The following is a 288358-nucleotide window of genomic DNA, read 5'->3' on the forward strand; positions in this document are numbered from 1 at the left end:
GTCAATCAAAGCAGGAACAAAGCTGCACCCTTTCATAGGGCCCTATTTTGCCCTGAAGTAACAGTAAATCTTTCTTGTAAAAACAGAAAACAAAAAAACAAACATGGTATACTAACCTGCTCAGTGCAATGGTTTTGCATAGAACAGCCCTGATCGTTCTCTCTTAGGGTCCACAGCCAGTGCTCCTGGCTCCTTCTCTGCAGTGAGTGCCCCATAATAATCTGCTTCCGGGGGCACTTGTGCAGGCTTGCTCCTGAACCATCTTGTCTGTCTCCATTGACACAGACAATGAGGCTTGTCCGCCCCCTGTTCCCTCATGACATAATTTGATTGACAGTAGTGGGAGCCATTTTCAGTCTGTTTCTGAGTGATAGTATGGGTGTGAAAAATGTTGTTTTAGACATAAACAGGGAGGAGTTTTACTCTATTTCTGACCAAAAGATGAAGAAATTTACCTCAGTTCATTCCACACTATACTATATTGTTTTCTCATTTGGCTCTTTTTGTATCAAGCGTGCCTTGCATTATTACACTAATATAGAGAAGTGTGCAGTAAGAAATAGTTGCTGTTGTGCTCATAAGTTTACATACCCTGGCAGAATTTATAATTTCCTGGCCATAATTCAGAGACGATCAATGATAACACAAAAACTTTTCTTTCACTCATGGTTAGTGTTTGGCTGAAGCCATTTATTATGAATCAAGTTTACATACCCCAGTTCTTAATATTGTGTATTGCCCCCTTTAACATCAATGGATGAGGCTCTTTATCTTCTCAGATGGTAAAGCTGCCCATTCCTCTTGGTACAAAGCCTCCAGTTCCTGTAAATTCTTGGGCTGTCTTGCATGAATTGCACATTTCAGATCTCCCCAGAGTGGCTCAATGATACTGAGGTCAGGAGACTGAGATGGCCACTCCAGAACCTTCACTTTATTGTGCTGTAGCCAATGACAGGTTGACTTAGCCTTGTGTTTTGGATCATTGTCATGTTGGAATGTCCAAGTGCATCCCATTCGCAGCTTCCTGGCTGATGAATGCAAATGTTCCTCCAATATTTTTTGATAACATACTGCATTCATCTTGCCATAAATTTTGACCAAATTTCCTGTGCCTTTTTAGCTCACACATGCCCAAAACATCAGTGATCCACCTCCATGTTTCACAGTAGGAATGGTGTTCCTTTCATCATAGGCCTTGCTGACTCCTCTCCAAATGTAGTGTTTATGGTTGTGGCCAAGAAGCTAAATTTTGGTCTCATCACTTCAAATGACTTTGTGCCAGAAGGTTTGAGGCTCGTCTCTGTGCTGTTTGGCGTATTGTAAGTGGGATACTTTGTGGCATTTGCGTAGTAATGGCTTTCTTCTGGCGACCATGCAGCACATCTTTTTTCTATTGCCTCCTTATTGTGCATCTTGAAACAGACACACCAGGGGGGGTATTTACTAAAGAAAACTCCACTTTGCACTGAACGTACACTTGGAAGTAAAGTTGCTGTAGATCCGAAGGGGACATGCAAGGAAAATAAAAACAGCATTTTAGCTTGCACATGATTGGATGATAAAATCAGCAGAGCTTCCACTCATTTCAGATCTACCCCTTAGATTTAGAATGTCTGCACTTTCAAGTGCACTTGCAATGCAAAGTGGATCAGCCTTTCGTAAATAATCCCCCACATGTTTTCAGAGAGTCCTGTATTTCACCTGAAGTTATTTGTGGGTTTTTCTTTGCATCCTGAACAATTTTCCTGGCAGTTGTGGCTGAAATATAGGTTGGTCTACCCGACCGTGGTTTGGTTTCAACAGAAACCCTAATTTTCCACTTCTTGACTAGAGTTTGAACACTGCTGATTGGCATTCTCAATTCCTTGGATATCTTTTTATATCCCTTTCCGGTTTTCTACAGTTCAACTACCTTTTCAACTACCTTTTCCCACAGATCCTTTGACAATTCTTTTGCTTTCCCCATGACTCAGAATCCAGAAACTTCAGTGCAGCACTGGATGAAAGATGCAAGGGTCTGTCAAGAGTCCAGAAACTCATTGACCTTTACCTTACAAGCAAACATATCACAGGTGAGGATGGCTACCTTTAATAGCCAAAATCACCAGGGTATGTACACTTTTGGTCAGGGTCATTTGGGTAGTTTCTGACGCCATTATGATTTAAAAAGAGTAAACACAGTTGATTGATAGTAAATGGCTTCAGCCAAACACTAACCACGTGTGAAAGAAATGTTTTTGTGTTATCATTCATATTCTCTGAAAAATGGCCAAGAAATCATAAATTCTGCCAGGGTATGTAAACTTATGAGTACAACTATATATGAATGAATTTTCCATCACTTTAGCAGACAGAAGATTGTTCTCTTTTGGAAAACAAAAAATAGAACAAACCTATATTGATCTGATTATCTCATATACCCTATAACAAACCAGTAAGATAATTGTGATGGGTCTGGGTAGATACAATCCCTTTAAAGGAGAAACCTCCTTTATTCTCAAGGTGAATCAGGGTGTCTGATTATGACCAAACATGCATTCTTTTGGTACAGCATTTAGCTATTGACAAATATATTATTCATACTGTACAATCTGATATATGTGCCGTGAATACCTACATTTAGAAAAAATATAGTATACCTGTGCATGTCTTGGATAAGAAAAAGTAAAAAAAAAAACAGGAGTTGGCTCAAACTGCAGAGTTAATCTTTCTTTCTTGGAAACTGGACAGGTTTAGGAATGGCAGATTAAAACATGCAATTGTTAGAGTAAATGAAGTTGCCTGAAACCTTTCCATCACGACCTAATTGGATCTATTTACCTGAAATCTTCCATCTCCTTCAAGGTCAGTTTCAGGGGATGATAAAAGCGATGACGCTGACATCTAGTGGTAATCCGGCTCATATACGGTGAGGTAGTGGTTTATAGTAAACACGATTGAAGAACACAAAATGCATCAGACACATACACATAGAAGAGGGCATAGGAAATACAGGAAATAGAAAAAAGCAACTTGAAACCACTGAATCAAACGTTTTCTGTCTGTAGCTCAGGTTACTGATATTGCTATTTTAACTATAGTAGGAATTTCCCATAATATTCAACATTTATGTTACCATTCAATTCCATTTATAAAATTAGTTTTGCTTGGAAAACATTGCTTCATTCAACTCATTCAAGTCTGTAAAATATAAATAAACATTTTTTGTATTATATTGTACGGTAAAGAGCAACATCCATTTCATACTGCATTACAGAACTGATAAGACAACCCAGTACTACAAAACTTCCTGGTATGGTAGTCATGTGATATGTGCTGTACCGTACGGCATGCCACCTCCTGCTGTCCACAAGTCTGGTGTTTGAGGTTTCACCAGTTTTCAGACGTTATGAAGGTAACATTTATTTATTATAGGCATTTACTTACAGTAAATAGGGCCAACAATTTACGTAGTGATTTACAACATGAAATTAGGAAGTAAGCTGTCTATGTTCAAATTGAGCATAAGCAAATGCGTCAATTCCTGAGCAGGAATGGGGCTCCACAGTTTCAAAGTGAATTCTGCGAGTTTGAGATTCACAGTCCTGGCATATGTGCAGATGTGCAGATTTGCCCATGAGATTTTAATTTATTTAATTTATTTATTTATTTTAAATAATAAATCAAGAACAGAAATAGATTTAATGGGACTTTTTAGGTGCAGCATATTCAATAGACAAAAATTTCCTTAAAAAATGCAACTATTATTTCACAATAAATTAAAAGAATATATGTATGTAAAAACATATACAAATATGACCCAATTCTTATGGTCCTTATATTACAGCGATGTGATATTAGTAGATCCTGACATGTTTTGCCCTTGCGGGCGTCTTCAGGGGATAAGTTATGGTAAAAGATTTATATTGCATAAAGACACAGTACCAGTATTACATAAACAAGAAATATACAACAATTTCAAAAATACGCTTGTATGTTCGATAGTGCTGATCCACCAAGCTTGCCCTGTGGTTACCCAAATGTCGCCTGGCTCTATGGCAAAGTTATTCAAAGATATTCAAAAGATGCCAAACCACATGTAGGGCTCTAGGTGGCCACAGGAGGCACGCAAGGACAAAACTAAAAAAAAATAAACAAACATATGAAGAAATAATGTGTATATCTCCTGATGATTGCACAGCAATACACCGTGTATAATGATGTGTAAAACTTACTGGGTCTAGTTTTCAAAACATAACCACATGAGGGGGGCAAAATATCCACATCAATGAATGCTGGAGGGGGGGCATGGCCCAACATGGAATGACCAAAGCCCAGAAAAAGGGCAGCGAACCTCGGTGCAAACAAAACCAAAGGAGAGGAAAAGGAGAAAAACTTCCACCCCACCCATAGTGCCCGAGTCCGATCGCAATCCAGTGATTTGTTCAAGAGCAGATGCTCTCTCTGGTCTGTGCCTCCTCATTGGCTGGGAGGCTGCTGTCAATTAAAGCCAGAGAGAAGGGAGGGGGTGGGGTCGAGCCCCGTTCTGTATGTCCTATGGGCACATAGATTGGGGCTTGAAAGCAAGCATGCATGAGTGCTCCCATAGAAAGCGTCTTGCCGTGGGGGCACACTGAGAAGAAGAGGAGCCAGGAGCACTGGCTGGTACCCAGAGAAGAGGAGGATCGTGGTTGCTTTGTTGAAAACAATTATACAGAGCAGGAAAGTATGACATACTCGTTATTGGTTTTTTTTATTCAATTTTTTTTATTAGATTTTTATTGAAGAGTTTTTCAAAAATACAGTCCACAGTGGTACAAAACACATAGCATAAGATATTCAATGAGTATGTCAAAAAGACATGTAGTACACATATTACAGACAGAAAATAACTATTTATCACGTGTTCACATTAATTTGTGCCATTGGAGTTCAGTGGATATTAAGGCACTTAGTGCCCCGTGGTTTTAACCTTGTTCGAGGACTTAGAGATATGCATTCAGCTTGTTATTTTTTTAAACAAAAAATGTACCTTTAATAGCACTTTAACTTCTTCCCTGTCCCTTAACATTTGTAACCCCTCCAATTATAATGTCACATACTAAAATACATTTTCTTACATGAAAGCTCACTTAAAACCCCCCAAATATTATATTTTCTGAAAGCAGAGATCCTGTAGAATAAAATTGTGTTAGACTGGCCATACACGTTTCTTGTAAAATTTTCCTTTAGATTTACCAAAACCTTATACTATAAGGTCAAACTTAAACACTTTTCAATTTGTATGCAGTCACGTAGGCCCTTGCACTACATAGTTTAAGGTAAATCTAAAGAAAATTGAATAAGAAAATTGTATAATGTATGGCCAGCTTTAGTTACATTTTTTGTATGCCATACAACATTTGTGTTGCTGTTTATCAAATATATATTTTCGCTAAAAATGAAACTAACGTTTTTAGTAAGTCTTAAGTTTATTTAACTATTTAAATTTAGCACACATAATCACAATGTGATCCCTATGTTTTCAGTTAAATATGAATGTGAGGTTTTGTTAAGTAAAGAAATGCCAAGTACTATATGTCAAACCTCACATATATGTAAGCACTAAGCTTGTGAAATGGCAAAAAACGAAGTTACCCAAAATTGTCCATACATGATGCTTTAAAAGCCTTTACAGGTCACCTGTTTAGAGTCAGCCATTAACGATGGCCTCAAAAATAGTGTGGTGGTACATAATTTGCATTGTGCAATAGTCATTTTTGTACTTATACTCCTCTGATGTACGTTTATGGTGGGGCTTTTAAAAATATTTGTGTGTGTTATTGGACTTTTTATAATTTTTTAAAACTAGTTTTATAGCTGTAATTTTGTAAGCTTTTCTTAACTTAAAGAGGCGCTACAGGCTCCTTCAGAAAAAATCAAAAGTCAGCAGCTACGAATACTGTAGCTGCTGACTTTTAATATAAAGACACTTACTTGTCCAGGGAACCCACTATGTCCTCGACCGAGCAGATTCTACAATCGGATTTGGGTGCAGGCGCCAGCATCTGTAGTAAGGGAAACAGGAAGTGAAGCTCTTGTAAATGGTCTCATAGTCTTTTGGAACCTGTGACATGTCCCAGAAAACTGTGGGGGAAGGAGGGGGAGGCCGAACTTCCGACTCAGTTTGCTGCAATGATTTGAGCTGGAAGTGGCAGCGGGTACCTGTCAAAACCTGGTACTTGCTTCACCCTTCCCCCAAAAGTGCCAAATGTGGCATTGAAGGGGGGGAGGGTGCAAACAAGTGCAGCTTCCCCTTTTGGGTGGAGAGGGGGAGCCTTGACAAGAGGTGTCTCAAAACTAGAGACTTACTGAATTTATGAGCTCCAATCTCACTCCCCGTTCGGCATGAACGTGGAGTGGGATGTTAATGTTTTTATTGACGATTCTTGAAATATATTTTTGTGAGTAATGGGTAATTTGTTGTAGGTTATTATGTGTTGTTTTTTTTTTTTTTCTTCCTTATTGTAAGTGGGATTTATCCTTCTGTGTCACTCCAGTGTGTCACTTGTGCGGATAACTCATTGGTCCAAAAAAAAGGAGGCTCGTCATGATTCAGCCTTTTTTTTTCCCTATTTTTACCTTTTTTATTTTTTTTCATATGCATCTTTTTATTTATATGTATTTTTGTGGCCATTAATTCTCACAGAGACTTTGGTTCTCTGTAGAATCATCCCGAGGATATTTGACCTATTATGATAAATTGGTTATGTTTTGTCATTCTTCACATCCATTCCCGTACTGATTAACCATTTTATTGCTATATATATCGGGAATTATTTCATTCATTTTTTTCTTTTAGCATTTTTATTGTCATTAACCCTTTTGGTCCGCCTAAATTTACTGGTGGCACATCAAGGGATAAATTAGCAATTATTATTTACTTTCCTTTTCACAGTCCAGTAAATAGTGGGAAGTTATTGCTTTGGAGATGGTACATTCAGGTCCGTATCACCGGAAGTGACGCTTGCTCACTTCCGTATATATAAATTCTCTCCATGTCTATGTTGAGGCTTGAAACACAGATGTGACATTCAAGCCTCGTTTTCGTTGTAGTCTAAGTGATGTTTGACATTCAAGCCTCGTTTTCGCCGTACCGGAAGTGACGTTTGTTTACTTCCGGTTTTCGCCGTACCGGACATGACGTCTGTTTACTTCCGGTCATGCCATTGTAACCCGTGTCCACTTTGAGGCTTGGACTGCAAGCTTGGTTTGCATCCCCATCGCTCAGCGTGTTCCGGAGGTGAAGCCGTTTGGCTGCATTTTAAGTCCCTGCACTGGCCTGAGGCTCATTATTTATTCATTTTTCAGTTCAGACCCATAGTTATGTATTTGTGAAACATATAGTCGGTTTATAGATGTGAATCGGGTGGAACGCATTATCACGAAACGGAAGTGAACACCTATGACACAGATGGGTCGATTCCAATTGATTATGACTGAATTATGGTATGTGATCTATATAAGGCAGTACAGCAGTGGTAGCAGTACACCCCAGATGATGTCCTAGCGGATGAAACGCATCAGGAAGACTCTACCACTGCCTATTTTATTCGATATATTTTCTATTTACTACCAAAATGTGAGTTTACCATTTTATTTTTATAAATTTTTTTTAAAAACGTTATTACGCTATCCTGGCTTTATCCTTCCATTACATCTTTGGGTTGATGTTGGAGCTGTCTCTTCAAATGCTGTTACTATATATGTTCTAATATTGGAGAAAGAGCCATTTTCACAGTTGGGATCCATTGAACCGGAGAACGCCGAACCAGTACCCCGGAATTTGGAACATTAAGCGATTTTTGACCCCTTAGATATACGTCTAACTGTGTCATTTACATATGGTAAGCCTGCGCTTCTTATGGTGGCGGGATTCACACAGCGGTGAATTTTGTGGATACATCCTATTTGGATTTTTTTCACTACATCCACTTTGGGACTCCAATTTATGCACCATTGTTTTAAGATATGGACTATATCCAATTATTATTTATTTTGTATATTCTGTAAATTATTTATGGGTACACACAATACTGTATAGGGTTTTTCATACACCCTCCAGCACTTATACATGTACACCTCTCTTTTTATTCATTTTTCTTTTTGTATTATTTCGGATTTAATTATTTTGTTATAATACATTTAGCGCCTACACTTTATATTTTACACATAAAACAGGCCAGGGTCACGTGCAAGCAGTCTAAGCGGTAGGCAGAAGTGTAGTTGATAAAACAGGCCAGGGTCAGTACACATGGAAGCAGTCCAAGCCACAGGCAGAAGCGTAGTTGATAAAACAGGCCAGGATCAGTTCAGGTGGAAGCAGTCCAAACGGTAGGCAGAGACATAGTCAAAAAACAGGCCAGGGTCAGTTTACGTGGAAGGCAGTGGCATGGTTATTTGAGGAAGCATGGGAAATGGTCAGTACAGATGATGAAAATTCGGAAATGGTTAAGAATGTAGGCTAAAATTTTAGGGACGTATGATATAGTTGGAAGTATTCACCAATGCAAAGGCCGGGTTCGGAGGGACACTGGGGACAATGGTAGCTGGTATCTCTTCAAAATCCTCTTTTGCTGCATACTCAACATCCTTTTTGATGTCTGAGGCCTGCTTCAGGTGGTGGAATGTTGTACGGGAAATGGAATTCATGAAGTCGGCTAACAGCTTCAGAGTAAAGGTTTTCTGGGGGGGGTCTTTGTTGGTAAATGAGGGACGTGACAACTTCTTCGATGAATTTTATGAAGTTTGCAGGGCTTTCTATGGATTTGGTGTGAATTATGTAGACATTATAAACGGCCAAATGAATTAAATAGATTGCTACTTTCTTGTACCAGAAACGGGACCTCCTTATTGACAAATATGGCTGAAGCATTTGGTCGTTGAAATCCACCCCCCCCCCCCCACTCGCCTTCGCAGTTTTTTTATTCACTATGGCTTGTGGGAAGCCCTTCCTTTTCTTTCTGGAGGTTCAGGCCAGGATTTCTGCAAGGTATAGGTGTTTGAAAAGGGTCAGGCTGGTGCAGAAGTTATCCAGGTATATGTGGTAACCTTTCTTCAGCAGTGGGTATGCCAGGTCCCATACAATTTTACCAGTTGTGCCCATGTAGGCCGGGCACTCAGGGGGCTGGAGCTGGAAATCTCTTCCTTCATATATATGCGGAATGCATACAGATATCCCGTGACTCTCTCACAAAGCTTATAAAATTTCACTCCTTATTTGCCCTTTTTGCTAGGAATGTATTGTTTTATTCCTAGCCGACCTGAAAAGGATACCAGGGACACATCTACACATATATGCTGATCAGGGACATAGAGTTCTGCAATTCATTGGGAAAATCAATTTATGAGTGGGCGAATTGTATATGACTTATTGGAATGATTGCGGGGAGGGCACTGGGCTTTGGCGCTGAAATGAAGGAAGCGCATAATCATCTAGTTTCGGGACCTGGACATTATAGAAGAATAAATGGGCATGTGGTGGATGGGTTTGGTGGCCCAACAGGCATGTCTTTCATTTTTCTTGTAAGACCCATGTTTATGGTGAGGCCCATAAACACTTTGAACTCCTCCAGAGTCAAATCTCTCCACTCAAATGGACAGACGTATAATGATTGGGGGTTGTTGGCAATGTGTGCTGGGCATATAAATTGGTCTGGTCCACGATGAATTGCAGCAAAGTGCCGGACAAAAATAAATACAATCAATCAGTTTCTGTAAAATTTAGGGTATTGGCCTGCACACTGGGCTGTGCGGTGAAAGGGGGAATTCTTTCTGATCCTGAGTCAGAACATGTAGGGTTGGCAAGACAAGCTAGAAGATATGTAGAGGCCCTGGCTCTTGGGGGACGTGGCACTCCAGTGCTGGTAGTTGGGGGATTTGAAGCTCCTGTGCTGGCATTTGGGCGTGATGCTGCAGCAGTGCTGGTACTGGGATAGGGCATTTCTTGTGGTCTTTCACTGGTGACAGCGCTGGTAGTGGGCCTTTGGTTTTGGGTCCTATCGCTGGCGGCATTTCTGGTACTGGGCATTTGTTCTTAGGGTCTGTTGCTTGAGGCAGCGCTGGTACTGGGCCTGGGAATTTTATCCTGGGGTATATTGCTGGTGGCTGCCTGGTTTCTAGAGCCCTGTACCCTTTTAGGGGGGATCCATTCTTCCACTGATTCATTTGCCAATCCACTACTATCGATTGGTTCAAATGCTGAATTTGATTCAGAATCGTAATTGGGATTTGAATCTGATGAGAACTCCCCGCTGCTCTCATCAGTCATGGAGAGGATATGGAATGCCTCCACACTGGTAAAAACGCTTTTGGACATTTTTCTGATGGCTGTGCGAAGGGTGGCAGGTGACGGTCCATGATGGGCTTTGTGATAGGTGGCAGGTGACATTCACTGATAGTTGACAGGTCACTGATGGGTGTCAGGTGACGGTCACTGATGGGTGACAGGTGATGGGTGACGGTCACTGATGGGTGACAGGTGATGGTCATTGATGGGTGACAGGTGATGGATGACGGTCACTGATGGCAGTCTCTGATGGTGACCAGTGCACTTTATGGGAGTGATAGGTTATATATGAGATCACTGATGGGACACTGATGATGGTCACTGATGGGTGACTGATGAGTGAGAGGTGATGGTCACTGATGGGTGACAGGTTGCCCATCCACTACTATCGATTGGTTCAAATGCTGAATTTGATTCAGAATTGTAATTGGGATTTGAATCTGATGAGAACTCCTTCTGCTCTCATCAGTCATAGAGAGGATCTGGAATGCCTCCTCACTGGTAAAAACTCTTTCGAACATTGATGGGCTGTGTGACGGGTGGCAGGTGATGTTCACTGATAGTTGACAGGTGACAGGTGATGGTCACTGATGGGCGACAGGTGACAGGTTATGGGTGACGGTCACTGATGTGTGGCAGATGACAGGTGACGTTTACTTATGGGTGACAGGTGACGGTCACTGATGGGTGACAGGTGATGGTCACTGATGGATGACAGGGGATTGGTGATGGTCATTGATGGCAGTCTCTAATGGTGACCGGTTTACTTTATGGGACTGACAGGTGACATATGAGGTCGCTGATGGGTCACTGATGACGGTCACTAATGACAGTCACTGATGGGTCACTGATGAGTGAGAGGTGACGGTCACTGATCGGTGACAGGTGCACTGTTGATGGCAGTCTCTGACGATGACAGGTGCACTTTATGGGCACTGATGGGTGACAGGTGCACTTTTATAAGCACTGATGGGCACTTATTTTGTGACTGTTGGGTGACAACTACAATGGGGGGGCGATGAGACAGGTTCTCATTTTTGTGTGGTGTTGGTGCAGACACTGACACTACACAGATCAGTAACTCTCTGCTCCTGGCTCTTTTCTCCTCACACTAGAAACGATGTGTGTGGAGAGAAGAGCTGGTAACAGGTGGTAACCGCTCTGTGGTTACATTTAGTGATCGGCCGTGAATGGATCACAGCCGATCCCATGGTAAACAGCCACCAGCCATTGGCTGTTTACCATTGTCGATGACGAGCAGTGTTCCTGGGAACATGCCACCACCGACATGACCACGTTGCGTGCTCCTGATTGCACGCTCACGCGGGTCTAGGAAGGGAGTATCATTTGTGATCATATTACCATATGTGGTAAACAGCCATGACCAATGGCTGTTCACCCTTGTCGATGATGCGCTGTGTCTCAGGGACACGCCACCACCAACAGTGCAGGACTGCGTTCCCACGATTGTGTGCATTTCCTGTTTTAATGGACCGCCATCATATGGCAGTGGCCCCGCCATCATATGACGGTGGGTGAGAGGCAACTGGTTAATTGAGTGCCTGTGTGTGTGTGTGTGTGTGGGGGGGGTGATATTGTATGTCAGGTTCTTATTTATTTGTCTGTGTTCCCATTGTGGAGATTTTGTTTTCCTTATTTCCTATCCAAAAAATTTAAGCAAGTTTAATCCTCCCCAAGGCAGTTGTCACTATCACAGGAACCCAATCAGAATATTCACTCTTGCCACCTGTTCTGTTAGCTACCGGTGGTCAACAGGATAACAACTGTTGGTGAATCTTTTTAAAGGGGATATAGGCAGCACAGGAACCCCAAAAGTGGATCTAACCCTTCCCCAATTCATCCAAAACAAGAAAAAAGCATGTTGCCTGAAATACCAATTTATTAGCTAAAGAATAGATGAAACTGTGGCAAGCTCATGATGAATAATGCCACTGTAGGGGGAACTTGAATCTCTTTTGAAGCATTCTTTTCAAAATCATAGAATCTCTGGATAGTTATTCTAAGTAAAGCCTACAAAAAAGGTTAAAAAAAAATACCTTTATGACAGCCATAGGGTGAGACCTTTATAAAAAACAATCCTCTCAAAGAACAATGAAGAAATAGAAGGTTGGTTGGTCTTTTAGAAATAGCTTAGTATATAGTTCATGGAAGAATGGAAATGTCAACAGCTGACTCAAAACAAGCTGAAGTTAAAAAAATATAGACTGTAGTGGTCTGTACCTGTGCTGCAGTGCCAGTCCACCTTTGTTGCTTTTCTGGTGCCCTCCTTCTTTCCCCACCACCACCAACATGCTTGAGATAATAACGCTGGAAGCAAGATTGGCAGTCTTTCGCATCCATGCTGGGTGTTTCACATCCATGTATGCATAGACTAACATTGCTCTGGAACATGTTGTAAAGCTTGCTGAGAATTTTTTTTTTTCATTGGCATGCCATGATAAAGAAAAGCCAAAAGTAGTGTAGGAAATTACTCATCTCTTCGTAAAAGGAAACATTTCAGTTTATAATGTAGATAGGACTCAGTTTCATCCCATCTATCATCTAATGTTTTGATAAATGGTAATACGGGGACAGTGACCACATGTACAATTCTAACACTATTTTATCTTCAAATTCCACAGCAATGCTTATAGTCTTGATAACTTACACTGAACTTATTTGGCTTTCCTGTGTACCATTTTTCCAGACTTCTGTACACCACATGCTCCTCCATAATATAAGATAAGATACTCAGTCTCTCTCATAAGTGCACTCATCTAATGCTTCTTTGATTGCTTTAGCCTTCTGCTGCATTGCTTCACTGCTTGACATATTTCCCTTGCAATCTATATATAATAATGCAACAGTGACAATCATCTCTTGGCATCACCTTCTCTGAGTCTCTCTACCTGCAGTATGTCAAATCTTATTTATTTTTTATGGTTCTCTTTTCCTCTGTTAGGACGGTGGCATTCAATCTTAAATGTATTTCCTCACTCTATAGAATCGGAGATTATTTATTTCACAGGGGATGTGTAAACTTCAAGTACACCCTTCTGGAACTGCAAGATGTATAATCCAGTGTATTCAATACATGGGGATGCTACCACTAAATGCATATTCTGTAATCCATATAGAATGCAAATAGATTAGGAAAGGAATTTGTAAGTTATCTTTCAAGTAGAGGTGATCAGAAAAGGTCCCCATACCAGAGGTAAATGAAAAAGATCATCCAGTGTTGCTGGGGTAGTACTCTATCCACAGTCCAAACTATTTCTTGGCAACAGCAATATAATCAATAGATAGCAGGGAATGTGGCATATAGGGGTTGAATTACCAAAGGCAAATAGACTGTACTTTGCTAAATAGATTTGCTCCATAGCTTAGTAAACAAGCAGAAGCTTTGCTGACTTCTATCATCCAACTATGTGCAAGCAAAAAAAAAAAAAAAAAAGGATGGGCTGCAAAGTTTTGCCCAATCAGGGCATAGTGAATAGTTGGTTGTTAAGGAGTGGGCCAGGAAGCTGGCCACTGCATCCTTAACAACTGTTGAGTCATCAGCCATAAATGGGCTTCCCCGCTGACAACTGAATGGAAAAAAAAAAACATTGCTGGCAATAGAAAAATGTAAAAAAAAAAAAAATGTGTGGGTTCCCCAACCAGTCCATACCAGGCCCTTATTCAAGCATGCAGCCCAGCAGTCAATTACAGGCCACATACCCTCAACATTGCCCTCAACATGAGGGGGGTGCTTTGAAGCAGGGGGGACTCCTTGTTAAAGGGACCTACCAGATTCCAATAAGCCCCCTGCCCGCAGACCCCCACAACCACTGCCCAAGGTTGTGGGGAAGAGTCCTTGTCAGAGCCCCCCTGCCCCAAAGCACCCCCCCTTGTTGAGGGCAGGTGGCCTGGTATGGTTCAGGAGAGGGGGCACTCGCTTGCCCCCCCCCTTCCTGACCTGCCAGGCTGCATGCTCAGATAAGGGTCTGCTTGGGATTTTAGGGGGACCCACACTATTTTTTATTTTGGCATGGGGTTCCCTTTAAAATTCATACCAGACCCAAAGGACCTGGTATGGATTGGGGGGGACCCCACACCATTTTTTTAAAAGATTTTTCTATTGCCAGCAATGGCCTTGTATTTCTGGAAATTTACATGTCATTTTGTTTTCTTTATAAATATCAGTTTTGCTGCAGCAGATTCTATACAAGATACAGATACAGTCTTCTTTAAATGTTTTTTGCATTGGTACATGTCCCGCAGGGCAGTAGCCAGGCCCCCATACCCTTTTTATGGCCAACAACTTGCATAAAATCTGTCAAAATTGGGATTTAATGAATCATGTGTCTTTATACCTTTCTTCTAATTGTATGGATATCTCCTTGTAGGAACTATAAATAAAGACTTTATAGAAGTGTGGCCAGGGTATGGACGATCAATTCCTTACATACTGTACAGAACAAGCAGTAAAAATTCTTAAAAACAAGCCCTCGCTGACCTTTGTCTCTGCAAGCACCATGCAGTAGTCATCCTCAAATATCAGAGAGAATATATTTCAACTTTTTATGTCTTTGTGTAAATATTTAGTTTCCCCTGACAGCAGTAAATTGTCTGCCTACAAACTTTCTAATATGTAATGTAGACACAGAGTAGGTGCACAGGAAGAAGGGAGAACAAAATGCTGAGAACCGACTTGAACAACTTTACTGAACTTGGAAATGAATTGCTCTTAAACTAGGTTAGTGAGAGCAAGTTTTAGAACGTATTTGCTACATGTTAAGTATATGTCATTTTCTGAATGTATGTAGACCGGTCATGGTCGTACTTGAAGCAGCTCAGTGTGAATCACAACTACATATACCCACCAAACTTCTTGAATTCTACAGGACTGACTCAGGGAGACCATGGCTTGTTTCTGCCATCAGCTCTAGATCTCTATGACATCAATATAGTTGAAGTGACCACAGAAGCAGAAGTTTGAGACAAGGGTCTTTGGCACAGGTATGTACTGTAAGCAATGGCTCATAGGGAGAATCCACTGATCCACTGTTGTTTACTAATGGCTTTGGGGGAGGGGGAGAACCTCAAATCCTGCCCTCATCCCATACTTTCACAGATACTTGTCAATGACCTACCTTGTGATACAGCATGTCAAATGCCAAAAAAATTCAAATGTAAAAAAAAAGAAGATCCAGACAGCCACACATCCTGAGAATCATCTTTATTCTCAAATATGATGAAACGGCAACACAGGCATCAAGCAGAGGTAGCTGGGCAAGGGGCTAACATGTGCAGCAGTTCCCCCGTAGGGGCTGCTGAGAATTGTCTGTCACCCTGCCCATCCCTGCATTCTCTCTCAGACACTCTGAGACATAAAGCAGTCAGTGAACTTTGTTTTATTTTATTTAGGGTATAACTTGGAAGGGGATGGAAGCTATGGGATTTGGGACACTCCCTGTACATACTCCTTCAGTTTCCTCCTGCACAAACTTACTTGAAGCTCATTGCTCCTCACTCCACCAGCATATCACCAGCACACTGTCACTTCTAGTGACGCACATCACTTAGTTCCCCAGGAACAGCTAGCACTATTTGTTGATTAGGCCTGACTTTGACTCAGCCAGGCCTCAGCAAATGCCCTTTGCAGGCTGGGACCACGGGCCCCAATGGTGTAGCAGGAAAGTCCTTATGCCAGCTGCCCTAACTATGGATTCTAATTCCTGTTAGCTCTCTTTGGGCCCTGCCAGACCTCCTGGCTGTAGCTACCTCTTTCCACTGCCCCTTCTACCACAGTCCACACTTCTGGTTCTGCACCCATCTCAGACTGCAAGCTCCCAGTCCTCTCAGGCATGCCTCCCCAGTCCTCCTGACTGTGTCTCACTCAACAGCCCTCCTGGCTGCTACCAGTTGTCCTCCCTTGAGCCTCTTAGCAGTCCTTTCTTCCACTCTCCTCTCCTTGCTCTCTCTTGCGCCTCTGGTCCAGGACCTCTTCATGTGCTCCTGAAAGTGGTCCCAACTGCACCCGAGCCCATGCCCAAGGTCACCCCCCAGACTAGGGAGCTCCCTCAAAGGCCCTGACAGCCTCCGCACCCTCTCACTCCAGCTCTTCCACCCGGCAACTCCTCTCCAGCTGGGCTGACCCTGGGTACTTGAGGAGGCCTGCCCCCTTCCAATCCAGATTGGGGATTGGCCAGGGCTCCTTAAACACCCCTGGTGGCTCCACCTCCTCTTCCACCTCTCTTCACAGAAAGCACTATCTGTTTCTCGATTGAACTGGGAGGTTATGATGACACCACGTGTGAGTCACCCAGCCCTACCCAGAGCCATGCTAAGCCAAGAATGAAAACAAACAGGCCTAGCAACCAGCCAGTCCTGCTTAAATGCACCTATCTTCTCTAGCACACTAGTAGAGGGTGCTACACATGCTGCATGTTTTACTAGTTCTTAGTCATGGTCTACCAAATGTCAGCTTCCAAAATGTTTGAATATCAGGCAGTTATCAGGCTAGCACTTGCAGGGTTTGATCACCTAAAATGGCCACACACTCCTTTAGTCTTCCCCAGGACATCCTAAAAAAACAGAGTAGCTAACCAGAAACTGTTGCATCATCAAACAAGATGTGCGCCAGGCAAGGTACGTGGGTGAGCGTTTTCTGCTAAAGGATAGCCAGCAGGATAATTCCATCAGCATAGCACACAATGGCATGAAGCCAGCCACCTACTGGTCAACCTATGAATCACAGGTAAAATCTCTGACCTACTGTGGCTTCTGTGCCCAAGACATGCCAGCTGCAACACAACAAATCTGGATTTCTTTGGGAGAACTGATGGTTCACAAGGGGTTTATTTGCCTCTCCCTCACTTTCCTTCTCCCCAATCTCTGGCATCCATGTAGTCTGCAAACTTGTCATTCTCACCTTACCTATCTCTGGAGCTCACTTGGCAGTAAGCTACAGGAACATCACAGCCTCTTGCTGCTTCCTGCCTGGTATCGGCTCCTTCTAGGTTCTTGGTGCACCCTTCCTTGTCCTCATGCTCAACATCTGATGTGAGGAATTATTGCCTATTCTCTTACAGCATTCAGTTGATACCTTCATGCCAGTTTAAAGGGCTACAGTGGGAGTAGCAGAAGAGGAGGAAGTGCATTTGCAGCATTAGCAGACAACTAGTTGTTCTGTGCCTAGAAAGAAAAAAGATGAAGTATTTTTCAGCCACTCAGTTACATCCTCCATGCAGCCTGGATGTAGTGAACAACCACTCACAGATAGTAAGGCAGAAATGCCCTGCCTCATGATGGTGCAGCCTGGCCACTTTTTTTGTCCCACAAGAACAGCTTGTTGCCTACTACTTCCATGTGCAGAACCCCTGTCTCTTCTTTTAGGCCTGCTGGACATTTTTAATACAGGATATTGTCTTATTTTAATGTAAGCTACAGCAGAAACCATTTCTACCAGAAAACACACTGTCAACTCTAACTATCTAACCAACAAACTAACAAAATGCTTCTGGGAACCCTGCCTTTTACTGTGAGCGGGCTGGCACATAACAAAAAAGCCCCATTATCGGCCATTTTAAGCCACCTAACTTAAGTTCAAAGGCCAGGAAGTGAATTATTGGTAGCTGATTGCTATTGCAGTGAATGGGTTGGGTTCACCATGAACCCATGTTTGACCTGAATCCCAAGTGCATCCCTATTTGGGAGGCATGCAGCTAACGGTTCTTTTTTTAATACAAATGCGCATTTATCAATTAAAAATACAATTCAGCCCCAGTGTATAACAGATACAATGGGTTGACTCGCTAAAAGCAAAAAAGCTGTTGTTAGCTTTGCAAGTGAAGTTTCACTTTGCAAGTAAAGTTTGTACAGAGCTTAGTGAATGATGTGAAGCTTTGCTGACCTTTATCATCCATGTTTACTAAGCTCTAGGGAAAATAGTGCAAAGTCCACCTTAGCCCTGTAAAGTGAACAGCCTATCTTCCTTTAGTAAATCAACCCCGATGTGAACAAAGAACTATGTGTTACTGTTGTTCATACTCTGGAGACAGCCTGTGTTAGTTATCTGAGGTCATGCACTTGGTACTCCAGCAGCTGTCAGAATTTAAGTGATCTTGCACCTCTATTTTTCAGAGCGTAGAGTCATAGAGGGCTAAGTAATGGGTTAGGTATATATATATATATATATATATATATATATATATATATATATATATATATAAAACCCATTACTTAGCCCCCCTCTATGACTCTACGCTCTGAATTTATATATATATATATATATATATATATATATATATATATATATATACACCTCCAAATGTATAATAATTTAAAACAAAATATTTCAAGTATTTAATAAACTTAGTCATGACTGGTTCTCTTTAAAAGGTGAAAGAGGATAGAGAAGAGAGAAGGATAGAGAGGAATGAAAACTATGAAAACGTTTATATTGGAGTAGAGATATCTATACACTGTTTATATTATTATTATTATTATATAGGATTTATATAGCGCCAACAGTTTGCGCATCGCTTTACAACATGAGGGCAGACAGTACACTTACAATACAAATCAGTACAAGAGGGAACAGAGTGCCCTGCTCATTAGAGCTTAAAATCCAGAAGGGAGGGTCAAGTGGAAACAAAAGGTAATAATTGTGGGGGATGAGCTGATGGAGAAAATTAAAATACAGTTGTTAGGTGTGTGTGTAGGGTAGGCTTCTCTGAAGAGAAGAGTTTTCAGGGATTGTCTAAAAGCTAATAAAGTAGGAGATAAGCAGACAGATTCGGGTAGAGCATTTCATAGGATTGGAGAGGCACTTATACTTTATACTTTATATATCAGTAAAAGCTTATTTGAAGTTTAAATTAAGCTTTAATTAAACAAGGTATTCTATGTACATTCTTAGCTTTGTTTTAGTACTATGTCAAGGGGATATTAGTGTATATGTGTCTCTGTGGTTGTTACAAGGTGCCTTTTCATACTGGATCAGTTCGTATTTGAGCTTCACTGACCCTTTATTAAGGTGACAAAAAAGTCCCTACGGCTCAACCACTGCTTATCTCAGATTCCTGTCCTCAGGACTATTTATTTCTGTTAAGCTAGAGCAATGAAACTGAATCATTTCATCTAATTCAACTGGTGCCCAATTCTGCTTCAAACAATACCGGATCTTGGCTTGTTCAGTGGCCTATTATATGCTATTTATTATTATCCATTATTATCCTTCAGGGCTTTGTCCAAGATTCATACTAATGCAGAAGGCTCTGACCAGCTATGTGGACATGTACCAAAATACTAATGAGGATCTATGAATTTTGAATACAAACAAAAGGAGCAGTTGGCAAACTATCATCCAGTGCCAGCAAGCAAAATGTTATAATGACATCTGACATTCAGGTATATACGAGAGAGATGGAGTGTTTTTATGATCTTACGTTTTACATATTGTGAGCACTACAAAAGAGCACAATATTATTGTTCATGTATTTATCCCATGATGTGCATGTGCTGAAGAATACGATGATCATTTGGGATTTTATATCTGCAAGTGAGTAAACAAATGTGTACCCAGTGCTTCCTCTGTGTATCTCTGCTGCTTAGCAACCGGGATAAGTCAAACACACATTGTTCCCTTTCAAAGGAAACCATATAACACTCCACTGTCTGCCATCTATTCAAGTTACAAATTTGTTAATTTGGGTTTATTATCTCCAAAGGCTGCTTATTAAAACACCCGTCAAATTGACTTTTAAGGCACTGAGAAACCTTGTCATACAAAAGCATGAATAATTGAATTAATGCAAGGTTCGGATCAATGCAGTTGTCGTGTGTACAGCATGAAACGAAATATTACAAAATTATTTCTGCGTTGACAGTTCAAGAAAAGTTCAATAAGCAGTTGCTAAATATTTAAGGACATGGAGAGCGCAGACTGTTTGATTTTTCCCCGGTGGTTGGTTAATTAAACACTACTACTGTTTCTGTGACTACATGGTTTACTTAAGTTCACTGACTAATTCAAATACTTCGTACTATTGGTCATACACTGGGGGATTTTCAGCTGGTGTACCAAAGATTCAGGCAATTTTGATAATAGCCCATGAGCAAAGTATTAATGAGAAATATAATTTGTATATAAAGGTTTATACCAGGGGTGCTCATCCTTTTGAAGAGCAAGGGTCACCTAAGAGATTTGGTAACCAGTCACGGGCCACATTGAAATGAAATGGTTCAGAATTTAGAATTTTTTATTTTGAATAGCATAATGAACATTTTCCTCCTGCAGCCATTGAATGCTGGCAGGAGGAAGAGGAGGAGAAGCCGTCTTTCAGCAGCTGCAGGAGGAAAACGGAGAGGATCAATTCCTGTATATGCTGCCCCTCCTGTCCAAGTGTAAAACCGAATGTGATAGGAAGGCCGCATTGGGGTGGGATCGCCATTGCAACCACTGACGCTACATCAGTGGCTGGGGGGGGTGGTGGTGAAAACATGTCTCAACTATCTATGAGGTTTTACACCCCCCCCCAAACTACAAATGTAAACAAGTCCTTACTCTCCTGCGCCCTCTATAAGGCTGTTTTCATACTGATGTGCTGTTGTTTACCCGTTCTGTGTGTGCTCAGTGCGCCTGCAGCTTTCCTGCTGGTTAACTGCTCTTTGCCGTAGACTTCTATTATAACTTGCAGGTGTGGTGCACCAAAACGCTTGCATTCAGTATGAGGGCCATATTCAAGGGCTCAGTGGGCAACAGTTTGAGGGCCCCTTGTTTATATCTATGGCATATAGTGACCTTTCTAACTGTTATTACCACCCATCCTGATGATTTCTTTTTGTAATATGGAAATTTCTACTTTTGCAGCCAAATATAGTATAATATATATTTGTTAGATGTTCCCTTTCACATCATAATCATTTCAAAATATATTTAAAATTGCTTCTTTTAGATACTCTTTTCAGCACGTAAACATCCTACTTAATCTTCTTTGTTTTCAAGAAAACTGGGGAGCTGTGTTTGCCATAAATAACACTCTGTTTTCTGCTAGAAGATCACATTTTTAGCTGTAAACTAGATTTGAACACTCTGTTCTAACAAAGATTAAAATATTTGGAAGCTGGCCTCCTGCATTGTATGCAATATATGAACAGTATGTGATGGCAGAAAAAGTGGACTTTAACACCCAGCCACTGCACATATGTTTCTGAGGTTGTGTACAGAGAACCTGATCATTGTACATTACCAACATGCTGACCCAGCTGTCTAGGACATCTCTTGGCCACAGCTTCTGATTGGGAGCCAGCGCGATGATCTCCTGATCATGTGACCGTGGTGAGAGCCATTCACATCAGTCACATGATCAGGAAGCCACTCCACCTTCTGGCAGTAAGGCCCACATATACGGCCTTTGCTTAAAGAAAATATATGATGTTCTGGGGTTTTTAAGTAATTCTATTGCTGAAATTAAGATTTTTAGATGTGTGCAAAAATTTAAAAAATGGTGTAATTTTGTATTTTCAATGATGCCCTTTAAGGCCAGGTTCGCACTAGCTGTGGCCACGGCTCGCAGCAGAGGGTCCAGTGCGTCCCTGTTCTCCATTTCATCGGGCGAATCAGGTCTGAATTTTTGCCTGAATTCGGACCTGAAACAGAGCCAAAAATGCACAGGATCCTTTTCCAGTGTGGACCACGGCCACCCTAGAGGTGTGTGAACCGGCTCCACTGAGAGCCAGTCACAGTCTCCTGTCATGCGAATTGGATCCTGTGAAATCTGCTTTTAAATTTGTGTAAGTGTAAACCCAGCCTGAAGTTGAACTCCAGGAATCCAACCACTTTCTAAAATGTACAGGATTAAGTACAATGAAGCGCATGCCACTTTGTGCAAATGTAGGTGCAATTTTATTTATTTATTTATTTGCACAACTGTTTATCAAATGCATAGTTTCAGGAAAAAAAAATAATATAATCAATTTGCAGTTTTTTCCTATAAAAGGTTATTACAATCTTTCTTTCTTTCTTTCTTTCTTTCTTTCTTTCTTTCTTTCTTTCTTTCTTTCTTTCTTTCTTTCTTTCTTTCTTTCTTTTCCCAATATCTCCTCTGCCCTCTAAAGCAGCTAACCAAACACAGATCAGCTTGGTTAGCTATTTCCCTGTATCATTCAGGTTATGACAGCTCTTAGGCCCCTTTCACACTGACGTCCCGTTCAGGCCCGCCTGTCAGTTTTTCAGGCGGACCTGAACGGGTGCTCCATAGAGCTCTATGGAGCGTCGGATGTCAGCGGTGACATGTCCGCTGACATCCGACCCGCTCCGATCCGAAAAAGTGTAACGGAGGAAAAAGCTATTTTTCCATCCGTCTGCGGATCGGATCGGGTGACGACGGGCACTGCGGTCCGTCGTCATCCGATCTCCCATAGGGGAGAGCGGCGCTGTGACAGGTCCGTCCCTGCGCAGTATGCAGAGACGGACCTGTCATCTCCCTGCTCAGCGGGGATCGGCGGAGTGATCCCCGCTGAGCAAACGGATATCCACGGGGCGGATCAGAACTGATCCGCCCCGTGTGAAAGGACCCTAAAACTGAAAGTGACTAAATCAATGTTGCTTCTGACTTCATTTGCTGCAGTAGAGTATAGTACTCCCTATCCTGAAGCCATCGAATGGTACTGGGCTCCCAGGAAGCATAAGCTTATGGCTACTGCAATCATTACCCTGTGCTTTACCATTTACTCTCTGGGCGTACTGCATATGTCCAAAGAGCTGAAGTATTTAAAAAATGTGCTTGGGGATGTCCTTAAACTGCATACTTAAAGTGATTTTAAAATCTTTTTTTTTTCTATAAAAATAACAAACATGTTATACTTACCTGCTCTGTTGTAGTGGATTTGCACAGAGCATCACAGATCTTCCTCCTCTCAAGTCCCTCTTCTGGGATCCTGGTACCTCCCTTCTGTTGAGTGCCCCCACAGCAAGCAGCTTGTTATGGGGGCACCCAAGCCAAATCACAGCTCCCTGTGTCCATTTAGACATGGAGCCACGGCCCGGCCCTGCCCCCTCTTTCTCCTGATTGGTTGACTGCCTTTGATTGACAGCCACTGGCGCCACTGCTATGTCTCAGTCAATCAGGAGGGAGAGTCTCGGAAGGCCAAGATACTTGTGGACATCGCTGGACAGGGATGAGGCTCCGGTAAGTATTAGGGGGACAGAGGGGGGTTGCTGCACACAGAAGGCTTTTTATCTTAATGCATAGAATGCATTAAGATAAATAACCTTCTGACTTTACAGCCCCTTTAAACTGCTGTTTTTGGCTTAACGGTCATCATCAGTTCAGTGCATGGAAATGATGGCTTCTATGGAGTAGGCTATGATTTTTATTGATGGTCAAAAAGCTTGAAACAGCTTTATGCAATTTGGAATAAATGGTTCTATCATATTAGGCTATGTTTGCATCTTAACCCCTTACAACCATCTCCCCATGGCTCTTCAAGTGATCTCAACAAATGGAGGTTGAGTTCCTGATCATGCGATCACTGAGATTGGCTGTCACAGGGGTCATATGATCGAAAGTTCCTCCCAAGGGCTCCCAATTTTAAATGGGGAAAGGGTTAAAGTGAACCTGTGTTTGGCCCGTGTAGAGAAAAACAAAGTGTTCATTTTAAAGTGCCTGTAACCTCTAGCAAGAAATTCTTATTTGCTCACTTTTGGTCGAATAAGAACACAATCATATATGAGCAACTGCAATCAGATTCTAGAAGCCTCATCTCTGGCAGAGAGTGGCTATCAGCAACAAAGAGCAACAGCAGCAACTAGAGTGGTTAGCATGTCTGCCTGTCAGCACTAGGGTCAATGGTTTCAGTCCCAACCATGCCACTATTTGCCTGAAATTTTCATATTCACTCTGTGCTTGCATGGGGTTTCCTCTGGGTACTCCATTCCAAAAACATGCTGGTGGGTTAGTTTGCTCCTGTTTAAATTGGTCCTAGTATGTATATGTATGAATGTGAGTTAGAGACCTTAGATTATAAGCTCCTTGTGTGCAGGGACTGAAATAATAATATATATGTAAAGCACTGCATAAAATTGACGGTGCTATATAAGCATCTGTAAAATATATCACTATCCACTCTTCCTTATACCTCTTTCAACTATGCACACAGTGACCTGCTCATTCATAGAAAGAGAAGTTCTTTCTGCTCAGTGGACCAAAGAGAGATTTGTGATTCAAGGGGAGAATGTCATTTGAAGAACTTTAGTTTGCATTATCTCCTATATCAGAGCAAAAATGGCAAGTTAGCATCAAACGGCAAGAACCCCATGGAGCCTAAACTGTCTCTTGTTTGAGCACTGGACTGATACCAGACTGCTGTAGGAGTGTAAAACTTTAGCTTTATATCATATTATCCCAGCAGGACTTATGTGAATATTTTGTTTTCAGCACTTTACTCAAGCAAGAGACAGGACAGCCTGAAGCTGACCATACACTGATTACATTTCAGGTGGTTTCAGAAGAACACGCTGAAATTTGCTTCATGGGTTGCCCTGTTGGCACTCTCCCACTTGACATCCTTCAACTGAAAAATCAAAGAAGCAAGGGAAAAAAAACTTCCAAATCATATGCAGGTGCTGTTCTGGAATTCTGGAAGTATAATAGCTACAGCTGGAGATTTGTCCATCTGCACTGTGCATTGTGGATGGAGGAATTTATTTGATTTTTTTCGTTTAATCTATAAGTTGAAACAAAAAATGTGTATGGCCAGCCTTACAGAATACCACTCAATACTTCTACTCTGACATGTGAAGATTAAAAAAAAAAAAAAAAAGTTTTTTCGTTTGCTTTGCATAACTGTATTATATATATATCTTTTATATCAGGAACTTGAATATCCTCTAAACATATCAGCTATGTGTCATTGCTATATAAATTACTATTTATATGTCAGGTATCCTTAGATTTTTTTGTGTGTAAGTGATTAAAACTGATCGATTACTAAATAAATGATCAAGATCTAATGATATATTATAACACATACAAAACATTTATTGCAAGTTAGTAGAGAATCTATGATGAACTTTATTCAGCTTTTATACTGAGACAGCTGATGATTACACAGTTGACATGAACACGAAATAATCAATAGTTTTGCAGACATACATGTCTGTGCAGAGAAGACTAAAGGAAAAGTCACGCTGAGCAAAACCAAGCAGGAACACTCTATCGTTATTTGTTATTTGGCAGTTAATCAAGCACATTTGAAGGTATATCACAAATGTCAGCGTGTTTTCCCTAAAGCCTAGTCTGTTTATATAGTTTTTATACATTATGGAATGTGTAAGCATGGATTTGTAAAACCAGCAATACTTTTTCCCACACTTTCAACTGTATTCTCAAATAAACTATACTCAGGTCTAATACAAGCAAGCCTTTGCCACAATACAGCGATAATGTACCACGCTGGACCTGAAACACAAGTGTTAGCACACTGTTCATTTGTTTTACATGCTACCTCCACACGCATTCAGAACACAGATGCCATACATCCAGGGGTGGACTGACAGCTCATGGGGTCCCCGGGCAATAGGAGATTATGGGGCACCCGGGCAATAGGAGATTATGGGCCCCCCAGGCAATAAGAGATTATGGGGCCGCACAGTATACACACACAGTATACAATCACACACTATACACATACATGTACACACAGTATACACAGACATGTTTCTATTGGCTAAGAAGGTACTGGAGAGTTGGGGCAGCTATAATCTCAATTTTTAGACCAAAAGGATGTCGGTAAGGGACATTTCAGAGACAGATGTAAACACAGATTTTTACATACTGTCCCTGGTTTTACTGAGGCTGGCAACCCTGATGGGGCCCCCTAGTGGCCCGGGGCCCTCGGGCAGTGCCCGAGTAGCCAAATGGTCAGTCCGCCCTTACATACATCTCAAAACAACACAATGGGGGTTATTTATGAAAGGCAAATCCACTTTGCACTACAAGTGCACTTGGAAGTGCAGTCGCTGTAATCTGAGGGGAAGATCTGAAATGAGTGGAAGCTTTGCTGATTTTATCATCCAATCATGTGCAAGCTAAAATGCTGTTTTTTATTTTTCTTGCATGTCCCCCTCAGATCTACAGAGACTTTACTTCCAAGTGCACTTACAGTGCAAAGTGGATTTTCCTTTAGTAAATAACCCCCAATGCATGCTCAATTCACAAAGCTTTAACACAAGGATAAGACACTCTACTTTAGCAAGGTGACTGTCATTTTAGCATCTCACTAGGCTCGGCTGAAACAATGCTCGGGTTTTTAAAAATAAGTACACTTATCATGGTATGTTAGCTTTGTGAATTGACTCCAGTGCTCTTAAAAAATGCAGCAGGAATGCAGTTGCAAGGTACCACAAGGACAGCAAGTGTTTCATTGTAAAAGAGCCCTCAATAAACCGAACTGAAAAAAATCAGGTTCTACTATTGCTGATGTTCTGAAATCTTTTTTCTCTGGCCATTGTGTTGACCGCCTGGCTGTATTTTTATCTGGATACTTGTTCCAGGTCAGTGACTCATAGGGTGCATAGGGTGTGCACAAACAGTAATTCAATTACTACATTATAGTGTAAATAGACCTTTAGGCCCCTTTCATACTGAAGCGGTTTTCAGGTGATACAGCGCTAAAAATAGCGCCTGAAAAAAATGGCTCCTTTCACTCCAGAGGGCAGAGGTAAAAACCGCAGAGGTGATCAAATACCACCAAAAGAAAGCTCTATTTGTGGGAAAAAAAGGACGCCAATTTTGTTTGGGAGCCACGTCGCACGACTGCGCAGTCCCGAATCGCAAAAAGGGGCCTGGTCCTTTAGCTGCAAAATAGTCCAGAGCTTAAGTGGTTAAGGAGACAGCAATAGCTGCTACAGGCCTGGATGTTATAGATAAGTCTCTTTTTTTTTTCAATTTAGGCAAGGCATTCATAAAAAAGTGTTTAATTGTTTCTTGGCTGAATGAATAAAATAGCTTAATGATATCAAGACCGAGATGAAACACTAAATTCATGACTGCAACAATATGCATATGCATTTGGTCAGATGTAAAAAAAAAAAAAAAACTCCACATCTAATCAATACTCAATGAAATTAACAGAAAATGTGTTGGATGTTCTGAAAAACATAGTCTGAAAATATCTTCTGATATCAGGCACTTGTCTAGTACTTCAAAAATACATGTCATGGTAAATGATAGCTGATGCTGAAGTAATTGAAACATACCAGCTGAAGCTACAAAATGACTGACTGTTTCATAGCTAGGTTTATGTAATAAAGTAAAGCAAAAAAGATAATAATTTACAAACTGTATTAACCCGAAGTAACCAATCAGAATTCAATTTGCAGTAGTCAGATGTATGAAAGATTACTTCTACTTCCTACGGGTTCATGCGTATTGCATATTGCTATTATAAAAAAAAAAAAAAAAAAAAGGAGAGGTGACTGTTGCCAAGGTACAATCACTGTCACCGTAAAGGATTATTTATTTGCTATAACAGTTTATTTTTCAGGAAAAGCTTTAGAAAGATGAACTCTCTTCAGTGAGTTCTACTATAACCTGATGTAAAGAGTATATCTCCTAAAAGCTTGTCTTAAAAATAATCTGTCAGTGAAAAAAGTTTTAAATATGGGTCCCCCTTTTTTCTTTTTTTTTGCATTATTCAGTAAATCACAGATTATGTCAGCACATTTACTTTGTTGTGTTTAGTTAAATATTGAAAAAATATTAGAATAAAGCAATGAACATTTGATACACTGTCCATTGTTATTATTATTATACAGGATTTATTATTATACGGGATTTATATAGCGTCAACAGTTTGCGCAGCGCTTTACAACATCAGGGAAGACATTACAATTACAATACAATTCAATACAGGAGGGATCAGAGGGCCCTGCTCGTTAGAGCTTACAATCTATCCCAAATACTAACCAGAGATACCATTGATCATAATATTGTTGTCACAGATTTTTTCTTTTCTTTTTTTTTTGCTGTGATTGACACGTTGTCAGTTGATAAAATACCATTAGAAATATTAATAAGCCATCATGCAGGCTGACTTAAAGGTTGCATGTATATATAATTCATATGTGTATTTTATAGACAGCTTCCAATTTCCCTTGTAGTAGTAATAAAATCTCATTTATTTTCATAGGAGATGCAAAGGCCAAATGACAGCTCTGTAACTGCATAAAATGTACTTCCCATAGAAACAGTGTTTCTATCACAGAATTGTCTTCGATACAAGCTGATTTGGTGTTCTACTTAATTTTTTTCAAACAGCACTTTAAATAGCTTGCATGTAATTCAGGGAGTACACATAAATATAGCTCAGTTTCCTAACAACATAATCTAGAATCTTGAGTTTCAATAAGATCATACTGAAAATCCCCTTTCAGGCACTGCTCATATTTACCAAAGTGTACTGTGACCAGCATGTGACTGCATGTGCTAAGGCAAAGTACTTGCCATTTTGATTTTGGCAGTGTAGATTTATAACACATAAAGAAGATATCTAGAATTCTGAAATTGTAGATGGTCCATATAATCCCAATGTTAAACTACTAAAGTATTAGGCCTCATGCACACGAGGTGTTTTTACAGCTGCTGTTTTGGGCGTTATCCTATGTGTTCATGCACACGTAGGCTTTTAGCTGCGTTTGTTTTTTGGCAAGAGAGTTTAGTGGCAGAAAAGAAAAAATGTCTGCCAGAACGTTCTGGAGTAGCAGCGTTTTGGCAGAAGAAAATGCTCACAGCTCCTAAACCCTTTGGGTTTGGTATTGATTTCAAGGGGAACCCGTGGCAAAATGTAAAAAAGACAGCACGAGGCCCCCCTAAAAACTATATCATCCCCTTATACAAGCATGCAGCCTGGCAGTCCAGGAAAGGGGGGGTGGAAAGCAAGTGCCCCCCTCTTCTGAACCATACAAGGCCACATGCCCTCAACATAGAGGGGTGCTTTGGAGCAAGAGGACTCTGCCCCCCTAAAGCACCTTGTCCCCATACTTATAGGAAAAAGGGCCTCTTCCCCACAACCTTGGCCAGTGAATGTGGGGGTCTGCATGCAGAGGTCTTATTGGAATCTGGAAGCTCCCTTTAACAAGGGGGCCCCTGGATCCTCCCCATGTGAACAGTGTTTTTATTTACTTTTTTTACCACTTTTTCGGTAAACGGGTAGGGGTACAATGTACCCCATGTTCATTCACATGGGGACCAGGATCTGGGAGCTAAAGGGGGCTCCCAAATTTGGATAAGTCACCCCCCATATCCCCACAACCATGGGCCAGGGTTATGGGGAAGATACCTTTGTCCTTAGCAACATGGGGACAAGGTGCTTTGAGGGGGCAGATTCCACCCTGCCTCTAAGCACCCCCCATGTTTAGTGAATGGGGCCTGCTAAGGTTCAGGAGGGGGGGCGCTCGCTCCTCCCCCTCTTTCCTGAATTGCCAGGCTGTATGTTTGGATAAGGGTCTGGCATGGATTTTGGGGGGACCTACGCCATTTAAAAAAAAATTGTGGCGTGGGGGTTCCCCTTGAAATTTATACCAGAACCGAGGGGCCTGGTCCATTGGGGGGTCCTCCACACTTTTTTCATTTTTTTTGCACAATTTTTTATTGCCAGCAATTGCTTTTTTACATTCAGCTCTCAGCTGGGAACCCTGACAATTGATGACTCATCTGTCATCATAGCACTAATGCTAACACTACTAAATGTAGCTTACACACTGTGCTAAACAAAACACTGCCAAATGCATTTTTCCCCCCCAGCGTTTTTAAAGCAGTTTTTAGCTTTCTAGTGTGCACAATGCCTTAAAATGGCATAAAATGCAGCTACAAACACGTAACTACATTATAATAGATAACAGCATTATGGCTTCAAGCTTGATTTATCACCATGGCTGTAGGTACAATTTTTAAATGTGGCTTTATTCTCAATCCACTGCATAAAATGAGCAAAACACCACCCACGTAAATCAGCTTAAAATTCCAATTATTTACAAGTAAGGATGAGCTCCGGCGTGTTCGCACAGCCCACGTGCAGGGCCCGCCAGGAAGTCAGCGCAGTGCTGTGCATCATGGGCAGTGAGACATTTCCCGATCTCTGCAGCCGTGCATCGGGACAATGTCTCACTGCCTTTGATTAGTGCAGCGCAGTGCCGACTTCCTGGCGGGCCCTCCGCGTGGGCACGCCTGAGCTCATCCTTATTTACAAGGATGGTCCATAGTAAGCCTTACCTGAGATCCTTTTTCTTGCTAACATACAGTGTCTCACAAAAGTGAATACACCTCTCACATTTTTGTAAATATTTTATTCTATCTTTTCATGTGAAACTTTGCTAAAATATAAAGTAGTAAGTGTACAGCTTGTATAACAGTGTAAATTTGCTGTCCTCTCAAAATAACTCAACACACATCCATTAACGTCTAAACCGCTGGCAACAAAAGTGAGTACACCCTTAAGTGAAAATGTCAGAATTATACCCAAAGTGTCAATATTTTGTGCGGCCACCATTATTTTCCAGCACTGCCTTAACCCTCTTGGGCATGGATTTCTGCAGAGCTTCACAGGTTGCCACTGAAGTCCTCTTCCACTCCTCCGTGACAACATCAAGAAGCTGGTGAATGTTAGAGACCTTGCACTCCTCCATCTTACGTTTGAGGATGCCCCACAGATGCTCAATAGGGTTTAGGTCTGGAGAGATGCTTGGCCAGTCCATCATCTTTACCCTCAGCTTCTTTAGCAAGGCAGTTGTCATCTTGGAGGTGGGTTTGGGGTTGTTATCATGTTGGAATACTGCCCTGCGGCCCAGTATCTGAAGGGAGGGGATCATGCTCTGTTTCAGTATATCACAGTACATGTTGGTATTCATGGTTCCGCTCAATGAACTGTAGCTCACCAGTGCCGGCAGCACTCATGCAGCCCCAGACCATGACACTCCCACCACCATGCTTGACTGTAGGAAAGACACACTTGTCTTTGTACTCCTCACCTGGTTGCCGCCACATACAAGTGGTGGGACTTTATGTTTATAAAAATGTATCAATTGTCTGTTCTATAACTGTTTCAGTGATTGCAGACTACTATGTAACTTATGTTGTAAATGATCAAATGCTTTTGGTGGTTATATGCACATTCAGTTGTATGTTAGATTATACAACATGAATAAACAGTATTTCCCAGTCACTTGACTTCATTTTGTGCTGCTGTGTGCTTCATATAATGTCCCACCACTTGCTCTCAATTTTAATCAATGATAGGGATGGAGGCATTTACCCCTACCTCATTTAAAGTCCCAAAATTCCTTTTCTTCTAATTATATATTTTTGACACCATCTGAACCAAATAAGTTTATCTTGGTCTCATCAGACCACAGGACATGGTTCCCGTAATCCATGTCCTTAGTCTACTTGTGTTCAGCAAACAGTTTGTGGGTTTTCTTGTACATCATCTTTAGAAAAGGCTTCCTTCTGGGATGATAGCCATACAGACCAATTTGATGCAGTGTGCGGCATATGCTCTGAGCACTGATGGGGCTGACCCCCACCCCTTCAACCTTTGCAGCAATGCTGGCAGCACTCATATGTCTATTTTCCAAAGACAACCTCTTGATATGATGCTGAACACACTCACTTAACTTCTTTGGTCAGCTATGGCGAGGCCTGTTCTGAGTGGAACCTGTCCTGTTAAACCTGTATGGCCAGTCACCTGTATGGAATTTGGTCACCATGCTGCAGCTCAGTTTCAGGATCTTGGCAATCTTCTTATAGCCTAGGTCATCTTTATATAGAGCAACAATTCTGTTTTTCAGATCCCCAGAGAGTTCCTTGCCATGAGGTGTTGAACTTCCAGTGACCAGTATGAGGGAGTGAGAGCGATAACACCAAATTTAACACACCTGCTCCCCATTCATACCTGAGACCTTGTAACACTAATGAGTCACATGACATCGGGGAGGAAAATGGCTAATTGGTCCCAATTGGGACATTTTCACTTAGGGGTGTACTCACGTTTGTTGCCAACGATTTGGACATTAATGGCTGTGTGTTGAGTTATTTTGAAGGGACAGCAAATTTACACTGTTATATACTAGCTGTACACTCACTACTTTACATTGTAGCAAAGTTTAATTTCTTCAGTGTTGTCACATGAAAAGATAGAATAAACATTTTACAAAAATGTGAGGGTGTACTCACTTTTGTGAGATAATGTATTTCACCCAATAAGGGCTAAATCAAGATACGGATCTGATCCCAGGACCTCTGTTGTGTCTAGCAGTAGCTCATACTATTGTGCCAACTGAGATGATGGACAGCTCCCTGCCTGATCCCTTGCACACCCTTACTTTCCATCTTGTTTCTGCTGAACTCTGAACTCCTTCCCATTTAAACCATGTCTTTGCACTTCCTGTTTACCAGATTATTGTGCATTTCTACAGCCAATATCTTGCTCCTTATGCCCCTACTGCCATCTGTATTTTCACTGCCACTTGTTACACACCTTTGGTTTCTTCCTCAACTACACTTCCACTTGATCCCAATCTGCAACACCTTATTACCAACCTTTGACTAGTTTACCATATATGCATCTCTTGATCCCTACCTGCTACATCTGCTACTGAACCCTGGCTTGCACACCTCCATGTGGAGTGATCATGAGGATCACAATCTGGAACTAGCATGCATCCACTACTAGGAGGTCTTGTGGAGACCTTTTAGTGTTTAGACTCAGCACCCCGGGTGACCTGCTTGTGCATTTATCCAGCTGGATTCTGCCTGAACCTCTCCACTGCTATAGCAACTGGCCTCTGACCTGGACCACTGATTGTGACAAGGTGATACTAAAATCTCAAATTTTTTAAATAAAAAAGAGGTAATACCTGGTATTGATAATGGACATTTGAAGAGGATATGTTAAAATGGCCGTTGCACTACCCGGACCCTGTGTCATCATGCCCATTTTACTATATCCTCTTTAGATGTCCATGCTTAAGGGGAAATGTTTTTATTGTGAATTTCTGCTTGCTACCTTGTGCACAGGATTTAAGCACTGTTTGTGAGTATCTTTTCAACTTTTCATTTAATAAATAGTTTTATTGAACATATTACACTATGGAAAGTCCCTTATTTTTATACTGCTGAATGATGCACACCTAGAAACATTGCTTGGAGACTTGTTCCCAACTGCTCCTTGGAAAATGACTGCAATTTTATACAGATGTCTGGGACAGCTTTGGTTGACCTTACCACTGTGTAGGTCGACCGTGAAGGTAAGCGGCAGATGAGACTGGTGGTGGATACACAGAGGTGAAGGACTTAAGCGTGTCATTTTATTGGACACAAGAGATCTGGAATTTGAGCATGTTGAATATTATATGATTTCATGCATTATTAATGCAGGATGTTGGTTTACTAAAATTGACTTTTTTTTTATTCGTTTTTTTTGGTTAGCACATTGATATTCTCATATATTTATGGTTTTAGCATTTTCGGTATGCATTTGTAAGGAGACTGTGAAAGGGGTATTTGGAGGCACCTTTAGGACATTTTTTCTTTATTTTTACAAATTTTGATTATGCTGATACTGATGGATCACCAGGAAAAAGGGGTTACAATGGTAACACATGGATCATACTAGAGTGCATCTAAAAAGTATATAGTTATTAATGAGGCAAGATATGGCAAATGTAATATAGTAGGCCAAAATAGTGACACAGCTACACATAAAGTTGAAACATGAAACAAAACTCAGACATGAAACATGACATATAACATAAAAGAAAAAGAAACGTCTGGATGCCGTGTAACAACACGCGGATGGGATGTCTGGCGAAAAAATGCCTAATCCATGACAGTTAAAATGAGGAGTCCTCAGTGAAAACCGGCATCCCATCTGAGGGAGGCCCCAGGGAAGGGAATGGGAAAGGAAAACAGGGAAGGGGGATGCGGAATGGGACAAGGGGGAGGGAGCCAGCTGGTAGTACAAGAGAGTGTGGAGCACCAATAGAAGATGATGGAGGAGAGGGAGATTCAAGCTGGAATTTTGAGCCGAGGAACCAGAAATACTACTGTACTGGGGACATTGGTGCATTGCATGAAACAGCCCAAGGTTGCGCAACTCTGGTAATAGTTAGTCCAAGTCCAAGTACTCAAATGTGGTGTGTTATTGGGTGTGCTTAACAGCTAAGGATATTGTTCCTCTGGAGAGAAATGCACTTGAGGCAAATGCTGGAGTGTTTAGCCACGATGTGCTGTGACACCATTAAGGTAATGATGACAGTTGACAACATCTGCGGCTTCGAGGATGGAGGTACTTCATGCTATGGATAAGCAAATCGAGGCAGAGAGAATCCAGTTGTAGGCATGTATTATGGTGCATATGAGAGGTACATTACCATTCCCATGCTGTAAGTAACCATTGACAGAAGTCTCTCTGTTACCCGATCCAAAGAGAACCCATGACGGTGTCACCAAATGTTTGCCGATTGGGGGGCAGGCTGGAACGCCACCTCCGATATGCTGTGCAGCGGCTCCCGTCTTCTCTCTCAGCGGGCTAGCCCAGGGCAGCGGGGCTTGCATAGAAGGCGTCACGTGGTGCTTGTGACGTCAACGTGTTTTGCTAGGGAAAGTGGCATAGCTTCATCTGGAAAACATCAATGCCCATCAGTGCAGCCTCATCAGTGCCCATCAGTGCAGCCTATTAATGCCCATCAGTGCAGCATATCAGTACCCATCAGTGCAGCATATCAGTGCTGCCACATCAGTACAGTCCCATCAGTGCAGCTTTTCAGTGCTATCTCATCAGTGGCCATATGTGTCGCCTCATCAGTGGCAATTAGGGATGAGCTTCGAGTTTGAGTCGAACTTAAGTTCGACTCGAATATCAGGTGTTCGCACATTCACGGACAATGAATTTTAAAGTATATATATATATAAGTCAGACCCCCACGCTATTTAAAATAAAATTAGGTGTGGAGTTCACCTTAATATCCATACCAGACCCGAAGGGCCTGGTATGGACTGGGGAGGGGCACGCTGTTTTTTAAAAAGATTTTTTATGTATATTTCTAGGATCTGGCAATACAGTACAGCTGTGAGCAATTTTAAAAGACATTTTTTCCTTTACAAATTAAATTTTGCTTCGGTACTTTTCTAAACATGGGGAAAATGCGTTACTTTACAGGCAGACTAAGGGGCATGATATTTAAAGGAATATTTCATTTTTATTGTTTCACTTTAAGCATTCTTAAAATCACTGCTCCTCTTTTTTTTTTTTTTTGCATTGATACATGTCCCGTGGGGCAGTACCCGGGTCCCCAAACACTTTTTATGGCAATAACTTTCACATAAGCCTTTAAATGAGCACTGTTCATTTTTCACGTTTGTGTCCCATAGACTTTAACGGTGTTCGCATGTTCGCACAATTTCTTTGCCAGTTCGCAAGTTCTGGTGCGTACCGAACTGGGGGGTGTTCGGCTCATCCCCAGTGGCAATCAGTGCAGCCTCATCAGTGCCCATCAGTGCAGCTTTATCAGTGCCAATCAATGCAACCTATCAGTGTCCATCAGTGCAGCCTTATCAGTGCCCATCAATGCAGCATATCAGTGCCCATCAGTGCTTCCTCACCAGTGCCCACCAGTGGCATATTATCAGTGCCCATCAGTGCAGCCTTATCAATGCCCATCAGTGCAGCCTGATCAGTGCCCATCAACGCAGTCTATCAGTGTCCATCAGTGCCGCCTATCAGTGACCATAAGTGCAGCCTCATCAGTGCCCATCAATGCAGCATCATTAGTGCCCAATCAGTGCAGACTCATCAGTGCTTATCAGTGCCCATCAATGCAGCCTTATCAGTGCCCATCAGTGCAGTTTCATCAGTGCAGCCTATCAGTGGCATTAAGTGCACCCTCATCAGTTCCCATCAATGAAGCAGGGGTTACAGGGAGAAATTGGGAGGATTGCCGACTGGATCACACAAAGCAGGGATCTCCCACTGTAACACAGCTTAGAGATTAACCAGTTAAAAACCGAGCCTCTTTTTGAGATTTGTTGTTTACAAGTTAAAAACAGTTTTTGTTGCTAGAAAATTACTTAGAACCAACAAACATTATACATTTTTTTCTAACACCCTAGAGAATAAAATGGCGGCTGTTGCAATACCTTCTGTCACACTGCATTTGCGCAGTGGTCTTACAAATGCACTTTTTTCGGAAAAAATACAGTTTTTTTCATTAAAAAATAAGACAACAGTAAAGTTAGCCCAATTTTTTTATATTGTGAAAGATAATGACCACATCAATGCTCATCCATTCCACATCAGTACTTAACCGTGCCACATCAGTGCTCATCTGTGCCACATCCATGCCACGTCAGTATTCACCCATGCTACATCAGTGCTCATCTGTGCCACATCAGTGATCATCCATGCCACATCAGTACTCATCTGTGTCACATCCATGCCACATCAGTACTCATCCGTGTCACATCCATGCCACATCAGTGCTCATCCGTGCTATATCCATGCCACATCAGTGCTCATCAATGCCACATCAGTACTCGTGTGTGCCACATCCATGCCACATCAGTGCTCATCCATGCACATCCATGACACATCAGTGCTCATCTGTGCCACATCCATGCCACATCAGTACTCATCAATGCCACATCAGCTCTCATCTGTGCCATATCCATGCCACATAAGTACTCATCCGTGCCACATCCATGCAACATAAGTGCCCATCGGTGCCTCACAAAAGTGTAATAGGTAGCTAAATTAGATTTGAACTGTATGTCCCTAGAACACCTGATGGTGCTCCCTGCATGTTGGGCCTCTGTATGTGGCCAGGCTGTGTAAAATTCTGGCTACAATAGTGTAATATCATTTTTGTTATGTACATGTTTTGTGTTAGAAATATCTTATAAATTGACAACGCTGTGTAAAAAAAATGTGTTTTAATTTTCTTTCCACATTTTACAAAAAAAAAGATATGTTCAAAAGACTCATTATGCCTCACAGATTGTACGTTGAGGTGTTTACTGGTGTTTACAAAATGGGGTCATTGGTGTTCCGGGGCCTTCAAAAGTGTAAGAGGTAGTCAATAAATTATATGTGTAATTTATGCTTCTAGAATGACTGATGGTGCTCCCTGCATGTTTGGCCTTTGTATGTGGCCAGGCTGTGTAAAAGTCTCACACATGTGGTATTGCCATATTAGAAGGAGTTGCAGAATGTATTTTGGCATGTAATTGGAAGTATGCATATGCTGTGTGTGAGAAATAACTTGTTGTTATGACAATTTTGTGAAAAAAAAGAATTGTGGGAAAAAATTACAACTTCAAAAAACTCACCATCTATTGCTAAATACCTTGGAATGTCTACTTTCCAAAAAGGGGTCATTTGGGGGGTATTTGTACTTTCCTGACATTTCAGGGCCTCAAGAAATTAGGCCCTCAGTATATTAGGTGTGATCAAATTTCACAGATTGGCACCATAGTTTGTAGACTCTCTCTAACATTCACAAAGACCAAATAATATACACTGATTTGGGTTATTTTTACCAAAGATTTGTAGCAGTATAAATTTGGGCCAAAATGTATGTGAGAAAAATTACTAATTTACAAACTTTTATAACAGAAAGGAAGGATGGAGGATACTTTTGAGATGTATATCCTTAAGCAACATCGGCCAATGTTTTTAAGAATTGTTTCCATTTTCTTTTTATCAGAATGGAATCGAGTGATAAAACAAACAGATTGGTCAAATGTACCTTTATTTATTTTGGTGGGAATGTCTTGTGAATACTGAATGTAAGCTTGTTTACTCAATGATTCAGGATAGCCCTTATCATTGAGTTTGTTAGTTAATAAGTTGCTTTGTTCTGTATAGTCTGTCATATTGGTACAATTATGCCTCAGATGGCAGAATTGTCCTTTTGGTATATTATTTTTCCACTTGTGGTAGTGGCAGATTTTGTAGTGTAGTAGTGAGTTGCCATCTGTCGGTTTACAATCGTTTTTAGTGTGTATTTCGTCATTGACATGATAAGGTTCAAGATCATAATAAATGAGATGTTTAGAGGATTGTTTTGCCAAATATATTGATAGAAACTGTACACACTGTATTAGATACTGTGTACACTGTCTGAAGTGTATTAGAAACTGTACACCATGGAATGCACTGTAGATATAGGCTACACTGAATGCAGAGTATATATATTAATGCTCTCTCAGAAGAGCGCGCTGTGCTTGGCCAAAGCATGCAGGTAAGGTGCATGCTTTGGCCAATCATCATACAGCAATGTACTGCGATCTCGCAGAGCATTATGGAGCTTTCTGTGGCACTCTAATTTTCCACGATCGCCCCATATGTTCGGTTTGTTTTAGAACAAACAAACACCCGATGTTCGAGTTGAACTTACGTTCGACTTGAACCGCAGGCTCATCCCTATTCCCAATCCTAATAAGACTACAGGACATGTAAGTGTGAAGAAAATTGCTTTGTGCTGGCATTTTTACATAGGAAAACATTGTAAGCATTATGCAGTCTTTTCTCATACTACCCTTAATTTAATGCTAAGAAATGAAATAACAAGTTCACCCCTGAACTAGATAGCAGCATGCAGCTTTTCAATTTTTGATAATTTCACTCTAACCGCAGTATTTAAATTAACAACTAATTGCAAATAATTGTATATCATTTTGTCAAACATATCATAGATCCTGATCTGTGATTTTTAGAATTTATGATAAAACATATATTCTGTACAAGCAGAAAAAAAAATTGATATAAATCTTGGGAAAATTATGACACATTTATAGTTTGTGGTGGCCAAGTATATTTACGACCTGTTCTAATATTCACTGTTGGTTTAATATAGCGGCTTATTTTCAGGTTCTCTCTAATCTCAAAGTCCTAATATATCACATTGACATTTAGGGCTTGTCCATATGAGAGTTTTCTCCTCTTGCAAGCCAGAGAGAGAATACAGCAAGATTGGCCAAAGAAACAGGGAAGTATACACATCATCTGATTCTTTTAACTTTCTTCATTCGTACTGTTATAGCTAATCAGAAGTACTGTATGACTACATGTACACCTTGCCTGATACAAGAACACTGTTGAAAAGATGTTGTTTCTATACATATAGAATTGGATAGTGAGAGAACCACAGGCACCAAATGTAAGATAACCTATAAATATAGTAAAGTGTGACTTTTCCCATGCCTTACCCATTTAACAACACATTTATATATACAATTTCATAGGTTTTTATTTAACAAAAATCCATTAAAATCATTAAATTAAAAAGACAAAAATGTTAATCTACTTCCAGCATATGTTTGGTAAGGTAAAAAAAAACTCTATGCAGATATCTTAATTTTCAGGTAGATGGGACTTTGGGTAGTTGCTTCAACATGTTTCGCCATATTGACTTTATCAGGAAGAACATTAGTACACAAAGTACACTATATCAATTAAAAGATATACAGTCAGACATACAAGTACATAACTCGAGAGTTACAATAAATCTTTTATTTCAGGATGCATTCTCACCACAAGTAAACCACCACGCTGGTTCCATATCACAGTCACATGCCAGTCACACTCCCAGAAAGGCAGGGGGGAAAATCAAACGAGAAAAAGAGGGAGAACAACCCCTGCATGTATTACTCCTCACCCATGTCCAGATTGTAAATAGTAAACTGCAGTAGAATTATAAAGAGGGAACAAAAGAGTTGGCAATTTCTGGGGGTGTGACATGCATATGACTGCGATCTGGGCCTGGCATGGTGGTTTACTTGTGGTGACATTGGTTGGTGACATGTCACATGAGACAATGGTTTGTGAAAAATGTCTTCAGGATTAAAAATCCATTGTTTCAATTTTGAATTAAATCTAAACATAGCTATAGAGGGAGATATATATTTTTTTCAACCAGTGGGCTGAATTAAAAAAACAAATAGATTTCTCCATCCACACAATCAAGGTGAATAGAGGAATCCTCCCAACTGAGACATTGTATTCTGACAGCGGGGACTCTCTACTGTCAGAATACACTGATCAGCAGCTGCAGCCCATTCAGCTGCTGATCAAGAAAAATTTTCCAACAAGCCCATTTGACAGAAGTTAACTGTCAGCTTTTGTTGAGTGGAAGTTGCCACCCAGCTGATCCAGTTGAATTTCAATCCATATATGGGCAGCTTTATACAGTGGTATGCTCTTTGGAAATTACTCATAAAATAGCTGCAAATGATAAATAAACAATGCTACTGAGTATTATGCATATGCAGTATGCAAACATATTCCCAAAAATCATTTAAGAAATACTCACTGGCAATAAAAAGGCTGTTATTGCTGACTTCATTCTAAAAAAAGATCCAAAGACTTGCAAAGAAGTGGAGAGCTTTTTCAATATCCCCACGAACCCCTCTGGAGTCCTGGTTCTGAAAAACTACACATTTATTGTAGTAAAAACTACCTTTATTGAAAACACATGTTAAAATTATCGGTGAATCCAGACTATTGAATTCTATGGGTATTTCTACCTTTCCTATTATTTTTTTACAACTTACCCCACCCCTGCTATCTCCTGAACCTAGCTTTTGTTTCTTTAACCACTTTCAGACCGGACCATTTTGCTGGTCAAAGACCAGACCACTTTTTGCAATTCGGCACTGCGTCGCTTTAACTGACAATTGCACGGTCGTGCGACGTGGCTCCCAAACAAAATTGACGTCCTTTTTTTCCCACAAATAGAGCTTTCTTTTGGTGGTATTTGATCACCCCTGCGGTTTTTATTTTTTGCGCTATAAACAAAAATAGAGCGACCATTTTGAAAAAAACGCATTATTTTTTACTTTTTGTTATAATAAATATTCCCCAAAAATATATAAAAAAAAAATGTTTTCCCTCAGTTTAGACCGATACGTATTCTTCTACATATTTTTGGTAAAAAAAATCACAATAAGCGATTATTGATTGGTTTGCGCAAAAGTTATAGCGTTTACAAAATAGGGATATTTTTATAGCATTTTTATTAATCATTTTTTATTATTTTTTTTTTACTAGTAATGGCGGCGATCAGCGATTTTTATTGTGACTGCGACATTGTGGGGGACCCATCGGACATTTTTGACACATTTGTGGGACCATTGTCATTTATACAGTAATCACTGCTATATAAATGCAGTGATTCCTGTGTAAATGACACTGGCAGTGAAAGGGTTAACCAGTGGGTGGCAGTGTAGGGGTTAAGTGTTCCTAGGGGTGTGTTACTAACTGTGGGGGGGTTGGGCTTTCATTTAGTGAACACTGATCTCTGCTCCAATCACATGGAGCAGAGATCAGCGTCACTAGTTGCTAGGCAGAATGGAGAAATGCTGTTTACACGGCATTACCTCCATTCAACCGTCCCGTGAGACGGTCGTGGGTATGCCCGCAGTGATCGAGTCCGTGGGTCCCGCGACCGGACTCACGGGGGTCCCGACCAGCACAGGAGCGCGCCGCCGGTGGCGCGCTCCCGATGGTAGGGCGGCATTGAAGATTGGATGTACATGTACGCCAATATGCCTGCCCGTGCCATTCTGTCGACGTACATCGTCGTGCGCTGGTCGGGAAGTGGTTAATAGGCTGGGTGGGTCTGATCAATAGGGATGCTATGATGCAAGGGGTCATTGCCAAGCTTAAAGTGTATGTATAGGCAAATCTAAATGTTTTGGATAGAGTAGGGAATGTTTGAAAGCCCTAACAGTTTATTTTTTTATGTCTATCTACCATTTGGGGAAATTAACCTTTGCAAAATTGTTAGAGATAGCTGAAAACTCCAACAACCTTTAGAAGACTTTATTTATGGCATTCTCCAATCCATCCTATAATTGGACCTGTCGTGGGTTCACCACCTGGCGCAGTGGTAACCTAAGGGTTAACAAGAGTACAGAGTAATTGCAGAGACTGGCACCAAGACTTTCCTATTTAAACCCCCCAGCTGCACAGAGACTTTGCTGTCTGATCTGCAGCTTGTAGCTGTGAAACCAGTTCCTGAGATCCTATTTTCTGTGTTGACCTGGCTCACTTTGACTACATTTGCTCTCTGTTACCCTGACCTTGACTTGCCTTCTTGACTACGATTACCTCTCTACTGCTTAATATCCTGTTGCCGAACTCTACTTGTATTCTGACCATTCTCTACCTGTTGTCTGTATCTGCATCTGATGGTCTATTACAAAACCTGACTTGTCTGACTACGCATTCAGTGTCTCCTCAGCTCTGCACCTACCAGCCTGCTTGCTTCCTGTTCCTGTTTGCTGCTGCATCAGCTGAACTGACAACACCTGACATTCAACCTGCCGGTCTCTCCTGGTGACACATCTCCTAGACCAAAGACGACCTAGTCACCCATACACCGCCAGGCTCTTGCGGCCACTGTTGCAACACTGGTGGCCCTTGAGCCAGGGTTGTATGTGAAGCCTTCCCACTGCACGTAAAGCTCAGCCTGCAGGTATATGACAGGGTCCAACTGCAGTTCTTTATACTTTTGTTTCGTTTTGTCTCCTACCCTTTCTCTTATCTTTATTTATGTATTTATTTTACCAGCTTTGCAGATTAGTTTTCATCGATCCTAACTCCATATAATCATTTGTGCTTGATAGTAGAATAATGTTGTGGATTTTTTTCCTATCCAAACTTTGCCATATCTATCTACCAATTGCTATAGACCTAAGTGTATCACTACTTATCTGCTTGTCACATCTGATTTTAATTGTGTAATTGGATTTTGTACTACCATTATATTTCAACCTCCCCTTTTGAGTGGGGATAAATTGTATACTTGTATATATGTTCTGCTCTTTTCATTTAGCAACATGCTGTAAAGTCTTCTAAAGGATTTTAGAGTTTCCATCTCTCTCTACCATATTTGTACTGTATCCGGGGGATGGAGGACACTTTGGAGCCAGAACACCCATGTAAGGATTCCACCAATTTATCCAGGGTATGTTCCTTTGTCAGAGCACTTCTTGTGTCTGTGGAAATTTCTCATTACATTCTGTGCCAGAGATGCAACAAAAACATTTAACCCGATTGTTAGATTTCGCCTTACCTCTAAGCCCGTGTACACACGGTCGAACATTCCCGACAACAAAACTATCGGATTTTGTCAGACGGATTTTGTTTGAAACTGGTGTTGCATACACATGGTCGGACAAAGTTGTCGGAAAATCCGATCGTTCGTAACGTGATAATGTTATTTCGTTACGACGGGACTATGTTCAGGCTAGCAGCCAATAGTTTTGGTCTAGGAATTTGATCTGAGCATGCGTGGCACTTTGTCCGATCGGAATTCTCTACAAACGATCGGACAAAGTCCGATTGGATCATGTTGTCTGACAATTTTATAGCCCTGCTCTAAAACTTTGTCAGTCGGATATTCCGACGGAAACAGTCCGATGGGGCCCACACACCTTTCCTCACTCTATCCAGATTTAGAAAAGGCTTTTGCCTAGAGATACACTTTAATGTAGAACTGCAAGTTCACAAAAATAGGACTTTATTCGTCATACTTACTACTAATACTACTTAATAACTGGCTCTGTGTCCTGTGATGTACGAGAGAGAAAATAGTATTTTTTAATCATACTTACCTGTAAAATCCTTTTATTTGAGTACATCACAGGACAGAGAGTTGGTTATTAGAATAATAACTTCTTGGGTTATATGCCACCTATAGGTGAATGGACACTGCTAGATCAGTCAGAACATTCAAACAGGAAGTCCTCCTCTATATAACCCCTCCTACACAGGAAGCACTTCAGTTTTGTAGCAAGCAATAAATTCACAAAAGAGGGAAGGGACCTCTGTGTCCTGTGATGTACTCAAAGAAAAAGATTTTACACAGGTAAGTATGATAAAAAAAATCCTATTTTATCTATCGTACATCACAGGACACAGAGCCAGTTATTAAATAATAACGACTTGTCCCAAAGCAATTTCCTTGAGGGGAGGGAGACACCATCACAGAAACTGCCACCAGAGACTGACTTACTCTACTATTGGTAATACGCTGAGGCCAAAGACAGGATCCTCCACGTTATTGACATCCACATCTACATTCTGTAGATGAAAACACCAAAGACCAAATAGTGGTCTTGAATACCTGGGCCACTGTCACCCGATGTCGGATGGCCCAAGATACTCTCACACACCTAGTAGAGAATCTCTCCCCGAAAAAAAAAATTGCATTTTGCCCTTTAAACTTTAGGCATCAATGATAAACTGGCAGAACCACTGCTAAATATTCAACCTGGATGCCATCTGTCCTTCCTGGGCTCTTCTGGCAGCATAAACCAGGATTTCTGACCTGCGTCGACAACTCAAGTAGATCCTGAGCGCCTGAACTACCCCTAGAGTTATACAACTTGGAATCTAGTAGATTCACCTGCACAGTTCCCCTGCCACTATTCTATAACTGGAATACGTATTGGCAATAGAGACAGCACTTGTACTGTCCCAGACAGAATCTGGTTCACCTCCCTGAGTCCCATGATATCTGGTGCCACCCTGGTGGTTGATATGTATGCCTGCAGAGGTATTTCCGGATAGAACCTACAACTGGTTTGTACCATAATCCACAACAAGGCATAGTGGCCAAAAGCTCCAAGATATTTATGGGCAGTATACTCTCTTGTGGAGACCAATTCCACTGAACTGTAGCCACCCTCAAATCAACTGGAGAGACTGGCATTAGTGGTTATTATCTTCCAAATTCCTGAAAAGGAAGAATATCAACCACAAATTTTTGCACTGCAACACCCCGAGAACAGAGTCCTCCTGCAATTCAATGCCTAGATCTTCAAGTTCCAGCCAGAGAGAATGATCCTCTACCAAGACCTGGAGCAGGACTGTATGTAGGGAACGTGCTTCGACCTAAACACAGCTTCCTGCTGCATAAATATATCGAAGGAACCCCTGAAATTGACTGCTTCCTGAGCAAAGATTATTGAGATAATGAGTATTGAGGTGTCTCCAGCAAGCCCAGCACTGGGGCTAGAAGCTTTGTGAACCCTCTGGAGCCATGGCCAATTCAAAGGAAGATTTAAAAAAAAACGACTTTCCACTGCAATTATAGAAATCTTTGATAAGCCTGCACAAACCATCACATGAAGACGTGCGTTTACTGATGATTATGGACCCCGAAATCTACCTCTTGCAGAGAGGTCATCACTGAACAGACCTAACTTATCTGAAACAGAACGATGCTCAGCGGCTTGAGATCATAAGCTAGACCTCATGTCTCTATTCAGTTTTGAAACTGCTACCATTTAATTGTCTCACAATAATGGGCCCATAACATCTGCTCCAAGAGCCAATACAAAGCAAAAGACTCACGACTCTGTGGCAGAACCGGACAGTCCCAAGAGGTGCACTTATCCTACCAGGTTTCTGCTGCCTAAAGAAGGAGCAAACCACCTCAGAGACTGCCTAAGAACCTATGGTTTGAGATACTCTCAAAACACTGCAGCTTCAGATGCCTCTTTCACTTAGGAGGGAAAAAACTTGCAGCCCCTGGTATTTCTGGGCAGTTGGCCATCCAAGTATTAACCAGGCTTGATCCAAGATTAGGCGCCACAGTGGCTCAGATACCCCTGATGCCATTGGTCCAACAGGAAATGTAAATACCGCCAGATCTGGACCCAAGGGGGGTGTATCTGCTTCCCCAGCCACCTCTCCCTTCTGGAGTCATTTAGCTAGTCTAGCAGGTACATAATAAAGTTGCTATATTAGACAAAAAAGAAATACGTAATTCCACAAGAATGCAGGCCTAGACAACGTTGGTCTACCACTATACAACACCGTAGGTATGTAAGTATGTAGGTACTCAGGAATGCAAACTTGCACGCATATAAGTATTCTTGCTGTTTATGCATTTGCGTAAGCAATAAAATGCAAAAAATATATATATAAAGTTTAATGTAAACGAGCACATGTTTATACATGTATTTATACAATATTCACTCATGCACACATGTGCTCATGCAAAGGTGTTTATGCTAGTAAGCAAGCATGTGTTTGTTCAACATTTATGCAAACGTACTTATGCAAGCAAGCATGTGTTTATGCAAAACATGCATTTATGGGCAATCATGTGTCTATGCATAATGTGTCCATGTATATATATGCAAAATGTGTCTAGTGTAGACATGTGTCAATGCACCTTACACAAACACGAGTCTATGTGCCTTGCAGACATGAATCTATGTGACATGTGTTATGTGTCATATGCATACACGAGTCTATGCGACATGTGTCATGTGCCTTAAGCAGACATGAGTTGAGTCTATGCGACACGAGAGTCTATGCATCTTACGCAGATATGACTTGAGTCTATGCGACACGAGAGTCTATGCACCTTATGCAGACATGTGTTGAGTCTTTGCTACATGAGTCTATGTGGCTTATGCAGACATGAGTTGAGTCTATGTGACACGAGTCTATGCCCCTTATATAGACATATTTTTAGCAACCATGTGTTTTTAGCAAACCTTGTGCTTTTAGCAGATATAAGTCTTCAACAAACATAAGCTTTAGCAACGTAAGCTTTTAGCAAACATAAACTTTTAGCAACATAAGCATTTAGCAACAAAAGCTTTTTATTTCAGCAAGCATCTGGCAAGCATAAACTTTTAACAAACATAAGCATTTAGCCCAGTTTGCAAGTGTTCACCTGTTCAACTGCACCATACTAGTTTTGTGTCAAATGCACATTATTCTGGAGACATATCACTTTAAAGTGTACTGCTAGAGGTGTATCGACTTACAGTTGTACAGGCCCCCAGGATTAAGCAGTAAGTATGCAGTATATAATCATGACTTTGCCTGGCCACACAGTTATCCAATAATAAGTACTCACACTTCACTAGTATCCATGGGCTGCTGTTATGCCTCAAGAGGCCCAGCTGAATCTTCCAAGCACATGGCCAACATGACCACCCCTCCACTTCCTGCCTGTATAGAAATAGGCCCCTGCGCCCTCTAGTGGCTGGAGGAGAAATGGCAGTCCATACTCCTAAGAAGTACACAGAGCATGTTTCAAACAGCACACTGCCCCTAGGGGCTACTGAGAGATCACCAGACAGATCGTTTTATAAAGAGAAACTGAAAACAAATGCAGACTTACCATTCCTGCTGCAGGACTCTGAACATAACAGGAGTCCAATCTTCACCCATCATGGTGAGCTTTGTCATAAAAGACCTTGAGAGACTGGGTCCCCCTTAATGCAGGGTTCACTCCTCTGCACCTGTATATCACCCTGCAGGAAAGTACCTTGTTCAGAAAAAACACGGCACAGGGCACCAATTACGCAGGTTCCAGCACCATAAGGCTGCGTACACACGGGCGGACTGTTCGCCCAACTTTGTCAGTGTTTTGAACAGTGTTTCAGCAGACAGTCCGCTCGTGTGTGGGCTTCAGCGGACAGTTTCAGCGGACAGTCTGACGAACAAAGTTTTTCGGAATTTCCGTAAGACTGTCCGCTGAAACTTGGTTTGAGCGGACAGTCCGCTCGTGTGTAGGCTTGTTCGTCAAACTAAGTTCCGTGCATGCTCAGAAAGGATTTACACGCCGAAGGTTGCATTGCAGTGTATAGGACGTCGTTTCTCGAGTCCCGTCGTACGTGCCGTTCACGTCATCGCGCACGCTTTCAGCGGACTGTTCGTTCATCGTGTGTGGTCAAGTCCGCTCATGCAAATTTTGAGCGGACTGTTTGTCGGATTGTTTGACAAACTAAGTTGGGCGAACAGTCCGCCCGTGTGTACGCAGCCTCAGGCTGCATTACAGGCAAAACATTGAGGAATCTTCTCTTCTGTCTATTGAGGCTCGGGTACCATCCATTTTGGCTGACAGCTCTTTCGAATGGATCCAAATGAAGTCCATGATTCTAAACAGAACCGTCCAGACCTCCAAGTATGCTCCCAGAGCACCTGTATCATATAAGTGACCACAACCATACAGACACTGGCAAAAAACTGAAGTGCTTCCTGTGTAGGAGGGGTTATATAAGGGAAGACTTTCTGTTTGATTGTTCTGATTGATCTACCAGTGTCTATTCAACTATAGGTGGCATATAACCCAAGTAGTTATTATTATAATAACTAGTTCTGTGTCCTGTGATGTACAATAAAGATTGTTTGATTTTGTAGAGCACAGTAAGTAAAATAGGATTGTAACTTTTGTTTTGTTAAAAATACAATTTTCCTCTAACTGAGGTTATGTTTCTTTCCCCTTACTGTGGCCTCCTTGTACATTATTTGTATGAAGTTCTTGCTAAGGTCCCACATCAGCTAAACATCAAAGTTTTACTGTGGTAACTGATGTGCCAGAGCACTGTGCACTGTGTTTGTAGTCCAACTAAGGAAAGGGTGACAACGCTGGACAGGTGTTGTCACCCTAGGAAGTGCCTGTGGATACACTTTGCCAAAGTTCCATCTACCTTTAGAGCTTTGGTGCCTCTGTACCTCTTGCCTGTTACAGTCCCTCTGGCTATTCTCTTGCTTATATTTAAACCTGTGATAACAAGACAACTGGCCACTACTCATGCAAAATGTTTTGAGAACAACCCTTATCCACTAGTTAATGCTAGATATCACCTTTGCAAGGTTAACATTGAACATCAATTTGTCATTATTGGATATCAAAGACAGATTAACAGTCTTTTATGATAAAATGATATTAAAATATAGAATAGTGTTTCTGTCCAATCAAATGCACTTTCATTATATCTACCACTTTATTTCCTTGTTTGTTTATCAGAATATAAATTTAGGTGACCAAGGTCAAGTGTGTTTCTCCATATTCTTACAGGAAGAGATATAGTAAAGTGCTGTTTGATTTATTATCGTCAGTATTTGCAGTATTGGCAGCTGAAGTAATAGCAGAAGCAATAATACAAGGACACATTTCAATGCACCAGGAATATTCTTTGAGACCACAACCAACTACCATATCCCTGAGCAACAAAATACCCTCACAATATAGGCGGTAAATCTGTGTATGTTATATGTGCTGGATCTAGAGTACTGTGATTTATTGGCTTAATAGGAATTAACATGGTCTGAAGTTACTACCTATTCTTTTTGTAAAGAAGATGTAATGAGAATGAAAACTCTGCATGGCTGGTTACTACTGGAAGAAATTAATAGACACACTTTGATAGATACACAACACTCACAGGACTTTTGAAATCAATACATAGGTTTAATGTGAACAAATTAAGCCCATGTATTGATTGCAAAAGTCCTGTGAGTGCTGTGTCTCTATATCAAAGTGAATATTGTAACTCATTTGTTCCTGTGGGACTTCCAAAGCCATTATAACTATAGAGAACTATACACAATGCCAGGCTCTCTCTGCCCTTCGTGTCTGTGGTTTGTTTTAATGTGCTGTGTATGAAGAGTCAAAGTTTGCACAGCATTGCTGTATTCTAAGTTAGTGTAGTCATATTCTGATTGTATTCCTAAGTATCTAAATTCAGGAAAAGTGTTCAACCTTCTGTTTAAAAGTCTGAGATAGTCACCGTTCAGATTTCTTTGCACTTCTCCTAATTAAATTTTGTCTTGTTTTTACATTTTGCATTGCAATAGGGAATACAGTCTCAGCTTTGTAAATCTTAGACAGTTTTCTTTCCAGGATTTCTCAGTCATTATGGTCTTATCATCATCCCAGCTTCTTTCCCATAGTACAAAGAAAAAAAATATTAATTTAGAAAATTAAAGCTGTGTGCAGTCATGTGTTTTGCAAGCTCTTGTTTTTGATTTCTTTTTTAATTTCCTTTTACACAGGTTTTTTTTTTTTTTTTTTTATTTTTTTTTTTTAAGCTAGGATGTACTGGGGCGTGGCCTGCAGCGGCATGGAGTAGGACGCTCTTTCTGTGAGCTCCGGCTGCCCTTTATCCGTTCTTCTATCCTTGCGGACCCCTTCGGATCCTTTACCCGGAGAACGGCGCTACCTCCACCGGGAGCACCGTGAGCCCGAATGTCGCCGCCGAAAAAGTCCCAGGGAGCCCTAGCGAAGCTGGGAAGGTTCCGTGCTGATGCCCCGGACCTCGTGGAGGAAGATGGCGTCGCTCCGGGCCCGGCTGCTGACAATCCTCCGTCGGGTGACACGGCACGCATCCTCGAGGCTGTGACCCTCTGCCGCACCTCTCTCACCTCCAGGATCGAGGAGGTGAAGGTTGACATCTCCCTCATTCGCCAGGACATGCACAAGCTGCGCGAGAGGGTCGGGGAGACGGAGCGCAGGCTGGGCCAGGTGGAGGATGACATCCCCCCCCTCCAAATATCCACCGAAAGACTGCAGCATCAGCTATCCACTGTCCTAGCTAAGCAGGACGAGCTCGAGAACAGGATGAGACGCTCCAACCTTCGTTTTGTGGGGCTGCCTGAGAAGGCAGAAGGCAATGATCCCCCAGCATTCCTAGAGCGTCTACTGATCGCCAATTTTGGTCGGGAGGCCTTCTCACTTACCTTTGCGGTCGAGCGTGCCCACCGCCTGGCCTCTAGACCCCCGCCTCCTGGTGCTCCACCACGCACTTTCATCGCGAAGATGCTTAACTACCGCGACCGGGACGCGGTTCTCCGCCTCACCAGGGAGAAAGGTAACATCCCATACGAAGATAAGCGTATAGCGGTGTTCCCAGACTTCTCTGCGGAGATCCAGAAGAAGAGGGCTCAATTCACGGAAGTCAAGCGCCAGCTCCGCACCCGCCATCTGGTATACGCTATGATGTTCCCTGCACGGCTCCGTGTAGTGCGGGACGGCAAAGCTCACTTTTTTGAGGATCCCTCGGCTGCCCTTTCCTGGCTGGAACAACGCCCTGATGATGCCCCTGCTTGACTGATGGCCTCCGTGTGTCTGGGCCCTGTCTGAAATGTCTCCTTATGATGGCCGGCTTCATCCCATGCAGTGAGTAATTTTGCACTTCTGCCACCTTCCCCCGTTTTGCTGGCCCCCCTCCCTCTCCTTGATCCCTGGTTGCCTCTCTCGTGTGCCCCTGATCAATATCTGCATGCCCCTGCTTCAGCCGCATGTTCTCCCTTTTTGTTTTGCTAAACATGGGTCCCACCGTTCCTTAGACAATTTGGCAGCCGGGAAAATGGGCACTGGTATTGACTGAGACTTTCCCATGCCGTGTCCCCCTACCCAGCTGCACAGCACAGTTGACTTTTGTTCGCCCCTTCCCCCATTTGGGAGTGTGTCTGGCCATTCTCGCTCTGCGGATCTGGATTTTCCTCCTGCGGTCCGGGATGGCTGGGCGCGGTCCCTCCTGTCACTCCAAAGTGTGTTTCCCTGGCCGGCCTCAGTTTCCATGTGGCTACTGGACTACTGTGTGTTTTGCCTGCCTTGCCGGTCCAGTGTAGGCGCTGTTCTGCTCTACTCTACCAGTTATAGTTTTTGTTCAATGTTTATGCACCATGCCCTTTTTATGTTTGTATTCTCTAATCCATGTCTGCTAATTGTCCTTTTGTTTGCCCCTGTGCCTTCACCGCTGCGGGGGTTGTCCCTGACCCTGGTATTTACTAGACGGGCAGCCCCTGCGCAGGGTGGTGGTGGCGCGTCAGCCTTAGCCGCTTTCCCTTGCGGGGGCTCCCCGATGGGGGTCGCTGGGTCTTTATGGCCAACATATGTCTCCTTATTCCTGAATTGCACCTTCCAGTTGTTATGGCTTCCCTTAAGGTAGTCACGTGGAACGTGCGTGGCCTGCGGGAAAAATCAAAGAGGGTTGCGGTGCTCTCCCATCTTAAACAGATGAGGGCTGATATCATGGTACTTACCGAGACACATATCACGGGTCAGTTACAGCTATCCCTTAAAAAACCTTGGGTGGGGTGGATGTACCATGCCCCCTTTACTAGTAATTCCAGCGGGGTAGCTGTACTTGTAGCCAAGTCCGTTCAGTTTTGCCTTCATGATTTATGCTCTGACAGGCGGGGTCGCTATTTATTCCTGCACATCACGGCAGGGGGTCTTGAATTTTTGCTCTTAGCTTTTTACATTCCCCCACCCTTCCAGTTTGAGGTCCTCCAGCACGGTGTTAATTTTATGTTGCGGCACCCAACGTTGCCGTCGCTATGGTTGGGGGATTTTAACTCTGTGGTGTCCCCTGCCTTGGATAGACTCACCCGCTCCCAAGCCCCCTCCTCTCCCCCGGTTCGGACCAGGTTCGGCAACTTTTTAGCCGAATTTGCTCTGACGGACGTTTGGAGGTATAAACACCCCTCCCGCAGGGAGTATTCCTGTTTCACGCCAGCGCATGATGCAATGTCCAGGATAGACCTGATTCTGTGTTCCCCTACCCTGCTTCCGTGTCTTTTGGAGGCGGAGATTGGGACTCGGGTCTTGTCTGATCATTCGCCGTGCTGGGCTCGGCTTCGCCTGCCCTCCACACCGGCTTCCCGTTTGTGGAGATTGAACCCGTTCTGGCTGACGGCTCTCCCTGATTTGGAGGCTGTCCAGAGGGAATGGGTTCATTATTTTCAGACAAATGCGGACTCTGCACCATTCGGACTGGTTTGGGAGGCTTTTAAATTGCATGCCCGTATGTTTATGTCCACACGCATTAACCAGTTCAAGAAATCCTCGGGGCTCGCTATCCAGCAAGCTGAGGAGCTGCTGGTGGAGCTGGAAGGCGCATTTTTGGCGCATCCCACCCCCTCCAACTCCTCTAAGTTAAGACTACAGTCTAGGCTTACTGACCAACTACACCTGGATAGAGCGGGGAGAAAGATTTTCTTTACTAAACAAAAAGTCTATGAATATGGGGAGAGGGCAGGGGGTCTACTGGCTTATTTGGCTCGCCTGGACCATGGCCCCCCGGTTGTGGTCCAGCTCGTGTCTGCGGCGGGAATCACGCTGTCGGATCCACAGGAGGTAGCCCAGGAGTTTCGGCGCTTTTTTGCCGACCTGTACACTTCTGAGGCCTCTGGCTCCTTGGATGACTTGCGTGCCCTGCTGCAGACGGTGGATTTCCCTGTCCTCTCCGAATCGCAGGTGGAGCTTTTGGAGGCTCCCATTACCGAGGACTGCATAGCGGAGGCTATAGCATGTTTGCCACCTTCTAAGGCCCCGGGGTCAGACGGCCTCCCCAGGGAGTTTTATAATCAATTTCAGGAGACCCTACTCCCTAAGCTCTGCCGGCTATACGCTCATGTTTTTGAAACCGGTGTACTCCCCCGTTCCATGAGTGAGGCGCTGCTTGTCCTTATCCCTAAGCCTGGCAAGGACCCTCTCTACCCTGACTCCTACCGCCCCATCTCGCTCCTGCAGCTGGACGTGAAGATTTTGGCCAAAATCCTCGCCCTCAGGCTTAATAAGGTGATACTCCATCTCATACACACTGATCAGACCGGCTTTATGCCCCGCAAAAACACGGCCTTCAACTTACGCAGACTGTTTATGAATTTACAGGCTTCCCATGACAACGTGGGTACTAGGGTGGTTGTTAGTCTGGATGCCGCAAAGGCGTTTGATTCGGTGGAGTGGGGGTACCTGTGGGAGTGCCTACACAGCTATGGCTTTGGCCCTAAATTTGTGCGCTGGATACAGCTTCTCTATCAGGCCCCCACTGCCCGAGTTCTCGTCAATGGTCAGATCTCTAGTCCCTTCCCTTTGAAGAGGGGCACCCGGCAGGGATGCCCCATCTCACCCATGCTGTACGCGCTGGCGGTGGAGCCCTTGGCTCTGGCCATCAGAGCACACCCGGATATCCACGGTCTCCGCAAGGGTCAACTATCGGAGGTACTTAGCCTCTATGCGGATGACATGTTGCTATATCTGGAGGATGCCGGCCCCTCCTTGGCGGCGGTTTTGGAGGTGGTTGGTCGTTTTGGGGTTTTTTCGGGTCTTCGCATTAATTGGTCAAAATCACAAATTCTCCCTATTGACCCCGCCGCCCCCACGTGTACGCAAGCCTCCTTGCCTCTCGAGCGCACGGACCGCATTAAGTACCTCGGCATTCACTGCTCTCGTTCCCTCACAGACTACATTAATCTTAACCTCGAGCCCCTTTTCCACCTGCTGAAACGGAAGACCCAGGTTTGGTCCAGGCTCCCTCTCGGGGTCATGGGCCGCTTGGGTCTTTTCAAAATGATTCTCCTCCCCAAACTCCTGTATGTCTTTTGGCATGCCCCAATCCGTATACCGTCGCGATTATTCCGTGATATGGAATCGATCCTCAACTCCTTTGTTTGGGGCTCTTCCAGGCACAAGCTGGCCTGGCAGACCCTCAAATGTCCGACCCGTCTTGGCGGCGCTGCGCTTCCCGACCTAGAGACGTACTACCTGGCCTCCCAACTCTCTCATTTTTATTACCTGAACATGCATGACAAGCTGAGATACTCCCTCCTGGTGTGTACCTCGGTGGCGGATATCATTGCGCACCCCTTTCAAATACTTTTTTGTAAACATAGAGCTAGCCCTGTTACGAACTGCCAGCATGTTATGATTGCGCACCACTGCCGATTGTGGGGTGTGGCGCGGTCTAGGTCCGGGGCACCCCCCCTGCATGCACATACGCCTCTCTGGGATAACCTCGATATCCCGGAGCTGTTGGGAATCCCGGATTATAAACTGTGGATATGTAAAGGGGTTATCTATGTCTCTCACTTCTACACACCTCAGGGTATTAAGACCTTCCAGGCACTTAAAGATGAGTTTGGCCTCCCGAACCAGGTGTTTTTCCGTTACCTTCAGGTCCGCCACGCCCTACAGGCTCAATTTGGGAATTCGCCTCCGATTCTGGAGTGTACCCCCTTGGCGGGCCTGGTTACTGGCAATGACTCTTATAAGCTTACGTCCACTATTTATGCACACCTCCTTGCTCCTCGGGTTACGGCCCACGCATATAGTCTCAAACCTAAATGGGAAGTTGATGTTGGCCCTCTGGAGGATGAGCAGTGGGGTGAGATACTATCGGTATCGGTGGAGGTGTCCCCCAAAATGTCGGATAGATTGACGCATTTATACGTACTTCACCGGGCCTACATCACCCCTGGGCGGTTATCTAAATATAGACAAGGATTCGACCCTGCATGTCCCCGCTGTGGTATCATCTTATTTGGACTTGCCCTCCCGTCCAGAGGTATTGGGCTCAGATAGTCCAGTTCCTACATGACCATATGGGGTCCCCCCTCACGCTCTGCCCAAGACAATGTATACTCGGTCTCCTTCCCCTTCAAGATGAAAATAAATATCTTAGAATATTCCTACAAGAGACCCTCTTTGCTGCCAGGATGCAGATAGCCAGATTGTGGCTCAGACCGGATCCCCCAACGCTCCAGCAGTGGCTGAGAGCTGTTAACCAAACTCTACCCTATAAGAGACTCATTTATGCTAACCGAGGTTGCCCTATGAAATTTCATAAGATTTGGGATGAGTGGATGAATAGTCCTCATTGCTGCACGGGATAAATATCGTATGTGGTTGGTGGCAGTATTTCCCCTTGATATATTCGCCTTGAGACCCTGTTACATGTATATGTGTATTACCTATGGTCATGCTATTATGTACACTGTATTTTCCAGGCTATCCTGCTTGACATGGACTGTGTGTGTTTTTTTTTTTTTTTTTTTTTGCTTTTCCATGGTGCTTGGCGCTTGTTGCGCCTTTCCCCCCCCCCCCCCCCCCACTTATGTTTGAGTATTGCTCTGTAGTCCTTTTTTTTTATGTATGCGCAATAAACTCTACTCTGGTTAAAAAAAAAAAGCTAGGATGTACTGGTATTCAGTACCAACATCTTCAGTACTTATACCAGCACCTCCAATATAGGCCCTGTATACAAAGCAAATAAGGATGCCAATATTAACTTAGTAACTCTAGTAAAGACAAAAGATAGGCTGTACTTGCTACAACTTCTCAGTGACACCCAACAGTCCATGAGCACCCCACCTCTACCCAGGTCATTCAGCAACCCAGGCCCATGGGTCATGGCCATTTCCTTTAGATCTAGATTGTCCGGCAGAGAGGGAGGGAAAGGCAGATTTGAAGAGGAGATCTGTATTGGGGGGATTTGGGGAGGTGAGCTTTGTACTGGAGGAATTTGGATTTGTGCAAATATGACACATTTATACAATTGCAAACTGGCTTTAGTTTAGAATAGGGTGGAAAACTATGCAACTTTTGCACACATGTCAAATGGTATACATTGTTTTTCTTTTTTACATAGAATCCCATCAAACATCAGCTGTACATTGTAGAATAGAGCTGTTGCCTTTTAGTAGTTCCCTGTTGTCATATGCTAGGCAATTCTTTGCTTGTGTTTTGAAAACATCAAAAGTAGTTTGTTTGCTGGTTTTGTACAATTACAATTACAACTATTTAGAAGTAGTCTCCAATTTCCAAGGTTTGAAAAAGATCTAGTTTCTATTTGAGTTTTCCAAAATATGCTTCATTTACGTTAGTGTATAACAGTATAATGTTTGTCTTTAAGCACAGCAAGCTAAGGTGCATTTAAAGGGATACACACCATTAAAAATAAGCAGCGCCACACCCATTAACTTCTTATCATTCACAGCGCACTTTGCACATGCGCAGTACTGTCAGTTTCACTTACAAGGAATGGCAGCTGTAGCACCCAAGAGCCGATTGAAAAATCGGTTAGGGTGCCAACATCAAGGGGTCCCTGGACAGGTAAGTGTAAGAAAACCAGTGGAAAACATGTGGCGCACACTCGCATGAGCGGTGAACAGCATGCATGTGAAGGATCGTGTCCCTAGGGCCAATTGGCACCAGACCACCTATTTAAAGGGTGCCCTGACCACTGATCAGTGCTGACTGGACTTCAGCTGTTTTCCTGAACCCTGCTATTATTCTGCTTGATACCCGTTGCTGAACTTGGCTTTCCTTGACTGTGCTTCTGGACTCTGATATACTTTGATTACTGGTTCCTGATCCTGGCTTCCCATTTGACCTTGCTTCTGCCTAGGTACCTTGCTGCCTGCCTGCTAATGAACCCGGCTATCCTTGTGACCTCGCTCCTGTTCCCTGCTTGGCTCAACACTGCCATCCGAGTGACTGAGACCACGGTCCTGTGACTAGCTGCAACTTCCTGCTACAAGTTTCCGGGTCTACATCTGCAGGCATTTGTTTTACTCCTGTCCATCGGCTCCTTCTGTTCCACTCAGTGGAACCTGGGCTGGAGATACAAGAGAGGCCGACATTATCATTTCAGTCTCCCTTCAAGTATGTGACAGGAAGTGTCCTAATATTACTAATCTGCAGCTACAGTAGTTGTAGCTGTTGACTTTTTTTTTGGTAAGGGGCCAAAGCTCTGCTTTAATCCCCCTATCAGTGTTGAATGGTTTGTCTCAACCCTCTAACTGAAAATTTTGCTGGATGCTTGGTCTAATAAAGAAAGTTGAATAATAAAAGACTTATTGGCAGAATCACCAGGTGAAAATAAAGGTAATAAGCCTGGACAAAGAAAACAAATGCACCCACCACATTTAAATATTGATAAGCTGCAATATAGCAAATTGTTGGTTGTGGTTTTACTACTGCTTTAAATAGGAACTGCAGTCTGCTTACATAATTTGTAATAAAAACATCTTTGCCATTCTGAAGCTTTCCTCCAACCACTTTGCATATTATTTCATATATACAGTGATTCTATACTTGCCAAATATGCTGTAGAAATTATTATTATTATACAGGATTTATATAGCACCAGCAGTTTACGCAGCACAATTACAGTACAGTTCAACCCAGAAGGGACGGGAGGGCCCTGCTCGTAGATCTTACATTCTAAAGGGAGGGGGTGATGGTACAAAAGGTGATAGATGCCAGGGAATGATTTGATGGGGGTGGCTTGGGGACAGTTAGGTGGGTGTGGATAGACAAAAAAATAGGAACTCTCCCTCCACTGAGTCTGGCTGCAACCATTTTATAACTGTGGGCAGCTGAAGCTGCTGCCTGTTCACTTCCTGGATTTACACAGACACATAGAGGCACACCTCCCGCTCTGCAACTCTCATTGGCCCTATTATAGCTTATCCGCCTCCCTTCCTGGCAAACTCTAATGAGAGTGAGAAAGAGAGCTGTGCATGATGTCATACGCCTAGGCTAATGACCAGACAAGAAACAGGAAGTGGGCTGTATAAGGTATTTTCTGGCAGAAACAAAATGTTTTACTTTCCAAAGTTAAAAAAACAAGGGCAGAAGATTTAATAAATGAAAAGTTGAAAAAAATTATGGAAGTACCGCTTTAAGGTTATTATGTGCAGTTTTACAAAATTTCAAACAACCTGTGCAGGTTAAGCAAAATTAAACAAAATAGAAGCCTCTCCTAAAGGGATTTTTCTAATTATATTTTTATTACTACTAACACTACTATTACCACTAATCTTATCCCAACTTCTAATAAGTCATGCGTTAATAAGGTGTAGGTTGCCAGACATCACCATTTTCACAAAGGCCATTACTGACTTATCTAAGGGTCAGGTATGTCATAATTCATGCATATTATAAAAAAAATGTGACACCTCCAGAATTCTCTGCTTAGAGTTAAAGGTGAGAATTACAGGGGAAAGGTCTTGGTCACAAGAAGCATGCCATTGTTTAAATATGTTGACAGCTATTTTTTGTAGACCACATTTGACAATAAAAATACCATAATATAAATAGTCTTAATTAATATTTGTTAGGTATACGTCATTGTTTGTAAGGTATTCATGTTTATCATCTTTTGTCAAAGAACTAGAATTCTGCATGTTCAGTTACTGAAAATCAAAATAATCAAAATAAAAGACAGCACTTTTTGATGACTTAATCAACTATTCGAAAAACAAAACTAATGACCCTTTCCCTAGGATTTATTAACTATCTAATTGATACAAATAAAATGAAAACAAAACCCTAGGCTTGCGCTTTAGTGTCTTTGTTTAACGTTGGGAATACAACTTCTACCCTTATTAAACATTCCAGAGAACGACACTTCTGTTAATGTAATCATTGTCAATCTCTATCAAGCAAATTTATTTTGACATAGGTCATTAACACTCCTGTTTCCTGTGGACAGTTTATGTGTGATAATGAAGAGTGCATCTCTAGATTAACAGTTCTAAAGAAGAACATATTTCTTAGTGTCACATGTAATACAATAGCCAACTGTGATCGCACTACATTCCAGCCTTTCTTCTCAGTGCTGTATCATATTGCAAAAGATTTAATGTACAATACAAAATGGAGTAAAGTGCCTATACAGTGTTTAAAAGTATACTCATGGGCTTATAATTAAGTGCTGCTAAATATGTCTCATTATGGCATACTACAACTGTGTTTACACAGGGCATGCTTTAGAGAAAATCCAATGCATTTGCTCTAAGGTTGTCAACTAGCTTGGTTCAGTGAGGGAAAAACCTTAACGGACATGGAATAAAAAGATCAGGCAGGTATTTGTTATGTGACTCCAAGCCCTGCCATTGATATGTTCGTTGCTATATAACTTCCAATAACACCAAGGGATTGAACCTGCTTCAGAGGCAGAACTGATAACTAGCTAAAGCTTGGTAGGGCAGGTTACTTGTCAGCCCTGTGTGAGCACAGCTCCTAAAGGTAAGACTAGAATCTGCTCTGTCTCCTCATAGCTGCTGATTTATTATAAGAAAAGCAGAAAATACAATGCTGACAATATTTTTCTAACTGTGTTTTTTTCCATCCAGCTTACTGCTATTAAGAGATTTTCGTTTAGCAAGCAAATACTTTATTTGCATGACTACAAATGAAAAATTATCAAAGGACCATTACATTTTCTGAGCTAAAGAAAATTTGTATACATGCAAGCAATTTATTTCAAGTGCCTAAAACACTGTGCAGTCGAAAAAACTGAACAACTTGTTGTACACCATCATCCATTCAAAAAACAAAGATTAATGTAAGCATTATAAGCATGGATAGTAGAAAATGTTAGGGTGAACAGGTTCTTAGTCAATTAAATTAATTTTAGACAACCTGTATTTGTGTACTGATGCATATCTTAAAATAGTACCACCAAAAGCATTTTATTATGCTTATTTTATGTGATTCAACAAGTGGCATACATATGACTGTACCACTTTCATTTGACTGATAAGGAAATGGTTTTAAAAAACCTCAGCAATTCTGTGCCCCTTATGAGAAATCCAAGTTGAGTTGTAGGGAAAGAAATATCTCTTTAACCCAAGAAATTTACACTTATGCCCTATTTTGAGCCCTTTCCTGTTATGGCTAGTTTAAAAAAGATCATTATTATTGCTTTTATTAAGTGCAGATATTGACTACTGGACCACTTGGAATTTGCTTCTCCTGAATGATCTGTCTTCTGTTTGGGTCCTAAGCCTTCATAACAGCATCTTTATCATTTTTGTGACTGTATCTATCCACCCTATTGATGGTCCTCGTCTTCTTCTCTTCCTACCATATTTGTTTTCTTGAATGAGTTGATTCTTCTCAGAATAAAGTTTCCTTACCCAAACCAAACTTTGGGCCACGCAAGGAATATTAGAATGAGATGGACAGTTTGTACACTGACAAAAGTTGTTAATGGTTTTATTTATTTTTTTATTTTTCATCTTGTCCACTAGATATCTAGTAGCTGCTAAACTGATATTGATTATCAATGGAGCCATTTTTGCCCCATACACCATACAATTCTTAGCAAATTAGGTCTAAAACAAAATGTTCTGCTAACACTAGAATATTGCGAGATGTTCCCTCTCTTGAGAAAGCCTTCACTTATATTTATAATAGCATAATTTCGTATCTTTCACTTTGTCATTTCTAATAAAGTTTAATAGTTTCATTGTTTTACAGTTGTGGTCCTACTTCCCATTGCTGGATAGCATACAGATTTTTGAATTAGTGTATCTGAGTTACCTCTTAAGACTGCTCTGTTTGCATTTATGTTTTAATCAAAAATTGTAATTAGCTTCAATGCTTAAAGCATAATTCTTTGAATGTAATCAATTGCCAAGGAGCTGGCTTTTGATTTCACGCATACAGAAAGTGAGAATTCATCAAGAAAATATTGAGCAGTTAGTATTGGATTACTGACTAAGAGCCAAGCTCTGGTGTGACTTTGGGTGTTAATGAAACTTTGTTCAGGAGGTGACATTATGACACGACATGGTGCTGTCACTAGCTATTTGTTTTAAAAGGATGCTGTCTTTCAGACAGGGCTAGTTATTCAGTTGTGTAATGATCATCAAATCATTTTTTTATTTTTCCAAGATATCTAGACTTTATCTGTATCTCTTTATGAATAGCTGAAGTAGTTATATCATTTGCATGTACATCTTTCTCTAATCATGTAATACGTTGATCTACTGTAAATGCAAAATAGATATTTAAATTTCTATGCTTCATTTGAAGTACATGCTTATTTTTTTCATCTTCAGGTCTCACAGCATGACATACTTTTATTAATCAAAAGCTCTGTAGAAGATATTTTTGGAACAGCTTTTTTTTATGCATTCTCTAGGAAGACATCTACTAAAATAATGCAATGTATTGGGATATATCCAGTGTTTTCTGTAAGCTTTAGTCACAGAAAATAGCCTCCCATTTGTTTATGGTCACCAGATGGATTGATTGAATGTAAAACCTTGCAAAGCACTTACTTGTTTTCAGAGTGCCCTTAACTGTTGATCCAGAACATTAAAGTATTGCAGAAACAGCTCACCCTTTGATCTCTGAAAGCACTTTTATATGCCATATTTTTTGCTCTTAAGAAATTCTACAAAACACAGGTGTACAGCTGTGGCTTCAATTACTTCCAAATAATGCCAAACCAAGAAATTATGAAAATGTGTTTTAGAACTGCAAAGACCCTCTTTCCACCCATAATGCACATATGCTGTTCAGCACTTGTAAGGTGTGCTCTCTATTGTATCTGAATCATGCCACGAACATTGGGAAATGGAACAAAATTTTTTATTCCATGCTAATATTTGTTTGTAGCATTTCTGGTCTATCAAGACTAAAGTACAAAATGTAGAAAATATTGTTGACCATAACAAATAATTACAATCCTTGCTTTACTTTCAGTCCTGTACTGCAGAAATTATTACTCAGGCCTGATTCACACTTATGCATTTTTTGTGCTTTTGCGTTTGCAGATTTGCACTACAGTCCATCTAACATGGTTTCCTATGGAACACGTTCTGGAGTGCAAATCTGCAAAATGCAAAAAGCACTAAAAATGCATAGGTGTGAATCAGGCCTAAAAGTTGGTTACAATGGGCAAGAGGATATTTTTCTTACAGCAAACTGTGCATATATTATCTTTTTTAAATTTAGCACATAGCCCAGCTCCCCCTCCCATCCCAATCAATTCATATACCTATTCCCACCCCATCACATATACACCCCCCCCAAATCAATTAACCTCAAATATATCCTCTGCAGCCACTGGATAATAATAGCAGAACAATTGGAATTAGTAATGGAATAGTAATAACAATCATTTAATAATCCAATACAGAGTGCCAGAAATAAGGCTAAATACTGGTGACCAAGACTTTGAATTCTGACTAACCACTGGCCAGTGAGTAAATCTACTGCAATGTTTGGTGGCAGTGGGACATTTGGTTGAAAATGGTTTGTAATCTGCAATGGTAAATATATCTGTCCTCTCATTGGCTGGTTTCCTACTAAGGGGGATGGGCTACACTGCATTAATCTATTCAATAGAGGAATGGGGACAGCTGTAGTAGGCCAGTGGCTGTAGCAAAGAGGGTGGTACCTTCCATTATGACAATCTAGCTCTTTTTTCCCATGCTGTTTCTAGCATTGCTATCTTTAAACTTAAACCATTTACAAAGTAATAGAGAGTTCCCCACATTGATATCAGTGGAGAATTATTTTGAAGGAAAATGCAGAAGAAAATATAAAGTTGTTAGGTGTTCAATATTTCCATAGAATACAGCAATCATTTACTTCCCTTGATTTTGTTGTTGTTTTTATTTATTTTATTTACTGAAGCCTATAATAACCAATGCAAAGATTATTTTCACAGGTAGGTAACACATACCATCAAATATGATGTATCACCTGATGTACAAATTAGAACATTTATCGTTAAGGGCAAGAAGAATGGGGGAAGAGACATGATTGGGGTAGTTGGGGTTGTTATTGGGATCAGATGGTGTTGCTTAAGAAAAGGAGGGATGGGGGGAGGATAGAGTTCAGAAGGGGGAGTGTCATCTGGGTCCAAGGAATGTTCAACTGCAGATAAATATTCTGCAGTTTGTCAGAACTGTATCCAATAGAATCATGCCATTCACTCTGGCCAATTGTCAGAGGGGTTAGTTGTCCAAGTGCTTTTAAGGGTAAAAGGATACGTTCACCTTTGGAACATGTTTTTAGGGTGGAACATGTAACATGCTCCAGCATTTGCACCATCTCCCCCCCCCCCCCCCCCCGTGAGAGCGGGCTGTGGATCTCTCCCTACATTTGCTGTCACTGTTTGAAAACAATGTGGTTGTGTGGGGCTCCACCTACTTGGCCGCGTCATTCATTCACAGTTTCCTGTGAATGAATGCCTACCAATACTGCTTATAGTTTCAAATGAGCTGAAAGGGCACTGGTGATCGCTCTTGTAGTCCATTGATCTTGATCCTGCTTTTAGGTAACTGCTTTCCCGTATGAGGTATGAGTAGACAGCTATGTTGAGTGTATGCAGGAGCTTGACATTACACCTGTAATCTGCTGATTGTGGGTGCAAAGCTCTGCAGGCTCCTTAGAAAAACATAACAAATGCACATTTTCTTTACCTCCCAAAAAAGTTCATTTATTATTTAGTTTTATTAAAAGTGAATTTATCCTTTAACAAGTGCCACAACAGATAGTTGACAAAAGGGCTTCCCTAACACCTCCTGACCCATTTGCTGCAGAGTTGATAACAGGGTATAACAGGGCACAGTGGGGCTCATTTACTATAGCGATGCACTGCTAATTGCCGCAAATTAGCGCTAATTAGCGCTAATTATGCTAATTAGTGCTAAAACAGTATTCACTATAGTGTTGGTAAAAAAATACTCCCAAAATCTAATTTACTATAGCTCCCTGAAAACAAATAGCGCCCAAACCCTTTCTCTGCTAAAACCTGGAGTAGTGCACATGGAAATAATGTTTAGAGCATGATGTAATTGCCTAAAAGCTACTAAAATATGCAGTATATTGTTTAAAGATAATCTGCTTTTAAACTGTATGAAAAAATTACTTCTACACTGAAATATCTTTAAATGTCTGAGAAGAGATAAATTCCCCATCTCTGTACAACTAGGTGCCAGCACAACTGAGCATGCTCAGACATACAAACTACTCCCATTTCAGCTCCCATGGCTTTTTTACAGGGTGCTATAGTAAATACCAAAATTAGCGCTGGGCTAAAATGTGTTTTTGAGAGTGAAAATCCACGCTATATAGTCCAATGCAAGTTTCAGCCATTGATTCTAATGGTACATATGTAACTTTTCCAAATAAATACTTTTAATGTTGAGATGAAATGTATCTTTTTCTGAAATACATTTTCCTTCCTTCTTCTTCATCTCTTTTGTTTTTAAGAATGCTAGAATGGGGAATGTTTTGATGTTTTGGTAAAATATATTTTTCTCTGTCACTTTCACTTGTTACTCTCCATCTCACAACAATCTTTACCCAAACTTTACAAACCACAAACAATACCATTGCTGATGCAAATTTAAAATGAGTCAATTTTTTTTTTTTTTTTTTATGTTTTCCAAATAATCATAATTTGAGCCCAAAAAAATGTGATATGTGTACCAGCATCAGAAAACAAAATGGAATTCCCAAAAAATTAGAGGGTAACATCACTATTCTACACTCACCCACCAAGAACCACCAAATATTACAGAATAAATCAAGAAGACTAACCCTTGAGTAATGTAATTCCACCACCTATATGTCCAAATAAATGCAGTATATGTGTATTTATGTGTAGGAGGTTTCCACATGTGGCAGCTCTGTGGCTTAGCGGTTTGAACTTCTGCTTAGTATCTCTAAGGGTCTGGGTTTGAATCCCAAACATGCCTTATGTAGAGAATTTGTCACATTTCCCTATGTTGTTAAACATAACTCCTGACTGAGGCCCTAAAATTATAAATTATGTCTAAATGTAGTATTTTTGTGTAGGAGGGTTCCACCACCATTGTAAATCTTGCCAGATACACTATCTAGCCAAAAGTATTGAGCCACCTGCCTTTACACAAACATGAACTTTAGTGGCAGCCCAGTCTTAGTCCGTAAGTTTAAAATTAGATTTGGCCCACGCTTTGCAGCTATAACAGCTTCTGGGAAGGCTGGTAAGGCTGTCCACAAGGTTTAGTGCGTCTATGGGAATGTTTAACCATTCTTCCAGGATGAAGCCAGGCACTGATGTTGGATGATAAGGCCTGGCTTGCAGTCTCTGCTCTAATTCAGCCAAAAGGTGTTCTATCAGGTTGAGGTCAGGACTATGTGCAGGTCAGTTAAGTTCTTCCACCCCACATTCCCTCATCCATGTCTTTATGGGCCTTGCTTTGTGCACTGGTGTACAGTCATGTTGGAACAGGAAGGGGCCATCCCCAAACTGGTCTTACAAAATTGGGAGCATGAAATTGTCCAAAATGTCTTGGTATGCTGATGCCTTAAGAGTTTCTTTCACTGGGACTAAGAGGCCAAGCCCAACCCCTAAAAAACAACCCTACATCATAATCCCCCCTCCACCAAATGATTTGGACCAGTGCACAAAGCAAGGTCTATAAAGACATGGATGAGGGAGTTTGGCATGGAGGAACTTGACTGGCCTACACAGAGTCCTGACCTCAACACAACAGAACACCTTGGGGATGAATTTCAGCGGAGACTGTAAGCCAGGCCTTCTCGTCCAGCATCAGTGTCTGACCTCACAAATGCACTTCTGGAAGAATGGTCAAACATTCCCATAGACACACTTCTAAACCTTGTGGACAGCCTTCCCAGAATAGTTCAGAAGAGTTGAAGCTGTTATAGCTGCAATGGGTGGGCCAAATCAATATTAAACCCTATGGACTAAGACTGGGAAGCCATTACAGTTCATGTGCGTATAAAGGCAGGTGTCCCAATTTAGGAAATTATATTGTATATTGCTTGTGATTTACATCATAGAGATTTAGACTACATGTGTGAGGCTGCCCACTGGCTAAGTGGGTAGCAATTCCATCTAGCAGCTGGTTTAATTCCCCAACATGCTAATGCATATGTTGAAGTTTATATATTCTCCTTATGTGGGTTTCTCACCATAATCCAAAGAAATGCTGCCATTTTATTTGTCTCCTGTCAAAATAGTCTCTAATGTAAGAAAGTTTGTTTTGGATTTTAGATTGGAAGCTCATTGCAGCCAGGGACTTTCTGAAGTTAATGTTTGTTAACGCTAATCTTTCCCAGGGACTTGGACATTTAAAATTGTAGGGTTTACACTGCACAGGTACATATGCTTTGAAAACTGTTGCTTTGTTTATGTGCATGCAAATGGACTTCAATCTTTGGCCTGTAGATGGATATTTGATGCACATAACCAAGGGCTAACTCAGTTGCAAATAGTATTATGTGTTCCTGCTCATCAGGTGCAATCACTTTAGACATACATGAAGAGACAGATTGAAAGATACTGGTGGTTGTGTATGTCTATTGGGTGTGTGTCAGTGTGCTAACAATCCAACATATCTTATATAAAGAACTGCTTTCGGGGGGGGGGGGGGGGGGGGGGGATAGTTTGGCCTGAAAATAGGCCAGGTATTTTGCTGTGATTTGTGGGGGAGAAGGAATGATATTGTGCATAATGACAAACTAGGGCTGTTTGTTTGCTGAAATTCTTGTGCATTTTTCCATCAAAAGTGGGTTTATGTGGCCATGCTGTCAATGTTGTGTGTGTATTGTTCCTGTCTGACCATGCATTCATGATTTGGAAGCATGTGCTGACCTTCTACTCTTTGATCTCATTGCTTAATCATGTACACAGAAATGCAACTTCCAGCAGAACATGGTCCCCAATGTATGTGTGTTGATTGTGGGGTGGTGGTGAGTGTTATAGTTTGAATATGTGCCTTTTTAATATTATGTTGGGAGGCTTTGTAAGAATAATGACTGTTAAGTATATTTCTATAATTTTGCAGATAAAAATGTGATGTAGGTTGGTGGGTGAGTAGTTGTACTAGGAAATATGTTCCCCGTTATACACTGAATGTAAAGCTGTGTCCAGTTTAGACAAATTGGAGATTGTAAGCTTCTATGAGCAGCACCCTTAAAACCCAATTGCGAACTGTTTTGCTAAATGTAGCACCATATATACTGTATAATGTTTTTATGCTAGTAAATTAATGTACATAATTTGGTTTCTGTCAGCAAAATAAAAGTACATTATTGAGCTTGTTGTTTTTTCTCTTTTCTGTCTTCTTTTTAATTCGTTTTGGGGGTGGTGGTTTTGGGGAAGTGCAATATCTTACTTATACCCATAGAAATTATAATTGAAAACTTAATCTCTTCAGCACACCTGCAAGTAAATGATGAAGGTGTTTAGGTGGAGTCTTTGTGTATAACAGCTGTGGATAATTGCACGTAATGAATTCAGCTGGTGGATAGGCAGTGTTGTATGTGTCAGCCCTGGTTCACATTGGTGCAATTTGGAATGTGATTTGACTTGTAAAATCATAATCCAAATCGGCAGCAATTGCACTGTCCTAATCGATGTGGCACTGCAGTTTCCAAAAGTAATTTCTGTACTACTTTTGGTGACCTTGGGGTCCGATTTCCATTGACATCTGTTCAGAAACTTGCACAGATATCTCTGAAATTCCCCCCGCAGTCAGGACTGATATGAGGGACTTCACTGCAGCCTGAGATTTTACTGAAAAAGCGCTTATGTTCTTTGTACACGTGAGTTTGATAATTTTTTATTAAATTACTTGAAACGAAAAACGGAGTTACACTATTGTGGTCCCTGCTTCCTTCCTTTATATCTATCCCACTACCTATGATGATTTATGTGGATGGAGATATACCGCAGAGGAAATAGCCACACTTGAAAGTCTTCCAGAAAAGGACAACCCCCCAAAAAACAGCCTATGTATATCTACAAGCATATATGATCCTCCAAATATAATTTTGAGTAGGATCCATTAAATCTGGTAAGCCCCCATTTTATGCGGTGGAGGGTTCACGCGGTGATTGTGTGATTATTCCTTGGAGAAGGTGTAGGACTGTCTTCACTTCATCGTATCACACACAGATACTTTGGAAAATTCGGAGAACTCTTCACTTGTTTTCATGCTGTTTGTTCCATTTTTTCTTTGGACACATTTTTTTATATTTGTCTGGACATTCTAGCTTTGCACACACAGCAATGAATGTTTAAATGTGTTTTTTTATTTTTCTTTGCATAGTCTAATACATGTATTGACTACATTGGTCACATTGTAATGTGGTAAAAACAAATAAGCGCTACACTGTTTTTCACAAAACTTATTTTGTCACATTTGCACACCTAGATGTTGTGTTAGCTGCTGTTTGTATACTGGTTACACATTTGAATAGCGCAGTGTTTTTGCTCTTTTTAAAATAGGACTGATATGAGGGAATGAAATTATGCGAGTTCAGCTGAACTGGTAAACACCCATAGGTTTCTGTGCTGGTCTGGATCTCCATCTAGATAGACATGGCGAGATCTCTTTTTAGCAAAGAAGAGGTGCTGCTCATTTGCCGATTAAGTGTAGGATATGTACTTGTGCTTACTCAGTGTGGGGGTTAATGTGGTAGTTATATTTAGTGTGGGTGGGGTTCATTGATTTGTTTATTTGTAGGGCTGCTTCTGATTAAAATGTTTGTGTTCGATTAATCGATTTTTATTTTAATCGATTAATCGACTAATTTCAATTAATTATAACACACATACAGATCCAACTACTTTTAGCTGATCTCCTTGCATTGCAACTCTGCATTAGTCAGTGGTAAAGGTGGTATAAACAATGTCTGGAGAATGCCCAGGAAAAAATCAAAGCCTACTTACCACCAGCTCGCAGGCAACCAAATTTGCAAACACATGCGTGAGCCACAGAGCGACGTCACGGCACCCTGGTATCTGTGGTCCTAACACTAAAATATAAGTGTCCCTGCACATGCATTCTGATGGATAGATGAGAGCATGTGGACTGAGGGGGAGCCCACCCCTCCTTAAAGGTACAGGAGCACACCAAACACCCAGCGATAGCACAATGGCTGCAAAGGTGTTGGTGCACTGCTAGACCAATACAAACACACACGTGATAACACGTGATAACAAAAACTTGCCACCGCCTTCATCTATAGCTGGCTATCGCAGTAAGCGGCATTGGAAGGCTAAAACAGGTAACAATTTCTGGGGAATGCCCAGGAAAAAACCAAAGCCTACTTACCACCAGCTCACAGACAACCAAATTAACCTGTCTAACAGTATGCATTTGCAAACAGGGGTTTAGTCCGCACGCATTTGCAAACACGTGTGTGAGCCATAGAGCCACGTCACGGCACCTGTGGTCCTAACACTAAAATATAAGTGTGGTATACACTACATACAATCACTCGACACTAGTTAGTTTCCACAATCCATGACTTAACTTGTTACACAGTTCACACAAATACATTTTAAATTCAAACTGTAGCACTGACATAAGTAATTTTATTTTCCACAGTAACATGACAATCCCACACCTCTGGTCTAACTAATCACTCTCACCGTATGCCATGGACCCCTGTGCAAAAGGTGGTCATGCAAGCGGGTATCAAAAGGGTTAACATGGACCATAAACTTCTCTCATGTCTCCTTAGATCTCAGCAAGGACACCAGGTCTTAGGTAGAAAGTGCTCACCGCTTAAGTATAAGATTTAATTTTTGTGTTCAAACACAAACTACTCACATAAAGATGATAAAAACACAGCATGTAAAGCCGACAATCGTGTTGGTTCCGTAAGTCCGCAGTGGGTGACGCCATTACTAGCTTTTTCCCCGTACGCGTTACGTTCAATCAGAACATCAACGTCACCGGACTCCTCCCCCCTTCCCTTCGTTAGCAGACGGAGGCACTTGGGGAAGGGGAGAGGAGTCCAGTAACGTTGATGTCCGTAATGTCACCGGAACTCCGACAGAACTCCCTGAAGACCCAGAAGCCGGTGGAGAGGTGAGTACCAATCAAAAGAATTTTGATCGATCAAAAAAATTAATCAATTAATCGAGGAATTCATCTTTAATTTCCAAAGCCCTACAAAAGCATTGCCACACATTTGCTTCTGGCTCATGTGCACACATCACTTCCTGCATTTGTTCTTCTGATGTAAATCAGTAAGGACTATGCAAATATAAATGAGAGCTCCTTTCTATTAAAATATATATGACTTGTTCCACACTTGGGTGACTTTTCCAGCAAATTTGGACCTCCAAGTTGCATGAAAATTTGTACCCCATAATCCTCAATGATAACCATTCACATCTGTGCTACTTCAAGTTGCAACAACTTCAAAGTAGCCCCTATACTACTTTAGTGGGACTTTCATGTGACTTGAGGTACATAGGGCACAATATTACACAGGCATTCCCACAAGTTGGGGCCAAGTTTCAGCAGCAAAGTGGCAGAAAAATAGTGTTACTTTCAGGTTGCAGCAGTGGGAATGAGATTCATGGATACTACCTTTCAACTAGGCCCATTTCTCACTTGTGCACCCTGAAAGGGTGTCAAAGTCATCCCTGCAGTACTTTGGTTTGACTTTGATGCAATTTGAGGTCCATACACCACAATATTACACAGGCATTGGTCGCACAAGTGCAAATGGGGCCTAATTCAAAGGTTTTATCAATGAATCTCATTAGGTTCCTTTCACACTTGCCCGACTTTTCATGCAACTTGAGGTCCATAAGGCCCCTTTCACACTTGTGCGACCTTAAAGTCCGGTGATTTTGCAATGCTTTTTGCTGCAAATTTGATGCGATTTTAAGCAATTCCTGTGTAATCTTAAGGTCTATGGACGCAGGAGTAACAGGACAAGTCGCACAAGTGTGAAAGGGGCCTTAGGGCTGGTTCAGACTGTTGTACTGTCCGACATCGGATGTGAACTACAATGCAAATCACATGCAATGTCTATGTGATGCAAACTCAGCCATACAGATTGTATGGCTGAATTTTCATCACATTCGGACCAAATGTTCGACTTGAACGTAAGTTCGACTTGAACATAAGGTGTTCTTCCTTTCGCCAAATTTAGAACATTATGGGGTGTTCGCGGGGAATTTGAGCACCTGCGGAACGCCCCATAATGCACTGCGAGATCGTCAATGCACTGCGAGATCATTACACGGAGAGCTCGCCCCCTCTTTATTAAAAAACAAAACAAAAAAGGCAGGCTATCTGTGTGACGTCATCGGATGGTCACACCCCATGGCTGTGTAAGAGATGCCAGACAGCGGGTGACAATACAATGGAGGAAGACAGTGGTGAGGAAGAACACGGCAGCCTGGAAGAACACAGCAGCGGGACAAGTAGGCCTTGGTGGCAGGAGATGATGGCGGCAGGAGTGATGGTGGCAGGAGACGATGGTGACAAAAGATGACGGCAAGAGAACACCAGATTCCGATAAGCCCCCTGCCCGCAGACCCCCACAACCGCAGAGCAAGGGTTGTGGGGATGAGGCCCTTGTCCCCATCAACATGGTGATAAGGTGTTTTGGGGGGATCCCAAAGCACCCTCCCTATATTGAGAGCATGTGGCCTGGTACGGTTTAGGAGGAGGGAAGAACTCGCTCGCCCCCTCCCTTTCCTGACCTGCCGGGCTGCTTCTTGCTTGGATAAGGGTCTGGTGTGGATTTTGGGGGGGACCCCATGCTATTTCTTTTAAACTTTTGACATGGAGTTCCCCTTAATATCCATACTAAACTCAAAGGGCCTGGTATGGACTGGTGGGGGGGAACCACACCAGTTTTTTTTTCTTTACATTACAGCCGCAAGCAATTTTAAATTGTTATTGTTATTGTTTCACTTTGAGCATTATTAAAATCACTGCTCCTAAAAAAACGTCCATTTAAAAAAATAAAACTCCATTTATACATGTCCCCTGCGGCAGTACCCGGGTCTACTATTCCTATTCTATATCTGACAGGCATGTTCACTGGCAATAGTGCGACTTTCCATTTGCATGTACGCCCAGTTTATGAGAGTTGAAGTAATTGGCCTTAATTGGGCGCTATTATCCGGGATTGCAGGATCACATATTGGCACTAAAATAAATGACCCCAGTGTGTCATGGGTGCCTTTAGTAGATCTTGTCCGGAAGATGCTCTAGGTAGTGCAAGAGATGCAGTGAGTGCTGGACTAAATTTTGTGCAAAAGGTACTGGCAGATGCAGGATCTTGAAGCACAGTAAGGCAATAGGGATGAGCCGAACAGTTTGCAGCAGAAAATAATGCTAATTTGAAAGGCTTATATGCAAGGTATTACCATAAAAAGTGTTTCGGGAGGGGGGCGTGGCCTGCAGCGGAACCGAATGGACGTTTGATTCCAGAGCTCCTGCTTCCCCAAAGACAACACGGCGACAAGCGGCTAATAGGACCCCGATATTCGTCCACATACCTGGCGTTTTGAGAGGGGCACACCTGGTGAGCATGATGGGCAAGCGAAAAGGCTCATCGAAGCCTCAGCGGCTCACGGATTTCTTCCTTCAACCGCGCCATCAAGGTAAGCAAGATGGCGCCGACCACCCTTCTCCACTGACTGCAAAGCATAAACTAAAATTGCCCACAAATACCTCATCCCCTAACATTATAGACTCCTACAGCGACCAGGCTTCCCCACCGGCATCCTCTCCCTCGGGGAGCCCAGCTAAAGTGAAATTGAAGCTGGATGGTTCTGGATGCAGTCCCGCGCTGAGCCCGGCTGCAGACTCTGAGGATGACACCAGGGAACTCCATGACTCTATTTCCAATTATCCTACTACCAATCAACCAGTGCTGGATACGGTACTGAAGGACATGCTGGTCTCCCTGAGGAGCACACTCCAAGCTGACTTGATGGGCTGCATGAATAGACTTAGCGGAGCTGTGAGAAAGGTGGAAGACAGGGTTGATCATTTGGAAGGCAAGATGGGGGAATTTGCTTCCACCATAAATGACTTGGTGGATGCGCACGACCTGCAAGAAGGGGAGTCCACATGGGTTAGAGATAAGCTGGCTGACATTGAGGACAGGTCCAGGAGGAACAACCTCAAGATTAGAGGAATTCCTGAATCCATCCAAGCCTCGGATTTGCGCTCCTATGCTACTGACCTGTTCACCTCTTTACTACCCAATCTTTCAGCCATTGAACTGTCTATCGACCGGATACACCGACTACCAAAACCTTCGTATCTCCCAGACAAAATCCCCAGGGATGTGATTCTTCGTATGCATTTCTATTACTCAAAGGAACAACTGATGCAGTACGTTCGTAAGCAGGAGCAGCTCCCTCCTCAATACCAACACCTTCAGTTTTATGCTGACCTGTCCCAACATACACTACAAAAACGAAGAAACCTAAATACGATCACGAAAGTTTTGCGCAACCATCAAATCCCCTATCGTTGGGGGTATCCTACCAAAATTACGATCACATATCAGGAACGCTTGTTTGTCATAGATTCCTTGGACAAAGGTATTACCTTACTAAAAGAATGGAAGATTCTCCCTGATCCTAAGGACAACAATGCAGACGCCTCCAATCGTCGGATGCTCAGCCCGGACTGGAAGTCAGCGACACCACGAAACGCCAACTCACAAGTTTGATTGTACACCAACGGGGTCTTTTCTCCTCTAGTTGGGGAGGCAGGTCGTTCGTTGGGCCTGAACTGTTACCCCGAATTACCTGAGCAACACTCGGTTGCTTACTACTCACCCCTTCCCCCTAGAGGGGTGTCTTGGATCTAAGTTAGAGCTTATCATGCTCTCTTTCTTTCAATATTTTAGTTATGTTTATACAAGTTGGATTTTCTTCTTTTTTTTTCATTCAGTTACTTTACATGCATTTTCTTTTTTCCTGGAGTTTTACCAGTTCCTACGAATCCGGCAACTCACCTTAAGACCACCTGTTCATCGTACGGACAGCAGCTTGCAAGACCAACTTCAAAAGCGGTTTACAGACCACACTCAATCTCGGCTTAAATGTGAGTACCTTCCCCATGGAGTGGTCATTTTACACCTGCTAACACCTCTAGAAGACGTCTTCTACTCTCTTTTTATGTATACAGCACATATCACACTTTCATCCCCCGACTATTCCCATGGCCATTAACTTCTTATCTATTAATACTAAAGGACTCAACCACCCTATGAAAAGGAAGTCTATGTGGAAAGAAGCGTTATCCACTGGGTCAGACGTCCTCTGCGCCCAGGAAACCCATTTCTGCCAACATGCAGCGCCTGTCTGTAAACATAAGAACTTCCCACACACGTTTTTCGCAAATGCCACTTCTAAAACGAAAGGGGTAATGATAGCAATCAGAGACTCTGTCCTTTTTAATTTACATACGGCGATTGCTGATCCTCAGGGTCGCTACTTGATTGTGTCATGTGATATAAATCAAACAACTTACACCATTGTAAATGTCTACGCCCCCAATACCCGTCAAGTTTGTTTCTTTCACAAAATTATGAAGAAGGCTCGGAAACATGGCCAAGGATCGATGGTAATCTGTGGTGACTTTAATATCGTACCTGATACGTCCATTGACACTACCTCCACGTCCAAACGCATACCCCTATCTCTGGGCAGCACACTGCATAGCGAGGATGTTTATGACGTATGGAGATGTTTGCATACAACGGAGCGAGACTTCACTTTTTTTTCTGCCCCTCACCACACATACTCGCGAATAGATTTGTTTTTGGTCGATCAACACACACTATCTAAGGCACTATCGGCATCTATCAACACCATCACGTGGTCTGACCACGCGTCTATCACGCTGTCTCTGAAAAACTCTTCTACATTTGAATCAATCCCTCTCTGGAGGGCGAACTCATACATTATGCAACTGCCTGAATGTAGATCGTATATCGAGGACCATTTGGGGGAATTTTTCTCCCTCAACGGGCCCTCGATGCCTGATAAATTTGTGCTCTGGAATGCCCATAAGGCATATATTCGGGGGATTTTTATTAAACTGGGAGCTGGGGAGAGGAGGCGGAGGCAGCAGAGGATACGCGACATTACTAACAAAATTTGTGATTTAGAATCACAAAACAAACGGGCCACTTCCCAATCTTTGACTGAACAGCTCCACAGACTGAGACACGACCTGAGGCTCCTTTTACTGGACTCTTTTGAAAAACAGACAAAAAAGACTAAAAATGACATATTACACTCAGGGCAACAGGGCAGGAAAACTACTTGCATACCGACTTAAAGGTCATAGACTGAAATCAAAAATTCCTTACATCCTTCACCCTACTAGCAAACATAAGATGTTACGCCCACGAGATATTGCAGACGCATTTAGCGACTATTATGGTTCCTTATATAACTTAAAAGACGACTCTACCACTACTCAGCCCTCACCTTCCTTGATTAATGACTTTTTACAACAGCTATCCTTGCCTACTCTATCCTCACAACACGTGGAACAACTTAATACACCTTTTACGTCTGACGAAATTCTCAAAGTTATTGACTCACTTCCTGGATCTAAATCCCCTGGACCTGACGGTTTTTCCGGAGACTACTATAAGACGTTTAAAACGTATTTACTGCCTTGTCTGACAGAAGTGTTTAACGCTGCCGCCGCCTCCTCTTCCTTCCCACACGAAATGTTGAGTGCAATCATAGTGACTTTGCCGAAGCCAGGTAAGACCCCTGATACACCAGCCAATTTTCGTCCTATATCCTTACTAAACACGGACGTGAAAGTCTATGCCAAACTTATAGCAAACCGGCTAGTAAATATTCTGCCCTGTTTAATACATCCCGACCAAACTGGGTTTACGAAAGGACGACAAACCTCAGATGCCACGAGGAGGCTGACCAATATCATCCATCTGGCTGGCGCTGGGCGGGGGCCTTCTCTGCTCCTTGCGTTGGACGCGGAGAAGGCCTTCGACAGGGTCCACTGGGGATATATGAAAGCAGTCTTAACCAAATTTGGATTCTCTGGTATGATCCTTTCGGCTATAACGGCCCTCTACTCGAATCCCTCAGCGAAGGTATACACCTCGGGTGTACTTTCTGCCCCCTTCCCAATATCAAATGGAACGCGCCAGGGATGTCCACTCTCCCCTTTGATCTTTAATTTAATTTTAGAACCCCTGGCGGAACATATAAGATCCCACCCCAATATCACTGGATTCAAAACTCGAACATCTGAACACACGATAAGCTTGTTCGCTGATGACATTATCTTGATGCTCACGAACCCTGAAAAGTCTTTGGCTTCGGTACACGACACTCTGAGACTATTTACCACGTTGTCTTATTATAAGGTTAATGAGAACAAGTCTTATATCTTGGGCATGGGCGTGGACAAGGATATGCAGTCGAGAATTAGCGCACGGTTCCCCTATAGGTGGAGTGAGAAGGGCATAGAGTATCTGGGAATCACCTTGACCCCCACATCCGGGGAATTATATACCAATAATTATATCCCTCTTCTTAAATCCCTACCATCTAAATTGCAAGCCCTTGATAAAACAGAACTCATCTGGTCAGGCAGATTGGCAGCAGTAAAGATGATAGTTTTGCCCCAACTACTCTATCTGTTCAGGTCCCTTCCCATCCCTGTCCCCATTAAATACTTTACTGAAGTACAAGCAATAATAAACAATTTTCTGTGGAGAGGGAAAAGGGCCAGGTGGGCCTTCAAAGACTCACTGACCGCGAGAACAGCAGGGGGAGTGGGCAATATACAGATCTATGATTACTACATAGCTTCCATACTAGCCCAACTGAGGACGTGGTTCCCTGACTCACCCCCCACGCGATGGCAGGATCTTGAGGAAAACCAAATCCCCAACTCTAGCCTGTACAACTATTTACTGACCCACGTAGCCAATGCTCCCGACCTTGCCAATTTGGCCCCCTCTATAGTGGCATCTCTACGAGCTTGGAGGGTACTTCTTGCGCAAACTTTTACCGTCCCTACTTCTACTTTAAAAGTCCCTCTTGGTAGTCTCAGTGCACTCATCCCCGACCTACAAATATCTCATTGGCAAACAAAAGGTATAAAACACATTGAGGATCTTATGATAGGTCCAGCAATGAAAACATTTCGCACATTACAAATTGAATACGGCCTGGCAGATTTGGATAGTTATAGATACATCCAAATCAAGCATCTTTTCCAATCTCACAATATCCCAGATATACAACTCCCCTGGAAGATTGCTTTATATCTTACTAAACCCTCTACTAACCTAAAGGGGATATCTCTTTTTTATAACACCCTCAACGACAAACTAACATTCCGCAAAACTTCCAACATTCACGCTTGGGAAAAGGACTTGGGGAAAACATTTACAGAAGCCCAATGGAGAGCCGCGCTGAAAGTAGCTTACGCATCCACCAAATGCATCAACCTTTGGGAACTGACACAAAAAATATTGCGTCGCTGGTACATTACTCCCTATAAGATATCCAAATTTGCCCCCACTGCATCTCCACTTTGTTGGAGACAATGTCAACACCCCGGCACCTTGTACCACATCCTTTGGGAGTGTCCTAAAATACGGACACTTTGGAATAGGGTGTTTCACTTGTGCTCACAAATAGCACAATTTCCCATCCCCGCTGACCCGGCACTGGCCATCTTATTTCTAAATATTGATCAAATACCCCAACCAGCCAGAACGATTGTTTCCCATATTATACTGAGCACCAAACTAGCCCTAACGCGCCACTGGAAAGATCTTAACGCACCCACGTTCGGGGAAATTGTCATGACTACCAACACACATGCTATGTATGAAACCCTGTTTGCTTCAACCCAAGGCAGGCTCGGCGTGGCCAGAGCTAATTGGGAAAGGTGGACTAACTGGTTTACCAATTCTAAACTGATATGATTGTAGAGTTACAATAACTTAGACTTGTGAAGGATCACGAGGTCATCTGTATTAAAACTCCAAAACTCAAGCCTTTCTTTTCTTTTCTTTCTTTATTCTTGTTCTACTACTTTACTGCCTTTTTGTTCTCTTCTATTCTTTATTTCTTCCATCTTTGTTTTATTCTATACTCGTTGAAATCTTGGGTGCTCTTCACCCGCTCTATATTCTTATTTTACCTACAAGCCATACTACGCTTACCAGGATACAGCGCAGTGGATGTCACCTGATTTGTTTAATGTCTCCGGGGTGGGTGGAGGTCTTCCCCCTCTGAGCACAGTGAGTACCCACTAGGGGTGCCGGAGGGGAGGCCTCTTCTCTTCTCCACATTGGGGAACAGACTGGATATATAGGCTATCCTTATTATTATCTTCTGCCTATCGTTCTGATAAACCAGCTGTGATGTACTTATGCTCTTAGAAACCTTCTCTACATTATATATCCTGTGCGTGTCTTATGTGCTTCATATTTATATTGTAAGTGAAATTTTGATTCACCATGTATGTAGGTATATCTCTGTTACCTTATGTTAAAATTTTCAATAAAAATTTATTGCAATTAAAAAGTGTTTCGGGAAACGTATCAATGGAAAAAAAAGTTTTAAAAACTGATGTTTTTTCAGGAGCAGTGATTTTAATAATGCTTAAAGTGAAACAATAAAAATTAAATATTCATTTAAATTTCATGCCTGGGGGGTGTCCTTAGTATGCCTGTAAAGTAGTGCATCCTTCCCATGTTTATAACAGTACTAAAGCAAAATTATATTTCTAAAGGAAAAAACTTAATTTAAAACTGCTCATGGCTGTAATGTATTGTCGGATCCTGGCAATATAGATAAAAATACCAAAAATACCACAAAAAAAGGCGTGGATATCCCCCCAAAATCCATACCAGGCCATTCAGGCCTGGTATGGATATTAAGGGGAACCCTGCATCATTTTTTAAAAAATGGCATTTGGTCCCCCAGGCACCCAGGCACTATATATACTCTGAACAGCAGTATATATACTATATGGCCTTCCCTATATACTCTGCATACAATTGAGCCAGAACACTGTAAGCCCTCACAGTTACTCTTGTTGGGCACAGGGACAGGCCCTGCTGTGAAATATTATCTCAAGAATTGTAGTTATATTCCCCTGTTAAACAGGGGCAGAAAAATTGGGTCTTGGGTGGTGGTGGTGATGGTGCCACAACACTGTAACCCCTCACAGATACTCTTGTTGGGTGAAGGAACAGGCCCTGCTTCAAAACATAACTGCCAGTTTCTTGTCCTTCTGTGGCACCCCCTCTCTCTAGGCTCACGTTACTCCCTTCCTCAACCTGGGAACCAACATTGCAGCCTTCAAATCGCTGCGAATCCTCAAGCAGCATATAACCGACAATGTGTTTGAATAGTTCTGGGGACCCCCGCATGCATGATGGTGGGGCTAGAGAAGAAGTGACTGTGGACAAGGAGCCGGTGGAATAGGTTGCTTTGGCTGCTGAGTTGAAAGGCAAACTACTCTGAGCCTGGGTGACAGAGGATGAGGAGCATGAGGATGGCTTTGTTATCCACTCCACCAACTCTTTTGCATGTTGTGGCCCAATAACATGGCCAGTAGACATGGGCGCCATCAAAAAATGTGTTTTGTTTTGTTCCGTTTCGTTCCGTATGAAACATTTATTTCATTAGATTCGGAAACTTTTCGGTAAAATAACGAAAGTTCGTTATGATGAATTTATCATTATGAGGGATTCCCACCATCCCTGGGCTGTGCTCACTTCCTGGGTTTTTTACTTTTAGGTTTGTTAACTTTTCGGAACAATTACAAGCATTCTTTATGATGAATTTATCATTATGAGGGGTCCCCACCATCCCTGTACTGAGTTCCCAGGTCTGTACACTTGCTGTGTGTCCATTATGAGGGGTCCCCACCATCCCTCTGCTGAGTTCCTGGGTCTGTACAAACGCTGTACCCATTATGAGGGGTTCCCACCATCCCTGTGCTGTGCTGACTTCCTCTGATTGGTGAACAAAACACCAGTCATGTTTCTGTTCATTTGCATTCAAAATTCCAAAATTCATTAACGAAATTTCGTATTTCATCTGAAATTCATAAGCATAGAAAATCCCATAGGGTTCCCGCCATCCCTGTGCTGACTTCCTGGGGTTTTAACTTTTAGGTTCATTAACTTTTCGTAACATCTACGAATTTTTGTTATGATGAATTCATCATTATGAGGGGTTCCCACCATTCCTGTGCTGTGCCGACTTCCTGGGTTTTTAACTTTTACGTTCATTAACTTTTCTGAACAATTACGAATTTTCGTTATGATGAATTTATCATAATGAGGGGTTCCCACCATTCCTGTGCTGTGCTGACTTCCTGGGTTTTTAACTTTTAGGCTTGTTAACGTTTCGTAACAATTACAAATTTTCGGTATGAATTTGGATCCGAAATTTGTAAACAAAATTTCTGATTTTGTACGGAATTCGCATGCATAAAAATTTGTATTTCGGGTTCATACGAATGTACGAATTTCTGGAAATTTGTACGAATTTTCGTTTTGTATGAAACTAATCGCACATGTCTAATGGCCAGCAGGAGCAAAAAAGGACAAGCGTGCCCCACGGCCACGTGCAGAGGATACACCATGTTCACGACCACCACTGTTGACTGTAGACACAGAGGCTGCTTGCCCTCTTTTTGTGGCCTGTGAGTGTCTGCCTCTCCTTGGTGGCCTTCCGGATGTGATGTATTTTTTGTTTTGCAACACCACACTGCACTGTATTAGATACTGTGTACAACGCCTGAAGTATATTAGAAAGTGTACAATGGCTGCACTGTATTGTATACTGTGTACACCATCAGAAGTGTAGTAAAAACTGTAGCTGTAGAAAGTGTTCCATGAGCCATGATTGGCCAAAAGCACCCAGCCTTTGGCCAATTATGGGTCTCTCAGCAGAGCGCGCTGTGATTGGCCAAAGCATGCAAGTCAGGTGCATGTTTTGGCCAATCATCATACAGCAATGCATTAAGGGGCGTTCTGCGGCACTCAAATTTTCCACAAATTTTTCCACAAACGGTTCGTTTTAGAACAAACGAACAACCAATGTTCGAGTCCAACTTATGTTGGACTCGAACTGCGGGCTCATCCCTAGTCACCAACAACTTGGCAGCATATGTGCAAAATCAGGAAGCAGAAGCAGTGCCAGGGCTAGGCCAAGGTCAGTATCAGATTTGCAGAGACAGTACTGGATCAGCAGACAGAAAACAAGGTTGGGTCATAAGCTGTGTTCAACAATGGAATATTGGGATCAGTCAGAGTCAAGATGAAGGTGGGTCAAAATACAGATGCAAGCACAAGGTCTGGTCACAGAAATCTACATAAAAAAATATTTTGGTTGCAGTGCAGGAGTGTGGCTCCTCAAATATACCTCTAAAGATTCAGATTAAGGCAATCAAGAAAGACATTACTTTTATCAGACATAAGCTGTAAAAAAGTTTTTGAAGGAATTTTGGCTTTGACAGGTAGAATAAGTGACACATAAGTTACTTATGTTAAAATAAAATGCTGATACACTAAATGACACTGTAAAACAATTATGTTAGAATAACATTAGAATTGTTGGAATTCCAGAGATAAACTAAAGTGGGTAATTTAATGGAGTATATTTTTCTCCTTGTATTTGGGAAAGATACCTTTACTTCTGTTTTGTACTTTGAGATGGCACATTGGGTCCTGGTTCACCTCTCTTCACTTGGAGAATTGCCAGGGCTGATTTTTGATTGACTATTTAACTAAAAGGATAGAAGCATTATCTTACAAAAGCATGTGGTTTTGAGAATATTTCAATAAAAGATCTTACTGGAACCAGATTTTTCTGTCAAAGTGAAAAGGCTAAGTTCCAGGAAATAAAATAAAAAAAGATGTTACAAAAGATGCAATTGCTAAGAAAGAAGTGCTACTAGGAGAGAATGTATTATTTGCTACACTAGCTGTTGCAACGTCTTGGTTGATAGAAATAAAAATAAAAACACTTATAATGTTTTTTTCTAGCATAATAGTATTTTTGGTGATGCTGAGAGACACCCATTTTTATTTTTATTTTTTTATGTCTACTTATTAGCATAAGGGAGTAATGTGTAGACTGGAGACAAATTGTTACTCAAAATTATTGTATGAAGGTAAAAAACCTTCTTGTGCTGTTCCCCACAACCTCCCCCCCAATACTCACCTGAGCTCCATCTCTATCCAGCAATGTCCACGGGAGCCCTGGCTGTCCCGGTTCTCTCTCTCTCCTCATTGGCATGAGACACAGATGCGGGAGCCATTGGCTTCTACTGCTGTCAATCATAGCCAGTGAGCCCATGAGGACTGAGTGGGGGAGGGAGCAAGCCACGACTCTGTGTGTCCTATGGACACATAGAGCAATGCTCGGGAGTGAGCATGCACCAGTTTCCCCATAGCAAGTGGAAGAGGAGGATCGGGGCTGCTTTATGCAAACAGGTGAGTATAACATGTTTGCTATTTAAAACTAGACATGTGCATTCTTTTCCGTCCGAATGCATTTTTGCCCGAATTTCAGGTATGTTCGCTTTCATTTTGACAAACGATAACGAAAGCGGAGAATCTGAAAAATGAAAGATCCGATATTAATAAATGCTTTATTTTCGTTTTTGTTGTTACAACAGTTCGATATAGAATAGGAGATTCAACGGGACTCTGACAATAACAATCTGTGTCTATTGAGCCTGCGGTCGAATGTGCCTAGCCTTACCTCTATTAGTCCAAGATTATATAGAGAAAAGATTCGACAGAGAGAAAATATTCGACATACAGAGAAAAGATTAGACAGAGAGAAACAATTCTGGAATTGGGTGGGAGAAGTAAAATAAAAATAATGATGATGATGAATGTTATTGGCTGATTGTAACCAAAGAGGAGGAGCAGTAAAATAGCTAGAACTAAATACACACGTACAGCCAACTTAATTTCACATACGATTACTAGCAGAGAGAGAGACACACACACTGAATCATTTCTGAAGACAGTCAATCTTAGCTGGTTCGTTTGAATTGTCACTTGTCAGAGAACCCGAATTATTATTAAGCATAAGCACAGCAGCAGAACAATGGTGAAGCAAGCTACAGTTCAACTTAGCTTTTTCCTAATAATCTGCTGCTATTGTGTTAGTGTGAGAACCTTATAGTGATACTAGTGTTGCTGCTAGTGTTGTTGTGATAGCCTCAGAGGCTGCCTGTGTTGTGGGGGGGGGGGATTTATTATTATAGAATCTTGTTATCTGTCTGATCAGTGATCGATATCACCAGTCCACCAGTTTCTGTTTGAAAGAGTATATAATATACTGTATATACAGAAACACTTGTAGATGGCCCAGGAACGTCCTCCAATGCCTCCATGTCGCTCTCACAATGGGCTGCCGCCCTATTCGTTATTATCAGTCACTCACTATCTGACACCTGACACTGTGAGACTTAGACCATTCATTCAACATGAACGACGGAGATTTGACAAAGCAACGAAAAACACACACGTTTATAATAATATTAGACAGAGCATCGAAACTGTACTGCAATCGTACATTTCCGGAGTCAAATGCTCCCCCTATAGGCTATATAGAGTTTAGCAGCTCCGTCGAATCTTCTTTATACATTCGACAGACACCATAAGCCTTCAAAGACAGATTCAACCGTAATTCATGTGGATTTTTGGACGAATGCAATTTTTGAACGAAAAACAAAATAAATAAAAATGAATTTCGGGAGTAACTAAATAAATTTATTTTTCGGATGAAAACTAAATTCCAAAATTAAATATTTCACTCTGCACATGTCTATTTAAAACACACAAAAAACAACAACCTTTAATATCACTTAAGTGTGATTATAAAACAAAATAATGGTTTATAATTTTTACAGTATGTACAGTATGTACAGTATGTGTATACCAACCCCACAAGAATATGAGGAGCAACAAGAACGTACAGCCCGAGTATAATTTATCCTTTGTAGATCCTTCACTGTATCTTCAATAGCACAAGCTTCCTGCAAACAAAATATGACAGACCGGTATTTGTTCAGCGGATGGAAAAGAGCACTTAAATAACCATTCCCATAAGTAAAAACAAATAAATATTACAATAATACAGCAAATTTTTTCACAATATAGTGCAAATAAGCTCCACTGTAAAATCAATAGCCTTCCTATCAAATTTTGTCACACATTGTACATAAAGTAATCCCATATAATCAAGAAACATGTAGTATCTTTCTATTTTCATAGTAATATATGTATTCAAACTCAATATTAATGGCAAGAATGAAGAAAAGTAAAAAAAAAACAAAAAAAACACTCAGACAATGAAATCTTTTCTCAGGAACATGAGGGGAAAATGATCAAACTCAGAGTTGGTTTTATAATCACTTTAAGAGACAACATGTCCCCTACTCTACACAAAAAAAGGATAAATACTGGTGTCAGTGCTAGACATACTGTTATACCTGAAAAAAACATCATAGAAATTCTCCATTTCTACCAATCCAAGAAGTTCCATCAGCCGGTGTATCAAAAAACAACCCCCCCATTAACAAGTGGTTAACACTTCCACCAGGCAGCACTAGAGTCGTCAGTTTATATCCAAACTATGACACTACCTGCCTAGAGTTTGCATGTTCTCCATGTGTCTGCGTGCATTTCTTTCCACACTCCAAAGACAAGCTGGTAGATTAATTGGATCCTGATTAAACTTGTACTATGTGTATGTATGAATGTGAATTAAGGACCTTAGATTGTTAGCTCCTTCAGGGCAGGGACTCATGTGAATGTACAATATACTGCAGCCTTTTCAACCAGTGTGCATTGAGGTTTCTTCAGGGGTGCCTTGGCAAAATGCCTAACAATTGATAAAAAATTGTATACAAGTCAGCAGGTGGCTCAAGCCTGCCTTTTAGTTACACAAAGACACAGGTTTTCATTAGCATCATTATGACTTTCTAGACACTGGCATCCTAACAACCAATGACGTCGGCAGTTGATAAGGAGGATGTCTGTTGCCTCCACAGCATCCTTGTTTGACCCTCCTGTGCCACCCTCCCTCAGCACTGGGGTGAGATTAGCTGACTGATGGAGAGAAGTTGAGGGAGAAGGAAAACATTGGTGTACTAGTCAGTACCAGTGTGCAAAAGTGTATTTGCTTTGGAAGAATAAATCACTTTGAGTGTCCTATGTGTAGATATTGCTGCATTGTGTAAATATATTAGAATACTTTGTTACATTTTAGAATGGGGTGCCTCGAGACTGTCCATAATTTTGAAGGGTACCTTGAGATTGTCTATAGTTTTAAAGAGTGTCTCGACTGAAAAAAAGGTTAAACAACACTGAATTAATGTAAAAGCGCTGTGTAAATTGATGGTGCTATATAAGTACCTGTAATAAATAAATAAATAAACCATACCTAGTAAAATAAGGCAAATTCAACTTTTGCAACCATGTTTTAATTTAATAGAACATTGCCCATTTCCTCTGAACCCCTGTAGAAAAATCCACATACAGTGATTGTAAAAGAAGATAGGCCACTAGAGAGCCACATCACAGAAGAAGAATATCTGAATGAAATATCTTCTGAGTAAAAAAAAAATGTACCAGCCTGTGCATAAGTCTACAAACAGTATGAAAATATGAAGAGTACAGCCTAAATACAGTTTATCCTTTGCAGATATGGCATAGCATGCACTTCCTGTAAACAAGATATGGCAGGCTGGAATTGTTTCAGCAGCAGATAGAAAATGTTTCATAGTCTCTTCCATTCCTTGCATATTCCAGGAACCAACCACACACATAAGATTATTCAAGTTTAATAAAATCATTCCCAATTTTGAAAATATAGTTACATACAGGCCTTTTTTTCAGCAGGAACTAGGAGTAACTCAGTTCCACCACCTCTGGCTCATATCTTCTGCTCCCTGCTCACCACTATCACTTGGTAACACTGAAGTCCAGCTTCTGCGTTTACAAGTGATAGCTTATCTCCCAGTAGCTCCCACAGGCCAGATCTCCTGTGCAGATCCTACTGAATGCCAGACAGGGACAAGGCAGATACAGAACAGGTGCTCAGGGTTCAGTGCAGTCATGGGCAGGAGAGGGTGCGTGGTAGGCTGCACCCTCTGTGGTCTCCATTTTTTCTCTGGTGACCAGTTGTTGACGCTCCTACAGCATGACATCCCTTGCAAGTGACTGTAGTATAGTATAGTATGCTGGGAGGTACTACAGCCGGATAGGTCCTTCAGCTTAATATTGCAACAATGGTAAGAAATATGACAGATGGTGGAGCTTTTAAGGAGGGGGAGAAGATGAGGGCAGTGGAGGAAGGGGTTGTATTCAGAAGGAAGAGCTACTATTTGATGTCATTTGGCAGGTATGTGTGTGTAGTGGGCATGGTTGAGTTCCTGCACCTTTTCTCTGAGAAAAAGAGCCCTGGATACATAAGTAATAATATAACACTAAATTAAATTGTAAAGTTTATACAACGTATAGTGCAAAATAGCTCCACCCTAAAATCAATGCTCCCCTCCTACAATTAATACAGTCTACTTGTATTCAGAAAGAGATGTACGCTAATGGTGGATCTTTTTTTTTGTATGGAATACTAGGTGACAACAAATACTTAATTACTAATATCTATATCTCTACTCCATATTTAGGTTAAGTGATGACAATTTTAGTCAAATTTGTGTTGAATAAGCAATATGAGTTTACTATTGCAATAGAAGATTTTAATAACAGTATAATGCCGGAAGTGGTCTTTTTCTTTGGTCAATTTTAGAAGGAGCTTTGATTAATAGACATATGGCATACATTATGTCTTATTCTAAGTCACATTTAACTATTTCAATAATAGATTTAGCAATTCATTTTCTAATATAATTTAATTGATTCACAAGATTGGCTATATGGCTGGGGAATATCTGATCATTCTCCAATGATGATGCAATTTAAAAGGAAATCCCCTTTGGTTCATACAGCCTCCTCTATTCATTCTGATTATCATTTTTAAAAATAAAAAACCTACAAATATATATTTTTTTGCAGATTTGTACTCTTTTTCCCCTTAAAATGCAAATAAATTAAAACAAATTCTCAGAGGACTTTAGAATCACAATCACAAGAAAGCCCAGTTTGCCCCAAAAAAACAATATATGTATAAATAATCATAATTAATTTAAAAGTTATAGACTTATGAACAGACACATAGCAGAAATGTTAAAATAGGGTCTGGTCCATATGGGGTAAACAGGTGTGAGAGCTGAAGTAGTTGTACACACAAGTGCTATTTTTACCTAGACCAGGAGCAGAGACTTTTAGGGCAAGTATTCCTGTGTTATAATAGAACTGCTGTCCACAGCTTCATGAGTGTGTATCTAAATCCTTGTGATGGACTTATCTCTGTCCTATTATTATCCTGCAACCACAGTGCCAGATAGCTAAGTCTTTGCTACTGTATGTATGTAGTAGTCACCTTCCAAAATATGTCAGTGAATCTGTTTATTCCAATAAAGTTAATATAAAAATCCTGTTATTTTAGTTCACCTTACCCCTTCTAGTCTGGGATTCTATAGCTGGTTTTAGCATAGGGCACAATAACCAGCATTGTCTAGAGCCAGGTTAGGCATCCAATGGCCAGGTAGTTAGAGGCCTGGTTGCATGACAAATTTGAAACTACTAGGGACTAAGACACAGAGTAAATAGACACCAGAGTTTCTGCTTAGGAGAAACTGCATTTCAGGCTGGTTGGACAACAGTTGGAGAATCACCCATTACCACTGATCTTGTCTTTAGGTTTCTGACACAAAGACAGATGCTGCAACAAGATCATCCTCAGGGGCCCCTGCAACTGAACTGTGTGGAAATATTTAACTGGAGCTATCTTTATTAATAACTATATACCTGGGTAAATGTGCACAATTCCACCTGCATTCTTGCTGGGCTCTTTGCTGATAATACCTGTTTGTACATTGGATTGGATTACTAATCTCTTCTTATATAAAGCTTGTATTATTTCCATACTGATGTGCATCTATATACTTATGGTTATATGCTGGTTGCAGTAGTTCCACTTTCTTTAATTAGGTTAAGGCAGTCCCCTCTGTTCAAAGAAGCCCTGTCCTGAGTGCAGTCACTGCCAACTTTATTATCAAACCCACTGTTCCACTTAGCGAATGTTCTGGTTCTCTCATTTACCTGCAGGTTTACAGCAATATCCTGTTTGGGGAGGACCAATTGTCATACCCCCAAACCCTGTCAAAAAAAAAGGAGGGCTACACTTGCTTCCATGTTCTTTTTGGATAGCTAAAACATTTTCTTGAAATACCTCCTATGCAGGTTAAATTGGTGCAATCTCTTTTTTATTGTAAATGCATGCAATTTGAACCCAACCGTTACAATATTTACCTGAGCATTCTGTAATGAAATTTTGAGATTCTTGGAGACTTTTCGCACCAAACAGTTCCTTGACTGAATTTTATGGGCTGCCCAGTCCATTTACTAAGTAAACTATTAATTATTTTATTAATATTATGTGTCATTTGCTCAAGTATATCCTCTTTTTTTTCTGTAGGCATTATTTACATCAGAATCTAAGATTTGCCGGTTCAAGTATGTTGAAAAAAGTCAAGAATAGCCTGGGTTCACATTATAGAACGCAGCGGCTCAGAGCAGGAGTCTGGTGTGTCTCCATTCACTGTATCAGGACCAATTTCAGCCCAAATTTGGGGTTGAATTCAGACCTTAAACAGACCAAAAGACACGCAGGACTTCTGTGCAATTCACACCGGAGCCACTGCACATATGTGTGAACTGGTTCCATAGAGAACCAGTCACAATCTCCTGCTATGTGAATTGGATGCAGGGAAACCCACATTCAATTTGCAATAGTGTGAACCCAGCCTTAGGGTATACTTTCTTTTTTAATTGACTGTATATAGTTATTTTGCCATTTTTACTAGATACTATTACAAGCCTCTATGTATGAGGAAATGTGACCATATTGAAACCAGGCAAAGGTATGTTGAATTTATAGGAAGAAGTTGCATTTGCACAGGAATTTTCCCCAGAGCTTAGTGAATGACATGAAGCTGTGCTAACTTTCATCATCTAATCATGTGCAAGCAAAAATTTCATCACTTGCACTAAACTCTAAGGAAAATTTCCATGCAATGTGTGACTCCCCTTCCAATAGTATTGAAAAGATATTGCAACATATCTATTTTATTTTTAAAATAAATAAAAAGTCAAGTCAATTTGAGACTGAGGATAATTAGAACAATAACCCTTGCTAGGAAATAAAGTGGAACTAAACCCATTGATTTAACTGTTTCCTTCAAGACAACTGTCACAGCTGCTTGTTTTCTCTACCAAATTGCCAAGCCATCACCTGGCTGGTGTCATAAGTGATCACATGTGCTGCACCATGGTAACTGCCGACCAAGCAGAGGCTAAGATGGCAGCTTTTTTGGTTGAAAAAGATAGGAGGGTTTTGTTTCACTTTAATTGCTCATAAGTTGAGTTTGCCAAATTTAACAACAGTGTGAGAAAGGATATTCACATTTAACTTGAATTTAAAATTAGACCAGGTTACCTTTCAGCATAAAGGGGTTTGTGAATAAATTGAAAGCAGAACTAAACCCTCCTATCTTTTACAGCCAAAGATGCTGCCATCTTAACTTTTGTTTGATCTGCAGTTGCCATGATGTTGCACATGTGATGGTTTATTACGCCAGCCATTTGAAGAGTTGACATCGGAGTGTATTTCCGCTTTAACAATACATAGTTGGATTGGCTTCAGACACCTGGTCTGCTAACACACAATTTATTTGTATGTTATTTAGTTGCATTGTATGGTATGTGGATAGAGATTATTTTAGCATGGATTATTTTATAAATTGTGTGGTTTGAAGATGATTGATGTAATAAATGTAGAAATAAAAGTTTTACATTCTGTTTAATGATATGTAATTTTAATACATAATGTTAAAAAGAGGTTTTTCTTCCATACACACAAAAAAAATTAAAAAAATTGATATGACAAATCTTCAGTGAATAAATAATCTGCCTTACATTCCTAAATGATCACATACACAATGTTGTTTGAACAGTAAGGGACAAAACAGGGTTGTTGGTATAGGCAATATAATTAAGAAGTACATGGAGAAAACAGAAACTAAAATAATACTGTTATACCAAGGTAAGAGGAACTACATACTAACAGGTGAAAACAGTGATTATTTTTTCACTGCTTACTGTTCATTCAGTATAGAGCCCCATGGATAAGTGTGCAATTGTTGCTGTAATGCCAGCAAGCCAATGCTGTTTAAAGATAACATCAATGACTGCTTGTGGATTTATCTATGTACAAGCACAAAGTAAAAAAATAAAAATTCAGTTGCCTCTTCAGAGGTTAATCAATAAAAGATTTTTTAAACGTTTATGTATAGCCAAAACTTTTTAGTTCAGTTAGGGGAAGGGTCAAAACCTCTGTCCTAGAGATGCAACAGAAAGTTAAAGAAGACATCTCTACAAAGAGAAAGGAATTACCCACCTTTACAGTTGTTACTGTCCTCATTGGAAGATCTACCTTACCTCTTGTTCTGGAGACAAGTCTAGTGACAAATTTTATATTTCCCATTACTTTCTATTTCAGTGAAAATCGTCACCAGGACAATTTTAGAGGGTAAATTTACTTAGTGGAGGTAATGACAGAAACTCAAACTCAGCAACTGTTCTAATCCTTTTTCATTTCTCACAGTATCCAAAATTAAAAAAAGCTTTGGCTATACATACGCTCAAACTTTATTGGGACATACTGTAAATGGGACCTACCTGAATTTTGAGGCCAACAATAATCTTAGTGAAAATTTAATGGCTGAAAGGAAAAAAGGGGTCATATAATGACTATACTGTTGCATGTATGCAGGTTTCATATGACCATTGAGACATTTACTTTTTAATTTTCCTTTCTAAAACAGCCTGTATGGTACCTTGATATATATAAGCTGTTTTAATATGCTCGGTTATATTATGATGATTGGTGACCAGTAAACAATATTTGTAGTGTAGAAAGTAAAATTACCCAGTGTCTACCCTAAAGAAGGAATATAATTCTGAAATCTGTTGAGCTGCATCAAAGAAACTCCTGTGGACTGACCACAGTATATCTCTGGCAATACCTTGGGTGCATTTGATACCCTTTGGGTATTGGTCATATGATGGTTTGAATAATGTGCATATGCTAATATTGTAAAATTTGTTATATGTGTCTTTTTTTTACAATTCGGGCTCTTATGTCCCTTCTCTTTACATTTTACATTTACATTTGTATCAATAAAGTGGTGTTGGTGCCTTTTAGAGAAACATACTTGTTATACAATTTTTGGACTTAAAAGTCCACGGGGGTTTGTTCTATATTGCACTTTTGTGAATTTGCATATATGTTGAAACTTGGATGTTGGCAGTAGGGATGAGCCGAACACCCCCCCGGTTCGGTTCGCACCAGAACTTTCGAACGGACCCCAAATTTGTACGAACTTTAGAACCCCATTGAAGTCTATGGGACTCGAACGTTCGAAATTAAAAGTGCAAATTTTAACGGCTAAAATGCAAGATACTGTCCTAAAAAAGGGTTTGGGGACCTGGCTCCTGCCCCAGGGGACATGGGTCAATGCCTAAAATGTTTTTAAAAATGGCCGTTTTGGCGGGAGCACTGATTTTAATGACGATTAAAGTGAAAAAAAAAGTGAAATATTCCTTTAAATATGGTGCCTGGGGGCTGTCTGTAGTATGCCTGTGAAGTGTCACGTGTTTCCCGTGTTTAGAACAGTCCCTGCACAAAATGACATTAAACGGAAATAAAACCATTTAAAACTGCTTGCGGTTTTAATGTTATATCTGGTTCCTGCAATATGGTTGAAAATCATTGAGAAAAATGGCATGGGTAGCCCTCCCTGCCCATTACCAGCCTATTTGGGTCTTGTACGCATATTAAGGGGAACCCTGTACCCATATTAAAAAAAGGAAATGCGTGTGGCCCCCAGGCCCTATATACTCAGAACAGCAGTATACAGGCGGTGCAAACAAGACAGGGACTATGTAGGTTTGTTGTGTTAAGTTGAATCTGTTTGTAATTTTCAACTGGTACATTTTTAAAGTGTAGCTCCAGACAAAAAAACTATTTTTAAGCTTTTTGGAAAACATAGGGAAGGGTTATCACCCCTGTATAATTTGTTTTGTCGTCCATCTTTTTTCATCTCACTTGCTGTTGTCCCCTTCCGTTTGCAAGTAGGACATGTTTGTAAGTTGGATGTTTGAAAGTAGGGGCCTGCCCTATATGCTCTGCAGAAATGGCGGAACAAGGTGTTGCTTTTGCCACAACATTGTAAGCCCTCAAAGTGACTCTTGCTGGGCGCTGGAGCACCCTGCTGTGAACGATTATATCAAGAATTGTAATTACATGCCATTGTTGAACAGTGGTAGAAAAATTTACCTTTGGTGGTTGTGGTGCTGGTGCCACAACACTATAAGTCCTCACCGTTACTCTGGGTGGGCACAGGAAGGGGCCCTCCTGTGAAATATTATATCAAGAATTGTAATTACATGTCCCTGCTAAACAGGGGCAGAAAAATTGGGCCTTAGGCACTGGTGCTGGTGCCACCACACTGCAACCTCTCCCATATACTCTAGTTTTATTGCAGGAATTAGCCCTGCTGCAAAGCATTGCATCAAAAATTGTACTTAAACGCCCCTGTTAAACAGGGGCAGAAAAATTGGGCCTTAGGCACTGGTGCTCGTGCCACCACACTGCAACCTCTGCCATATACTCTAGTTTTATTGCAGGAATTAGCCCTGCTGCAAAGCATTGCATCAAAAATTTTACTTAAACGCCCCTGTTAAACAGGGGCAGAAAAATTGGGCCTTAGGCACTGGTGCTGGTGCCACCACACTGCAACCTCTTCCATATACTCTAGTTTTATTGCAGGAATTAGCCCTGCTGCAAAGCATTGCATCAAAAATTGTACTTAAACGCCCCTGTTAAACAGGGGCAGAAAAATTGGGCCTTAGGCACTGGTGCTGGTGCCACGACACTGCAACCTCTCCCATATACTCTTGTTTGATTGCAGGAATTAGCCCTGCTGCAAAGCATTGCATCAAAAATTGTACTTAAACGCCCCTGTTAAACAGGGGCAGAAAAATTGGGCTGATGGCATCACCCAGAACCAGAAATGTTCTTCCAACATATCAGCGGAGGAGGAAGAGGATAGACAATCAACATAACAGGACAGTCACTCAGCATCAGCATAGGCAGTCTTGAAGGGATGTGATATTTCAAAAAAAATATTCGGTTACATCAGCTTCAGGTGCTTGGTAGCTGTGGGTGATCCAAGACTGATTCATCTTGATGAAGGTCAGTCGATCAACTGATTCGGTGGACAGGCGCACCCTGTGATCGGTAACAAAGCCACCAGCAGCACTGAAGGTGCGTTCCGAAAGAACGCTGGATGCAGGACAGGCCAGTAGCTCAATTGCATACTGTGCAAGCTCTGGCCAGTGATCCATCCTCAAGACCCAGTAAGCCAGAGGATTTTCGGTGGGAAAGGTGTCCAAGTCTGACCTTGCCCCTAGGTATTCCTGCACCATGTAAATCAGACGCTGGCGATGGGTGCTGGAACCGATCATACCTTGGGGCTGCGGACTAAAAAATTGTCTGAAAGCATCAGTCAGACGGCCACCTTCTCCACCGCTCCTTCTGACCGATGCCTCAGCAACACGTTGTCCAGGACCAGGAGTTTGTAACCTCCCAGTCTCTGGGAACGCCTTGCACAGACCTTTCTGCAAGGCCTCCCGGAGATGTCTCATCCTCTGCGATGGCAAGATAAGGTCGGCAACCTTACCCCTGTACCGTGGATCAAGGAGAGTGGCCAGCCAGTAATGGTCCCTCTCCTTGATCCAAAGAATACGAGGATCCTTCCGCAGGCTTTGCAGGATCAGGGAGGCCATGCAGAGTAGGTTAGCTGAGGCATTCGGTCCGGAGTCCTCTGGGTCACTAAGGACAACATGATCCGCAGATACCTCCTCCCAGCCACGTACAAGTCCACGTGTTTCTTGGGACTGTAAATCATCCCTACAAGACTGCTGCTGCTGCTGCTGCTGATGCTGATGCTGTGTGCCAGCCTCCACCTCCATGCTGACACAATCATCCTCCTCCTCCTCTTCCTCCTCCTCATCCTCTTCCTGTGTGATGGGTGGCACAGCAGGAACACTGTCTGGATAAAGGGGGCCTTGAGAGGCAAGGAAGTCCTCCTCTTCCTGCCTCTGTTCTGCCTCAAGTGCCCTGTCCATTATTCCACGCAGCGTATGCTCCAAGAGGTGGACAAGAGGTACAGTGTCACTGATGCATGCACTGTCACTGCTCACCATCCTTGTGGCCTCCTCAAACGGTGACAGGACAGTGCATGCATCCCTGATCATGCCCCACTGGCGTGGTGAGAAAAAACCGAGCTCCCCTGACCCTGTCCTGGTGCCGTAGTCGCACAGGTACTCATTGATGGCCCTCTGCTGCGTGTGCAGCTGCTGCAGCATGGCCAACGTTGAGTTCCATCTGGTGGGCATGTCACATATAAGGCGGTTCTTGGGCAGGTTCAACTCCTTTTGGAGCTCAGCCAGCCGAGCACAGGCATTAAATGATCGGCGGAAATGCACACAGACTTTCCTGGCCTGCTTCAGGACATCCTGTAAGCCAGGGTACCTGCCCAAGAACCGCTGCACCACCAGGTTAAGGACGTGAGCTACACAGGGCACATGGGTCAGTTGTCCCTGTCGGAGGGCGGAGAGGAGGTTGGTGCCATTGTCACAAACCACCATTCCTGGCTTAAGCTGGCGGGGCCTGCCCCTGCAGAGCTGACAAAACATCTGCCCCAGTGTGGCTCCTGTCCCCCAAACAAACCAGCGCAAGCACAGCATGGCATCGTTTTGCCTGCATACTTGCGTAGCCCCTGGAACGCCTACGAAGCACCGCTGGTTCTGAGGACAGAGCACTGGAAGAGGCCATGGAGGAAGAAGAAGAGGAGGGGGTGGAGGAGAGAGGTGTGTCACAACCAATAGTAGCATTTTGGAGGCGTGGTGGTGGAACAACCTCCAACACTACTGCACCTTGTCCTGCATCCTTCCCAGCTGCCAGAAGAGTGACCCAATGGGCCGTGAAAGACAGGTAACGTCCCTGTCCATGCCTGCTGGACCATGAGTCAGCGGTAATATGCACCTTACCGCTGACCGCCCTGTCCAGCGAGGCAAGGACATTGCCTTCCACATGCCGGTAGAGAGCCGGAATCGCCTTCCGTGAGAAAAAGTGGCGTTTGGGGACCTGCCACTGAGGAATCGCACATTGTACAAACTCACGGAAGGGGGCCGAGTCTACCAACTGAAAAGGCAGCAGTTGAAGTGCTAGCAATTTAGCCAAGCTAGCATTCAACCGCTGGGCATGTGGATGGCTGGGAGTGAACTTCTTTCGCCGGTCCAGCAGCTGGGGCAGGGACATTTGCCTGCTATAATCGGACGTGGGTGTACCGCTAGCAGAGTTCCCGGAATCACTTGGCTGTGACACACCTAATTCTACACCTTCATTCCTCTCAGAGCAGGTTTCAGAGAGGACTGAAGGTCTAGTGGGGTTGGAGATGCCAGCTGATGAGGAGCAAGGAGAGGTCCGCTTTGTTCTTTGGTCTGGGTCTTTGAGGTATGCTTGCCAACGAGCTGCATGGCAGGTCAACATATGTCTGGTCAAGCATGTGGGGCCCAAGCGGCTGATGTTTTGGCCACGCGAGATACGCTTGAGACATATGTTGCAAATAGCAGCTTTGCGATCTGATGCACTCGTCTCAAAAAAGGCCCACACCAAAGAACTTTTAGAATAACGCGCAGAGGCAGCGCCCTGCACAGGCGGAGCTCTGCGGTGTGATTCAGTCGGTGTGCTGCCCCTAAGCTGGCCCCCGGAGGGCATCCTGCCTCGTTGGACATGTGCCTCCTCCTCCTCCTCCTCCTCCTCTCTCCTTCCAGGCACCCACGTGGAATCAGTTCCCTCATCATCCCCTCCCTCTTCATCGCTGTAGCAAACCTGGCAGTATGCTGCAGCTTGTGGAACATGACTGCCAGATTGCTGTCCTTCTTGAGCATCCCCTCTCTCTGCGCTCACGCTACTGCCTTCCTCTAGCTGAGTGTCATCATCAGAGCCCACAAAACACTGGGCATCCTCCTGGAGCATGTACCCAACACTGTGCTCAAAGAAATCAAGAGACTCCTCAGGAGGACGTGGTGGGTCTAGGGAAGGAGTCACTGATGATGACATTGAGAGGAGGGAAGACGATGCGTTGGCAGCTGCTTTGCTAGTACCCCTGAGACTGGGTGAGAGAGGATGAGGAGGATGAAGAGGGCTTGGTCATCCACTCTACCAAGTCGTTGGCATGTTGCGGTTCAACATGTCCAGCTGCCGAAAAGAAGGACAAGCGTGTCCCATGGCCACATGCTGATAACAATGCACCGCGTCCACGACCAGCACTGTTGTCTCTAGACACAGAGGCTGCTTGCCCTCTTTTATCGGCTCGCGCCTGTCTGTCTCTCCTTGCTGGCCTTCCAGACATGGTAATGGCCTGAAGGGAGTTGGGTAAAACAGCAGTGTAATGGAGTCACACAACACCCACTAAGCCCTGCAGATGCCTTTATTATAGAACACCAGAGATAAAGGGGTATACTGTAATTGAGTCACACAACACCCACTAAGCCCTGCAGATGCCTCTATTAGAGAACAGCAATAAACGGTAGATACAGGTGTATATTGTGCTGGAGTCACACAACACCCACTAACTCCTGCAGATGCCTTTATTATAGAACACCAGAGATAAAGGGGTATACTGTAATTGAGTCACACAACACCCACTAAGCCCTGCAGATGCCTCTATTAGAGAACAGCAATAAAGGGTAGATACAAGTGTATATTGTGCTGGAGGCACAAAAAACCCACTAACTCCTGCAGATGCCTTTTTTATAGAACACCAGAGATAAAGGGGTATATACAGATGTATACTGTGCTGTGCTGGAGGCACACACAACTTCCAATAACTCCTGCAGGTGGCAAGTGGGCTCAAATAGAGAAGAGCTATGTAGGTGGATATAGCGGTGTGTACTGGGTACAGAGCACGCAGACAGCACGCACAAGCTCCTAACACTACTGACTGCAAGCTCTATTATAAAAGATAGATCACTAGCTATATAGGTGAGGTGAATATAGTGATGTATACTGCGGTCAGGGCACACAGACAACAACCACTACACAACAGCAAGATCGAAAATCGGCCGACAACGATCGGTGTGTACTGTGTTGAAGGTACACAGAACACCCACTAACTGCTTCAGACGCCAACACACTACACTAGGCTGCCGCGCTGGCGGCCTTATATAGTGTGGGGCGTGTACTACACAGCCTGAGCTATGATTGGCCACAGGCATCCTGCCTGTGGCCAATCATGGCTCTCCTCGCTGCTGGCGCTGTGATTGGCCAAACATGCGGGGTCACAGTGCATGCTTGGCCAATCATGAGCCAGCAATGCACTGCGATGACGCAGTGCATTGTGGGCCGTGAGCACCACACGAATTTGGCGCGAACGGCTCATAACGTTCGGAATTCGCCGAACGGGCGAACAGCCGATGTTCGAGTCAAACGTATGTTCGACTCGAACACGAAGCTCATCCCTAGTTGGCAGTATAATACACTCTATCCCTAAACATAATTATTATTTAGGTTATAAACTACTCACTCATGCATTATTCATGAACAAAAACTTGTCCTGTCTCTCCTCCCCCCACATTGGATGCTATCATCTTGCCACTTACAAGCACAGAGAAGAAGTCAAGCTGTCAATCGTGGTTTGCACTTCAAGGACAACTCCACCCTTGTGGTCAAAAGGATGTATGGATCAGTGCTGGGGAACCTGTGAGAGATAAAGATGGACTTTTTGGCATTCAAAAATTACGAAATAGAGATACATGGACTTTTTAGGCACAGTCTACAAATAATTTTTTTAAAGACACTACACTTATTAAAAATGGTTATACATTCAACAGGCCCATGACTTTGTCCTTAACAAGCAATAGTATAGCATCAAATGTTAATTCCTGTGGGAAATTGTTGGTAATGTAATTACATAATCCCACTCGTTTAAAGCGATGATTGCTGAAGTATGGTCACAGGTCCTGAAGATCACACTTAAAATTACAGAAGATTGCTCAACATGTTTCGCAATATTATCGCTTCCTCAGGAGCCTCTGTTTTATAAAAAAAACAATCACACATATGTTACATATATATTTGGCCAAAAAATACCATAATTACATATCAGCAAAACATATTTAAGTGTGACTAAACATTTGTCTATAATGCCTGCTCATCATTTTACAAAACAAAATATAAATTAAATTTCAAGCCTGTCCCGGATATATTGTCAGGTGCTGCTACCTCATAGACCTCATGGACGGAATTATAGAGGGAAATCACTCCAGAGGAACCCCCAAGAATTAGAAAAGAGACAGACCAGAAATTTCCAGGATGCCTGTGTTGTGCGGATTAGGCATCAGCAGGGATGTGTCCGATAGCTAAAATTAAGCAGGTAAAAAGATTTCAAAAAAGGGCGCTAGCCAATCAGGGTAAAAAAAAAACAGAACAAAAAAATGAAAAACGACCTAAGGCATACACATGTATATACAGCCAGCTCCTTAAAAGAGTAAATAAATATGTATGTGTGCATATATAATATACACATGCGCACACATATATAGTGATATCCCAAATCCCCAAATTTTTTTGTCATACTGTCAGAATTGTTATTATAGTAACAGTACAGTTTAGCTTTCAAAGGAGTGGATTGTGGTGGCACCCCTATTTATACATGCTTAGGAAATGGAAAAGTCCCAAAGTATAAATCCTGAATGCTAATCACTAAAATTATAGACATATATCAAATCTGTCAGTAAATGCAGGTTTTTAGTGTGCAGCTCAGCATCTGATTACATCCAAAATAGATCTTTATTACTCTGCAATGTGCCCATGCTCCTGATTGGCTTGGCCTCCAGCAACTCTATACATTAATACAAAAATTACAACTGACATCAAGGGCATAATCAAAACATGCTCTGGAGTTACTGTACCATGCATTTATAGAGTAGTATTATTGTTCTATCCAGGGAAAACATTATCATGTTGACAAGTTAACATTCTATTAGCCCATTGCTTAATTTCCTATGGAAATCAAAAGATTATCTCAATTCTGATCAGGTAAGGTCAAGACTTTGAAATGGTAAACTGAAATCACCATCATTATAACCACTGAAATTTTTATGTTTCCGCAGCTATCAATTTTATATGTTGATATAAAATCCATAAAAACAAACTGTTAGTACATATAGGGATGCAATAAACAAATACCCATCTTGAGCTCAGTGAAAAGGCTCTTAAATATGTTTTAGACTAACATATGGCAGGTAATGAGGTGACTCTTAATGAATTCATGGCCACTGTTCTCAATCTGCTTTTAAATTTACTCTATGTGGTTATGTTTTCCAGTATAAATTTTACAGTCAATTTACTTTAATTATGTCACTGTTTACTGTAATGAGTTGTAGACCCTCCTGCTGCTGCAATATTTATTGGCTGATGCAAGCATATGATCTGGTCCCTGTGTGTGTCGTGATGTATTTCCCAATGAATGCACCAAGGACAACATCAGTTTGACTAATGATGAACTGTACACTGCTCTGCACTTGTTCCTAAGAGAAATCACAGTGTCACAACCAGAGCAAAAACATATAACTTTCCAGAACAATTTCAAAAGAATAATGGAGAAAACCATTTAGAAAGCTTGTGTAAGAATTTTGCAGTAAGTTTAGCAAGTTTTTCATAGACTCCGTGCATCAAGTGAGTGACAGTCCTGTCAGCCGAAGTCAAGGAGAGATAAGCGACAGCACAGAGAGTATGTACAGGTCAGCACTGAAGAGAGAAATCAGCCCCCACATATAGCTGTAGTATAATACAAAGCAAGAAATAACAAGTACATGCAAGAATGGGAAATGCTGGAACTGTAAAGTGTTATGTAATATAGCTCTATAGTATCTGCATATTGTTATGCATGTTATGCAAAGATGCAGATTATTTAGTTAATCTATAACACAAGAACATATCGTCATCAATGTTTATTTAAGTTCCTCCCACAATAAATTTATACAAACACATTATTTGACCATTTTGATAAAAGCAACAATAAAACCAGAAAACATGTATTTAGGCTTAAAAGGTCTTAGGTAAAACCAAAAAAAATGTATTATAACCGAAATATAAAAAAAAAAAAAAAAAAAAAAAAAAATCACAAAATATCACCCTACAATACTGAAACTTTAAAACTTTAACACAAAAGACCAAAGTATACAGTAAAAGAGCAATCTAAAACGAACAATTTTAAAACAAACAAGCATTTATTATATTAAATTCCAGATATTAATATTAAAAATATTATATTAATATTATATAAAATGATCTCTCCTTAAATGGGCAACATGTGTTTGCCAGTCACTGCTGCTAACCATATAACCAAGTAGGCATATTTCCTAAGATATATCTAATGTATATCCAAGTGAATCATGTTAATCTTTTTATGGTTGCACCTCTGTATTGACATTGAAGTACCAACAGAAGCACAGGGAAAAAAACATAACACACTTGCATATTTTGGAATCAAATTCATGATCCCAACAATGTAAGGTAATAATTCAAACAAGTAAATACTTAGGCCGCGTACACACGCGGGGACTGTTCGCTGAAACTTTGTTCGTCAAACAGTTGCCGCAACAGTCCGCTCAAAATTTGCATGAGCGGACTTGCCCACACACGAGCGGACTGTTTCAGCGAACTGTTTGCCAAACAGTTCGCTCAACTTTTGAAATGAACGGACTCGCCCACGTAAGGCGGAGGCAAGTCCGCCCATTTCGAGCGCGTGTACAGGTAGGCGGGGCCCGCGAAGGAGACGTCGCGGGCACCGCCGCCTGGAATGGACTTAAAGGGGAACCCCAACGCCGAAAAAAATCGGCGTGGGGGTTCCCCCAAAGTCCACAACAGACCCTTGTCCGAGCACGCTACCCGGCCGGCCAGGAAAGGGGGAGCGAGCGAGCGCGCCCCCCCTCCTGAGCCGTACCAGGCCGCGTGCCCTCAACATGGGGGGTGCCTTGGGGAAGGGGGGGCCGCGCGGCCCCCCCACCCCAAAGCACCTTGCCCCCATGTTGATGAGGACAAGGGCCTCTTCCCGACAACCCTGGCCGTTGGTTGTCAGGGTCTGCGGGCGGGGGGCTTATCGGAATCCGGGAGCCCCCTTTAAGAAGGGGGCCCCCGGATACCGGCCCCCCACCCTATGTGAATGAGTATGGGGTACAATGTACCCCTACCCATTCACCTGTAAAATAAAAGTACCCAAAAAAAAAACACAACACACGAGAAAAAATATTTTATTGCACAGCTCCGGGGGTCTTCCGTCTTCGGTGGTCTTCTCGCCGGACTCCTCCGCTATCTTCGTGTAGCTCTTTTGCTAGCGGAGGAGTCCGGCTTTCTTCCTCCCCGCCGCCGGCCTCTTCTCCCGACTTCGGGGGTCTTGTCCCCCTCTTCGGTTCTTCTGCCGGGCCACCGCGCCTTCTTGTAGCTCTTTTGCAGGCGGTGGCCCGGTCTTCTGTCGCCGCTGTCGCCGTCGCCGCCTTCCGTTCTTCTTCTTCTTCTTGTTCTTCTTCTTCTTCTCCAGGAGATGTTGACACGACGCTCTCACCGGCCGGAATGCCAGAGCCGCCCTGCGCTGCCACTTATATAGTGACAATGGGGCGGTGTCACATGGTATATGTCACATGGGTTGGTCACATGGGTTGATGTCACATGGTGACCCCGCCCCCTTACGATGTCATAGCCCCATGTGACATCAACCCATGTGACCAACCCATGTGACATATACCATGTGACACCGCCCCATTGTCACTATATAAGTGGCAGCGCAGGGCGGCTCTGGCATTCCGGCCGGAGAGAGCGTCGTGTCAACATCTCCTGGAGAAGAAGAACAAGAAGAAGAAGAAGAACGGAAGGCGGCGACGGCGACAGCGGCGACAGAAGACCGGGCCACCGCCTGCAAAAGAGCTATAAGAAGGCGCGGTGGCCCGGCAGAAGAACGGAAGGCGGCGGCGACAGAAGACCGGGCCACCGCCTGCAAAAGAGCTACAAGAAGGCGCGGTGGCCCGGCAGAAGAACCGAAGAGGGGGACAAGACCCCCGAAGTCGGGAGAAGAGGCCGGCGGCGGGGAGGAAGAAAGCCGGACTCCTCCGCTAGCAAAAGAGCTACACGAAGATAGCGGAGGAGTCCGGTGAGAAGACCCCCGAAGACGGAAGACCCCCGGAGCTGTGCAATAAAATATTTTTTCTCGTGTGTTGTGTTTTTTTTTTGGGTACTTTTATTTTACAGGTGAATGGGTAGGGGTACATTGTACCCCATACTCATTCACATAGGGTGGGGGGCCGGTATCCGGGGGCCCCCTTCTTAAAGGGGGCTCCCGGATTCCGATAAGCCCCCCGCCCGCAGACCCCGACAACCAACGGCCAGGGTTGTCGGGAAGAGGCCCTTGTCCTCATCAACATGGGGACAAGGTGCTTTGGGGTGGGGGGGGCCGCGCGGCCCCCCCTTCCCCAAGGCACCCCCCATGTTGAGGGCACGCGGCCTGGTACGGCTCAGGAGGGGGGGCGCGCTCGCTCGCCCCCCTTTCCTGGCCGGCCGGGTAGCGTGCTCGGACAAGGGTCTGTTGTGGACTTTGGGGGGACCCCCACGCCGATTTTTTTCGGCGTTGGGGTTCCCCTTTAAGTCCATTCCAGGCGGCGGAGCCCGCGACGTCTCCTTCGCGGGCCCCGCCTACCTGTACACGCGCTCGAAATGGGCAGACTTTCCTCCGAGCGGGAACAGTTTGCTCATTTCGAAAGTAGCCTACACACGGGCGGACTGTTCGCTCAAACAAAGTTTCAGCTGAAAGCCCACACACGGGCGGACTGTCCGCTGAAACACTGTTCAGCGGACAAAGTTGGGCGAACAGTCCGCCCGTGTGTACGCGGCCTTAGATTTACCAACATACCTGGACACAAATTGAAAGAGATTTTTACTATTCACCACCTGCTACATTTATATCTGTTCTGCTCCATGCATGATAGGACCATTGCCGCCCCCCCCCCCCCACACATGAATAAATAAGGGGTTATTCTTTAACGAAAAAAATGTAAAGTCCATTTTTGATCACTGTCATCACTCCGTATCTTTATTTACACTAAACTTCCAGCTAGGGATATGTCTGCAGGTCGGCGTTGGCAGGCATAATCCATAAAGATTAACATCAATCTGCATCACTGAATGATTGACAATGGATTTACAATGTAGGACTTTTTTTATTTTTTGTTTTTTTAATATAGGACTTTGTCAGAAGTGTGTTGCGTCTTTATTTACTTTACAATTTTTTTTGAAAGACTAACCAAGGGTACTACCTACCTCTTACTCATTCCCATGTAGAGGTCCAGTATCTGGGTCCCTCTTAATTCTAAAGGGGGTTTTCAGATTCAGATAAGCTTCTGGTCTTGTAGCCTAGTCAACTAGAAGTGCCTACCATTACCTGCAGCCTCACTTATTCACCTCTGCTGTGACCAAATGCTGATCATTCTGAATGGGAGACGTTACTACACTTCCTGGTTATGTCAAAGCTTGCCTGTTCCCTATCCCCTCACCCTTTACACATCCTATTGGCCAGTCACTACAAATCTTCACCATTAAAAATGGGTGAGAGGCATCAGGGGGCAGACAAGGAAGTGCCTTGCTAGGTAGGACTGGCTTAACATTTCAATGTAGCAGATGTGAAAGAGAACTGCTGCACATACAGTATGTGTAGTTATCTATACATGCTTATACTTTATAGGTGCTATCACTTCTCTTGTTTTAAAGTAACTGATTCACTTTAAATGTAAGAGACTAAAATGCCTGCCTGAAAAATAAAATCTATATACATTTACATTATTTTCCTGCAATAACCTGCAAAGCAGAAATCTAAAAAGCACTGGATGATTTGAATTAAATGAGTTTATGACCAATCTGTCTCATTCATATGACTGTCCTGGGCCATACACTGCAAAAATCAGTGTGCGGCTGTGGTAGGTATGGTCAGGTGTTTGTAGTCATCTGCAAAAAGGAAACCTGTACAAATCAATGACAAGCTAACCCTGTCAGCTGCTGTTTACATGTGTAGCACTGCCCCTAGGGGGTTGCTTGTAATTGCATGTTCTTTTTTGCAATCTTGACCCTGTGAACCTTCAAGCCCTCCTGACACTCTAGGTTCAGACATGTTGTGTATACCTTTAAACAACATACAGACACAATGCAAGTAGTTTTAGCTTTCTCAGATGTTACTCAATCAAGAGAAGAGACTTAAAGGGGTATTAGTCAACCAAGTTCTGGATAGACAGCCAAGACAAGGTTGAAATCTTTTTTAAAACAGTCAAATGACAGCAGTGACGAGTAAATGATACCAATGTACACATTAACAAACAGTATAATTGGGTTCCTCAAGAAGGCTATTGCTTGCTGTAAAAAATACTTCTGCTAAAAGGAAACCCCAGGCCAGCCTATAGTACCTTTAATCCTAATGAGAGATAAAGTAAATATAAACACCATTGACGTGTAGTTAGATGTTCACAGCTATTAGCTGTTAAGGCTTTCTTTGCTCAAAAAATATCTTCCAATATGAGTCTATAAAACAAATATCTTTTCCAAGTTTCAACTGCCAGGAAATAAATTGGTATATCGACTTATACACCTATATACTAGAGTAGCAAAGAATACAATATATTTATTTTTAAGAGTGTAGCCTGCTAATGGTCTATATAACAGTTTGCTATGTTGTCCCACATAGCAGGCAAACACCTGTGTGAATGCATGAGGCCTCATCCTGTGGAGAACCACAACTAAAATTCTACCTCTTTTAGCTATTTACTTACAGTATATCATACAAGGTTCTCAGCCATTCCTTCTATACTTGTTAAAACCTTAAAGTATTTGTAAACCTTAGATATAAAATATGAACAAAGTATACACTTCTATACTGTATACTTGTCTCTATCCAAAGCAGTGAGTGTGATTTATTCCTGCTGAATCATTCCTCTTATTCCTCCTATAAGTGAGGCAGCGAGTCACAAGAGATAAAATTGTGAAGGGGATGAGAGCTCCAGCACACAGCTTGTGACTGATATCCTTAGTACTGCCTGTTCTCCATGTACTGTGAGTAGAGTGGTGTGTCCCTTCCCGCTAATCGGGGCTCAGAGCTGTCCTCATTCAGATCTGCACTGTGAGACTTTATATCCCTGCCCCCTGCTTTTCAGAGCTGAGAAATCCTGTGTAAATTCTGAACTTTGAATAGATGATATAGAATAGATAGTAGCAGATAAACAGATACAACTTATATAGGAGGATTTGTTTCAAAACTGCATATCATCTGATGCTAGTCATGTCCCTGGATATATGTGAGTGTTTTTAACCACTTCAATGATGCCCTAGAAGCCGATTATATAGGTATGGTGAAGCACTATGTACTACATGCAACTTTCTTAGAATATAAGCTCCTTGAGGGCATAGACTGATGTGAATGTGCAATACATATGTAAAGCTCTGCATTAATTATTGACACTATATAAGTACCTGTAATAATAGATAAACATCCAAATTAGAAGTTTGTTTGCATAAGCACTGTTACAGCAAGATCTTTTTTTTTTGGAGACTTTTTTCCTGCTGGTGAGATTAACTTTTATTTCTACCATGAAATACAATAGGAAAAATAAAAAATCTTCACAAAGGAAGGGGAATTTACTTAGAAAGTTGTCACCAGAACATTTGTCCCCTTGGGAAGTCCCCCCCCCCCCATCCATCTCTCTTATTGCAACTCTAAAATTTGGGATTCTGTTTTTCTATCTCGGTGACAATGGTCGCTAGGGCAAATTTAAGGGTGAATCCCCCACGGGGGGGATTCATTCTGATTCATTCTTCTGTTCATTAGTAAGTGCAAGGCAGCAGAAGAGAAGGCGATTTCACAGTCTGTACCCTTTATCTCCTTCTCAATTACAAAGGGAAAAAAACATTAAGTTTCTGTTCAGGCCTCTAATATTTCTCCAAAGAGGACCTATAACTCCTGAAGTTTATACTGTCACCGAGGGGCTTGTTATCCCCCAGTAAAGGACCTAAGCAAAAGTAAAAAAAAAAAGTAAAACAATAAATAAAAGCATAAAAATAAAAACATACATATACACACACATAACATAACGTTATGTGATTTTCACAACCAAAAAGTCACTATTTAAAATGTAAATATTCGCTATTTAACCACTTCCCGACCGCCGCACGACGATGTACGTCGACAGAATGGCACGGGCAAGCATAAGGGCGTACATGTACGTCCCTGCCTTCCCGCGGGTCGGTATTCGTTCGGGCGCGATCCCGGACGAGGGGGCGGCCATTCATTCATGGCCACCCCCTCGCGATCGCTCCCGACGAATAGAAATCGTTCGTGACATCACTTCCTCTCCTGTAATGTAAACACAGGAGAGGAAGTGATGTATTCTCTCCTCCGTGTCGGTATTTTTCGTTCCGACACCGAGGAGAGAGGATCGGTGAGTTGCACCAGCACGTCACTACACAGTAGAACATTCCAGGCACACTCACACCCCCCCGATCACCCCCCCAATTACCCCTGCCCCCCAGTCACAGTGACACCAATGTCATTTTTTTTTTTTTGCATTGGTGTCATTTGTGACTGTAATAACTGTTAGGGCAGTTAGGGTTAGCCCCCTTTAGTTCTAATGTACCCCCCTAACCCCCCCAATAAAGGTTTAACCCCCGTGATCACCCCCCGTCGCCAGTGTCACTAAGGCTGGGTTCACATTGCAGCGGTTTATGAGAACGAATGTGATTCGCACCGCACTGCAGTGCAAATCACACCCGATCTCTGTGCGATTCGAGTTCAGCCATACAGATAGTATGGCTGAATTCGCATCGCACCCGCCGCACCCGCCGCAAATTTGCACGGGACCCTTTTTTTGGCCCGCAGCAGAATCGGATCGCATGGGTGTTCACACCATGCGATCCGAGTTTGCAGATCGCACTGCGATATGCGAACTGATCTGGGGGTGTCATTAACATTTCACTGACACTCCCAGCAGTTCGCATAGGGCAGTGTGAACTGCCGCCGGGAGGCATGCGATGCGGGAACCCGCCGCGGATTCGTGGCGTTCCCGCATCGCTCCAGTGTGAACCCAGCCTAATAAGCGATCATTTTTCTGATCGCTGTATTAGTGTCACAGGTGACGCTAGTTAGGCAGGTAGGTATTTAGGTTCGCCGCAGCTTTTTATAGCGCCAGGGACCCCCATATACTACCGCATAAAGCCCCCTGATTGCCCCCTAGTTAACCCTTTCACCAGTGATCACCATATAACTGTTACAGGTGACGCTGGTTGGTTAGTTATTTTTTTATAGTTTCAGGGCACCCGCCATTTATTACCTAATAAAGGTTTAACCCCCTGATCACCCGGCGGGTGTCATTTGTGACTGTAATAACTGTTAGGGCAGTTAGGGTTAGCCCCCTTTAGTTCTAAGGTACCCCCCTAACCCCCCCAATAAAGGTTTAACCCCGTGATCACCCCCCGTCGCCAGTGTCACTAAGGCTGGGTTCACATTGCAGCGGTTTATGAGAACGGATGTGATTCGCACCGCACTGCAGTGCAAATCACATCCGATCTCTGTGCGATTCGAGTTCAGCCATACAGATAGTATGGCTGAATTCGCGTCGCACCCGCCGCACCCGCCGCAAACTCGCACGGGATCCTTTTTTTGGTCTGCAGCAGAATCGGATCGCATGGGTGTTCACACCATGCGATCCAAGTTTGCAGATCGCACTGCGATATGCGAACTGATCTGGGGGTGTCATTAACATTTCACTGACACTCCCAGCAGTTCGCATAGGGCAGTGTGAACTGCCGCCGGGAGGCATGTGATGCGGGAACCCGCCGCGGATTCGTGGCGTTCCCGCATCGCTCCAGAGTGAACCCAGCCTAATAAGCGATCGTTTTTCTGATCGCTGTATTAGTGTCACAGGTGACGCTAGTTAGGCAGGTAGGTATTTAGGTTCGCCGCAGCTTTTTATAGCGCCAGGGACCCCCATATACTACCGCATAAAGCCCCCTGATTGCCCCCTAGTTAACCCTTTCACCAGTGATCACCATATAACTGTTACAGGTGACGCTGGTTGGTTAGTTATTTTTTTATAGTTTCAGGGCACCCGCCATTTATTACCTAGTCTCACTAGTGTACCCCTAAATTTAGGGGTGTCTACTTTCCAAAATGGGGTCATTTGGGGGGGGGGTTTGTGCCATCTTGGCATTTTATGGCCTTCAAAACTGTAACGCCCTTAGAAAGCCTGAAGGTGGTGCTTGGTTTTCGGGGCCCCGTACGTGGCTAGGCTCCCAAAAAGTCCCACATATGTGGTATCCCCGTACTCAGGAGAAGCAGCAGAATTTATTTTGGGGTGTCATTTCACATATGCCCATGGCATGCGTGAGCAATATATCATTTAGTGACAACTTTGTGAAAAAAAAAAAAAGTTTGTAATTTTCCCGCAACTTGTGGCAAAATATAAAATATTCCATGGACTCAACATGCCTCTCAGCAAATAGCTTGGGGTGTCTACTTTCTAAAATGGGGTCATTTGTGGGGGTTTTGTGCCATCTTGGCATTTTATGGCCTTCAAAACTGTAATAGGTAGTGAGAAGTGAACTCAAAAATTTACGCCCTTAGAAAGCCTGAAGGCGGTGCTTGGTTTTCGGGGCCCCGTACGCGGCTAGGCTCCCAAAAAGTCCCACATATGTGGTATCCCCGTACTCAGGAGAAGCAGCAGAATTTATTTTGGGGTGTCATTTCACATATACCCATAGCATGTGTGAGCAATATATCATTTAGTGACAACTTTGTGTAAAAAAAAAAAAATTTTTTTTTTGTCATTATTCAATCGCTTGAGGCAAAAAAATAAAATATTCAATGGGCTCAACATGCCACTTATCAATTTCCTTAGGGGGTCTACTTTCCAAAATGGGGTCATTTGGGGGGGTTTTGTACTGCCCTGCCATTTTAGCACCTCAAGAAATGAGATAGGCAGTCGTAAACTAAAAGCTGCGTAAATTCCAGAAAACGTACCTTAGTTTATAGATGTGACAACTTTTGCGCAAACTAATAAATATACAATTATTGACTTTTTTTGTACCAAAGACATGTGGCTGAATACATTTTGGCCTAAATGTATGACTAAAATTGAGTTTATTGGATTTTTCTAATAACAAAAAGTAGAAAATATCATTTTTTTTCAAAATTTGCGGTCTTTTTACGTTTATATCGCAAAAAATAAAAATCGCAGAGGCAATCAAATACCATCAAAAGAAAGCTCTATTTGTGGGAAGAAAAGGACGCAAATTTTGTTTGGGTGCAACATTGCATGACCGCGCAATTACCAGTTAAAGCAGCGCAGTGCCAAATTGTAAAAAGACCTCTGGTCATTGACCAGCAAAATGGTCCGGTCTGAAAGTGGTTAAAAACTCACTAAAGTTTTATGCTTTAGATTGAGACACAATGTTGTAAGGTATGCTGTATTTGTGTGCGCTAACAATGGTTTTAGTGTAGCTTTATCAATAATAGCATTAATATAAACATTTACAAATAGGGCCCACAAAATCAGTAGGACCATCTTTTATTCTATCGGCCTTATCCTTTACAAAAAAAAATATGGCTACAATCTCTGAAAGTTGTAAGTGAAAAATTATTTTTAAAAACGCTAAAATTGTATGGCCACCTAAGGTGAAAAATGGAGAGCAGGGGCTACTAGCAAAAGAATTACTACTAGGTGCCCAAGTTAGAACTTTCTCATGTTGAAGAAGACCCATGAGAAGACTTTGTAAACAGCTGATCTGTTCCAAATTGGGAGACACTGCAGGTTCACGTGGGGTAAACAAATTGAAATTTAGGTTTTTAAAGGAAAATAAATTGGATTACCGTAAGTCCATTTTTGTTTTTAATAAAATGGAAAAAACTTAGAACCTCTGTATGGTTTTAATTCATTTCTTTAATTCAGTTTCAGGGAGAGGTTTCCAGTCATTTCCTGTTCCAATTACTGTCTTATTATTGGAAGATGTTTGAAGATTTATTGGAAGTGAGGGGTTTTATTCCATCAACTAACTGCAGATGTTTTAACCTTAAAAAAAAAGTTGGGTGGTATTTTTACCACATTTATAGTTTTGTTGAAAACGTTACAGCTGTGCAAACTTTTCCCCCTCTTGTTTTTACCTTTTTTCCCATGTAGCTGTTAGAAGCAATGCTGTCTTTAACTTCACCACAGTTCATTACTTCTGTGTATGTATTTTTTACAAAGGTTCCTAATGAATACAGTATACAGGCTGCATTTTCATAAGTAGTGGCCAAACTACTAAGGATAACTATAGCACAGGGGTGTTAAACTGCTGGCCCTCCAGCTGTTCCAGAACCACAAGCCGCATTTGCTTCTGCCTGTGGGAGTCATGCTTGTAACTTGCAATGCCTCATGGATGGAACTTGTAGTTCTGAAAAAGCTGAAGGGCCTTCAGCTGTGCATAGCACCTCAGCGTCTTAGCATTATATAAAAATGAAATTCAGTTCAGTCGTTCTCTCCCATGTTGGCTGCAGAAAAATGAGAACTAATTCAGAAATGTTTATATTGATTTGTATATAAAATGTCAACACTTTCTATTGCAGAATCCATTGTAATTTAACACTGCAGTATCATTTTATTATTGCTTTTAACTAGAATATTTTCTCTCTTTATATCAGAAACATCTATGACATATTCTTATGTCTCAAAACACACCTTTGTTAGGCGAAGTCTTTAAACACCCAGTCAATAAGGAAATATAAAATAAGAAATCATGAAATAAGCCATACTGTCTCCGAACAAATTAAACCATCAGAATGGTTCTTCATTTCTGATTCTTTTAGTATTACTCAGCAGGAGTGTGATTGCTGTCAGATACAGTGGAACAGAGAGATGTCACATTGCACAGTAATCATGCTTGATGACCTACCAACATAATCATGTTAAGTTTTATTCATGCTGATCTGCCTATGGAAATCATCCTTCAAGCACAGGGAAACTGTCTAAAACTTGACTGTCAAAACTTATTACTGCCTTCTTTCTGTCTGTGAATATAGTGCTGATTATCCAAATGTGAAAACCTCTTATTCAACTGTATTTTTTGTTTCAAAAGTATCCTGTCTCTGTATAATATCCCTTTTCCAAATCCTTGAATGATGAAAGTACAATAAAAATAATTACAAAAAGAAGACCTTTTTTATAGAATTTTTTATGAAAGACAAGTAATCAATATACATTAAAGAGGATGTACTGTGGTTTTCTGCATATTTTCTTTATTTATTATAGTCAACACTAAAAAAAGACTTTTAAACTGTTCTTTTTTTTTACTAGTCAGGTAACTGTGAAATAGCACACCATTTTGAGCTCCAGCTCTCTGTACCATGTGCTGTAAACATCCTTGTATTAGATGTCAATATTTGAAAGGTGGCAGTGCGTGGATGAGCAGCAAAAAGTATGTTCGCAGGGACCCTATTGGGGCACAGATGCCCAGTAGCACCACCCCAGTGAAGCAGTATCTGTAATTAATATATATATATATATATATATATATATATATATATATATATATATATATATATACACACATACACACACACACACACACACACACATACACACATATACATACATACACACATGCATAATCAAAGAGTGCTTGTACTATAAAAACCAAGGGTATTGTTGGGTATGTTATAATGTCAATTTTGAACAGGTTTATGGGGATTTTTTTTTGGAGAGTGTAAATCTCATCATATGCTGAGGGAGCATACAACACAAGGGAGTTCAAATAAAAAAAACAAAAAATATAACCACAAGCTATGGGAAGGGGTAGGGATATACTATAATATGTCTTTGGAACCCTTATACCTCAGAGAGACTACTAAAAATATTGTAAATGGAAGTAGGCATAGTGTGGTGATTTCTCAAATTAATTCCAATTGGTTGTATAAATATTAACTGAGGTACAAGGAAAATAGCACCCATAGGGTTTAAAACACCCATATAGAAGATTAGAAAAGGAGCACACATATTTGTGGAACAGGATAATGGAGATGTATTACCTTGTATGCAGCCATGAACTGTATGTCAGCATGCTCAATCATGGGCTGACTGATAGGGTTGGAATCATTAAATACCTCCACCAGCAATGGGGGGGGGGGGCATCCTTCTCAAATTATCGTGCAGCTGGGCATATTGGCGTCTGGATGCCATAATGGAAGCCTGAAACAGGACCTGGCATTCCAGTCGGCATGATGACTACATAAAGTGTTGGGGTGCATGGGGGAATGGGCAGACACAGAAGGTGTCCAAGGTATTTATTGGCTAGCATTTGTTTAATTCCTCAGTAAAGGAATTTCTTATCTACTGGAACCATATCTTGTTAAATTCTCCAGGTCCAATGTTCTCTATCTTGCAAAACCATTGTTTTATAGATGGAGGAGTTACAGAATGCCAAAGGGCAGAAATGCAAGAATGGGCCACATTCACTAAGGGGTTGCTTTACAGAAACTAGAGAGTGCAACGTTTGGTGCAGCAATGCCTGATAGCCAATCAGCTTCTAACTTCAGCTTGTTCAATTAAACTTTGACAAAAAAAAAACTGGCTACCATGCACAGCTGCACCAGATTTTGCACTCTCCCGTTTTAGTAAATCAATCCCAAGGCGTCTTACTACCAATTTCTTATAGGCTTTCAATGGCCCTTTGTTATGATGGAGGAGGAAAAATAGCAGGTGTTTTGGATACTTGACAGTCAGTAAATTTCATTACTGTAGTATGGACTTGAGACCTTGAGGTCTGAAGAATTGGACATGACCAAAGGATGTCCTTTGTTAGGCCTCAATACTCAAGAAATTATAAATAACGCCTTAAATGAATGTAATTTTACAAATTTAGCTAGTACCATCATCCACAAATTTTAAGATACAGAAAGGGGTTTGGTGTGGGGGTATTGGGACAGCGGTCCACACTGATCTCCTATTAACCAACCCAGACCAATAGTTAAATTGGACTATACCGGTACTTTTTATGATAAAGCAAAAAAAGGAAATTTAAAAGGAAAGACATTTTTTTTTCAACTTTTAATGAAAATACAAAATGACAAAAAGACAAAATGGAAGAAAAAAATGTATAAAGCAACAATAGTAGAATAAAATACACCCCAGAATATATAGCATGTACAAACACTCGAAAGGGAGGATTTGATTCTGGTGGTGTGTGGAGGTCTCCTCTACTAGTTTCGCGGACCAACCACTTCTTCAGGAGGATATCTAAGTAGGAGTTGATCTCCATACCCCTTCTAGGTGTTTACATACTTTTATCTAAATTATGTCCTTATTATTTTTATAATTGTTGTTAATGACCTGTACGTTAATTGTTACAATCCTACTTAGATATCCTTAGAGATCAGCGTGGACAGCTGTCCCAATGCCCCCACACCAAACCCCTTTCTGTATCTTAGGCCTCAATACACCCCTTGGTGTAAAATGATAAATATTACTCAGGGGAATCATGCTCTCTTGTCCCTGGGTTTACATTTAGGCTTAAAGGCCTGACCCACTGGAGAATGAACTGGCTAAATTATGCCATTGTAAACAATAGCCATCTGAAAAGTACTTAAGGCTACTCTTAGAGGTTCATTTATGTATATTGTTGGTACTCTATGGAAAAAATGGAAATGATTGCAACCAATGCTGAAAAGGCCATGCTACAGGCTGAAACTCATTACATGCAGGCCCCTTCCCAGGACACCCATAGCAAGTGGCGTCAGAACAAAACACAAGCTATTTAGAGTCAACCAAAACTAAGAAGTAGATGCTCTATACACAACATAAGAATTTGAGTTTGGTAACAAGGCAGGAAAACTTCTAGCTTACTTGGCTTGTCCCATCCCATTTTTAGGCTACAGGGGGTGCAGTACTCATTGGAGGACCTACCAACTTATAAAATAAATTACCTTCTATGTTCCTCTTACTGGTGAAAAAAAACTGAATTTGTGCTTTCACAGTTGTCTATTTGTAAAAACCACACATTTGTAGGTATATATATCTATATGGCCTTCAAGAAGGCAGGTACAATGCCCCCTTCTGTGAGGGAGGCTATTTTAGTTCTTATTCCAAAATCTAACAAGGGCTATGTTCAGTGAGAATCCGACAGCCCAGCTTCTCTTCTAAATTCAAATGTCAAAATACTAAGCGCTGCGCAAACTGTTGGCGCTATATAAATCCTGAATAATAATAATAACTAGCCAAAGTCCTTGCTGTTGGGTTGGAAAAATATATATATATGTCATCTAATGGGCAGTGAACAGACCGATATTATACCAAAGAGAACAACCCACATACAGTACATTTATGAAGATGGTGTTGTGACTTCTTCGCCATTGCTTGTAAAAAAAAAAAAGAATTCCATAAAAAATATCACATCATTTGTAGATGCTATAACTTTTGCGCAATCCAATCAATATACACTTATTGGAATTTGTTTACCAAAAATATATATATTGGCCTAAATTGATGACGAAATTCAATTTTTCTTTTTTTTTTTATTGGATTTGTATTATAGCAGAAAGTAAAAAATATATATATTTTTTTTAAATTGTTGCTCTTTTTCTGTTTATAGCTTAAAAAATAAAAACCTCACAGGTGATCAAATACCACCACAATAAATCTCTATTTGTGGAAAAAAAAGGACATCATTTTTATTTGGGTACAGCGTCGCCAGACCACACAATTGTCAGTTAAAATAACAAAGGGCAGTATTGCAAAAAATAGCCTTGTCATAAAGGGGGGAAAACCTTCCAGGGCTGAGGTGGTTAAATAATGATGACACTTATATTTGGTGGACCTGGATTGTTCTCTTTCTAATTTTTGGTTATCTTTCATTAGTTTGGGGCTTTTTGGGTTATTGCTTGGCAACCGACACTTTGGATAAGAAAGGAATACTCATATTATAGGTATTGGCATTTTACCATCACCTTTGAGCTTATAGCTGGACTTGTTGCATTGGTGTATATGATCTAGCAGTACTATGCTAATTTTTATGCATATGTACCTTTTCTGATCATGTTGGGGGTTTATAAGGGAGATGGTGATAATGCCTTGGTGGATGATCATTGTATGATTTTCAGGTTGCTGCAGCTGCACTCCTATGGTCTCTGGTATGGTGTATTGCATCATATACTGTCTATTTTCTTGGCTAATTGTACTTTCCAGAAATGATACAATTGTTTAATTAATGGCCCACGTTATGGTTTAGGATTTCTGTTGAATGATGCAGCAAAATCTCTTTATATATTACTATTATTCAAAAATATACATGGCTTGTAGCTGATTGGTGGTATCTTGATTACCAGGTTAGAGTGGAGCAGTAAATAGATTTTTGTGAATGTATTTATTTAGAGCTACCCCTTTACTGTGATCTTGGGATACTTACATGACTTTGGATTTATATTTATATTGATACCTCCTAGTCCTGTTTTTTTTTAGAATGCTCCTATGCTCACCCCCAAAACGCATTTTTTGTTTGATTAGTGTGATTCACACTTAAAGGGGCAGCTGTAACATGTATTTACATAGGGTTTGAGCCTTTTTATATTTTTTTAAAAATTACCTGTATGCAGTTTTCCACATGTGAACGCAGTTAGTAGTTCTATCATTAAAATGCACATTTGTTGTAAAAAAAAAACATATACCATGTTGTTATATATATATATATATATATATATATATATATATATATATATGTTTATTCTTTGTAGCGTAGTTGTGTCTTCCCCTTTCCTAAAGAAATGGTCACTGCCTACAAAATGCATTGAAAAAAACAATACAGCTTGCCCCCTGGGATATTACACTATTTATCTAATATTTGAAGTTGATATATACTGTATGCTGGATATACGACTGCTATAAGTAGGTGTATATAATGTGTTTGCAATATATGATGTTTTATTCTTTGTAAACGGTAGATAAAATGTTGTAACAAAATTTTAAAAAAGAGTTGTAGAGTGGCTCCTTAGATATTATTACAGTCCATTCTCTTAACATACCTGTATATGTTATTTATAGAAAGAGGTGTCTACATACAGTATCTCACAAAAGTGAGTACACCCCTCACATTTTTGTAAATATTTTATTATATATTTTAATGTGCCAACACTGAAGAAGTTACACTTTGTACAATGTAAAGTAGTGAGTGTACAGCTTGTATAACAGTGTACATTTTCTGTCCCCTCAAAATAACTCAACACACAGCTATTAGTGTCTAAACTGCTGTCAACAAACGTGAGTACACCCCTAAGTTAAAATGTCCAAATTGGGCCCAATTAGCCATTTTCCCTCCCCTGTGTCGTGTGACTCATTAGTGTTACAAGGTATCAGGGGTGAATGGGGAGCAGGTGTGTTAAATTTGGTGTTATCACTCTCACTCTCTCATACTGGTCACTGGAAGTTCAACATGGCACCTCATGCCAAAGAACTCGGAGGATCTGAAAAAAGAATTGTTGCTGTACATAAAGATGGCCTAGGCTATAAGAAGATTGCCAAGACCCTGAAACTGAGCTGCAGCATGGTGGCTAAGACCATACAGCGATTTAACAGGACAGGTTCCACTCAGAACAGGCCTAGCCATGGTCGACCAAAGAAGTTGATTTCATGTGCTTAGCATCATATCCAGAGTGTGTCTTTCCTAGTCAAGCATGGTGGTGGGAGTGTCATGGTCTGGGGCTGCATGAGTGCTGCCAGCACTGGGGAGCTACAGTTCAATGAGGGAACAATGAATGCCAAGATGTACTGTGACATACTGAAGCAGAGCATCAGCCCCTCCCTTCGGGGGCCGCAGGGCAGTATTCCAACATGTTAACAACCCCAAGCACACCTCCAAGACAATTGCTAAGGGTAAAGGTAATAGACTGACCAAGCATGTCTCCCGACCTAAACCCTATTGAGCATCTGTGGGGCATCCTTAAATGGAAGGTGGAGGAGCACAAGGTCTCTAAAATCCAACAGCTCCATGAAGTCGTAATGGAGAAGTGGAAGAGGTCACCAGTGGCAACCTGTGAAGCTCTGGTTGCAGTGTCTACATAATGTGACACTGCAGCAACTAGAGCTTAAAGTGGTTATAGAGGCTGAAAGTTTTCATTTTTGCATTCTCTACATTAGGGTAAAAAAATCTTCAATGCTCAGCCCCCCACAAGCTGCCTCTTATACTTGCCTGAACCTGATCAAGATCCAGCGATGTGCATGACCACAGCGGCTCCCTCGGCTCTCTCTGGCTTCTGCTGCTGTCAATCACAACCAGTGAGGAGGGGGGGCAGGTTCTGAATTGCAATCAGGGGCAAGCCTGCATGACTACTCCATAGCAATAATGGTGGGCACTCAGCAGAGGGGAGGAGCCAGGAGCACTGATGAGGGACCCAAGAAGAGAAGAATTGAGGCTGCTCTGTGCAAAACCATTGTACAGAGCAAGTACGTATAATTATTATTATTATTATTATACAGGATTTATAGTACTTTACAACACGAGGGCAGACAGTACACTTACAATACAAATCAATACAAGAGGGATCAGAGGGCCCTGCGCATTAGAGCTTACACTCTAGAAGGGACCAAGTGGAAACAAACGGTAATAGTTGTGGGGGATGAGCTGATGGAGAAAATGAAAATTCAGTTGTTAGGAGTAAGTAGGGTAGGCTTCTCTGAAGAGAAGGGTTTTCATGGATCATCTAAAAGCTAATAAAGTAGGAGATAAGCAGACAGATTGGGGTAGGGCATTCTAAAGGATTAGAGAGGCTTTATAATAGGTTTGTTAAAAAAAAATAAGGTTTACAATCACTTTATATCACTTTACACACATTCGTTTTAACTCTTATAATACAAAACTGGTTTCTACTATCTGGCATTGAGACTTTTCTCCAGGCCTAGCTATAACAGAGTCAAGAAAAATTATGTAACCAATTATTGCCTTCAGACCAACTGGTTAGAATGTAAACACACACATATAACTACAGTTATCTCCTCCATATTGTTCTTCATATTCTGTGGTTGCAAAATAAAGATAAAAAGCATCTATAAAAAAAGTTAATTAGTCAGGGTAACGGCCCATCCTTGAATGGACAGCTCTGTCCAAAGCGATAGAGATCAAAAGGGGGCCACTTTTCTTGTGTTATACCTTTTTCTAACCCACAGTGCTCTGTAAATACTTATGCCGTGTACACACGACCAGACATTGACGGACTAGGTTCCGACGGTCTTCCCGATGGACTATCTGAATGAATGGACTTGGCCACACACAAACAGACTAAGTCCATTCGAAAAGTCCATTCATTTTGAATGTGATGACGTAAACGGGACTAAACAAGGAAGTTCAATAGCCAGTAGCCAAGGGCTGGCCTTGTGTTGTATTTGGTCCATTGGACTAGCACACAGACGAACGGTTTTCCCGATTTTTAGTCCATCGGACTTGAGTCCGTCAGATTGATTGGAAACATGTTTTCCTTCTAGGTACGTCAGATTTTTTAAATAAAAAATGGTCTGACTAGCCCACACATGATCAGATTTTCCGACGGACTGATCCTGCCGGACCTAGTGTGCCAGAAAGTCCGGTCGTGTGTACACGGCATTAGTGTACCTAGTGTACCAAAATCACCTCCACTGAACTACCAATATGCTAATTATATAAATAATATAAGTTGTATACATATGTACAATTGAGTTGAATGTGACATTAAATAATGCTTTAGTGGATTACCCCTTTTATACTGTACTGTACTGTGTGGATTGGGGAAGAGCTACACTGCAACCAACGGAGCAGTAGGTCTCTGCACAAGTTTTAGTCTATTTAACAGTGTTCCATCTTATTACCCCAGAGTCCACTGCAAAACTAGTTGTCTCGTATTTTGCTGAATGGGGTCAGCAATCTGCTATGTTATTATGCTCCAGAGCAATGGAAGTCTACTGCTCATCACTCCTGGGAGGTGTTTCAGAAGTTACACAATCTATATATGCATTTCTTGTGCCAGCAACACTTGACAAAAAGATGTGACCATCTGCAAAATTTAGGGGTAAACTCAACATTTTTAACAGTCTCACTCTGTCACATTGACAGCAATAGGTACTTTTCTTCCTCCCACCATCAATAAATTGAACAATCTTACCAGTAACAACACTGTATAGGCATTGCAACAAAATTCAATTTATTGCTATTTGAAAAAAAGATGACATCTTCCATACTATCAATTACAGATGAGCTCAAATTCGGGTCAAAAAACACTTATCGCATGATAGCAGTGCAGTGGCCTGATTCCCTGTCCTTCAGCCTCATGTAGCAAAGGGACGGGGATGCAGGTGAGATCATTGAACTAATATAGCCATATGGTTGTATTTGGCTATTGACAAATACCAAATATGGCAACCTCAGCTCATCACAACTATCACTCAGTATGAAGAAGCCATAACTTGTCTGCACATTAAACCATTTTACTGTGCATTTTACTTGAGTGGTCAGCAGTTTTCTTGCCTCCTGAGACCTAGCTGCCCGATGTAGTTGGATTGGAATCGTCCACTAAACACAATAGCAGAATTTAATTTACAATTGCAGTCATTACAGAATCAAAGTTTGTATTTTATCCAGCAGAGTCCCTGGAGGGGTCCTGTCCCACACCTTACTCAGTTGCTGCAGGAAACATGTATCTACAGTACTGGGGTTAGCATTTTTAAGCTTAGTGTACTGCTGTGCCAAATGTCACACTAGCCTGCACTTCCAACAGCATTTATGATTACTTGTTTTTTTTTTATTAGGGTCAACTTGACATAAAACACCTCTGATGGTTTGCTACAAAGAAGCTACCTTTTCTTTGATCACTGATATCAATTCCCACCACTCTGTACAAGGTGAAGCAGCATTAGTGCTCTATGCCATCTCTAAGACAGACAGATTTGATAAATGATAATTCAGCTCAAGAACAACAATATTTTATGTAAGGAGGTGCATGTTTATAGAGATGCATGCAACAACGTTCTCTATGCATCCCCTTCCAATGACTGTAAAGCGAGATCTATATGATAGGACTGAGAAAGTTGTCTTATGATAGCAGTGCTTTTCAGTCATCTTCTCTGTCTGCTCTGAGAGAATATAAAGCTAACTTTTTTCTTTGTTATTTTAGTATTCTTTGCTATTTTTTTTTTTTTTTTAATATTATGATTCTTCTATCAAGTTTAAAGTTGCTCATAGCCACTGCATCTTCAATTTAGCAGCTTTCAAGATCCGTTTACTTCTTGACTGTGCTGTGGAGGACAATCCCTAGATCCTGCCAGTAGGAAGATATGGGGCTGGCCCGCAATGTTTTTTCAGGCACTGGAACCTGCATGGGTATTCACCTAGGTGTGTAGTGCAATGCAATGAGTTAAAGGGGTTGTAAAGGTAAATTTTTTATTTTCTACATAGGTTCCTTTAAGCTAGTGCATTGTTGGTTCACTTATCTTTTCCTTCGATTTCCCTTCTAAATGTTTTTTTTTCTTTGTTTTCTTTGTCTGAATTTCTCACTTCCTGTTCCTCCCCAGTAAGCTGTTCAGTAAGCTGTTCTGGCTGACTAACCACCAGCTCGGATGATGGTGAGAAGTTTACTGAGGAGAAACAGGAAGTGAGATATTCAGACAAAGCGAAAAGACATTTAGAAGGGAAATCGAAGGAAAAGGCAAGTGAACCAACAATGCACTAGCTTAAAGGAACCTATGTAGAAAATAAAAATTTTACCTTTACAACCCCTTTAAGAGCATTATCAAATGACTTTTGTGCTACAAATACTCATTCAATAGTGCAAATAAACATGGTATTTACTGCAATAATATAATGTGCAAATTACAATGCTATCTCATATGTCAGCAACCTGTCAGCACTAACGTGTTCCTACACTTACTGAAATATCATAACCTACTGTGAATGCCAATAAATATACTAAGAAAACGTACCTGTGCACTGGAAATAATTACAATTACTTCATATCATAAAAGAGTAATTTAATTATGAAATCATTATAAAATTGTATACATACAGTATGTACATTATTAAATATATACTATGTGAATTGGGGCTTTAAATAAGGCTTTACCGTATCTATCTATCACACACACACACATACACTATAAATCCAAAGGTTTGTGGATACCTGACCATCACACTTATTTAAGCTTGCAGAACATGCAATTCCAAAACCATGGGCACAAAACCCAATAGCCTCCAATGATCTGTGAAAGGTTTACATGGGATTTTGGAGTGTCTATGGGAATTTGTGCCCACTGAGCCAAAAGAGCATATGTGAGGTCAGAGAATGGTGATGCACTGGTGTTCCAATTCATTCCAAAGGTGTTCAGGTCAGGGCTTTGGGCAGGTCACTCAAGTTCCTGCAGGCCAAACTCATGTCTTTATGGACCTACTGTTGTGCCTGTTGACACAGGGTTGGAAGATCACAGTTTCCCAAAATTACTTTGTATGCTGTGGCATTAACTATACCCTTCAGTGGATAGAAAACATAAGTTTTAAAATACATACTAACTAAATTAAAGGTATATCTAAAACTATTTTTTTTTGTAATTTTGGATAGAGTAGGTAAAGAAAAAATTAGGGTTGCACCGATACCACTTTCTTAAGACTGAGTATAAGTACTGATACTTTGTTCAAGTACTCGCCGATACCGATTACCAACATATATATATATGCACACTTTTTTTGGGGGGGGGGGGGTGGGGGGTGGACAGTCAGTCTCAGTTTTTTTTTATTTTACTTTTTATTATTTTTACAATTTTACTTTAAGATATTTATTTGTTACAATGTTTCCTTCTTTTTTTATTCAACACTGTTGGGGGTAGGGGGGCTTTGGTGAGATGTCAGGATGGGGGGATGGGGTGGAGGAGCACACGGAGAGGGACCAGAGGAGGATGGGGGGGATGTAGGAGGATGGGGGGAACAAAGGAGCACACTGAGGGGGACCGGAGGAGGAGGATAGGGGGGGCCAGAGGAGCCTGCAGAGGAGCACAGAAGAGGACACAGATTGGAGCCAGAAGAGGATGCAGGAGACACTCAGGGATGATCGGTGAGGTGGCGGGGGAAGTTATAATCACCAATCTCCCTGTATGACTTTCATTATAGCAGCTGGAAGCCGCAGAGGGGAAAGTATGAGAAGCGGCTGTCAGCTGCTTTATTAAAAGCTACACAGGGAGATTTGTGATTATAACTTTCCCCACCACCACACCGATCATTCCTGAGTGTCCTGGTATCAGACTAGGCATTGGAAGCGTTACAAATACTTCTGCAAATACTCGGCATCGGCACCGATATAAGTATCGGTATCGGTGCAACCTTAGCAAAAATGAAGCATTTCATGTTCCACATGTCCCCTCAAAGATCCAGGGGCTGTGAGAATGGGGATTTTAATGTACCCAAAGGAAAACAAAAAATACAAAAAAAACTACTGTATTATTTTATTAAAAATGGAATTTCCTTATAGATATAAAAACATTGGTCAACAGCTGCAAAAATAAATGTACAATTAAATACTTAGAAATGAAGAAACAATGGATCAGCATGTTTCACCTGGTAAGGGCATCAACAGCTGCAACAGTTGCTGTTTGGTTCCTCCTGGGGAGGTATAACAGGAAGTGAGAGAAATTCTCTCCAATGTAGGGAAAGTCTATGATCTTGACACAACCTAGTTACATGCAGGAAAATATCTATCTTCTACAATGCGGTCTTTTATATGAGAAATCGTCTACAAATTTCTGGAATCTTTACTTCTGATAAGCTCTTGACACTTTCATATATTGATTTATGTTTGTCAAAAGGTGCCTTCAACATAATAACATAATATCTTTGTCATGATACCGAATACATTTTTTCAGGAAGCGAGGCTATGATTTTGATAAGAATGAAGATATTAAGTGAATCTTAGCACCAAACAAGGGGCGCATATTTTTATCACTACTATATAACTGGTTTCTGTGTACAAACAGTAGAGCAATTACAATCACATATTTTACTATTTAATTTAAATTTTATAAGCAGTTTTACTGTTACTAAAGATATAAAGATTAAGATGTGAATTATTTATATAAATATATTTTGCATGCTGAACTGTATGGCAACACACCCATTACACAATTGTAAAAATTTGACAATCAAAGGAAAATGGGGCATTCTGTTCTACTGAATTCCCTATTTATTAAAAAAAATCATGACTGAATCCAGTCTTTTTTATCTAGAATTCTTAGAAGAAATGTAAGGCCACATCTATATTAAGTCACATTTTTTAATTTCCATATTAATGTAAGTACCTGGACTATGAGCCAATCCGGCCTCACGGCAGCAATGCTTTGCACATTGCTTCCAATCTGTCTTATTATGTGGCAGTGAGGGCTGGATGGAAGTTGTTTTATGCTGTTTATTGGAGGAGGGTTTGTAATGGACTAACAAGAGTTGATTTACTAGAAATAGTTAGTATTCAATTATATTAGAAAATAAGGTGTTCTTCAGAAGAACACCCTGCCAAGGAAAGGGTTAATACTTATCAGTGTTGCCAACTGTCAGTATTTTTACTGGCAGCCAGTAAAAAACAGTTACATTTCTCCTGCCAGTACATGCTAGTGACAGGAAAAGGTTGCTAGTAAAAAATATGGCTGCAAATCTTACTGATCTACTCTTCCCTAGAATACCCTGAACCCACTGCGATGTGAATGACACGACGATAGACAATACAGCTTACTAATTATATACTAATCTCGATCCCCTACTGGTATCCATCCCTCTTACTTCTTCCTTCTTCCCCCTGTCCTTCCCTTCCCCCCCTCCAGCTCCCTTCCTTCTTGGGGAACTGGAATAGGCCCTCGACTCTATGCACTTGCTCGAGCTTTATGCTCTTTGTTACTGTTGTTTATAGACATTGTATCTCACTTATGCTTTGCCTGTAATCCCTTTTTTTTCTCTTCTTCTTATGTCCTACTTTGTATTTCACTCATCATTTTCAATAAAGCTATTTGAAAATTAAAAAAAAAAAAAAAAAAATATGGCTGCAATGCTCAGCTTAGAACTGCACGCATGCTTGCTACAGTGTGTTTTGGCGGCACCAGCGGGGGGGGGTGGGTCTGGCAGAGGCGGTGCCTGAGTGTGTTGTGTGATGTCATGGTGCAAGGGAGCTGAGCAGAACGGCCAGAGCCTCGTATGTGGGTCTGCAGGATGGGAGCAAGGCAAGCCGAGAGCAGGACTGCCAGTGCTATTTGGACTAGAGTGGACTGAAGGGACCACCTGGCATAGAGAGAGACTGTCACTGTGACACAGGAGGGTATGTGTTGTGACGGTGATGTGTCATCATCTGTGCTGCTGCACACTTTTGAAAACGGCAAACAGTAAAAACTTGGCTGTGCCAGTACATTTTGGGTGTTGTGTCAGTAAATGTCAATCTAGTAGGTTGGCAACACTGATACTTTTGCCTCCTGCTGCTAATGCTGCCAGTCCCTGCCATCTTCAACCATTACAACGAATGAAAAAATATTCTTCATCCAACACACTTCCAGGTCTGCTGAATATCCTGTCCTGTGCTTCTATATGCCTGTTCCTATAACACTACAGTGTTCTGCAATGATATAGGGACAAGCAGATGAAACCCCAGCATGCAGAAGGGTATTAGATAGCCAACACTCCTGGATGTTGAAGAAATTTAATCCAGCATACATCTCATCAGGACAGCAGAGACCGGCAGCAGGGGTTTTTAAAAATAACTAGCAACAGTGACTCTGTTTAACATATACATATGATTTTTGTTTAAAGTGTAACGAAAGTTAAAAATCAAAACTGACATACTATACTATGCTCCAAGTTTAAATTCTCAATTATTTCATTCTGTTTTTTTTGTATATTTTTTCCACACAAATACCTTATAATCATTCCAGAGATCCCCATCTGCTTCCACGTTCTTTGCCTGTGTCTACTATTTACTATTCTCTTGCAATATCTCCTTTTGTAGTCAAACATTAAGATGCACTGAATGCAGAGAGTGTAAGTAATGAGCAGTGTTTTAGCCTGAGTAAAAGAGCACACCTCCAGGCCACACTTTAGACGAGCATGCTCCTTCCTGATGGCCACTGGATGGTGCAGACTTTATCCATGCTGTGCTAATTATCTGCTTGATTACCTTTCCAGTGGCAGGTCTATGAATGTAATCAAGAAATTGATGGGCAGACTGTGCAGTGGCCAGCTACCTTCTTGGATAATATACTTCTAAAGGGAACCCAGGGATGTGTTCTTTCACTGTTGCAATCAGCAGCAAGTTCATGTATCACTCCACCTGCTGACTACAATGAAGAGCCAAAAACAGCAGTTACAACTAGACATGTGCACTTTGTTTCAGTCCGAATACAAATTTGGACACATTTTTGGTTATTCGAAGATTCAGATGTATCAGAACCTCTGAATTAAATAGTAATGAATTTAACTGAACTCCATTAAAATTTGTTTAGTTTATTCATTTTCTAACAAATTCCAACTTTTCAGAACAATTAGAGTTTAGATAGGTCGAAAAAAGGACCGACTCAAATTCTGTCTGAAGAAATAGCTGGTTGTTATGCAGCGGTGCGGGAAGCCGGCCGCCCGTGTCCTTAACAACCATGACTAATCATCTGTCAGCAGGTTTTCCCGCTGACAGAGGACTATAAATATAAAGAATGCCGACAATTGCACAGCAATATAATTTATTTATTTTTTTAAATGGCGTAGAGTCCCTCCCCCCCCCCAGTACATACCATGAACATGGGGACAAGGTGCTTGGGGATGGGGTGGCGCTTGCTCGTCCCCTCCTTTCCTGACCTGCTTGTCTGCATGCTCGGATAAGGGTCTGGTATGGATTTTGGGGGGACCCCACGCCATTTTTTTTAAAAAAAATTCTGTTGCCAGGCAATTGCCGGCATTCTTTATCTTTATATTCATCTGTCAGTGGGGAAGCCCACTGTTAATACAATTTATAAATGAAACAAATTTTTATGAAAACTAAACGCATTCTGAAAACAAACTATCATTCCGTTCTGCACATGTCAAGTTACATATAGTTACATATTTCCTTATTTGATTCATCCATATTAAATATAATGATCAGGCAAATTTAGAAATGGAGTTGAAGGTTAGGTTTTTATTTGCTCACTTTGGGGTAGATTTTGAGATATCTTACAGGGACAAATATAATTATTATGCTATTATTATTTTAAGCATTAATGTTGATTTTTACTCTCTTTGTAGCTAGGCTGGGTCCAGAGGAAGATAAAAATCAATATTTAATATTAACTGATGGAATAGTAGCAGTAGAACAAGCTAGGAAAATATGTCTGCCAGAGGATTGGCCTGAAATGTGAAGAGGTCAACAGGGAAGACACAAAGAGATAAATTATTGGCCCAATGTCGGCCTTTGATTTGTGGAAATAATATAAGTAATTGATTAACCAGCCCAGCAAGCAAGCTACACTTATGTATGAGATAAGCTTTTGTCAAAAGGGCAACAGAAGAGTATTTGTCTAATAATACTTGATTAGTTGTTAATCTTACTTACTAAATACATTGGTGTGTAGAGACTGAGGATATTTTTTCATTCACTTCTAGATAGTGAGCACGAAACACAATAGTACATAGTAGATGTATAAATGTGTCATAAATCTATTCATATTTGCAGTACCAGTTCATAGATATACCTTTTCAGCATTCCTAATGGCATAGTTATTTGGTTTTTATTTTTTTTGTGTGTGTGTCTTTTTACTGTAGTTTTAAACACTATTAAGGTCAGGTTCACACCTGTGCACTATGGTTTGGGCACAGCGCATCTGCATGCATGTTTTACATGCAGTTTTAGGTGCTTTTTCATAAAAGCACATCAGTCCTGCATGCTGCATCTCTGATGCACTTTCAGAGATTGCATGGTCTAATAGAAGTCAATGTAAAAATACAGAAAATGGGGCACTGAGCAAAAAACTATGAAAATAGTTAAAATTATGAAAAAATCATTAAAGAATAAGTTTACCTTTTGGAACCATATTTAGGATGGAACATGTAATATGTTCCAGCAGCTGCTGCATCTCCCCCCTCCCCAGTGACATCTTCTCAGGATGCCAGCTGTCACTGTTTGAAAAATCGTGGCCATGCAGGGCACTGCCCGCTCGGCCAACGTCATTCATTCACAGTCCTCTGTGAATGGGAAACTACAAGTCCCGACAGCATTTGTAACTGCCGGCTTGTAGTTTTAAAAAACTATAAGGGGCACTGTTGAGCACTCTGGTAGTTCATTCATTCTTCCTGTCAGTGCCTGTATGAGGTACAAGCAGACAGATACATTGAGAAGTCTGTAGGAGTTCTGCATGACACCTGCCATCTGCCGATCGCAGGTGCAATGCTTTCCAGGCTCCAAGCAAAGAAAATAATAAATGCAAATTTTTTTTACCTGCAAAAAGATGTGCATTTACTGTATTTCTTTTTTTAAAAAAGGTGAACTTATCCTTTAACATAATATACTGATGGAACAATGCTTTTGTATAAGTAAGCAAAAACAGCCACGACAGAAGGTTTTAATGTATCCTTAACTTTGGCCCCTGACATCACCAAATGGCTATGCATAATATTAAACTGGTGATTTGATAGACATCATGCATTGATTTACTAAAGGCAAATATGCTGTGCACTTTGCAAGTGCAGATGCACGAATGTGCCACAGAGTGTAGTGAATGTGGTGAAGCTTCAACCCAACTAGGTACAAGACTGTGGTGAAGAATACCCAACTAGGTACAAGAAACATAAAGAAACAGCATTTTGCTTGTGCATGATTGGATGAGGGAAATCAGCAACGCTTTATTAAATTCTTTAACCACTAGGGAAAACCAGTGCAACACAGTCTATTTGCCTTACAAAACTTGGAACATTAATTTGGACTCCTAGAGACCACTGCTAAACAGACCTTTTAGTAATCAAAGCTTCCAACTTTGTGCTTCATAAAGGGCCACTTTAAAATCACCTGTGCCACATTTGATATTTCTCCCAGCAAGGTCCATTTATTTTGCTTTAGTTTATTCCTGTACTGTCCTGATTGACATTGTAATAAATATTTGTAAACTTTTAGAATTTAGATGTTCTAACATTGGTTTTATTTTTTCATACTGTTAAAAGTTAAATCTAACTACTACCATTGGCATTGGGTATAGTTCATTATTCTCATTTAGGCTTTGGTATTAATTAACCCCAACTATACGCTGTGCAATGTGCATTGAATTTTACTTTACTGTTTCTCAATGGTTGCTCAAGGCTCTCAGCATTTTATCCTCGATGCTCTTGACAAAAATCTTAAATTTTCTGAGCTTTTTTTTTACCTTACTGCTGAACTTAGAAAGGATAAGATTTGCACAAATAACATAAAGCTAATCAAAATAGCTACAAAGTACCTTTTTAATTAGGTATAAGAAGCTTCACTTTCAAATTTACATATTAGAGATAAATAACATATAAGGGGCCTTTAATTCCAAATATATTCTTATGTTTGAGCTTATGTTTGAGCTCATATCAAAAGGTTTTCCTACATAAATTCACTTTGATCATTAAGATATATCGAAAAACAAAGTGATTTTGAAATGTATTGCCACGTGTTACATCCTGATAAACCAAAATGGCAGAACAAATATTGTCACGCTTTGGGGATGCAAATCACATTTTTCTTTCCTTATGATGTTTCGAGGCAGGATTTACATACAAAATCAGAATTTTAAATACTTTACTTCAATAACTTATTGCATAATACTTTTGAAGTATAATATTCTTGAATGCCAGCTTTACATCCTATGAACAACTCATTGAAATAAAGTTGAAGAATATCTGATGTACAAAAGCTAAAAACTATAAAGCAAATCTACCACTTAAAAAAAAAAAAAATTATAGATTTTTACATTACTTTTAGCATAAACGTCTGAATTGGTTTGGATATAAGCCTCCTCTAAACCTTTGCACAGTAGGGATGAAGTTAACATACATGGATTCAGTTTGAGGCAGGTTTGCTATACTTTTCTGAAGTTCAGGTGCTGAATCTGAACCCCACTGAAGCAAATGGGAGATGATTCTTAGAAATCTGTAATGGCCATTTTCTAGACTATTAAGCAAGGGATTATCAAACAAATGACATAGGGGGCTAGACATTTCCCTGGGGAAAGTGAAAAAAAATAAAAAATAGCTAGGAACAGATATTTTAATAATGCTAAAGTTAAACACGAAAAATGCAAATAATCTACTTGAGGATGCCCTAAACCTGCCTGTGCAGTGGTGCATCTGTATGATTTATATAACCTACTACAGCAACACTGACATTTACAAAAAAAGTTTAACCACTTGCCGACTGCTGCACGCCAATATACGTCGGCACAATGGCAGCGGTGGGCAAATGGGCGTACCTGTCCATCCCCTTTGGGGATAGCACGTGAGTGCGCCGCCACGTACAGCATCACCGCGCCCGCACATCAAGTCTGCCCGTCTCCCGGCAATCATCATGTCATGGAGCCTCAGAATGGGGAAGTGCCTATGTAAACAAGGCATTTCCCCATTCTGGCTTGTGACATAACAGAGATCACTGCTCTCTGTCATCGGGAGCAGTGATCGCTGTCATGTGACTTGAAGCCCATCCCCCCACAGTTAGAATCACTACCTAGAACACACCTAACCCCTTCATCATGCCTAGTGGTTAACCCCTTCACTGCCAGTGCCATTTACACAGTAATCAGTGCATTTTTATAGCACTGATCGCTGTATAAATGATAATGGTCCCAAAATATTGTCAAAAGTGTCTGATGTGTCTGCCATAATGTCGCAGTCCCGATAAAAATCGCAGATCGCCGCCATTACTAATAAAAACAAATGAAAAATAAAAATGCCATAAATCTATCCCCTATTTTGTAGATACTGTAACTTTTGCGCAAATCAATCAATATACGCTTATTGCGATTTTTGTTACCAAAAATATGTAGAAGAATACATATCAGCTTAAACTGAGGAAAAAAAATGTTTTTTTATATATTTTTGGGGGATATTTATTATAGCACAAAGTAAACAAAAATAATGTGTTTTTTTTTCAAAATTGTCACTCTTTTTGTTTCTAGCGCAAAAAAAAAAAGCAGAGGTGATCAAATAACACCAAAAGAAAGCTCTATTTGTGTGAAAAAAAGGATGTCAATTTTGTTTGGGTGCCACGTCGCACGACCGCAAAATTGTCAGTTAAAGCGACGCAGTGCCGAATCGCAAAAAGTGCTCTGGCCAGGAAGGGGGCAAAATCTTCCAGGGCTGAAGCGGTTAAAAGCCAGTAAAATGACAGCTGTCTACCAACTTTTTTTTTTTAAATGGCATGGAACCCTCCACAATGCATACCAGATCCTTAAGTGTTAAGTGTTGGAGTATTGATCCCTGACTAAACCATCAATGGTAGCGGGAAATTTCTCAATGGCCGCAAACGTAGGGGGTTACATCTACACTGACCACTAATGTTAGGACACACTGCAATTTTTATTATTTATGTATTATTTTTTATTATTGTTATTATTATTGCTGTTATTATTATTTTATTACTATAAATATTAAAAATTATTGAACAATTAGTGCAGTGAGCTGTAGGTATAGCTATTTTTAGCAGGGCTTCCATAGGATCTCCAAGCTATTTGAAGGGTTCCTCAAGAGTAAAAAAAAAAAAAAAAGGAGGCTGGGAAAGGCTGATTTAAAAGCTTAATTTTCAATTCCAACTGATGTGTTCCTTTAAAGAGAAAATTATGGCCCATGGGATGTCCCTTTTGCTATCTAGGGGTTTACACACATAAAAATTCTGTGCTAAAGCTTATAATAACTCTAGTCTGGAAAGCTCTAGTATGTGTCTCTACACTTATATAAATTCACTATTGTCAACGATTATATTCCAACATTACAACCTAGTGACACTGATATATTGAAATAACAGGGTGTTAATTGGAGACTATGTGTGATGTGTTGCAATGCAATCCCTGATGACAGTTGCAGAAGTTATAAATCACACTCCTAAGTGCCAGATTTTTCAGCAGTTGATAATCATTTAAAGAATATGTAAGTTTTTGATTCTTTTACCCATACTTAGAACACCAACATTTTTCTCAAATATTTCAGTTAAAGTGGTGGTCAAGTGCAAAGCTATCCAAACTAAAAGCTTCAAGTTGCATAGATGACTAGTATACATTTAACACATTTCTGTCTCTCTCTGGAAATATGAGCGACTGGAAGAGCCTTTTAACGTATGTTCCCTTTTCAGCACATCCCTGGAATAGAGGCTCTGAACTAACAATGTGTAGACCATTGGCTGCTCCAAGACCGACTGCAGTTAAGCTGCCCATACGTTAGTCAGTTTCTTTCATTCAACTAGCAGGTTAAACTAAAAAAACTAACACTATCCCCCATGTGTACATTCCAGGTGAATGGGGGAATCTTCCCTGCTGTGTCATTGTACGCTCACAGCGGGTATACTTCCACTCCATCAAAAGACACAAATCAGGGCTGCAAGCTATAGCTTGCAGTGTGGATGGAGTGGCTAAAATCTGACAGGGTTGTTGAACAGAAGTCGATCGGTAGATTGACTTCTGTTTAACCACAGCATCCATAAATAGATCAAAATTTGGCCCGTACCCACTGAAACAAATTTATGGAGAATTTTGATCCATGTATGGCTAGCTTTAGTCTTTGATAGCCTATATCAATGCTGTATACTGGCCTAGGCTGACAAGGCACAGGCCTAGGGCAGCACTTTACAGGGGGGGAGCAGCACAGAAAGAGTCCCAGATGGCTTGCGCTACACTGTTAGTGTAGCAAAAGTCTTATGCGGCAGACTGGGCTGAGAAGCAAATTAGTCTAGCGCCCCCATGCTTCCGGTATGGGGGTGGCCGGCATTCCGCAACTGTAGGGGGGGCACAGCTTCTAATTTTAACTCATCATCCTGGACCACAAACCTTCCTCACTGTGCTATGTTTTCTGCTGCACCATTGGCACGGTTATATCTTCTTAGTCATCCCCATAAAATTATCAGAAATTTGTGCTATAGGCAACACTTTTTTTTTTAATTTGGATAGAGTAAGGGAGGGTTATATCCCCTGTCAGTTTATTTTTTACCATCCCTGTACCTTTGCAGAGATTTCCCTTCACTACCTGCCCCATAGCCAAACAGGAAGTGAGAGGAAATCTATGCAACTGAAATCCATTGCCCATGAGTTTAGTCAGGCCTAGGGCAGCACAAAACCTAAATACACTACTGGCCTATATGTATGCGCATCAACGTAAATTCACATTTTGTTGGACTATATATCTAAAGCCCATTTATTTGTTTTGTTTTGAATAGAGTAGGGAAATGTTTAAACCTGGTTGGCTCTATTTTTCTGGCTGTGTTCCAATGGAAAGATCTTCCTTTTCTTTTTATCCTGATTTCCCATCCTTTCTGTTCCAGTGAGAATGTTCACTAGGGCAAATAAAAGGGGTTTATAATATCACTTACAGGATCCAAGACAGCATGCAGAATAGGAACTGTACAGTGCAGAGTAAAGAATGAAGCAGTGTGGATTAGGCACCACTGCAAAAAGTAGGTGTGGATAAATTGCTCTAAGCATTGAGTATGGCCTAAAGGAACATAGTTATGTATAGACTAAGCCTACGTCTAGTGCACACTGCATGCATATACAGTCCTTGTACCCACAAAATACAGCAACTACTGTACCACAAGTGAGAGTTTTGGACACATTTAAATTCAATGGAACACCTTGACAAATAAGACAGAACATAGACAAAAAGGAAACGCTTTGTCTGAGCCTGACTTAACCACTTCCATACAGGGCATTTTCACCCCCTTCCTGCCAGGCCAATTTTCAGCTTTCAGCACTGTCGCAATTTGAATGACAATTGCGCGGTCATGCGACTTTGTACCCAAATTAAATTTTGATAATTTTTTCTCCACAAATAGAGCTTTCTTTTGGTGGTATTTGATCACCTCTGCATAAAGGAAAAATAAACTGCGCTTGAGTGAAACAAAACAAAAAAAATAAATAATAATCTATAAAGAAGGCAGCAGCAATAAGTGAGATACACACACCTAACAACAATAAGGAAATACAAAAAGCTGCGCCAACAAGAAAATAACCTATTCGTTAACTATCCAAAATAAAAAAATAAAATGAAGATTATAAATAGTTTGATATATTCAAAACGTATGGATAAAAAATTACAATTAATATGAATTCATAATTAAAGAGTTCATGAAAGAGTCCATAGATAATCCACAGTTGCGATCCTATGTAAAAACACCACAGTGGTTACACACACTCAAAATGCGCACAAGTGCCCGTCACCTTATAGTGTGTGCGCTTACCAGATGGAAGCTTAATTAAAGCGTTGTAAATATATCCTCAATCTCCTCAGAATACTCCTCCTTTTAATGGATCAGCTCACCGTAATGAAAAGCAGTATTCACATATACACATCTTATTCCACGATCCCAAAAATTAAGGTTAAATTAGATGAGTTCAGTGTGGGGTGAAAATCATGATGGCTGGGAACCAGGAGGCAGGAAACAAGAAGCAGCTGTGAGACTGAAGGGAATTCTAAAACCAAATCAACTCCTCACACACTCAACACTTCTGTGATTCTGTGATTAAACCCAACACTTCTTCACTTTCACATCACAACTCGGGGCCCGACTCACAGACACCCGCGGCCTCGCCCCAAATAAATGGGGGGCGGGCCGCGGCTGCCACTGAGTCGGGTTTTCGCACAGCCCCTATTTTCAGCCAACCGGTTTCCAAAGTAGTAGACCAAATCACGAGTCACTCGAGACTCAACAAAATCCCTTTGAAATAATTAATCTTTCCTCTAGTCCACTCACGGAAGCCCAAATCTCTGTATTGAGATTAGGCCTTTCTTTTTGTCCTACACAACCTATTGACACTTTTGAATTGGTGAAGGCTACGTATCTGTTTGCACGTAAACTCATGTTTAAAGTTATTTTTGATAAACCCTCAAATTGTGAACAGGACTCACCACAGGTAAATACATCACCTGATGGTTTAAGCCTCTCTGAGGTCAAAGCCATTGAGGATTTAATGGAACTATGGGAGGAGGGAAGAATTGATTCAGTTGACCTTGAAGAGGCATCCCTGTTATCCTCGGATCATAATGATGGTCCAGGGCCTCCAGACACCATTCAATTTGAGAATCCTCATTTCTCACACTCAATGAAAGAATATAAATCAAAATCGACAAAATTTCCTACCTTGCAAAATAATCCCAATGTATGGGCATTTGTGCAACAGGTTACAAAAGAAATAATCAAAACAAAGTGGGTGGGATCTAAACAACCTAATTTAACTAAACAACAAAGGGAAGCCCTTCTAATGTTAAAATCTAACACGGCCATTATGATCAAACCAGCAGACAAAGGGGGTAACCTTGTAATAATGGATGTTAGGCAATATGAGAATATGGTCCTAGACCTTTTGAATAACAAACATTGGTATCCAAAAATTCCAGCAAGCCACATTGGTCACATCAATGCCCAATTTGGCAAGCTTATTGAATTAGGCTACAGACAGGGAACCATTACCAAAAAGACTTGGGAATATTTACAGGTTCACAATCCTAAAACGCCTACAATGTACGCTTTACCAAAGGTACACAAACACCCCTTGAAACCCCCGGGCCATCCCATTGTCTCGGGGAGAGGCTGTTTGACCGAGCATGCAAGTGCTTTAGTGGATGACTTTTTGCGTCCCTTTGTGGAGGATTTAACATCATACCTACGCGATACCTCTGATCTATTGCGGGCTCTGGACGGGATCTCGCTTTCTGAGGGTACGTGGCTAGTAACTCTGGACGTAGAGGCTTTGTACAATTCGATCCCCCATGATCTGGGGGTTCAAACTGTTGAAAGCTTTATTGTTGAGGATGGACGAATCCCACCTAACTATGCGAAATTTGTCTTAGACCTTCTTCAATTTATCCTTACCAATAATATCTTTATGTTTGGGCGCTCCCATTACCTCCAGGTGCAGGGGGTGGCTATGGGGACCAAGTGTGCCCCCTCATATGCCAACCTGTACCTGGGGGGATGGGAGCATCAGATTTTTCGTCAGGAAAACCTGCAGCGATTTTTTGACTTAATTCCAATGTGGCGGAGATTCATTGATGACATTTTCTTTATCTGGACAGGTAATGAAGAAGACTTAGTCACCATTGTGAATTTGTTGGGGGTAAACTCCTTCAACCTAAAATTCACCATGAAAAGAGTCTCTCCAGGATAACTTTTCTGGATGTGCAAATTTTTACGGATATGGGAGGTGGGGTTCAGTCCACTCTCCACCGGAAAACCACTGCGGCTAATTCACTTTTACATGCATCTAGTGCACACCCGTCCCCTCTGATCTCGAGCATCCCGTACGGACAGTACCTCCGCCTAAGACGTAACTGTAGTAACCATGAAGATTTTGCCCGAGAGGCGAAGCAACTAAGGTTGCATTTACGCCAAAGAGGCTACAGTAACAAAAGCTTGAAAAGGGCATACACACAGGCCAGAAAACAGAACAGGGCCTCTTTAATACATAATCACAGACCACCCAAGACAGCTTGTGGTGTCAGGTTCATTACCACATATAATGAACAACACTCGCAAGTTAAAGGAATCCTTCAGAGATACTGGTATCTCTTGAGGGGGATCCCCTTTTAGCTAAACATCTCCCGGAATATCCAGGTATTACCTACAGGAGATCGCGATCTCTGAAGGATTCCCTAGTACAGAGCCATTTTTCTCCTCCTTCAACAGTGGGACGGAGACAAACGGGTTGTGCTCCTTGTCACAATTGCGGTTTTTGCAGATATCTATATGCATCAGGATCCATACTGTTGCCAAATGGTCATCTATTCAAGCCCAAATTTGCTGTGACATGCCAATCGGTGGGGATAGTGTATATCATGATCTGCCAGTGCAATGCCTTCTATATAGGCAAAACCAAACGTCCCTTCTTCCACCGCATCAGGGACCATGTATCCCTGGTGCGGGGGAAGAAGATGGAAACCCCAATTAGCTGACATTTTGGTCTATACCATCAGTTTAATGACCATCTCATGCATTTTTTTCCACTTGAATATGTCCCCCCGGGAGAAAGAGGGGGGACTATAATCATATTTTGTTACAAAGGGAAACCCAGTGGATATTCAATCTAGTAGCCACTCGGTCCCCTGGACTTAACAATGCGATCAGTTTTAAACCTTTTCTTTAAAAAAAAAAATTTCTACCCCTGGGATCAGAGAAAATATATTCAAATATTCTAATGTATGTTGATCAACATGACTATATTACTTTATGTTTAACCACTTCAGGACCGCCGTATTGCCAATGTACGTCAGCACAATGGCACAGGCAGGCACAATCACGTAGATGTACGTGATTGCCTTCCAGCGGGTGGGGGGTCCGATCGGACCCCCTCCCGTTGGATACGACGGTCCGGTTCGCTCCAGGAGCGCTCCGTGATGAGGGGATGGCCGTTGGTTTTCAGCCACCCCCTCTGGATCGCTCCTGGCCAATGAGAAGCTTCCTCCCACTGTGTATTGTTTACACAGGAAGGAGGAAGTGATGTCATTCTCCTCGGGGCGGTCTTTTTGACCGGACTACGAGGAGAAGACTAATAGTAAGTGTGCACCAACACTACACTGACATGTAGGTACACACAGGCACACAAACCCCCCCCCCGATCCCCCCCCGATCGCCCCCCGATCCCCCCCGCCCCCCCTCCCCCCCCCCCCAGTCACAGTGTCACTGATTGCATTGATCATTTCTTTACTGATCAATGCATTCAGTGTCAGTTGTGACAGTAAAAACTGTCAGGACAGTTAGTGTTAGGTCCAGGGTAGCCCCCTATCACCCCCCAATAAAGATTTAACCCCCTGATTGCCCCTAGAGTTAACCCTTTCACCCCCTTTTGCCAGTGTCACTAAGCGATCATTTTTCTGATCGCTGCATGTGTCGCTAGGTAGCTAGTTATTTTTTTAGGTTCACCGCCAGGTTTTTATATCGCTAGGTACCCCGATATACTACCCAATAATGTTTTTAACCCCCTGATTGCCGCTAGTTAACCCTTTCACCCCCTTTTGCCAGTGTCACTAAGCGATCATTTTTCTGATCGCTGCATGTGTCGCTAGGTAGCTAGTTATTTTTTTAGGTTCACCGCCAGGTTTTTATAGCGCTAGGTACCCCGATATACTACCCAATAATGGTTTTAACCCCCTGATTGCCGCTAGTTAACCCTTTCACCCCCTTTTGCCAGTGTCACTAAGCGATCATTTTTCTGATCGCTGCATCAGTGTCGCTAGTGACGCTAGGTAGCTAGTTATTTTTTTAGGTTCACCGCCAGGTTTTTATAGCGCTAGGTACCCCGATATACTACCCACTAATGGTTTTAACCCCCTGATTGCCGCTAGTTAACCCTTTCACCCCCTTTTTCCAGTGTCACTAAGCGATCATTTTTCTGATCGCTGCATGTGTCGCTAGGTAGCTAGTTATTTTTTTAGGTTCACCGCCAGGTTTTTATAGCGCTAGGTACCCCGATATACTACCCAATAATGGTTTTAACCCCCTGATTGCCGCTAGTTAACCCTTTCACCCCCTTTTGCCAGTGTCACTAAGCGATCATTTTTCTGATCGCTGCATCAGTGTCGCTAGTGTCGCTAGGTAGCTAGTTATTTTTTTAGGTTCACCGCCAGGTTTTTATAGCGCTAGGTACCCCGATATACTACCCAATAATGGTTTTAACCCCCTGATTGCTGCTAGTTAACCCTTTCACCCCCTTTCACCAGCGATCACAGTATAAGTGTCACTGGTGACGCTGGTTAGCCAGTTAGTTATTTAGGTTCCCCGTCAGGTTTTTATATAGCGCCAGGGACCCCCATATACTACCTAATAAAAATTTGAACCCCCTGATTGCCCCTAGCTAACCCTTTCACCACTGATCACCGTATAAGTGTTACGGGTGACTCTGGTTAGTTTGTTTTTTATAGCATCAGGGCACCCACCATTTATTACCCAATAAAGGTTTAACCCCCTGATCACCCAGCGGGTGATATCAATTAGGTTTTAGGGTCAGGGTCTGCGTCGCCCCAGGCAGCGCTAGGTTAGTGCCAGTACCGCTAACACCCACACGCAAAGCATACACCTCCCGTAGTGCTATAGAATCTGAACAGATCAATATCTGATCTGATCAGATCTATACTAGCGTCCCCAGCAGTTTAGGGTTCCAAAAAAACGCATTGTTAGCGGGATCAGCCCAGATACCTGCTAGCACCTGCGTTTTGCCCCTCTGCCCAGCCCACCCAAGTGCAGTATCGATCGATCACTGTCACTTACAAAACACTAAACACATAACTGCAGCGATCGCAGAGTCAGGCCTGATCCCTGCCATCGCTAACAGGTCTTTTGGTAGCATTTTATATTTAAATCCGGAAGGCAGTGCTTGGTTTTCGGGGTCCCGTACGTGGCTAGGCTCCCAAAAAGTCCCCCACATGTGGTATTCCCGTACTCGGGAGAAGCAGCAGAATTTATTTTGGGGTGTAATTTGACTTCTGCCCATAGCATGTGTGAGCAATATATCATTTAGTGACAACTTTGTGCAAAAAAAAAAAAGTTTGTAATCTTCCCGCAACTTTTGGCAAAATATAAAATATTCGATGGACTCAACATGCCTCTCAGTAAATAGCTTGGGGTGTCTACTTTCCAAAATGGGGTCATTTGGGGGGGTTTTGTGCTATTTTGGCATTTTATGGCCTTCGAAACTGTGATAGGTAGTGAGGAGTTAAATCAAAAATTTGCACCCTTAGAAATCCTGAAGGTGGTGATTGGTTTTCGGGGTGCCGTGCGCGACTAGACTCCCAAAAAGTCCCACACATGTGGTATCCCCGTACTCAGGAGAAGCAGCAGAATGTATTTTGGGGTGTCATTTCACATATGCCCATAGCATGTGTGAGCAATATATCATTTAGTGACAACTTTGTGCAAAAAAAAAAAAGTTTGTAATATTCCCGCAACTTGTGGCAAAATATAAAATATTCCATGGACTCAACATGCCTCTCAGTAAATAGCTTGGGGTGTCTACTTTCCAAAATGGGGTCATTTTGGGGGGTTTTGTGCTATTTTGGCATTTTATGGCCTTCGAAACTGTGATAGGTAGTGAGGAGTTAAATCAAAAATTTGCACCCTTAGAAATCCTGAAGGTGGTGATTGGTTTTCGGGGTGCCGTGCGCGACTAGACTCCCAAAAAGTCCCACACATGTGGTATCCCCATACTCGGGAGAAGTAGCGGAATATATTTTGGGGTGCAATTCCACATATAACTATGGCATGTGTGAGCAATATATCATTTAGTGACAACTTTTTGTAAAAAAAAATTTTTTTTTTGTCATTATTCAATCCCTTAGGACAAAAAAAATAAATATTCAATGGGCTCAACATACCCATCAGCAATTTCCTTGGGGTGTCTACTTTCCAAAATGGGGTCATTTGGGGGGGATTTGTACTGCCCTGCCATTTTAGCACCTCAAGAAATGAGATCGGCAGTCATAAATTAAAAGCTGTGTAAATTCCAGAAAATGTACTCTAGTTTGTAGACGCTATAACTTTTGCGCAAACCAAAAAATATACGCTTATTGACATTTTTTTTACTAAAGACATGTGGCTGAATAAATTTTGCCCTCAATGTATGACTAAAATTTAGTTTATTCGATTTTTCTTATAACAAAAAGAAGAAAATATCTTTTTTTTTCAAAATTTTCGCTCTTTTTCCATTTATATCGCAAAAAAAAAAAATCGCAGAGGCAATCAAATACCATCAAAAGAAAGCTCTATTTGTGGGAAGAAAAGGACGCAAATTTCGTTTGGGTGCAATATTGCATGACCGCGCAATTACCAGTTAAAGCAGCGCAGTGCGAAATTGGAAAAAGACCTCTGGTCCTTAAGGTGTTTATTGGTCCGGGGCTGAAGTGGTTAATATACCTAATGGACTATGTGTGTGACCCCAAAGTTTCATGAGGAACCTCTGTATCTCCCATTCTAATGAGTCTGTACGGGCACCCAGGGGCAAGTTTGACTCATGGCCTATCCAACTAGTTATGGGCTCTGTCAACTTGCCCCTATTTTAAATGGGAGGTTTTTTACAGCCCACAACTTGCAAGCAGTTTTCTCCTCATAATCGTTTGAAACCGGGGACCATATAGGGGTTGACAATCCTATTTTGCCATCCCCTTCCCCGTGCACTTGCAAGCTCCCTATCCAGTAATCCAGTTTGGATACAGTGCCCTCTTCCATCAGGGGCGCCTACAGCTAATAAGCGCAGTGGATGCTTCTAGCGCAGGCACGGACAAGGAACTGTGGGCAAACTCCTTGACTTTAGCCATGATCTAAAATGGCTGATGCGTTGTAACGACGTAAATCACGTCCTTCGCGCATGCGCAATACGAGATGTACGTGCAGAAAGGAAATCCTCCCTTAAGACGTGCCCGCAGACCGGTAGTGATGTCAGACGCCACCGGGCTGCAGCCACGAGTTAAAACGTCAGACCCGTCAGTGCCGCTCAGGCAATTGACGGGCACACACCTCGAGGACGTTCGCTAGCGGAGAAGCATCTGAATCAATTGATTTTAAACATTACTACAACAAACAGGTATGAATTGGAAATCTTTATCGGACACAGAGTATGGTCCTCTGTGCCCTGGTATAGAACCTTTACCCTTAGTATAAACTTAATAAGGACACCTATTGACGTTGGGATCTGTCCTTCTTTTCTCTTTTTCCCTGTTTGCGTTTTAGATCTGTATAGACTAATGCCCTTTGCTGTGAAGCATAATATTGACAATTTATATCTGACAATACACAGATTACTTCACTATCTGGCATTGAAAACTGGTTCAAATTCAGCTTTCTCCTGGACTTTTCCAGGTATGTTTACAAGCTAATTATCATGTGTTACTTCACTGGTAATTTTAATACAATTTAGATATAATTTACTCTTTTTCTCGTGCCTCTGCAGACTCTAGGGAGATACCAGGGATCCCCAAGGGTGTCCTCATCACACTCCATTTGTTTGGTGTGAGTTCCTTCACTTACCAATAACAATTACCTACAGTAGTGACAAATGATAAACAAACTCATAAATCTCAAGGGGTAAGATGTTTCAATTTTAATTTTAATTTTAATAACCTAACTTGTAATCTCCTAATTGGAGAACTCTGTTATTACACAATTTGTGTCTATGAATTTGTATTTTATCCATATAATAGAATGTTTTTTCTTTTTTCTTTTTTTCTCACAAATATCTTATTTTTCCGTTTACTAATAATTATGCCCTAGTTCTAGACGTATTTAATCACTGCTCTGGTCTAACTATAGATCAGAGTGGAATTATTTATTACAACTATCTAAGTTTATATCTGGAGTTTGTGAGGGACACATTGAGTGCCCCCTAGGACTCTTTATATTTATTTACACAACTGCTTATATAATTATTCCTTGTATATTTTCAGTTTTTTCTGTATATCGCTGTTTGCTGCAATGTCCTGAGGAAGCTCAAAAGAGTGAAACATGTAGGAAAGAAACAATGCAGGCTCAATAGTATACAAATGTGGTAATCTGTGGAATCCTGTAGTATCTGCACCAGTGTTTGTATATCTATATTCATTACACTATATGTATATGGAGAAAATTGTTTTCCTTATTTAAACATGTATTTTGTACATTTAATAAAACTTTATTGATTTTAATTATTGTGTTTATATATATGGTACCGTTATAAAAAATCCCGGGGGTTGGTTACCCTCCAGTCCCCTGTTAGCCCTCTTTTCCCTTTCTAAAAAAATTTTCAATTGGGATGTGGTACCTTTGTTATTCATTCATGTCATTGACCAATAGCCTTCTCTATATATATCTTTTGTCTATGGCTTAAAGAAGACCTTAATTTTAATATCGGGAAACTACTTTGCAACCAACAACTGTTGAAATCATAAACACTTTGATCAATAGTATGCAATGTACATCAGTATGCACTTAAAGGCCTTAACCACTTTCCGCCCGCCCTATAGGCAAATGACGGCTGCATAGTGGTTTCAAAATCCTGACCGGACGTCATAGGATGTCCTCAGGATTTTGAGCCGCTGCACGCCCCTGGGGGAGCGCATTGCGGCGATCGTTGTTGCGGGGTGTCAGTCTGACACCCCGCAACTATGGTCTTGGTAAAGAGTCTCCGACGTGTCCAGTCATGGCTGATCACAGTGTAAATAGGAAGAGCCGGAGATCGGCTTTTCCTCACTCGCGTCTGTCAGACACGAGTAGAGGAGAGCCGATCGGCTGCTCCTCTGACAGGGGGGGTCTGTGCTGATCGATTATCAGCACAGTCCACACTGGACCACCAGGGATGCCAGCAGACCACCAGGGATGCCCAGCACCAGGTATGCCACCCTAGACCACCAGGGATGCCAGTCAGTACCCACAATGGATGCCAATCAGTTCCCACAATGGGCATCACTGATTGGCATGCATTATTGTTTGACACTGATTGGCATCCATCAGTACAAAACAATACAATACAATGTCACCTATCAGTGCCCATCCATGCCACCTATCAGTGCCCATCCATGTCCATCTGTGCCGCCTATCCATGCCCATCTGTGCCGCCTATCCATGCCCATTCATGCCTACAATATTTTGTACTTTTTGCTATAATAAATATCCCAATTTAAAAAAAAATATAAATGTTTTACTCACTTTAGGTCAGTATGTATTCTTCTACATATTTGTGGTAAAAAATAAAAATAAAAATAAAAATAAAAATAAAAATAAAAATAATGAAGTGGACTGAGGTGCCAGGAAGGTGGGTTGTGAAGGGGACTGGATGCAAGTAAGGGGGGGCTGAGATGCAAGTAAAGGAGGGGGCTGTAGAGGGGACTGGGGTCTAAGCCCCTGTACACACGGTCGGGGATTTTGCCAACCAAATCCGTCGGATTTTGTACGTCGGATCTTGTCCGAAACTGTTGCATACACACGGTCGGACAAAGTTGGCGAAAAATCCGATCTTTCAGAACGTGATGACGTAATTTCGTTACGATGGGACTACATTCAGGTTAGTAGCCAATAGCTTTGATGTAGGAATTTGATCTGAGCATGCGTGGCACTTGGTCCAATCAAAATCTTCTACACATGATCGGATTAGGTCCGACCGGCCCAGTTGGTCGGGAAATATTTCCAACATGTTGGAAAATTGGGTCCGACAGAGATTCGGACGGAATCAGTCCGATGCATACCACACACAGTCGGATTATCCGACGACACGGTCGGATAGGACACATTCCCCTTTGAAGGGGACTGGGATACAAGGAGGGGAGGGGCTGTGAAGGGGACTGGGGAGCTAGGAAGGGGGGCTGTGAAGGGGACTGGGGAGCTAGGAGGGGGCTATGAAGGGCATTGAGATGCAAGTAAAGGGGGCTGTCAGGGGTACTTGGACACAAGAAGGGGCTGTGAAAGGGACTAGGGGGCAAGTAAAGGGGGGAGAAGCTGTAAAGGGGACTGAGATGCAAGTAAGGTGGGGTTGTAAAGGGGACTGGGGTGCAAGGGAAGGGGGGCTTTGATGTGGACAGGGGTGCAAGGAAGGGGCTGTGAAGTGGACGGGGTGCAAGGAAGAAAGGCTGTGAAGGGGACTGGGATACAAGGAGAGGGGGCAATCAAGAGGCTGACATATTATTGTAGAGTACTTACATTGAATCATTGGTATAGATGACCATCAACTCAGGAATGCACGGGATCATGTCTTGATCCTCATGCTGCCTGGTGTTTATTTAGGGCTTCCTGTAATTAAATCAATGTGATGGGCTGCAGGTGCCACCCTCCCCCTCTAATTGGTGGTGTCCTGGCCACTAGGAAACCGGACATCATGAGATGAGCTTGCACTTCACCTGGTGAAAGGAGCACCAGTGGAAAATTGACAGTACACTGTGGTGTCATCTTTGTGAAGCACCTTATCAAAATATCAAACAGAGACTTTTTTGATTGCACAATTTATAAGAAGCTTTATTATTTATTGCATTGGCTTTTTTGCATTATATGATTGCCTCTATTGTCTTGGAGGACCAGAGCAACTTCATGACATCACTTCCGGTCCAGGCTGGAAGAAAACAATATTTTTTTTAAAGCAAAAGATCACAGGTAACCTGTAAAAATTTTTAAAGCGTCGCCTATGGAGATTTTTAAGTACCGTAGCTTGATGCCAATTCATGAGCGTGCGCAATTTTAAAGCATGACATGTAATGTATCTATTTACTCAGCATAACATCATCTTTAATATTTTACAAATAAAATAGGTTATATATTGTGTGTTTTCTTTTTTTTTTACATTCATTAAAGTGTATTTTTTCCAAAAAATTGCATTTGAAAAACCACTGTGCAAATACCTTGTGATATAAAAATTTGCAATGATTGCCATTGTATTCCCTAGGGTCTTTTTTAGCAAAAAATACTGATTTAAACTTGTACACAAAAAAAGCTCTGCTTAAAGTGGAAGTAAACCCTTCTATCGTTTTCAGTCAAGGAAGCTGCCATCTTGGCCTCTAATGATTCTTCAACTGCCATAATGCTGCACATGTGATCAGTTATGAAACCAGCCATTGGATGGTTTGAAAGTTTGGTTAAGAGCACAGCCAATGTGAAAGTCAGCATTTCCGGCATGCCGGGAATGTAAGTGTTTTTTTAAACTGGATTTACTACCGCTTTAAATAGGTAATTTTTACCTTGATAGAGAACAACAAATAATTTATATACAAAATAGCCCCTTTCTCTAAAAGTGCATAATTCAAAAAAAAATTGTGCACTTAGCTAGAAATCACCTGTACAATTAACCACTTCAATACAGGGCACTTTCACCTCTTTCCTGCCCAGGTCAGTTTTCAGCTTTCAGCGCTGTCGCAATTTAAATGACAATTATGCAGTCATGCAACACTGTACCCAAATTAATTGTTAATGATTTTCTTCACACATATAGAGCTTTATTTTAGTCTTATTTAATCACTGCTGGGTTTTTTATTTTTTACAAAATAAAAAAAGGCTGAACAATTTTGAAAAAAAAAAAGTTTCTGTCAGTAAATTTTGTAAATAAGTATTTTTTCTCCTTCACTGGGGTGTGCTGATGAGGCTGCACTGATAGACAGCACTGATGTGCACTGATGAGGTGACGATGGACCGAAAGTTTTGAAAAAAAAAATTTTTTCTTAGTTTTGTCAATAAATTCTGTAAATAAGTAATTCTTCTCCTTTACTGATGTGCGCTTATGAGGCCTAACTGATGGGCACTGATAAGGTGGCACTTATGGGCACTGATTATGTGGCACTGATGAAAAGGCATTAATATGCTGCACTGATAGGGGGCACTGATAGGTGGCACTGATGAGCACTGATGTGAAAGGTGGACATACTGGTGGACACTAATGGGCACTGATAGGCAGCACTAGTGGGCAGTGATAGGTGGCACATATAGGCGGCACTGATGGATGGCACTGATGGGAACGGAAAGGCAGCACTGACTACTAATGGGCACTGATTGGTGTCACTGATGGGTACTGATTGGTGACACTGATGGGCACTGATTTGTGGCACTGGGGGGCTTTACTTTAATCAGGGCACTGATGATCAGTGCCCTGATTACCTGACCGGGTGTCCTCTTGCTAGGAGATTCCGCTGATCGGCTCTCCGCGCCACACACTCTGCCAGTGTGAGGCAATGATAACCGATTAGCAGGACTTCCGTATTTACATGTGACCGGCTGTGATTGGACAAACCCCAGTACAGGGTTAAAGAGCCGCATCATTGGCTCTTCACAGAGCTTCTCAGGGTCACGCCGTGCCCTAGAAATGCAGCATGGGTACGTGAGAGCAGCCTTTCTGGGGCGATGTCATAAGATGTCCACCCAGAATGAGAGCCGCACTGCCCCTTTGATGGTGGGCGGGCGGCAAGTGGTTAATGATGCAAGACTTTTTGAACATATTAGGATGAAATTGTGCAAAGATAATGTCAGTCGTGCACCTTTTGTTCCATGGAATATAATAATTTTAGTTTGCTGAAAAAAAAAAAAAAAAAAAAATATATATATATATATATATATACATATATATATATATATATATATATATATATATATATATATATATATATATATATATATATATATATATACCTTTGTCAAATGTGCAATTTATATACAGTATAAATTCAGCATAAAGATACTACAGTGTGAAAGTAACATTCTGTATACCCTGTATTGATAAATTTGCAGCTTGCCATCAATACTTTTATCTGTCCACAGATCATGAACAACCAGTACATACGTGTGGAAATCTTTGCTTTGGAAACATGCGAACTTAAAAATGCTTGGGAACAGAGAATTCAAAAACAAAATGAAGCACGGCAAAACGAAGCAGCTAGACAACAAAAAAGTGCCTTAAAAAGGTAAGATATTTTGGCTTCTATACTAAGGTGTAAGATCTGTGTTCCATAGAAGCCAAAAACATTTCAATTCAGAACAACCTTCAGTAGACATTTAACTAAAAACTGGTATGTAAAATAAAGACTACGTGCCTGGCCAAACAAATACTGGATATTTGTTTTTTTGTTTAATACCACACTAATGAATGCAATGCCATTAAAGTAAGCATAACATCCTTTAGCATAAAGTTTTTATGCCCACTTACTTTTTTGTGGTATGTTACATATACATGCTTTAACATGTATTATGTCATGCATTGATGGGTGTTGCTTTAATACAGCTAATTGAATGCAATGAGCTGCCAAAGCACCAAACTATCCTGAAAACCGAACATACCACAAAATGTGTGACACAATGCACTATGGTGTGTTATGGCACTACAACACAGAAATGCATGTAATCTGCAATGCTGTGCTTTACCATAGTACACAGATATAAATGTGCTTTTGCTGACAGAAACATGGATGCTGTGATCAATGACTTCCCTCTGAAAATGCTAGCTACCAAGCTATTATGCTGGTCTGCTGGCTTCAGGGCTGGATCTAGCCTGTTTGATGTGGGGGTGCAGTAAAAAATGTTAGGGGGTCAGTGGATAGGAGGTTAGTAGGGAGGTGTATGGGGAAAGAAGGGCAGTGTATAGGGTTTCAGTAGGGAAGTATATAATGGGTCAGCAGGACAGTGTATAGTGGGTCAGTAGGGCAATGTACAGTGGACCAGCATGGCAGTGTGCAAGGGGTCAGCAGGGGAAGCATAGAAGGTCAGGGGGCAGTGGGGGGTGGGCAACGGAATCTGAAGGGGACACAACCCAACCCAAACCCAAAAGAATCTAAGGGGACACAACCCATCCCAGCATCCCCCTAAATCCAGCCATGGCTGGATTTAATACTCTCTGAGTTGCTGACCCTAAACAAAGTCAGAGTTACGTCTAAAATCCTTATCTACATACTTGTTCTGGGTTAGTAGCTCACAGTACTGAAGCAAGAGAATCAGCCTGAAGTCAGCACAACTAACATTTACAGAATGGTAAGGCAGCAGTGCAACCAGTGGCGGCTGGTGAAGTTTTAGGCTGGGAGGGGCTACCTTTTTGACCCCCCCACTTCGCATAAGCCACACCCCATATTATAATTAGCGAAAATTGGCACGGTTTCAGTGAAATTGTGGGTGTGGCTTAAAGGGGCATGTCTCTAAGGGGGTGTGGTTAGAGTCTGAGATAAACGAGGGATGGTGGGAGAGGGAGGGAGAGAGTGAGAGAGAGGTGGAGGGACAGCAGGCCCAGATGCTACACAAAAAATAGAAATATGTGTATTCCAGGAAGTTTAACAATCAGCAGATAAAGATACTCCAAACACCTGGTGTTAGCACTTCAATCATCCTGGCACCATGGTTGTTATGGTGTCAGGATGATTGAAGAGCATTATTTCTATTATTACATTGTGATATAAAATGAAATCATTCAACTCACCATAATGCATAATCAGTGGGAGCCCTGCCACGTAGCCTGCCACCAGATGCCATCAGGTGCCACCAGCGGAGTCTGTACTTACATCAGGTTCCCCCAGCAGGGTCCCTCCTTACATCAGGTGCCCCCAGAAGCAGAGTCCCTCCTTACATCAGCTGTCCCCAGAAGTGGAGTAGAAAACAAAGCACCCGGCCGTAGTTGCTTTGTTCAGCGGAAGTTGTCCAGCGCGTTGGACTGCACCACAAGCCCATTCAAAACCCTGAAAATGAAGTGTCTCCTCTGCAATCTCGTGATTGTATAGACGTAGCGCTTCCCATAGTGCACTGTGTCTGGCGCCCGAACACAGTACACTTAAAGCACTTTTTTTTTTCAATTCTTTTTTTTAAAGGCCTTTTTAAACAAAATAAAAATTGAGATGCATTTATTTATTTTTTGTTACTGCTGGTGGGGGGGGGGGGGGGGGTATGGAAGCCACTGAGTGCAACCTCTGAGTTTGTATCAGAGAAAATTATCTTTGAGGTCACTACAAACAACAATAAACCAAAGCAACCAGAATTCATATTTATATTGGGATTTCATCTTCAAACAGTGAGAAAATAAAATACAGTCCATTCAAGAATTGTTGATTTTTATTTGTCCAGAAAAGTCAGTAAACAAGTTTCTTTTCACATGTAGGATAGGTCCTGCACAACTCCACAAGGGTAATACAGGTGTCTTGCCGGCTCTGTGTGCCATATGTTAACATCACAGACAAGCCTGAGGATGGTTCACACTGGTGAGACATATGCTCCGACTTTGTGTATAAATCAATGGTTCCCTATGAGAGCCATCTTAACTGGCCCAACTTGTGTCTGTCCGACTTTGAAAAAGGTTCCTGCACTACTTTGGTCCGACTTGGGCACAATTTCAGCCCATTGATTTAAATGTAAGTTGCATCCAAGTCAGATCATCATCTTAGCTGATCCAACTTGTGGAATGTGACTTGTGCTCTAATGATCTTATAGAGGAACCCCATGCCAAACTTGAAAATCCATACCAGACTTTAACTGAGCAGCCCGGTAGGTCACAAAAGGGGTGACGAGCAAGCACTCCCCCGGACCATACCAGACTACATGTCCTCAACATTGGCAAAAGCACCTTGTCCCCTTGTTGATAGGGACAAGGGCCTCTTCCTGACAACCTTGGGTGGTGGTCTGTGGGCAGGGGGCTTATTGGAATCTGGAAACCCCCTTTAACAAGGGGGCTCCCAGATCCCGCCCCCCTACCCTATGTGAATGAGTAGGGGTACATTGAACCCCTATTCATTCACTCATAAAAGTGTAAAAAAAAAAAAAAGTACCGTATATACTCGAGTATAGGCCGACCCGAATATAAGCCGAGGTCCCCAATTTACCCCCAAAAAACTGGAAAAAATTATTGACTCGTGTATAAGCCGAGGGTGAGACATGCCTGTCCATCCCTGTGTGTCGTCCATCCCTGTGTGTGTCCATGCATCCGTGTGTGTGTGTGTCCATGCATCCGTGTGTGTGTGTGTCCATGCATCCGTGTGTGTGTGTGTGTGTCCATGCATCCGTGTGTGTGTGTGTCCATCCATCCCTGTGTGTGTGCATGCATCCGTGTGTGTGTGTGTGTGTGTGTGTGTGTGTGTGTGTCCATGCATCCGTGTGTGTCCATCCATCCCTGTGTGTGCATGCATCCGTGTGTGTGTGTGTGTGTGTGTGTGTGTGTGTGTGTGTGTGTGTCCGTGCAGCCTACCTGTGTCCAGCCTGCCTGTGTCCGTCCAGCCTGTGTCCGTCCAGCCTGTGTCCGTCCAGCCTGTGTCCGTCCCGGCCTGCGTCCCGTCCCGGCCTGCGTCCCGTCCCGGCCTGCGTCCCGTCCCGGCCTGCGTCCCGGCCTGCGTCCCGTCCCGGCCTGCGTCCCGGCCCGTCCCGGCCTGCGTCCCGGCCCGTCCCGCAGCTCTTCGTCGGTGGCCATTCTAGGATTCAAAAGCCGCGCCTCCGTCGGTGATAGGCGGAACACTCAATTTCCCAGCAGTCAGTGGTCCGCCTATCATGGACGTCCGCTCATCCTCATACTACGGACGAGGATGAGAGGACGTCCGTGATAGGCGGAACACAGACTGCTGGGAAATTCAGTGTTCCGCCTATCACAGGCGAAGGCGGAGACGGAGGCGCGGCCTTTGAATCCTAGAATGGCCGCTGTCTGTCTGCTCGACACGCTGATCGGGCAGACAGACAGCGATGACTCGAGTATAAGCCGAGGGGGGCACTTTCAGCCTCAAAAAAGAGGCTGAAAATCTCGGCTTATACTCGAGTATATACGGTACACAAGTTTTCGACAAAGTCCTTTATTAAAAATGAAGAATGCCCCCCATCGTAGCTTCAATGTGTCTTCTTTCTCCGGCGATGTCTTCTCCCTCCAGTGATGTCTTCTTCTTCTTCCAGTTCTTCTCCCTCTGATGATGTCTTCTTCCTCTGATTCTTCTCCCTCCACTGATGTCTTCTTCCTCTGGTTCTTCCTCCGGTTCTTCTCACTCCGCTGATGTCTCTTCCTCTGGTTCTTCTGCCCTGTTATTTGGTGTGGGGTAAATCAATACCATACCTAACACCGTGTACACACTACCGTCTTTTCCGTCAGAATAAACTCTGATGGTTTTTCTGAGGGAGTTCCGCTGAAACGGACTTGCCTACACCCGATCACACCAAAGTCCGATCGTTTAGAACGTGGTGACGTACAACACGTACAACAGGACTAGGAAAAGGAAGTTCAATAGCCAGTAGCCAATAGCTGCCGTTGTGTCTTTTTTGGTCCGTCGGAACAGCATACAGACAAACAGTTTTCCTGATAGGAATTGATTCCGTCTGAAAGATTTAAAACATGTTCTATTTCTAGGTCCGTCAGAATTTTCGAAAGAAAAAGTCAGATGAAGCCCACACACGATCGGAATATCCGATGAAATGATTCCGTCTGACCTTTTCTGCCGGAAAGTCTGACCGTGTGTACGCGGCATAAGTGTCTGGTATTGATTTTGGGGGACCCATGCAATTTTTTTTGGCACATGGTTCCCCTCAAAATCCACACCTGAACTGAATAGGCCTGGTATAGGTTGGGGGGGACCCTCTCACATTGTTTTTTTTTGTTTGTTTAAACAGTACATTTTTTTTTACTTTAAAAAAATAAAAATAAGAATGGGAGGTATAATCTGCTTATCCCTCATACACAATTAACAATACAATCCAATAAAAGAATGGGTTCCAGAGTAAAACATAAGTCTAAAACTCACATTAACACTCCAACAATGAAAACAAATTAATGCAACAATCGAAAAAGTGAGTACCCCCCACAATAGTACTCAAAAGTACCACCTATAACCCTAAGAAAGAAAAGTATCTTAGAAAGAGTAGCAAGAACTAGAAAATAAAGAAAAAGAGAGAGAGAGATCAGAAGCAGGCTGACATTAGGTTGTATATGAGAGATGCATGTATATGGCCCACGAATCCCAAATATTTTCAAGGTTCTTAACCTTATATATTGTTCCAGAAGCTGTGAATCCTGGGACACTTCCACCAAATATGATACATAGACCCTGACATATCACACCCTCAGAAGCACAGTGGGAAGACAGAGGGATACATTTTTGCCAGCCTCGTCTGAACCAGATACCGGTGGGTAATAACATTTAAGTTAACTCCACTAAGGCATCATTCAGGACACCAGAAAAGGATTGGGATAAACATTTATGCCCCGTATCAAGGTCTTTTTTCCTCCTCTAGGTCCCTCTCCCAGTCTAACATATAAGAAAATTTGCAGTGCCCAGCAGCAACCCATATATAAGAGAAATGCCGCCTCGCTGCCCTGAATCCTGTGTACACCATTTTATATATTGGGTAATCTGGTATTGTTCTTGCCCCACTGGTAGTAGAGATCCTAAAAAATGGGAGATTTGGCAAAAACCGGAAGCGCTTCGCAGGAGTCAATACTAAAGTTTCCTCACCTCAGCTGTGGACAGGGCAGTCACAGCAGGGATTGACCAGCTCCAGAGGGAGCTTAAAGAGCAGGCTGGCAGAATCAATGTAGCAGAGCAATGCAAAGCAGACTTAGAGAAGGAGGTATTGAGCACTCATGAGACAACACTCCAGGTATTCGAAACCCAGCAATACATATTGGAAAAATCAGACGACCTGGAAAACCGTTCACGACTCAATAATCTTAGAATTATAGGCCTCTCAGAGTCCTACAACTCGCATTCATTAACGGAGCTATGAAGCACCCGTATCCCTGTGGCCCTCGTCATCACCTCTCCATGTATAGTGGAAAGAGTCCACCGAGTGGGAGCCCCAGCCAACGACTGATGCTCCCCCACCTGATCATCATAAGATACCTCAACTACTCGGACAGGGTAGCCATCTTATTATCCTTTCGGAATGCTAACTCCTTCCAATTGGAGGGGCACACGCTGCTCATATTTGCTGATTATTCACAAGAATTTTCCCACAAGCGGAAAGCTTTTCAACCTATCTGCTCTGCCCTCCACCTCAAGGGGGTGCAATTCACCTTGGTATACCCAGCCATTTTATGCCTCACTGACCAGACAAGGGAGACAAAATAATTCTCCCACCCGGAAGAAGCAGCCTCTCCCCACATCCCACAGGGGCTTTCTCCAATGGAAACTAGCCGATACCCAAAGGCCCCAGGGAGCAATGCAACCCTTTAAGGATCCACCAAAAAAAGGTTCTGGGTTCTCCTAAACACCATTGAAGAGCCTCATATGGATCCCTGAGAGTTCAAGCCTTTCCTCCTCTTCCTGGTCTCCCAGGATCTACAAACTCGCAACACTCACATGACTATACAGGTTTCTTATTAGCATAAGTTTGTAGTCATTTAACTTCTATTGATTTTATCCTCTATGACAGCCTTTCTGGAGTCGTGCGATTGTGGTTTTCCATATGCAATGACCAGCACCAGTAGGTGCCTTTCAAATACCTAATATCCCCCGCTGCTGTTTCTCTATACACCTATCAGACGCTTCACCCCACACTGAACGCTTATCTCCACCCCTCTCTCTATCACCCATGACCCAGATTGCATAAACACCATACGAGATCCCTAAAGGACAAAACATATCTTACGCTAACCCAGTCCCATTTCCCCCTGACACAATGAAAATCATATCATGAAACGTTAAAGGACTTTGGTCCTTGCACAAGCGTTTAGCAATACTGTGCCACTTAAAAAGACTAAAAATGGACATAGCACTCCTCCAGGAGGCTCATCTCCTTTCAGCTGACTTCTGCGCATGTGCAATTTATGGGTGGGCCAAACTCATGGCTCTTCCTCTACTAAAGGTAAAACAGGTATTCTGATCCTAGTCCACAAAAATCTCCCCTGCGAAGTTGTGTCATCTGCACACGATGAGAATGGACGCCTCTCAACCCTTCACCTTTGCATTTCCAACAAAGACCTCATAGTCACGAATATCTAAGCACCCAATTCCCCACCAAATCCTTCTTTCAGGCGGTCACCACACACCTAGCCCCTATCTACAATATCCCCTTAATAGGGACTTTAACGCTGTGATAGATACACAAGAGGACAAATGCAAGGCACTACCCACTCTTCAACCTACCCCTCAATCCACTACAACTCCACTAAGTTCCTTTGCAACAGCCTTCCAGCTTTGCCACCCATGGCGCTTAGCTCAACAGGGACCAAGACAGGGAATACTCCTATTACTCACCCCCCCCCCCCCCCACCACACTCTATCCAGGATTGATTACCTATTATGCAATTCTGCACTACTAGCCAAAACCTCAGAGACACTTAACCATTACATTACAATCTCCGACCATGCCCCCGTTTCGATAAAATTACATGACTTCAGAGCTCTACCATGAGAATATGGTGCTTCCTCTATTCTTGACCCAAAATCCAGATTTCCAGAAAACCCTACATGATACCTGGTCAGACTATGAGCTGACTAATGCCCCACAATGCCCTGACCCCAACTTGTTCTGGGATGCAGGCAAAAGGTAGCTTCTTATAAAGTTCCATGAAGCCAGCGATCACCTCAGACTCACCCAAGCACAGCTATCACGTAGCAATACCACAAACCGTAAGAATTATCGAGAAGCCAAAACGAACTTCGATCGATGGGTGGAAGCTCAAGAATGTATAGAATAGTCCCAACCCTGGTGAGGGCCTACCAAAACGATTATCCAGGGTCAGCAATTACCTCCCTTCAGGATATCAAGCCCACATAAAGCCAAGAAAGGTAAAGATCCCTCTGAACCCAGCTCCTACAGACCCATCTCACTACTTTACCTAGACTCTAAGATACTTTCCAAGATCATGGCCAATAGATTGGCCAAAATCATTCCCAACCTTATCCACCTGGCTCCAGCTGGCATCACCCAAGGCTGATCCGCATCCTTCAATATCCGCAAAGTACTCATGGTCCTCAAACATGCCAAGTCTAACACCTGTAAAGACATCTCCCCAGAGAAAGCCTTTGACAATATCAGCTTCCTCTGGTTGTCCACAGTATCTAGGTTTTACAGGTTCCTTCCTCCTCTTAATAAATACAATGTATGCTGCCCCAACAACAAACATAGTAGCAGCTGGCCTTGTCACAAAAACTGTAAAACTATATGACTATATGACTATATATATGACTAAACTGTAAAACTATATGAAGGCACCAGACAGGAATGCCCACTTTCCCCACTACTCTTCAATCTGGCCTACAAAACACTTTCCTGTTACCTCCTCTCCCATCCCTCCCTACATAGAGTCCAAATAGGTCAAACAGGATCTCCACCTAGCCCTATTTGCAGACAGCATACTCATTTTCTCCTCCAAGCCTGCTTCTGACATGCTTCTCATTCAGGAAATTTTCACTAGTTTAGGGGACTTTCAGGTCTACGTATCAGTTTACCCAAAAGTGAGATCCTTTCTCTGTTTCATTTTAGAACTCCCTCATGGACTACCTCTTCCATCTTTTCTGTAGCAAATACATACCTATCCAGGGATAAAAATCGGAAAAAAAACTTATTTTTCCTTATATAATCTCAATTTCACCCCAGTAATCTCTAAAATAATAAGCAAATTAGAGACATGAATGGATCGCCCCATCTCCCTCTACGGGAGGTGTCACCTATTTAAAATGGTCAGCTTTGCCAGACTTCTATACCTTCTACAAACAATACAAAGATATTAAAAAATTACAAAAAGCCTTATCACACTTTTTTTGGCAGAGATGGCACCCCCGCATTGCACTGAACAAACTAGTCCTCTCCTAAGAATTTGCCTAGACTGGATCTCACACAGATGTGCCAACTATGACCTGGAATCCCATTTGGCTACCCCTTGTTGCCTGCCGACTCTCCCTCACTGCAAACTGTGGTCCATCCCTCCTCACCTCAGCCAAAATCTGCTACTCAGATACGCTGATCGCCTGGCGAGAGGTCAGATGCAAACTTGATCTTTCTCCGAGGGTGCCTCTTTACCTCCCAATTTATGAGAATCCCTCCTTCCCATCTGTTATGTCTCACTCCGGATTCAAAACCTGGGCCCACAGGAATCTGCTACACTTTAATTAACTTTTTGACACAAATACAGGCAATGCTAGACTGATCTCCAAAAATCATGACATATTTTGAGCTCCCACACCACCACTTTTTGTTCCTTCATGAAGCTGTACAACATGTTACAAGTCTATGTCCGAACAAAGTTCAACGCTTCTGCAATTTCTTTCTGGACTCTTTACTGGAACAGCAACAATTTAAGATCTCAAATCTCTCAATACCCACCTCAGCAAGCCCCTACAGGCAACATCTGTCACATCTTGGAACTCGGACCTCAAGTCTTCAGAAACAGTGAGCCGCATCATAATTGGATATACTGTATCTACACCCCTCACATTTTTGTAAATATTTTATTCTATCTTTCCATGTGACAACACTGAAGAAATGACACTTTGCTACAATGTAAAGTAGTGAGTGTACAGCTTGTATAACAATGTAAATTTGCTGTACCCTCAAAATAACTCAACACACTCGATTATTGTCTAAACTGCTGGAAACAAAAATGAGTACACCCTTACGTTAAAATATCCAAATTGGGCCCAATTAGCTATTTTCCCTTCTTGGTGTCATGTGACTCATTAGTGTTACAAGGCCTCAGGTGTGAATGAGAATTTGTGTTAAATTTGGTGTTATCATTCTCACTTTCTCATACTGGTCAATGGAAGTTCAACATGGCAGGCATCTCATGGCAAAGAACTCTCTGAGGATATGAAATACATGTTTGTTGCTCTACATAAAGATGGCCTAGGCTATAAGAAGTTTGTCAAGACCCTGAAACTGAGCTGCAGCATGGTGGCCAAGACCATACAGCGATTTAACTCAGAACAGGCCTCGCCATGGTCAACCAAAGAAGTTGAGTGGATGTGCTCAGTGTCATATCAAGAGGTTGTCTTTGGAAAATAGACATATGAGTGCTGCCAGCATTACTGCAGAGGTTGAAGGGGTGGGGAGTCAGCCTGTCAGTGCTCAGACCCTACGCCCACACACTGCATCAAATTGGTCTGCATGGCTGTCCTCCCAGAAGGAAGCCTCTTCTAAAGGTGATGCATAAGAAAGCCTGCAGTTTGCTGAATACAAGCAGACTAAGGACATGTATTACAGGAACCATGTTGTTAGGAGCTGGGCTTGAACCTGGGACCTCTGGTGTGTCTGGCAGTGACTCTGCTTGCTGAGCCACCTGGAATGCTGGACAGCTCCTTGGACAGCTCCTTGGACAATTCCTTGAGTGATCTTGTCTTGAATCTTGTTTGCCTTGAACCTTGAACCCTTTGCTCCTCCCATGAACTTCCTGATTTAAGCCATGTCTCTGCACTTCCTGGTTGCCAGAATATTGTGCCTCCACCAGCCAATATCTTGCTTCTATCTCTCCTGCTGCTGACCGTATCCTCGCTACCTTTTGTTACCGACATTTGGCTTGTTCCTGGACTACGCTTCTGCTGAATCCCAACCTGCAGCTATTGGTTACCGACTTTTGGCTTGTTTCTCAACTACGCTTCTGCTTGATCCCTACCTGCTATATCTGCTACCAGAACCCAGCTTGCTCACCTCCTGGTGGGGCTATCCTGAGGACCGCGACCTGGCACTAACACGCAGCCAAGCCCATCTCCACCTTCGAGAGCTCTGGTGAATACCGGTTAGTGCTTAGACCCCGCACCTCAGGTGAACCCGTGTCATCAGCCAGGGTGACCTGTGTGAATATCTGCTCTGCTGCTATAGCTACTGGCCTCTGAGCCTGACTCCAGACCATGACACATGTCCTGTGGTCTGATGAGACCAAGATAAATGTATTTGGTTAAGATTGTGTCAAATGTGTGTGGTGGCAACCAGGTGTAGAGTACAAAGGCAAGTGTGTCTTGCCTACAGTCAAGCATGGTGGTGGGAGTATCACCCATAAGTGCTGCCGGCACCGGGGAGCTACGGTTCATTGAGGGAACCATGAATGCCAACATGTACTGTGACATATTGAAGCAAAGCATGTTGATCCCCTCCCTTTAGAGACCGGGTCACTATAACTGGATGAAGCCTTGTACCTGATGGTTGGTCAGCTGCAAGGCTTTGTCAGTTAGGACACAGAGCACTGTCAGAGCCCTGATTGGACAAAGTGATAATGACTTTCTCCAATCACGGCTCATTGCTACACCACACTATAAATGGTTCCTTCCTATAGGATACTTTTGCAGTGTGTTGGAGTGGAGATAGATAGAACAGGACTCAGTTTGCTACTAGCGAGTTAGTGTGTTTGCTTATTGTGACTCTGAGTGCAGAGTGTTAGTGTAATGTTAGTATAGTGTGTTAGTATAGTTGCTGTACCACAATGGCAGGTTCTCAGTGGCTATTTCTTTGCACATAAGACAATTCCAGCTCTATGCTCCTGACATGTAGTCCAGCAAGCATGGCCAGAGACAATATATTTAGTTCACAGCACACTGGGTAACTGCTTGCAACTAGGAAGGATGCAGGACAGGGCTCAGTGCTGGGGCTTGTTTTGCTGCCACGTCTCCATACAGCTGGTGGGGATGATGCAAGCTCTGTCAGCTCCACCCCCTCCTACTCCATGCCCTCTACTGTTGGATTGTCCTATGAACCCCAAGTGCCACTAAGCATTCAAAGGGCCATTCAACGAATCAAGCTAAAAGATGTTATGCAGTGCTTTAGCTGGTCAGTTTAGGGGACAGGAGCCACATCGCAGCAGAGATTCCTTCAGCTCTGCAGGGGCAGGCGCAGAGGTGGTTCATACCATGGAAGCATGAGCCAAGAATGGTGGTGTGCGATAATGACACTAACCTTCTGTCCGCCCTTTAACATGTCCTCAATTTGGTGGTGTAGCTTTTTCTTAAACAGGTACCCAGGGTTGCAAGATCTTCTAAGGGCCATAAGAGTCTGTAGCCATTTCAGACAGTCATACACAGCCAGTGTTTGGTTGCCTGAAATTCAGAGGGAATTCCACCTGCCTGTAAACCGTCTGATTTGTGACATGCCCACCAGGTGGAACTCAACTTTGGCAATGCTGTAGCACATGCAGCAGAAGGCTGTTAATGAGTACCTGTGTGAGTATGGCACAAGGACAGGCTCAAGGCATCATAGCTTTTTTCCCCATGCCAATGGCTGCTGATAAAGGATACATGCACTGTACTGTTACCATTTGAGGAAGCGACAAGGATGGTGAGCTGTTACAATCCATGCCTCAGTGGCACAATCCCTCTTGTGTTCCTGCTGGAGCATACTCTGCGTGTCATTATGGACAGGGCATTCCAGGCAGAGCAGTGGGAGGGAGGATGACTTCCTTTCCTCTCAAGGCCGCTCTATGCAGGCACCATTCTTGTGATGCCGCAGTACACACAAGAGGAGGAGGAGGAGAATTCTGGCAGTTTTGGAGGCATAGAAGCAGAGAAAGGCATATGTCAAACCTTAAGGGATGGTTTTCAGTTCCCAGAAACCTTGGGAGTTGTAAGTGGCTGGGAGGAGGCGGTTCCAGATACTATAATCCTCAGTGACCCCAAGGAGTCTGCTTCTCATGCCTCCACAAACTAGTCTGCAAAAGGACCTGAGAATTTGTGACATCAAGGAGAAGGATCATTATTGGTTGGCAACCCTTCTTGACCACCATTTCAAGGAGAAAGTCTCGGAACTCATCCTGCCCTTGAAGAGGGATCACAGGATGAAATATCTTGAGGACACCTTAAAGAGGAGTTTATGTTATGCCTTTCCAGACTCTGGTAGGTTACAGTCTCATGGAAAAGCTACTTTTGAATCTTCTGTTGGTCAAAGGAGGAGCTGTGGAGAAGGGGGTCACCCGAGTGACGCATTTCAAACATTTTTTAGTCCTTGGCACCCAGGGCTGTCAGCTCCAAGACCTTATCAGCAGCATCTGTATCATGTGGTGGACGATTGTCTAGGGGTGATTATCTATACATGGAGAGCTTTCCAGTAGATGATCTGGGTCATGAGAATAGACGACTGCTGGTCTGCCGAATGTTTTGTGACAGATAAAAAAGTGCATCTGTCCACAGACTGAGTTGACCAGATGATATTTGTCAAAATTAATCAGTCCTGGATTAGTAGCAGCTGTCGTTGATTAAGTGTTATTGGGATCTCGAATCTCTGTAAAACTGTCTAGGCTGCCTAGCTTTGTGGGTGTTGATTTTATCTTGAAGTCATTTTTTGGTATAGGTTTCATGGGCACAAAGAACACCCAAGGACTGATTTTTTTTCCATACCTGTTTGGCCGCGTACACACGCGCGGACTGTTCGCCCAACCTTGTCCGCTGAACAGTGTTTGGGCGGACAGTCCGCTCGTGTGTGGGGCTTCAGCGAACAGTTTCAGCGGACAGTTGGCCGAACAAGGTCTTACGGAAATTCCGAAAAACTGTCCGCTGAAACCTTGTTTCAGCGGACTGTTCGCTCAAACTGTTGGACGGACAAAGTTGGGCCAACAGTCCGCGCGTGTGTACGCGGCCTTTGACAGAATCATCAAATTTAAATATTTTACAGCAATGCCTATTCCTGCTCCCATCAAGAGTACCTCTCGAAGGCTACGAATAAAGGCACCACCGACACCCAAAGTCCAACTGTGTGACAGGCAGGGGCATATCTGCTGTGAGGAAAACAAGGTTTGGTGGCATTTTCAGGGGGGCAGAAGGGACCGATGGCAACACTAAAGGGGGGCAAGATCGGAAAGGTCTATGCTTGGATGGGCTCGGGCTGGGGGTAGTCTTGACTGAGCTGAGAAAAGTGAAGCTGGGCTGGGCTGGACTCGGCTTGGCTACGCAGTCTCGGCTGCATTCCGGTGGGAGTAGTCTCGGCTGGGCTGTACTCGGGCAGGGGGTGCTCTTGGCTGGGCTTGGGCAGGGCGTTCTGTGTATGCGAGCAATGGGGTGGATGGAATTACTGTGACAAGGGAGCTATATACTGTATGTCGGTGCCTTCATATGGCATAATATGTGAGTGCATATTTTATACAATCTTTATGAATATTGACTAAAATCGTCTACACTATATACCTTCTTACAATTTTTCCACAACTGTTTGACAGGAGCATCAAATTTACATTTTTTACAATTTGTGGATGGTAATCCCTGGTCAGGATTACCATCCACTGGAGTGGGGAGTACTAGTGTCATTTAATGTACTGTTATATTCTGCTGTTTGTTATGTTTGTCACATGTACTTATACGCTAGGTGTCTTTTTTATGTTTGATCATTTGTTTTGATCTGGTATCATTCTTTTTCATGTAATACATTTTTTTCTACGCACCTCAGTGTCTTTAACGTCTTATTTAAGGGGGAATATCATTTTTTTCTATATAATCAGGGATGTGGCATATGCATTGATTTTTTGACATGGTGGGAACCTCTTTTCTCTTTACTAAGAAGCTGCTACTCAACACTCCACATAGGCGCCCATCCAAGTCGCCCGCCCAACATCGAAGATGGACTCCTCCAGCCACAGTGTCAGGAATGGGTGACACCAGCCCGCAAAAAACAGAAGCCAAAAGAAGACAGAGACATAAGAAAAAGATATATGAAAGAGAAGAACAAGAAGACAAACGAAGATTGGGAGGGGTCCATACTCTGCACTCCAAATAATCTTGTCATACAATGCAGTGGACAATAACTTGAGCCAAGGTGCCAAACTACAGCACTTTGAGTCAAGCGGGGATGAAAATGTCCCTGAGCCAACCTTACAGCCACTATTGCCAGTATTATTAAATAGCAACACCAAAAACATATGACCCACTTGAAATCTCAAACAAGGGATCTACCACCCTAGGAAAATCAACAGCTGGGAGAAAAACCAAACAAAACAGTCCCCAGTCCTGTTACCTTAAAATATTAGGGGGAGGACAAGAAGATGGAAGCCCCGGGGATCAAGGGGGGCAAAAACTGTGTCCCCCTTTCTTCAGGCTGCTGAGAAGTCCCAGGGCAGAAGTCCCGGCACAGAGACCCCAAAAGTTTGTTAAGCGCTCATGGGAGCCCAAATCAGTCCCAAAGAGGTCACATGCAGATAAGTATGCAAAAATAAGAATCATAGCTTCAAACAACAGGAAAACTTCCACCCCCCTCGAAAAAATGCAAAACGAGTCCTACAAACTCTACCCCCAGGTGAAAAAGACAAAAACAGCGAGGACCCGGATCAAGGTGAGGGGGAGTCCCTTGTCCGACGTGATTTGGTACTTTGCCATAACTGAGAAATTGGATGAGGCAGAGGTTCCCCTTCTGTAAAGGAGGAGAAAATGTAGGGCTTGTTTTAAAAGATAAACCAAAAAAACAAACAAAAACGAAACAATAAAAATGCTAAATTATTTTAAATATAGTGCCTAGGGGGTTCTCTTAATCTACCTGTAAAGTGGCACCATTACCATGGCCAGTACCATGTATAGAACCTGCTGCAAAATAACTGACATTTATAAAGAAATAAAATTACATTTAAATTGTAGGCAATACAATACCATTTCTGGCACTACAAAAATGTTAAAGAAAATGGTGTGGAGGTCCCTCCAATCCATACCAGGCCCTTTGTGCCTGGTATGGATTTTAAGGTGAACCCCCACTGAAAAATTTAAAAAGAAACTACATGGGCCATCCCAAAACCCATACCAAACTTTTATCCAAGCATGCAGCCTGGCAGGTCAGAAAAAGGGGGGGGGGCACTCCCCCTAAAGCATACATGCCCTCAACATAGGGGGTGCTTTGGGGCGGGGGGGGCTTTGCCCCAAAACCCAAAGCACCTTGTTGATGGGGACAAGGGCCTCTTCCTGACAACCCTGGGCTGTGATCGTGGGGGTCTGCGGGCAGGGGGCATATCAGAAAAATATCCCACACCCCATGTGAATAAGTATGGGGTACTTTGTACCCCTACCCATTCACCAAGAAAAGTGTCAAAAACAAATACAGACAGTAGGCCATTTTTGACAATTCCTTTATTAAAAAACTATGTAGATAGTGTAGATCCATCGTCAATCATGAGGCTTTCAGATTCCAATAAGCCCTGTGCCCACAGATCCCCACAACACCACCACCCAGGGTTGACGGGAAGAGACCCTTGTCCCCATCAACATGTGGACAAGGTGCTTTGGGGTGGAGGGCAGAGCCCCCCTGCCCTAAAGCACGGACCCATGTTGAGGTCATGTAGTATTGTATGCTTCAGGAGGGGGGCACTCGCTCAACTCTCCCCCTTTTCTGTCCTGCCAGGCTGCATGCTCGGATAAGGGCCTGATATAGCTTTTGGGGGGGTCCCACTCCTTTTATTTTTATTTTGGGGCGGTGTTCCCCTTAAAATCTATACCAGACCCAAAGGGCCTGGTATGTATTGGGGGAGGACCCCCGTGCCTTTTTTCACTTTTTTCTATTGCAATGCTTTTTGTTTTGTTTTTCATTCAGCTATCAGCAGCTTCCAGACCCACTCCTTAACAATCCACTATTCACTGTGCCCTGAATGGGCAAAGCTTTGCCCAAACAGGGCTTAGAATGCACTGTGCAGCTTACAGTGCTTTGTGGGGCACTCAGTGGGCGAACATCCCACTGAGCCCCCCAGAAATTTGGGTATTCTCCAAACTGACGAACGGGCAATGTTCAGGCCAAAATTTTGCTTGGCTCGAACTGTTTGCCCAACACTAGTAACACCTATAAGATGCTAGATGGTACCTTTTACACCACTGCTCCCTTTTGTGATGCATAAGAAGGAAAAATAAAAATCCTTATACTACCACCAGGTGACAGTGCTTGAAGCCTGAGAGACCAGTGAGATGTATATCTAAAAATATAAAAAGTACCAAATGTCAGTAAGCTGGTGTTCACATAAAATAGGCTACATAGTTGCAAACATTTGAAAATAATTAGGAGGAACATCTTGAAAAGTCCAAAAAGATAAATGCCCACTAGATACATGGGGGCTTGGCCAAAAGTGAATGTGTCTTTATGGTAAATAACGTATGGCAAATACACTGTATTGTCTAATTTAGGATTATTCTACCTTTATGCACTTTTTTGATACTCAGCCAGGTCAGCAAAATAATCCTAGTTTTGCAAACTGCATTCTTCATTCATATTGTTTCTATGCTTGCACAGGATTTTAAGTTTCTACTATGTTCATTTTAAAATTGAGTTTCCTGCCATGTGTAAACTGTATAAACAATGCAATTTTATGTGAGGATTCCATAGTTAAGTGTTGACAGTATTAGGTGGATCTCCCTGACTTTATTCGATATCTATCTGAATATTTCCAATAAAGCATAATTGCTGCTTTAAAAATCAGTATAAAATGAATTAAAACAATAGTAGCAGATACTTTTTACAAATTTATATTATTTTAAAAACATGCAGCAGTATCAAATGTATAACAAAGATAAAGTTATACTTTATACATTGTTATGTTGTTCCTTTATATTACTCAAAAAGAACTTATAGATTGTGAATTTAAAGTAATTGGCTACAAAAAAAGCTTCTTCTTGTGTGTCTAAGTAAGTTTTCTACAGTGTACAGAGGTTGATGAGGAGTGTACCCTTGTATTTCATCAATTAACCTCCACATCAAAAGTGTAGCTATTCCCTAATGGTATACATACTTTAAGTATCAAAACCCAACAAAATAGCTATATAATGCTTTCGAAGACATTCTCTTAAAGCAGTCAACAGCACAAGGGCACGGGCAAACAAAAAGGGTCGAAAAGCACTTACATAGAAAATTAATGAGAGAGACCTTAGTTTATTCATCAAAGTCAAACTGGACTAATGTGTTCATATAAAATGCATACTGACCTTCTTGCTCTAGTAATAATATCACAGTCAGTGCAGTGTAATGCCAAACGTCTTAAAATAAACATTAAAAATCACAATAATTAAGCTAAACTACAGGCCCCACTTTGCACGTTCTGTGAATGTCATGATGCAAATTGAATCCCATGCTGTTAATCCTTTATGTTTCAGAGGGATGGGCACTCAACAGAGAACATTAATGTGACAAAAGACCCAGTGAGATCACTGGTTATACATTTCCATCAATGCACGTCATCCCAAGTATGCAGACATAGGAACATATGATTAAAGGCACAAAGTTATTATTACTAAAGTGAGATTAACGCTTTCCCTAAAAAAAAAAAAAAAAAAAAAAAAAAAACAAGTCACTGTAGCCCTTTTACATTTACTCAATGGATACAGTGATGAATTGGTTCACAGTCCACTACAAATATTAGATTTTATTAAATAATATTTGATCATATAACATGACAATTTATCTGGTTCCTTATTAAACACACATAACCATTTTTTAACTGCCCTGCTGTATTTCAGAGAAGCCGGCAGTGGAAGAATTTCAAATCTGACATTTCCGGGATTTATTAATTTTTGCTTTCCCAAACGTGCTGTGGTTCCTTCCGCTGACCCTTCTGTCACAACTGTGTAAGGCTGATGCAAGGAACCACAGTTTGATTTTTGCTGCACTAAAGCCGCGTACACATGGGCGGACTGTATGGCTAACTTAGTCCGTCAGACAATCCGACGGACAGTCTGTCCTACTTTCGAATGAACGGACTTGACCACACACGGATGCAATACAGTCCGTCGAAAGTTTGCGCGATGACGTGTACAGCACGTACGACGGGACTAGAAATAGGAAGTCCAATACACAGCAATGCAACCTTTCGCCGTGTAAATCCTTTCTGAGCATGCGCCATACTTAGTCCGTCGAACTAGCCTACTCACGAGCGGATCGTCCGCTGAAACCAAAGTCTGACGGACAATATTACGGAAATTCCGAAATACTTAGTCCGCCAGACTGCACGCTGGAAAAGTCCGCTGAAGCCCACACACGAGCGGACTGTCCACTGAAATGTGTTTCGACGGACTAAGTTGGCCAGACAGTCCGCCCGTGTGTACGCGGCTTTAGAGTAAATCTAAACTTTCTTCAACAGAATCCCTTTACCATGTTCTATCACAAATTTCTTATCTAATTTCTATCTAATGCTTACCTAGCAACTTCTGTGATCTCTGCGGATCAGTTGTTACTCACTGAACATCACTCTCTGACCAACAGAAAAAAAAGATATGTATCATTCGGAATAAAATAAGTCATACAAAATATATTTTTTTTTTTTTGTTTTACATTTCAAGCTCTAAACGCAATGTTCAAATTAAATGTACCCAATTCATTCAAATTTCCCTTTAAATTAGGGCAATGCGTTGCTGTAGTCATAACAGGAGTTAGTAGCTTTTAGATCAGGGATTTCCAAACTACGACCCTCCAGCAATTGTTGAACTACATGTCCAATGAGGCATTGTAAAACTCTGACATTCACAAGTATGACTAGACGTGATGAGAATTGTAGTTTCTAAACAATGAATAACCAGTTTAGAGACTCCTGCTCTAGATAATAAGGGACATGTCCCACAGTGTTTAGTCATATAAATGTATGTACAAAAACAAACAGAATCTTGCGAGCTACCATGTGAAAATCCAAATGATAATTAGAGATGATTAAAGGACAGCTGCTAGCATTGATCACGTCCCATATACTCGTGACAAAAAGTTTTATACCAATATAATGATGCGCTAACCAAGTGTAATCATACAGTAACCGTACTAAATCATCATATTACTGGCTGCAGTTAAATAGTGGTGGTGAGATATTCTATTCCTATATAAAAAATCTAGTTAACATAATAATGCAATCTTATGCAATTATAAATTGCGATCATGAACAATTAAAAATTGCAATCCTATGTGATCCTCCCAATGACAACCTGTGTAGTATACACACCTCTATATACACGTGTAGCATTCATATGCAATAGAGAAATTTGCAACCCTGTGCGATAATTGCGATACTGGAATAATTGCAGTAACAACCTGTAATTTACATAAATATAGATAAAAGTGCATCAATATACAATAATCAATATAGAAATAATTTTAAATTTTTATCAGTATAGAAAAGTTTTATTATTTTATTATATTTTCCTCTATGGAATTTGTATATTGTTATGATGTTGTTACAACTATGTAGGGCCTATTATATAGTAGCCTATGTGCACTAGGTACTTGGTTGTTATGCGCATGTAGGTTGGTATTGGGCTGAGTTTGGTTTTCACACCTGCGCATGTGTTGTTTTATACATGTATGCGTAGGTTGGTAATAGGCAGCTTCCGGCTTTAAGAGAAAGATTTTAAATTAAGATTGTTATTTTATTATCAATATATATATATATATATATATTTTTAGTAGATCAATTATGCAATAAAATAGGTTGGTCTTTGATGGTAGATAATATAGGGGTGGGATAGTGTGGATGTGCGTGTTCGTGCATACATGCACGTGCGTTGTTACACATGAATTCACCTGTCATTTATTTTATATAAGTTGTCCTATAGGTAATGATAATGTTTTTTAGAGTATGTGGTTAATAAACACACAATAATCTTATGACTTTTCGCAGAATGATGTAGTATGTAGCGGTCTATTAGCATATTGTTAACTGCTATATACATATATACAGGCAGATGAGGTGGTTAGGATGTCATTGTTGATACACGGCATGCAGTATGGGTAGTGTGGAGCATTCTGACCTATCAGAAAAGGCCACGAGCATACAATAAACTGTAGAATGTCCATGGTCTTCAACAAAATGGCTGCGATGACACTATAAAATGATTGACATCTAAACCTCCAATAGAATTCCCCCTGAGGAAGATACATTTCCCGGTATCGACACATGTTGAGGAGGGGACAGAACGGTTTGTAAGACAGTGGAGTGTTCTCAGAGCGGGAGGGGACACATCAATACAGCGCCTTTATATTTGTTTGGCTTAATACAGAGTGGTGCGCTCATAGCTCCTATTAAATGTGAGTACCCTAATATAGGGAATATTGTTATTTTGAATAAAACTTTTAAAACGGTAATACACTATCCAGTTTCCTCTGTTTTCCATATGAATATTGCTGCAAGCAACTATTCAAGGACCTAAATGCTGACCATAAACCCAGAGGTGGTTTAAATGCGTGTTTTGACCAAGCTTAGGTGCAAGGTCACGCACTCTAAGGGTCCTTTCACACGGGGCGGATCAGTTCTGATCCGCCCCGTGGATATCCGTTTGCTCAGCGGGGATCACTCCGTCGATCCCCGCTGAGCAGGGAGATGACAGGTCTGTCTCTGCACACTGTGCAGGGACGGACCTGTCACAGTGCCGCTCTCCCCTATGGGAGATCGGATGACGACGGACCGCAGTGCCCGTTGTCATCCGATCCGATCCGCAAACGGATGGAAAAATAGCTTTTTCCTCCGTTACACTTTTTCGGATCGGAGCGGGTCGGATGTCAGCGGACATGTCACCGCTGACATCCGACGCTCCATAGACCTCTATGGAGCACCCGTTCAGGTCCGCCTGAAAAACTGACAGGCGGGCCTGAACGGAACGTCAATGTGAAAGGACCCTAAGGTGAGCGCATACACCTAAGGGGGAGCACAAGAGTGTACACGGGCACTTTACTGTTATATCATCTGTTTTATCATCTGTAATGTGCACCAGAAGAATGGAGTAGTTATGAATGGACTTTATGCTGCGATTTTACGGACACAGATTAATGCATGAATTAGTTTTGCATAAGAGTACTTTAAACACGGTTCACTTTATTTCTATATTGATTATTGTATATTGATGCACCTTTATATAGATTTATGTAAATTGCAGATTGTCACTGCAATTATCGCAGTATCGCAATTATCGCACAGGGTTGCAAATTTTTCTATTGCATATGAATGTTACACATGTATATAGAGGTGTGTATGCTATACAGGTTGTCATTGGGAGGATTGCATAGCATTGCAAGTTTTAATTGTTCATGATCGCAACTTATAATTGCATAAGATTGCATTATTATGTTCACTAGATTTTTTATATAGGAATAGAATATCTCACCACCACTATTTAAATGCAGCCAGTAATATTATGATTTAGTATGGTTACCGTATGATTACATTTGGATAGCACAGCATTATATTGGTATAAATATAAACATATGTAGATTAGCTAATACTTATGTGAAATTTCAGTTTAAAGAATATATCAACCCAAAATGTCATATTCTTGATATGCGATTTTCGTACTATGTACTGCATTTTGCCCTCCATAAGACACACTTTTCCCCCCCAAGCAATGGGGGGAAATGACTCGGCGTCTTATGGAGCAAATACTGACCAGGTCTTCCCCCCCCATCGCCGCTGCCATGTTACTATACCGGGCCAGCCGTCTCTCGCGAGTGCCGACGATCTCCCGGCTGGCCCTGTCACTGAGCCACAGACAGAAGACAGAGCAGCCCGAGCGGCCGAATGGAGTCTGGCCACGGCGGCTGCTCGGTCTTCTATCTAAGTGACAGGTGAATGTGATGACGTCCTCGCCAGGGAATGCCAGTCTGTGCGAGGTGGAGGACTGTAACAAAGTCACACCTCCTAGATAGACGGAACACTGTTTCAATGATACATTGAATCAGTGTGACATGTATTATAGGAGGTAGGACTTTGTTACAGTGAGTGCTGAGGTATTCAAATATGTGACATAACAGAGCTCTGTGTGGTAAAGCTGCATTTCATGGGCACAGGTCAGGCTGCATTTCATGGGCACAGGTCAGGCTGCATTACATGGGACTGGCAAGGCTTCATTTCATGGGCACTGGTAAGGCTGCATTACATGGGACTGGTAAGGCTGCATTTCATGGGACTGGCAAGGCTGCATTTCATGGGACTGGTAAGGCTGCATTTCATGGGAACTGGTAAGGCTGCATTTCATGGGAACTGGTAAGGCTGCATTTCATGGGAACTGGTAAGGCTGCATTTCATGGGAACTGGTAAGGCTGCATTTCATGGGCACTGGTAAGGCTACATTTCATGGGCACTGGTAAAGCTACATTTCATGAACACTGGTAAGGCTGCATTTAATTGACACTGGTAAGGCTGCATTTCATGGGCACTGGTAAATTTTTTAGTATACCATTTGGTTCAGAATATTTTTTTCTTGTTTTCCTCCTTTAAAGCCCAGGTGTGTCCTAGCCCTTGTACACGCGGTCGGAGAATCCGTCGGAATGTGTCCTATCGGACCGTTTTGTCGGATAATTCAACTGTGTGTGGTATGCATCGGACTGTTTCTGTCTGAATATCCGTTGGACCAAATTTTCCAACTTGCTGGAAATATTTTCCGACAAACTGGTCTGATCGGACATACTCCGATCATGTGTAGAGAATTCCGATCGGACAAAGTGCCACGCATGCTCAGATCAAATTCCTACATCAAAGCTATTGGCTACTAGCCTGAACGTAGTCCCATCTTAACGAAATTACGCCATTACGTTCTGAAAGATCGGATTTTCCGACAACTTTGTCCGACCGTGTGTATGCAACAGTTTCGGACACAATTCGTCAGACAAAATCCGTCGGACAAAATCCGACGGATTTGGTTGTTGAAATGTTCGACCGTGTGTACAAGGGCTAATGGAGTGAAAAATATGGTACTTGTAAGAAAAAGCATCCTATTCTCTTTATATTGCTTCCTTTGTGTGAAATAGTTGGTGTTACCACCAGTTCCTCTGCTTTCCTATAAAAAAGTGAGCCTGCTCTCCTCCAATGATCAGATTTATCCTGACAAGCCCCAAGATCATTGTGCTGATGATGATGAGGGTTTACATACTGGGCGTCTACATACATTTTATGATGAGGGTTTACATACATTTTATGAAAGGTTCACAAAGTGCAACTGCTCATGACCGACAAATGCAATTTCTTGTTTCTTGTTTACCTAATTTAGTTACATGAAAGTGGACCCCCCCCCCCCCATCCTGAATAAACTGTCGGCACTTAATACATGTGCACAATTAAACTCACTTTCCTTTACATCTCTTTAGTCCTGTTTTTATCCAATTCCCAGACTCTGTCCACCCCTTCATTAGAAACCTGCTCTGCCAACTTCTTAGTTCTCTGGGCATACTCTTCAATGATGTTTGTGCCAAATCTCATGTATGAAGTTTAAGGGCTTGTTTAGATTTGTGGTTGGGAGTTGGTAACAACAGATGGTTCTCCTTACTGCCCCAGCTTAAGCTGCAAAAGACAGGGGTGCTCACAGGTCCCAATTAAGTGAATCGGGACATGCTACAACTGTCCTGCAACTTCATGCAATGCATACACTTGTAATGCACTATTTATGGGGTTAAAACAGGTGATGGGGAGGCATCATATCACCTCCTCACTATCTGTCAAATGCCTCTGAAAAGTTATATGAACAAGGATCAGTTTTCAGAGGTGCGGTCATTTTGCTGCACATCTAAACCCAGTCCTGAAGATCTGTGTTTTACGCAGTTTTTTGTTTAACCCTTGCCATCGTTTAAGCAACTAGAGCATCATTATGCACCTGACAATCTCATTAATCATGAGTTCCTAGCAATGTATTAACAATAGGGTTGCATCTATACCAGTATCGGTATCAGTGCTGATATCGAGTATTTGCACGAGTATTTGTACTTGTGCAAATGCTTTGATGCTTGACCCGATACCTGGCAGGAGGCTAGTACTCCAGTGTCCTCAGTGTAGCAGGAGGGAGGAGGGGCCAGGCAGCCTCACAGATGATCGGTGCAGTGGAGGGGGCAGTTACAAGCACTGATCTCCCTGGATAGCTTTTCTGACAGCCGCTTCTCCTCCTCTCCATCCCACGGCTGTCAGAGAGAATGGTGCTTGTAAGTGCCCCCACTGTCACACTGATCATCCCCAATTGTCCCCTGTGTCCTTCCCGGCTCCCCGGATCCTCTTCCTGGATCTGTCAGGATGGAGAGTGGAGGAAGAAGCCAGTAAATCTGTCCAAATATTACCAAGGACAAAATTGGAGTTGAAGTTGCTCCTTCTGGAGCTTTTGTAGGACCTTAATACATTACCACCCTTTAAAAGCTCATGGTTCCAAGGAATCCTCAGAGCCCATCAAAAGCTCCAATGAGGTGTCTGTGTGCCAAAAATAAGGGGGGAACAATAACTCTGTAATCACACCCTGTTATAGTGAGAAGTTTAACTATTTATGGACTGATACAAATATCCTTTCCAAGACACAAACTTCATGTGCTGGCAGCAAACTTCAAAGAGACTGTGCCATCTGAGCACTTCCTTCTCTGAGAGTACCAATGTTCCTTAATTTGGTATCAATCTGATACCTTTAAACCAGGGAAGATCAAACTGATCTATCCCAAAAGGATTAACCTTTTTGGTTTGGTTTAATAATCTTACAGGTAACAGGGTGATCAGCCACTGCCAGCACCTGAAGTTTGCATCTTGGGAAGGATATAAATGTATCAGTCCATAAATTTGCTATACTTCCCACTATAACAGAGTGTGATTACAGGGTTACTGTTCCCCCACTCATTTTTGGCACACAGACACCTCATTGGAGTTCTTGATGGGCTCTGAGGATTCCTTGGAACCGTGATCTTTTAGGCTAGGTTCACACTATTGCGATGCGGGAACGCCGCGAATCCGCGGCGTTTTCCCGCATCGCATACCTCCCGCCGGCAGTTCACACTGCCCTATGCGGACGGCTGGGGGTGTCAATGTTATGTTAATGACACCCCCAGATCCGTCGGCATATCGCAGTGCGATCTGCCGACTCGCACAGGAATCGGATCGCATGGTGTGAACCCCCATGCGATCCGATTCCGTTGCGGACCCAAAAAAGGGTCCTGTGCGAGTTTGCTGCGGGACAGCTGCGAGTTCAGCCATACTATCTGTATGGCTGAACTCGCAGTGCTACGGAGATCGGATGTGATTTGCTGTGCGAATCACATCCGGATCTCCCCCCGCAGCAGTGTGAACCCAGCCTTAAATGGTGGTAAAGTATTAAAGTCCTACAAGAGCTCCAGAAGAAGCCGCGATTGTGGGGGAACATGTAGATGCAACCATTCATTTATATTGTGACCACTGAGCTTTATTGTGCTCTTTTTTATAAATTAAATTGTTTTCTTTTTCTAAATTATGTCTGCTTATTAAAAATTATATCTTTTTGTAATACCAATTTTCATTGATTGTTTGCACCTTTAAACTCCAATTTTGTCCTTGATAATATTAGAACTCATTTAAAGGAGGTGGTGTATATAGTGAAATCTCCAACCTCAAATACTACATTTATCCTCAGTAAATCTGTCATTTACTTAGAGATCACTGACTCTGTCCAATTATAACTGAGTATTGTAAACAGTGTTTGCGATGCTTCAGTTTGTGAATGAACAGGAGCCTTTGTCTCATGTCTATTCCTCTTCAGTGCAGCTGAGGTTGCTGAGAAAGGGACTTAGGAATATGTGTCCTCAGTCCCTTTGCCTGTCTCAAAGAGGAGATGTTAGTGGTCAACCGCCCTCAACAGTATTGATTAAAAAAAAGGAAAAATTGTAATAAATAAATATTTGAAAGTAAAATTGTAAAAATATTAAAAAATAAAATAAAAAAACACTGACACCATTCACTCACCCCCCCCCCCCCCAAAAGAAAAAAGAAAGCATTGTAAAAAAAAAAACAATTACTGACACAGCCCACGCCTCATCAGTGCCACCTATCAGTGCCCATCAGTACTGCATGTGAGTACTTGAAAAAAGTATCAGTACTTGTACTCTACTGTGTCTTTAAAAAATTATATCCGTGCAACCTTAACTAATAATTACTTTTAAGGTCTTAGAAGATTTTTTGAAATCTAACAAAATCTTGCAGTTTAGGTGGGAAAGCTTCTTGGAAGACATTGGTGAAGCAGCCTTCAAAGGAAGCAGTTGTGAGGTGAGGGTTACATCACCAGTGCCTTGGGATAGGCAGAAGTACATTTGAAAAAATTGTACGTTTTTCTATCCTGGGATAAAACCTTGGATGTAGCCTTCCCAGGAAGTAGTTGTCGAGCCAGGGCTACATCGCCAGTGCCTTGGAAGAGAAGGAAGTACATTATTAAAAATTGTAAGTATACCTTAAAAAATTTATGATTACAGAAGTGCCCAGTCTATATTTGTAGCATGTGTTTTTGTTTTGAGGGGTAAATATCCAGAGTTTCTTCAATTTGCACAGACACTGTTCTTACAACACTTACCAAAAAAATATGTAACTATATTCAGTTTATCAAAATGCAGTAGAGTACAGTAGTATAACAATACAAAAAAGAGATTGATAATTGGTTGTAATAAAATTGTCAGTTTACAAATTTGTCATTGCCTAATGATGTCAAAGCTTACGCTGTGACACTACTTTTGTTTAAAATTCTATTTCTATATGTCTATGTCAATAAAATTAGATCACAAGGGTTGCATTTGTGCCCAGAAATTCTGCTGAAAATGAATTTGTAATAGCCTACGTAAATTTGTAAGAATTATTTATGTGTGCTTTAGTACTAACTATAAATGTACACATACGGTGTACAGAGCTGCCAAAAGTGCTAAGAGTAGTTAAGTACTCAGGGTCAGACTTAAAGGAGAAATCTCATGATCAACCTAAATAAATGTAAAAATATTCCAACTGCCCAACCACCATAGGTGTTAGGAGGGTGGAGGGAGCATTTTTAGGATTAGTTAGGTACAGTATATCCCAAAGTTCTACTTTAACCACTTAAGAACCGCCGCATGTAGATATACGTCAGCAGAATGGCATGTACGGGCACAAGCACATACCCGTACGTGCTTGCCTTCCAGCAGGTGGGGGTCCGCTGGCTGCGGCAGTCCGTTTCGCTTCGGGATGAGGGGATGGCCATTGGTTTCTGGCCATCCCCTCTCGATCGCTCCTGGTGAATGAGAAGCTTCCCCTGCCTGTGTAGTGTAAATACAGGCAGGGAGGAAGTGACGTCACTCTCCTTGGGGTCACTCTGACGTCACTCTCTTTTTGACCGGACTGCGAGAAGAGGACATAGTAAGTGCACCAACACTACACTGACATGTAGGTACACATAGGCACACAAATCACCCCCCGATCGCCCCCCCTCCCAGTCACAATGATTGCCCCTAGAGTTAACCCTTTAACCCCCTTTTGCCAGTGTCACTAAGCGATCATTTTTCTGATCGCTGCATTAGTGTCACTGCTGCTGCTAGGTAGCTAGTTATTTTTTTAGGTTCACCACCAAGTTTTTATAGTGTTAGGTACCCCCATATACTAACTAATAAAGGTTTTAACCCCCTGATTGCCCCTAGAGTTAACCCTTTCACCAGCGATCACCGTATAAGTGTCTCTGGTGACGCTGGATAGCCAGTTAGTTATTTAGTTATTTAGGTTCCCTGTCAGGTTTTTATATAGCATCCAGGACCCCCATATACTACCTAATAAAGTTTTTAACCCCCTGATTGCCCCCAGGTAACCCTTTCACCCCCTTTTGCCAGTGTCACTAAGCAATCGTTTTTCTGATCGCTGCATTAGTGTCACTGGTGCCGCTAGGTAGCTAGCTATTTTTTTAGGTTCACCACCAGGTTTTTATAGCATTAGGTACCCCCATATACTACCCAATAAAGGTTTTAACCCCCTGATTGCCCCTAGAGTTAACCCTTTCACCAGCGATCACCGTATAAGTGTCACTGGTGATGCTGGATAGCCAGTTAGTTATTTAGTTTCCCCCGTCATGTTTTTATATAGCATTCGGGACCCCCATATAGTACCTAATAAAGGTTTTAACCCCCTGATTGCCCCCAGGTAATCCTTTCACCCCCCATTTGCCAGTGTCACTAAGCGATAGTTTTTCTGATCGCTGCATTAGTGTCATTGGTGCCGTTAGGTAGCTAGTTATTTTTTAGGTTCACCGCCAGGTTTTTATAGCGTTAGGTATCCCTATATACTACCTAATAAAGATTTTAACCCCCTGATTGCCCCTAGAGTTAACCCTTTCACCAGCGATCACAGTATGTGTCACTAGTGACGCTGTTTAGCCAGTTAGTTATTTAGATTCCCTGTCAGGTTTTTATATAGCGTCAGGAAACCCCATATACTACCTAATAAAGATTTTAACCCCCTGATTGCCCCTAGTTAACCCTTTCACCAGTGATCGCGTATAAGTGTTATGAGTGACTCTGGTTAGTTAGTTCGCTTGTTATAGCATCAGGGCACCCACCATTTATTACCCAATAAAGGTTTAACCACCTGATCACCCGGCGGGTGATATCAATTAGGTTTTAGAGTCAGGGTCTGCGTCGCCCCAGACAGCGCTAGGTTAGTGTCAGTACCGCTAACACCACGCACAAAGCATATACCTCCTGTAATGATATAGTATCTGAACAGATCAATATCTGATCTCATCAGATCTATACTAGCGTCCCCAGCAGTTTAGGGTTCCAAAAAACACATTGTTAGCGGGATCAGCCCAGATACCTGCTAGCACCTGCGTTTTGCCCCTCTGCCCAGCCCACCCAAGTGCAGTATCGATCGATCACTTTCACTTACAAAACACTAAACACATAACTGCAGCATTTGCAGAGTCAGGCCTGATCCCTGCGATCGCTAACAGTTTTTTCTGGTAGCGTTTTATATTTAAATACTGAAGGCGGTGCTTGGTTTTCGGGGTCCCGTACGCAGCTAGGCTCCCAAAAAGTCACCCACATGTGGCATCCCCATACTCAGGAGAAGCAGCAGAATTTATTTTGGGGTGTAATTTCACTTATGCCTATAGCATGTGTGAGCAATATATCATTTAGTGACAACTTTGTGCAAAAAAAATAAAAGTTTGTAATATTCCCGCAACTTGTGGCAAAATATAAAATATTTCATGGACTCAACATGCCTCTCAGTAAATAGCTTGGGGTGTCTACTTTCCAAAATGGGGTCATTTGGGCGGGTTTTGTTCTATTTTGGCATTTTATGGCCTTCGAAACTGTGATAGGTAGTGAGGAGTGAAATCAAAAATTTGCACCCTTAGAAATCCTGAAGGCAGTGATTTTCGGGGTGCCGTACGCGGCTAGGCTCCCAAAAAGTCCCACATATGTGGTAGCCCCGTACTCAGGAGAAGCAGCATAATATATTTTGGGGTGCGATTCCACATATTTTTTTGTCATTATTCAATCACTTGGGACAAAAAAATAAAAATATTCAATGGGCTCAACATGCCCCTCAGCAGTTTCCTTGGGGTGTCTACTTTCCAAAATGGGGTCATTTGGGGGGGGGGGGTTGTATTGCCCTGCCATTTTAGCACCTCAAGAAATGAGATAGGCAGTCATAAATTAAAAGCTGTGTAAATTCCAGAAAATGTACTCTAGTTTGTAGATGCTATAAATTTTGCGCAAACCAATAAATATACGCTTATTGACATTTTTTTTCCTAAAGACATGAGGCTGAATACATTTTGGCCTAAATGTATGGCTAAAATTTAGTTTATTCGATTTTTCTTATAACAAAAAGAAGAAAATATCTTTTTTTTTCAAAATTTTATGTCTTTTTCCTTTTATATTGTAAAAAATAAAAATCGCAGAGGCAATCAAAAACCATCAAAAGAAAGCTCTATTTGTAGGAAGAAAAGGACGCAAATTTCGTTTGGGTACAACATTGCATGACTGCGCAATTACCAGTTAAAGCAGTGCAGTGCGAAATTATAAAAAGACCTCTGGTCCTTAGGCTGACAATTGGTCCGGGGCTTAAGTGGCTAAGAACAAACCACACACAAACTAGGATGGCAAGGTTGTCAGGAGGACGCTAAGCCATCCACATATCATACTGTGGATAGTCGGTTGCACATTCTTATTTGCAGTAAAACCTTTTAGTCTGTTGCTGATCCTGTCAACGACATCCCACTGTTGTCCTCATTGTTGCTGTTCCCGTACAGACTGTGCATTTTTGTTAGTGCAATAATGTCGAGTGCACTTACAGTTTGCTCCCTCTGAGTTTTGACACCTAGAACTGCAATACAGGGATGACCCATTTTTTTTGTGCTTCTCTGGAGCTCAGTTAAAGCTGTAGTTTAGCTAACAAAAATCCCTACAGATTTAGTCACATAATTTACCAAGATGCTGGTTTCTGGAGAAATCTTCACTTCACTGTCCTCGTTCTGTCCCTGAACTTCAGGCCCTGTAATGAATAACAGCTTCAGGCAGAACAGCAGTACAGATGGTGTGATGGGGACACATCCCCTCCTTCCTCCTCTTCCACTGAGAAAAAAGTTATTTGATTGATTACACTGATTGTAACATTATCTGTGAATGTGGGAGAGTCTAATTAGTCACAGGATTCTCCCTCCATTCACAAATAAAGAATGCCCATTATAGGCCTGAATGGGGAATTACATAAGGGAGGGATAAGGGGGTGAATATGGGTGTACGGTGATGGTAGATATTGGTAGAATTGGGGAGGAAGTAATGTGTAACTCTCCCTAGTTTTGCCCCCTACTTTACCACAAGTGTTTTTTTCTTTTTCCTTTAGGGCTTTAGACAGTTATTTTTTGATTATTTGGTTATGTCACAAGGGGGAGGATAGGGAATGGGGGGGGGGGCTGGGGGGGGGGGGCAAGAATAAGGTAGAAAAGCCTGGTAACCCTAAGGCCGCGTACACACGGGCGGACTGTTCGCCCAACCTTGTCCGCTGAACAGTGTTTGGGCGGACAGTCCGCTCGTGTGTGGGCTTTCAGCGGACAGTTTCAGCGGACAGTTGGACGGACAAAGTCTTTCGGAAATTCCGAAAAACTGTCCGCTGAAACTGTGTTTGAGCGAACAGTCCGCCCGTGTGTGGGCCTGTCCGCTGTACTTTCGAAATGAGCGGACTGTTCCCGCTCGGAAAGTCCGCCCATTTCGAGCGCGTGTGCAGGTAGGCGGGGCCCGCGAGGGAGACGTCGCGGGCTCCGCCGCCTGGAATGGGCTTAAAGGGGAACCCCAACGCCGAAAAAAATCGGCATGGGGGTTCCCCCCAAGTCCAGACCAGACCCTTGTCCGAGCACGCTACCCGGCCGGCCAGGAAAGGGGGGCGAGCGAGCGCGCCCCCCCTTCTGAGCCGTACCAGGCCGCGTGCCCTCAACATGGGGGGTGCCTTGGGGAAGGGGGGGCCGCGCGGCCCCCCCACCCCAAAGCACCTTGTCCCCATGTTGATGAGGACAAGGGCCTCTTCCCGACAACCCTGGCCGTTGGTTGTCGGGGTCTGCGGGCGGGGGGCTTATCGGAATCCGGGAGCCCCCTTTAAGAAGGGGGCCCCCGGATACCGGTCCCCCACCCTATGTGAATGAGTATGGGGTACAATGTACCCCTACCCATTCACCTGTGAAATAAAGTACAAAAAAAAACACAACACATGGAAAAAGTATTTTATTGCACAGCTCCGGGGGGTCTTCCGTCTTCGGGGGTCTTCTCGCCGGACTCCTCCGCTATGTGTGTGTAGCTCTTTTACTAGCGAAGGAGTCCGGCTTTCTTCCTCCCCGCCGCCGGCCTCTTCTCCCGACTTCGGGGGTCTTGTCCCCCTCTTCGGTTCTTCTGCCGGGCCACCGCGCCTGGTCCGGTGGCCCGGTCTTCTGTCGCCGCCTTCGGTTCTTCTGCCGGGCCACCGCGCCTTCTTGTAGCTCTTTTACAGGCGGTGGCCCGGTCTTCTGTCGCCGCCGCTGTCGTCGTCGCCGCCGCCTTCCGTTCTTGTTCTTCTTCTTGTTCTTCTTCTTCTTCTCCTGGAGATGTTGACTCGACGAGCTCTCCGGCCGGAATGCCAGAGCCGCGCTGTGCGGTCACTTATATAGTGACAATGGGGCGGTGTCACATGGTATATGTCACATGGGTTGGTCACATGGTGACCCCGCCCCCTTACGATGTCATAGTCCCCATGTGACATCAACCCATGTGACCAACCCATGTGACATATACCATGTGACACCGCCCCATTGTCACTATATAAGTGGCAGCGGAGCGTGTCCCTGGCATTCCGGCTGGAGAGCTCGTCGAGTCAACATCTCCAGGAGAAGAACAAGAAGAAGAACCAGAAGAAGAACAAGAACGGAAGGCGGCGGCGGCGACGACGACGACAGCGGCGGCGACAGAAGACCGGGCCACCGCCTGTAAAAGAGCTACAAGAAGGCACGGTGGCCCGGCAGAAGAACCGAAGGCGGCGACAGAAGAACGGAAGACGGCGACAGAAGACCGGGCCACCGGACCAGGCGCGGTGGCCCGGCAGAAGAACCGAAGAGGGGGACAAGACCCCCGAAGTCGGGAGAAGAGGCCGGCGGCGGGGAGGAAGAAAGCCGGACTCCTCCGCTAGTAAAAGAGCTACACACACATAGCGGAGGAGTCCGGCGAGAAGACCCCCGAAGACGGAAGACCCCCGGAGCTGTGCAATAAAATACTTTTTCCATGTGTTGTGTTTTTTTTTGTACTTTATTTCACAGGTGAATGGGTAGGGGTACATTGTACCCCATACTCATTCACATAGGGTGGGGGACCGGTATCCGGGGGCCCCCTTCTTAAAGGGGGCTCCCGGATTCCGATAAGCCCCCCGCCCGCAGACCCCGACAACCAACGGCCAGGGTTGTCGGGAAGAGGCCCTTGTCCTCATCAACATGGGGACAAGGTGCTTTGGGGTGGGGGGGCCGCGCGGCCCCCCCTTCCCCAAGGCACCCCCCATGTTGAGGGCACGCGGCCTGGTACGGCTCAGGAGGGGGGGCGCGCTCGCTCGCCCCCCTTTCCTGGCCGGCCGGGTAGCGTGCTCGGACAAGGGTCTGGTCTGGACTTGGGGGGAACCCCCACGCCGATTTTTTTCGGCGTTGGGGTTCCCCTTTAAGCCCATTCCAGGCGGCGGAGCCCGCGACGTCTCCCTCGCGGGCCCCGCCTACCTGTACACGCGCTCGAAATGGGCGGATTTGCCTCCTCCTTACGTGGGCGAGTCCGTTCATTTCAAAAGTTGAGCGAACTGTTTGCCCAACCTTGTTCGTCAAACAGTCCGCTCGTGTGTGGGCAAGTCCGCTCATGCAAATTTTGAGCGGACTGTTTGCCGAAACTGTTTGACGAACAAGGTTGGGCAAACAGTCCGCGCGTGTGTACGCGGCCTTAGGGGTTTTTCTTTTCTTTTTTCTCCTTGTTTTTATTTTTATTTTATTTTTTTGGGGGGGAAAGACCGGTCAGAGTTATTTCTATTTAGATGCCTCCACCCCTTACGTTGTCTCTTGCTTTCTCTTTGGGGAAGAATTATATATGACTATTATGACAAGGTTCTAGGAGATACACCTTTTATATATATTCTCCTATATGCTGTGATATATTTTCTTTTCTTTTCTTTTCCTAAAATGAATAAAAAAAAATGTAACCACTTCAATACTACATACATTTATACTTTCTTCCTGCCCAGACCAAATTTTAGCAAACAGTGCTCTCACACTTTAAATTACAATTACTCAGTCGTGCTACACTGTACAGAAACAACATTTTTTAAATTTTTTTTTCTCACATAGCTTTCTTTTGGTGGTATTCACCACTGAGTTTTTTATTTTTGCAATATAATATATATATATATATATATATATATATATATATATATATATATAGGTTTCTATTTTAAAATTTGCCAAATAAGTCATTTTTCTTCACAGATTTGGGCCAACATGTATACTGCTACTTATCTTTAGTAAAAATAACCCAAATTAGTGTATATTATTTGGTCTCTGTGAAAGTCTACAAGCTATGGTGCAAATCAGTGAAATCTGCTCACACCTAATCTCATTACTTGAGACCCTAACAAGCCAGGAAAGTACAAATACCCCCCAAATGACCCCTTTTTGGAAATCAGAAATTCCAAGGTATTTAGTAAGAGGCATGGTGAGTTTTTTGAAGTTGTAATTTTTTCCCACAATTCTTGGGAACCTGAATTTTATTTATTTTTTTTACACAAAATTGTCATAATACCAAGTTATTTCTCTCACACAGCACATGCATACTTGCAATGACACCCCAAAATACATTCTGCTACTCCTTCTAAGTATGATGATACCACATGTGTGAGACTTTTACACAGCCTGACCACATACAGAGGCCCAACATTGAAGTAGCATCTTCAGGCGTTCTACAAGCATAAATTACAGGTCTCATTTCTCAACCACCTATTACAATTTTGAAGACCCTGGAGCACCAGGATAATGGAAACACCCACAAAATGACCCCATTTTGGAAAGCTAACACCCCAATGTATAATCTATATGGCATAATAAGTATTTTGAACAGTTCATTTGTTTCCAGAAGTTTTTAGAAAATGTGGAAAAAAATTGAAAACTCATTTATTTTACACAAAGTTGTCCATTTATAAGATATTTCCAACACACAGCATGTACATAGCAAAAATTACACCTCAAAATACATTATGCTACTCCTCTGGAGTATGGCGCTATCACATGTGTAAGACTTTTACATAGCCCGGCCACATACAGAGGCCCAACATCCAAGTAGCACCTCTAGGCATTCTAGGAGTATAAATTACTACACACATAAATTCCTGCCAACCTATCACATTGTTGAATGTCCTTTATATTTTAACACATAGCATGTACTGTACATACCAATTACAAACCAAAATACATTCCGCTGAGTAAAGGGTAAAGAAAAGATTACCTGCGGTTTTAGTAGTGCAGTGGTCCACAGAGGAGAGAATCGATCCAGGCAACAGGCAGGAATGTGAACAGCGACAGCAAAACAGGCAGCAGCCAGGAATACTGTCCACAATCAGTACAGGAGGAGATGTTGTCAGCACAGCCAAAGCATTGGTCCAGGTAGCAGGCAGGGATGTGGTCTGCAGTAGCAAAAGGATCATCCATGCAGCAGACAGGAATACTGTCCATAGTTAGTACAGGAAGCAGGCAGAGATATGGTCAGCACAGCCAAAGTATTTTTCCATGGAGCAGGCAGGGCCATCGATCTTAGGGCATTGGTCAAGAAAGAATGGAGACAGGTATAGAGGCTCCCACCTGACAAAGAAGGGGAACTCAGAAAAACACCACACCCTGAGGATCTGGAGGAAGGAGAGATGGAGGAAGTGAGTGAACTTCAGTCCATACCTATTTTAATACAAGGAAGGATTTTGCTTGCTTTGAAAACCCCAGCTTGGCATTGCATGCTATTATTACGTTTATGATCTACCAGAACATACAAACCCTTCTCCATCATTGATTTCCCCAATTAATGAATTTGGACTGAGAAAAGTGAAGCATCAGGATAAGCACAACAAAGCAACACAGGGGCTCACATTGTGAAGGTGTTTGTACCCCAACTGGGGCAGAGGATCTGGTGAGTGCAAATCTATTACCTGCACGAAAATTGCACCGGGTTCCCGTCTTCAGAAAATAAGAGTCACCTGAGCACCAGTCACTTTGCTATACTTGGGATAACTTTTATTTATCCCAGCAGTTTGATGGACAATCTCTACTGTTATCTGAAGTAGCATATACATTCTGCAAATTGCATTAGATATCAAATGTATTTATTTATATTTTTTGCATTGCATTTATACACATTTATTTTTTTATTTTTTTTAATTGTATTTTTATTGAAAATATAAAGATAACAATGACAAAGTGTTTGCATAAATGCACAGGTAAACAGTAAGTCCATCATATAAAACAAATCAGAAACAGAGAGGGGGGAGGGAGGAGAGGGGAGGGAAGAAAGAGGAGGGGGGGGGGGGCAGGATATTTCAGCACATTCAGTATATCCTCATATAAATTAACAATTATTTGTGGTACAAAACAGCAATCGTCACAATCAAATATGCATAGGACAGTGAGCAGGAAATGTGGAAACTTCATTCCTTTAGAAGGGCATGGAACAGTGTGAACGTGCAATTTGAGCCGTAAACTCAGCGTAGGAGGTCCAAACTCAGAAGACTATATTAAGTAGCAGTATATAGTTTAGAGCGATACCACAGATCCCAAATCATTGAGAACTGAGGCATAGTGTCATGGACTATGGCTGTAAGCTTTTCCATACGGCCGATATGTTCTAGGTTCTGCAAGACTTGGGGGAAAGTGGGCGGGGTACGTGATAGCCACCGTATAGGGATAGCTCTCTTAGCTGCTAACAAAATAAAAGTGGCAAGCTTCTGAGCATGTCTAGAGAGTCCAGGAATCGGAAACCCTAGTAAGAAATACAGAGGGTCTAATGGGAGGGAAATCTCAAACAAGTCTTGGACGAAGGATTGTATTGTAATACAAAATGGGCGGATCAATGGGCATGCCCAGAAGATATGGAAATGGGAACCTATATCTCCCCGACATCTCCAGCACATCGCAGGGGTCTTGGGATCATATTTATTTAAAATTTCAGGCGTTCTATACCAAAAGAGCAGAATCTTGTAAGCCGTTTCCTTCTGTTCCACACAGCGGGATGTCTTAGAGACGGCCTCCCAGATTCTCTGCCATTGTGGGAGTAGGATGGGATGTTCTAACACTTGCGACCACTTACGCATATATGAATGAGAAGATTCCGTAATGGGCACCGATTCATGGAGTATTCTATAAATGTCAGAGATTAAATGGGCCTGGTATGGGCCCTGAGCACATAAAAATTCAAATGGAGTTGGCTTATCAAGACAGAGAGTGGGGGATTTAGAAGCAAAGTAGTGTCTGATTTGCAGGTAGGAGTGGAAGAGTTGTTTGGGAATTTGGTGCTGTTTCTGCAATTCCGCGAATGATAGAAGCCTCCTGGTGAGCAGATGCACTATATTGCGGAGTTGAAACAAACCAGCTTCGGACCAAGGAATCACTCTATCATATGCTAGGCTGTCTGGAATATCTGGATTAAACAGTATGTTTAGCAAAGGAGGGCATTGGGAAGCCAGAGGAAACAACTTTAGGCATTTCCTCCAGATTTCCAAGGAGAACAGCATCGGGGCCAGACAAATGCTACGAAGTGGACCCATGGAGGTTTTAAGGTCTGCCCAAAGCATGGCACAGATGTGTGCAGGCCCGGTGATGCTCATCTCAATTTCAGCCCATACCGTAGGGGCTTTCCGGGATGACCAGGTAATAACTGGTTTAAGGTGTGTAGCATAGTAATATTTGATCAGATCTGGGGCTCCCAGACCTCCACGCCATTTAGGAGCCAACATCACCGAACCTGCAACCCTATGCGCTCGATAATGCCAAATGAATTTTATACACATTTATATTGGTCTCCAGCACAAGTCACTTTTCACATAAATTGTATTAGATATCAAATTATTTATTTATTTATTTTATATATATTTTTTTTTTTGTTGCGTAAATATGGTATGGTGTCTCTCACATTGACACCTCTTGAATGTGCACTTTCTTTTTTCCCAATCAGTGGAATTAAACACTTTGCAGGGGTTCTAACACCCCACACCACACAGAGGTTCTAACACATCATATGATTTTTATTCCAATGTAGTCTAAATGATTTTCATTCTATTTTTTATTGCAACTTATATGGTCATACAAGGGTTTGAGTTCACCAAGTAGATAGGATTTATTTATTTATTTATTTTTAGTGGACAGAATACTGTTCACGTCTGTGATAAAAGCAATCTTGCCACTTTATAGATAATAGATTCCCCTCTCAACATATAGTGTTTTTGAGTATATAGAAGGGAGCGCCATATCTACCTACATCTTTCCAACGCTTTATTCCAACCAGATCGGTTGGAAATATTTGGTAGAGGCAGCACTTCTTTATTTACATATATACACACATCCTTTCCATAGCACAAACCTATCATTTCCTTTTTCTAGAGGCTTCTCCCGCCCAAATCTCTTTGAAGCCTCCGGACAACCTGTTCTGGGAACACAGAAAACCAAAAACAGTTTTTTTTTCCACTCAGAACACTATTCGGGAGCCCCTCACATATGTAAGACCCCATGCGTAGCAGGGTGAAAGATAAGTCCAAGGGGCAGGCAAAAACATGGTCAACTGACACATGGTCAGTGCAGGTAAAAGGCAGAAATAGACGTAGGCAGAGGAATAGTCGATAGTCGAGGGTCATTTCACGTGAAAGGCAGAAACATGGCGGATAAACAATGCAGACAGCAGGCAGAGGCATAGCCGATAAACAGGCCAGGGTCGGTTCGCTTGGAAGACAATGATATGGTTGGTTGAAGCACCAGGGAAATATTCAGGACAGAAATTTGAAAACGGGGAAATGGCAGTCTATTAGAAATATGCGCTAATAGTTTACAAGAGTGTGATAGTGTCTAAAGCATTCTCCGATGCAAAGGCAAGGTTGGGAGGGACATTGGGGACAATAGAAACTGGTGTCGTTCCTAACTCCTCTTTTGGTGCATACCCAACATTTTTTTTTGGCATCGTCTACCAGATCCGGATGGTGGAATATTGTCAGGAAAATGGCGCTCATGTAGTCTGCTGACACAATCCTAGCAAATGCTTTCTGGGGGGGATACTTGTTGATATATCAGGACAGTGACAATTGGGGTTATGTACGAAAGGCAAATCCACTTTGCACTGAAAGTGCACTTGGAAGTGCAGTCGCTCTAAATCTAAGGGGTAGATCTGAAATGAGTGGAAGCTCTGCTGATTTTATCATTCAATCATGTGCAAGCTAAAATGCAGTTTTTTATTTTCCTTGCATGTCCCCCTCGGATCTACAGCGACTTTCCTATCTCTCCACTTTACAGACAACACTTCCTCTTTCCTGAAGCTTATCGATTCCCCCTTTGTAGTGTTGTGGTGACTAGACTCTGTGGGAAGCCCTTTCTGTTTTTCCTTGCTGTACCGCAGGCCAAAGTATTTGTCAGGTATAGGTGGCAGAAAAGGGGCAAACTGGTATAGTAATTGTCCATGTAAATGTGATACCCTTTTGGAGGAGTGGGAACGCCAACTTCCAGACAATTTTTTCACTTATTCCTATGTACCGTGGACACTCTGGGGGCTGGAGCTGGGAGTCTTTGCCTTTGTGCAAGCAGAAGGCGTGCACATATCTGGTGGAGCTTTCACAGAGCTTGTTGAGCTTCAACCTGTACCTCGCCCGCTTACTGGGGATATACTGCTTGATTCCCAGCCGGCCTGTGAAGTAGACCAGGGCTTGGATGAAAATTATCATGTGGTGGATAGGGTTGGTAGACCAATATGTATGCACTTAATTTTTTTTCGTAAGCCCCATGTTGAGTGTTATGCCTAAAAACAATTTAAGCTCCTCCACTCTTAGAGGTCTCCATTCAAAAGGTCAGGCATAGCTTGAGCTGGGGTTGTTTTCAATGAATTGTTGGCCAAAAAGAATGGTTTGGTCCACAATGCCTTGAACTAATTTGTAAGGGAAAAATAAATGTAAAAAATCAATTTCGGAAAAACATTCAGTGTTGACCTGCACAACTGGCTGTGCTGTGAAAGGGGGAATCGTGGCTGACCGTATGCTAGAAGACAGCCACAATGGGTTTGCCAACACATCTGGAAGCTGAGTTTGGGCCCTAACTCTTTGGCGTGCAATTCCTGGACTTGAACTAGTCCTTTCCTCCTAGGGTGTAACAGCGCTTGTACTGGGCCTCTCCTCCTGGGGTCTAGCACCGTTGGAACTGCTGGTAGCTGCCTGGTGTTCAGATCATCTTCTTTTTGGATGGACTACTTCCTCCTCTGATTCGGATCCTGATGTGCTGCCTTCGATGGGCTCATATTCCGAACCAGAATCGGAATGAGAACTGGGCGGTGAGAGCTACCCATTGCTCTCATTGGTAAGATTTAGAATTTGATATGTCTCTTCTGGAGTGTATACCTTTCTGGACATAGTGGCTGTATGACGGGTGACACTGATGGGCTGCACGTCAGGGACTAATGGGTTGAACGTCAGGGAGTAATGGACTAACAGGCTGCACCTTGGTAGTAATTGGCTGCAGACAGATACTCCTGATGGAATCATGGGACAGGTACTCAGACGGGATGGATGGATGACAGGTACTCTGATGGGATGAATGGATAACAGGTATTCTGACGGGATATATGGATGACAGATACTCTGATGACAGGTACTCTCATCACAGGTACTGTGATGGCAGATACTCTGATGGTGGATACTCTGATGGTGGGTACTCTGATGGCGGGTACTCTGATGGCGGGTACTCTGATGGTGGGTACTTTGATGGTGGGTACTCTGAAGGTGGATACTCTGATGACAGGTACTCCTGATGACAGGGTCTCCTGATGGCAGGTACTCTGATGGCAGGTACTCTGATGACAGGTCCTCTTTATTCAAGGGGGCAATCTGAGCACAGTAGTACATGCAGTAATGTGTAACTCCACTATTCCTGAAATCTCCTCCTCACACTGGATTGGTGTGTGAGGAGGAGAATTCAGCAACAGCTGTTACACTGGAGTTTGTTGACATTTGTGACTGGCTGTGATTGAACACAGCCAGTCATGTGATAAAGAGCTAATTTCATTGACTCTTTACTCTGATCGGGGCTGGGCTTTGTCCGAGGGAAAAGCCTCAACCCACGATCACCACGATGCACGCCCTCGGGAGCGTGCATGAGCGGCGTGCACGCCGCTCTGCATAGTGACTGGCTGTGATTGGATATAACCAGTCACGCTGTTTCTCACTCTCCACCAGACACTTATTACCCTCATCGGGGAACAGCTGTGTCCCGAGGGACACACCAGATCTCCGATCCCCGCAGTAGCGGCGGGAAGCCAAGGACATCATATGACGCCCGCTCAGGATGGGAGATCCCATCTGTGGATGTCATTTCACTATGGCCGGGCAATGAAGTGGTTAAACACAGATCAGAACATGTTACAAGCAGTGTAATCAATGACAGAACTTTACTCAAATTAGGAGGAAGGAGGCACGTGTCCCCATCAGACCATATGTACTGCTGTTTTGGCTGAAGACCCAAAGCTGTTAACCACTGTAGTGTCAGAAGTTCAAATACAGGAAGAAGACAGGCATCCCTGCAGTGAAGATTTTTCTAGCATCCTGTTGCCTGCACAACGTGGGACATCCTTCTTTACAGGTAAGTGATGTGACTAAAGCTGTAGTTTTTTTTTAGCTTAACTTTAGCATTAAAGGTCCAGAGTGAGTAAACCATCTGTTTTTAACCTTACTACCCCTAGCTGTGGTACAATTATACTTATTATTATATAAAGAGTTTTTATAGCACCAACAGTTTAAGCAGAGTTTTACAAAATAAATGGCGTGCATACAGCTACAATATAATTCAAGCCCCAGGATGAAGGACTCTTTAATGTGCAATATGCTCTTTCAGAACAGGTCTTTTTGGCTTAGGTCCCACATTTTTCATTTTTTAGCTGTCATAAAAGGTCATCATCATCATCTGTGCTCCAAAGAAAATAAAAAAATGTTTTGGTAAGCAAGTGCATTTACTCAAAATAAATAATCTAAGCAGTAATATTAATTACATCACCGGTTAACTCTATTAGAAGAAGAACACATAATTTGTCCTATATGACATTCATTTTAGTTAGGTAGAAATAAATAGTCTTCTAAATATAGAATAGCAGTTGTTGCTATAACCAGGACAGAACAAACACACATATTTCATGACAAACAAACTGGCCCATGTGAATTTTTCAAATCCTACGTCACATGCTGTACCAGGTATTTTTATTCTGATCTAAATCCCAAGTCACATTAAATGTGATGATATACTTGTGGCAACAGGTTTACTGTGGGGAAATGCAAGCCAGCCTCCATGGCAGATTTGACAGCATACAATTTGTGGGCTACTATTTCAACAGCCCAGACTAAACTTATTCAGCACTGGAATGTCACTGTTAATTAAAGCTCTAATTATTTCAGACTACCATACATATGTCAAAATCCAGTAGGGCTTCTTATTATAGAAACCACAAGGGTGGTTACAGAGACAATAAAATACCATTCTTCTCCACAGCTATACATTTGATGTAGAAGGGCTACTTGTAATGACAGAAATGACTTTCATTGTATGAAATAATAAAACAACCATTTTGTTTTTAATGGCAGGCCATTCTTGACACTATTTTGGGACTCTTTATTCTAAAAGCAAAGTTTTTCCCCATGTAAATACATTGACAACCTATCAACATGCTATAGAGAAGAGTGGCAACACCCCTACCACCAACAGGAAGCGCATGCTCCCAGCCTACTGGCTATCATCTGGTCACCCAACAGGACCAGATGAGTAGGTGAATTAAGGTCACTGTAGCTTAGGTATCAAAAATGTAAGTTTGCTGTGACATCAGCAACCTAAAAAAAGAGTAATATTCTATTTTTGTAGGTGTTATCACCACTCCAATTAGCAGGTAATATATAAAGTATTGGCTTCCTGCTTGGGGGCACTTACTATACACACTGCAAGGCAGGAGTGAATTGGTAAGAGTTCCTTTGGATTAATTTGCCACTTCACCTGAGACAATCAGGCTAGCAGTTCAAGGCAGTAGACAGGATACCAACCAAGTTACCACAACCAAAAACAAAAGTGCAAAGATAAGGTCAGAACCTTAATGAAGAGCAAGAAAAGAAAAATCTTCTGAGTGAGAATGAGAGCTAGGTTGTAGGTATGCAGACCATGGGCTGACTGGCAAATTTTGGCCCAGGGGGCCAAATACAACCCAGAGGCCTTTGGTACAGCGACTCGGCACCCCTCCTGCTCTCCCTCTTCCCTGTCTCTTCCCATCCCACACCCAGGCTGAAGCTCTGCTCCAGGTAGTCTCTGCTCACTGCACAGGTCGGGCTGGACAGTGCCTGCTATGCCAACTCCGGGTTCCCGAACTGGCCAGCAGGGCTGGCCAGGGGAGGAGAGCCTCTGATTGGGCACAGAGCCAGCCTCCGCTTGGAGTTAGTGTACACTATCCATGCAGGGGGGCAGCCTGCACTTTGTCCTCGTCCTGCACTTAGTAGGACACCAGTGGGAACCTTTTATTCCTCTTTACCGGGAAGCCTTTCGGCGTAAACGCGCACAGCCTATTGCATTAGGGTGTGTACCCCAAAAGGTCAAACACACACATATACATATATACACATATACACAGACACATTCTTAAGCAGCCCATAGTTTATACAATTTTATTTTCTTCCACCAGAGATAGAAGGGAAAAAAATCACTCAATTCCCCTCTCATCACAGTTATACAATGATCACTGCTGGCAGCAGAAAGAAAGTCTGCCAACCCCCCCCCCCCCCCCCCATATCAGAGTCCACAGAGCGCCCCCTACATCAGAGAATTTCCACTTAAACTGTAAGGGTGATCTCTGTAGACTCTGCTGTAAAGGGGAACTCTGATGAAAGGGGGTCTCTGCTCACCAAAGCCCACTTACATCAAAGTCCACAGAGGTCCCCTTACATCAGAGCGAGTACTTACTGGGAGGCAGGGGAGAGAAGGAAGTGAGGGAGGGTGGAGACTTCACTCACAGTGGATGGATAGATGGATGGCAGGATGCACCTTTCCTCTTCTGGCTGCTGGACTTCAAACTTCATGCCCACACATCTCTTTCTCTGAGGCACAACACTACCAGGGAGTGTGAAAGGGGCAGACAAAGGAGGAGAGGTCAGGAGGAGGAGGAGCAGAACCAGCTTTCTCTCCTCTCCTGTCAATCTGGGGGGGGGGGGGTTACCTGTCAGTGCTGGCTCTGGGCTGTGAGTACTAGTGGTCTGACAGCTCTCTGCTTTTCAGGAGACATGCAGGTGAGCCACAGCTGGGAGCCGGGGCTTCAAGGAGACACACAGCAGTTCCGTAGAAAGGAAACAGGCAAACAGGTTTGAGCAGGAAGTTAGCAGGATCAGTATAGAAACAGAGCGCTGGTGGTATGTGACTGTCTCCTCTCACGTTCCAGCCACAACTCCCACCCCACGGTGCAGCTTTTTTAAGGGGCATCAGAGTGGCCCGGGGGGCAATTGCCCCCTGCCCTCCGCCCAGTTTGCCTCTGGTGCAAACAAACACATTTGACCTTTAGTGTTTGGATATACCCCGTGCCAAAAAGTTAAAAATGTTAATAAAGCTGCTCCCCTAATTGAACACAGTGATCAATTGCAATTGGTAGTAGGTAGAGGGCGCTAGTGATCGTGGCAATAGGGAAATAGACTAATTACACAAATAGCATAATAAAAAAAAACTAACTAAAAATATGAAACACCAAGTGGTGACACCTAAGTGAATAAAAAAAATATAAAAGCAAACAATCGATCACAAAAAAATGGTGTGAGAAAAAATTATATTATAGTCCCAATTGTGAAAAACACAGTTCTGTTGTAGACAAAGTGATCTTGTGAATATAGTGAAGTAGATAGTGGGAATTCCTTCACCAAGAGACAAACGACACCCCACAGTGTTGGATATACAGTCTGCTTACCAGATATAGTTGACTTCTTTAATTAAAAAGAAAGTCATACAGCGCTTGTGCAGGATTGTACCTGCTCACATATGGAGACTGGAGATCAATTGGAGAAAGAACTTCTTCCCCAGATTGTTAGACATGGAATCTATAGAAGACAATAAAGTTGTCCGTAGCGTAATACAGTTTAATAAAACAGGTTAAAAGCATACAACATAGCCAAATGGGCGCTTCCATGTAGTGGTGCCTACCCGGCACTGGGGCTGCTCGCTCATCAGTAGTGGAGCTGTGCGTAGAGGCCGTGTATCACCTCCGTGGTCGCCGTGCGTTCCACTGGACGTTAGCGACAACCTGGGAACCCAGATGTGGCGTGTAGATAGCGTGACCAGGTACCGCCTTTGACCTTTAATTTATGAACAGATGGCACTGGTGAGCCTATAATGTAGGAAAGGAAGTACTAAGCCAGTTGTTTAATAAAAAGCCAACATGTTTCAGAGATTCTTAGGTTCTCCCTACTTCAGAATATAAAAAAAATGCTGATGAATTCATGAAGATTTAATTGCGTCAAGAGGATACAGAAAAGTATGCTCTAGTTCTTGGTTTGTCAGTCTAGTCTCCGAAGTGCAATGGCTTTCTACTGGACAACAATTAAAAAAAAAATCATTTGTGAACCCTATAACAGTGACTTTTCACTTAACACATTGGGCTGATCTGTGATACAAGCTGACTCATGGCCCCTGTCCTCCAGAGAACTGCGTAATGAAAATGTCCCCTTCATTATGCAACTCTCTGGAGGACACCTTCTGAATCAAGTGATTTTGCATCCCACATCTTTTGTTCTTGTATGGGTGTTCATTGAGGGACACAAGATTTATAGACAATTGGGTGGTGCTGAATTGGGTGGGGCTAACACCTACAGGTGCTACAGGTGAATTTGAACATGGGCAACAAAAAAACAGTAATCGGCCCGGCATAACCTTTTCCACTCCTAGCATACCTCAGTTTTTGCTGGTGTCCTAGAAAGACAGACACATCTTCTCTATTGACTGTTTTATTATTCATTTTATCTTTTTTTCAGGATTATCTTTTTTCTTAAATCAAGACTAATGTAAGGGGTTCTCTGCTCACCAAAGCCCCCTTGCATCAAAGTCCAAAGAGCTCCACTTACATCAGAGTGAGTACTCACTGGAAGGCAGGAGAGAGAAGGGACATTGCTTAAGTCTCGCACAGCCTCTGGACTAAGTCTTTGAAGACTCATTTATGAGTAGGCCATGTGGGCTGAGCATTTGGAGCTACTACTTTTATTAAATATTGAGTGCCACTTTTGCACCTGTTTTACATTGGTCTTCATGTAAAACAGGTGCATAAGTGATGCTATCAGAAGGTGCATCATTAGTTAAAATGATGTGTGCACACTCTTTGGTAGTATGTTCCCCTTTGCTCTTATTTACAATAGACATACAAGTCCTACCATATGAACCTCTCCTGCTTGTGAGTACCACATTTTTTTTACCAGGTTTTCTCAAATACTTTTTTAACCAGTACATTTTAGATATTAAGCTCAAGAGGAATGATCCCTCTGTGTCTGGTCTCTTCAGCTCATGATCCAGTAACAATTTTGAGGAGGCCTGCAGTGATCCACCTAATGAATGTGACACCAACATCCTTGTCTGTTGTCACCTGTTGGAATGCATAAATTCCTCAGAGTCTTCCCTAGTTTCACTGGGTGTGGCCCCCTCATCCATACTATATATCCCTTCTACAGGGAGGGATTCTCAGGAATTATGCAAAAGTTTAAGGACCATATTGTAGCTCCAGTCGCTGACCCTGAATGCTGAGGCTGTTAGCATGCATTGATGCCTTTGCCTCCAGAATCATGCCCTGGCATACCCATAGCTGTAGCCTCTGAGCCTTCTGTTGCAGAGTCTGTATGTAATGAATAATCTCACACATCCTTCTCTGATGCTAGTGCTATTACTTTTGATTAAGGATCCCATCAAAAATGGTTTGAAACTCTTTGCAAATCATTGTTTTCACTAGCAAGCCCTGCAACCTGCCATGACCATGATGTTACTCTTTCAAGACTTAGAGGAGTAGATTAGACTTATATCAAAAAGACCCAACTGCTATTTATACTAATCTTTTATTTGTAGAGCACTTAGAGCTCATGCTGACATCCCTACACTAGTGCCTTGATGAGTTATATGATAGAGTCTGCCCTTTTTTCCAAATCAGTGAATATGCAGAATACTCTTTGGCTGAAATGTTGATTTGCAGAAAAACATTTAAAAGCATTTTCTCCGCATGCCTTTTGAGTGTGAACATTTATTTGACACCCTAATAAAAGATGCCACTGGAGCTAAAAGTATTCGTTTGCCCCTCACACTGGGAAGACATTTACCCACCTCTAGGGCCACGAAATGTCCTTTCATTACTCAAAATTAAGTCCTGGGTCTTTACATTTCCCAAACCTGCCCCAAAGTCCTGTTTGTCATGAAGTGATAACTCCAATTTTCTAAGTTGGGGACATCTCACTTGGTAGATACCTTGTTGGAAAGCATCTCAGATTCCTGGATAAGAGACATGGTTTCCAGGGGCTACAAGCTTGATTTCCACTCTCTGCCTACTATCTGATTTATGTTATTTAAGCTATCTATACCTCCACACAGACTGACAGACCTCTATGCCACTCTTTAAGATTCTTTAAAGCAGGGCGTTATTGCCATAAGTCCAACGTCATTAAGGTTTCAGAGGTTTTATTTCAACCTTTTCACAGTTCATAAACAAAAGGGGGTATGTGCCCCATCCTGGATCTGAAGGCCTATAGTCAGACAACAAAGTCTATAGTCAAAAAAACAAGTTAATGAAAACAAAACAAAACAATAAACCCCCCCCCAAAAAAATGGGCAAACTTGGGGGACTACTTGGTCTTTTTCTGCCATCACTTTTCTATGTTTCTAATGTGTTCATTTAGATCTAAACATTCAGCATGGAATCCACCAGGTTGGCAACAGCCTCCTTTCATCAGGGACACAATCTAATTTCTGTGAACATCAATTGTACTTGCAGGTCTCAAACTGACCAGCACATCAATGCTACCTACTTTTTGCACTTCCAGTTTGTGGCCCGCCCTACCATTTGGAATGTCTTCCACCTGTTTACCAAGGTATTGGCTTTTGTTACACTTCCAGGGCATTCAGGTTGTGGGACATACAAACAACCTCTTATTAAGGGAACAGTTGCCAAGGATTCTAACTAAAAATGTCATGTGGACAGTCGAGACCTTAAAAAGGTTCAGTTGGATCCTGACCCTTCAGAAATCAGTAAACCAGCACAATGCTTGAAATATCTGGGTCTCATTTTGGATCTGACTCAAGTTAGAATTCTTCCCTAGAAAAAAACTTCTGACTCTCTGCTCCCAAAATTGAATTTTGCAGTACAATAGCTGTCCAACTCTGCTTTATGGTAGTCTCCTTTGAGGCAGTCCTATTTTCTCAGCCACATCTCTTCATCTCAAAATTCTATTGTTGTTGGTTCAACCTCTAGACAAACAAACTCACTTGACACAGAGAAGTATGTTATCCCTGGCCTGGTGGCTAAAGCATCCAGCTCTTAGAGGATTTTTACAATGGATGCCAGTCTGAAATATTAAGGAGGAGTCATAGATAGCTTATCAGTAGAGGGGACTTGCCAAAGGAATCATGTCAACATTCTGGAACTCCTGAGGCTTGGTTACTCCTCGAACACTAAACCTCCCTAATGCTGGGATATCTGATCCAGATTCACAGCAGTTGTATATAGCAAGGCGAACCCAGAAATCTTATCGTGGCAAGAATACGAATAAGAACCACTAAATACCGCTACCGGAAGTGACGCTGGTCGAGCTCGCTGCTCGTTTTTACACTGCCTTCTTTTCATCCTATGTTTGTGAGTACCTGAACTGGAGTTTATTTCTATAATAAATATTGCACTTTTAAAAAACTCTACACTATGGGGCATCCTTCCTTTATGCTTTAATCCAGCATATATGATACTCGGCATGAGACCACCTATGGGGAATACCCCAAAGTGACTCTTAAAGAGGCCACGCACCATATAGGGAACAAGAGAGGGGCGCCAAACAGGAATTGCCATATTAAAATCCATAAAGGGAAAAGACCTCCAGGGACAACTAAAGATATACTCAATATATGCTGTAACCTTACAGCAGTAAGGTAAGGGGACACCCATAAATTGATCATCTAGGATCACACGGAAAATAACGTCACCCCACTGAACTTCGTTGGATCACCTTAATAACCACCCATTACATTGAAGAACACCTAGCACTTTATTTACACCTGTAGTTCATTTATATTTCATGCGTTTTTTCGGTTTTAGGTTTATTTATGTTCTATGCGACTCATGATATAGTCGCTACACGGCTCGCTTGCACCTTATGCAATTTTGTATAGTTAGCACTTTACTTCACTATATGCACCTTTATATGGACATTTGATATAAATATCCATTCATCGGTTTAGACGATTGTTCAAATTGTGCTTTCTTCCACTTGGATTCAGCCCTCAGCACTACTGCACTTTGTTGTCTATTTTTAAACAAAATTGTATTACTTTTTACGTATATTAATTTAATTCTAAATATAAATTTTTGTACGTTTTATTATCACCACATAACATCACAATTTTTTATGAATTATTTTTACCTGTATGCCAAATCACTGATCCAAGAGACTATATGATAATTACGCTATTATATTTTACTTTTGTCATATATCTGATGTGCTACTAGCCGCTATTCACTTACCTGTATATACACTTCTAACTATATACTATACTTACCTTGGCCAACCTCGTTGGTTTTACTGGAATTTTATCTCTACGTGTTTGCACAATACACAACTATTGTAAATTTACATATTCTCTAGTACAGCACACCACTATCCTTGTACCAGTTTGTACAGGATGTTACAAATGCTGCTTCCCCTGTGAATCTGTGGGATATGAATTTGTTTCTGTCAGCACTTCAAAGACTACCTTTTGATCTATCAGGGCTATCCCCCTTTCCAGTCTTACTCAAAATATTGCTTTCCTTGTTACCATTACCACTGTGGGGTGTGTTTCTTCGCCTGCAGCTTTGTCATAAAAGGAACCATTTATAGTCTTACAAAAGGATAAGGTGGTGTTAAGAGCTAGAGCATTCTTCTTTTCCAACATAGTGTTAGCCTTTTACATCATTCAGGAGCTCTCTACTCTCTCCTCCAGCACTCACTGGAGTGTTGGGCTGTGGAGGGGATGGGAGGGGCTGGCTCAGGCTCTCAGTGGATTCTGGATGGATACTGACTATATGGTCGAGATCTTTTCAGAGCATGGACCAGCTCTATAATGTCAGCTAAAAACAGATCATGAGAGCATAGAACAAACGGCACTCCTGTGATCCATAGGAGAAGTATGGCCAAATAAGCTTTGCACATACTTCTCCTTTAAGCAAATGTCCTATACTTTAAACTATGTATTCTTGGCAAAACATGGCTCTTATTCACAGGATGTAGCTTATCAAAAGCCTCTTTTTTTTTTTTTTTTTTTACAATTTTTATTAGATTTTAGCATTTTCAATACAAAGGTATAAAACACAGTTGAAGGAGGAAAGAGAGAGAGGTGGTAATAACAAACAACTCTGGAGAGGGCATAGACGTCCTTGATACGTCAGGATTGATACAAAGTCTAATGGCATAGTTAGCTAGGTTACAGCTCTATAAAACAGAAGGATACAATGCTGGAGAAATAGCAGTGAGAGTTTCTCTGTCAGACATTCCATTAGAATGTTCTGTAATTTATAATTGTGTGGCCTGCTTTTTTCAGAAAAAAAAAAAGAGAGGAAAAGGGGGAGTGAAGGAAATAAAAGAGAAAGGAAGAGATATAGAAAAGCTCCAATCAGTTGGGCTTGTCTCTCCTGGGCTCCAAGTGCTTACGGTATACAGAGCAGGAGGGGTTCTCATGGAATCAAGGGGGATTCATCAGTTGATGCCAAGGATCCCATGTTGCCTTGTGTCAGTCCACCCAGTCAATTAGTCTAGCCAACATGGACTCCATAACCTCCATGTTCTTGATTCTGGCATAAAGATCAGATGTCTATTAGATTGATGACTCTTCTGGTGTTGTCTCTTGTTTGGTACCCTGGGACAACACCAACCTGGTCCTTATGGATCAGGGAGGGTAGGACCTCATTTACTAGGGGGGATAGTAATTTCATAAATATTTTCAGATCTGAGTTCAATAAAGCTTTGGATCTATAATTCCCACTCAATGTGTGGTCTTTATCAGGTTTAGGGATGAGTGTGGGGTGTCAAGTCTACCTGTCCCATGGAATTTCATCCTTACCCAAGAATCCATTAAATAAACGAGTCATATGTGGAAGTAGGCTGGCCACAAAGGTTTTATAACATTCATGCGGATGGCCATCGGGGCTCAGGGGCCTTGTTATTTGGGAGGAGCTTCAAATTCTCACAAATCTCCTTATCAGTGATCGGAGAGTTGAAGGGACTGTAGGGCTTCTGCTGGTAAAGTGGCCACCCTTCTGGTTGCGAGGTAAGTTCGCACTTGGTCAGTAAAACTTGCTTGGATTAGTAAGTGCAGTATGGAGGGATTGTTGTGGAGGTCCGAGAAGTAATCTTGAAATAATTGGGCAATGCGATCGGGGTAAAAGTGAAGGGTCCCAGCTGGGTTTCGTAGGGCCTAAGGGGCTGAGATATGTTTATGTTTCAGAGTTTGTGCGCTAATAAAGCGTGGGCTTTGTTGCCTTTATCATATATATATATATACAGTGCCTTGCGAAAGAATTCAGCCCCCTTGAACTTTTCAACCTTTTGCCACATTTCAGGCTTCAAACATAAAGATATAACATTTAAATTTTTTGTGAAGAATCACCAACAAGTGGGACACAATCGTGAAGTGGAACGAAATCTATTGGATAATTTAAACTTTTTTAGCAAATAAAAAACTGAAAAGTGGTGCGTAGAAAATTATTCGGCCCCTTTACTTTCAGTGCAGCAAACTCACTCCAGAAGTTCAGCGAGGATCTCTGAATGATCCAATGTTGTCCTAAATGACTGATGCTGATAAATAGAATCCACCTGTGTGTAATCAAGTCTCTGTATAAATGCACCTGCTCTGTGATAGTCTCAGGGTTCTGTTGAAAGCGCAGAGAGCATCATGAAGACCAAGGAACACACCAGGCAGGTCCGTAATACTGTTGTCGAGAAGTTTAAAGCTGGATTTGGATACAAAAAGATTTCCCAAGCTTTAAACATCCCAAGGAGCACTGTGCAAGCGATCATTTTGAAATGGAAGGAGTATTAGACCACTGCAAATCTACCAAGACCTGGCCGTCCCTCTAAACTTTCAGCTCAGACAAGGAGAAGACTGATCAGAGATGCAGCCAAGAGGCCCATGATCACTCTGGATGAACTGCAGAGAACTACAGCTGAGGTGGGAGAGTCTGTCAATAGGACAACAATCAGTCGTACACTGCACAAATCTGGCCTTTATGGAAGAGTGGCAAGAAGAAAGCCATTTCTCAAAGATATCCATAAAAAGTCTCGTCTAAAGTTTGCCACAAGCCACCTGGGAGACACACCAAACATGTGGAAGAAGGTGCTCTGGTCAGATGAAACCAAAAATCGAACTTTTTGCCCACAATGCAAAACGATATGTTTGGTGTAAAAGCAACACAGCTCATCACCCTCAACACACCATCCCCACTGTCAAACATGGTGGTGGTAGCATCATGGTTTGGGCCTGCTTTTCTTCAGCAGGGACAGGGAAGATGGTTAAAATTGAGGGGAAGATGGATGCAGCCAAATACAGGACCATTCTGGATGAAAACCTGTTGGAGTCTGCAAAAGATCTGAAACTGGGAAGGAGATTTATCTTCCAACAAGACAATGATCCCAAACATACAGCAAAATCTACAAAGGAATGGTTCACAAATAAACGTTACCAGGTGTTAGAATGACCAAGTCAAAGTCCAGACCTGAATACAATCGAGAATCTGTGGAAAGAGCGGAAAACTGCTGTTCACAAACGCTCTCCATCCAACCTCACTGAGCTCGAGCTGTTTTGCAAGGAAGAATGTGCAAGAAATTCAGTCTCTCGATGTGCAAAACTGATAGAGACATACCCCAAGCGACTTGCAGCTGTAATCGCAGCAAAAGGTGGCTCTACAAAGTATTAACGCAAGGGGGCCAAATAATTTTGCACGCCCCACTTTTCATTTTTTTATTAGTTAAAAAAGTTTCAAAAATCCAATAGATTTTGTTCCACTTCACAATTGTGTCCCACTTGTTGGTGATTCTTCACAAAAAAGAAAAATGTTCTATCTTTATGTTTGAAGCCTGAAATGTGGCAAGAGGTTGAAAAGTTCAAGGGGGGCGAATATTTTCGCAAGGCACTGTATATATATATGTATATATATATATATATATATATATATATATATATATATATATATATATATATACACAATATAATTGACGTAGTCTCTGAAGGGCTTTTTCAACCTTGCCTGTATCTATACTTTTGATAACTGCTCAGAGGTGTATAATTTCTCTGTCTGCTGTCTCGGTTGCCTGATGTTTTTCTTCCAGGCCGTTGAGACCGCTATACACTGTCCTCGTATCACTGTCTTGTGTGCCTCCCAGAGAGTTCCACTCTGGGGCACTATTCTCTACAAAGTATAGTTTTAAAGTGTTTTCTAACTCTGTCCTACTTGCGAGATCCTTCAAAAGAAAGTCATTAAGTTGCCAGTGGCATTGCTTGACCTTGGAAGGTTCTAGTTTGAGTTTCAAAAGGATCAGAGCATGATCTGACCATGATATGGGCAGGATGTCCACTTTAACAAGTACCCGCAAGGAGGGGGCGTTTATGAAAATGTAGTCTAGCCATGCGTGTGCGCGAAAGAGGTGGAGTAATGGGAGTATTGGCGCTCTGTTGGGTGATCTGCACGACATGAGTCAAACAGGGAAAACTCGCGAGTGACCTGCCAAAATTGTCTGGATTGTCTGGAGAGCCGTGGAGAGGAAATTTTTTAAGTAAGGGATGTTCCAGAGTATGGGAGAACAGGAGACAAAAACCTCATATTATTAACACTAAACAGTGTTTATTTTTTGCAGTGGTCTACACATCTCCCACATTGCAGTGACCAGCTACCTGCATGTGTTTTGACAATACCTTAAAAAGGATACAGGTAGCTGGGCACTGAAAAAGACTAGCAAAAAAAGCAAGATTCAGATCCTCAATATGGTTTGGTACTATGTTTAAGGTTTGTAAACTTCCCACTGGGTTTGAAAAAACTTCACCCATCCCTATTGCTGCCTAAAAGGGTGGTCCTACAAAAAAAGTTACCAATGATATAAGACAGTCTACGAAACTCAGCAAAACAGCATCACACAGGGAGTCATTTAACCAGTTCCGGACCAGCCGCCGCAGTTATAGTGCGGCAGGTTGGCCCGGCTGGGCAAAGAGTTATAGCATTGCGTCGTACCTATACAACTGATCGCTTCAGAACAAATCAGCCTCCAGGCCCAAGCCAATAATTTCTTTCCTGGACCTGGTGATTGGTTCTGGTGAATGAAATCCTTCCCCTGCCTGTGTAAGACATCTCAGTCTCAGAGTAAGTGCACTGACACCAGTACACGTAGGTACACTTTTCACCCCCCCGATCACCCCCCGATCGCCTCCCCCCCAGTTAACCCCTTCACCCCCTGTCACTGGGTCACTCAGTACAGTCTACTATTTTTTTGATCACTGTACTGGTGTCATTAGTGAAAAAAATCAGTGTTAGGGTACTTAATGGTAGGCCCAGATAGGTGTAGGGACCCCCCCCTAATAAAGGTTTAACCCCTTGATCACCCCCTGTCACCAGTGATCACCATATTAGTGTTTCAGTGACACTAGTTAGCTAATTCTTTTTTTATAGTGTCAGGGCACCCGCCGTATATTACCTAAATAAAGGTTTAACCCCCTGATCACCCGGCAGGTAACATTAGTTAGGTTTTAGTGTCAGATAGGGTCTGCATCATCCCAGGCAGTGACAGATTAGTGCCAGTAGCGCTAACACCCACACACGCACCATATATCTCCCTTAGTAGTATAATGTTTGAACAGATCGATATCTGACCAGATCTATATTAGCGTCCCCAGCAGTTTAGGGTTCCCTAAAAGTGTTAGCGGGATCAGCCCAGATACCTGCTAGTGCTAAGGCACTTGGTTACACCATAACCACAGTCACAGGCACTTTGAGTATTTTTTAGAATTTCACTGTTGATTATTGATTGAGTTTAGTAACAGAGCATCAATTATTCATCCATTTACCTCAGCTATCTAATTTATTTATTTTATTGTGGAATTCTCATTTATATATATTTTTTATTCTCATTCTTATTCTTATTCTTATTTTATTTTATTTATTAATTTATTAACCAGCACGCTGGAAAATTTATATTCACTTTTGTATTCACCATTTAATATTGACTGATTCTTAGCACGATATCATTTATTGGGTTTATTATTTTAGTATATCTTGGTTCATTCAGGATTTTAAGAGTTTAAAATTATTAGCCAGCAAGCTGGAAAATCTGTACATTTTTATGACACCTATATTTAGCGAGTTTAAAAAGGTATAGCGCCATATCTATTTTCTCTATCTTACCAGATACCTGCTAGCACCTCTGTTTAGCCCCTCTACCCAGACCAGCCCAGCCCACCCAAGTGCAGTATCAATCGATCATTGTCACTTACAAAAACACTAAACACATAGCTGCAGCATTCGCAGAGTCAGGCCTGATCCCTGAGAATGCTAAAAGTTTTTTTCTGTAGTGTTTGAAGCAGTTGCTGACATTCAGGATCTCTTTTTCCTGTGAGTCTCACTACTGTACCAGTAAATTTAGAGACCAAAAACATGTGAGTGGAAACATTGGAGTGTGGTTGTGAAAAATTTGAATAAATCAGTAGTAGTAGTAATAGTATCACGCTATGTGGAACACTTTTTTTGTTTATTTTTCACATATGGATATGCCTGGCTGGGATTAACCGTGTTATTGACCCGGTGTGGTCTATCTACTCTTTAGCCAAACACGAAAGTGGGAGGCAACATCAGTTGGTGAGTGCGTTTTCATTGGGAGAGGAATCACTGAGACGTCGGTGTGGTGGAAGATTGAAGGACTGGATGAATATTAATTGTTTATTTTTCCTGCACTTTTATCAATGGACTTTGTTTATTATATAGCACATTATCACTGGGTGTTATATTTATAGTGATTATATTTATACAGATCACGTATTAATTGTATTTAGTGCTACTTAATTATTTCCCAAATATTATTTGCAGTACACATTTTTAGGTATAATTTTTTTTTTTTTTTGTTTAAAGTGCTATTGTGACTCCATGTGATTTGTGTTACAGGTACTGTCCAATAGGGCTATAAAAAATCCCCTTTATACGTAATTTCCAAAAAAAGTGCTTCTGTGACAAACAATTAATAAATAATAACATGACAATCTTATTGAACAACAATTCTAATAAAAAAGTCCTGTAAGTAGTTTATGTAAATACTGTTGATAAACCCGGGGATCTAGTAACCAACACAGAACCATGGGGTGGTTCAAACGCGTGTAACAGCTGAGTCACATGCTCTAAGGTGAGCACACATTACCTAGGGGGTCACCGGTAATTGCACCAATGCATGATCTGCAGCAAGAATGGATATAGGAGCATGCTAATAATAGCACAACTGGATATCACGCATATGCACTTTAATACATTTTATCAACAGTATTTTCATAAACTACTTACAGGACTTTTTTTTATTAGAATTGTTCCAATAAGAACTGTATGGCACAGAAGCACTTTTTTGGAATTTATTTATGCATATGCACTTTCAGCACATTTTTTCAATAAGGTGGTCACGTTATTATTTAATAAATGTTTGCCACAGAAGCACTTTTTTTGGAAATTATGTATAAGGGGATTTTTTATACCCCTATTGGATAGTACCATTTGTATAATTATGTATTTTCATGTGTCTGTAGGTGTATATGAATTTAATAGACTATGATACAGGCTTACATGGTGTAGCACACTTTAGTATTCATTGACAAAAAAGTGTCTTATTTCAATTGGCTCTGCTGAACGCTTTTGTGCTATACAAAGCGTCAGGATGAACTGGATCCTTCCTAAAATTCCAGGAAGAGATTGTCACAGCTCTTCTGTTTCCAGACGGTGTTATGTCCCACCTTCCCAACGCAAATGCAGTGAGCCAGCTGCATGAGAGGCTGATCAGAGACCAGAATGACTCCAATCATAACTATGGCCTAAGACACCAGACGCTATAAGTATTTCATGACTTCTGGTTTCTCCCGGACATAAACAGTGCCATTAGGAAATTGGGAAAGCATTATATTACACTGATCTTGGTGTGTCAGATGCTTTGAGGGCAGAAGAGAGATCTAGGGTCTAATAGACCCCAATTTTTTAAAAAAAAGAGTACCTGTCACTAACTATTGCTATCATAGGGAATATTTATATTCCCTGAGATAACAATAAAAATGATAAAAAAATAAACAAAATTAAAGGAATGGTTTAAAAAAATAAATAAAAAAAAATAATAAAAAAAAAAAAAAAGCATCCCTTCCCCCCATGTTTACGCGCAAAGGCAAACACAAGCGTCGGTCTGATGTCATCTGTAAACAGCATTTGCACCATGCATGTGAGGTATCACCACGAAGGACAGATCGAGGGCAGTCATTTTAGCAGTAGAGCTCCTCTGTAAATCTAAAGTGTTAACCTGTAAAGGCTTTTAAAAATGTATGTAGTTTGTTGCCGCTGCATGTTTGTGTGCAATTTTAAAGCATGTCATGTTTGGTATCCATGTACTTGGCATAAGATCACCTTTTTTATTTCATCCAACATTTGGGCATTATAGTGTGTTTTAGTGCATTAAAATTAAAAAGGTGTGTTCTTTCCAAAAACAATGTGTTTGAAAAATAGCTGTGCAAATACTGTGTGAATACTGGACTCAACATGCCTCTCAGCAAATAGCTTGGGGTTTCTACTTTACAAAATGGGGTCATTTAGGGGGGTTTTGTGCTATCTTGGCATTTTATGGCCTTCAAAACTGTGATAGGTAGTGAGGAGTGAAATCAAAAATTTACGCCCCTAGAAATCCTGATTGGTTTCCGGGGTCCTGTACACGGCTAGGCTCCCAAAAAGCTGTTTGATTTCATTTTATAATTAGTTAATAAAACCACCTCTACTATTGAATTAATTTCTTTGGGCAACATTATCTTTTTCATTTCTTGCAGATTTTATCCATGGGCCTCACAGGGGTTTATTTACTAAAGCTGGAGCATGCAAAATCAGGCTCACTTCTGCAAAGAAACCAATCAGCTTCCAGGTTTTATTGTCAAACCCTAACTGAAGCAGCTCAGGTTAGAAGCTGATTGGCTACCATGCACAGCTGCACCAGATTCTGAGTGCTCCAGCTTTAGTAAATCTACCCCATAGTATATACGTATGCATGTTATACATTTATAATCCCAGGTTCATTACAGATTATTTAATTATTATTCATTTGTAGGCTCCGAAATGAATGGGCAGAAAGGCTGGAAAAAAGAAGACTTGAAATGATGAGAAGCCAGAATCAAAACAATAAGGCAAATGCGTGAAAACGCCATCCTTACGTTGTTTACGTCTTGCTATGATAATAGCTTTTGCAGCATAAATACTGAATAATTACAACATGTCTACTTAGTAGCTTATTGCAAATGGGATCATTAGCTGAGGGCCAGTATAAAAGCAATTAACGTTTACCTTTTTTTTATAGCATTGCAACATAACTTGGACTAACATATCAGAAACAATATATAGATGAGATTTGTCTACTAATTTGCTTTTGAAAATATTTGAAATTCATTATATATCTTACCAGTTTCCTGGTACTTTTTCTTTACTATGAATGTTTTCAAAGAATGGCTATTTTTTTTTTTTTTATAAATGTGTTTCATGGGAAGGATTCAATATGATTTACGATATAAGATGCAGTACAGTCCTATGAAGATGGTAAAATTTATTGATATGGCTAAACAGCCACCAACACTATCCTTATTACTAAACGACTGGATAATTTTAAAATTGTGTGCCCCAAATGGGGTCTGTTAAAAAGCCGTTGTGTGCTTGGATGATAAATAACAAACATTTGATGTGTCTAAAATCATAGTATGCTCTTTTATTACAAAGGTTATTGTATTGTTTTCCGGACAGAATGCTAAAATTCACTGCTTGTGTACACAGAGCTCTCACAATTTCCTTGTGTGGTATTTAAAAAAAAAATAGCATTTTGCTTTATATGTCTCCCCCTTGATTTTTCCCTTCATAAATCATGTATAATAAGGCTCAAGACAGCATATTATTTGCTGCTAGAACAGTAGTGGGAATTGTGCAGGTCGACTGAGTCAGGGCATGGCTTGCATTCAAGGAGGTCAACCAACAACCCTCGTAACACATAAAACACTGTGCAAGCAGTATATTTATTGCACATATCCTAATTAGTTTAATGGATAGAAATTAATATTACACAAATAGTGTCACTTTATAATTTGATATAAACCAGCTCTGAACTGGATTATTGAATTATCAGAAATTATAAATAGGAGACCACCAAAATGGACTAAATTAAATTAAAATAACAGATGTACGGATTCTTGTAAATAATTCCTGATCCAATGTGCCTCCACCAAGGACAAATTTATTGTCAATTTACAGTTTGGGCTGTCGCTAATTTAGAGATTAGCACAGGAACGCTAGAAAACATATCCAAAGGAACTGCTGATATAAAAAATTAGAAAATATGACTATAAAAATGACGTTAACATTTGGGTTGATAGAAACACATTTTTAGGTGATCTAACCTTTTATCTTCAAGTATGTGTCTATACTGTATATGTGTTACCGCATATCGGCAATCTTTGTACCTTTTTATTAAATAAAATAAAGCCCACCTGAATCATTTGTTCAAAATGAATGTAATGCAGTCAGGCTGTATTAGCAGTAAAGAATGTGTCAGTGTTTTATTTAATTTTTTTTTAATGTACTGCAGATTTAAAATGACCTGTACCAGCATACTGGTACAACTAACATACCCCTGATCAACAGAGAGCACAGCATTATGGAAATTAATCATTTTAACACACCCATAGCAGAGTACTCCATATAAAAAAAGCTGTTCAAGGAGTCTAAAGACATTGATTGGAGTACTATGCATGTTGCACTACTATGCACTATGTTGCGTTGCACTCTGAGTTAAGTAGCAGTCCAGATCCACAGTGTACTGTACAGTTCTTCAACTTACTGCCAACATGCAATTTTAACAAATTCTGCAGCACACAAGTTTATTAAAAAAAAACAAAAAAAACATGATTTACTGTTTATGCAACCTGGCTGCAATATAGTAATACAATTGTTGAATTTGGTTTTAAACACAGGCAAGTGAAGAGGGGATCATTGTTTAAACTATAATGCATAACTGCAGAATGATTCTTCTTTAAAAAATAAAAATGTAGGATTTTAGAATTACACATTTGTAATGTGTATGCACCGTTGACCTCACATATTGAGGTTGAGTTACCAAAGGAAAATGGACTGTTTACTTTGCAAATTAATTTTCCCTTAGCTTAGTGAAAGTGGTGAAAATTCACTTTGTAAAGAATACCCAATCACATGCAAGGAAAACAAAAAAACAGGAGTTTTGCTTGCACATGATTGGATGATGAAATACATCCAATTATGTACTGTATACAAGAATTGATAGAGTTTTCTTTATACATCATGAAAGCATGTTAACATTGCACAATACTTTTTAGAACTTATGCCTTGCAACACTTCTATTCTGAAATAATTGCCAATTTCCCACCAAGGATACTACATGTAGGAAACCTGTGTATTGTCGTGTTTGTATCTCTACCCACAAATGACTTGTAGGTCAACTGTTTTCTTCACAAAGGGCATTCGATTGTAAGCTCCTTCAAGAGGATGGTAAATGGTTTGATGCTTTCTGTAAAAGTGCTGTGGAAACAATTGTCAGCATCAAATAAATGGTTAAATAAAATAAACAAAAACTACCACAGAGATCACTACTTTGTATGATAGATATGAGTGTCAGTACTTATTGATGAATTGTTTGAATCTCATAAGACTACTTGATTTTAAGCTTATTTAGATGTATTTGGACAACATAGTTAATATTATACTGAAATATGTTCATTAGCTTTCAGAATTGCAAAACTGATGCTGGAAGTGGTCAGCACAAGGAAATGAGAATGGAAAAAAATTCAACACATCTACATGACCTGACCTTAATCAACCCCTGAGACTAGCCCTTAAACTTATCCTTTCTTACCCAAGTCCAGAGAAAATTGAGTACTGTCCGTGATACTTTTTTTATTTGCACTAACATACAATTTTTCAGGACATGCTTTTGGGGTATGTCCCCTTCTTCAAGGTCCCAGCAGGGGAATACCCCAAAAGCTTGTCCTAAAAAATTGTATGTTAGTGCAAATAAAAAAAGTATCACAGACAGTACTCAATTTTCTCTGTCACAATTGCACTAATACGGCTACAATCACATCAAGTATTACAAAAATCCTAAAGTTGATGTAATCTCTTAATTGAAAAGCTATTTCCCCATAACCTGTAAAGTACTACCCCCATGAACATTCAATTCTTGATCTGGGCAGCACAGTGGCTAAGTGGTCAGCACTTCCATCTAGCAGCACTAGGGTTATCAGTTTTTGATCGCAACCACGGCACTACCTGGCTACAGTTTACATGTTCTCCATGTGCCTGCGTGAGAGTACTCTGGTTTCCCCCCACATTCCAAAGACATGCTGGTAGGATTAATTTAATCCTGTCTAAATTGTCCCAACAATGTGTATGTATGAATGTGAGTTAGGAGCCTTAGATTGTAAGCTTCTTGAGGGCAGGGACCAATGTGAATGTACAGCATATACTGTATGTAAAGCGCTGTTTAAATTGACGGTGCTATACGAGTACCATAAATAAATATTAGGTATTCTGCCTAGTATTTTGTATTAATTTTCACCAATATTTACCTTACTTTGGCATTAGAAACCAATGCTTATGTGCTCATCCACTTCACACCTCTTGGTCACTTCTGCTATGTCCACCTGAAAAGTAAGCAATGCTATACATCTCTCCAATGATGTGGACTTCTCATGAGCCTTTTTGTTCCCTGTGGACTACAAATAGCATGATGTGCATTGGTATGTCAACATTGCGTCCACAGGGAGCATGCATTCTAGGTAGTGCAGGATTATCAAATAGGCAGTGAATTTCAGTTTAATCCAGCACTGATTCCAGGGTAACAATTCTGCTTCTGTTTAGGGAGCCACTGAAAGGGCATTGTCCCCCTAGAACCAGAAGATAAGAAATAGGTAAAAAAAAAATGGAGACTGAAGAAAGATATGGTTTGTATTTGTTTTATGTAGGTTTAATTACATTTCCTGGTGCATCATGGCAGCATATATATGGTTGTGACTCCGCCCCCATAACCTGATAGGACTGGTTAACTATAAATCAAAGACTTACCCGTCTCACAGCATTCTCATTTTTTCCCCTCACCTGATCAGGACTGAAATCACGAGGTATCCCTTACCGTTTATCGCCACGTTCAGCCTCTCCTGGGTGGAAGTCCTTCCTGTACAGCCTCTAAATGATCTAGATGGTTGGAGCCTCATTCTGGTGGTCTGAGGGGCATATTGCAGCCTCTCCTGGTGGAAACCCTTTCTGTACAGCCTCTAAATGACCTAGATGGTTGGAGCCCCATTCTGGTGGTCTGAAGGGCATATTGTAGCCTTTCCTGGTGGAAGTTCTTCCTGTACAGCCTCTAAATGAGCTAGATGGTTGCAGCCCCATTCTGGTGCTGCAGGCTTCTCGAAGAAAGCTTTAAACAAGCTTTGACGTAAGTGACAGCGTTTCCTTCTTTTTCTTTCCATATGCTTCTTACTTCTTTTCTCTGTGTTATGGGCGTTTGCCATTCCCAAGATGGCTGCAACAGTGCAAGTATACTCCGAGCATGAGAGGCAGGAAGTGATGTGGCCTCTGTGTTTCCTGGCTAGAGCTTTTCCCGGATGGTGATCTGAACAGGCTCAGGCACTGATATCATCAGTAATGGCAAATGTGAGTTTTAAATGGTTTTATGGCATTTTTGGGCAACAATGGTGGTGCTCTCTACTCATGCGTGCTGGATGCTTATGTTGTCATTGTTTGCACGTATGTTTTCCCTTTTTTTATGGCTTTCACCTATGTTTTTCCCCATCTCCTCTCAGTGTTGCTCTAGGTTCATTGTGCTCTTAATGGCATTCACCTGGGCTCTTCCTATCCCCTTTTCAATGCTTGATCCAGGATCTCTGCGTTGGGCTCAATTTCCACTAGTGTGACTTCTCACTGCAAAGTCACATGACAAGCCGTACCCCATGATTTCCAATGTGTACCATTCATATCTGTGTTCATAGACCTTAAGAATACAACAGGCATTGCTTCAAGTCGCATCAAATTTGCGGCGAAAGCATGCGACTTTCAGGTCGCAATAGTAGAGACTTAGCATTATGCTGTTTTTCATTTCAGTCTGCTGTTTTGCTATGTTTCTATGGGAAACACTGTCAATTCAGACCACCCATTGCATTTAAGGTATAGGGATTAGGTAAGTAGTGAAGATTGAGAAAAAGAGAGCCAATATCTATAGTCCTGTAAGGATGGAAGGAGCATTCTGATGGTCAAGACAAGTCACCATCTAAGAACAGACATCGAGGTAATGTTGATTAAATCTCATCACCTCACCCCTCATTATCATTGCTCCCCGTTTACAAACATCACAAGTTACCAGCCCTAATGGTTGCTGTATTTGTTGTCGAAAGTCATTGCCTGGCAAGCTAGTATGTCAACTCTGCCTGGAACAAGCACTATACAGCCCTGCAAGGACCTCAAGACGAAGAGAGCCTGCTAAAGGCCACAACTGTCACCGTTCAAATGCAGACATACAGGCAACATTGATCAATGTCATGATCTCACCTCTCATTTTGTTTGCTCCCCGTTTACAAACACCACAGATTACCAGCCCTAATGGTTGCTGCATTCGTGGTGGGAAGTCATTGCTTGACAAGCTACAGTGCATAAATTGCCTAGCATTTCCAACCAGAACCAGTAGGTGGTGTTCAAATAGGAAAGCTTGCCATGAGAAGAACACGTTAAAGGGGCCACAAGCTTTGAATATTGCCCTATAGAGACTTTTTGCAAGGGCAGCTAAGGATGCAATTCCCTGGGTTGAAGTGGAGGAAAAACTTCACAAGGTTAGAAAGTACTAATTTCATTCACTGAACAACTAGAAGAGTTAATCCAGGAAGAATTGAAGGGATCAGAGAAAAATATAAACAGGCTGTCAAAACTGTATACCCTGAAAAAGCTAGAGGTCAACCTGCTGCAGTCTCCTTTGATGATGGATGCATCATGACTGTAGCTGGTAAGACATGTCACATTCAATGAGGCTCTAGTCCAAAAATGATATCTAGCTTTGAAGTGCTCCTACATACTGTAGCATCTGCAGGTGCTGGCACACCAGCAATAACCAGACCATGTGCTGAATGAGTCTAATGGGAGTGGTTTCATAATTGTCAGACAGCTGCTGCACCTGCAGGACTCTGAGAAAAGTGTCAGGGTCTGCATCCCTTTAGACGTGATTCCCTATTGGGAGTATCTTATCAAAAATGAAATTTTTATTGGCACAGATGCCAAAAAATCTGACTTTTATCATGGTGCTGAATTCTGGGAAAATCAGTGAACCAGTCCTACAAACAGAAAATTATGTTTCAGGGGGGTGTTCTGTACACATTCTGTGTACAGCCTGGTCTTTCAAAGACCAGGCTGCTTAAGGTCATGGGATGTTAAACTCATGAGGAATAGTATTGAATTTTCTTGAACCGAATAGTGTTCAAAGCACTTCTGCCATTTACTCCTTTTAGCAAGAGGAGCAAGATTTGTACTGTGTCTAGACTGCAGTGGAAGGGTAGAATTCTTAGGCTGTCAGTGGAGCTTCCTGTATCAATAATTGCAAATATACCATTTTGGCTTAGAAGGCTCTTGTGTCTCTCTCTCTCTCCTACTCTTAAGCATTGAATCACCACTGCCACTTCCAGTGATGACGGATTCGCTCTCTCATGGACAGTTTTGCCATCCAGCTCCAAGAGATTACTTTTGATGGCCTGGAAGTTGAGAGGCAGTGGCTACCAAGTCAAGTATGCTCAGTGCAGGTAGTGCCTACCTTGTGTCAAACCAGAGAGGTCTTCATGAATAAGATTTACCCAAGAATATGGGAAAACAATGCAGATCTCACACAGCAAAAGCCCGGAGTCCTTTATCACCTAAACCAGCCAAGGTTCCACAGTTCTTACAACTGGGGCTGAACAGGGGCCTAGGTTCAAATATGATTAAAGCTGAAAGTTCAGCCTTGTCTGCACTTGCAGGGGGTTAAGGAGTCCTTGACCCTTTAGTGATGCAATTCTTAAAAGGCTTGCATGAAGTTATAGGCCTCCCAGGAAACTATTGTTCCCTATGTGGAACTTGCTTATGGTCCCCATTTCTATCAAGGCCTCATTTCTATCCTACAGCATTGACTATACTCTGCAAACCCTAAAGAGCGTATTTCTGGTTGCTACAACCTCTGTGAAGGATGTCAGAACTGCAGGCTTTGTACTCAGGGAGCCTCACTTATCATTATACCCGAACAGAACAGAATAGTCCTAAAACTATCCATGGGGTGTCTTTCTCCTTCCAATTTAACCAGCAAGTCAAATTACCATCTTCCTTGGTTGAGTGAGAGAATTACATCACCTGGATGTTGAGCTAATGCTGGTGACCTGCTTGGCAGCTACCTTTTCATTCAGGAAAGCTGAAATATGTTCTTGGTTCCAGCGTGGCTTAAGACAGGGTCAGTCAGCATCAACACGTTCAGTCACCTCCTAGATTGTTAAGACAATTAAAAGAGCCTACTCTTCAGGGCCTTCCTGTTTTGGAGATCTTAGGAGCACATTTAACTAGGACAGTGGCAGCTCTGTGGACAGCTCAGCGCTAAGTGTCTCCTGAGGTTATCTTCAAGTCAGAAATATGGTCCTCCCAGGACACCTTCATTACACTTTTATAGGTGAACCCGGCTTTCGACAGTAAAATTTGGAAAAATCATGGTGCATACTTGCACTACTGATGATTACAAATTTTTCTTGCACCCTCCCGTATGGCGAGTTAGTCCCCATATGTATGCTGCCATGATGCACCAGGAAAACTGAAAATTGTATACTCACCTTTCTGTAATTTTCCTTTCCTGGTGCATCTTCATGGCAGAATACAGATGCCCACCCAAATGGTGAGAGTTACAGAGAATGCTGTGAGCCGGGTCTGTCTTTAATTTATAGTTAACCAGTCCTATCAGGTTGTGGGGGCAGAGTCACAACCATATGTATGCTGCCATGAAGATGCACCAGGAAAGGAAAAATGTGGAAAAGTGAGTGTACAATTTTCAGTTTTTTTTTCTCTTAATCTATCCCTGAAAACGAACCCTTAATGAGCATTTTTTGCGATTCGGCACTGCGTCGATTTAACTGACAATTGCGCGATCGTGCAACATTGTACCCAAACAAAATTCATGTCCTTTTTTCCCCCACAAATAGAGCTTTCTTTTGGTGGTATTTGATCGCCTCTGAGGTTTTTATTTTTTGTGCTATAAACAAAAAAAACTGACAATTTTGAAAAAAAGCATTATTTTTTACTTATTGCTATAATAAATATCCCCAAAAAAGATATAAAAAAACAAATTTCATCCTCAGTTTAGGCCGATGTGTATTCTTCTATATATTTTTGGTAAAAAAATAAAAAAATCGCAATAAGTGTATATTGATTGGTTTGCGCAAAATTTATGGCATCTACAAAATAGGGGATAGATTTATGCCATTTTTTATTATTGGCAGTGATCTGCAATTTTTATCAGGACTGCAACATTGCAGCGGAGAGATCAGACACTTTTGACACTATTTTGTGACCATTGACATTCATACAGCAATCAGAGCTAAAAATAGCCACTGATTACTGTATAAAGGGAAGGGGTTAAATACCAGGGGGCGAACAAGGGGTTAAATGTGTTCCCTTGGCGTGTTCTAATTGTAGGGGGATGGTCTACCACTGACATGACAGAGATCACTGTTCCCGATGACAGGGAACAGAAGATCCCTGTCATGTCACTAGGCAGAACAGGGAAATGCCTTGTTTACATAGGCATTTCCCCCGTTCTGCCTCTCCTCAGGGTTATGAAGGGATGTACGGGTACTCCATTTTGCGCAGCCGTGCCATTCTGCCAACGTATATTGACGTGCGGCGGTCAGGAAGCCTAACTCATGATCATCATAGCATCCCTTTTCCTTACTCTAAAGTTAACCCTCAAGCTAATCACTAAAACTGCCAATTATTATTTCTCAGCAGTGGTATTGCTTCTAGATTCAGCAAGGCTAAGCAGGATAAGTTGAATATACACATCAAACAATTAGTTTAGTTTTTTAGAGGTTGGTTTAAGGGTTATGACAGAATTTAACATGATTTTAGGAACAGGGGTTAAAAGAGAAGTATGGGTTTTATTTTTTTTTAAGAATCATACTTGCCTTCTGATCGGTCAGATGCTGCATCGCTTCCCAGCCAGCTCTAACACGGAGAATCTAGCGATCAAACACCACCAATCGCTCGGGTGTCGGAGCTCCCTGAGCAGAGAGCTGGTGACTGTCAGTCACCACTCTCTGCTCTGCCTCCTTCTTGCGCACTGGGGCGCTGAGCTGTGAAGGGGGCGAGAACAGCCAGCTCAGGTTTTCAAAGGCTTGCATGTGGGTGCAGGTGCATGTGAGTGGATTCCAACCATATAGTCATGATCTTGCCTGAGCTTGGACTGGCTCTGTGACATCAGCAGACAGCGAGCTTTTGACTGCTGTCTGCTGAAAATGGGTCACAGGAGTACAAACGAGCTTTGGCTGCACTTCTCCTTTAAGGAATTAAGTTTGTATTTTAAGGTTGAGTTTAAGGTTAGGCCTAGGTAGCCAAGGGTAGGAGGTAGTTAAATGTAAAGTCATATATTTACAAGAGAATATGTTGTTTTGTATATATACTGTATATATTTTCATTATCTATTAAACTCTGGACTATATATAACTATTTATTTTGTTATTCAGGTCAATATAAAAATATGGTAAATGAACATTTCATATTTATTATGTCTGTAGCACTGACTCCCAAAGGAGCGGCTGATTTTATAGGCTTACAGTTACCTTCTTTACCTCAATTTGCGTCTAGGGGTTTCCCGTTCTAAATGGCCCAAGTACTATAGAAGCTGACGACAGATCCGCTTAAAGGGATTTTTATTTGCAAAAACGTAAACAACAGTCTCTCACTATAGGATCAGAGAGTTTAGGTGGAAAGTCCAGGTATTCTTAGTGTCAAAGTCACTAATAAAGAACTTTCTTACTTCAAGTAAAATCCAGAGAATAGCCATTCACAGCTGGATCCTCACCCTAGTTGGATAGTCCTTCTCTCACCAGGCCTAGCAGCCAACAGGGTGCTTAAATCAGGAACAAGTCTCTGCCACGGACTTTATTATAGAACACGTATAAGGAAACTTGAAAAACTTGTAGAACGCTTGCGTGGTACCAGTATCTTACAGCCGGTCTGGCAATACCACACGAGATTGGATTCACTTAGGTCCTTCAGCATTTCCAGGCTCTTGTTGAGAAGCCAATTCTTGCATGGCCTTATCCCAAAGAGTCCTCCCCCCGGTAACTACGATGTTGCTGGGCCTCTCCACAACATGAGACACCACCGGACCACCTCCGAATCCTTTCTTTAGTTTCCTCCCCTCGGGCTAGCCAGTCCCGAGACGGTGGATCCGCACCCCAGGCCATAGGCGTCCTGGGGGCTGGTCAGGAGGACCAGGACCATGTAGTCAGAACATACTTCTGGACCAGAACCCCGAAACACGTGACATCCGCATCTTATGTACCCTCTCCCAGAAAGCACAGCAAGAGTGACACTACCACTGGGCTAGTTCCGAGAGAAAGTGACCTTAAAGCGCCCAACTAGACTGTGTTTTCATACCTGCCAGAAGTGACAGTGCCCCCTGTGGCTAGGCAGAACATCCTGTAGTCTAGTCAGACTGATGCTGAGGTCAAAATTTGGAGTAATTAAACCCAAACCAAACTGCAGTTTAGGTGTAACATTACATTTCAAAAACACATCAGGAGCCGGCGCTACATTTCAGCAGTTTTCATTACTTCGGGCCTACCCTTATGTTCATTTTCAATTTTTTTTAAAACAATATATTCCTCTAAAAACAATTCCAGAGTACCAACTCTCTATAAAAGTGAATAAACATTGTAGAGCACATACATCTGCCCATTAGAGAAAATGTTGACATACATCTGAATTAGGAACAAGTGAGTATTCAAAGAATAATGTTAACTGAAGTAAAAGTTTTTTTTTCTAAAAAAACATTAAACAAACTACAAAACCCCTTTAAAAAATAAAAAATAAATAAAATATATATAATATACACACAGGATATATTGTAATCATAATATACAGACAGTCTCAAATGTAAATTTAATATCCTGAAGCTTTAAACTTTATGAGCCTGCAGATCTGTTTTCACACTTCCATTGCTATGACTACCCATAATGTATTGTCAGCTTTATTAATGCTTTATTAATGAACACCAAAATTAACTCAGTGCAAATAAAGTAATATATACTTTCAAGATATACCCCCTTGGAAAAACTTATGCAAGGTGACATTTATATACATAAGTAGCGTTTTTGCTAGATTATGTTTGCAGCAAATAAACCAAAGTAATATTTTACTTGGACTAATGACCCTTCTAGTTTGTGAGAAGCAGCTGACAGCTTTGAGAAATGGATCTGTCAGAAAAGCAAACACTCTGAAAACCACTCGTTCTCTGCATACGGAATATTTTAACATTGTTTTTTTAAGGTTGCTGGCACTGTACCCTGTATAGATTATTAAGTTTCTGTTCTGAAGGTGGACAAAATATATATGAGAGAAGTAGAAGTGAAGTCTTTAGGTATAGTAGTGCCCAGCCAGCTCCTAGGGGACAAAGTACAGTCGTACAAAGTATAGGTAATATAGATAATAAAGGGGATAGTTAATTCTAGGTAATAGGCTCCCTATAATCCCATTGATAAACAACTAGTACCCGCAATGCCATTTGTGAAGCAAAAATGTAGCACCAATCAATATTGTTGGCTCTAGCCTGAGATTAAAAAGGACATATATTTGCAAAAACAGCCAGAACTACCACAGATAAATTTGCTCTATTCTAACGGAAAATATAGCACAGGAATGACCTCATCAATGTGCTACTGATTCTTCATTATCCAGTCTACCTGGACCAAACTGTTAAGACTACTATATTTTCAAAATTAAATTGAGGACACCCTACCAACCGAACCCACTTTTAACCACTCTCACAAAAGTACACCCCCGCATTTAACCATGCCCATAAAGCCACACCTCCTCCATTTTTTAACACTCATTTGGTCATGGACTCTTTGAATAAGAGACAGTCATTCAAGGTATAAAGATAAAAACAGCAGTTTTCAAATAATGGACACAAAGATATGCATGGATAGGCTTGCGTGCATGGCCTTTAACCTCTTCACGTTCTTAGGCTGTTTTAACTCATCCTAGTGGTTAAAACAAGCTCATGGCCACAACCAATTGGCTGTTCAATAAAAATGATTGGGGCAGCTCTACAGCCACCTGATCACTTTTATGATAGTAAGAATGAACCTCCAACCCCCGCGGTGGTTCTTTTGTTCCTCCTGGGAGTGCAGACCCGAGGTAAACTGCAGAAATGGTTAGCTAGAAAGGAGCTTGAGGAACATCTCAACCCCAATCTCCACTGTGACGAATGAACCCAGAAGCAACAAGGATTTCATCCTTGTTGGTCATCATTTTGGTTTCAGTGCTATTGTAGCCAGGGAGGCAGCTAATCAAGCATGATCTGTGCAGAGGACAGGGGAGACATTGGGGGTATAAAAGAGTAGGGGCTCGTGATAGCAATAAAGGTCAATTTAAAAAAAGGGTGAAAAAATCAATTTTACTAACACATACATGAAAATGCAAATGTGCATGTAGGTCCCACATAAGTATGTGAACAGTGATTGGACCATATGTGTGAGGTATCGCTACAAAAGAGCATGAAAGCAACAATTCTACGGCCATAATTCATGGTTAAAACTAAAATTATATTCTGTATAGGTTATTCACACAATAACGAGTCCTGATATATTTAGTATGTATTTACTCACTTGACACACGCTTTACAACTGTATATTTTACAAACTGGCTATTATGTTGTGACTGTGTACTAAAATTAATTTTAGTGTATTTTGTCCTGAATGTTTGCATTTCATAGACAGCTGTGCCAATATTGTACAAAATAATTTTTTTTTTAACAATCACTATTTTATTCTCCAGGGCATTTGCATTCAGAACATATATGATGTGAAGGGGTTGTAATTATTTTTCTAGCACAAAATGCTGATGTGTGAAAAATTAAAAAAATGTCCTGGAAGTAAAGTGATTAAGGTATCAACAATAAAAATACCGAACACCTGGAAGTATAGCTAATAAAGTGAAAGTCTCTTTGTGGAGTATAGTGTGTAGTGAAGGATTAAAATACTCCCCAGGATTGGTGTCCTTGGCAGTCAGTACCTGATTACACACTCCTGAGTAGAGCTCTCTCTGCCAGTCGAGCCATCCTATAGTTAACTGTGAGGTGGAGATCACTCTGGCTCATAGTTCTGCTGTATTTCAGTGCTGGAAAGCAGAAAGTGTTCCAACACCAATGCCACTCCACACGCTAGGGCGCCCTTTAAGTCAAGGTTAGGCAACCATGGAGATGTGGAGATGTACCTGAACAATAGACCTGCATTCGTTTTCCAAATGTATTTTCGTCCGAATTTCAGGTATTTTCGTTATTGTTTTAACAAATGATAACGAAAGTGCAGAATTTGAAAAACGAAATATCCGACATAAATAAATGCTTTATTTTCGTTTTAGTTGTGACAACAATTCGATATAGATAGGATAGAGATTCGACATGACGCTGACAATAACAATCTGTGTCTATCGTCATGTCGAATGTGCCTAGCCTTAACTCTATTAGTCCAGGATTATTCGACATAGAGAGAAAAGATTCGACAGAGAGAAAAGATTCGACATAGAGAGAAAATATTTGACAGAGAGAGAAAAGATTCGACAGAGAGAAAAGATTCGACAGAGAGAGAAAAGATTGCTGCTGGAATTGGGTGGGGGAAGTAAAATAAAAATAATGATGATGATGAATGTTATTGGCTGATTGTAACCAAAGAGGAGGAGCAGTAAAATAGCTAGAACTAAGTACACACGTACTGAGCCAACTTACTTACGATTTCTGGCAGAGAGACACATACACACTGAATCATTTCAGAAGACAGTCAATCTTAGCTGGTCCGTTTGTCAGAGAACCTGAATTATTTAGCAATTAAGCATAAGCACAGAAGCAGAACAATAGTGAAGCAAGCTACAGTTCATCTTAACTTTTTCATAATAATCTGCTGCTATTGTGTTAGTGTTATGAACCTGATAGTGATACTAGTGTTGCTAGTGTTGTGGGGGGGATTTATTATTATAGATTCTATATTATAGATTGAGATTCTATATACCCTATCTTGTTAACTGTCTGATCAGTGATCACTATCACCAGTCCATTTTCTGCTTCAACTATATACATTCAACATGAACGATAAAGATTCGACAAAGCAGCGAAAAACATACAAACGTCAAATCTTTGGCTTATGGAGTCTGTCAAAAGTTCTAAGAAGATTCGATGGAGCAGCTAAACTATATGGAGTCATACAGTTTAGCTGCTCCGTTGAATCTTCTTTGAACATTCAACAGACACCATAAGCCTTCAATGACAGTTTTGACCTTAATTAATTAGTATTTTCAGACGAATGCAATTTTTAACAAAAAACTAAATAAATAAATAAAAACTAATTTCGAGAGTAACTAAATAAATGTATTTTTCGGATGAAAACGAAATTCCAAAACAAAATATTTCAGTGTGCACATGTCTACTGAACAACATGGAAAAGATCAAAAATCACTAGGGTGTAGTTTGCTTTTTTTAAAGAGATACCGTAGCATGCCCTATTAAAAATGGAGGCTTAAATACAACTTATAAATATACAGTAAATAATATAAATGTCACTGAAAAAATATGAACCTTTTTTTGCTTAATGCCACGTACACACGGTCGAACTGTATGACGTACTTAGTCCGTCATACAATCCGACGGACAATACGGCGTACTTTCCACTGAACGGACTTGACCACACATGGATACACAAACAGTCTGACGAAAGCTTGCACGATGACGTACAGCACGTACGACGGGACTAGAAATAGGAAGTCCAAGACACAGCAAAGCCCTGTAAATCCTTTCTGGGCATGCGCCATTCTTAGTCCGTCGGACTAGCATACTGACGACCGTATTGTCCGCTGAAACCAAAGTACGACGGAAAGATTTTTGGAAAAACCGAAATTCTTAGTACTCCGGACTGCACGCTGAAAAAGTCAGCTGAAGCCCACACACGAGCCGATTGTCCGCTGAAATGTGTTTCAACGGACTAAGTATGTCATACAGTTCGACCGTGTGTACGCGGCATTAGTGAGAAACTTGGCATTCAATGTCAGTCGCAGTTCAGGGGTCAGTAGTAAATAACATAGATTGCAGGAGTAAGGATCACAGAGTTCAGGGGTCAGTTGTATTAGCACAATAAAAAGTTCAAATTAGTGTGTCAGGGGGGAGCGCATGCGCGGAGTCTCCAATATGGACGCTTGAGCCGGAGCTCCGCCGAACCCAGCGCCACCGACACTTACTGCGCACCGCAGACAGCGAGCCCGAGGTAAACAACGAGCGATCCGCCACCCCCTCACCCCGGGGAAGCTCTCCGCATGCCCAAAAAACAGGTCCGCAGAGACCTGGTCCCGCAATTCGACGGATCTCCGCCGTCTGGGTGTACCAAGATGGCCGCCGCGGCCCTGAAGCACGCTGCAGGGAGAGAAACACTCCCAGAAGTAAGGCAAGTGATTGCTCCGGCCTCCCTCAATTATACCCCATCTCACCAAAGTGGAGCAATGCATCCACCCACCCCATCACCAGCCTCTACAGAATCACTGCTGGGCAGAAATTTTGGGGACTCACCGTATTCCCCAGCAGGCCCTATCCTCGATCCGCCCCCAGGGGGATCCTCTCCTTTCCCTCAGTCTGACTCCGGCTCACACACGGACGACCTTCTCCTTAAAATGTCAGCCCTTCTGGAAAGGGGCTTAGCATCCACAGCCGCGAAAATAACAGGAGACATTAAGACAGACTTTCAAAACCTGGGAGCCAGGATGGAAGCGATAGAACAAAAACTGGACATGACAGTGTCAGCAACCAACCAGAACTCAGAACATATCCAGACTTTACAAGACAGACTGGACACCGCCATACTTAGAATCGACGAACTGGAAAACAGATCCAGAAGATACAACTTCCGAATCAGGGGAATACCAGAATCCATAACTGATGTGGCGCAAGCTACCCAGGAAGTCATCACATCCCTGATCCCGGACATACCGCAACACCGCCTGGAGCTGGATAGGGTCCACAGAACCCTCGGACCTCCACGTAAGGATGGGTCCCCCCGGGACATTATAGCCAAGCCACACTTTTACCAGGTGAAAGAAGAAATTATGAAACAGTCCAGAGCGGCTAAACATCTGTCCTATCACGGCCATTCAATCCAAATTTTCGCCGATCTGTCCCCCTCCACAATCCAGAGAAGAAGAGCCTTGAAACCTCTCCTATTGGTGCTCACCCAAAAGGAAATCAAATATTGGTGGACATTCCCCTTTGCTGTCAAATTCCAACATATGGGCAAGACCCATTTTTTCACCACTCTTCATGATGGTGAAAAGATTCTCCTATCCCTGAAGCTCATCTCAACGGAAGCAGACATGGACACCTCAAACCCGAACTACAATCCAGCTAAACGCCCGCCCCCTGCTAGCCCAATTACCCCCCTGTGGATTAAGCAGCAGTCAAAACGATCCAAGGAACATACTCAGACCTGAGGCTGGTCTTTTCCTAAGTTTTTCATTTTCCCTAACCCTATTCTCACTCCATGCCGGAGTGCCACGGGGAAACCTCCCCCCACCACTTGAGAGCTTCGGCTCTTTGAACTTCCTGTGGCTGATCTTCCACTTACTGCGGGCCCTTTTTGTTTTCCCATCTTTAACTAACTGGTTCTCATGATGGCCCTCTCATACTATTGACCAGAAAATACTGCTCGGTTTTCACTAAGCCTGCAATTCATACGGAGTTTTGTTCTCATCGGATGATACAGAACATTCCTACATGCTGGATCCTTCTCAAGAGAGACATTTGCACTTCCTTTTAGAACTGTTGTTGGTTCTCTCTCATACCTTAAGCTCTCTGTACCCCCCTCCCTCCCTCCTCTCCCTCCCCCCAATACCCCTTTCCACTTTTCCCTTGCCTCCAACCCATTCCTTCCCCCCCCTCACTTTCCCCCCCCCTCCCCCCCCCTTCTTTCTCTTCCTCATTTTTTCCCTAAAGCAGGTAATCTTCCTTAAACCTCGCCAGGTTGATATTGTTTCGATCCAGGTCCAATATTAGGGCCCGCAGCGGGGTATTACCCCGTTTACAGTTCTTCCTTTCATTCATGATTGTTAAAAGGTTTAATTTGATGTCTAAGATTCTGGTTAATATTCCTACATACAATGTTAGACTCTATGATACTAATCATCTAAGTATTTCATGCTATTGGTGCTTACTTTACAACTATTACTTTCTCTTCAAAGTGTTGGGCGCTGGATTCGATCTTTGTGCCCTCCCCTATCCCACAGACCCCCTATGATTTGTGGGCTAGGGTGCCTGCCTTTAGTTATGCAGGCGTTTTTGGTTGGGGTCTCCTCCGGAGGAAGTTTGGGTCCCCAGGGGCTGACCTTGATTCACCAGAGGGGCTATCCTCTGGATTTTTCACCTTCTTCTGCCTTCTACCTTCTTCTTTCCTCCTACTCTGATTCTTCATCTCTGTTTTCTGCTCAACTTTCAATATTCTCAGTGGTCACTCGACTTTTACTCTCCCTACAGGCTCGCATAGTCGCCTCTTCTAGTGCTATGATCGCAATTTATGGTTTACAATTTGGGACGTACGATCTACGGGACCTTCCGCAGAATTGTGTAGATGGACTGGTAAGCATCCCTTTTCTTTGTTTTCATGGCTGACCACCAAGGCTCCAGACTCAGAATAGCCTCTCATAATGTTCAGGGATTAAACTCCCCTATCAAGAGGAAAAAGATATTTGACAGTTATAAATCCCTTAAATTGGACGTAGCCCTAATCCAAGAAACCCATTTTCCTGATCGGTACAGCCCTAATTTCTTACACCAACATTTTCCTCAATTCTTCCTAGCAAAATCGGCAAACAAAACAAAAGGAGTAGCAATACTATTTGCTAAATCTAGTAATTTTGTCTGGCAGATGGATCGCAAAGATCCAAACGGGAGATATATCCTCGTTAAAGGGACAATAGACGGTCAGCTCTATTCCTTCGTCTCTTATTATGCTCCTAACAAAGGTCAACATAAATTTTTCCAATCCATGATGGTCACTCTTGCCCCCCTAATGGAGGGCAAGGTGGTCATGGGAGGAGACTCCAATGTCGCTCTAGACCAAGGTTTGGACAAATCGAACCCATCTAAAAGTAGGCTCACTCGCCCCTCTAACAACAGTCTCAGATTCGCTAAATTAATCCATACCCACGGTTTGGTAGACGCATGGCGTGAAGCCAACCCGACAAATAGAGACTTTACCCACTTTTCCGTTCCGCACCAGTCCTATTCTAGGATAGACCATATTCTACTTCCTACAAGACTACTGCCCAATCTTATCAACTCCAAAATTATTGACACTGTTCTCTCAGACCATTCTATAGTCACTATCACTATACAGAAACCTGCCCATACGGCCAAGCTTTCTCACTGGAGACTCAATGAGTCAATATTAACAGAGCCCTCTAGGGTGGTCGACATTAATAAAGCGCTCCTGGACTATTTTGATCTCAACAAGACGGACGATATCTCAGCGGAAACCTTGTGGGCTGCCCACAAGGTCTCAGTTAGGGGGAGGATCATACAAATAGCTTCTCAGATCAAACGGGAAAGGGAAGCAGACATCCGCAGGCTCGAAACCACTTATGCTGACCTCAGGGCCAAACACAAACGAGATCCCCACAGGTTCCCTACCTCTCTTCTAGACTCCACTAAGCTAGAACTAAATTTAGCATTAACGGCGAGGGCTGAGAAACAGTTGAGATGGTCAGGGGCCAAATTTTATTCTCACACAGACAAACTGGGGCGAATGCTAGCCAATAAACTCTCTCCAAAAATGAGATGCAGGACTATCCCCAAAATCAGGACTCATGACCACATAACCACTTCTGACCCCACAAAAATCATCTCGGCCTTTCGGGAATTTTATGCCAAATTATATAAAGACGACTGTCAGGGACCCCCTAGTCTCTCCGCTAACTTTTTGGACTCTTTACCTATCCCATCCCTTTCAGATGAGCATAGAGCAATCATGGAGGAGAGGATTACCGTAGAAGAAACACTAGCGGTTATACGGAACTTAAAGACGGGCTCTGCCCCTGGCCCAGACGGTCTGTCGGTACCCTATTATAAGTCTTTTGCAGAGACACTGGCCCCATACTTGACAAATTTCTTTAATGAAAAAGTATCTGGTTCTCCCTTACACCCGGACTTGAACTCTGCTTTCTTGACAGTGATCCCAAAACCAGACAAAAACCCAGAAGAAGTAAGTAATTACAGACCCATTTCATTGATCAATAACGATCTCAAAATCCTCACTAAAATACTCGCAAATAGATTAAACTCCTTTATCCGAACATATGTGCATAAAGATCAGGTTGGATTTATCCCAGGCAGACAAGGCCCAGACCAGACTAGACGAACCATAGACGTGATCTCCATTCTCCAATCAAATTGGCCTAGTGGCCCCAAACAACAGGGGATGATTCTTTCATTAGATATACAAAAGGCCTTCGACTCAGTGTCTTGGCAATACCTTTTTGGGCTCCTGGAGCGTTGGGGATTTGGAGATCGCTTTAGGGGATTGATAAAAGCACTTTATTCTACACCCTCAGCAATTATTAAATCGCAGGGATATTTATCCACCCCTTTTAAGATTGCTAGAGGCACTAGACAGGGGTGCCCTTTATCCCCACTACTCTTCGCAATTGCGATCGAGACTCTAGCAATTGCTATCAGGGTGAACCCTGACATCAAAGGGGTTTTATGTGGACAGCAGGAACACAAATGCGGACTGTTCGCTGACGACTTGATACTCTTCATCACCTCCCCCCTTATCTCCCTCCCAAATCTTTGCAATACTTTATCATCCTTCGCGAAAATTTCTGGATTGGAAGTAAATTTCTCTAAATCACAAGCCCTCAACGTCTCCCTCCCCCCACCTACGGTGGCTTCACTTAAATTGAATTTTCAGTTTGACTGGAATGACCAGACCATCAAATACCTCGGCATAAATCTTACTCCCAGGTTCGAAACTCTATATGAAAAGAACTATCCTCCCATGTTCCGCAAACTCGAACAAGACTTAAAGGTGTGGTCTTCACATCATATCTCCTGGATGGGTAGAATCAATGCCATTAAGATGACCCTAATGCCAAGACTTCTATATCTCTTTAGAGCCCTCCCGATCCCGATACGGTTGGATCATCTCCGTGCTTTCCAAAGCAAGGTTCTGAAATTTATCTGGGGTGGAGCAGGTTACAGATTGCCCCAACAAACACTTTACTTAACACGTAAAAAAGGGGGCCTAGGCCTCCCACACTTATATAAATACTATCAAGCAGCCAGACTTGCGCAAATCTCAGTTTTATATTTTAAGGGGGAGAAGCCTGACTGGCTACAAATAGAAAGTTTAGCAGCCCCACTCAATACTATAGACTTCCTACTTTGGTCCTCACCCAAATGCAGACCTCCAATCATGGCTCCCACTCTCTCCCACTCCTTCGCCTTATGGGACAAATTAAAGCGGAACCCCAAATTCCCCCCCGGTTTAGAGATCCAAGCTTTCCAATGGTGGCTTGATAAAGGGCTGTACCGAATAGGACACTTCTTTTCTAACATTGGACCAATTTCCCTTGCTCATTGCATTAGCAAACTGGACCTCCCGAGTTCGGAGAAGTTCAGATTCGGACAAATTAGCCATTTCCTACACAGCTTGTGGTTAGAAAAACCAAATCCCCCTTGTTTTTCAGAGTATGAGCGTTGGTGTGGTCAGGCGGTGGAACAAAGGGGGGGGATATCCATTATCTACACTTCACTGCTATTCCCTACGGGGAAGTCCTCTTATATGTCGTCCTGGGAGGAAGATCTTCAGTTCCACTGGAGCTTGGAAACCTGGCAATCAGCCTTCTCTATGGCCTTTAAAGGAATAATAAATACTTCCCTAATGGAAGCTAGCGTAAAAGTAATTTCCAGATGGTACCTCACTCCCGCGAGGCTGGCCAAGATGTTCCCTTCGGCTGACCCTTTGTGTTTCAGGGGCTGTCATCTGCAGGGCACATTATCTCATGTATGGTGGGAGTGTCCTAGAATTAGACACTTCTGGAAAAAGATATTCATTATTATCAAAAAAGTAACCGGTCACGAGTTATCCAGGCTACCCGAGACTGCTTTACTTAATGCACATCTCCCTCTCATCTCTAAATATAAGCGGAAGCTAATCCACTTTATTCTATTAGGGGCTAAAATGACCATAGCTAAATCATGGAAACAACCCGGGGTCTCCGTCAGACTCGCCATTAGAAAAATCTCCTGGATTATGTCCCAAGAAAAACTAGCTAGCTCTCTCTTGGATAGGAAGCAAAGTTTTGAATTGACCTGGGAGCCTTGGGCTCATTATGTGGGGATCTCTCTGATTCCTGGGATCCCCTCAGTACAAACACTAAGTTAGAGTGACCACTGAGAATGCTTTATCTCCTTCCTATTATCTCTACTTCTCTCTTTCATCTTTCCTTCTCTTTATCTATCCCTTCGGAGGGCTATCCTCCTCTTCCCTCAGGGATACTGAACAACCATAACAACAACCCCCTCTAGTTGGATGCAGTTATGACAAGGGGAAGGTTACCCAATTTTTTAGTTCTGATGGGAGGAACCTGGTTCTCGTGCAGCGTGATCCCAATTGGGGCGCGGGAACAAGGTTTCCTCAGTTATTCTTTCCAAGTTTAACTTTTCTGGGGCTCTTATATATCTCTTACCTCACTTTAAGAAGCCTTAACTGTTACTTCCGGTAGAACCCCTTTGAGGTCCCCTCCTCTAATAGGAGATACGGTAACCTATCTAGTTCAGATCTCCCTGCATTGTTGTCTCGCTACCAAACCTCCTCAACAGGCTTCTAAAATTGACTTCACTGTTATATGATTTTTCGAATTATCTTTGTTGTTACTTGAGCTTGTTTAGCTCTATTTGATGTTTCAGTATCTCTGTACTACTTCATTTCTGAACAAAATAAAATATTTTGCAAGAAAAAAAAAAAAAAATAAAAAAAAAATTAGTGTGTCAGCACATGTATGTGTGTAGCTGTGGCTCCTCCCCCTCATGTGTTCACACCCTGGTGCATGGCAGCTGATGGTAGTGGATGATGATTGCCAGGAAAAGATGAGCAGGGGCCCCACAGTGAAAAAAGCTGCCTTACTAACTGACACACCATGTTGCAGATAACACCGGCAATGACTGAGCAATAAGCACTGAGCCTCATCCCCTGTATCATTATTTGTAGCACCTCTCTGAAACCCCAAAAGTAGGTTAGCACCTCCAAAGGCAGGGGCTGGTTAGCATTACACCCCAGGGCTGAGTTCATGGCTAAAATGGGGGACCGAGAAAGGATATTGGGTGCCAGTCATTTTTGTCTTTATATAGCAGAACAGTTAAGGAAGTGAGGGTTAGGGGTCCCAGATACCGTAGCAGACCAATTACAGTCTGTCAAGATCCAGATCATTGTCCAGCTTCATAGTGTTAGAACCTTTAAGACGACTTTAAGATGACTTGACAACACTGTAAGCACTTTCCATAATTTCAGTACATCCTACAAGCTAGTCACCTGACCATTCTAAGAGACCAAAAGAAACAAAGAGGAAGTCAGTGTTCCAGACCTCCCTGGTCTAAGAGTGCAGCAATACCTGTTTTATCCAAATAGAAACAAGATGGAGACATAGCCTTTATCATTGGAGCGGGCACTCTACTAAGCGTAGGAGATATTGTGTTTGTGACTATTTGGAAAAACCATCTCTCCTCCTGGCTCTCTCCTCACTCTCCTAAAAAAAAAAAAAAAAAAAAAAACATACCGTACTTCTCTTTTAACTTGCATTCCTTTTGCTTTGTCCAGGTTGTCTACATGTTTCTAATCTAGGAAGAGGTGTAGGGCATTTTAAGATGGACCCAATGCAAAAAAATATATATAATAGTATGAGGCCCCTACAAATTCTATACCAGACTATTCTGGCCTTATAAGGCTTTTAAGGGGGAACCCCCACATAAAAAACAGACGTGCCAAAAAGCCCTAGCCTATTAACCATGCTTAGGCCACATGCCCTCAACATAGGGAGGGGACCATAGCGGAGCGATGGGACCCTGCCAAAACACCATGCCCCCATTTTGAAGAGGAGAAGAGCCTCCTTCCCACAACCCTGGCCCAGTGATTGTGGTGACCTGTCAATGGGGGCTTATTGAAATCTGGAAAAAAAAGCAAGTTCCCAGGTACCAGCCCTCATGATGTCATTGAACACAGGGAGTTGTCACTTGTGGAGAGTGAGAAAAGGTATTAGAATTGTCAGTGTTTTTTTTTTCTTTCAGCAAAGTACAAAAAACAATGAAAATACCCATGCAAAATGTGAAAATGAAACTGTGCAAAAAACACTAAGGGCCCTTTCACATGGACGTGTCCATGTACGGGCTCCACTTTGCTCAGCAGGGATCGCTCCATCAATCCCCGCTGAGCAGGCAGCAGGTCTGTCTCTGCACACTGTGCCGCTGTCCTCTATAGGGGATCGGATGAAGACGGACCGCAGAGTCCATTTTCATCTGATCTGCCAGACAGATGGAAAAATAGGGTTTTCATCTGTCACACTTTAGCGGATCGGAGCAGGTCAGATGTCAGCATAGACCTCTATGAAGCGTCAGTTCAAAAAAAAAAACTGACAGGTGGACCTAAACGGTCGCATGTGTGAAAGGGGCCTAAAGAATATAGTGTAAAATTCTGTGGATAGCTGCTGCTCTAAATCGTGTACAGTAATTAATACACTGTGATAGCTAAATCATAAAAAACAATAAAATCACAAGTATAAATCAATAATGACAAATGCATATATAACAAAGTGCATCAAGTGCTCAAACAGTGCATAGGTGCCAACAGTCCTGATTTTTCTGGGACATTCACGGGATTAAGACCCCAGTCACTTTCCATTGCATAATCCAGCCTCTTCCCCACCCCCTTGTCATCTGTGCAAGTGTTCAGCAAGACATCTGGAGTGTGTCACAGAGGAGCAGGGAGGAAAGTTATGCAAAGAACACCACTTTACTGACAGACCATGCCCACAGTGAGCCAAGAAGGGATAGTTGGCTCACTACATCTACTCCATCAAGGGATTGAGAATAAGAGTGTAAGCACTGGGGGGATTTATAAGTTATATGTGAGTTTGGCACTGGGGGGGAGGGGGGGGCAGGGATGGGCATAGTGAAAGGTATACAAAAGTGGGGGTGGTGATGCAAGAATATGAAGAAGTGAATCGCCACTGGAGGATATAGAAAATGAGTGTAGGCACTGAGGGAGGAGGGGGGGGGGGCAATGTACAAGGTGCAGGTAAGTATGGGCATGGGGGAGGCAAGATGTATGTGAATGTGAGTGTGGTTGCACAAGGTACTGTATATGTGAATATGGACAATAGGGGCATTTACAAGGTGTACATGAGTGCAGGCTCTGAGGGGTGAAAGGCAGAGGATGTGCTCTGACACTTGTTACACCATCAGGGGGAGGGTGACAGCTCTCTCTCTCTCTCTCTATCCATCCCTCAATACCCCTTTTTCTTTCTATCTCCCTCTCTGTTTCTCCATACATCCCTCTTTCTCTTTTTCTCTTTTTCTTTCACTCTCCCTCCATCTTTCTTTCTTTCTTTCTTTCTTTCTTTCTTTCTTTCTTTCTTTCTTTCTTTCTTTCTTTCTCTCTCCCTCCATCTTTCTTTCTTTCTTTCTTTCTTTCTTTCTTTCTTTCACTCTCCCTCCATCTTTCTTTCTTTCTTTCACTCTCCCTCCATCTTTCTTTCTTTCTTTCTTTCTTTCTTTCTTTCTTTCTTTCTTTCTTTCTTTCTTTCTTTCTTTCACTCTCCCTCCATCTTTCTTTCTTTCTTTCTTTCTTTCTTTCTTTCTTTCTTTCTTTCACTCTCCCTCCATCTTTCTTTCTTTCTTTCTTTCTTTCACTCTCCCTCCATCTTTCTTTCTTTCTTTCTTTCTTTCACTCTCCCTCCATCTTTCTTTCTTTCTTTCTTTCTTTCACTCTCCCTCCATCTTTCTTTCTTTCTTTCTTTCTTTCTTTCTTTCTTTCTTTCTTTCACTCTCCCTCCATCTTTCTTTCTTTCTTTCACTCTCCCTCCATCTTTCTTTCTTTCTTTCTTTCTTTCTTTCTTTCTTTCTTTCTTTCTTTCTTTCTTTCACTCTCCCTCCATCTTTCTTTCTTTCTTTCTTTCTTTCTTTCTTTCTTTCTTTCTTTCTTTCTTTCTTTCTTTCACTCTCCCTCCATCTTTCTTTCTTTCTTTCTTTCTTTCACTCTCCCTCCATCTTTCTTTCTTTCTTTCTTTCTTTCTTTCACTCTCCCTCCATCTTTCTTTCTTTCTTTCTTTCTTTCTTTCACTCTCCCTCCATCTTTCTTTCTTTCTTTCTTTCTTTCTTTCTTTCTTTCTTTCTTTCTTTCTTTCTTTCTTTCACTCTCCCTCCATCTTTCTTTCTTTCTTTCTTTCTTTCTTTCACTCTCCCTCCATCTTTCTTTCTTTCTTTCTTTCACTCTCCCTCCATCTTTCTTTCTTTCTTTCTTTCTTTCTTTCTTTTTTTCTTTCTTTCTTTCACTCTCCCTCCATCTTTCTTTCTTTCTTTCTTTCTTTCTTTCTTTCTTTCTTTCTTTCTTTCTTTCTTTCTTTCTTTCTTTCTTTCTTTCTTTCTTTCTTTCACTCTCCCTCCATCTTTCTTTCTCTTTCTTTCTTTCTTTCTTTCTTTCTTTCTTTCTTTCACTCTCCCTCCATCTTTCTTTCTTTCTTTCTTTCTTTCACTCTCCCTCCATCTTTCTTTCTTTCACTCTCCCTCCATCTTTCTTTCTTTCACTCTCCCTCCATCTTTCTTTCTTTCACTCTCCCTCCATCTTTCTTTCTTTCTTTCTTTCTTTCTTTCTTTCTTTCTTTTTTTCTTTCTCTCTCTCTCTCCATTCCTCTTTGTATCCTTCTTTATTTCCTTCCTTCTCTCTCCTTCCCTCCCTATCTCTTTCTTTCTTTCCTTCTCTCTCCTTCCATTCCTATCTCTTTCTTTCTTTCTCTCTCTCTCCCTTTCTTTCTCCCTCCATCCCTCTCTTCTTTCTCCCTCCATCCCTCTTTCATCTCAGACTCTAACCACACCCCCTTTAAGCCACGGCCAATATTTCATTTACACTACGCACATTTACCCTACACCACACCTACAAATCAATACCCCGCCCCCTAATTATAACAAGACTCCGCCTACAGAAAAAAAGTGATCCTTTACATTTTTTGATAATATTGGCAAATATGACAGTGCCATCAAACAATCAATATAAAATAGCCCATAAAGTTACTTGTTATTCTTTCAGTGGATTGATACTTGCCATTCATTATGACTGACAAGGGTCTGCATCACTGACAAAAGGATTTACCTCATGGGACATTTTTTAAGGTTTTTTTCTTATTTTATAAAGGACTTGTCAAAAAGTGTGTGTCATTTTTATCTAGTTACCATTTTGTTGCCAGACTTTTATTGCCAGATTTTATTGCCAGACTTTTACTGCCAGACTCATACACCTTACAAACTGCACAGTGTCTGCTACCCCTCTCTGCCAATCCCTCCATTGGCTGCCACTTGCCCAACGAATTAAATTCAAAATACTAACACTTACTTACAAAGCCATCCACAACTCTGCCCCCAGCTACATCACTAGCCTAGTCTCAAAATACCAACCTAATCGCCCACTTCGTTCCTCCCAAGACCTCCTGCTCTCTAGCTCCCTCATCATCTCCTCCCATATCTGCCTACAGGACTTCTCCCGAGCCTCGCCCATCCTCTGGAACTCACTACCCCAATCTGTCAGACTGTCTCCAAATTTATCCACTTTTAGGCGATTCCTGAAAACTTTCCTCTTCAGAGAAACCTATCCTGCCTCCATCTAACAACTTCACTATTGTCTCCATTAGCTCATCCCCAACAGCTATTACCCTTTTGTATAACTTGACCCTCCCTCCTAGATTGTAAGCTCTAACGAGCAGGGCCCTCTGATTCCCTTTGTCTTAAATTGTATTGTATTGTATTGTATTGTAATGTCTACCCCAACATTGTAATGCACTGCGTAAACTGTCAGCGCTATATAAATCCTGTATAATAATAATAATAATAATTGTAAATAAGTAAGAGTGTCCCTCCTGGCAAGGAACCCTCCCTATGTTAGAGTATGTAATCTACTTCAGAATTTTTCTAGATGTTGTGCCTAAGCAGTACCCTGAAAAATGTACTTTTTTATCTTAAATTCCTCCTGGAATATAGCAGAGCACTTCCTGGTATGTGAATGTACTTAGGCACTTCTATACCTACAGCTTTATAGCTGTATATCTGTTGTGTGAGATGGTAGTCACTGCTGCCTCTGACTGCTAGTCTCAGAAGACTTGGGTTGAGGTTTATTGATGTCACCACTGTGTTGCTCACTGCTTTCCATGCTAGAGGCTCTGAGACAAGGACGTAAAGCCCTCCCTCTACCAAGATGGCCACCTCCACAGAGTGACCGTGCAGAACAAGCAATGGTAAATCAGTCGGCTGCATTTAAACTAATGAACAAAGGTTGCCAATAGCCTAGCAGAGGCATGTCTATGTGCAGATGAACTTATAAGTTCAGGTCATTTTTCATATAGATGCTCTGTTTGTTACTGTATCAGAATTATTAAAATAAATAAAAAGAATCTTCCATTTTCCATGGTCTTTCCAGGTTCTCTTCTAACACCCACTGACCCTCACAGCCAAATGTATCTATTAATCCTTTAAAGCAGTAGTAAAGCTGCTCACTTTTTTTTTCCCTACACCTGTGAAAAGGCATAATGAGCTTGTATGCACCGAATACTAGTTTATTATGAAATACTTACCTTAGAACGAGTCACCGGTATCTCACTAATCCACGCAGAGGGAGCTGACATTTTCCCTCGGCATGACTTCCGGTTATCGCGGTTCTGGCGCTGTGAGTGGCCGGAGCTGCGAAGTTGTCAAGGGAGACTTCTTTCTGGCAAGGTCCGGCGTCTGCCGGACTTTCAGCCGAGAATCCCCGGAGCGCATGTGCTGCTGAATTCAGTGGCTCATTGCGAGGGGAATATTTCCTAAACCTGTACGATATTATTTTTACCTACAGGTAAGCCTTAGTAGAGGCTTACCTGTAGACAAAAGTAAAAAAATCTACTATACTACTGCTTTAAAAATATCTGGTCCTTCTGGGTCCTTACTCCTAGGATTCAGTAATCAGGCCACATTAGCTCCAACATGACCCGACACAAAACTTACACAAGCTTTTTTGTTTTTTATATAAATCTTTTTATTTATTTCCTTAACAAACAAACAAAACAAGACAAAATAAAACATCATACACATTGGAGCAAAGTATTAATGCAAGTTCAAGATCCAATCACATTACATATTAGCTGTCAATTCAAAAATAGAAAATAAAAAATTAATTAACCACTTAAAGACCGCCGCATGTAATTACACGTCGGCAGAATGGCACGGACTGGCACAAGCACATACCCGTACGTGCCTGCCTTCCAGCGGGTGGGGGGTCCGATCGGACCCCCTCCCGCTGGCTGCGGCGGTCCGTTTCACTTCAGGAGCGATCCGGGATGAGGGGATGGCCGTTGTTTTCTGGCCACCCCCTCTCAATCGCTCCTGGCGAATGAGAAGCTTCCCACAGACAGGAGGAAGTGATGTCACTCTCCTCTGGGCAGTCTTTGTGACCGGACTGCGAGGAGAGAAGACATAGTAAGTGTGCACCAACACTACACTGACATGTAGGTACACATAGGCACACTGTCACCCCCCGATCACTCCCCCCCGCCCCCCCTCCCAGTCACAGTGTCACTGATTGCAGTGATCGTTTATTTACTGATCACTGCATTTAGTGTCAGTTGTAACTGTAAAAACTGTCAGGGCAATTAGTGTTAGGTCCAGGGTAGCCCCCTACCCCCCCAATAATGGTTTAACCCCCTGATTGCCCCTAGAGTTAACCCTTTCACCCCCTTTTGCCAGTGTCACTAAGCGATCGTTTTTCTGATCGCTGCATTAGTGTCACTGGTGCCCCTAGGTAGCTAGTTATTTTTTAGGTTCACCGCCAGGTTTTTATAGCATTAGGTACCCCCATATACTACCTAATAAAGGTTTTAACCCCCTGATTGCCCCTATAGTTAACCCTTTCACCAGCGATCACCATATAAGTGTCACTGGTGATGCTGGATAGCCAGTTAGTTATTTAGTTATTTAGGTTCCCCGTCAGGTTTTTATATAGCGTCAGGGACCCCCATATACTACCTAATAAAGGTTTTAACCCCCTGATTGCCCCTAGTTAACCCTTTCACCAGTGATCACCGTATAAGTGTTACGGGTGACTCTGGTTAGTTTGCTTTTTATAGCATTAGGGCACCCACCATTTATTACCCAATAAAGGTTTAACCCCCTGATCACTCGGTGGGTGATATCAATTAGGTTTTAGGGTCAGGGTCTGCGTCGCCCCAGGCAGCGCTAGGTTAGTGCCAGTACTGCTAACACCCACGCGCAAAGCATACACCTCCCATAGTGGTATAGTATCTGAACAGATCAATAGTTTAGGGTTCCAAAAAACGCATTGTTAGCGGGATCAGCCCAGATACCTGCTAGCACCTGCGTATTGCCCCTCCGCCCAGCCCACCCAAGTGGGCTCTCAGAAAATGTACTCGATTGTAGACGCTATAACTTTTGCGAAAACCAATAAATATATGCTTATTGACATTTTTTTTACTAAAGACATGTGGCTGAATACATTTTACCCTAAATGTATGACTAAAATTGAGTTTATTTGATTTTTCTTATAACAAAAAGTAGAAAATATCTTTTTTTTTCAAAAATTTCAGTCTTTTTCCTTTTATATTGTAAAAAATAAAAATCGACGAGGAAATCAAATACCATCAAAAGAAATCTCTATTTGTGGGAAGAAAAGGACGCAAATTTCGTTTGGGTACAACATTGCATGACCGCACAATTATCAGTTAAAGCAGTGCAGTGCGAAATTGTAAAAATACCTCTAGTCCTTAGGCTGACAATTGGTCCGGGGCTTAAGTGGTTAACGAAGGAGTATTTTAGGATACCATTCCATTTAACAAAATTAAATATCAAGCCACATCTAATATAGCAAAAATTAATTTTAGTCCCTTCTAACCACAGTGGTCCCAATCCTCCTATATATATATATATATATATATATATATATATATATATATATATATATATATATATATATATATAAATACTATATTATAATCAATGTTATGAGCAATAACACTTGTGGATAGTCTATGTCATATATGGCTTATCCAGCCCCTTTGCCCAGATTTTGTCATACTTACTAGGACAACCCGTATTCATGTAGGTGTCTCTGTACAGTGGGAGATTATTATTTACCAATTGTTTCCAGCATACAAGCGTAGGAGAAAAGGGTTTCTTCCAGTGTAAAGCAATGGCTTTTCTCGCATAGAATGTCAGAGCATACACTTGCCCAGCAAACATACAGACATTGAGAGCTGTAAAGGAGCGTAAGTAATAGAATTCAACAAATCCATCACTTCCACCCAAAAAATAACTATATATGGGCAGGTCCAGAAGATGTGTGTGAAATCCTCCTGATCCTCACCACACCACTAACACTCAGATGAGCACACTGGATTTATCTTTTGAAGTCTGTGTGGTGTGATATATTCTCTATAAATCAATGTTAATTGAATCATGTGGTCTCTCAAGGATACAGAGATCACAGAGGGAAATCCCACACACTCTTCCAGTCTTCCACAGCTAAATCCAGTATGTCTCGAATCCACCTAGTTGTAAGACCCTCCAATGGCATGAGGGAAATTAAGGTAAAATGATAATATAATCTGGAAGTGAACCTCTCCAAACACTCAGACCTAAGTACTAATTCTAGAGTGGATTGTTTAATCTTTAGACTACCTTATGAAAACTGGGCATGGAAGGTATGAGAAAGCTGAAAATATCTAAATAACTGCAAACTAGGCAGGTTAAAAGTTGAAGTGAGTGTAGAAAAAGTAGACAGTTTACGACCAGTGACCACCTAAGAGAGTAATTTGATATTTTACTTAGTCCATACAAAAGGCTCAGGTCATTTAAAAAATTGAGAAAGAGATGGAATAAGCCATAACGGGGAATTTGGTGAGAATGCATCCTTAAGATACTGCTCACATCTAAGGCCAGCCTCCCAAAGCTCGAATAGTGTGAGCATTGAAGCAGTCAACTGGTAGAGTGCCCTGCGGTGCCTGAATACAAGTACCTTAAGAGATTCTATAGAACCTACCACTGCTGCTTCCAGCTGAGTAGAGGAGTTGGATAAATCTGAGCTTAGCCACCAGGCGACCATGACCAACTGAGTGGCTAAAAAATATTGATATAAATCCGGAAAAGCTAAACCACCTTGGTCACAAGGGCGCATCAGGGAGGTCAATTTATACCTGGGGTTCTTTGATCCCCATAGAAAGGATGACAAAAGTTGGTTTATTCTTGTAAAAAAGAAGACAGGGAGCCACTGGTGAGAGTGTCTAAAAAAAGATACATACATTTTGGTATAATTTTATTTTTTAGGAGGTTAATACGTCCCAGTAAAGATAATGGTAGAGACTTCCACATTTTCAACTTTAACTCAATATCTCTTAGGATCGGGGTCAAATTCACAGAGACAAATCCAGAAGCTCGATGAGACAACTCTAAATACTTTAAATTCTCTACCCACTTCAACGGAATATCACTCAAAGCCATACTACGTGCCACAGTATCTATTGGAAACAACAAGGACCTAGTCCAGTTTGCCTTCAACCCAGTGACCGTTGAAAAAGAGTCCAATATCTGTAAGGCCCCTTGGAGAGAGGGTCCAGCGTCATTCAGAAATAATAAAAGATCATCTGCATACAAGGCTACCCTCTCCTCCAACCAACCAATCCACAGCCCCTTAATATTAGGAGAAGTATGGAGGGCCTTGTCCACAGGCTCCATTGCAATAGCGAATAGGGTCAGAGAAAGAGGGCAGCCCTGCCGAATTCCCCTAAATAACGAGAAGGAAGTTGCCAACCCATTTTCACTGCAGCTGTGTGATGCCTATATAGGACCTGCAACCATTTTATAAATACCATTGGAAAGCCCATTCTGCGGAGTACCTCCCATAAAAAGAGCCAGAGTATTGAAAGCCTTCTCTATAGCTAAACACACAACAACCCTAGATCCTATATTAAGAGGTGAAGCATGAATATTAGTGTACAATCTCCTTCACATCAGTGGCCCTACCGGCCATAATCTCCCGTCTGATCAGGATTGATAATATTAGGCATCGTAGGTTGTAGTAGTTTTGTCAAGATCTTAAAATACACATTAAAAAAAGCAATAGGCCTATATGAGGCACAAGATGATGGATCTTTTGGAGGCTTATAAATGAAAACTATGTGGGCATGACTCATTGAGTCCGGTAAAGCTTCCTGTTTTAACGACATGCCGACCAGCGCATGGCAATATACTTCGGCACAATGGCACAGCTGGACAAATGGGTGTACAGGTACGTCCCCTTTAAGAAGTAGCATTGTGGGCACGCACCGGCAGTGGCATGTGCGCGCCTGCCGCATGATCCGTGACTGCATGTCCAGCGGACTCAATGTCTACTGGGTGCCTGCGATCGTGTCACGTAGTGGAAGAACGGGGAGATGCCTTTGTAAACAAGGCATTTCCCCATTCTGCCTAGTGACATGATAGAGATCACTACTCCCTGTCATTAAGAGCAGTGATGGCTGGCATGTGAGTAGTAGCCCATCCCTCCACAGTTAGAATCACTCCCTAGGACACACTTAAATCCTTGATCGCCCCCTAGTGTTTACCCCCTTCCCTGCCAGTGTCATTTACACAGTAATCAGTGAATTTTTATAGCCCTGATAGCTGTATAAATGACAATGGTCCCAAAATTGTGTCAAAAGTGTCCGACGTGTCCTCCATAATGTCGCAGTCATGATAAAAATCGCAGATTGCCACCATTACTAATAAAAAATAATAATAATAAAAATGCCATAAAACTATCCCCTATTTTGTAGACCCTATAACTTTTGCACAAACCAATCAATATACGCTTATTGTGTTGTTTTTTTACCAAAAATATGTAGAATACACATCGGCCTAAACTGAGGAAAAAATGTGTTTTTATATAGTTTTGGGGGATATTTAATATAGTAAAAAATATTGATTTTTTTTTCAAAATTATTGCTCTTTTTTTGTTTATAGCGCAAAAAATAAAAACCGTAGAGGTGATCAAATACCACCAAAAGAAAGTTCTACTTATGGGGAAAAAAGGATGTCAATTTTGTTTGGGTGTAACGTCGCATGACCGTGCAATTGTCAGTTGGCGATGCAGTGCTGAATAGCAAAAAGTGTTCTGGTCAGGAAGGGGGTAAATCCTTCCGAGGCTGAAGTGGTTAAACAATTACAATAAAGGGAAGCCAATACAGGAGCATGGAGATCTCCAGGGGCCCTTTAGAATTCAATAGGAAGGCCATCTAGTCCTGGTGATTTCCCCAAGGGAAAGGAACCAATAACCAAAATGACCTCCTCCAATGTTATAGGCCATACTAGCATCTCCCTCTTATTATATGCTAACCAGGTCAGTGCAACCGAGTCCAGCTAAGCAGCCAACTACATTGGCTGAAAATCAAGTGAAAACTGTGAAGTATATAATGTCTGATAAAATTGTTGAAAGGTCCCAAGATTTTAGACTGTGTAGAAGCCATATCTCCTAAATCGGAATACTAGGTTGTTCATGTTTAGCCATCATAGCCAAAAACTGACCATTATGATCCTCCTGCTCAAAGGATTTCTGTTTATTTTTATATAGATCCATCCTCGTAGCCTCAGCCATAGGCAAATGCAGGGCCTGTTTACCATGGAGTAAAGTGTTAAAGTTGGCCTCTGATAGATCCGCCACATATTGGGCTGTTTTTTCATCCACTATTGCCTGCAGAGCATCACTATTTACTCATTGTGCCCTACTGACCGCCTTAATGGCAGATATATACTGTTCTCTGGTATAGGCCTTAAAGGCATCACATGTTATTACTGACGTGGAAGACCCCTGCATTAAATTCCCAGGTCCTCTGCTAAGAGGGACGGAAATTTTATTAGCCACATCTGAATGTGAAATACAGTGGGTTTCTCATCTCCACTGGACTGCATTCCAAAAGTGATGAAGAGGAAGTGTAAGCATTAGTGGGGTATGATCAGATAACCCACTAGGCAAATATTTGACACCTACCATATCCGCTAATATAGACCAATTAACGACAACTATGTATCTCTGGCCCCACAGGAGAAACACAACCAAAACATATTTACCCTGGGGGTCCCAGAATACATCATCCACTGTACATGGTAAAGATTTACTAATCAAGATCGAGACCCCTCTAGAGATCATAGAATGTGTAGCACGGTGAGCCTTCTGTACCCAAGGCTTCTTAAGTGCTAAAAGCTTGCTGTCCATAAGATGAGTTTTTTGGAGTAGCACTATATTTGGGGAATACATTTTCAAATATATAAATAATAATGCTCTTTTAATGGCCATTGAATTAAGGCCACGAACATTCCATGACAAAATAAAGAAGACCTCTTGGTCATGTGATGTCATCTAAAGAGTAAGAAATATGGTACTTTAGTAATTGCATTGCAGAATGCTCAAGTTTTAGACCTTAGACAATTAGGACAATTAAATGGACCTTATGTCCAGTCATAATTGATACAACAATAATGCATCAGCAGTGGTTTGCAATATCACATGACATATTCCAGAATGTTCTCAGTACTTCACCAATTACTGTGTTCTTTGTCTTTCATAGTAGTTCCAGTGCATCTGAAAAGTATTCACAGTGCTTCACTTTTTCCACATTTTGTTATGTTCGAGCAATATTTCAAAATTTATTAAATTCATTATTTTCCTCAAAATTCTACAAATAATACCCCATAATGACAATGTGAAAGAAGTTTGTTTGAAATCTTTGCAAATGAATAAAAAAAAAAAAAAAAAAATCCCATGCACTTAAGTATTCACAGCCTTTGCTCAATACTTTGTTTAAGCACCTTTGTCACCAATTACAGCCCCAAGTATTTTTGAGTATGATGCTACAAGCTTGGAACACCGATTTTTAAGCAGTTTCTCCCATTCTTCTTTGAAGGACCTTTCAAGCTCCATCAGGTTGGATGGGGAGCGTCGTTGCAAAGCCATTTTCAGATCTCTAAAGAGATGTTCAATCTGGTTCAAGCCTGGAATCTGGCTGGGCCACTCAAGAACATTCACAAAGTTTTCCCGTAGCCACTCCCTTGTGATCTTGGCTGTGTGCTTAGGGTCGTTGTCCTGTTGGAAGCTGAACCTTCGCCCCAGTCTGAGGTCCAGAGCTCTCTGGAGCAGGTTTTCATCAAGAATGTCTCTGTATATTGCTGCACTCATCTTTCCTTTGATCCTGACTAGTCTTCAAGTTCCTGCCGCTGAAAAACATCTCCACAGCATAATGCTGCCACTACCAAGCTTCACTGTAGAGATGATACTGGCCAGGTGATGAGCGGTGCCTGGTTTTCTCCAGACATGATGCTTGCCATTCAGGCCAAAGAGTTCAATCTTTGTTTCATCAGACCAGAGAATTTTGTTTCTCATGGTCTGGGAGTTCTTCAGGTGCCTTTTGGCAAACTCCAGGCGGGCTGTCATGTGCATTTTACTGAGGAGTGGCTTCTGTCTGACCACTCTACCATACAAGCCTGGTTGGTGGAGTGCTGCAGAAATGGTTGTTCTTCAGAAAGGCTCTCCTCTCTCCACAGAGAAACACTAGAGCTATGTCAGAGTGACCATCAGATCTTGGTTTCCTCCCTGACTAAGGCCCTTCTCCCCCAATCACTCAGTTTGGCTGGGTGGCCCGCTCTAGGAAGGGCCCTGGTGGTTCAAAACTTCCAAACCTCTTCTATTTATGGATGATGGAGGCCACTGTGCTCATTGGGACCTTCAATGCTGCAGACATTTTTGTGTACCCCTCCCCAGATCTGTGCCTCGATACAATCCTGTCTTGGAGGTCTGCAGATAATTCCTTTGACTTCATGGCTTGGTTTGTGCTCTGACATGCACTGTTAACTGTGTGGACCTTATACAGATTTCAAACAAACTTCTTTCACGTTGTCATGAGGAAAATAATTAATTGAATCCATTTTGGAATAAAGCTGTAACATAACAAAATGTGGAAAAAGTGAAGCGATTTGAATACCTCCCGGATGCAATGTACATTAAGGGCTTGTTTAGACGTGCATTGATTATGAACAATAGCATTTTATGACATGTTTTTGTTGTGTTTTTGAAGTGTTGAAAAAGCTTGTTAAATGCCCATTAAAGGGTTATGTTTCTAGTGTGAAGTGCTTAACTACTTAAATACAGGCACTTCCTCCCCAAGCCATTTTTCAGCTTTCAGCACTGTCACACTTTGAACGACAATTGCGTGGTAATGCTACACTGTACCCATGTGAAATTGTTGTCATTTTCTTCACACAAATAGAGCTTTCTTTTGGTGGTATTTAATCACTCCTGTTTTTTTTTTCCTAAGGACCAAAAATTTGGAAAAAAAATTTTTTTCTTAGTTTCTGTCCGTAAATTTTGTAAATAACTAATTTTCTCCTTCACTGATGGGCACTGATGAGGCAGCACTGATGGAAACTGATAGGCTGCACTGATGGGCACTGATGAGGTGGCACTTATGGGCACTGATGAGTCAGCACTTATGGGCACTGATGAGTCAGCACTTATGGGCACTGATTAGGTGGCACTGATGAGGAGGCATGCATATGCTCCACTTTTGGGCACTGATAGGTGGCACTGATATGTGGCACTGATGGGTGATAGGCGGCACTGATGGGTGGCACTGGTGGGCACTGATAGGCGGCATGGATAGAAGACACTGATGGGCATTGATGGGTGGCATTGATGGGCAGCAGTGATGAGCATTGGTGGGCAGAAGTGATGGGCATTGATGGGCAGCACTGATAGCCAGCACTGGCTGGCATCACTGATGGCCACTGATTGCTGGCACTTGTGGGCACAGATTGGTGCTAATTGTGAGCTCTGTGGCATTGATTGCTGGCAGTGGCATTGCTGGCACCGGTGGGCACCTAATTGTAATCAGGTCACTGTCCTAGCAACACGGCGCGGCCACGATCGCTGCACTGCGCGCCCCCGGGGGCGTGCGAGAGCGGTCGTTATGGGAGGCCGTCATATAACGTCCACCCAGAACAAGAGCCTCACCGCTCAGCTGTCATTTGGCAGTGGGCGGGTGGCAAGTGATTAAAGGGGATGTTACGTAAAGGAAATTATCTACTTTGAGGCGTGTCTAGGCTGTGGTGTGATATTAGATACTTTTTGTGATATCCCTTCAAGATGGATTTGATCTTTTTTACACTTAGCTTGGTCCAGTGACACTTTTCTGACAGAAAAAGCTTTGCCACTAGCAAAAATGCTCAATGCCTCAGCAATTGACTGACCACTGCCTCCCGCTGCTTTCAATCACAGCTAGTGGGGGGTCAATAAACACACATAGCAGGGCTATGGGTGCTGGCGGGGAACCCAGGAAGAAGAGGATTGGGGCTGTTCTCTGCAAAACCATTGCACAGAGCAGGTAAGTATAACTTTTTTTTTCACATTTAGTATAACTTTAAAGTGCAGTTATGGCGCCTTACCATGGAAATTAATGGAGGCGGCTCATAAACATCAATGTCTATTGAAAGCCACATGCTGCTTAATTTTCTACCATTCCTATTTGTACTGTACTGTTTAATGCCAAGTGTAATATTCATAGCAGCCTTTGAAGGGCGGTTATAAAGCTTTAAAAATGCTGCATAAATGCCACTTAAACACTTTGACGCACGTGTAAAAGAGCTCAAAGGGAAAAACTATAAATAGAATGTGCCCCTAATTTTACTGGAAACTTGAAAGAAATACTGGTTTAAATTGTTACCTTCTTTTTTAGTCCTCATTCACATGCAGTCCCATTCATATCAATTAGGATGAAGAGGCTGCACAGACACAGCCACTGCTCCAATTGCATGTCCCTGAACACAAACAGGTGTTCTCTTAAGTGCGCACATGTGAACAAGGTCTTTAGCTGTCAGCATGCTGGCCATAAAAATCCAGCAGACATTGCATGCTTTGCTAAATAATTACTTAATGTAGAACTATAGGCAAAACTTTTTTTTTTTTTTCATTTTGGATAGGGTAAGGAAGAGTTATAACCCCTGTCAGTTTATTTTTTGCTATCTGTGTTCTATTGGCGGGATTTACCTTCAATTTCCGTCCCACAGCCAAAATAGAAAGTGAGGGGAACTCCCTGCAAATAATGTGAATTCCTTGGGGACCCCCTGGTCTCCGGAGCTAGTGTCCCCAATGGAAAATTTCCCTTCTATTACTTTTCTGGGGACAACCCACATTTTTGGGTTTTCTTTTACTTTCACTTTCGATGATAATGGTAAACAGGACAACTAGAGAGGGTAAATCTCCATAACAGGGCCGCAGACAGTAATAAAAACTAGAAAACAAAAAAAAAAAGACAAGTATTCTAATCCTTCTGCACTCTGTCCAAAACAAAAAAATAATAATTGCCTTGAATTATACTTTAACGTCTTCTACTCTCTGTCCTAAATGCACATTGTCCATTTTATTATTTATTAGATGTACTTATATAGTGCCATCAATTTACGCTGCAATTCACATATATATTATACATTCACATCAGCTCCTGCTCTCAAGAAGCATACAATCTAAGGTCCTTAACCACTTGCCGCCCGCCCTATAGGCAATTGACGGCTGCAAAGTGGTTTCATAATCCCCCGGGGGCGCGCATTGCGGCGATCGTTGTTGCAGGGTGTCAGTCTGACACCCGGCAACTACGATCTCGGTAAAGAGTCTCCGACGGAGACTCTTTACCACGTGATCAGCCGTGTCCAATCACGGCTGATCACAGTGTAAATGGGAAGAGCCGGTGATCGGCTTTCCCTCACTCGCGTCTGTCAGACGCGAGTAGAGGAGAGCCGATCGGCTGCTCCTCTGACAGGGGGGGTCTGTGCTGATCGATTATCAGCACAGCCCCCCCGAGGATGCCCACACTGGACCACCAGGGACGCCACCAGACCACCAGGGAAAAGGTAATCTTTCCTAGACCACCAGGGATGCCAGTCAGCACAATGGATGCCAATCAGTGCCCATAATGGATGCCAATCAGTGCCCACAATGGGCATCACTGATTGGCATGCATTATTGTTTGGCACTGATTGGCATCCATTACTATAGTATAACACCAATGCCGCCTATGAGTGCCCACCTGTGCCGCCTATGAGTGCCCACCTGTGCCGCCTATCAGTGCCCACCTGTGCCGCCTATCAGTGCCCACCCATGCCCATCTGTGCCGCCTATCCATGCCCATCTGTGCCGCCTATCCATGCCCATCTGTGCCGCCCATCTGTGCCGCCCATCCATGCCAATCCGTGCCAGCTATCAGTGCCAATTTGTGCCACCTATCAGTGTCCGTCCGTGTCGCCCATCCGTGTCGCCCATCAGTGCCGCCCATCAGTGCCGCCTATCAGTGCCGCCTATCAGTGCCACATATCAGTGTCCATCAATGCCACCTCATCAGTGCCACTTCATTGGTGCCACATTGGTGCCCATCAGTGCCGCCTTATCCATGCCCATCAGTGTAGCCCCATCAGTGCCCATCAGTGAAGGAGAAAACGTACTTATTTACAAAGTTTTGAAACTGAAACAAAAAAAAACAAAATTTTTGGTATTTTTTTATTTGTAGCGCAAAAAATAAAAACTGTAGAGGTGATCAAATACCACCAAAAGAAAGCTCTATTTGTGGGAAAAAAATTATAAAAATTTCATTTGGGTACAGTGTAGCATGACCGCGCAATTGTCATTCAAAGTGCGACAGCGCTGAAAGCTCAAAATTGGTCTGGGCAGGAAGGTGTTTAAGTGCCCTGTATTGAAGTGGTTAACCACTTTCAGACCGGACCATTTTGCAGGCCAATGACCAGACCACTTTTTGCATTTCGGCACTGCTTCACTTTAACTGACAATTGCGCGGACGTGCAACGTGGCTCCCAAACAAAAGTGACGTCCTTTTTTTCCCACAAGTAGAGCTTTCTTTTGGTGGTATTTGATCACCCCTGCGGTTTTTATTTTTTGCGCTATAAACAAAAATAGAGCGACAATTTTGAAAAAAAACGCATTATTTTTTACTTTTTGTTATAATAAATATCCCCCAAAAATATATAAAAAACATTTTTTTCCCTCAGTTTAGGCCGATACGTATTCTTCTACATATTTTTGGTAAAAAAAATCGCAATAAGCGATTATTGATTGGTTTGCGCAAAAGTTATAGCGTTTACAAAATAGGGATAGATTTATAGCATTTTTATTAATAATTTTTTATTATTTTTTTTTTTACTAGTAATGGCGGTGATCAGCGATTTTTATTGTGACTGCGACATTGTGGGGGACATCGTCGTGCGCTGGTCGGGAACCGGTTAACTTACATTCATACATACACACGCTAGGGACAAGTTTGACAAGAGACAATTAACCTACCAGCATGTTTTTGGAGTGTGGGAGGAAACCGCAGGACCCGGAGGAAACCCACACAGGCACAAGGAGAACATACAAATTCCAGGCAGGTAGTGCTGTGGTTTGGCTTCAAACCGATGACCCTAGTGCTGCCAGGCAGATTTAAAATTAACTTGCATTATAAGCACATGAAAATGCATAATTATTAATAATGTATGTGAAGTACACAGAAAACTAAAAATCCAGCCTATATGTTTAATAGAAAAAAAAATAAAAAATAAAAAACATGTACTTTCTTGTATCTGGAAAAATTGAGAAAGGTGCCTATAGGGTTAATAGCAGTATAGATACAAAATGACTCACCAAAAATAAAATGGAAATAACCATCTTCAGTTATGTGCACAATATTAAAATGTATACATTTTTATATTTTCCTTGATTATTATTCATATTTATATGTTGCTTTACTTGCCTTTTAAAGTGAATAGTTTGGCTATTCATTATAATTAGTTAAAGGTATGTTACCCTTGCTTACTACAAAATATACATTGGAACCGTGCCTAACTTTTGCCATATACCTGAACTACCGAGGTACACAGAATGTCACTAGGGTCATCAAATGGAACTGTAAATTGCTAGGCAAACTGGGCTCTTGGCAGTTTAGACAATCTAATAACTCTTTTTTTTCCCCTCTATTTATTAATGTCCAACACAGTCCCAGTAAAGTAAATTGCCTTTTGTATAATGGCTTTAGTTCATATCAACATGCTGAATTGGTAGCACATGGCAGCACCAGTTAAAATTTCACACCAGTGCACACACATGCAAACCTCCCAACCATACTGGATTCTGCAGCACTGATCTGAGATTTTAACAAAATCCCAGCAACCTACACTCCCACTGAAAGTCACTTTCAGATCCAGGTGAAGGCAGAAGAGGCACCAAACAGCTTCAGGTGACAAGATGCAGAGGAAAGCATTTGGGGAGACAGCATCTTTTGCCTTCCCATTTTCTGACTGCCAAGGCACAGGGCAGAGTCCCAACTTCTCAGCTCTCTGATGGCAAAGGGGAGACAGAAGTTATGTTCTGCAGGGATGGTAGAGAGGTGACAGGAATAATGTTCTGCAGATATGGGGGTGAAAGGTCACAATGCCCCTTTCTATTAACCCTTAAAGTGGTTGTAAACCCTTACAAACTACTTTGACCTACAGGTAAGCCTAGATTAAGGCTAACCTGTAGGTCCAAGAAATATCTCCTAAACCTATACGGTTTAGCAGATATTTACCTGAAGACAGGCACCGCTGTCTACGGCGCATGCACCGTAGACAGCGGCGTGCAGGTGCAATGGGTAAGCTGCAGATCGTCATCGCTGCTCCGGCGCTGTGAGACCCACCAAGAAGATGGATGCTCGGAACTACAGGGGACAGTGGTGACTTCGCTGGCTCCTGTGTCAGGTAAGTGACACATAATGGACTACTATGCGATGCATAGTAGTCCATTATGCTTTACCTTTGCCGGGAATCAAAGAGGAAGTAAACCCATCAGGGTTTACTTCCTCTTTAAATTTGGGGGAAAAAATGAACTATACCTATTCTTAAAACTGTTCACTTCCTCCTCCTCCTACTTATTTGACCTAAAGGATGTGAGCAGCTGATTCCAGGGGTAGGAGGACCACCAACAATAGCTGGGCCATGGGAGCCTTTGTGTGATATAATTTTTCCTGAAATTAACAACCTTACACAGAAACACGTGACTGGACCATAATGGATAAAAATAGGTAAGTACACACATTTTTTTTATACAGAGTATGCAGGATAAGTAGGAGGATTGGAGGGAACATTTTATGAAGAGTTAAAGTTAGGCTTTTCTTCCACTTTAACCCCCAATATGTGCAAGTGGGCAAGGTGCATGGGGGCAATGTATGCAGGGGAAAAAGCTACCAGGGGAAATTGGGACAGTGCATTCAGGGAAAAAGAAGAAAGTGTATAATCAGTGAATTTAAGCTCCTGGAGCAGGTGCCTTCCGGCCCTTTAAGGGGTTTAAGATACCGGGAGGAGGGGCAGGGTTTATGATCACATGATCAGAAAGCCCCCAATCGGAAGTAGCGATTGGGGGCTTTCCGTTAGTTGCCGGTTAACTGTTATCAACACAGCTGTTTTTCCAATATTTCATGCAAATATGTGGCCGCTCAGTGAGAAGGCCCACCCGCCGAGAGGCTGCATATTTGCGTGCAGCTAGCGCCAAGAGGTTAATTTTCAAGCTTCTTTATTGTTTCTAATCCAATTTTTTTACGCCATGGCCAATATTTAATTAAGTTTAACCCCCTCTATTTTTGGTATTTTTGTTGCGGTGCACAATGTGCATCTCAGGTCAGGGCCTCTCTAATGTGTCTCTCAATCTCAAGTTCGAAAGTTGGGAAGTATGCATTATGTGCTATATGTTTTGTGCTGTGTAGTGTGCATGAGCCCCAAATCAACTTCCTCCTCCACACACTGTTAAAAGTAAATTTTGGGTATATACGTTGGTAACATTACGCTACCACAAGTACAGCCAATACCAACTTAAAGTGGTTGTAAACCTAGTTATACCACTTGTACCTACAGGTAAGCCTATAATAAGGCTTACCTGTAGGTACTGTAAATATCTCCTAAATCGGCACAGTATTTACCATATATGCTTGCGCCAACATCATCAGCACATGCATTGTGAAGGAACGGCCCTCCGTGCCGTTTATTCACTAGCAAGTTCTGTGACTGACAGCTCCCGCGCGAATGCGTGGCCCCGAAAAGGAAGAGGCGCAAATATGGATGCGGCCACCAGCGGGGGCAACGCTGATTTCATTTGCAGGTAAGTGCCACATAATGGGCTAGTGTGCGATGCATACTAGCCCATTATGCTTTTTACTTTGCAGGGGAAAAAAAGAGGAAGTAAAACCCATCAGGGATAAATGGATTGGCTTGGCGGTTTACCTGAATATCGACCAGGGATTAGCTGAGGGGATATTAACAGGCAGGGTGGGATCTGGATTCTCCCACCCACTATGTCCCAGGATCCCCTGGGATTCAGGGTGAGAGAATTCAGCCCAAGCCAAAAGAGCCCAGAGTAGACCTGTTAACTGACTGGTGCTTACCCAAAACCTGAATAATTTCAGCCAGTTGCTATTTTTTGTCAGCTGAAGGTTTCTAATGCTACCTCCATGCTTGGTCAATTATTCCCCAATCCAGCTGAAAATGACATAATTAAATGACAACCCCCCATGTTCCTCTTATGTTTATATGTGCCTTTATACAAAACTTTAATGTTTGCAAACAAGTGTTGGGGGGGGGATAGAATCACAGCCAGGTTTTTATTTCTCTCTGAGTGCCCATTTGAAAGATATTCTCTACTCCAGGAAGACAGACCAGAATGTGAAGGGAAATAGACCTAATAAAGACACAGACAACAATAAAAACGCATTTTGAACAAGTTGATAAATAGAGGCAATCACTGTTGAAGCATCACATTGTTGGTAAAGCTGAGGCTTCCCCGGGTGCAGGAGCTTTTTGGAACCATAGACATAATTTTGAAAAACAATCAAAAGTGTTGTATACATATATTGATGACTACTTATGTTATTTGTTAATGTTTGTTAGTTTGAGATCCGTAACAAGTCAGCCTTAAAGTAGAATCAAGCTTTTATTATTTATATATATATATATATATATATATATATATATATATATATATATATATATATATATATATATATATTTTTTTTTTTTCCCCTACTTCTGTATGGAAGAAAAAGGTGCCCACGCTTTCCTTATCCCTTAGGCCTCTTCAGGAATAAAACGCAACCACTGGGGGAGAGGGTACATCTTGCGCAGTGTGCTTACAGTACAGGACAGAATGGGGTGCACACACTCCATTAAGTGAGCATGTAGCAATCTGGAAAGAATATCACTAGAAGAAGTAGAAACTTTCATGGCATAAGCAGACCAGACCAGCAAGAAGACTACAGAAATCGGTATGTTTAGGGGATTTTTTGTTCTTTTAAAATATCAGGAGGAAGGGGTGAGGGGCATCGGAGACATGTTTTATTTACAGCTAGAGTTCTACTTTAATGTTTTATGTTATCAGCAGTGTTATGTTACAGGGGGCCTAATAGAGGCTGCCTGCTATGGGGACTATTGAACAGAAAGTTTGGTGTGTGGATGTTAGTTTACCTCCCACCTTGTGATTAACAAAATAAAGAAGCAGCAATAGACTTATGAATTCATTTCTCTGCTCTCCACCTGTTATTATATGTGAATACAGGACATCTACTTGGCCTCAAGTATTGCCCCTTCCTCTCACAGTCTGAGTGCAGTTATAGGGGGAATTATGCTGAAAGTTGCTGAAATATTTATACTCAGTTTCTTCCTGAGGTGCGCAAGCACCCTCTACCACATCCACATGTTAATATGTACATATAATATATAAATTAAATTCAAAAATACATAATCAATAAAAAAGAAAAATGAAAAGAAACAGTCCAAGTGTCAGAAATTCCTCTTATCAAGAATTGATAATAAAGTTATATCATCAGATCTGGTTCACCGCCAATGAATTGGGAAAATCCTTGCATCAAAAGCCACCACCACAATGATATAAATCTATGCTTACCAGCTATATATGACCAAAAGGTCACAAAGGGCCCATTCAAGTTGCATTGGAGTCACCACACTTCCCTTGGCTTAATTCTCGAGATGATCAGGATCCTTACAAGAATGGTCTGCAGCTCACCATTCCAGCAGCATTCCTGTTCACCAGATGGGGCTTTTTTATTGTTGATAAGAGGACTTTTTGACACGTGGACTATTTCTTTTCAATTTTCTTTTTTATTGATTATGTATCTTTTAACAGTGACTACGATTCACTGTGAAGAATATCTCATAGTAGAGCTGCTGCTTCTATAAGATTAAGTTTAAGTTTAAGATTGTTAAAATATTTAAAGGTTTAAATTTCACATGAGTGTGGTTTCTTTCTTATTATTCAAATATTTATACTTTTAAAGGAGATCTATGGTCACAGCACTTTCATTTAATTAACATCAGCATTGTAATAACAATACAAACAATAATTATATTTGGCAAACCAATATCCACTTACTTGAAGAATCTCTTTTCATGTTGTGTGTCTTGCCTGTCTGCGGACCATCTCTTTCCACAACTTCCTGAATTCCCTGCATGCTTTGCAGCTTTTCCTCTGCTGTTTCATTTCTAAAGACTACATATCCCATGGTACCTTGCTGGCTGCAAAAAGTGATTCCTGTACTGACTCTAACTTCTGAAACTCTTCCTCCTCTGTAGTTCGAAGGCAGACTCAGTGAATTGTGTGACAGAGACGTGCCTACAGATGGGGCATTGTGAAATTGTGTCACAGAAGTCTAGAACATAAATGTGTGGGGATCTTCCCAAAGTAAGTTTATAAACTTCAAGATCATGCAGATTAATAGGAGCAGGCTACAAATAATTAAAATACAATGTGGAAATAAATATATGGTTGTAAATGTCAACCATAGATGGCATAAAACTGCATCCATAGTGTTTCTTAATATCTGCAGAGAGTTCAACTTTAAGAAAGATTGTAATATAGGCTCAAAAGCTCTTTAAAGTGTAAGTAAACCCCCCTATTGTTTTCAGCCAAGGAAGCTGTCATCTTTTCCTCTGTTTAATCTACAACTGCCATGATGCTGCACATGTGATCAATTTAGACACCAGCCATTGGATGGCTTGACAGATTGTTTGCGAGCACAACCAATGGTAGTGTTACATTTCCGGCACGTGCCGGAAATTAAACTGTTTTATGGATGGGTTTACTTCCGCTTTAAGCACAAAGAAGCAAAAATAAATTAAACCTGGACTTAATGCACAAATAATCACAAATCTGTATTTATTAATGCATCATTAAATGCATTTCTTTAATTGCAGACAGTGTAGGTACCTAAATGTAACTTGGAATCAGTACAAATAGCATACTTACAGTAGAGAGTATTTACTGTCCCATCACAGGGAGGGGAGGAGGTCTATAAGTGAAGGGGAAACTGCAGCAAAGGTCCTTTCCCCTAACGACCAGGAATGTGTTGTGTGGAAAAACTGTGTATATCTCAAGACTAGATGGAAAGAAATATAAATTCCTTAGCTGGTGCGTGTTTAGCTGTTTGACTGGATTTCAGCTTTAACTTATTACAGTAAGCGAGTTCTAAATCTTCTATTGGCATTTAGAAGAAAAGCAGACCTTCAAAGAGATTCCTCCACTGAGTTTCAACAAAGTGTGAAACAACCATAAAAAGAAGGGGTTTTCCAGATTTTCTATACCAGTGACATTTCTCATATTCTTAATAACTACTTACATCTTCGCCTCTTGGTAATCCGGCTCCTGAGTTCTTAATGTCAAAGAGCAATATTTAAAAGCTTTGGAGATTTTGTCCAGCTGTCAGAGACATTTGGTCTGGGTGTTTCCCTGGAGAGAAGTGCCATCCATATATTCAGCCAGCACAAAAACTTTTGTCAGGGAACTGTTGGAGCGTATGAAAGGAAAATTGCAATGATAGATCATTTTTTTTATGACAAAGGATGAATTGGCATCATTAGGTGGTAAATGAACTATTGAAAGAAAAGACCGTTCTGACATTATTAAACCAAAAAGAAAAATTTTACAGACTCGTGGCCTTACCACGGCTTGCTATATTTCTTTGTCTACAGTTCACTCTGTCTAAACAGTTATTTAGCAATAAAAGCAAAGTGCCCTCATTTTAGCTGTCCATAGCATCAGAAAAATGCACATTTATGAAAGAAATGATAGATTGAGCAAGATGAGATTTGAAAAATAGATTTTACATAATAGTTATCTATAAATCTCAGAGCCTATCAGAACTCAAAAATGGTTTATGTGCTTGCTACCAACTTAAATATACTCAATTTTTTTTCTTTGTTCATGTGAAACTGCTTTTTAATTAGGAATAGTTTAAGTGAAAAATGTGTGGATGACCGTAAAACTTATAATTCACTTTATAACACTTTTGAACAAATGAAGCATGGAAAGTAAAAAAAAGTAATAGTAGCTTTGTATCATAATCAAAGATGTTAAATTGACACATATTTTGTCTTCGGATAAAGCATTAGCATAATTTTTTTGTTTACAAGTTCCTACATTTTTTCAAACCATTGTACACTCAGGATTGGAAATCTTTATAGCACCTTTTCACAACAGTTGGTTAACCAACACAGAACAAATGTTTTATGCAGTCCCGCTGGACTAACAGCTATGCAATTTTTTTATAAATAGACCCTCTTGTGATCCACAACATTGGGTCCAAAAAAAAAACGCCACACAGCTCCAGGTCCTTCAGTTACCATAGAGGAGACTGAAAAATGTGATCATTGGAAGTCTAATGCCCTATACACACGGTCGGACTTTCCGACCTCAAAATCCGTCTGATTTTTTCTCACTAATTTTGGTCAAAACTTGTCTTGCATACACGCGGTCGCACAAAGAAAATCAGAAAATCCGATCGGTCGGAACGAGGTGACATAAAACAAAAACGACGTCTCCAAATTTTTTCTGAGCATGCGTGGCACTTTGTGCATCAGAATTCTCTACACATGATCGGAAAAAGTCCGATCCGATTTTGTTGTCGGAAAATTTTAGATTCAGCTCTCAAACTTTTTCCAACGATAGAGCCCACACACGATCGGATTTTCCGACAACATAATCCGATCTGACTTTTTCCATCGGAATTTCCAACCGTGTGTATGGGGCATACGGCCTTATTCACATTGACTGTACTTGCTTTTTTATGTTTTTATAGGACATTTCTAAACACATATAAATACTGAAATAAATTAATTTTAAGGATATCATTCACATTTTACATTTAGCTGAATTTAGCTTAGCTATGTTTAAAAAAAGAAATAGAATTCTGTGCTTCCAGGGGGCAGATGTAATTGCACAAACATTGTGTGAACCTGATCCTGGGAAGCATATACAGAGTAATTTATGTAAACGTCCTCAATAATTTCTCTTGTATTTAAATAAACCAAATACAGTAAGCTAATGTGAATTTAGCCTAGGAGGAATTTACACCACAGAGAGTAACTTTCCCGTAAAGATTTTTTTTAAATTTCATTTTAAAAGTGATTTTTAGATTTATGCAGTAGACCTTCACTGGATCTGTTTTTTCAAAGGCCATTTAATGGGTAACACTTTAGCATTGATTGTTCTAGGGATAAATACAAGGTTTTACATAATTAAAAAAGCTCTTGCACCTTTAAATTAGTCACACATGTTTTGGAATGTTTAGCTCATATGACAAAGTGCAAAAAAATTTAGTTAATGATATCAAATATAACTTTAACAGGAGCGAAAAAGCTTGAACTTTTCACATTCCTATTACCAGCATTCAAATAGAAAGCAATTGTTGGTTAAAGCCTCACCATGTGTCGTTACATGAACTATGCATTCACTGTTTAGTAATCTTGTATCTATTTATTAAACTCTGGAGACCATTTTCTAATAAAATGCCTTGGACAGATTTAGACCTAAACCATGGCTTTATTGACTAAGTGCCCTATTACCATCTTTTCTGCAGTAAACCTGATTTACACCCTAACCTGTCTGACCTTTTCTCTAGCTGTCCATAAATTTCAAAGATTGCCTGCTACTTCTCTTACTGCCTCTCCTAAAAGATTTAAGCTAACACACTTTGGTAATGCGTTAGAAAAATGTACTTGTCATCAATTGATGCCAGTTAATCTAGATGTGGACAGCTGCAGTGGTAATACGTGGACAGGATCCACTCTGCTCACTGTCACATTAGTCAACAACAACTCAGAGCAACATTACGGTGCATTAGGAATGACCAAGAAGTTCCAATTTGTCAAGTTTGTTTAAATGTTTCTAAGAATTAGTTTCTTTTGCAGAAATAATTTACAAAAGAAAATGGTTCAGACATTGGATTCCATATTCATTCCAAGCTACTGGTAAAACACAGAATATGGAGTGGCATAAACCTGTTCTATCAGCCACCTCTTAACACCAATTCATTTATTTTCTGTGTGTAGTAGAAGTATAACTAAAAACATCAAGACTCCAATTTAAGACAAGGGAAATCCATCCCAACCCAGTATTAGACAAGAATTTGCAGGCAACTGATACATTTAACTACAGTATATGACCACTTAGCATTTTCTAAATTATAAACACATTCATCTACAGCAGGGAGTGATATATACCGCATATATATATATATATATATATATATATATTACAAAAAAAGCTTCACAATGTTATAAGAGTTCACAATGTTATAATAAAAAAAAAATCTATCTATCTATCTATATATATATATACACACAGTATCTCACAAAAGTGAGTACACCCCTCATATTTTTATAAATATTTTGTCATACCTTTTCATGTGACAACACAGAAGAAATGACATTTTGCTACAATGTGAAGTAGTGGGTTTACATCTTGTATAACAGTGTAAATTTGCTGTCCCCTCAAAATAACTCAAAACACAGCCATTAATGTCTAAACCGAGGGCAACAAAAGTGAGTAAATTGGACCCTATTAGCCCTTTTCCCTCCTGGTGTCATGTGACTATATATATATATATATATATATATATATATATATAGATATATATCTTTATATATAAAGGGCCAGCGCCGCAATGTTCACCTTCCCTAACAGTCTTCTCAGGCCTGTAAATAACTGTAATGTTCAGGTAACATCCTGCTGAAACAGAATAAAATCAAGCTTCATCCAGGTAATTAAGTTATATCTCAATTCACTTAATACAATGAGGGATGTATTGGCTATTTGTAGCTAGGAGATATATTTGACTTTTTTACTACTAGTGATGGGCTCGGGCGTGTTCGCACAGCCATGTGCAGAGCCCGCCAGGAACTCAGCATGGCGCTGCGCTAATCACAGGCAGTGAGACATTTTCTCGATGCGCTGCTGCAGAGATGGGGCAATGTCTCATTGCCTGTGATTAGCGCAGCGCTGCGCCGACTTCCTGGCGGGCTCTGCACATGGCTGTGCGAACACGCCTGAGCCCATCACTGTTCACTACAGCCTGCCTGTATGAGAAGGGGAAGTGAAACAAATTATGTCTGCTGTATAATTAATTAGAATTATTTTCGGGCAACTAAAAATGCTCCACAATTCAGTGCCTCGATAGCTTCTATGGTCCAATAATTCACTTTTATCCGGATGTGTTCCAGCTTTTTTAGGCAGTACATGTATTGGTATCTGGGCTATACCTTTGCAGTCTACAGACTACAGTCAGTCAGTACCCTAATATAGATGCAAGGAGACATGTTTATATATTTTAGTATCCTCATACATTCAAAAATATTGAGGCTGGTTTACTAAATGATTTGAGAATGTTCACACCAAAATGTGGGAAGAGTGACTTCAAATATCCAGTCATGTGATTTGATTCCATCTGCCCATGATTGGATAGTTAAAGTTATACTTCCCACATTTTATTGCATTCTCAATTTTTTTTAGTAAAGCCTCATACACACAATGCGATTGTTGGCAGACTGTTGTCCTAAAATCTTACCGTTAGTACACTCCCTTTGACAATTGTTGTCCAACTTTCAACCAACAAATGTTGGATGCCGGGCTAGTAAATTTTCGACAGACAATGGTCTGTTGTCAGATTTTCGTATGGTCAGTACACAAATCCGTCACACAAAAGTCGAAATTACATACACACATGCTCAGAATCAATGCTCACCAAACACAAAATTAGCAGAAGGGGCCCAAAGGGTGGCACTCAAGAGCTGAAATTCCTTGTAATAGTATGTCACTACTTTCGTGTTTTTTGCACGACAATTGTGTACCGTTAGTATGCAAGACAAGACCCTGGCACAAGTCCTTTTGACAAAAATCAGACCCTCGGTTGGCCAACAATCGCATTGTGTGTAAAAGGCTTAAATTAGCCTCACCAAGTGGACTTAAGAGTGAACTGAAAATGGATTCCTGACTATTTAAAAACATAAAGTACTCTTACCAATGGATAGTATGGAGTAGGGAAGTGTTTGAATTATTGTTAGTCTTTTTATTCTACTATTTGTCCTTGTGATGACTGTCACTAGGACTGAAAGTGAGGAAAATACAAAATTTCAATTTGTCCTCAGAACAAAAATAGATGGTAAATCTTGTAACAGAAATACTTGTTTCAGTGAAACTGCCTAAGAGGGGATTCACCTCTTGCTACTGTTTGTGTCAACAGTATGAAAAGTGAAAGGAAAATTTCTTAAATGAGACACAGATGGCAGAAAAAAAACTCAAAGAGGTTTAACCGTAGGTGTGCACAAACTATTGCATTTGTTTGTGCCCCCCCCCCCCCCAAGCTCAAACAAACATGCATGTGAGTGTGTATGTATATATATATATATATATATATATATATATATATATATATATATATATATATACACTGTATATGCTGTACACAGACATATACATTCTTATAAATAAATGTAAAACAAACATTTTAAATTGTGTTAAGACATGGACAGTGTCAGTAGGGCAGTGGGCTTTGTCAGTAAGGCAGAGGATGGTGTCAGCGAAGCAACAGTATTAAGCAATTTTTTATTTTCTTTTTTTTTATTACTTTTTACAATTTTATTTTTTAAATTATTTTTTACATTATTCTTTTTTATTTACTATAAGGGGGTAGTACACACCTGGCACACCCTGTGTGCATGCCTATGGATTTAACCATAATTTCTTATCCACAATTTTAGAAAAGTTATAATTTTAGAAAAATTTTACAATGCATCCCTGAGTAAAAAAACACAACCTTTCCCAATTCTACAAATACTATCCAGAAAACATTATTAGTATCCTGAAGTGGGAAAGTCCACTAAATGTACCTTTATTATTTGTCTTGTATAATTCAGCATGGCCACATTCCACCAGCTTCTGGTTAGGACTGTTTCATTTTGAGCAAATTCCTTTCTTAGATTTTTACCAAACAACTAAATTCTAAAGATACGTGTATTATTAATCTTTGAGCAACTTAAATGGGATAGTTATAGAGATTCTGGGGGCCGTGGGGGGTCTGTATTTCTAAGGGTATTTTTTCACTTATGTATATCGAGCCCACAAAAGTACAATTTTGTGGGCTCGATATACATAGGTGAAAAAATAACCCTAGAAATACAGACCCCCACCATCCCCAGAATCTCCATAACTATCCTATTTAACATCTAACAACATAAAGCAAAATCTCAATGTCTTCATCCACTATTTATTCCACTATTTTTTCTAACTTGTACAGACAGTATAAAATGGATGACCTGGTTAGTTTTTGTAAATATCACAAATTATATTTAATTTTCAAATATACACTTATGAGGCCCAACGTGTATGTACTCAATGCCCCTGGAATTAAAAGTGCTTAATAAGCAAACTCTAAATTTCATGAAAGACAACTTCAAGAAAGTTGAATAAAAATCAATCCACCAGGCTGGTTCTGGCTTGCATTACATTATGATTTTTAGTATGCGTTTGTATCTGAATGCATTGACTGTGTTTTACACTTTTGGTATCCAAGACAATGGGGTTGATTTACTAAAGGCAAATCCACTTTGCACTACAAGTGCACTTGGAAGTGCAGTTGTTGTAGATCTAAGGGGAAGATCTGAAATGAATGGAAACTCTGATGATTTTATCATCCAATCACGTGCAAGCAAAAATGCTGTTTTTTATTTTCCTTGCATGTCCCCCTCGAATCTACAGTGACTGCACTTCCAAGTGCACTTGTAGTGCAAACTGGATTTACCTTTAGTAAATAACCCCCATGGTGTTATTATGTTACTCTTTTCTATTTACCGAGCTAGTTTGATTAGATTTTTTTGTTGAACATGCTAATGATAATCCATTTTGAACCCTACAAGGAAGACAGTTATTATTATCCAATGTTAAAGTGGTTGTAAACCCTGGTAAAGAAAAAAAAACTCTGTAAGACAAAGCCATAATGAGCTAGTGCATAGCATACTAACTCATTATGAATTACTTACCCGAGAACGAAGCCCCCACAGCCATCCTTGTCAACCCCCTTCGGCTGGCAACATCTCTCCTAGGGGTTATTTCCGGGTATCGTGGTTGCGGTGTTGTGATTGGCCAGAGCCACGATGATGTCACTCCCGTGCATGCACATATGTGCCATTGCTTTCGTTTGCCCCGGTGTGTATGTGCCAATGTCATCGGCACATGCAGGAGACAGCGGATATCTCCTAAACCGTGCAGGTTTAGGAGATATCCTGGGTAACTAGAGGTAAGCCTTATTATAGGCTTACCTGTAGCATAAAGTTGTTGTAATGAGGTTACAACCACTTTAGGAAAACATTAGCTAGATCATAGCTGAAATGGAAATAGAGTTTATATTTACGATCTAGAGCTTGATTTTCTAATTACAAAAGTAAACCATAGGTATGGTCCATACCAAAGGTATGGTACAGAGAGTAGTCTGTATACATTCTTCACAAAATAACAACTGCCCCCATGTGAAGAATAAACATGAATTTCATTTTTTAAAACACTACTAATAACATAATAAGAATCAGGGCTTCATACTTTTGAAAGCACTTTGCATAACATTCAGCATTTACAGCCAATATGTGTTAATGCAATGTGCAATCTGAAATATATTCCTATAGTAAAGAGGAAATTAATCAACATGTTCTTGGTCCCAATATGGGTGACAATTGGCAAGGGGCTGTGACTTTCAGAAATCCCAGAAAGAATACAAAATACTGTTTAGTCCATTTCCCACATATCCCTATTGGCCATTAAGGTCATCCACTATAGTGTAAGCCCTGAGGCTTTCCAGTTACAGCAGACCAGTGGGATGGCCATCCAGGCTGCAGAAGAATGCATGTAAAGGTCCTAGCTGGTGTCATTTGAAGTCTGCCTTGTAGTTTTACACACTATCTGGATACTGATAGACATATTTAAGTATTGTCATCCGTTTCCTCTTTTTACCATAACACAACCCTGTTTAGTTTTATCACAATGTTGCTCTTTTACTCACAATTTCCAATCAATTGACTAACATCCAACGTACATTGTCAGTTAGTTGTTTTATACCTAACTCACAATTCCAGATAACTTCCTACTGTCACATATGCATACACACATGCATTCTTTGATTTATTTTTTTATTGCGTTTGTAGTTTCTCTACTTTGCTGCGATAGCTAGTATGCCATCTCTGATTTATCAACCTCAGATATGGTAATAATGCAACATCCCCCTCCACAGTGCATATTACACAAAGCAGAACAATGGAAGAGTCTACTGTGCTACTATGCTCAGCTTTTATACATGGAGGAAGAGTAGCTACACATAGGCCATAGGCGCTAATATACAAATCATTAATAAGGCTTTTTCAGAGGAAGGCAGGATTTCAAATATAAATTGTTTGCACTGGTTAATTTAGAAATTCACAAAGGAATGTAAAAGATATACAAAACTGCAAAACCTGCCACTAAGTTCTTGATAAGGTCTACCTATTAATTTACTGTTACAAAAAAATAAACATTTTCATAACAATTTAGTCAAATTATTCTGCCCTAAAAATATCTAAACAGGTATACCAATAAATGAGCTGACCCTTAGTATATGTTTAGCCAATTATTGAAAAGAAAAAAACATTTATTGAAGATATTATGCTGAAATGTCTTTGATTTGAAATACCTTGCTAATGGACTTGCTATAACAACCTATCATTCTAGCCTCATTAGGTCAGAAATTCTCATTAACGTTTTCTGTAACAAGGAAAAGAGTCTGAAATTCAAAATAAGTCATTCTACCTTTTCTACATTTTTTTTTTTCTGCTGTAGAGTATGCAGCGGTAATTTTAACAACTATAAATAAAGTCATATCATTTGCTATCACATAGCTGAGCACCAATGAGGTTCAAATAGCATCACAATATTTTGACACAAAATTAAAGTAGAACAATGGTGACAAACTTATTGCAGTATGCAGTAAACCTGTAACAGATCTAAAATATGTATTATTCTTTTTCAATAGATGGCAAGCATTTTAAGAAATATACACTGTATTACCAAAAGTATTGTGATGCCTGCCTTTACACACACATGAACATTAATGGCATCCCAGTCTTAGTCCGTAGGTTTCAATGTTGAGTTGGCCCACCCTTTGCAGCTATAACAGCTTCAACTCTTCTGGAAGAATGGTCAAACATTCCCATAGACACACTCCTACACCTTGTGGACAGCCTTCTGAGAAGAGATGAAGCTGTTATAGCTGCAAAAGGTGGGCCAACTCAATATTGCACCCTACGGAATAAGACTGGGATGCTATTAAAGTTCATGTGCGTGTAAAGGCAGGCTTTCCAATACTTTTCGTAATATAGTGTACCTGTCACCCCTACAGCTGAAAGTACTAATCCACTACCTCTAATGTGACAAAGCAGTTTCCTGTGTATCAAAAAGACTTCATTTTCACACTTTGCATCCATCCATTCATTTCTGGCTTACAGCAACTCAGAGAGTGTGGCTGGAAGGCAGATTTATTTTCTGTAACCACTTGCCGACCGCCGCACGCCGATGTACGTCGGCAGAATGGCACGGGCAGGCATAAGGGCTTACATGTACGTCCTTGCCTGCCCGCCGGTCGGGGGCCTGATCGGGCCCCCGCCCGGTGCCTGCGGCGGTCGATATTCGTTCGGGAGCAATCCCGGATGAGGGGACGGCCATTCATTCATGGCCACCCCCTCGCGATCGCTCCCGGCGAATGAAAATGTCCGGTGACATCACTTCCTCTCCTGTAATGTAAACACAGGAGAGGAAGTGATGTATTCTCTCCTCCGTGTCGGTAGTTTTCATTCCGGCACCGAGGAGAGAGGTTCGGTGAGTTGCACCAACACACCCCACATACAGTAGAACATGCCAGGCACACTCACACCCCCCCTTTACCCCCCGATCACCCCCCAATTACCCCTGCCCCCCCAGTCACAGTGACACCAATTGCTTTTTTTTTTTTTTTTTTTTGCATTGGTGTCATTTGTGACTGTAGTAACTGTTAGGGCAGTTAGGGTTAGCCCCCTTTAGTTCTAATGTGCCCCCCTAACCCCCCCAATAAAGGTTTAACCCCGTGATCACCCCCCGTCGCCAGTGTCACTAAGGCTGGGTTCACATTGCAGCGGTTTATGAGAACGAATGTGATTCGCACCGCACTGCAGTGCAAATCACATCCGATCTCTGTGCGATTCGAGTTCAGCCATACAGATAGTATGGCTGAATTCGTGTCGCACCCGCCGCACCCGCCGCACCCGCCGCAAATTCGCACGGGACCCTTTTTTTGGCCCGCAGCAGAATCGGATCGCATGGGTGTTCACACCATGCGATCCGAGTTTGCAGATCGCACTGCGATATGCGAACTGATCTGGGGGTGTCATTAACATTTCACTGACACTCCCAGCAGTTCGCATAGGGCAGTGTGAACTGCCGCCGGGAGGCATGCGATACGGGAACCCGCCGCGGATTCATGGCGTTCCCGCATCGCTCCAGTGTGAACCCAGCCTAATAGTTTTTCTGATCGCTGTATTAGTGTCACAGGTGACGCTAGTTAGGCAGGTAGGTATTTAGGTTCGCCGCAGCTTTTTATAGCGCCAGGGACCCCCATATACTACCGCATAAAGCCCCCTGATTGCCCCCTAGTTAACCCTTTCACCAGTGATCACCATATAACTGTTACAGGTGACGCTGGTTGGTTAGTTATTTTTTTTATAGTTTCAGGGCACCCGCCATTTATTACCTAGTCTCACTAGTGTACCCCTAAATTTAGGGGTGTCTACTTTCCAAAATGGGGTCATTTGGGGGGGGTTTGTGCCATCTTGGCATTTTATGGCCTTCAAAACTGTAACGCCCTTAGAAAGCCTGAAGGCAGTGCTTGGTTTTCGGGGCCCCGTACACGGCTAGGCTCCCAAAAAGTCCCACATATGTGGTATCCCCGTACTCAGGAGAAGCAGCAGAATTTATTTTGGGGTGTCATTTCACATATGCCCATGGCATGCGTGAGCAATATATCATTTAGTGACAACTTTGTGAAAAAAAAAAAAAAAAAAAAAGTTTGTAATTTTCCCGCAACTTGTGGCAAAATATAAAATATTCCATGGACTCAACATGCCTCTCAGCAAATAGCTTGGGGTGTCTACTTTCTAAAATGGGGTCATTTGTGGGGGTTTTGTGCCATCTTGGCATTTTATGGCCTTCAAAACTGTAATAGGTAGTGAGGAGTGAAGTCAAATATTTACGCCCTTAGAAAACCTGAAGGCGGTTCTTGGCTTTCGGGGCCCCGTACGCGGCTAGGCTCCCAAAAAGTCCCACATATGTGGTATCCCCGTACTCAGGAGAAGCAGCAGAATTTATTTTGGGGTGTCATTTCACATATGCCCATAGCATGTGTGAGCAATATATCATTTAGTGACAACTTTGTGAAAAAAAAATAAAAAAAAATTAAAGTTTGTAATTTTCCCGCAACTTGTGGCAAAATATAAAATATTCCATGGACTCAAAATGCCTCTCAGCAAATAGCTTGGGGTGTCTACTTTCTAAAATGGGGTCATTTGTGGGGGTTTTGTGCCATCTTGGCATTTTATGGCCTTCAAAACTGTAATAGGTAGTGAGAAGTGAAATCAAAAATTTACGCCCTTAGAAAGCCTGAAGGCGGTGCTTGGTTTTCGGGGCCCCGTACGCGGCTAGGCTCCCAAAAAGTCCCACATATGTGGTATCCCCGTACTCAGGAGAAGCAGCAGAATTTATTTTGGGGTGTCATTTCACATATGCCCATAGCATGTGTGAGCAATATATCATTTAGTGACAACTTTGTGTAAAAAAAAAAAAAAAAAATTTTTTGTCATTATTCAATCGCTTGAGGCAAAAAAATAAAATATTCAATGGGCTCAACATGCCACTTATCAATTTCCTTAGGGTGTCTACTTTCCAAAATGGGGTCATTTGGGGGGGTTTTGTACCGCCCTGCCATTTTAGCACCTCAAGAAATGAGATAGGCAGTCGTAAACTAAAAGCTGCGTAAATTCCAGAAAACGTACCTTAGTTTGTAGATGTGACAACTTTTGCGCAAACCAATAAATATACAATTATTGACTTTTTTTTTACCAAAGACATGTGGCTGAATACATTTTGGCCTAAATGTATGACTAAAATTGAGTTTATTGGATTTTTCTAATAACAAAAAGTAGAAAATATCATTTTTTTTCAAAATTTGCGGTCTTTTTACGCTTATATCGCAAAAAATAAAAATCGCAGAGGCAATCAAATACCATCAAAAGAAAGCTCTATTTGTGGGAAGAAAAGGACGCAAATTTTGTTTGGGTACAACATTGCATGACCGCTCAATTACCAGTTAAAGCAGCGCAGTGCCAAATTGTAAAAAGACCTCTGGTCATTTACCAGCAAAATGGTCCGGTCTGAAGGTGGTTAAAGTGATTGTAAATGATCACCTAACATGTAGCAATCCTTTCAGTTTAAAATAGAAATGAAAGACAAAACATTTTTGTATAGATATAAAAAAAATTATAAATACCTTTTTTTTGTTAATATGTGATTACATTCCCTCTGTTCTCAGTTACATAAGAGTTGGGGGGGAGGAGAAGTGCAGTGGAGTCGTGTCAAGACAAGTCTGATCATTGGAGGAGAGCAGGTTGAGTTCCCAGCACATCTAGAGAACTGACCATAGTGTGCTCTCCTGCTTAGTGTGAAGCAATATAAAGAGAACTTTCTCATACAAGTACATGGTACAGCAGGCACATATCAGGGATATGAAATGTTGGGGAAACAAGAGTACTGACTATGGCCACCCCTTCCACTTCTCCTCCATTCATTGAAGCTGTAATATAGCTTCCATCAATGGAAGTGTTACAAGAATGGAGAGTGGCCAGATCATGAAAGGGGAGCCATTCACATATGCCCCAGTATTTCCATCGAAATTTTCAGAAGTGCAGAATGCACAGATCAAAGGGATCAATAGTGTGGAATGAACAGACCACACAATACAACCAAAAATTATCTTCTGCCAACACAAATATGCCCCAGTCCCAAAGCTCCTGCAGTGCACATCTCAACCAACTGCCCCAATCTCTCCCCCACTACTGATCTTCCCTCATAGTCTTGAATCCCCCCGCCCCAGGCCACTATCTATGTACAGACACCCCAGTACAGACTCCCTCAGTACACACTTTCCCTAGTACAGACCCAGTGGCGGCTGGTGAAATTTTAGGATGGGGGCTCCAGACCCTGGCCTTTCTTTTTGACCTCTCCCACTTGGTTAAAATGGGCGTGGTTTCAGCTAAATAGTGGGCGTGGCTCTAAGGTGGTGTGGTTAGTGGCTGAGATGAAGGAGGGACGGAGGAAGAGGGAGAGAGGGATGGAGGGACAGCAGGCCCAGATCCTACACAAAATAGAAATATGTGTATTCTCGAAAGTTTAACAATCAACAGATAAAGATATTCCAAACACCTGGTGTTAGCACTTCAATCATCCCAGCACTATGGTTGTTATGGTGTCAGGATGATTGAAGCGCATTATTTCTATTATAACATTGTAATATGGAATGAAATCATTCAACTCATCATAATGCAGAATCAGTGGCAGCCCTGAGCGTGTCACTAGCCACGTCACCTGCTACCAGATGCAATCAGGTGTCCCCAGCGGAGCCTGTCCTTACATCAGGTGCCCTCAGCTGAGTCCCTCCTTACATGCAGCCTGTGTCCCACCAAATGGACCCTGTGTCCCACCAAATTACAGCAGCATGTGTCACCACCAAATTGCAGCAGCATGTGTCACCATCAAATTACAGCAGCATGTGTCACCATCAATTGCAGCAGCATGTGTCACCATCAATTGCAGCAGCATGTGTCCCACCAAATTGCAGCAGCATATGTTACCATCAAATTGCAGCAGCATGTGCAACCATCAAATTGCAGCAGCATGTGTCACCATCAATTGCAGCAGCATGTGTCCCACCAAATTGCAGCAGCATGTGTCCCACCAAATTGCAGCAGCATGTGTCACCTTCAAATTGCAGCAGTATGTGTCACCATCAAGTGCAGCAGCATGTGTCCCACCAAATTGCAGCAGCATGTGTCACCATCAAATTGCAGCAGCATGTGTGTCACGTACCTGGTGGCTGAGCCCATGGATGCTGGGAGTGGCTGCTCATATTCCTCTGGCTCAGGAACTCCTGGTAGAGTGGACAGATGTTCAGGAGCACAGAAGGGGCACAAGCGCCTAGCAGGTCACTGGTGCAAGGGCTGGTCCAGACTCCAAGAAGCAGAGGGGTACAGGATGCAGGCTGGAACTGAGGTCAGTGAGGAGCAGCAGGAACACTCACCCCAAATTGGAGAGGAAGGTGTCTTGTAGTTCAGGACACTCAGCGGACCTTAAAGCAGATCAGGTAGGATGCTGGCCGGCAGGAACACAGCAAGGCAGCAGGCAGGCGTAGTCGGAGACAAGCAGGGTCATACACGGGCGGGCAGATATTGTACCAAAACAGCAGGCGGAAGAATAGTCAGACAGGCCGAGGTCGGAGGCTGGCAGCAAGCGAGGAGTAGTCAGAGGCAGGCCGGGTAACAGGAATCAGGCAATGATTAAGGTAGTAACAGGGGGTCTCTCAGGAACGCTGTAGACCGGACAGAAAGGAGGCAATGTGACAGGTCCCTTTAAATAACCCCTTTGGTGCCAAGAACTGTCATGCTGCATGCCCGCACGCGCTCACGCGCATCCGCACACGCCTGCGTGCGCACACACCAACTCCACCCGCGTGCATCCACCAGCGTTAGCGCGCACCCGCGTGCGCCCGACAGAGCTAACGCGCAACTGCGTGCGCCCATTAGCGCTAGCGTGCACCCCCGTGCGCCCGACAGAAATAAATAACCCCTTTGGCGCACCCGCGTGCGCCTGACAGAGTTAATGCGCACCCGCATGCACCCATCAGCATTAGCGCACACCGGCGTGCGCCCACCAGCCTTAGCATGCACCCGTGTGCGCCCATCAGCGTTAGCGCGCACCCACGTGCGCCGGTTGGCTCCTTTGCAAGAAGCTTCACAGGTAAGACCTCCGGGGACAGCTGGACGACCAGAACGTCCTTCTTGACATTGCCCCCTCCCAAGGGGCAGCCTCCGGATGCCCAATTGAGCCAACTTAGTTGCGTGTGCTTTCTTGAAAGCCAAGATCAGTCTTTCTGCATGAATGTTAGATTCCCATGAATTATTTTCCAGCCTTGGATCTGCTGCCTTTGTTCTTAGTGCAAACAGAGCAAGACGTAATTCTTGCAGTCCTTAGCTAACCGTGGCCACCAAAACATGCGCTGAAGAAGTTCAAATGTCTTGTGCACTCTGAAATGACCGGCTAACTTGTGATCATGGCAGGCACTGAGAACAGCAACTCGTACCTCCTGGGGTACAAAGACTTTATCCAGATGCCACAACAGATCGTCCCTTGCTTGCAGTGTGACACCAGATGGAGAAGAGGCACGAACAGAAGCCTGTTTGATCTGGTCCAACAAGTTTTCCTGGAGTAAAAGGAAATTTCCTGGAGACAGGATGGTGTCTGGGGGTAAAGAGGCCTTGGACTCGCTAAACATCCTTGAAAGAGCATCTGGCTTGGTGTTGTTTGACCCCGGTCTGTACGTTATATGAAAAGAAAATCGAGCAAAGAAGAGTGGCCACCTGGCCTGACGTGGTTTCAACCTCTTAGCGACTTTCAAATACTCGAGATTCTTGTGGTCAGTGTAGATGAGGATGGGGTGTGCAGCTCCCTCCAGAAGGTACCTCCATTCCTCAAGTGCCGACTTGATGGCCAGCAGTTCCCGGTCTCCCACATCATAGTTATTTTCAGCTTCAGATAGTTTACGGGAAAAGAATGCCACCGGATGCAGGAGAGCCTTGGATCCCTGTCTCTGAGAGAGTACTGCCCCTACTGCAATTTCGGAAGCGTCTACCTCTAGAATTTAAGGTAGCGCTGGATCAGGATGCTTCAGGACCGATGCAGAGGTAAACAGGTTTTTGAGGGTCACAAAGGCTTTCTGGGCCTCAGATGACCAACGGAAACAATTGCCCTGTTTCGTGAGTTCCGTAATGGGGGAGATGATAGTGGAGAACCCCTTAATAAACTTCCGGTAGAAGTTTGCGAAACCCATGAAACGCTAAACCCCCTTCTTATCCGTAGTGGCAGGCCAGTCCAAAATGGCAGAAACTTTCTGTGAGTCCATTTGGATGCCCTCCACAGAGATGATCAATCCCAGGAACTGAATGCTCTGCTGCTCGAACACACATTTTTCGGGTTTAGCGTAAAGGCCATGGTATTGCAGTCTTGTTAACACCTTTTTAACGTGTTCACGGTGCTCGGGCAGAGAAGGGGAGAAAATCAGGATATCATCGAGGTAGATGATAAAGAACAGATCAAGATAGTCTCTGAAGATGTCGTTCACAAAGTGCTGGAACGTAGCAGGGGCATTGCACAGACCAAAGGGCATAACCAGGTACTCGAAGTGCCCGAACCGGGTGCGAAAGGCAGTCTTCCACTCGTCACCACTCCGGATGCAGACTAGGTTGTAGGCTCCGCGAAGATCCAGTTTAGTGAACACTGCTGCCATCCCCAGCCTTTGGAATAGCTCGGGTACCAAGGGTAGAGGATACCGGTTCTTGATAGTAATTTTATTGAGCTCCCGATAATCTACACAGGGACGCAGAGAGTGGTCCTTCTTTTCTACGAAGAAGATTCCGGCTCCTGCAGGGGAGGTAGAAGGCCGAAGTAATCCCCTCTCTAAGTTTTCATCTATATAAGTCTTTAAAGTTCCCAACTCCAGCTCTGTTAGGGGGAAGATTTTCCCTAAGGAGATTTTGGCTCCAGGGTGGAGCTCGATCGGGCAATCGTATGGCCTGTGAGGAGGGAGAGTATCCACACCCTTCTTGTTGAAGACATCCAGGAAACCATGATTAACTTTGGGAACAGATTGGCGGAGCACCTTGTCAGCTTCCAAGCACAATAAAGACGGGGAATCATCTGCAGTTTTTAACAGGCAGTGCTGGTTACAGTAGGGGGAAGAGAAGCTGATCTTCCCTGTACACAAGTCAATCTGTGGGTTATGGGCCTTCAGCCAGGGCATGCCAAGGATGATGGGAAATAAAGGAGATTCAATAATGTCCAGGCATAACAGCTCCTGATGGTTCTTGGAGATGGTGGTTAGCAGGGGTTTTGTCTCCTGCGTGACTGGCCCGGATTTAAGAACAGAACCGTCGGCCAGGTATATTTAAAGTCCTCTCGCTCTGAGCGGCAAAGGAATATGGTGTCTGGTGGCAAATGTCAAGTCCATAAAACCGATGCAGGCTCTGGAGTCAATAATTGCGGTGACCTGGATATTCCCTCCTGGGAGCTGTAAGAGAGCGGAAACAGCCAGATGAGAAGCATTGTCAGACAAAGTGGAGACAGGAACAGAGGTAGTGGCAAAGCACTTACGGAGCTTGGTGGGGCAGGTCCTCACGTAGTGCCCAGTTTCCCCACAATAAAGGCACAGGTTGGTGTTCCTCTGGAGTGAGAGAAGGATGCAGGAGGCCTAGTTGCATGGGCTCAGAAGAGTCTGAGGTTGAAGTCACTGGAGCAGAGGAAGCTGAGGATAGCTGGTAACTCGAGGAAGCATCTAGACTGGTCGGGAAGGACCGGCAGAGCGTTCAGATCTTCACTCCCTTAGCCGCCTATCTATCTGGATGGATAGGTTAATGAGGGCATCTAAAGTCTCAGGAATACCCACTCGTTCCAGTTCATCCTTCAGGGATTCAGAAAGACCCATAGGAAATTGATAGTGCAGGGCAGCGTTATTCCAGTTGGTATCGGAACTCCAACGTCTAAATTCTGATACATAGTCCTCCACCGGTCTGCAGCCCTGCTGTAAGGAGTGCAGAGCCGCCTCCGCGGTGGCTGTCAGTTGGGGGTCTTCGTAAAGCTGGGACATGGCTTGAAAAAAGGAGTCCAGATTGTTAAGGGAGGCGTGTTTCTGTTCCAGAAGACGATGGGCCCAGGCCTGTGGTTCTTCCAGAAGCAATGATATGACGAACCCCATTTTGGTAGACTCGAGAGAAAAAGTCTGGGGTTGCAGGGCGAAGAACAGTTCACAGGAATTTTGAAAAGTCCTAAATTTGCTTTGGTCCCCTGAAAACCTCTCGGGTGTGGGGACCCTTGGCTTGGGTGGCAGCATCACCACTGAGGGAGCGGAGGCTGTTCCAGACGAAGAAGGTGAAGGTGCCGACAGGGCCTGAACTTGCCCCTCCAGGCGATTATAACCTTCTTGCAGGCTTTTCACGGCTTGGGTAAGACCGGCAAGATGGCGCAAAGTTCATCCATCGGAGAGGCTCCCTGCATGGGCTCGGACATGGCTGTCCGGTACTGTCACGTACTTGGTGGCTGATCCTACGGACGCTGGGAGCGGCTGCTTGTATTCCTCTGGCTCAAGAACTCCTGGTAGAGTGGACAGATGTTCAGGAGCACAGAAGGGGCACAAGTGCCTAGCAGGTCACTGGTACAAGGGCTGGTCCGGACTCCAAGAAGCAGAGGGGTACCAGATGCAGGCTGGAACTGAGGTCAGCGAGGAGCAGGAGCAGCAGGAACACTCACACCGGATCGGAGAGGAAGGTGTCTTGTAGTTCAGGACACTCAGTGGACCATCAAGCAGATGGGGTAGAATGCTGGCCGGCAGGAACACAGCAAGGCAGCAGGCAGGCGTAGTCGGGGACAAGCAGGGTCATACACGGGCGGGTAGATATGGTACCAAAACAGCAGGCGGAAGAATAGTCAGACAGGCCGAAGTCGGAGGCTGGCAGCAAGCGAGGAGTAGTCAGAGGCAGGCTGGGTAACAGGAATCAGGCAATGATTAAGGCAGTAACAGGGGGTCTCTCAGGAACGCTGTAGACTGGACAGCAAGGAGGCAATGTGACAGGTCCCTTTAAATAACCCCTTTGGCGCCAAGAACTGTCATGTTGCGTGCCCGCGAGCGCTCCTGCGCATCCACGCACGCCCGCACGCACACACCAACTCCACCACGCACCTGCGTGCGCCCACCAGTATTAGCGCGCACCCGCGTGCGTCCACCAGCGTTGGCACGCACCCGCGTGCGCTCCGACAGAGCTAACGTGCACCCGCGTGCGCCCATCAGCGTTAGCGCGCACCCACGTGTACCAGACAGAGTTAACGCGCACCCGCGTGCGCCCATCAGCGTTAGCGTGCACCCGCGTGCGCCCATCAGCGCTACCATCAAATTGCAGCTGCATGTGTCACCATCAAATTGCAGCAGCATGTGTGAGCATCAATTGCAGCTGCATGTGTCACCATCAATTGCAGCAGCATGTGTCCCACCAAATTGCAGCAGCATGTGACACCATCAAATTGCAGCAGAATGTGTCACCATCAAATTGCAGCAGCATTTGTCACCATCAATTGCAGAAGCATGTGTCACCACCAAATTGCAGCAGCATGTGTCATCACCAAATTGCAGCAGCATGTGTCCCACCAAATTGCAGCAGCATGTGTCACCATCAATTGCAGCAGCATGTGTCCCACCAAGTTGCAGCAGCATGTTTCACCATCAATTGCAGCAACATGTGTCACCACCAAATTGCAACAGCATGTGTCCCACCAAATTGCAACAGCATGCGTGCCACCAAATTGCAGCAGCATGCGTCCCACCAAGTTGCAGCAGAATGTGTCCCACCAAGTTACAGCAGCATGTGTCACCACCAATTGCAGCAGAATGTGTCCCACCAAATTGCAGCAGCATGTGTCACCAACAAATTGCAGCAGCATGCGTCCCACCAAGTTGCAGCAGCATGCGTCCCACCAAATTGCAGCAGCATGTGTCACCACCAAATTGCAGCAGCATATGTCACCATCAAATTGCAGCAGCATGTGTCACCATCAATTGCAGCAGCATGTGTCACCATCAATTGCAGCAGCATGTGCCCCACCAAATTGCAGCAGCATGTGTCACCATCAAATTGCAGCAGCATTTGTCACCATCAATTGCAGAAGCATGTGTCACCACCAAATTGCAACAGCATGCGTCCCACCAAATTGCAGCAGCATGTGGCCCACCAAGTTGCAGCAGCATGTGTCCCACCAAGTTGCAGCAGCATGTATCCCACCAAATTGCAGCAGCATGTGTCACCATCAATTGCAACAGCATGTGTCCGACCAAATTGCAGCAGCATGTGTCCCACCAAGTTGCAGCAGCACGTGCCCCACCAAGTTGCAACAGCATCTGTCCCACCAAATTGCAGCAGCATGTGTTACCAAGTTGCAGCAGCATGTGTCACCACCAAATTGCAGCAGCATGTGTCCCACCAAGTTGCATCAGCATGTGTTCCACCAAGTTGCAGCAGCATGTGTCCCACCAAGTTGCAGCAGCCTCACATCAACCCCCCCTCCCCCTTACTTACCTGGCAGTGTGTTATCCTCTCCAGCGGTGTCTCCTGTGGAGAGGTCCGTCCTCTCATACTTCCTGTTCCCCCTCTCCTGGGTGCAATTGGAGAGAGAAAACAGAAAGTGACATCAAACTCCGATGTCAATCAAACTGCCCAGCCATAGTAATATATACTACGAATGGGCGGAAGCTACTCAGCGCTTAAGAAAGCGCCGCAAGGCGGTCTAAACTCCTGCAAATGTGATTGCATAGACGTGGCACTTCCCATTCTGTGCCCGAACACAGTGCACTTAAGGACCTTTTTTTTTTTTTAAAGGGCCAGCTTTAAAACATCTTTTTTTACATTTTTTTCTTCTGCCTGGAGGGGGACTCCTTACCCCTGCCAAACCCTTTTGTATCCCCCAGTCCAGTCCAGACCCCCCCCCCCCAATTACCAGTCTAACCCTTCAGTATAGGCTACCACCAAATACAGACCCTCCTAGTAAAGACCCAGACTAACTTTCCAGTATAGACTATCCCCAAGTACAGATCCTACCCAGTAAAGTCCCTCCCTGCCAGCCTAACCCCTAAGTACAAACCCCTTGGCACATAAAACCCGCACTACTGAACCCCTCCTATCCTAGCCCATCATTACATTCCCAGTACAAACTCCCTAAGTACAGCCCCCTCACCAGCCTAACACTTCAATACAAATATCCCAGTATAAACCCCTCCAATTGAGACTCCCCTAGTACAAACCCCCAATACAGACTCCCCATATAGATCCACCAGTACACACACCCCCAATCCAGACATCCACCACTACATACCTCCTCACTACAAACACCGACTAGTAGAGCCCCCTAGTACAGACCCCACAGTACAGACTTCTTTAGTAAGACACCCCACTATAGACACTGGCAGTACAGACACCCCCAGTACAGACATCTCCCAGTAACAACCCTCTAATACAGACCACCTTATTACAGACATCCCCAAGTAGACACTAGACATGTGCAGTTAGTTTTGTTCTGAATTGAAATTCAGACAAAATGTTCCTTATTCAGAAATTCAGATTCTAATCTGAATTAAACATTATCAATGAAACAAAATTAGTTTGTTTCTTTGGGATGTTTGAAGCACCAAATAAAATGAATGAGAGACAAGGTGCATTGGGGAAGAGCTCCCCTGCTCCAAAGTACCCCCACATGTTGAGGGCATGTGACCTGGTATGGTTCAGCAGGGGGGGGCATGCGCTCATCTCCCCCCTTTCTTGGCCTACCAGGCTGGATGCTCAGATAAGGGTCTGGTATGGATTTTGGGGAGACCCCCACACCATTTTTTTCTTCATTTAGCGGGGGCTCCCCTTAAAATCTATGCCAGACCTGAAGGGCCTGAAAGGGATCGGGGGGGACCCCTGACCTGTTTTTTTTTGTTTTATTGCCATTCCAAACATACAAAATGAATTCTGAAATTATTTTTGCATCTTCAGCATTCGTTTTGTATATTTGTGGATTCACCACTGATAGCAGAAACTAAACAAAACAGTTGTTGACATTATTTTTTTTTTAATAAAACAGCGCAGGAGTCCCCCCACAAAATATATGCCAGGCCCTTAGGTCTGGTATGGATTTTAAAGTGAACTCCATGCCAAAATCAAAAAATAAAAGGGCATGGGTTCCCACCAAAAACCATACCAGACCCTTATTCAAGCATGCAGCCCAGCAGGCTAGAAAAGTGGGGGGCAAGTGAGTGCCCCCCCTCCTGAACCATATCAGGCCACATGCTCTCAGTAAGGGCGTCATTCCCACAACCCTAGCCCGGTGGTTGTAGGGGTCTGCTGGCAAGGGGCTTATCGGGATCTGGAAGCCCCCTTTATGGATTTGGTATGGGCATATTCTTCAAACAGAATTCGAATCAGTCAATACATTTTTGACCAATTGGAATTGTAATCGTTAAAAAAAATTGTAATTAGTTTAAAAATGAATACATTAAACTAAACTAAACTAAATGAAACTAAACGGATTCCAAAAATGAATAATGAAACAAAACTAGTAACATAACAAATCCATGTGAAACAAAACTAAACACATTTTTCCGTTCTGCGCATGTTTAACAGATGTCCCCAGTACAGGCCCCTTAATAGACACCCCACTCATAGACAGCTTCTGTACAGACATCTCTCAATACAGACAACCCCAGTACAGACATCTCCTAGTAAGGACAGCCCCCAGTTGTTGTTTTGACAAAGCACATAAATTGTGTGAAACGCATCAACGTCTTTCCTTCTCACCCCCCTAGTAAGGACAGCCCCCAGTTGTTGTTTTGACAAAGCACATCAATTGTGTGAAACGCATCAACGTCTTTCCTTCTCACCCCCCTAGTAAGGACAGCCCCCAGTTGTTGTTTTGACAAAGCACATAAATTGTATGAAACGCATCAACGTTGTTCCTTTTCCTCCCCTGCCTATACCCATCCTATATTTTTATGGTTCTGCAATAAAGAGATGGAATCTACATCATTGTGGGGGGGTGCAGCCTATCCGGTATTCCCTGTTTCACTGACAGCCCCAAGTACAGACACCCCATAAAGACACCACACTATAGACTAGAGATGGGCTAACCGTTCGGCCCCAGCATAAGTTTGGGCCGAACCTTCTTTGTTCGGTCGTTTGGCCAGCCAAACTGACCATAATGCATTGCGGCGCTGAACAGTGCATTGCAAGCCCTGATTGGCTGAAGCAGTGAAAGCTTCAGCCAATCAGGGCACAGAGCACTGTCAGAGTCATGATTGGACACTGTCATCATGACTTTATCCAACCATGGCTCATTCCCAACCATATAAAAGTATTCTTTCAATGGCAGCCATTTTCAGTGTGGTTTTGGCTTGGAGAGAGATAGAACAGGGCTCTGTTCAGTGCTATCAGTTAGTATGCTATACTCTGCTATTTTGCTTCAATTGTCAGTGTAAAATATTAGTTTAGTGTCAGTCTAGAGATAGTGTGAGTGTAGTGAGGAGTACCATCATTCAGCTTTGCATAGCGTGCAGCTAGAGTAGGGAAAGCTCAGATAGTTTCCCTGTAGTGTAGTGAGACCATGTAATTCATACATACATTAGTGTAGAGTAGAGACAGTTAAGATAGTTGTAGTGTAGTGAGATCATGTCAATAATCTTGACTTTAGTGTATAGCTAGAGTGGGGACAGTTCAGAGAGCATCAGTGTAGTGATGGTTGAACACCATCTATTTGATTGCGTTACTGACAGTTTAACACAATTTACTTCTGTGTCCGTTACTGCCAGTTTAATGCCATTTACTTCTGTGTGCATTACTGCCATTTTAACGCCATATTGTTTTGTGTGTTTTACTGGCAGTTTAACGCCATATAGTTCTCTGTGCGTTACTGCCAGTTTAACACCATATAGTTCTGTGTGTGCTACTGCCAGTTTAATGCCATATCGTTACTGTCCGTTTAACGCCATATTGTTTTGCGTGTGTTACGGACAGTTTAACGCCATATCGTTTTGGGTGCGTTACTGCCAGTTTAACGCCATATTGTTTTGCACGTTACTGCCAGTTTAACACCATATTGTTTTGCGTGTGTTACTGCCAATTTAACATCATATCGTTTTGTGTGCATTACTGCCAGTTTAACACCATATCGTTTTGCGCACGTTACTGTCAGTTTAACGCCATATCGTTTTGCATTCGTTACTTCCAGTTTAATGCCATATAGTTCTGTGCATTTTACTGCCAGAACGCCATATAATTAACGCCATATAATTTTGCTTGCATTACTGCCAGTTTAATGCCATACAGTTTTGCTTGCGTTATTGCCAGTTTAATAGCATATAGTTATGTGTGCATTGCTGCCAGTTTAATGCCATATAGTTTTGTGTGGGTTACTGCCAGTTTAATGTCATATTGTTTTGTGTGCATTACTGCCAGTTTAATGCCATATAGTTTTGCATGCGTTACTGCCAGTTTAACGCCATATCATTTTGTGTGCGTTACTGCCAGTTACCGCCATATCGTTTTGTGTGCATTACTGCCAGTTTAACACCATATTGTTTTGCGTGTGTTACTGCCAGTTTAACAACATATAGTTTGTGTGCATTACTGCCAGTTTAACGACATATAGTTCTGTGTGCATTACTGCCAGTTTAATGCCATATAGTTTTGTGTGCATTACTGCCAGTTTAACTCCATATAGTTCTGTGTGTCACTGTACATTTGCCGCGTTATATTGCACGAAAACATAAAGTGCACCAAACAACACTTTACATTGATTAAAGTGCATCTACATAAAGATTTCAACTTCTTCTTTACATTTGCTTATAAGCTCCACCCCTCCCTCCCAACAATGGGGGAAAACAAGAAGAGGCAGACATTCCCTTGTCACTGTAAGAGGGGCAGCAACAAATGTGTCCACAGGCAAAGGTGGACATGATGGTCAGTCCTCAGGCAGGGCATAATTTCCATTTTTTTTGTGAGTTTGCCCATACTATCTGGCCACAGCATGCAGAGGAGGTGGTGACCTGGCTTACAAAACCTCCTCATCCTCTGTCAGACAAGTAGACACAAGTGTGAAATCCCCTGCAGTTGCCAGAGTGGATAAACTTGCCTCCTTGTCCACATCTATTCCTGCCATAGCCCCAACATCAGCCATTGAGGAGTCAGCTGAGTTATTTAACCACAACGTCATCCACTTGCGCTTTGATGATGCCCAGCCATTACTGAATTCAGATAGTGGCTCTGAGGTTGAGGATGACAGGAATATGAGCCCAGAGAGAGGGAGGAACACTGGTAGACAAATTGGCATTCATGTTCCCCAAGTCGCAGCGTATTGTCAAGTTGTCTCCAGTGGTAATGATGAAGATGGAGGAGATGGAGATGATGAGATCACTGATGCGACTTGGGTGCCAGGTAGAGCAGAGGAGGAAACTGAAGGTGAGGGGACACAACCCCAAGGAGGCCGACATCAAGAAAGAGTAGAGAGCAGACACCCTAGTCCATCATATTCTGTAGCTGTTATCTCCTGCCCCACTCCCCAAAGCTCAGCTGTCTGGGCCTTTTTCAGCACATCTGCAGCAGATCACACTGTTTCTATGTGTAAACTGTGTCTCAGACACATCAAACGTGGCAAAAACACCAACCATTTGGGTACCACATGCCTAACAAGGTATTTAACATCCAACCATTCAACCCATTGGCAAGAGCCTCTAAAAGCCACACAAAGGGGGCACAAGTCTATCCCTCCTCCTCCTCCTCCTCCTCCTCCTCCTCCTCCTTACCCATTTTAGTCTTCCTTATGATACAGAGTCATTACCTTTCTGCAGCACTGACAGGGATGATGGTATAGCACAAGATGTCCCAGGTCCTAGCAGCACATCTGCCAGCAGCACACCACCAGCTGTAGACTATAGCCAGCAAATTTCTCTGCCCCATCTGCTGCAGCCAGAAAAAAAATACAGTCCCTGATACCCACATGCCCAACGTCTAAATACAAGCTTGTCAAAGCTGTTGGATCTCCAACTTCTGCCTTTCAGCCTGGTGGATTCTGCCCCCTTCTGTGCTGTACCACAATGGCAGGTTCCCAGTCTCTACCATCACATGGAAGCAAATGTTCTGGCTTCACCGGGCAAGGCAGTCAGCCGTAAAATCCACCTTACTGCTGACACATGGTCCAGCAAGCATGGGCAAGGACGATATATTTAATTCACAGCACACTGGATAACTAACGCTGCTTGAAACTCGAAAGGATGCAGGACAGGGTTCAGTACTGCAGCTTGTTTGGGTGTTTAGCGAACAGGCACCACTGGAGCAGAGATTCTTTCAGCTCTGCAAGGACCAGCCCAGGGGTGGTTCACACCATACCAGCTGGAGCCAAGAATAGTGGTGTCCGATAATGGCTCAAACCTCCTGTCTGACTTTAGACAGGGAAAGTTGACACATGTGCCATGCCTAGCACAAACTCAATTTGTTGGTGGTGCAGTTTTTCCTAAGTGCGTACCCAGGGTTGCAAGATGTACTAAAACAGAAGAGTCTGTAGCCATTTCAGGCGGTCATACATAGCCAGTGCTCGGTTGGCTGAAATTCAGCGGGAATTCCACCTGCCCATAATCCGCCAATTTTGTGACATGCCCACCAAGTGGAACTAAACTTTGGGAATGCTGCAGTGGCTATACCTGCAGCAGAGGGCCATCAAGGAGTATCTGTGCCAGTGCGGCACTGCAGGCTCAGACCGCCTTTGCTTTTTTTTCCCCACGCCAATGGCTGATCATTAAGGATGCATGCACTGTATTGTCACCATTTGAGGAGGCCACAAGGATGGTAACCAGTGACAGTGCATGCATCAGTGACACAATCCCTGTTGTGTTCCTGCCGAAGCATACTCTGCGTGGCATTATGGACAGGGCACTGGAGGTAGAGAAGCAGGAGGAAAAGGAGGACTTCCTTTCCTCTCACGGCCCACTTTATCCAGACACCATCATTCCTATGTTACAGAATACACAGGAGGAGAGAGGGGAGAAGGATGAGGAGGAGGGTTCTGGCACTTTCATAGGCTTCAAAGAAGAGGAAGACATGCGTCAATCTGTAAGCGATGGCATTCCAACCCCAGGACCCTAGGGAATAGTTTGTAGCTGGGAAGAGAAAGTTCCAGATGCTGTTATCCTGAGTGACCCAGAGGAGTCTGCTTCTCAATCCTCTGCAAATTTGAGGCACACGGGCAACCTCATTCTTCAAAGCCTGCGAAAGGACCCAAGAATATGTGGCATAAAGAAGAAGGATGATTACTAGTTGCCAACCCTCCTTGATGTCTCAGAACTCATCCCATCCCCACAGAGAGTGCAGAAGATCAAATCTCTTGAGGACACATTAGAGGATTTTATTGAATGTTTTTCCTGACACCAGTAGGTTGCAGTGTGGTGGAAAACGTCAGTTTGAGTCTTCTGTTGGTCAAGAGAGGAGCGTTGGAGAAGGCGTCCACCTAAGTGACGCATTTTCTGAATTTTTTTAGTCCTAGATGCCCAGGGCTGTCAGCTTCCACATCCCATTGGCAGTGTCTGCATAACATGGTGGACAATTACCTCTGAGCCAAAACAGAAACGGAGAGCTTTCCAGCTGACGATCCACTGACTTACTGGGTAATGAGAACAGACCACTGGCCAGAACTTGCCCAGTATGCTATTGAGTTGTTGGGCTGCCCTGCATCCAGCGTGCTTTCAAAACGGGCATTCAGTGCTGCAGGAGGTTTTGTTACTGATCATAGAACGTGTCTGTCCACAGATTCCATGAACTGTTTGACTTTTATAAAAATGAATCAGTCCTGGATTAACAGCTATGAAGCCCCTGATTACATCTTTTTGTGATGTGGACTTTGAGGCTGCCTAGCTTTGAGGGTGTTCAATCATTTCATCTGGAAGAATGTTTTTGTTATAGGTTCCATGGGCACAATTAACACCCAAAGACCAATTTTTCAGCACCTGTTTGACAGGTGTATATCATTGCAATTTTTTACAGCAAGGCCAATTCTTGCTTTCATCAAGAGTCCCTCTATAGGGAAGGTGCCCCCGACACCCAACGAGTACATTTTCTGCACCTGTTTGACAGGTGGCAATTACTTGCATATAAGCCTTCAAATTGGGCACTTTTGATTTTTGAAATTCGGTCCCATTGACTTTAATGGGGGTCGTTATTCGGATCCGAGCTTTAGCAGTGTTAGAAAGTTCTGGTGCGAACTGAACAGGGCTTGGCTCAGCGCATCCCTACTATAGACCCCATAGTAAAGTCACCCCGCAGTAGAGCCCCCCAATTCAGACCCCCAAAACAGACCTGTCAATACAGACCCCCCAGTACAGACCTCTCTCAGTAAGACACCCCAGTACAGATACCAGCACAGACACCCCTAGTACAGACCCCCTTAGTACAGACACTCCCTAGTACAGACACCCTTACAGATGCCCCCAGTACAATCACTCCTTAGTACAGACAGCCCCAGTACAGACATCCTATACAGACTCTCACAGTACAGTCCCCCTCAGTACAAACACCCCTAGTACAGACCCTTTTAGTACAGACTCACTCCCCTCAGTAAAAAAAAACCTAATACAGACATGACAATACATACACCCCAGTACAGACCCCCCTCACTACAGACACCATAAGTACAGATATCCCTAATACAAACACCTCAATACAGACCCCCCTTACAGACTCCTTAGTGAAGACACCCCCAGTAGAGCCCCCCGATTAAGAAATACCCAGTACAAATCCCCCAAAAAAGATTCACCAATCAGTACAGACACCCCCAGTACAGACCCCCTCAGAACAGATTGTCTTAGTACAGGGCCCCTCAATACAGCCCTCAAGAACAGCCCCCCCCAGTAGAGATAAACCAATACAGATCCCCCAATACAGGCCTTTCAATATAGGCTCCCCCGCTACAGACACCCTAGTACAGACCCCCTTAGCACAGACCCCACAGTACAGACACCCCCACTGCAGACAACCCTCCAGTACAACCACCCCAATACAGACCCCCAGTACAGATCCCTCAGTACAGGCCCCACCCAGAACAGACCACCCAGTAAAAACCCCTTTCAGTACACACCCCCAGGACAGACACTCCCAGTACAGACTCTAATGCAGACCCCTTCCAAGCAGACACACTCAGTTAAGACATCCGTCCATTACAGGCCCCCTCAATGTGGCCACCCCCCAGTACTAACACTCCAATACAGACCCCATAGTTCAGGACCCCTCAGTACAGACCCCTCAGTACTGACAACCCCAGTACAGACTCCCTGACTCCCCTTAGAACAGACACCCTCCAGCACAGGCCCCCTCAGTACTGACCCCCTAGTACAGACTCTGTCAGTACAGACATCCCCCAGTATAGAAACCCCCCCCCCCCCGTACACACACACCACTGCACCCCAGACAGTTCAGAGTGAGTGAAATCCTACCCTTGACTGTGACTGCATCTTGTGACTTAGTTGATCTAAACACTGTTCCTTAACCACTTGCTGACCGCTGCATATATGTTAGCACAACAGTAGAGCCCCCAAGAACAGCCCCCCCAGTAGTGATGAACCAATACAGATCCCCCAATACAGGACTTTCAATATAGGCTCCCCCACTACAGATACCCTAGTACAGACCCCCTTAGTACAGACCACACTGTACAGACACCCCCACTGCAGACAACCCTCCAGTACAAACACCCCCAATATAGACCCCTCGGTACAGGCCCCCACCCAGAACAGACCCCCCAGTAAAAACCTTTTTCAGTACACACCCCCAGGACAGACACCCCCAGTACAGACTCTCTAATACAGACCCCCCCCCAAGCAGACACACTCAGTTCAGACATCCCTCCATTACAAGCCCCCTCAATATGGCCACCCCCCAGTACTAACACCCCCAATACAGACCTCATAGTTCAGGACCCCTCAGTACTGACATCCCCAGTACAGACTCCTCTTAGTACAGACACCCCCCAGCACAGGCACACTCAGTACTGACCCCCTAGTACAGACTTTGTCAGTATAGACATCCCCCAGTACAGAACCCCCCCCCCCCCCTGTACACACACCACTGTACCCCAGACAGTTCAGAGTGAGAGAAATCCTACCCTTGACTGTGCCTGCATCTTGTGACTTAGTTGATCTAAACACTGTTCCTTAACCACTTGCCGACCGCTGCATGCCGATATACATTGGCACAATGCCAGCGGTGGGCAAATGGGCGTATATATGCGTCCCCTTTAATTGGTGGGGCTATGTAAACAAGGCATTTCCCCGTACTGCCTTGTGACATGACAGAGATCACTGCCCCCTGTCATCAGGAGCAGTGATCGCTGTTATGTGAGTGGAATCCCACCCCCCCAGTTAGAATCACTCCCTAGGACACACTTAACCCCTTGATCCCCCCCTAGTGTTTAACCCCTTCCCTGCCAGTGTCATTTACACAGTAATCAGTGCATTTTTATAGCACTGATCTCTGTATAAATGACAATGGTCCCAAAAATAGTGTCAAAATTGTCCGATGTGTACGCTATATTGTCGCAGTCGTGATAAAAATTGCAGATCGCTGCCATTACTAATAAAAAAAAATTATAATAAAAATGCCATAGAACTATCCCCAATTTTGTAGATGCTATAACATTTGCACAAACAAATCAATATACGCTTATTGCAATTTTTTTTACCAAGAATATGTAGAAGAATACATATCGGCTTAAACTCTCCTCCCTCTGATTTAATTTTCCCTGCAGTCTGGCACATGTATATCTTGTCAGTATCCATCCCATCTCATGTCAGCCATTTTGAAGTAGTCCAAATGCCATTAAAGCAGGCCTTGAGGTAATAAGCAAGGCCTACTTAAAGCTGAAATCACCTCAGCAATAAAAAGGTTGGTATGTGGTCCATCCCCCTTTTCAGCAGTCCTTCCCTAGACATGAGGATGTCACCTCAAATGAGAATGTTAGCTGCTGGATAAGCAAGGAATATTATGAGTATTTGTTTATGTTAAACCTCCCCCAAACTAAGCATTTAGGTGATATCACCCACCTATTAGTTAAAGCCCGGGAAATGCTGAATACTATTAATAACCTGCAGCGCAGGAGCATCTTCTCATAAGATTTGGAATACTCCGTATAGCTACATAGTTAGTCAGGTTGAAAAAAGACACAATTCCATCCAGTTCAACCTTAAAAACAAATAAATAAAATAAAAAATAATCGTACAATCCAAATACCCAATTTTATGCCCAATCCAGAGGAAGGCGAAAAAAAAAACAGCAGAGCATGCTCCAATTTGCTACAGCAGGGGAAAAAAATTCCTTCCTGATCCCCCAAGAGGCAATCGGATTTTCCCTGGATCAACTTTACCTATGTTAGTACCCAGTTATATTATGTACATTCAGGAGTGTACATCCAGTTATATTATGTACATCCAGGCCTTTCTTAAAGCAATCTACTGAGCTGGCCAGAACCACCTCTGGCGGGAGTCTATTCCACATTTTCACAGCTCTAACTGTGAAGAAACCTTTCCGTACTTGAAGATGAAATCTCTTTTCCTCTAGATGTAAAGAGTGCCCCTGTGTCCTCTGGGTTGACCGTACTCAACACCAAGTTCACTATATGGACCCCTAATATATTTGAACATGTTGATCATATCCCCCCTTATTCTCCTCTTCTCAAGAGTGAATAAATTTAGTTCCTCTAATCTCTCCCCATAGCTGAGCTCCTCCATGCCTCTTATCAGTTTGGTTGCCCTTCTCTGCACTTTCTCCAGTTCCCCAATATCCTTTTTGAGAACTGGTGCACAAAACTGAACTGCATATTCCAGGTGAGGTCTTACTAATGATTTGAACAGGGGCAAAATGATATCCCTCTCTCTCTGGAGTCCATACCTCGCTTAATACAGGAAAGGACTTTGCTCGCTTTGGAAACCGCAGCTTGGCATTGCATGTTGTTATTGAGCTTATGATCTACCAAAACCCCCAGATCCTTCTCCACTATGGATTCTCCCAGTTGTACTCCCCCTAGCATGTATGATGCATGCATATTCTTAGCCCCCAAGTGCATAACTTTACATTTATCAACATTAAACCTCATTTGCCACATAGTCGCCCAATTAGACAGTGTATTGAGGTCGGCTTGTAAATTGGAGACATCCTGTAAGGACGTTATTCCACTGCATATCTTGGTGTCATCTGCAAAGACAGAAATGTTACTTTTGATCCCAGACCCAATATCATTTATAAAGATGTTAAAAAGTAAGGGTCCCAGCACTGAACCTTGGGGTACACCACTGATAACCTTAGACCATTCAGAGTAAGAATCATTAATCACTACTCTCTGAATTCTGTCTTTTAGCCAATTTTCTATCCATTTTCAAACTGATGTTTCCAAACCTGTAGACTTTACCTTACACATGAGCCGTGTGGGGAACTGTATCAAACGCTTTTGCAAAATCCAAGTATACCACGTCCACCGCCACCCCTCTGTCCAAGGTTTTACTTAACACCTCATAAAAAGAAATCAGATTTGTCTGACAACTTCTGTCTTTAATGAATCCATGCTGTCTGTCGCTTAAAGTGTTTTTGTTCAGCAAGAACTCGTCAATGTGGTCTTTTATTAAACGCTCCAGTATCTTCCCAGCTATAGAAGTTAAGCTAACAGGTCTATAGTTACTTGGTAAAGACTTTGATCCCTTTTTAAATATAGGCACCACGTTCGCCCTGCGCCAATCCAGTGGGACTATTCCCGTCATTAATGAGTCCCTAAAAATTAGATACAATGTCTCTGAAATTACAGAGCTCAATTCTTTTAGGATCCGTGGGTGGATGCCATCACGGCCAGGTGCTTTATCCACCTTTATTCTGTCTAAATATTTCTGGACCATATCACTTTTGAGTCATTGTGGATCATTTGGGGCTGTGTCACTATCACCCCCATTATGGACATGCGCTCCCCCATGCTCTTTTGTGTACACAGAGCTGAAGAAAGTATTTAATAAATTAGCCTTCTCTTTGTCCCCAGTCACCCACTCTAGATTATTTTGTAATATTCCCCAGAATATCATGCTGGGAAAATTAAGACGTCATTCTCCCCTAGGCACAATGGGCTGAAGCCAGAGGTAAATGTATTTTATACTTTTTTCCCTAAAGTTTTTTTTCACCTTTGATTGCTATTTAGTTTGGAGGTCTGAATATAAAAACCTTTTTGTAATTCATGTGTAGTGACCCTTTACTCTGTGTTTCAAAAAATTAACTAAACTGATGAATGAAGGATAATTTTCACAAATGTTGCTTTATATGGTGACCGAAGTGGTGACATTTACAAGGCTAGGGCAACAGAACTGTAAGCAATCCAGACTGTAATTGATGTTACTAAAACTTTTGACCAAACCTAATTACCAATCAGCACAGCCACTATGTGATTACCCCTTACACCACACAAATCATCAAACATATAAACATAAGTATAAATTTGCATAAGAATCAATAATTTGACATGAGGTTGCTGCGTGCCCAATAAAGTGGTTTCGCTCCACCCCTCAGTAAATAATGCAGCAAAAGATGTCGCACAACCCACAAACCTTCACTATAAAATAACAATAAATTCCAAAACAGAAAGTCCAAAGAAGTAAGCTCTTCCACCAAACTATCTATGTGTACCACCAAATTATCAAATTACCTATCCTAATATCTCTGTGCATCAATAACTTCTAGAATTGATCACCAGTGCTACTCATGCATACACCTCCCATGAACAATATACGCTCACCTTCAGACTAGACCCTGGTGGCTAGTCAAGGGTCACATGCACATTTGCCCTCTTCATGGGCTGCAAACAGGATAGCTCTAAATTCATTCCACCACAAATGACTCCCACTGTTCCATGGATCCTCCACTTACATAAGAACCATTATTTCATTAATGAAAGAAGAATAGGGACTGATAGTGCACTCCATACAGTGACACATTTAATCAGGCTTCATTGGTAGCCTACTGAAGAAGCCTGTTGATTGGGCATAACGCATATAAGCGTGGAGTGGGGTCAGCCAACAGCCATATTGATGTTGGCAGTGGAGCGGGTGAGACAGTGAGCTGTGCTGTACATAGCACTGTGTATGCAATGACTTGTGTGAGTGTAATGTGTAATGTTCTGTCGCTAATATAAATCCCAAATTGGGCAAAGGTGATGAGAGTCTTCATAAACAGCAACTCTATGTGTTTCAATAAAGTACATTCCACATCTTGAAGAGTACTTGGTAGGAAATCAATCCACAACAGCCCTTTTCTGCCAGGGTGCCCAGACATTCTAGGGTGCCTTCAGATATTTTCAGGGATGCCTTCACAAAATGCCGAAAAATTGCCCAAAAACTGTATACAAATCAAAAGCTGGATCAAGCCTGCCTTTTAGCTACACAAACCCACAGATTTTCATTGTGCACCATTACAATCTTCTAGCCACCAGAATTGGTTGTGTCAGCTGGGAGACAAGATTATTGTAGCTACACCAAGAAACTACGACCAGACCATGCATGTATATCTTTAAAGTGAAATTTATTTACAGTGAACACTAACCACACCCCAACAGCAATAAACTAAACTAAATCAAAACTAAATGACAAAATCCCTAATAAGAAACCTAACAAACTAACTATATAAATACAAATGTACAAATGAGAAACACACAAGGCAGGGGAGAGCAGGAAGATGGGAAGGGGAAAAACAAAACTGGGATGGGAACAAGGCAGCAGAATACTGGATGCATGGCAAGGGAAAGAGCAAGATTAAGAGAAAATGGCCACAGAGTCAGGAAGCAGCATGACAAATAAGGTACAAGCAGGAGCAGCCAAAATACTGAGGCAAGGAGCAGTAGCAAAGGTGGAACTTAACTCTTTCATGCTGACTGCCTCCCAGCCCTTTAAGAGTTCTAAAAGCTGGGATGCAGAGGCAGTCATTTGGTTCATGTGACTGTTGTGATTAGCTATCACAGCGGTCACATGATAAGAAAGCTCCCGATCGCAAGTATGCATGTGGAACTTATCGACCCCCACTGGCTACCATGCTGGGAGCATTTAGGGAGCCAGCTCTCAGCACGGTAAGTGGTTTACACAGGGCTGCATATATTAGGCCCACACGCTGTGAGGCCGCATATATGCCTATAGCCAGTGTGAAGAAGTTAAGTATCCTCCCAGCAGGTGTGG

The 288358-nt window shown here is 42.2% G+C and overlaps 1 protein-coding gene across 1 annotated transcript; it reads left to right on the forward strand.

Moving 5' to 3' along the window:
• Nucleotides 1-59782: 59782 nt before the first annotated feature.
• Nucleotides 59783-208842, forward strand: LOC143975995 (protein FAM240B-like). Its single transcript, XM_077478521.1, has 3 exons — nt 59783-59927; nt 147251-147393; nt 206295-208842. Exons 2-3 carry the CDS (start codon nt 147254-147256, stop codon nt 206380-206382), a joined length of 228 nt encoding a protein of 75 aa, XP_077334647.1. The 5' UTR covers nt 59783-59927; nt 147251-147253; the 3' UTR covers nt 206383-208842.
• The last annotated feature ends 79516 nt before the right edge of the window (nt 208843-288358 follow it).

This window comes from Lithobates pipiens, unplaced genomic scaffold, assembly GCF_037356315.1.
Source record: "Lithobates pipiens isolate NorthernLeopardFrog02 unplaced genomic scaffold, aLitPip1_a1.2 Scaffold_13, whole genome shotgun sequence".
Taxonomy (NCBI): domain Eukaryota; kingdom Metazoa; phylum Chordata; class Amphibia; order Anura; family Ranidae; genus Lithobates; species Lithobates pipiens.

Coding starts and splice junctions, on each gene's coding strand:
- LOC143975995 (XM_077478521.1), top strand. CDS start 147,254: ATGAACAACCAGTACATACGTGTGGAAATCTTTGCTTTGGAAACATGC. Junction 147,394..206,294: donor CAAAAAAGTGCCTTAAAAAG/GTAAGATATTTT, acceptor ATTCATTTGTAG/GCTCCGAAATGAATGGGCAG.